Source organism: Corylus avellana, chromosome 7 (assembly GCF_965113065.1).
Source record: "Corylus avellana chromosome 7, dhCorAvel1.hap1.2, whole genome shotgun sequence".
In the NCBI taxonomy this organism is placed as follows: Eukaryota; Viridiplantae; Streptophyta; class Magnoliopsida; order Fagales; family Betulaceae; genus Corylus; species Corylus avellana.
This window is the reverse complement of record NC_142496.1, coordinates 24,873,097-25,139,921: the sequence shown is the minus strand read 5'-3', so window position 1 is coordinate 25,139,921 and position 266,825 is coordinate 24,873,097. Positions and strand designations below refer to the sequence as shown.

The following is a 266,825-nucleotide window of genomic DNA, read 5'->3' as shown; positions in this document are numbered from 1 at the left end:
AGAGTGATGAGATAGTAAAACCTTAATAAAATAGAGAGTAAGAACGTGTGTATATATATATGTACGTAGTAGGTGTATATGGGTGTAAGAGGCCGGGCTTGAAACCCTAGGCCGAAGAGGGGGTCGCATGTGGTGTATCCCATGAAGATAGAAGTGCATCCTATTGTTAGTCTTGACCTTGATGTAGCCTTAGCCATCGGGTCTAGTCCTAGTATGGTTTTGGCTAAGTTGGTATATGCATCTTTTTAAGCTTCCTTGTGCCTTTTAAAACAATTAATGAGTTGTCATAATTAAAATTGTTTGTTTGCAGATCGGAAGCACTCTAATGCTCAAGAGTTAGTACTCTGCTTGATAAAATAGAATAAGACTGTTAACTATATATATATATAGGCGTAGGTGTAAGAGGGGGTCGTCTGTGGTGTATCCTTTGGAGATGGAGGTGCATCATACTGTTAGTCTTGAACTTAAATGTAGGCTTAGCCATCGGGTCTGGTCCTAGTAGTAGTATGGTTTTGGCTTGGTTGGTACTTGCTATACGTATATGCATGTTTTTTAGCTTTCTTGTGCATTTTTAGCAATCGGCCTTAGCATCCACTACGGGTCCACTATCTCTCAACCACCCCTCACTATCTCAATTATTTCACATTATCTCAACTACCCCACATTATCTTTCCACGGTCTCAAATTATTCATTAATCGCATGAAGGGAGAGAGTCATGCTATCTGGCTGCCAAGAGTCAGACAAGTGTTTGCCAAAGTCTGTTGTAGCTTTATTAAAAAAAAAAAAAAAAATCGTAGAAATCTCTCTCTCTTCCCCCATTTCGTATTTTTTTTGTTAGTTAAATTTTTATGAATTAATATTTAGTTTTTAATGCCTCAAAACTTATTTTTTAATTCAAAACTAAAACCTAGGGGTGCAAAATTAACCTTTTAGGGATGATATCACTCAAAAGGGATTTAATCATCCTAAATTTGGTGCTAATGTCTCAAATTTGAGAAATTTGGTGTCAATATCTCAAATTTGAATTCTCATTTAATGTTTATCTTCTTTAATTAAAAAAAAAATATTGTAAATGTCTGACGCTTGGCTGCAGCCTCATGGCAGCTGTAAATCTCTACTTGAAGGGAGAAGATGAGCAGTTACACAAATAAAACCCTATAAAAGGGAACTCAAGGCATCACGATCAATTAATTCTCAATATATTGCTAGCTCATGCTACATTAAGACTCCATATATGACCGTTAATTAAGCATCGGAGAGTCTCCGACAAAGGCCCGTAAACTCCTTTGACGCTCTTGTCGATCATTTTGTAGTAACCCGAAGATTGAAGATGAACAACGCCTCGAAGAACACAATGATCACACCAGTCGGAGACTGTTGGACAAAAAAATGCATCAACAATGATCAAATCACAAGAATATAAATTTGTCTTATAAACATGTCAGTTCCACATAATATCAATATGATTATTCATTAACGCAGGCCTAGCTAGTAGAAAAGGACTTATGAGATCGTCTTAACTCACAAGTGGGCATATTTTTCTCACATTGATGATGATGGATATTCGATCCTCTTCATCCAAAAAAAAATCCATATATGTAGAACCACCGCTGCAATCCGTAAATGCAAATCAAGAAAATCACGACCCTAGCATATGGCCTGCAGCCATTAATTTAGCCACTAACTTAGATCATGGACCATATTATAGATTAAAAAAAATACAAAAGGGAGAATGTTGGGGGAGAAAATATCTCACCATGGGTCCCACTCACTTACATTTATTTACAAAATGCCATCACCACACACCGAATGACACCTATGCACTTCATTTTGTACCAGAGAATAAAATGAGGAAATGTGATAGAAGAGGGGAGGATTCTTTTTGCCATACAGGTATTTTTTTTCTTCAAATGGATGTACTTTTTAAGTATTTAATACATATTTAGGTCCTTCAAATGCACACTCAAACAAGTTTATTGATGTAAGTTCTCAAATTTTGTATTTCTCTAAATTCTATATATCATATTTGTTGATGTAATATTGCATTAGAGTGTTTATGACATGTCAAATGAGACAGATGATAAACCATTAACCTTGATGGTAAAGTGACAGATAGGACTTCTGGCAACTTGAAATTAAAAACTCAAGGTAAGTCAAATGAAAACAGCTAGCTAGGGCCGGCTAAATATAATTTTACCTTAAAAATAATCCAAAATATAAAACCCTCCAAATTAATTTCACCTTTGGATCGCGTCACAATACTATAAATTTTCAAGCAAAAGTTATAAATACCACCGCACCCTAACCCAATTAAACCCATTAACAACATTTCTCATTGTCATTCGGCAGAATATAATTAATATATTCCTGCATCTTTCTGATCAAGCCATATTCATAGTATCCCACGAAAACCATGGCAGAACACCACCAGCACCTCTTCCACCACAATAAAGATGAAGAAAATCCAGAAAAACCTGTTGATTACAGGAAGGACGAGAAGCACAAAAAGCATCTCGAGGAAACAGGTGGGCTTGGTGCTGTTGCAACCGGAACTTATGCCTTGGTACGTATATATATATATAGTGCATGTCCTCCTTCTAGCTATATATTTTGATGTGCGTGTAGGAGTTTCAAAGCACTTAATTGGTATTTGTTTGAATGATTATATATATATATATCAGCATGAGAAGCGTGAGGCAAAGAAAGACCCAGAGGGCGCCCACAAGCACAAGGTGGAGGAGGAGATTGCAGCAGCAGCTGCAGTAGGGGCCGGTGGGTATGCTTTCCATGAGAGTCATGAGAAGAAAGATGCAAAGAAACTAGATGAAGAGGCACATGGAAAGAAGAACCACCATCTCTTTTAAGTGTCTTTCTATTTCTCATCATGTTATGTTACTGATCACCAGCACTAAACGACTACCCTAAATAAATATTATTACGTGTAAGTTTTTGTATGTATTGGTTGACTATATATATAGGTGCTATCTGGTGTGATGACGATGATGATGTTCACAAATAATATTGTAAGCTTCTTTGAAGTTTGGAGTACTCTTCCTTTTTTCATGTATTTTTGCTTTAGTTTATTGCATAATAATAATAATAATAATAACATTTGTGGCTTCTTTATGTACACGTCAATATTTTACGTGATCCTTAACTTCACTTAAAAGTATTTGACCAAAAATCTTACCAAGGTTTTTGGTTGAGGTTATAAGAGTAAAACTTACTTATTATCTGTTTTTTTTTTTTTTTTTTTTTTTTTTTTTTTGAGCAACTAAAATATCTGGTGTCAAAAGTATATAACAATATTGTCGGATATGTTGTGGTGTATTCAGAATTTGGCATTTTATTGAAGAAATTTGTGGGTCTAACCCATCTCATAAAATCATCTAAAACTGTTATATGGCAATAACACTTGATGGGGTTACTCCCCTTCCTTGTGGGTACTGCAGGGGTGGCAAACCTTTTTTCTTAGATTTTTATTTTTTTAATGAAATTAAAAAAAAAAAAATTAAACCAATGTATCAAAAATGGCATAATTAACGTCAGTAAATTTAGACGAAAGGACTAAATTGAAAAATTCGAAAATCTCAAAAGTTAAAAGTCGAATTTAAAAACCTAATGAATAAATTGAAATAGAACGATTACCCAATGAGTATATATATATATATATATATATATATATATATTAACCCTAAAAATTAACAGGATTTAGTGACACTAATTAACTGCAGAACATGGTCATCAACCTAAATAGTCAACTGAAATACGGGGACAATGTGGACATTTTTCTTTCTGCCTGATTTTCGATTTCGTGTCATGTGATTATACCAAGTCTAGCTTACAGTGTAAATCTTGTTTAGGTACCTTTCACTGCGTATACCATAGGAAAACTTTGTCCTATATACGTCAAATATATATGCCTTACAAGGTACCCAAAACCAAAAAAAAAAATGTTACTGAGGGTTTTTTTTTTTTTTTTTAACCCGATTACAAGAGAATTGAAGAGATCCAGTTTAAAAAAATGTTAGCTTTCTTGTGCATTTTTAGCAATCGGGCCTTAGAGGCCGGTTAGTATATAATATAGTTCTCTAGTAGTCCTTTGACTCTTTTGGTTGAGTAGTATGATGATTGTTGGGGATAAAATTCACTATAGGTCTCACTATCTCTCAACCACCCCCCACTATATATCTCTCAACTATCTCACATTATCTCAACTACCTCGTATTATCTCTCAACTATCTCAAATTATCCCTCAATCACATGAAGGGAGAAGATCGAGAGAGAAATTACACAGATAAAACCCTATAAAAGAGAACTCAAGGCATCAGTACGTGATTCTCAATATTTTGTTAGCTCATGCTACATTCAGACTCCATATACGACTGTTAACTTAAGCATCAGCATCGGAAAGTCTCTAGCAAAAGGCCCGGAGACCCCTTTCACACTCTTGTTATTTTGTAGAAGCCCAAAGATCAAAAATGAAAGATGCCTCGAAAAACGCAAAGATCACACCAATTGGAGACTGTTAGACTGAAAAATGCATCAAAAATGATCAAATCGCAAGATCGAACTTGTCGGTTCCACATAATATAAATGACGTGTTTCTCAATATATTGTTAGCTCATGCTACATTCAGACTCCATATACGACTGTTAACTTAAGCATCAGCATCGGAAAGTCTCTAGCAAAAGGCCCAGAGACCCCTTTCACACTCTTGTTATTTTGTAGAAGCCCAAAGATCAAAAATGAAATATGCCTCGAAAAACGTAAAGATCACACCAATTGGAGACTATTAGACTAAAAAATGCATCAACAATGATCAAATCGCAAGATCGAACTTGTCGGTTCCACATAATATAAATGATTATTCATTAACGCTGGCCTAGCTAGTAGAAAAGGACTTATGAGATCGTCTTAACTCACAAGTGGTCATATTTTTCTCACATTGATGATGATGGATATTCGATCCTCTTTATATATATATATATATATATATATATATATATAGATAAAGCATATTAAGTAGATCCGCCGCTGCAATCCGTAAATGCAAATGACGAAAATCACAACCCTAGCATATGGCCTGTAGCCATTAATTTAGCCACAAACTTAGATCATGGACCATATTATAGATTAAAAAAAATACAAAAGGGAGAATGTTGGGGCAGAAAATATCTCACCATGGCCCCACTCACTTACATTTATTTACAAAATGCCCTCACCACTCACCTAATGACACTAATGCACTTCATTTTGCACCGGCGGCGGAGAATAAAAGGAGGAAATGCATGTGCTAGAAGAGGGGAGGATTCTTTTGGTTCTCCCACGTCTCTCTCTCTCTCTCACCTAATGACACCTATAATGACGTCTCTCTCTCTCTAAAGCTTCTCCCACGTTTCTCTCTCTCACATAAACCCATATTTCTCACACACATCGGTTCACTAGAACCTACTTCCTATTATTTTTCTCATTTTATAAGCAAAGCATAGTATTTAGCTCCAACCAGAAACCTCTAACCTTGCCTTTATTTTGCAGATTATCAGTGACGTACAGAAAATTCACACATAGCTCAACCATGAAGAAAAATGGCCGAGACAGCGGATTCTTGGACCAAAAAATGCGTCACCAGAGAATAACAATTCTTGAGATATTTCTAAAACCAAATCATTGAAATGTTAGTGAAGATATATCGACCGCCCCCAGATACCAGCATCACATAAATTATATTCCATGAACGACAAGTACTTGGAATGGCAAGTACGTAATGGAGAGAGATGGTTGAATCTGATATATATCTCTCAAATTTAACATCCACTAAGAATCCAAGTGGCTTGTTGTCCCATGGCCTCTTCTTTGGGTAATTAATTAATTTCATTTAAAATGTTTTCATAATTATTTATTTGACCCCAACGGGTGTCTATCTATCTCCGACCAATTGTGAAGGCACACACAGATAACGTGATTAATATCGCAGCTTGAATATAAGATTTAAATTAAATTATCTGCTCCATGGATATGAGAAGTCAAAAGAAATTAATGATAATATATTAATAATAATAATATCATTTGATATGCTAAATTTACTCACATTCGCATACGTTCTTAAGGGATTCAAACCGTTGATCTTATTATCCATCAACCTCTACTAATTATTGTTAAATATTAATTAAATAATTAATATTTAGAGAGGAAATAGTCAATAGTTGGGCCAAGGGCCAAATTACTCTTTTTTTTTTTTTTTGAAGAAAATAGAGATTTCTCATTAAGGAATCAATCAGATGGAGTAGAGACCTCCAACATCACAGCATCACAAATACACTCTGGCGGCACTAGCTGCCATGAATTATTCACACAATTCTTCACTGCAAAGTGCGCTAGGAGATGAGCCACGTTGTTGCCCTCCCTTCTAACAAAAGAGACCTGCCGTTGATGAAGGTCCTGTAGCTTCACCTTTATGTCTGCAATAACATGCCCCATCCAACTATAATCTGCTTGCTCTGAGATTACTGAGTCAATGACAGTTTTGGCATCTCCTTCAAAGTGGACGTGATCCAGGCCCAGCTCGCCGCAGAAGTGCACAGCCAAAAGAAAAGCCTTCGCCTCAACTGCTGCCGGGACCAAACTCCCCTTCTGGACCTCGCACCTTGCTGCCACCATGCTGCCATGTGAATCTCTAATCACCACGCCCAGCCCCATCCAGCCCGATTTCCTGTCCAATGCAGCATCCCAATTAGCTTTAACCCATCCCTGCAAAGGAACAGACCATCGTACTCCAGCCGATTCCCCACTGAGAGGCGTACTCTGTTCTCCCCGAGCCTGGGCCGAATTAAACTCCTGAATAGCCAACTCAGTTTGTTCCATGAGAAGTTTAGGGTGTGAGAATAAACCCCCATGAACTAACTCATTTCTCCGCAACCAAATTCTACGTGCCAGACCCACAAATTGGCACAGCACCTCCTGAGAACAACTCTCAAACAGGGACGTTACCACCTGCAAAAATTCTGGCCCTGCAAAATAGCTCTTTTGAAAAATTTTGTGCCCCATCGCCCACACGTCCATAGCCGACTCACATTGCCACAAAATATGGAAACCCGTCTCAACTTCAAGACCACAAACCGGGCATAGAGGGTCTGAAATTATCTTTCTCTTATATAGATTTTCCCGCGTCGGGAGGATATTGTGACATGCCTTCCACAGAAAATTTTTCTCCACCTGGGGCCAAATTACTCTAAATTAACAACCAAAGACTCCCAAACGCCTCTTTATTTTGTTGAATCAACAACACCAAAATACTTGTCATTAAGGAACCAAGTTAATTAACCGGTGGTGGCGATAGCGGCGACGGTGATGATAGCAGTGACGGCGGCGAATGGGCAGCCGCCTCACAATATCCTTGGAGTATATCACCCTCTTCAATGGTAAACCCTAGTGAACGAAACATTTCAGGCCAGCATTGGTGTTCGATGGCTCGGATGGCTTGACAACAGTTGGGGCCTAAATAAGTCTCTCCGTTGAGGAGAAACATTACAACCTCTCCGGTGCATGCTCGGAGCTCAAGCAAAGAGTCCCAGCAGATTGTTGACGATGGAGGCGATAGCGGCGATGATGATGATGGCGGCGACGGTGGTAATGGAGGAGAGGGATGGGCGGTGTCACGATCACAATATCCCTCAAGTACAAGACCCTCTTCATTGGTAAGCCCTAGTATACGAAACATTTCCGGCAAGCATTGGTGTCCGATGACTCGGACGGCTTGGCAACAGTTGGCGCCGATATTAGTGATCTCTCCGTGAAGGAAAAAGAGAAGAATATCTCCAGTGCATGCTTGGAGCTGAAGCAAAGAATCCCAGCACATTAATGTTGAGTCGCCATCCAGTTTTGAATGAGCCTTGAGGGTTGGGGTGGTGGCCAAATCCAACGGTCGAGAAACGGCCATGGATGCCATGTTCAAAGCAAGAGCGACAGCAATGAGAATGGAGAGCTTGGAAGTAGAGGCCATTGTTGAGAAGAGGAGATTGATCGACAGAGGGAGAGATGATTAGTTGTGAAGGGTTTGTGAGGGTGTAAGTCGTTATATAGAGTGAAGGAAATGTAGGTTACGTTACGTGCATGGGAAGGGGCACGTAGAAGGTGGCAATTAAGGTACAATTAATGTTAATCGGTAGATATTCAGAGTAGGAACTAAAAAGAATGGTGTTGGGGCTAAAATTTACTCACCATTAGAATATGGCACCATCAATGGGCAGTCCAATTGGTTTTTTCATTTTAGATTCTTCAGTAAACAAACGTAAAATGTGGGAAGCTGAAAAGTTGAGACCCAGGCCTCTTAGATAAACAAAACCAAGAAAGACAAAGACTGTTTTGCTTCTATTCAAAAACCAGTAACAAAAGTCCATACGTTATACTGAGAAGAGCCCAATTAATTGTCGTCACTATTTTGTCGGAATCATTCACGATCACCATTGGAATAATGGGCCTTCTGAATGTGGCCCACTTGATCTTGGTTTTAATTAAAAATTGCTTTCTATATCATTCCCAAATCAGAAGCATCAGTACTAATTACTAAAGATAATCCTCTCAACATGCCGGGCCACTTTGAGCCCGTTGAGACCCAGCCCACCTGGCTCTCTGCAGCCACACTCCTGAGCTTAGCTCAGTTGGAATAGTGGTCGACTGTATTGGGAAATATCTCTCATGCCTCAAATCTATCTTCATTTGGTTCCACGTACGCACTAGAACTCACACTTTTGCAGCAGGATTTTTTTTTTTTTTTTTTTTTTTGCTAATTAAAAGGGCACGAAGGGCGATGAACTGTGACTACTCTGGTGTGATCATGGTAGCAATTATCTACTAAGAATTGCTAAGAGAGGTCTAAATGGCAAGAACTCAAGATGTTCTCTCAAGATTAATTAAGCTATAGCCTAATCTAATTCTTTACCAAGACATTAATAAAACTTAAGATGGTTAATATTAACCAGACTTGTGTAAAAAAAATTCCTGTAGAAGTTACTGATCACTACTATATATGTATTACTATTAGCATGTGAAGTATGCCCCACTTATAGACAGAACATGAGTACTAAATATAACATAATGATGTTACTGCCTGTGTGTTTATGGGTAAGGTGGAACTCGTAATAATAACACTTGGACCATGGGAAAACAGATTATTACTACGTGAAATGTTAATGCATGATGCATCTAGAATAAAATTTAAAAAACATAATTTCTTAAAAAAAAAAAAAAAAAAAAAAGTAGTCTCATTTGTAAAGGACAAAAACCAATTTTTACATTTTCAGGAGGCCAAAGTCCCCTAGGCATAACACAACTCCACCCCACCTTAATTTAGATCATGAGAACCATTGCAAGTTACGCAACTTTTGTTAATATATATGCAGCAATATCATATTGAAACTTAATTAAGTACCATAGAGCCATATAGGGGCTGTACTCAAAGGTTTCCATAAAAGCAAGCAATGTGGATATAAGCAACCTTCTTTTTATAGGGAGTCATCACTGAAATAATTGTAGTGTCTTTTACCTTAATTTCAACAACAACAACAAAAAAAAAAAAAAAAAAGAAGTTGTAAACTAAAACAATTGAGTGGAAAGTGGAAAAAGCCTTTCCATTTGTTGTTTGATCTCAAACTTTTATACCTAATAAGACCAATATGGACTACTCTAGTATGATTAAATTATGCTCCTCGAGAATTTCCCTCTTAGTATTGGGTTTCGGTGTTCAATCAATTCTAATGCACAGTTTACTCTTATCGTTTTGCACTTTGTGGGTTTGTTTGGTAAAACCATGTGATTAAGTTAATAATTACAGCTTTTAATAATACTGCATTGTGCCATTGAACATGAAACAAGACAGCTAAAAGTATAGGTCATTAGTTCGAATTCTTATTCCCATCTTTTATGTCAACATGTAAAAAAAAAAAAAAAAGCTAAAGGCCCCAACCCTTTTCAAATCAAACAACATCTAGATCAAAGCCAAGTTTTCAAACACTACCCTTAAAAGCAAACCAAAGGCTAGTTAAGCAAATGACTTTTGCTGTTACAGCAACTCGAAAACAGTACACAAACCTAACTTCAAACGGAACCAACATGCATGCACATGGATGCACACAAACTGAAGAACATGATGAGAAGAAAATAACCAATGAGATTGTAAAGGTTTCAATAAATGTTTTTTGTCTTTTCAAATATCAAACAGATTTTGTATTTTGTACTCATGTTTAGAGGAATAACATGTGATTCAGTATCGACATCTATTGTTGATCTTGACTTTTGTGGCGACTGGCGTGGCAGCTCTCTTCCTTCTCGATATTTGCTCTTTCACAATGTGTCATCCTCTATGGCAAAGCGACAAATTAACATAGAGTCTCAACTTGAAGTCTTGATCAGTTTGAAATTTTGTAAGAGTAAGGAAAATAAACCATGTTTATAAATTATGCCATGCATTATTGTTCAAATATATGCTTAGGGAAACACTAAATCAAATTGTTAATGAATAACACAAGTTCCTATTTTTAAGTTTTTTTTTTTTTTTTTTTTTTTCATATTCACACAAGAAAACTGAAAATGAGTAAAGAGATTCGAACTAGTAATCTCTGCTTCATGAGACGCGACATTGATCAGCTGATTGAGCTACTTCTTAAGAACTTAAGAATTTGTTATTATTCGTATGTTCAAGTAATAATCCAAGATCGAGTTTTACTATTAAAAAAAAAAGAGTTTAGGTCTCATTTGATCACGGTTTGGAAAACATTTTTCTGTTTTAAAATATTTTTTTTTAAGAAAACCTTTTTTCTTAAAATCACTAATAAACAATTTAAAACATAAACAATCACTAACGTTCACAATAATAGGTAGGCTTAAGTCAACCATGGATTAATCCCTGAGAATATTTCAAATAAAAATGATAAAGCCACAAAGATAAAGTCCCAAGCAAGAGGGGCACAAAAAAAAAAAATAATAATAATAATAATAATAATAATACTAATAAATAAATAAATAAGCGTCACTGTTCTCCCGCCCTCTTTTCCCACGAAAACCTCGCGCGAAGTTTTCCTAAAATTAAACTACGTTTAAATCCCACCGACAAAATGTAAGGTACACATGGGCAGTCACGTTATCAATAACCCAAAAAAAAAAAGTATAAACTATTGATTGATGACGTCAAAAAAAAGCTTTCTGGGTGACAGCTACTGAACGTTACAGACAGACAATCACTATTGGCATAGCTGTCTGTGGGTCACCACAACAACACGTGGATCCACTTCAGTCCTTGGATTAAGTCGTAATCATAACCGTCGGTACATGCACAAGGTACGCTCTCTCCTTCCTGATATTCTTTCTTTCACTATTTATTAATTTTAAATTTTTTGTTTCGCTTTCCACCGACGAAAATAGTGGACGGCGAGCTGGCAGCCTCCTGTCAGCGTAGCTCCTGAGGTGGACCCCCACGAAAAAAAACCCCTCCTTAATGGTTCTGGGGCACAGTTGCTTACGTGTTTGAATCTTTTACACACGTGGCAGGCTCGAACCGGAGAATCTCTAATGATAGAAGTGTCATTAAGTTGAATGATTTGCTAATTACTTGTATTAATCAATAGGATCAAACTCATGATTAGTGATATACCTGACAAGCTGGCGCCTTGTCCGCCATATAAACGTGCGTCCCACCATGGATTTATTTTATCGATTTTACTTCTATTTGTTTGTTGAAAAAATTTCACTTAAAATTCTTAAATTACTATCTATTTTGATATTCTTAAACTTCACAATTTCTCAATTTAGACCCTTAAATTTTTAATTGCAGTTAATTTGAACCTCTCAATTAATTTTTTCCATTAAAACCCTTAAAAAGACAACATTACCCTTAAATTTTCTTTTTATTAAAAAATAAGAAATAAAAAAAAAGGTCACAAGGTGGCCTAACTGTTGGTCACCTTGTATTTTTTTCTTTAATAATATTTTTTTAAAAAAAATAATTTAAAATTAAGGGTAAATTTAGAATTTTATAAAAAAAAGTTAAGAACATAAACGTCATTTTCTAACTTTTAACGTTTAAAATCTAACGGAAAGATTCAAATTAACTGTAATTGAAAGTTCAAAAGGTCTAAATTAAGAGGTTTTGAATGGACATGTCAAAACAAGTAGTAATTTAGGAATCCAAAGTAAAATTTCTCCTCAATAAAAACATTTAAAATTATTTTTGAACGATTGTAAAATTTTATATAATATTTTAAGTAGTGTTTTTTTACAAGACTTAATTAAATCATATATATGTAGTTTGTTTGCCGCTGCCTTGAATTACACTTTTATTATTAACTGTATTTTGTCATTATTATTTTTATTTTTTTAAAAAAAAAAATCTGTTACCGACACTAATTGTGGGTTTGAAATAAACGGTAGGCTGCTGCTACTTGCAAAGTTGTTTTAGTGTAGGCCAAAAAATGTAGCAAATTTAAGGCTGCTTTTAACGATTTAGTAGTACACATAATCTGCAGTAGGGCACACATTCGAAATTCACCACGTGCACATCTGTCGGGAACACTGGCCCATTGATTCTGACTGTCTCATTGGCCAATCATGGTAGCCGACAAGGAATTAAGCATCCGATGCCAGCAAATGGCTCCCTGCCTCACATTGCAAGGTTATGGTATCCATAGTTGGAGTCAATATATTATCTATATAAATCATATTAGCTCACATAGGAATAACAATAATGCTATTAAACAGATTGTTAAATTATTTAATGGATTGGCCAATTGATCCGAGATCACGCTTTATGAAGGAGAAATATTCGATCTAGTAACTTTCGCTTCATAAAGCATGATCTCCAATCAATTGAGTTATCAATTGAAGACGTAATGTCACATCAACAAATTGTATGATAGTCGTATGAAACTTTGTATTTGTATATACTACATGTTCATACCGTGACCCTTGATAACGAGCTGATAGGGTTCCTTTTTTTTTTTCTTTTTTTTTAGAGTAAATACAAACAAAAAGAAAAGGGTTACAAAGGGGATTCTTTCCAACCGGTAGTGTTCAAATGCAATTGCGATTTCCTATATCTCTTATTTGAAATGTAAAATGATTATAAGAGTTGCGAGAGGTTCTCGATCGGTCTCCTGCCTGGTTGGAGGGGACAGGAAAATTATCGGTATCTCTTAGCCATTAATAAGCTCAATCTCTCCATAACCTACAAATACTACAAGCCAAATATATATATATTTTTTAAGGTTACTTTATATGATCTTATTGTACATTCCAAGTTTTACCAGCTACTAATGAGTGGTTTGGATTGAAATCAATGCATTGCCGAAAATGGAATGACTTACAAAGGCAACATGGAGTTGATAGTCCAAGGGCCACTTGATGGCTCATGACAAAAAGAAGGAAAAAACAATGTGGAATTTTCATTCTCTTGCAACCAAATGAAGGGAATGTTTCCCTCCCTTGGAGTGGAAGCTACCCACCATGTGTAAGGCCTTGCTCTTTCTCAGGTTCTCTCAATTGGACATGTAGGGTTGAGTTGCAGAAAAGATATGCGTAAAAGCCAGTCCACTTCCCCATCCCCCATGCCACTCACCATTCCACATTCTTCACAATTATTTATTCCTTTTACTTTTTCTCCCCTCTACTTTTACCTTTTCTTTTGCCAAATTATATATCAATCAAAAGCAGCAGTTTGGTTAATGATGGGCAATACCACTAAAATTGGTCCGTTGGCTTGCTTTAACACATGAACACTTACCTATTCAAGACAAAAACGGATAACCCTTTTTCACTCTCATTTTATTGGGCCGATAAGTTTTTAACAATGACCGATGAGTACTATCATATTAACCTAATAAAATGTAGGCAAGATAAGAGTACTGTAGTATATAGCATTAGTCTTGCTAAAAAATAAAAATAAACACATAAATGAACAAGTTAAAGCATTTACAAAACACATAAAATTACTTTTACTTTTATATTATATTAAAACATTTTTTTTTTCAATTAAAAAAAGAAAGAAAGTATTATCAAACCAAACATGACATATTGTAAATGCATGTTAAAAGTCCATACAATGAGATTTCCATGGGCAGGTACTGAGATACTGTAGCCTCCAACCGACAAAGTTTGCATAGCATTGTTGAATTTAGGTTGCAAATTTGTGTGGTCAAGTTGGAAGAGATTTCTGATTTCAAACTTTTAAATCACGTTAATGGATATTAAACTAAAAATTATTATTAATTTTTACCGACACGTTATACCTCGGTTAAATCAACATCGGAGTGATCAAAAGAATAAGCAAATAGATTAAGGAATACTCATCCATCTCGGCGGCTACTCTGGTTGCTTGAGTTAACCTTTTAAGAATACCCATGAGAGCTAGCAGCCTAGGGCAGGTGGTATTGCGCTGAATTTCAAGTAATTGAGAGAGTCAAATATATATAATCAAAGAATATAGCAATATCGATGTCATAGAGATTAATAAATTAAGTTCAAATAATTGATCAGGAAAATCACTTTAGAAATTAAAGCCCACCTTTAAGATAATGACAATCCAACAATCTTAAGCTATCACTACAAAAATCAATATTTTTTTTGACCATTGATTTCTGACGTGTCAATTGTACTGACACGTCAAAAAATGATTTATGACATGTCATTTTTTATGTGTGTCAACAGTTAAAAAGGCGGGTGTTAAAAAATTCAAGTTTTTGACGTGTCAATTTTAAAACGTCAAAAATTTATGACGTGTTAGAAACTGGAACGTCATTTTTTTTTTTTTTTTGTCAGAAACTGGAACGTCAAAATTAATAACAAAGATATATCTTTGTTATTGATTTTGTTCTCTCTTTTATCTTTTATTTTTTGTTTTTTGTTTTCTTTTCGTTAAAAGCATTAAAACAACCCAAAAGATAAAACACTTCTCAAAGCATAAAGAAGTCTAGACATAATGGCTATCCTTTTGCCATTATTTTATATATATATACACAAATAATTCATTTTATTACACACTCAATCAATTCTTAATAAAGAAGAGTCTAGACATAATGGGCATCCTTTTGCCATCTTTGAGTACATAAATCTTTAAAAAGAAGATAAGGATAGAGATTAGGTGGGTGTTGAACTTTACTTTCCCATGCTACCATGGGAAAATTACACCAGAATTAGTCGGTGCATTAGGGACAAAGGAGTCGGGGGAAGCTATCATAGAGAATGTGACAGTCCAACAATTTTAAAGAAAATGGGTGGTCTTTCTTCACAGCCCATGTCCTTGTCTCACAGCCCGACAAGTCAATGCCCTAAAGCCAAGACGGATTAGACAAGGCCATGCCTTAATCAATGTTAGTTTATTCCACCAAAGCAACCAGTATATATTATATAATTAAATCTTTACTTATCCCTCGGTTTAGGTTATCTCAATTCTATTATGGCAAAAAGAATAATATGATCTACATTAATATTTGTATAGATTATATAATCCATAGTTAATCTACATAATAAGTATAGTTTGTGCTTAAAATGTTCTCCCATAACTAAGTGCAAAGCACTTAGTCCAATTTACAGATACTTTAACAAACCCAATGACCAAAATTATAGAATAATGCTATATAATAAACTGTTATATAATTTTTTAGATATAACAATCTAATAAATAACATTGTTCAAAACTATATAATATCAGTATACACTAAACAATAATGAACCTACCAATTCATAAATCTTGGCAATTAAAGATCTTGGTTGATTGTTTGGCAAAATTTAATTATGTTTTTCTTTGTTTTAGGTCCTCAAGTCAAAATTATTAATAAACAGCCAACACTTTTCAAAAAATAAAAAATAAATAAAAAACCCTGCAAAGCACATTAATTAACAAATATATCCCTTAAAATTTTTCAATTTTTTTTTTATTCTATTATACGGAAAAAGCTAAAAAATTTATGTCCAACATATTCTTAATTTATAATGGGTTATTAGGCTGCGGTTAGAGCTCGCTCCAACTGCAATCCCACCCAACTTACCTTTCTTATTGATCTGTTTGTTTGTGTTTGTATCTCTTAAAAAAAATACAAATTAATGTACAAAAATAAATGGACAGATCGACTACAAGTAGTTGTAGAGGAAGCATCCAGAATAGAGATGGTCCAGTTGCCCAAATCTTTTAGAGGTGTCACAATCTTCCCAAAGGAAAAGGCCATTCGTGTGAGGCCCTTGCCTTCACATACAGACACATGTATCTGAAAGGACAACATTTGTTTACCCAATCCCAAATAATTACATATATGTCGTTTCATGTATCCATCAACCCACATCACATCACTCAATTAACATTCATATGACTCGATCAGCTAACTGTCGGCATTTACTCACCCAAAAAAAAAAAAAAAAGGGTTTAAACATTGCAATACTTTGTCATTTCGTCAAAATAGATGCGTTTTTAGAATAGGTAATAATCATATTCAATTATTCATGTGTGTCTTATGGGAAGAGTTTATGTGTATTTGGCAAAGTGTGAGTTAGCCAATCATTATCGCAGAGTTAGGTGCCTAATTAAGACATTCATAATTATGAATGAGAAAAATCCAGTTTGTTATCGAGAAAGAAGAACCCAAATCAAGGAAAAATGAAGCGTATGCCACAAGAAAATATGCAAATTCGTGTTTGACTCCTTGGAACTAGATCTTAACAAGAAAATAATTGACCTAATTCACATCCAATGAGGGAACTAAAACATAAACTAAAACCAATTAACGTGACAAGAAAGTAATTAATTGTAAAAGATAAACAAGTCATGTACCTAACCTGACCTAATAGCTGAATTTTTTTTTTAAAAAAAAAAAATTGCTCACATAACCAGGTCAATGATCTGACTGTGCTTAAGAGTTGTAATTGGCTTCACTATAAAATTAGCAAAAAAAAAAAAAAAAACACCATATGTTGATGCTGGTTTGCTAATCTGTCAAATTAAACCAACTACTGCCAATATATTAACATTAATGGACCTGCAACATTTTACAACATGTTCATCACTCAAAACTCAACTACTGCCAAAAAATATTAGAACTAATTAATGGACGGCCTGCACCAAGAGGTTTTTTATGTAATTTTTTAGAATTTAAACTTCATCATCATCCTAAAGGGTTTTTTTTTTAATAAATGTAACCCCTTTTGGGTTGAACCAAGAGCATGAATTTTGTAGGTTTAATAATTTTTTACGGTTCAATTGCAATGTTGGTGAGTAGATACTTTTCAAGGATAATCTGCATTATTGTTTGAGAAAAAAATTAATACCAACTTTTTATTCGTTAACCAAATCCATTTTTAGGCGGCAGGCAATAACGTACCAAGCTGTTTACAACCTATTTGGACTTGATTCAGACTATATATATATATATATGCTGGCTTATTTGAGCTAACAATAAGCTCAAATCCATTTTTGACACTTGATTCATAAATAAGTCAAGTTTAAATATTATATTATATTCCTAAATAAGCTTGTAAATATCAAACTTAATATATATATATATATATACTTGACCCTTCAAACTTTAATTTTGGGCACTTCACCCTTGCATCTCGTTGTATTGCACCATACATTACGTTTTTGCATTAAATTAGACCGAAAGTTGTGAATGTGACTCACATGTTTAATTTTTTCACTCAAAGTATCTAGATTGTCAATTTATCACCTTTATTTATTTATTTTTTGCTTGATTTCTTTGACCAAAGGGCAATTTAAATATTTAATGTCAATGTTTGTCCTAGCTTCGGGTTGAGGATGGATTTGTTGTCTTGGCCTTCGGGTTGAGAATGTAGTAGATTGGTGTGGAGGCTTAACTCTCACAACCGGATTTTTAGTTTATAGTTGTTTTTTATTTTTGTTTTGTATTTGGGCTACTCATATTGTAGATTTAGTCACGAATATATTCCTTAAGGCCCTGTTTGCCAATGCCCCTAGGCTGGTACTGTACCAGGGCCTCCCTTAATCAAAAAAAAAAAAATCGTTTCACCTCAAAATTAATCTCAACATCTCTACTTTTTATACCACATCAATCATTTTTTTAAATTATTATTCAAATAAAAAAATCACTACAAAACAAATTTTTTTACATTTTTCCATATAAAATATATTTTTTCACTTTTTCCCACAAAACATTTTCACTAAAACCAATCAAACACATATTCATAAAAAAGTGCTATAGTACCGGCCCTGGTACAGTACCAGCCCAGGGCCATTGGCAAACATGGCCTAAATGTAATTGAACATGGGTTAACGAAATCTTGAAGTCATTTTTATGACTTTGTAACCTCATAGCTTTTGATTATGATTTTTCAAAGTATACTCTATATTGTAAGAGCTTTATACTAATGAAATTTCATCGATAGAAGTTTTTACCAGTACAACTTTCATTCATTTTAATGTAAGAATCTAATTGATTATGTAAATTGCAATAAAATGATAGTTTAAATGGACCAAATGTTTAAAATCATTGAAGTTTGAATTTTTTATTTTTTTGTTTGTTTGGGCGACATGGGTGATTCAAGGGAATTAAGTATAATTTTTCTTGTAATATATTTATACAGGCTTAATTACTTAAATACTTAAGATATAAATTAGAGATAAAATTGATTATTATTTATAATTATTTTTAAAATAAGTAATTATTTATCATCATAATCAAACAAAGACAATCTGTTCTTATTTTTAATACATATATTTATTATTCTCACTGCTGTAGCCTGCAGCCCGCAGCAGTAGTTTTCGGCGGGTGTGGGCACTAAGCAGTGGGCCAGTGGCATTCAAGATCGACTTCCCCTTTCCGTTGCATTAATTAAACAATTCATATTTTTTAATCAAATTAATTATCTTTTTAGTGTATATATATATATATATATATTTTGCTTAGGACTTATGGCAAATACTAATTTAGTATATCCGTCATCATTTCACCAATCAAACTAAAGGGATGCAATGAGGATAGTTTAGGTCACCACCTGCTTTTCAATTTGAACCACCTCCCATGACCTGTAGGAGTGGCTTCGAGAAGGTTTCAATTACCATTTTTTGGCCATTAGGGATGGCTGAACCACCTCCGATGACCATAGGAGTGGTTAGGCCACCTTAGACGGACTGCAAGGTGGCCGAAACCACCCACCGTTAGTTAGTTTAGTTGACGAAAGATGACAGAGGTACTAAATTGATATTTACTCATAAGTTTTTAAGTCATGTATCATCTGTGATACAAATTAAAATCTAAGTAAAAAAAAAAAAAGTGAAAAAACTTGGTACTAAAAAGGTAATTAATCATTTTTAATTTGATGTTGAGTTTGTATTGAAATTCAATTTATTTAATTAGATTAGTTAAATTTTTTGATCTTATCATGCTAATTTTATATTAATTTTTTGTAATTGAGACTGATACAAGAAAGAAAACATTCCCCTAAGCTGAGAAAAAAGCGTTCCTCTAAGCCTAATTTGGACAAATGGTCGAGATTACACGCAACTCTCGGTCTCTCTATGCCTTACGTGGCAAGTTGTTAGTTTCCAATCCCACCCTTTCAGCTCACACTCTTCCCCTTTTCGTAGTTTCACTCAAAGTGTTGAGTGTGTGTCTCTCTCTGTATTGCTCTAAGATTCACACTCTCTCACACATTTGACAACACAGCAAAACAGTACAACCGCGGTGAGAGACATCGAAGTTTGAGATAAAGAGATAACAGACGTCATCATCAACACAAGAGAACTCGAAGCTATTCATTTAAAAGTACTAAAATGCCCTTCACCGGTACCCACCAACCATCGCCCTCGATATTAAGAGAGGGATAGATAGATACAATTTAATGGACATGTATGTATGTCGTATGATGTGTTGTTTATTGATGATATTGATGACATAGATACATCCATCATCATCATATATGCATCAGATAACCCACAACGACCTGATCCCATCTTGTCCGCTTTGTCATGTCTCTGTCCGTAATGTATCTCGTCCCTTCTTTCTCATGCGTTGAATTTTCAACCCACTCCCACGCTTGGATTCTCTCTCTCTCTCACACAGATTGAATATATATGTGTATTGTTTTTTTTCATGTCACAGATCGAGACCACCACAGGTTCACAAGGCAACCCATCTGTTAGAGAAACCGGGTGGTCTATGCAAGAAAAGAATCATTTAGGACACCCAACCGAATACTCTCTTTTTAGTTTTTTAATTCCGCGCCAGTAGAGTATTTTATTTGCTCTCCTTTTATTTACATAATTATTTCTTATTTGCCTCTCTCTCTCTCTTTCTCTCTCTGTGATAGCTCTGGTTGTATCTTAATTCTATAATGTGGGGGTGGGTGTTTCTTGTAATGGGTGCCTGAGAGGGGGGTGGGCTGAAGGGCAGAGGAACAAGCTACGGGAAAAGGAGAAGAAGAGGGCAAAGCTGTGTTATTTGTGTGCTTTTGAGTGATGATTGAGGCTGAGAGGGAGGTTTGGTGAAGTGGGTGTCTCTGATTTTGAAGGCTTTAAGGTTCTGATGGATACCAAAGGACGACTTATTGCGGGTTCTCACAACAGGAATGAGTTTATTCTGATCAATGCTGATGAGGTTGCTCGAGTAAGTCCTTTTGTTCTTGCTTTTCTCATTGCCTCTCTCAACTTCTCTGAAAAGAAGTGTTCTATTTTTGCTTTTCTTACCGTCTATAAGTCATTTTTCCACACCCTTCTGTGGAATTTGAAGACAAGTGCTCGTTTTGCGATTTTCTTTCATGGGTCTGCTCCTGAAATCACATACATTGGCTTTTTCTTTCTAATTTCTGAACTTCTTCCCCTCTGTTCTTGGCCGTTTTCCTCTGGGTATGCGTTTCTTTTTTCTTTGTTCTTTTCGTTGTGGTAGTTTTTTTTTTTTTTTTTGGGTCAAATTTCCATCTGATCTTATTGTAGCTCTTTAAGCTACAATTACTGATCTGGGTGGCTTTTTTTTTTTTTTTTTTTTTTGGGAGTATTTCTCAGCCTCGTAAAACTTGTATCTGTATTTCTTCGGTTTGCAGAGAAAGGCAATACTGGATAATGTTTACTTTCTTTTTCAATTTTTCCGACATGTAATGCCTGGAGTGAAAAAGCCTTCACTTATTGATTATTGTTCTTTCTCTCTTAGTTTCTAGACTTGAGAGCCGGTCAATGAAAACATTGCATGAAAGTTTTCAATTTTGTATCCCCCACTGTATTAATAATTGTCTTCACTAACTTTAATGTTCAAGCAGCTTCAATTTCTGTTGGGTACTTGTGAATTTCTGACTCATGATCTGGTGGAGATTTAACATTGCTATGGCTATTGCGAGTCTCAGGTGACTTCTGTTAAAGAACTGAGCGGGCAGATTTGCCAGATCTGTGGGGATGAGATAGAGGTTACAGTCGATGGCGAGCCATTTGTTGCTTGCAACGAATGTGCCTTTCCTGTTTGCAGACCTTGCTATGAGTATGAAAGAAGAGAAGGCAATCAGGCCTGTCCTCAGTGCAAAACCAGATTCAAGCGCATCAAAGGTGTGAGAGACTTTCCCATTTTTGGTTGGTTTTTTTCAGTAATAATTTCGACTAACAATGCAACCAATTCCAGGGTGTCCCAGAGTTGAAGGCGATGAAGAAGAGGATGATACTGATGATTTGGAGAACGAGTTTGATATTGGGAGCAACTCTCACCACATTGCCGAGGCCATGCTCTCTGCTCGCCTTAATGTCGGCCGTGGCTCCCAAGCCACGGTTGCCACGCCGTCGGAGCTGGATTCTGCCTCCGTTGCTGCAGATATTCCTCTCCTGACCTATGGCGACCATGAGGTGAAATTTTGATATAGCAATCTGATTCTTCTGTTTTTGTGCTCATCATTCTTTCCGATTCTTGCGTCTGATACTGATTGTTTGTTCATGGTTAAGGATGCTGGAATATCCTCTGACAAGCATGCTCTTATTATTCCCCCATTTATGAGTCGTGGAAAACGGGTCCATCCGATGCCGATTTCTGATTCTTCCATGTCCTGTAAGTTTGTAAATTTGAACTGGGTGCTGATGTTTATAGCTGTTCTGTTTTACTTAATGTGTGATAACTGCTGTTGATGATGCAGTTCAACCCAGACCATTGGATCCTAAGAAAGACTTAGCTGTGTATGGATATGGAACTGTTGCATGGAAGGAGCGAATGGAGGAGTGGAAAAAGAAGCAAAATGAAAAACTTCAGGTGGTTAAGCACCAAAGAGGAGACAGTGGTGGAAACCATGATGGAGATGAGCCGGATGATCCTGATTTGCCCATGTAGGTTCACTTTTCATCCTCCTTTATATATAAAAAAAAGTATTGTATTGCTGGGTCTTGACTGTTTATTTTATTCTTAAATAATGCAATTGACATTTTAAACTCTTGTTCTTGATCTGTTTCATTAGTTGAACTGTTCACAGAATTGCAAAACCCAGGCCAAGAGTACGATTGTTAATTGTTAGTTTACCAAGTTCCTTTTTGTTCTTTTCTTAAATTAGAAGGGGGGAAAAACTGTTACTTCATTCACACTTGGACTTTGGCTGCTGCAAATAGATTTAGAATTTCCAGTGCCAATTCACTCTAGTTCAACTGGCACTTCCTCCTCTCCCACGAGTTGGTGAAGATGAGGTCATAGGTTTAAGACTCATTCGGCCAGTGTGCAACATCCCAATATAAGAAATAAGATTTTCAAATTACTATCCATCGGATTCATTTTGTGTAGTCATCTTTAACTAAAATAAACGGTCATGTCAGGCACTCATGATATACATATTGAAGAAGAGTATTCATGTTTAAAGAGCAATATCTTTACAACTAGAACGATCATTAGTTGCTTGAGAATGCTGGTTCTTAGTTTAAAATTTTCATTTATGGTTAAAAGAGACGGGGGCTTTCATAAATGTGAATTATTTTAGCCTTCAAGAATAAAGGCAAATAAGAACTTCAACTGCAAAGTTCAAGAGCTATTTGAGAAAACATAGAGATCTGGTTGAACTTTTCAGAACATCAAGAAAGTTTTCAGCTTAAAAGATTGAAAATGTAAATGCCATGTATCTCATCTCTTTCTCCAAATGAACCTATATATACAAGGTGTAATTTGCTAGTGTAATATGAGAATATCATCACCATAGTAAGAATAAAAAGCTAAAATGATTTTATAAACTTACTATGACCGTTGCATTCATTAAGTAATGCTCTGGACCGGCCGTCAGAAACACAAATATGCGATGGCAACCGGCCATGCATGTTGACAATGTACATAAAAATGAAACCCAGTTTGGTGGTAGTTTGGGACTGATGCAATTTTCTTTTCTGCATTTCAGAAAAATATTCTAATAATGCTTGGGCTATTGCCAAGATTGAGAAGTTGCCCCCTGACTTGATATCTGATATCTTAAACCTGTCATGAGTTACAAAATTGATTACCTAATAAAATGTAGTTGGCTTTACATATAACTGCTAAACGTACATACCATCCTCACATGGCATAATTAAATATAAGATTAAGTGTCCCGACTTATGTTTCAAGAGTTCACTGTCAGGAGGGATCTGTTTGTCTTGTGAAAGTACAGTAGTCAGCAATCAATATGTTAAGTTAATTAGGAATAAATAGTTAAGCTCTGCTATATCTATAATTTCCTTTCTTCCATAACAAGATTCAAGGCTTACTATCATTATTACTCTTACAGGATGGATGAAGGCAGGCAGCCACTTTGGAGAAAGTTATCAATTCCTTCAAGCAAGATAAATCCATACAGAATGATAATTCTTCTCCGAATTGTGATTCTTGGCCTCTTTTTCCAGTATAGAATTACCCATCCAGTCAATAATGCATATGGATTGTGGTTAACATCAGTGATTTGTGAAATATGGTTTGCTGTGTCCTGGATATTTGATCAGTTCCCTAAATGGTGCCCAGTTGTACGAGAAACATACCTTGATCGTTTGTCACTGAGGTACTTTTTTGTTTGTGTTGCATATGTGTTTGTGATTCTCAGTTTTAGCTAACATGCTGTAATATTACTTCTCAGATATGAGAAGGAAGGGAAGCCGTCTGAATTAGCTGATATAGACATATTTGTGAGTACGGTAGATCCGATGAAAGAACCTCCACTTATCACTGCAAATACGGTTTTGTCCATCCTCGCTGTAGATTATCCAGTCGACAAAGTTGCATGCTATGTCTCAGATGATGGTGCAGCCATGCTTACCTTTGAAGCCCTCTCTGAGACATCTGAGTTTGCACGGAAGTGGGTCCCATTCTCCAAGAAGTTCAACATTGAGCCACGGGCCCCTGAATGGTATTTTGCTCAGAAGGTTGATTATTTGAAAGACAAAGTAGATCCAGCATTTATAAGAGAACGGCGTGCAATGAAGGTCTCTTCTTCTCCCTTTTTTTCTTTGCTTCCTTTTCTCAACAGTTCCTTCTCATGAATTGAGGGTCATGGCCCATAAGCAGACAGTGGTGCCAGTTTTGCCTAAAATATGGCTGGCAGAGAGCCATTTTTGGCATTCAGTGAAATACAATATTTTTTTTTCTTTAATGATTCATCTCATCCTTAATAAGGAATGATCACCTTTACTGAGAAAATGTCTATTGTCACTTGTTGTTATAGAGGGACTATGAAGAGTTCAAAGTCCGGATTAATGGGTTGGTAGCCATGGCACAAAAAGTTCCTGAGGAGGGTTGGACAATGCAGGATGGGACTCCATGGCCTGGGAATATTGTCAGGGATCATCCTGGAATGATCCAGGTGAGTTGTTTTCTGAATGCAGTCATGGAATGTTCATCTCCTGGTCTATATGCATTGAGCCAGTCAAAATATGTTGATTTTAATCTTAATGGTCTTATCCAGGTCTTCCTTGGTCAAAATGGTGTTCGTGATGTTGAAGGAAATGAACTACCTCGCCTGATTTATGTATCCCGTGAGAAGAGACCAGGATTTGATCACCACAAGAAGGCTGGGGCCATGAATTCTCTGGTAGGTCTCTCTATCTTTCTTCTCTCAACTTGTGTTCTCAGCAACTTTCTTGTGTCTCACTATTTGTCTAATTGTTTGTAAATGTTTTGGCTGATTAATCAAGATGCGAGTCTCAGCAATCATCTCAAATGCTCCTTACCTCCTGAATGTCGATTGTGATCACTATATAAACAATAGTAAGGCGCTTCGCGAAGCCATGTGCTTCATGATGGACCCCACATCCGGAAAGAAAATCTGTTATGTACAATTTCCTCAAAGATTTGATGGGATTGATCGTCATGATAGATACTCGAATCGCAATGTTGTATTTTTTGATGTAAGTAAGGGATCTTGGTTGTGTTGTTATATTACACAAACAAGGACACACATACAGATTTATCCATCTACAGTGGTTTATTTTATGCAAGTACTAATTCTTTTTGTACAATATAGATCAATATGAAAGGATTAGATGGGATCCAAGGACCAATATATGTCGGAACTGGGTGTGTCTTCAGAAGGCAGGCACTCTATGGATATGATGCCCCCATCAAGAAGAAACCCCCTGGGAAAACATGTAATTGTTTGCCAAAATGGTGCTGCTGCTGTTTTGGATCTAGAAAGAAGAACAAGAAAAAGAAGTCAAATGAAAAAAAGAATAAAAATAAGGAGGCTTCAAGTCAGATACATGCATTAGAAAATATTGAGGAGGGAATTGAAGGTAAGGAGTGGCTTCAGATAGGCAATTAGTGTAGCATTTGTTGTTTGTTTTTTAACATTCTAAATCTTTTTTTTTTTTTTTTTTCTTTTAGAAAAAGTTCCTGAATGAGGTGCAAAAATTTACATTCACCTTATAACCCCAAAAAAGAACGAACGAACTTTTTTTCTTGAAAATTTATACTTGACCTGGTTAGCCCCAAATCTTGAAATGTTTCAGGATTAGTCTCTTGTCAATCATTGTAAATTTGTATTAAACTCAGATCATTTATGTTTCTCCTGGAACTTCCATTGCAGGAATAGATAATGAAAAATCTTCCCTAATGCCCCAAATAAAACTTGAGAAAAAATTTGGACAGTCACCAGTTTTCTTGGCTTCAACACTAATGGAAGATGGTGGAGTTCCAAGAGGAGCAAGTTCTGCATCACTCTTGAAGGAAGCAGTCCATGTCATTAGCTGTGGTTATGAAGATAAAACAGAATGGGGGAAAGAGGTATGGTGCAACCGTTTCATAGTTAACAAAGTTGTTTTCTTCAGTCTCTTTCTTTAGCATGGTATGAAACTTCATATTGTCATGTGGCTAAATTACATTTATGTTTCAGGTTGGGTGGATATATGGCTCAGTTACAGAGGATATACTAACAGGATTCAAAATGCACTGTCATGGCTGGCGATCAGTGTATTGCATACCGAAAAGGCCGGCGTTTAAGGGTTCAGCTCCTATAAATCTCTCAGATCGTCTACACCAGGTTCTGCGATGGGCCCTGGGATCTGTTGAGATTTTCTTTAGTAAGCATTGTCCAATATGGTATGGATATGGGTGCGGCTTGAAACCATTGGAGCGGTTTTCTTACATAAATTCGGTGGTTTATCCTTTGACATCAATTCCTTTGCTTGCTTACTGTACCTTGCCTGCTATCTGTCTCCTTACCGGGAAGTTCATCGTCCCAGAGGTAATCCTAAATGCTTTTGATTCCCAAATATATAGGATATATTCAAACTTAAAGTATTCTCCTAGGTCCCTCTTTTGTTTAGACATACTTTGTAAATTCCAAGTTTAAAATCTGCAAGGCATTCAGCTAATGCTAGGATTTTTTTTTTTTTTTTTTTCTTTTCTTTTGGAACAGATAAGCAACTATGCAAGTCTCATATTCATCGCCCTCTTCATATCCATAGCTGCAACTAGCATCCTTGAGATGCAATGGGGACATGTTGGCATCCATGACTGGTGGAGGAATGAACAATTCTGGGTAATTGGAGGTGTCTCATCACATCTGTTTGCTCTCTTCCAGGGTCTGCTCAAGGTTTTGGCAGGGGTTGATACAAACTTCACTGTTACATCCAAAGCTGCTGATGATGGGGGTTTTTCTGAGCTCTACCTCTTCAAATGGACATCTTTGTTGATCCCTCCCATGTCCTTGCTGATCATAAACATAATTGGAGTTATGGTCGGGATCTCAGATGCCATCAATAACGGTTATGATTCATGGGGTCCGCTCTTCGGTAGGCTGTTTTTTGCCCTCTGGGTCATTGTTCATCTTTACCCATTCCTCAAGGGAATGATGGGGAAACAGGACAAGGTTCCCACTATTGTTGTGGTCTGGTCAATCCTTCTAGCATCAATTTTCTCTCTTCTATGGGTCCGAGTCAACCCCTTTGTGTCGAAAGGCGGTATTGTATTAGAAGTTTGTGGTTTGAATTGTGACTAAGATGCACAACGCACAAGGTTGAAGTCGAGTTCTTTGTGTAGCATGAGTGGACTAAGTTTTTGGTCAAAAGTGAAATAGATCGCTTGGGCAGCTGTGGTTTGATAACGAAGACCATCTTGTGGTAAAGCAAAGCTACAGAGGGCAAATCCTGTTCATGTGCATGTAGATACAAAGAACAGGATCTGACACTCATATTTGTTCTGCATAGATTATTTTTGATACGTGGGATTTTGTGGGTCGGAAGTGTGATTGTGTTCAGATGATCAGATTGTAATCCCAGGAGAAGATAAAAGAAAAAGGTGAGTTTGATTCATGATTTGTATTCCCTCCTCAATAAGGAGACTTCATATGAAGTGTCATCGTCAGTGAAATGTTTGTCCTTCAATTCACCACGCAGAACTTTGATTAGATTTATTGGTGTAATTTTTAATTTGTTAATAAAATTCCAGCTTTCTAGTACTTCTGGTAAATTACATCTATTTATATGTTGCAGCTTTTTAGTTTCTTTTGAAATCTAATTTTACGTATATTAATCACTCCCAATTCTCTCGCTTTAGACTAAGCTACTCTCTATTTTAAATAAAAAGAAGTAAATATTGTAATATTTCTAGAATACCCTTTAATCTTTGTTGCCGGTGGCTATTACCTTTTTTTCTTTAAAAAAAAAAAAATTATTGCTTACTTTTTAAGACATTATAAGTAATATTAGTAAAATGTCCCTTTAATCAAAGATTCTGTAGGAGTGAATTCTGCTGAAGTTCAGGGTTCAACTATGGATAATTGTCTTCGTTCTCCAGAAATTCTGTTTCTAAAAACTAGATGAACCATGTAAGATTTGAGTATGACTAGAAGATGAGCAAAATCTCAATCGTTAGGCTTTAGAAAATAATTTTGCCGAGCAAATTGAATCATTCAAGCCCAAATGTGCACATAAACAAAAAATTTAGTTGTACAAGACAGACCCAAAAAATAAAAATTTACAGAAAAAAATGTACTGCTAATGAAATACTAAACTCCTGATCCTGTCAGTAAGTATCTGCATGAGGAATGCCATGTACTAAATAATACAAAGTCCATTACTCGCCAAATCTACAAAAACTAATTAACAAGCCGGACCAATTGAATCTAATTATTTTGGAGATCCTCCAATGGGCGTCTTTTTGGCAATGTTTTCATTGCTGTAATGTTACCAATTTGATCATTCTTGATGCTTGGCGTATTCTCTTTTGTATTGTAAGTTTTGAGCAGATTCTTGGGTGTTCTTGGTATCTGACTAGTTTTACACTTTGTTCCTTTCACCATTGAAGAATTCAACTGCCTGGCAGGCAAAACAATGTTTTCCTTCAATTTTGTATCTGGACTCATCTTTTTTGGTGACCCCAACTTCAATTGTGGAGTCTGGGCAACTTCAGCAGCAATGTCTGCAAAACAATTTGAGCAAGAGTAAATGATTAACATCCAGGCACAAATTACACATAAAGGAGGCATTTTGAGAATACCCAAAACAAGCATGTACCTCTACCAACAACCATATTTGTGGAAGCAGGAGATATTTCTTCCATTGTTGCATTTATTTTTGGCAGATCTTGGCTCAACTCCACTGCTTCTACCATATGTTCATAATCATCCATTTCAGCTGACAATTTAATGTCTTCAGCGTCAGGGTTGGCAATATTTTCTACTCGTTTCAATTCATTGTGACCACATTCTGCCATGGCTTCATCTGCAATAACACGATTACTGCCATTGATCTCAGCAGCATCCATCAGCAATTCAGAATATTTGAAATTATTTAAAATCTCACCCTTAATAAGCTCGGATCTATTCTCACAAACATTCCCTTGGGTGATGGCAGCAATTTCACCTTGCTTATTTGATCCTTCATGATTTTGACAGATAGGCTCATGTGAGACAGCAAGGTGAGTGCCCTCCATCTGTGAAACATCCTCTGCCATGTGATGCTCATGATCACCATGTTGCTCTTCAGCAATTTGTTCAGTTATATCCACATTCCGTGTCTCTTCGTTGGCATCCTCACTATTCTTACTCATCGAATTGGCAACTAAGGCCCCTCCATCTGATTTCTCAACTTCATCTTGTTCAACGTCACCCAAAAACAAATCCATCTCCCAACTGGTGAATGCATGTGAATCATCATGCAACTCCAGAGCTTTAGTTTCTGTTATTTCAAAGACAAATTGTTAGTAACTGAAAGAAGCCATGCAGGTCATATAGTGTGTGTGTATTCCCAAACAAGGCATAATCTGAAGTTTTTATAAAAATATATTGCACTGACATAAATTAAATTCTTGTTTCAGAAAAAGAAAAAGGAAAAAAGAAAAAAAAAAAGAGACGGGAATTTTGTGATTGTTAGAATATTACTTAAATGATTATCATTTCCTATCAACTTAATGTTTTGAGTTGGTGGTCATTTAACATGTTATCAAAGCAAATATCCTGAGTTCGAATCTTGTGTCCACCATTTACCTTCCATTTCAATTAAATATTCCATATGTTAGACCTCACTTATTAAGAAAGTTTAAGCTCACATAGAGTATTTGAATATTACTTAAATAATTAAATAAATTATTTCCTATCCACTTAAACTTTTAGAATAAGCGGTGAGTTAACAATGATTATCACCTAAAACTAAGGGAGGTTGGAGTATTTTCACAACAAAAATACTCAAAAATTGATTGCATTTCTTAACCTGATAAATAAGTTCAAACCTATATATATCATACCTCTGTTCTTATTGGCCAAATCTGATAAATAAGTTCAAACCTATATAAATCATACCTCCGTCTTCATTGGCCATCTCCTTCCCTTCTGAATCATTGCTAAGAAACTCGTTGTATGTATGGGATTCAGGTTCCTCTCCTGCACTCAAACCAGTGTACGAATTATCGCCATTTACTACGTTTGTTGAATTTTACACAAAAAGTTAGTCCAGTATATTCCCTTGCATATGAAAAATATGATACAATGAGTCAAGCACTAAAGTAGATAAGGTTCAACAAAAAAGCAAACAATTCAGACAATAAAACTCATATATAAACAAATGTGCTCACCATGAAGTGATGAAACATCCAGTAGAGTAGTAGCACAACTTTGACCCATTTGGGGCCTGCCACAAGAGGTTTCAACAGCTATTTTGACGTCTGCAGAATATTTTTCATCCGTTTCAGTGCCACTCTTAGTTCTGTTTGCAGAAATCTGTGTTTTTTCAACACACTCAATGAGATCCTGGATATTCTCAGAATCAGTAGTTGCATCCATGCTTGTCTCGCTAACTTGATCTGTTACAACTCTAAAGTTTTCATGAGTATGATCCAGTGCAACATCATCTTCAGAGTAATTCACACCAACAAGTTTCTCCACAACAGAGTGACAACCAATGTCAGATTCCTCAGGAGTGCTTTCTGCCATGGGCCTGGCTGAAGCATAATTGAAGCCATTGATTTCAGCAGCTTTTATCAAATGCGTGGAAACAGAAGAACTCTCATAATTCTCACAATCAATATGCTCTTGAACAATGGCAGAGATATCATGTTGCACATTTGATCTACCACCATCTCTACAAATTGACTCATCTGAAACGGCAAAATGAGCTTGGTGCTCAAGCTCCCCTAGAAGCTTCTCAGAATCTTGTTGGTCTTGTTCACTAATCATTGCAGTTTCTTTCATTTTCACAGAACTCTCACTTTGCTTACTTATCAGATTGGCTTCCGGTGCTTCATTTGATATTTCTACATTACCCTGCTCTGCATCCCCAGAAATCAAATTCATCTCCCAACTGGTAAAAATATGAGAACCAAGATGGAACTCCAAGGAACTGTTCTCTTCGGTTCCTAAAAATACAAAATTATGAATCAAAAATATGTTCTAATATTTAATCATGTACTGGAATATCATGTAAGAATTTTTCATATCTATGGCATATTACTGAAGGGAAAGTACAATTGGCTTAAGCTCAAACCTAATGAAGCAGATGTCATTGGTTTAAAATCCCTTTCCCCATTCCCTTGGGACAAAACACTCATTAAAAAAAAAGTCTCTAGCTTATGTTGATCAAGGATTGAGCACTTACCAAAACTTGGCAAAGCAATAACTGGTGAAAGGGCAATGTGATTAGCACCCATTTCATATTTCTCTGAAGTAATAACATGCAACTTTTCAGAACCAGCACATCCACCAGAGTAATCGCCTCTAACGACCATGACATCAAGGTTACTGAAACCAAGTGCTTCGTCAGTCTCATCAACATTACTCGTTTTACTGCTACATAAAGGCTCATTCAAAGTCAAATAATCAATGGAATTATGATCAGCTTGTGTTACTCCACCATTTAGGCCATCAAGTTGCTCTTCAGTAAATTTTTTAGAAAATGTCGCACTAGTTTCTACAGTAGCATCACCTAGACCTTCATTTTGCTGGGCCCCTACTCTTTCCCCCACTGAAATTTCATCATCTGCTGGGAAATGTGAACTTGTATCTATAAGATTGTTGCATATAACTGATGAAAATATGTCGACACTATTTATGTGTAAAACTTTGCATATAAAGGATGAAAATGTGTTTTGAGACTATTTATGTGTAAAACTGATAGATCTGGTCGCAACCTAAATTACAACCATACCTCTACCATCATCAGTCATCTCCTTTCCTTTTGTACCATAGCTGCTTCGCTCAATAAAAATGTCAAATCTATTTTCATCACCTGAATTTAACAATTAACAGAGAATATAATTTAGCATTTCTAAATCATTAGGTCATATCATCAAACAGAAACCCAGAGATTGGTATGTATAATTTAAAAATATAAGTAGAGTAGTTGCTAAAAACAATCAAACATTGCTTTGTATTTGTAGATACCATGTGATGAAGAAACTCTCGGCAATGAGACAATTACGCTACTTGAATGTGTTTCAGGTTTGCCACAAGAGGTATCAGCATAGGAATTAGTTTTTTCAGTGTCTTTCTCATCCCATTTACTGGAACAATCAAATAACTGCACAGAAACAGGTGTGTTCTCCACCCACTTAGCACCATCCTCAACTTTCTCAGAATCCTTTTTTCTTCCAATACTTCTTGCACCAGCTTCATCTGCTGCAACCGTTGTGTTTTCATGGGTATGATCTGATAAAGCATCATAATCACCGTCATTCTCACCATGTTCCTTCTCAACCAAGCCATCAACATTATCTTCTGGAATAAACTGTATATTATCATCATCAGAGTCTTCCTTCTGAGCTTCAAAACTGTCATCATTCAGTTCTTGATCTTCATCTACAGTTCCAAAATTAGCACTTCTATCTGCAGGTTTGTGATCCATGAGACAATCAAAGCCAATGGAAGCACTTTTATCCAACTCTGGAGAATCTTCTATTTTTTGATTGTCAAGATTTCCAAACCTCACTTCATCCACTAGAAAAACAGTTTGAACAACTTCCTTTGATGTCTCCTCTAGAACCTCATGATCTTTAAATAGGACTTCATTTGAAGGAGACACAGAAGTGGCATCAATCGTTGGAAATTCATTCCCACAACCATCGAATGCCTTCTCGTGCGTAGCTGGAGTAGCAGGTGACTGAGTCCTTCCCATTTTTTCCAAGGTCACTGCATAAGCTATTTCATATGGTGCAATCGCATTACTTCGAAAGTTATTATCATCATCAGTACTTTTACTGAATTCAGTATCTTCCCCTTCAGCAAATTGACCACCAAACTCCCCGGACGTAACTTGCTGGAAAGCATCATCTATGAACACAGCATCAGACTGTCTTTCTAAAACTGCAGGGCTTTTTTCTTCCTCCAATTTGTCAATTCCTCCAATGAACTCAGAAGTGGCTTTCACCATTTCCACAGTGTTCTCAACTGAATTTGTATCAGCACTCTGATTCACCTCCCAACCACCATGGTCACCAAGTTCAACTTGCTGAGAACACCCCGAATTTTCCTCCTTGCCTATATGATCATGCTGCTCAAGAAATGATTCTCCTTTCAATTCCTCAGCATTGGCCATACCCTTTGATCCCATAGATTTTTTACTTGAAGTCATATAATCAAGAGGCTCGACATAGCTGTTCCTAGATGTAACCCCCTCTTCATGATTGAAAAGGTTCTCCAAAAATAGTTCTGGAGAAGTCATTGCAGTTGATGCCTCCATTGAAAATGCCTCACTACCATGAAAATTTGAAGTAGCTTTCTCTTCTGCACTTCTCTCAGGACTGCATTCTTCAACACTATTCGGGCTTAAGGTCTCATCCAAAATATTTTGCACGTCTGCAGATTCATTCCTGTTTCCACCTAGCAACTCCAGAGAAAAATGAGTCAAAGACCCTGATTTTATCCACTCTTTTGCAGCATCCTTTGGACTTCCATACTTCGAATCAGTTTGTGCACTTCTTGTCTCTCTTTTATCCTCTGCAGTGTCAACAACCTTAACAGTGGATACAACTGAGTTTTCAGCTTCATGCAACAAAGCAACACCGCTCCCAATAGCACTTCTGTCATTGACTGATAATACAATTTGATCTTTAAGATGAATACCTTCTGCAAATTGAGAAGAGAAAAATATAAAATGAATATTGTGTGTTACAAATTTTTTCTTCCAAAATTAAAAGTGAGACAAAGTGGGGTTGGTTTGGGGGGGGTGGGGGGGGAGCGGGTTTCCTTCTTTTCTTTTAACACAAGCCGTTTCATTAAATGGCACAGTAAATTAAAAATTAAGGAAAGGTTCTTAATAAAACCGCATTGAACAAAAAAGTACTTTAAAACTAGCAAAACTATTACCCTGTCCCTTGAAAGAGTACTATGAAACTAACCTTCTTCCTGTTCAACAATGTCTTTCCGACAAGTGGACTCGCCAGAGGAGATGCCCTTTCTAGCAGAACCAAGAGCTGCAACAAAAGAATTCATAATAGTAAGGTATCGTTGGAGGAAATAGAAGCAAAACAGTAAATTTTGAAGAAGTTATTTAAAATAAAAATGTAGAGATAATATGACCTTGTCACATGCACTCACATTGTAATCCAAGAATAGTGGTGGGAATTGTTTCAACTCTCCCAGTATCCCTCTCTTCTGGGATAATAGGACTAATTCTTCCGCCAGAAGAAAGGTTATGCATACAGCTCACTCTAGTTGCATCAGAAAATTTATCAAACTTTCCCTCTGAGACTTCATTTTCTTTCTCCTCAGCAGCCTGACAATCTCTATTGTCTAAATCAGGAAGGCAACCACCATCCATCCTTAAATTTTGTTCAAAACCACTGTTAATAAGATCTTCATCAGAAGCTGGTGAGCCGCCTCCACTAAGTAATGCCTCTTCATTCTCGTTTTCATTTGTCATGTTCAGCACAGTCCTTATTTTCCTCATTTCATTGCTTACTGAAGTTTCATCTATGCAAATTGTTTCATTAGGAATTTCCATCCCACCAGAATATTTTTCGGCTCCAACATAATTTTTGCTGCTTCTTTCAATCATTGTGGTGGATTGAGCAACGCTTTGGGCTCCAGGCTGATTCTCTTCTGCACATCAAATTAAAGAAAAAAAAAACATCAAAGAGATGAACCAGGTCACGTACCTACAAAAGAGAAACCAAGGAACTAACCTTCTTCTAGGGCATCTTTCTCTGGTGAGGAAGTATGGAGGGAATGATCAATCACTTCGTTGCTAATACCTGACACTGCTACAATGAAGAAATGGTCAAAGAAATCATCTTAATTTTTTAAAACTACTTCGAAACATTAACTTTTCGAACTGTAAGAACACCACATGACCCAAGAAAAAAAAAAAAAAAAAATTCTCACCCTGGCTTTCTGGTGCAGGTCTAAATGGAGTTGCAACTGTAGCACTGTGGCCACTTATTCCTTCATCAGTTTCAGCAGTAAGTAGATTGGAGTCTGGAATAGCTTGCTCTACGTCAGCGGCCCCTACAAATACTTCTGCTTGGGCAATTTCCTCTCCTTCAAATAAATCAAGTGCACTAATTTCATCAACTTTCTCGGAGGTATGTTTAATATTTCTGATTGAGCTCATACTTTCCCTAAGTTCACTCTGATGATCGTCAGCAACTAACTCTTGAATAGTTGGTTTAGCAATTTCATTAGCATCTTCTAGGTTCTTATCGTCCTGAACTGATGATTGGTCATCCCCAGCCGATTGGCCATCTTCCTTATCATTTCTAAGGTTCATGTTTTCACCTATCAAGGGTTCTTCTGTTTCCAATCTTCTTTTCAAATCCGAGAGGTTGGAAGCTTCACCTGTGAATTATTAAGAACAAGGTAAGCGCACATGCAATACATTTATGTCTTAACCAAAAGCGAGTGATCTAAATCAAAAACAAAACAAAAGCAAAGCTAGAGAGAGGCAACAGACAATCAGCAGGAGATATATTAAGGAAATCTGCTGGCTCTGGTTTAACCAAATCGTCATCAGGAATCTCACCTATGCTGTTCAGCGGGCATGACCGATCATCCATGTCACCGTCAGTAATATCATCCAAAGGTAATTCCCCTTCGACATCTAGTAAAATGCTGTCCTCATTGACAACCACAGATTCAGTAACAGCATTATTAGTACTTTGGTCTGTGGTAACACCCTGTAACTTCACCGGTGCTGGAAGCAGAGTTTCCTCCATGGTCATAGTACTATCCATGACTTCCTTCAAGTCAGAATTTCCAGCAGAGACCTCCAAGAAATGAGGTCCCTTCTTCACACTAGACATCGTAGATCCCTTCTGCTTCTCTATAGATTTTCCAGGAATTTCTTCAATGCAGCATGAGTCTGGATCAATTTGGTGTCCTACAGTGTCCAGAATTGCTGACCCAGTATCTAAAATTGGAGGATCTTCAAGGGCCCAAGTGCTTTTGGAACATGGATCGTCCTCTAATATCATTGACTGTCGCCTGTTCTGTTGCTCTATTTCAACAGCTTTACAACTCAGTGCTGCAGGTGCAACCAATTCACTTTTTAATGCATTATGTGAGGATCGTCTTGAAGATCTTTCAATTACATGTTCACTGTCAGTAACTGAACATTCTTCTTTCGGGTTTGGCTTGCGTTTTCGCTTCATTTGCCCATCCTTTCTTGCTCCATCAGCAACTCCATCCACTTCATCAGAGATTAAAATTGAATTGTTTCTAGAAGCATTCCGACTGGACCTCCTCAAGCGTTCTTCCGCAGCATAAAACTTTCCTTCTTGAAGTGATTCTCTTGACTTCTGAATTCCAACTGTTTCATGATTCCCCAACTCTCCAACAGCCGGAGCACCAGAGTTGAATGTGATGCGTTTGGACCTCCTTGGACGACCATTCAGTAAATGTTCCTTCTCATTTTCTTTTGTAGGTTCTACACTTGGTTCAACTTCAGAAGCTCCTTCCACATCTGCATTTCTTGATCGTTTTCTGGTCTCCTTTTTGGGCAGCGGTCTCTTCCTTACCTTTTCAGCCTTCTGGGGAGCAACAGATTCCTGCCTAGATTCAATAGCACCAGGGCCTTTCAGAGGTTCTTCAAGTTGAGGAACCCCTTCTTCACATTCTTCCTGATCTACAAGAGTTTCACATTCACTCTCAACTGCAGACGCTTTCTCCACAAGCTGGACTTCAGGCCCTCTGGTCCTATCAAAAGCCTTAATTTTCCTTAAATCCCCAGCCAATAGTTCAGAGTCTTTGTCAATTGTCGCTTTTCGTTTTGAGCGCCTCAGGACTTTTCCTGGTTCAGCACCTTCCCCAGCAAGAATTTTGCTTTTCACCCTTCCCTTCTGTGGTGCAGATTTCCGCTTCGAACCTTCTCTGCTTAAACCCTTCAAAGGTTCTTCAAGTTGAAGAACACTTTCACATTCTTCCTGAACCTCAACAGTTTTAGTTCCACTAGCAACTGCAGAAGCTTTTCCCTCAAGCTGAGTCCGGGACCTTGTCATCTTACCAACAATTTCAACTTTCTCCATTTCCCTACTCAGTGCAGCAGATCCTTTCTCCTTCCTCACATTCCGTCTTGATCGCTTTGCCAATTTCTCTTTCTCATGTTCAGCACCTTCTCCCACATTACCATTGTCTTCAGAAACATCATTCAATAAAACAACCCCGTCAATACCCCTAGCATTCCTCGTCTTCCTTGAACCTCTCGTTACCATATCATGAGCATTTATGAAACCAGCAACATTATCACTAACCCCGACATCTTTCACCTCCATACCTTCAACCTCGGCACTTCTTCTCGGTCGCTTCTTCCGAACAAATGGCACCGCATCTCCTTGAACAACTTCTTGCGCTCTAGACCTTGTAATTCTACCCGGTCCATCCGTAATTTTCCCGGAGACTCCCATTTCCCCTGCATTTTCAACAACTTGAACCTGCTTTTTCGGCACAGGATTCACTGTAGACCTTGTCCTGCCCGCCCGTTTCTTCACCGGAGTGTAGTCTTTATCCGAATCTGAATCCGAGCCCGAACCCACAAATATAAAGGTTTCATTCTCAGGACTAAACCTAACTTTCTTTGCATTCTTATCTACAACCTTAGATTCATTTTCACTGCTTATTTCCCCCAAATCATTCGAGCATGACTGACCTTGGATTATAGGATTTCCTTCTTCCTGTATAAAATACCAAATTTAGTGAAAAATTGCTCGCTATATTAGAATTGGAAAAAAAAAATTAAAAAATCAGGAGATAAGGAAATGAAATTTTGAATGCTAGTAAAATTTATCAATTTTGAAAATCGAAACAGCCAAATGATGCCAACACAACCATTTGGCCTAAATGGAACTAACTTTCTCCTATTTCCGAGAACCAAACAAAAACATACAGAGCCATCATTTCAATTTTCCTATACTTAGCCTCTATTTTCTCAGTGTAACCAAACAATAACTGAAAGCCAAATGAGCTACACGGGTAAAACAAAAATTGATAAGGAGTACCTTAAGAAGCAAACTAAGCCTATCGGCCATTTGACGATTCGTCAAATTCGCCGGCACGCCATGCTTCTTGCACAGCGCTTGCAGTTGCTTCCTCTTCATTCCATGCAAACCTTCCATCTCTGCAACCATTCCAACGAAACATTACAGAAAATTGAATGTGCCTTTTCCGCTGCGTCTCTTTTTCTTTCGCGTTCTCAAATTCAAAATCGGACCATTTTCCCGCTCTCTGATAGCCGGGGCGTTGCAGTCTCTTCACGCGCTCACGTAGTCAAAAAGTGACGACTCGCGGTGGAGTGTGGACAGGTGTCAGAAAGACTAGGCAATTTATTTATTTATTTTTTTTTTGAAAGTAACTAGGCAATTAATGTTTAAAATGGTGTAGGCTTGTGATGGCAGGTGTCAGGAAGACTACGCAAGTATTTGCTGTCAATGAAACTGCGAGTGGAACTGGAATAAGCAAAGTGGATAATGTATTGCAATGGCACCACGTGGTGAAAGATGATTTGTGCTTTTGAGGATACCCTATTCTGCCAACAGAATTTTGCCACGTGTAAATTTCCGCACCGTTATCACGAAAAGCTGTTGAGTATGGTGTTACAGTATTTCCGTAGACTCCCTATAAGGGTGTTAGTTTCCGAAATAAAAAATGTCTTACAGTAGACTCTTTAAATGAGCCTCAGCCATGAGAATCGTTACAGTGGAACTCAAAGTATAAGATTTTACTATTACAATCCTCATGATTATTAAAATTAAAAAAAAAATGTTTCTCTCTTCTCTACTCTCTCCTCTCATATATATAATATAATTAAAAAATATTTATATTTTAATAATATAGAGAATGATTAAGGAAAGCTATTGGAGTGTATTTTTGACATAGGAAAATAAAAAGTAGTTTGAATCCTTAAATGTAAGAAAAATGATGAGGAAACTGCTTGGAATGCTCTTATGAGTTTTTTTTTTAATAATAATAAAAAGTAATTTATGTAATATAAATAAGAAATATTTATATTTATATTGCTAATGTTCATGTTTTGTAAATATATTATTCTCAATATATTGTTAAAAATTGGAAATAGCATTCACTAAGAGAACACAAAACAGGAAGAAGAATATTCAACTTATAGTAATATATGAGAATATGAAATAAAAAGACATGTAGTAACATATGAGAATATAAAATAAAAAAAACTCAACTAAATGTTAAAATTAAGTTTATTATCCAACAAATATGACAAATTTATTTTATCTTTTTTGTAAGATAAACGATTGTAAGTATGATTTAATTAGTTGTTTACTAAAATCAATGACACGCGATCGGAACTTATAACAATAACCGACACTAAAATCAACCACGTTTGATAGTAAATATAACATATAAAATATCAAAGAAATAAAGAATGAAAGAGCCATGAAACAAAATATTAGAAGTGATAAAAAAAATTAAAAAAAAAATTAACAAAAAAAGAGAAAAAGATAAATATATATATTGGATCATGCTTTTAGTTTGAAAATTTTTAAGATTTTAAACATGTTACATCACTTTTTTGTTAACATTTTATTTTTTGACAAATTTAATATAAAATAAATTAGATGGTGAGGCTCAAGATTTGATAAGAGTGTCAACCTCGGCGCTTATTAGTCATTAGACTCCATACTGCCTTGTTTGGTAAAAGGGTTGGAGTTAGCCTAGACACTATTCATCACAATTTTCTAAAAAAATTAATATCAAAACATTCTAACTTTTTCATTTTTTATATCAAATCATTAACTTTTTATTATTATTCAAATAAAAAAATCACTACAAAACAAAATTTTTTCACTTTTCCATACCACTTTTTCATTTTTTTTATACCAAACATTCTTATTTTTTTTCACATCAATCTACATCAACTACAGTGTCTAGGCCAACCCATTTACCAAAGACCACCACTATGGGCGGGTGGCATAGAAACTTCTGGACAGCACGTTTTCCCTTCTAGATTGAACAGTGGAAAAGTTGGTGGCAAATTGTGGTTATGGATCTTTGGGCTTTCTATTTTGTTCTGGCCCCTGTTGTATTTTCATTCCCCTTTATTGTTTTTTTTTTAATGTTGTTTCATTGTATTGATTTGTTTCTCGTCTCTTCTTGTCTTCGTACTGTCTCAACTATTCCAAAAATAAAAAAAAGTTGATATCTGGTTCAAAAAATAATTGATCGCTAAAGCCTCGACCCCCTTTTTTCTCCTCAAAATATTATCACCTTTTTAATTGTGAAACCTGTTTAATTCAAGCTAATCAAACGGAATAGGAAGAACCATGATCAATAAACATATTTTCATACACAGCTAACAGTTAACTGATCATAGAGTAATCAGGACAGGGAGAGAAAGGGCAGGCCACTTCAATGAAGGGTATTTCTCATTGATGCCAGAGGAGAGGTAAACCACATTCATGCATGTCCTGAAATCTCATATTTGGTACAAACTCAATTCTCTGAATACTTATGGCCGCATTTGGTGCAACGATAAAATGTAGTCTGCCCTTCATCTGCTGATCTCATCTATGGTGACAAAAAAGATAAGAAAATGTGCAACTTCTTAAGAACAAGGGTCCTTGCATTGAGTGCTCAGAAAAAGAAAGAAAAAAAGGTATCTAATATTGAATGGTAGAATACCTGCATGGTCCAAAACTCAGCCTCATCATTATAGCATTTTTCACACTTCTTTTTCACCTGTCAAGACAAAATTATTATTGGAGCAGATTCCTGGGGAAACACCATGGCTGCAAAATCAAGACTATAAATAAAGCAGTTACCTTTGATAATTGTACTTCCTGGTCACGAATGAGCGAGATGCCCAGCTCCATTCTGATATCCTGCAACACAACAAGGATACATAGGGAAATAAACTTGGTGCCATGGCAACTTAATTGAACTGAACAAAGATAAAATCAAAACTTCGGTGTATGAAGCAACTAATTCCATTGCAAAAGCTGAAAATGGTCCTGATTCCAAGTCAACATTTTGATATCTAGAATATATGATCTATGCTTAGCAGTTATTGCTTTAATCTAAAAGAAGAAAAAATCGTATTCCTACAAGTACATGTAAAGTGTAAACATGAAATATGTGGATAGCATAGACACTTAATGTGTCAGACGCCAACAGCAAGATGACTCGACAGGGACTGAACATCCTCATGCATCATCATCTATGTAATTCAACATATAACAATGGTTTATTTTTTTCAGCAAAACAATAGCAACAACCATACACTTAAGTTCTCTCTTCCCCTCCTATCTCCCCCTCTCCCACCCTTTTTCTCCAAACAACTACACATACAAAAGTACAAAATCCAGTAAAAACCATATATTCAATATCTGTTACAGAGGCGCAATATATATCGGGTACATGTAGCATTATCACATAATTATTAGCTCCTACCACATAATAAGCTCAGTCATTATGAAAGACATAATAACCTAACAAAACAAATGCAACGGGAGATCAATTTAAGGCATACCTCAGTTGTGATTACATAAGATATTTCTCTGTTACAAATCTCTGAAGACAACAGAAACTAGTCAGGAATGCACAAATCAAATAAAAATAATACATAAATTTAAGAAATAGTTTCTTGGCCTATAGAATTGTAAAAGCAGCGCCCTCAAGCAAGAGAGACACTAACATGTGTCTGCTGCCATGAGTGCAAAGCTACTAGATCACATAGAATCACACCAAAATGGGGACAGGAATCCCACATTGGAAATACAGAGAGAAGTTCCCATATAATGTTTTAGGTATTCTCTAGTTCAATATGAAATTTTAAGTAAAACATGTAACTATCCAAATAAGCACACCAGCTAATGCGACAGCTATACCTTTCATACTGCGCTCAAACTTGCACTGAGGGCATTTAGCATGCTCAGTTGATTTCATAGATAGCATTGTTCCGCAGAGGTCACAGAACAAGAAATCGCGTTCATGAGAATACGCCATGAGATTCCCCTTCAATGAGCTGTGTATTGAGGAAGTTCTATACATATAATGATAAACTGCGATGATTTAACTTGTATCGACAATGAGAGAATTTCAAACACATTTGCATTTAAAAATGATGCAACTCAAAAGGTGGTTAGACATGAAAAGTTTTTTCTTCCAGACATCTAAAACTAAGAGATTAGCTCGGTTTAAGTGGCTAGGTAAACGTATCATAGCTTGCCTAATTTTCCTGTCGTATCAAGCTAAGATTAATACCAGGCAAAAACTGAAAAAGTTACTCTTGGAGTTGTCTTTTAGTGTGCATTGACGATTAATCCTATTTGGTTAAAGAGAATCTTCCATTTGTTAGTAATCCATCTCAAACACAAAGACATATCATGTCACATTGTTGTACAAATAATATTTGGACTATGTAATGTTTCTTAAGATTTGACGACTATGACAATGAGAAAAGAAAACTGTTGCAATACGAATCAACATGGGAATTCGGCAGCCCATTTAGCCTTTAAAAAGGGTTCTTGGTGAACTTTTTTTTATTTAAATAAAAAGGTGACCCTTCATCATTGTTTTACAAGCCCAAACTTCCATATGATTAACCCAGCTATCCCATTCTTTTGGGTCCGTGTTTCCCATTCATCACATAATTTGTTACTTACAAGCACGGGCCTGCAAACGAGCCGAGCTTGTTATTTTTTCCTGGGAGTTCTCAAATATCAATGTGGAGTTTAGAATTTTTTTTTCTTCCCTATTGAACAACCCTTGAGGAATCAATAACAATAATGATACAGTTTTCTTTCGAATTGAGTTGTATAATTTTTTTTAATCTAGTTTATAAAATTATTTTTTAGCATATGAAAAACACATTATCTTTTAATAGCAATAATTAAGTAGAAGAAAATTCTTGTTAATACCAAAAGGGGTGGTGTGGTAACATTACCCTTGACCTCTACCTCACAAATGACTAACTAAGGCATCAGAGTGAGCTCACGGGTACATCTCTCTAACCCTTCCTTTTCCTACTTTGTGGGCTTACCTAGTGATTGAGCTTGAGGCTAATGTTACTATGCCACCCCTTTTGGTATTAACAATTCTATTAAAAAAAACATGATATTCTTAAGTGCTGAAGGAACAAAGACTTTTCAATTTTAAGTAAAATGAAGATAAATAATTTTCTATGATCAAGATTTTATATGATTACGTTTAATGGTGGTGTACATGTATCCAATTCTAACCCAATAATAATCGTAGCCCACAACCCACGATCATATGTAGATGGGCTTCTAACCCCCTAGGGCCCAACCCAAATTTTTTTTTTTTTGGGTTTGGCCCTATGGGTGGCCTAACCACTTTAATAATTTATTTTCATTTTTTATTTGTTTATTATTTTAGTTTATATTTATTTTTTAAATTTAAAAAATATTTTATTATTTTCTTCTCAGTGGCACAAGTGGCATGTTGATAACCGTTGGATAACATTGGACGGTCATGGGCAATTCCTTAGCTATTGCTGGGGATTCCGATCTCATGGTTTCAAAGTAAGAGCATTTTTAAAATATAATTCTTCTGTCTACAGATATACTAACTCAGTTGTACCTGAACCAATCTTTCCAGAATGTCTAACCTGTATGCTCTTATTCCTATTTCCAAGTGAGAAAAACAAGAGATTTGCATAAATCTCCAAATGACAAAAAAATTAGGGGTAACTGGCACATTACAAAAAGAAGTTTATCTAAGGAATTTGGTCTTATTTTGATTTGAAATCGTCAAGAAAAAATAAAAAGAAGCAACCAGATTATTCATTGGGATGTACCTTTGGGCGATCGGCTTTCACGAAGATGGAAAACCCTCAAACTCAGAATCGCAGAGGAAAACCTTCAAACTCATACCAATCTACAAACAATCAAACCAAAATCTATCACAATCAAACAAAATCTTCACTCTCAGCCTCACCCATGTCCATATCGCTTACAATAAGGGGAAACAGAGGAGGGGATGCCTACAAAACGGGATACCGGAGAGCGAGACGAGAAAGAAAGAGAAAGAAAGAGGAGCTTACCTTGAGCACGACGGAGGCAACCGGTCTACAGAGAGAGAGACCGTGTGGAACTGTGGTTTGCCGAGAGAGAGATGTGATCCGGGGAGAGAGAGAGCTGGAGAGCTGGGAAGACTGAAGCGGCTGCCGGCTGCCGAGAGAGTGAGAGAAAGAGAGAGGGTTTTGAATATAGGTGCAAAACGACGTAGTTTTGACTAAGAAATGGTTTAAAAAAATGGAAAAATAAATAATTTTTTTTTTTTTTTTAAAAAAAAGAAGTTGTTATTATATGTGTATAATTATAATTTATGGATAAATGTAAAATTGGTTAAAAGATAATTTATATAATTTAAATAATTTTCCTCTGCGTAAAACTTTCCTTCTTGAAGTGATTCTCTTATTATTATTATTATTTTTTAGATTTGGCCCTCGGCCACCCCTTAATATTTTATTATTTGATTATTTATTTTTATTTAAATCTAAAACAATATTTTATTATTATTTTTAGTTAGTGGACATGTATCATATTTGTGGCTTTAGGATTTCTTCTTAGAAATCCTAGCCATGAACTGGATATTATCCAGTCTATTTATCCTATTCCAATTTTATGCGGGTTGAATGATATTTCCTTCAAATTGGTTTGGAAGAAATTTTTGTCCGAGTTAGAAAGACTACGCAAGTATATGCTGTCAATTAAACTGTGAGTGGAATTGGTCGTGCTTTTGAGGATACACTATTCTGCCAACAAAATCTTGCCACGTGTAAATATCCGCCCCATGATTATGAAAAGCTGTTGAGTGTGTTTTTATAAGTTTCTTTATTTTAGTAACAATAAAAAGTGATTTATGTAATGTAAATATAAAATAAAATGTCGACTTTTGTAAGAAAAAAATAAAACATGTAATGTGGTTTGCCAAACGGGGCCATCACTTTTGCTTTCCTCAATGTCTTTTTTCTTTTTGTATTTGATTAGAGGAAAAAAAAAAGCCATAAAAACATGTGAAAAATATATTTTATAAAACACGAAAGAAAAATTAAAGCACGTATGGCTATCTGGTTGAGGATGGTAGAGAGTACTAAATTGTGATTAGTCATGATAGGTAAAATGCAAATATCTTGAAAAAACGCAATCTCTCTCAAGGAGGAATAAGTTCATCTTTTTGAAGAAGTCCCACAATGTATTTTCAATATTGTTTCCGTTATGCTTAAACTGATTTATTAATAACTCTTGAAAACTCACGAGTGTGAGAAAGTGTGAATGTCTGCTCTTTAGTTTCCTTCTTTACCATTTTCCTCCTAACTGGTATCAATTTTAGCCATCCAATACAATATACAAGATAAATTCAACAGCTCCTACCACATATACATGTACAAGCATATCGTTTTAAAGAGCCAACAGACTAACATAACTCAATGATATATTGAAGAAAAAAAAAGGGAAAGGAAAGGAAAACATAAAAACAAAAAGAAGAGTCCAATATTCTCTATCCTTTCATTCCATGTTCCAACACTTCCTAGTTTTTTTTTTTTAAAAGAACACTATAAAAACTGTAGGAGTGGAAATCATAATAGGATTCTCTCCACTTTATGGTCAATATTTAATAGTGACTAGCCTTTAACAAGTTTTAACTTGATGACTAGCCTAAAGCATGTAAGCAAGGACTTGTAAAGGTATGTCATTTAAAATGGGAAGGTGACAAAACATTATAAGTGAGTTTTGGCAATCAATTTTGCATATAAATTTGCATAAACCATTGTGAATGTTCTTATAAGCGTATTGGGTTAGTCCATAAAAGGGGAAAAGATTAATGCTCTCATTATTGGTTTAAAAAGACACCTGAAAAACACAACATAAAGTCATAGTAGAAAACTTTCTGAAGTTCAACTTGATTGCAGCAATAAGATAAAATAACCGATTATTGAGGCTTAATCCTAGAACCTGCAAGGCAAATTCAAAGTAACTCTTGAGTCAAATTAAATACTTGGATGCAACTGTTAAGCATATATTTCAGTTTGAATTTTTTAAACCCTAAAGGCCACCACATAATCAATCCAAGGCAGGCATCCAGCATCCTAATACACTAATACTATCCAACACCATTTACACAAAAGATATCACCACAAGGGCTTCACTTCTTAGCCAAAAGATACATTCACCACAGATGTGACAAGAATGAGAGTTCCATATGAAGAGAAAACAAAGAACATAGCAAAGGGAGGTAAAAGGGCATAAATTATGCTGAACAGCAAGACTATGAGAATGAAGAAATTAACAAAGAAATGGCAATTGATTTCATATGAGGAAAAAAACAGCAGTATACAATTAAAGATATACAGCTTGCTTTCTCCTCGTGAAGCCCAAACCTTAACGACAAGACATGTAGACTTGCAACGTTTGATTCACTCATTTGTATTGGAATATAGAAAATCTTAGTCCCAAACCAGATAACCATGTACACATTCTTACTCGTATTTTGAAGCTAATTTAATTTCTTTTGTTTGAAAGGTTTTTTTGTCCGCAACAAAACTGAAAGCACCAATTCTCGGCCAAGCTATGCACAGACAAAATCAGGAACGTATACACACAAAAATGCATTATCAATTGCCGAAAATAAGGAAACATATGCAGAGATCAAGGGAATAATAAGAGAACACATATTTTCTGACATTGACAATCGTTTTCATGCGTTTTCTCGGAAGCCAAACAAGAGGTAGAAGGAGAGTCAGAAATCTCGTGTGGAAAAGTGCCGCTCACTGCACCGAGGCAACGGTGCTGCGTTTGCACAGAACAGAGATTTTCATCATTCTCTTCAAAGGAATTGCAATCCCTTGAGTTTATGCAAAGTGCTAACAGCGAACGAGGGTAAATCACTATTTATAACGCGGGTGCTGGATGAATGGGTGAGGTAGCCCTAATTTGGATTTTTGTTTTGTTTTGTTTTTTTTTTTTAAATACCCCTTTAGCGCATGCCTTTATTTTTTTCAACCTAAAATTTTATTTTCTATCATAGATGAATATGAAAATATGACTAAAGACATGTTAAAAAAAAAATTGAAAATGGTATCTCTATCTATATTTTGTTCATAAAATTAATGAATTTCCACCTTAAAATACAATTAGGGAATAGCTCAGCCACAATGGCTAAAATAGGGGTGGTCGAACATCTCCATTGGCCAAAAATGGGATAGCCTATAACCACCTCTAGAGCCGATATGGAGTTGACCGAACCAACCCCAATGCCTTTAAAGATAGTTTGACCACCCCTAATTACAAAAATAAGTGAAATTTTTTTAATTCTATTAACGAAAGATGGACGAAGGTAGTCATTTTTTAAAAGGGTATTTAGCCCCCTCCACGCCTCCCCCACCCCCCCTCCCCTTTTTTTTTTTTTTTTTTTTTTTTTTTTGTAAAGGTTGCTATCATAACTAATGGATTTAGGGGTAACACTATAATGATTTTAAAAATCATTTTCATTTTTTGAGTGGTATAAAAGAGACATAAGAGTGTCATATATCATTGCTCTCGATTTAGATCTCGTGACCAATTCATTTCAATGACTAAAATGAGTGATCTGACATTTTTTTTCTTTTTTCTTTTTTCTGGCCACTTAGTTGAAGAATATTGAGCACTCTCAAACTTAAAGGGGTGACTTTGCCACTTCTACTTAGGATGTTCAAATGAGCGATTAAAAATAGTTTTGGGTTTCCTATCCATCCATTTGCATGGGTTGTAGGTGAATTTTTAGTTCCTAATCTTGGGTGGGTGGGTGAATATCATTTTCGTTATTTGTCATATGTGCAGATAGCGAAATATGAGTAACTTCGAGTGCCCATATTTATATGAGTAATATTACAAGTCTTTCAAAAGTTCACTTAAGATCCTCCTACATGTGATGCGATTTTTAAAATTATCGTTGAATTTGAGATATGATTTATTGACTTTTAATCTATTGGTTATAGATACGTATATAGTAATTTTGTCTTACAAAACAACGTCATTTTGAAATCTAATTCTAACAATGTACATTATTTTAAGGCAATTGAAGTCAACTCATTTTACCATTTTTGGGGGGGTGGGCGTTACTTTTAAGTAAATGCTTATGTGGCAATTCATGACTTAGCATGGGAACATGTATATGGTGCTGAAAGGCTTGACGTGACATACTGTAAGATTTGTTGGTGGAATGACTAAAAAATTAGCAAGAAAATCGTAGTTACTATTTCTAATATTTTTTAAACCGAGGTAGTCATTTTGTAGAGGTGCAAACAACATAAACTAAAAATGTATTTAACCCTTGCAACAAATAAATAACTGTGATTTCAAAATGAATTTAGAAACCCATGTGCCATGCCTATGTAACAAAATAATCTTACACAAATTTTTGGCCCTTTTTTTTTTCTTAGTCATTATAAAATTACAAAATGTCATCAAATAAAAAATTGTAAAAAATAAAAGGTTTGAAGGTGAAGTAGTCGACCATTATAGAATGACCGTAGGTAGAAGTTAAATCACTCCAATGACTATGATTATAGGAATGGGATAACCATGGTGGTTCGATCTCCTCAATGGTCAATTATAGGGTGGCCGATCACCCCACCTTAAACTTTTTTTTTTTTTTTTTCTTTTAAATATTTATTTATTTATTTATTTGAAGGTAAATTTGTGATGTTAAAAAAATTATCTTGAAAAATAATCAAAAATTTTATAGGGGATCATTTTATTATGAAGGTCAAATAATACAGATTATTTTTCAGAAGGTCAAATAATATAACCAATTTAATAATTTCTTAAAAAAAAAATGGAGAGAATAAATTAACTTCCTTCAGTATGTTGGGTGTGAAAAGTGGAATAAAATCTTCTCCATTTCTTTTTTATTTTATTGTATTTAATTGTATATATTATACTATGTAATGAATATATTGCCATTTGCCACCCCATTTAAATTTTTTAAATTAATAACATGGTAGAAATTTAAGGCAGGGGCTCTTATATAATTATAAAAACCATTGGGGTTGGTTTTGTAAATCTAATTATTATATAAACAGCCGCTAGGGTTTATTCCAAACTCTATTGCGGGTGCTGTGGCCGTCTTGCCGAAGCTCAGGTTCTTGTTCATCTGCTCTCTAGCTCTCTCGCTCTCTCTGTCTCTGTTTGTTCGTTGCCCAGAAACTGGAACAAAGAAAATGATTCTTATTAGATTCATAATCTTGGTTTGCGCTATTTTAACGTTCATTTCCTTAGCAACCAAACACATCATTATACTCTTGTTATAATCTCGCACCTTGTATTGGATTCGTTACTACTGTTAGGATTTTGGCCATTGATTAACAAGACATTGTTCTTTGTTCATTTGCTTGAATCTGATTCTTCATATATTTCTTTGTGCGTGCTAGTACTTCTTATGTTGCCGTATTGATAAACTTCAACATGAAATCTTATTATTGTTGTTTTTGATTTTAGATTTCGGTTAACCTTATAATTTTTTCTACATTATCTATTAAGCTTATATATTTTTTATTTGGAAGACATGTTGATTTTAAAGTGTTAGTTTTGTCATTAAATTACTCTCTAGCTAAAACAATGAATTTCTACCGAAAAATATTGTTTGAAAATTGTCTCTCTTTTTTTTTTTTTTTTTGGTAAAATGCTCTTTATGGTTGTATTAGCTTGAAATGATTTGTATATTGGTACCAACGCAAGAGCCTTTAACACGTATGCTTAGTATTAAAGTTGTTGATGTTTTCTGTAGGTGAAGCAGGGAGAAAATGTCTCACAGGAAGTTTGAGCATCCCCGGCATGGATCCCTTGGATTTCTTCCAAGGAAGCGAGCTGCCCGTCACAGGGGAAAGGGTATGTAATTAGGTTATTTGTTATCTGACATGCAGTGTTTTCTTGCTTGATCATTCAGGGAAAGATTGAATTTTTGCAATTTATGCTTTTTGTGAATCTAATGATTATTGGTGACCTCGACTTATTCAGTGAAGGCTTTTCCCAAGGATGACCAAACCAAGCCTTGCAGGCTCACTGCCTTTTTGGGCTACAAGGCTGGTATGACTCACATCGTCAGGGAGGTTGAAAAGCCTGGATCAAGTGAGTGAATTTCTTAATTGTTTATTCTTTAAGCATCATAGACTGATTTATAGCTTTGATTTCTATTTACTGATTGATGTTAAAGATATCTTGAATGTATAAAAATTGGTATATACTTAGTAGAATGGTGGAATGGACTACATATATATGGGTGGTTACCTTAAATACTGGAGTGGTTTGGAAAGTTTGTGATATTTTATTTAGCCAAATGTCTCTAAAGTAAGGTGACAATTATTATTATTAGTATTATTATTATTATTATGTTTTTCCATGTTTTTGCTTGAAGTTTCATTGTCCATTGCACTTTTTGCTTGCAAATGTTTTGCTGCTCTATCTCTTGCAACAATATTATTTCCCTTATATTTTCTTTTGTTTGCTAGGGGAAGTAATAAGTGACCATAATTCATTCAATGTTTCCTTCATGTTAACCAGTGAATAGGATTCTTTCAATTTCACTTGAAATGGAGAGAAGCCATTTCACGGTCAATATTTTTAAATGACGTGGCAACATATTTACCACGTGGCATTCTGAAATAAGATCTTGACCATGAAATGACTCCTCAATTTCAATGAAATGGAAAGAATTCTTGTCCATTAACCAGATGTATTCTAGCTTAAATAAATTCAATTTGATGTCAAATGATTTTCTTAATTTATCTCCCCCCCCCCCCCCCCCCCCTCCCTCCCCTTGGGGCAAAAAACTTGAATATAAAAAAATGATTTTTTTATTAAATGATTTTTATATGGTCAACCCTTTTGCTATTAGAGTTTCTCCTACTTGCAATTTTCTTTTGTCTTTTTTTATCTTATATTTTTATTTTTTATTTTTAGAACTTCACAAGAAGGAGACCTGTGAGGCTGTTACCGTTGTTGAGACTCCTCCAATGGTTATTGTTGGAGTTGTTGGCTATGTGAAGACACCACGAGGCCTTCGCTCATTGAACACTGTGTGGGCTCAGCATCTGAGTGAGGAGGTGAAGCGGAGATTCTACAAGAATTGGTGCAAGTCCAAGAAGAAGGCTTTCACAAAATACTCAAAGCAATATGAATCTGAAGACGGAAAGAAGAATATCCAAGCACAGCTGGAGAAAATGAAAAAATACGCCACTGTTATTCGGGTTTTGGCTCACACTCAGGTATGAACATTCAAATTGGTATCAAAATTCTCATGCCTTTAAATTTACATTGACGTTAAATTTATTTTTCTATGTCATGGTTCATGAAATTTATAATTTGATTTTTGCTGTAGCATGTGATTGGAACCCAAGATGTTCTCTAAATATATGATTTTTGGTGCTGGATTATGAAGTCCCAGTACCAAAATTTGAGAATTAACATATTTTAGAGCTCTATATATTTTTAAATGATTGCCATAAACCCAAATAAACATATACCAGCACTTCAATTTTTATGTAGCCAGATCTGGCTTTTCTTTGGCTACAACAGGTTATAAACTAACATATCCCAATTGGAATTGAAATTCGATTCTTAAAATTAATTAAGATTGAAAAACCTTTGAGACATTTTTTTTTGCTTACAGTCCTTTCTTGATAGGTAACTTATTGATGATATCTTCATATGCATGAAGGTAGGGCATGTCTTCATTTGACATGGCATACTTAATTTTTTGTTTCCTGCTTCATTGACCTCTATGGTCCTAGGCTAATACATGAGTGCTTCTGGCTGATATAACACAGATTAGGAAAATGAAGGGATTGAAGCAGAAGAAAGCACACCTGATGGAGATCCAGGTCAATGGCGGAACTGTGGCTCAGAAGGTGGACTATGCATACGGCTTCTTTGAAAAGCAAGTCCCTGTGGATGCTGTTTTCCAGAAGGATGAGATGATTGACATTATTGGTGTGACAAAGGGTAAAGGTTATGAAGGTGTTGTCACTCGTTGGGGTGTTACCCGCCTTCCCCGTAAGACTCACAGGGGTCTAAGGAAGGTGGCTTGTATTGGTGCCTGGCATCCTGCCAGAGTCTCGTTCACAGTTGCCAGGGCTGGTCAGAATGGATACCACCACCGAACAGAGATGAATAAGAAGATCTACAAGCTTGGCAAGGGTGGGCAGGAGACACATGCTGCTTGCACCGAGTTTGACAGGTTAGTTGCTTGAGTGAACTTTGAAATTCTTCAGATGGTAAAAAAAATGTTTCCCATGCTCAGGTGTTTGCCTAAGAACTCTTTGGCCTTAGGACTCCTGTGGTGAAATTTGATCCTCTAGTAGGAGTGGTCTATATACTAGGCATGTCCATTTCGAATGTTATCTTACAGGCTACTTTTGATAAATACATGATATTGTTAATTAACATTTATGACTTTGTTGATGTATTAGGACTGAGAAGGAGATTACTCCAATGGGTGGCTTCCCTCACTATGGTATTGTCAAGGATGATTATCTTATGATCAAGGGGTGCTGTGTTGGACCTAAGAAGAGGGTTGTTACATTGCGCCAGTCTCTGCTCAAGCAGACATCACGTGTTGCTCTTGAGGAGATCAAACTCAAGTTCATCGACACCTCCTCCAAGTTTGGGCATGGTCGCTTCCAGACAACACAAGAGAAACAGAAGTTCTTTGGACGGGTCAAGGCATAATAATATCCCCTTGTCAGGTGTTTTGGTCATCAGGTTAATTTAGGCTATGCCATGCAATTTTCTATATGGACAACTTTGAGTCTCGTAATTTGTTTCTGTGGTTTGACATGCTGAGGATTTATTTCTTTGGTTCGTCATGTTGAGGTTTTGAACGGTATTTTGGCTAAGTTTTGTATTGGTAAGGATATTGAGATTTCAAATGATTATTACTGCTTTGAAATTTTGGTTGTCGTTCTATTTTTGTTGTTTGCCTTGAGTGATAGATAGCTGCACTTTACATCTTTTAGTATGCCATTTTTTTTGTGGATAAATAATGGAGTTTTACAAAAAGCGCAAGGCACATGAAGCACCTAACTAAAACCGGCAAAACTAAAACCCAAATACAAGAAGAAAAACCCAATGAACCAAAGACAAATTCTTACTTTAACTTCTCGCCTGAGGCTTCAAAATCTATTGACCTAGTCGATACTCTTCACAATATAAGCCTTTGTTTATATGTATTTGATTAATTTTGCTTTACGGGTTAGGATTACTTTTTTAGTTAGACTCTAAAGAGTAGATTAATTGGTTAGAAATCATGCCTCAAAATGCTGGTTTGTTAAAAATATGACTAGGTGGTGTGCATTCTCCACTATTGATTATAATTGATTTGCTTAAACATAATTGGGTTTCATTTGTTTCACAAGGCATGTGAAAATCGCAAGTCTGTATGGCCCATTGGTCTAATGTATATGCCTGTGAGATGATTATGGGTTTTATTTGGTGGAATGGCAAGATTTTTCTTCCACTAATAATTGATGAAGGACATTGAGATATTTGCCTAGTTCCATACTTAATTGCGAAGTAGTCCTAACCAAAGAAGCTAAAAAGAACTACCTGGTTAAGTTGCTTTGCTTTATAAACACGAATTCCAATTTAGAAAATATTTGCTTTTTAAGTTTCTAGCCACCAATTCAAATTAACGTTAGGGGATCTATCAATGCAAGTCACTTGAACACTCTGATTGATGAGTGGGTTAAGCGGGCCAATGGGAAGTAATGAGGCTAGTCCCCCTGAATGAAGAAGTAGTGGACCCCCTTCTTGCGCGTGTGCTACCTTTTTCAAATTTCAGGCCAATCAGTGGCGCTTTTGAGTTTAAATGTTATTTTTTTAATTTATTTCTTTATTTTAAGTAAATATTTTATAATTAGTTGGATTTTTTTTTTAATCTTAATTTAAATACTAAAGTCCTATAAGCTTAAGCTTTTATGATAATAAGTGATAATTTAAACATATGCCTACCAAAGATGGAAGTTTTCAAATTTATAGTGATTTTGGATCTGCTTTGAAAATGAATGATCTTGGGACCAAGCACTAAAAGATAACCTATATGTTTATTGATGCAGGTTCCAACTAAATTACTAGGACGAGGACGCAATTTTAAGTTTGCTAAATTTATCTTTTCCACCTTTTACAATGAATCATTATTTGAATTATAATTAAATGATCAAATTATAATAGAGAAGACGTGCTTAATTCAAATTAGCCAAACTTATAAAGATGTGACATAAAAGGCTTCTCTCTCTTCCTTCTTTCTAGTGATCTTCGCTTTATGAGGCGTGATCCCCAACCGATTGAATTATCTCATAAGACACTGGTTCATTTGGTTTTATGATAAGGATAATAAGTTTTACTCATTAGACTTTATTATGATTAAGGGATACACAACATCTCACTTTTTACTCGTAGAGCAGTTGTCAGCCACGTTTCAATCAAAGCAATATTCCATTTTTGTCTTAGAAAAGACCTACACCTAAATATTATTAAAAAAAATACAAAATTACACTTGCAAATAAAAAATAAAAAATAAAAAAATCCAGTGGCCATGGGTGGGCCTAGTGACCCTCAACAAGTGACATGGTCACCAATTTGGTTTTTTATTTTTTTAAATTGGGAAAACTTCACTTTAGATTTTTGAATTATCGCGCGTTTTGACAAGCCTCCCGAACTTAAAATCTCTCAATTTAAACCTGACGGAAGGATTCAAATTGACTGCAATTGAAAGTTCAGGGGTTCAAATTTAAAGGTTTTGAAGTTTTGAGGCTTGTCAAAACGCAAGGTAATTTAGAAGTCTAAAGTGAAGTTTCTTAAAAAAAAAAAAATTTGTAATGATTGCTCATTTTTTAAAACAAAATTGTAAGGATATCTGTTTTCATTTTTGGTAGAGAGGGCTATTGCAATTTTCAGAGACATTGCAAGTTCATAATATAACATTGCAAATTGACTAATAGTTTCAAAGGATGCATGTACTTCTTATTCCAAGAAACTACAAATGGCTCAACAGTAGAAGGCCCATTTAGTAAATCAAAAGGATTCTGAGCTCAAGTTCTTACGCTCCTCAACGCTTACAACAATAGCTTTACGGGTCCACTCCCGCAAGACCTTGTCAACCTCTGCTTTCTCGCGCGAGCACTCGACCTCGGCAAAAGCTACTTTGAAAGTAGTGTCTCAGCGGGCTATGGACCTATGGTGGTATATTGATGCTCAAGGTGGGAACATGTTGGACGGTCCGAGACCACCACAGTTGAGGTTCTTAACGCAACTCGAGCATGTGGAGATTGGCTACAGCAACCACCAAAATATTCTTAAAAAAAAAAAAAAAGAAGAGAAAATTACACTTACAATTAAAAAAAAAAAAATGTTTTTCTGATTTTTTTTTGTAATGTTTTCTCTTTTTTCTTTTTTTTTTTTCTTTTTTTTTTTTTTTTTCATTTTTTGGTACAAAGGGTTATATATTGCAATTTTCTAATAGTTTTTGCGACCTTGTTTTGACGGCCGTACGTATCTTGTCTTTCAATTGTATTTGCTTCTGTTTCTGTGTGTTGTTTTGGTTTCCAAACTCATCTATTAAAAAAAAAAAAAAATCACATATCGTCCTCTTTAACTTGTTGACAACTCACAAGTTTTTAATGCACGGAAACACCATGCAAACGGAAAGATAAGTACATACTACATAGACGTTCATCAAGATGGAAGCACTCTATACACCCGCTTATATATACAGGCCGGGCCAACCACATGGAGCCTTATGTTTTTTTCAAACTTTTTTAAAAAATGTCCTTAGAATTTTTTTTAAAATAGAATATGCCTCTCAAATTTTCTTACTTTTAACTTTTGTCCTCCCAAACTATAAATGCTAGTTTCGCCCCAATATGCTCTTATATATATATATATATATATATATTACAACAATCATACATTCACCCATGAGTACAAATTTCATGTTTTTTTTTTTTTTTCCTTGTGGTGGGAGTAGCTAAAACCCTTAAAGATTAAGAACTTTGTCCTCTATCTTCAGTTAAGACAGTATGGTTAACAAATGGCCTCTTGGGCTTAGCTTTATCCAGCATCAACATGACATCCCTCATGGAGGGTCGGTCGGCCGGGTTCCGTTTGGTGCAAAGCAATGCAATTCCAAGCATTTGCACCATTTCCTGCCTGACGGGTTCATATGATGATGCTTCTAAACTCTTGTCTAAGATGTCATTGATACCATCCTCGGTCCCAATCTTAGACCTTACCCAATCCACAATGGTCTCCCCCTCCCCATATTCAGCACCTAACGGTCTTTTCCTGGTTAACATCTCCAATAACACCACCCCATAACTATACACATCACTCTTTCCATCAACTTGTAGAGTGTTAGCATATTCTGCAACAAAACACATGTACGTCGTAATTTAGCTCTAATGAACACCACAAAGTGTTGAAATACAAATGCATGCATGCCAACGTGGGTGCATTATACCATAGAAAAAGAAAAGCCCCTTTTTCATTATTCGAGCCTCTATATATATATTAGGGTTTAAGAAGTGCAACTCAACTTGGGTCAGATTTCATCACCCGATAAATAATACTAAGAACATGTTTGAGATTGCGTCGGGAAGTAGAACTTTTAAAACTAAAAAGAGCATTTTAGAAAAAAGTATCATTTTTAAACCTTTTCTGTAAATGCGTTTTAACTATTTTTAGAATAAAAGTTAAAGAAATACTTTTAAAATTTTTTACCAAGCATGCCAACTTTTTGTTTGGAATAACTCTCTAACTAGGTATTAAAAGTACTTTTATATTTCTTAACACAATCAGGCTTTAAACAAACATTCGAAACCGCACCTGGTGCAATGTAGCCAAACGTTCCTGCAATGACCGACATTGGCTCATCACTCTGGATCAACTTTGCCAGCCCGAAATCTCCCACCTTGGCCTCCATCTCTTCATCTAACAAAATATTATCGGGTTTCAGATCGCGATGCACGATCACGGTGTCATAGTCGTGGTGAAGGTAGCAAATCCCTTTAGCCACCCCGAGCGCAATCTTATATCGCGTGACCCAATCGGCTATCAAATCCTCATGACGACCCTCCCTCCTTCCATGCAATAAATGGGACAAAGTCCCATTGGGCATGTACTCGTACAGTAGCATGGTGCATTGCCCATCGCCGCTGCACCCTAACAATCTCAATATGTTTCGGTGCCTCACTTTGCCTAGCACCTCTATCTCGGCCAACACTCCTTTCCTCCTCAACTCGTCCACTCCGTGATTGCCCAACAGTTTCTTCACTGCTATGATTAAACCACCTGGCATCTCTACCTTGTAAACCGTCCCCTGGGACCCTGCCCCCAGGATCTTATCCTCTGTGGTGGACAAACACTGGACCACATCATCTGCAGTGAAGTTCAACCGCTGGAAAGGAGTCAACCTCCACATCCCAATCTCGATCTCGTGGTCGTCACTGACCCGAATTCGACGCCGCCTCACAAACAAGCCTATCACGAATAGGCTTATCGTGAATATGCCTATTCCAACCGCCAAGGCGATTCTCCACGTTATGGCCCTGACCCTCCACTCGGGCTGCTCCCTGTGAACCTCAATGACATTCGCACAGGGCTTCGCCAATGCCTCACCACATAGACCCTTGTTCCCCAAAAATGACGATGGATGCATGTTTGAGAACATCGCACCAGATGGGATGGGTCCGATTAGCAAGTTGTACGAGACGTTGAAGCTTGACAATGTGGTACAATTAGCGAAATTGGATGGGATCGTGCCCGTCAAAAAATTACGCGAAAGATCAACTTCGGCAATTGACGGAAGCGTGGAGATCTCCCAAGGGATCATGTCGCTCAGTGAATTACGACCAAGTTTCAAGAACAGAAGCCTCTGACAATGGCCAATATCTGAACGAATGGAACCGTTGAGAGAGTTGCCTTCGAGCTCGATCTTGTATAGGCTTTGACACCAGATGAAGCTAGGGATTTCTCCCATGAGCTTGGCAGAATTGGCCGAGAAGATCAGCAACTTCGTTGCATTCCAGATGTTCTCGGGCAAAATGGCGTGGAATTGGTTATAGGAGATGTTGATGTACTCTAGCTTGATGGCATTGAAGAGATCATCTGGGATTGGCCCTGAGAAGTTGTTTCTGCTCAAGTCAACGAATGTCAGATTCGACAAGGACCCGAAACCGTAAGGAATGGAGCCGTTTAGTTGGTTGTTTTGGATCCGAAACCAAGACAATGAAGTGCAGTTGGTTAACGATCTCGGGATCTGATCGATGAGCCGGTTGGAGAATAGAACCAACGAGGATAGCCTATTTCCGAGGCAGAGGTTCGGTGGGATTTTACCGGTTAGCAAGTTTGATGACACGTCGAGACTTTTCAACTTGGCATTGGAACCGAGGTTTCGAGGGAGAGTACCGTTTAGGGAGTTGTTCCACAGTTCTAACGTGTCCAAGTTTGGTAATTTGCCGATCGTTTCCGGTATTTCTCCAATTAGGTTGTTGCTCTGTAGGTTCAACCAAGTGAGTCTCTCTAAGGTGCCCAATCCTTTTGGAATCATCCCGCAAAGGCGGTTTTCGGAAAGGTCTAGAATCTTTAGGGCTTTCAACTTCCCAAAACTCACGGGGATTTTTCCAGAAATTCGATTCTCGTAGAGGTACAACTCCTCGAGCATCGTTAGGTTGCCTAGTTCAGGTGGAAGAGTGCGAGAGAGATTGCTATTAGAAATGTCCAAGTGCCTAAGCTTCGACAACAATGAAAGTTCCACGGGTATGCCGCTTTCGAACTTGTTGTAATGAATCTTCATCTGCTCGAGCTGCTTCAATAAGCCCAACTGTGGTGGTATTGGACCGTCCAACACGTTTCCGGCCAGGCTGAGAAGCTTGAGCCTCGGAAAATCACCATAGCTCGCTGGGATGCTACCTTCAAAGTAGTTTCCGCCGAGGTTGAGTAGCTCTAGGAAGCGGAGGTGGATGAGGTCTTGTGGGAGTGGACCGGTGAAGTTGTTGTCGAAAGCGTCGAGGACACGCAAGAACTTGAGATTGGAAATCCCAGGTGGGAATGTTGAGTTGAACTGGTTATGGCTGATATCTAGGGTCCTAAGCTTGGCTAGCTCGAAAATAGCGGGTTGGAGAGGTCCATCGAATTTGTTGGTACTCAAGTTCAAGTGGATTAAGCCTGACAAATACCGGACTCCGGCCGGGATTGCACCAGAGAGATTGCGGCGAGAGAGGTCGAGGGTGGTGATTTGTGTGGAATTGGGGTTGCATTTGACACCTTTCCAGGAACACCAAATTGGGTCAACTTGGGAATTAGGCTTACTAGTGGAAAAGGCGGAAGTTAGTTCCCAATCATGCAAGTTGGAGAGAGGGTCTTTGAGGGAAGATTTCAGAGATAAAAGGGAGAGGAGCTGGAGAGGCACAACTGAGGGAGTGGAGGTCTGCAATAGCAAAGAGAAGGTAAGAAAGAGAAGAAAAACAGAACGAGGTTTCATGGTTTTGGGGTTTGAGAGAGATGGGTTAAGGTGGGTGTTAGAGTTGTCTTTGAGGGGTTTGGATGAACTCTTGCCTCCTCACGTATGCATTTTATAGAGAAGCTGGTAAGTGCTTATAGATTCTTTTACTTCTCTATAACTCAATTTATGGTGATGCGGTCAATTAATAAAGCTATCCCTTCAATCTTATGACTGCTTTTTAATGGACTTTGTTTATTTATTTATTTTTTTGTTTCGATCTCTATGTTTTTACTTGAAATTTCATTTCCCATTGCACTTTTTTGCTCACAATTAAGTATTTTGCTGCCTATGTCCTGCAAGTATATAATTGTTTCCTTATATTTTGTTTTGTTTGATAAGGCATATATGCATATGAATAAGTAACATCTATACTGTAATGTTTCCTTCCATGTTAACCAGTCGTATTAAGCTTAGTAAATTCAGTTTTTGATGTAATTGTTGCTGTTGATGTAACACCCCGGTCCCATATTGGGAAGATGAGAAGAAGCCCACATAGAGTGGGTAGTTTATAAAGATAGTCATGGGTGCTAAGTCCCACATTGCCTAGTTACTAGGTGAAACTGGGCTTTATAATGAATTCTAGGGAAACTCCAAATTGACTAGTCATTTTGGGGTAATAGCGCAGATGTGGTTAGCGCTTTTCCCTGGGTCGTTACAAGTGGTATCAGAGCCACCTACTAACACCAGGCCATGTGGTATTAAAGCACTGCATGACGTAGCCCTGACGAGGACGTCAGGAATTTAAGAGGGGGAGTTTGTAACACTCCGGTCCCATATTGGGAAGATAAGAAGAAGCCCACTATCCAACTGGGCTTTATAATGAATTCTAGGGAAACTCTAAATTGACTAGTCCTTTTGGGGTAATAGCGCAGATGTGGCTAGCGCTTTTCTCTGGGTCGTTAATGTTGATGTCAAATGATTTTTCTTAATTTATAGTTGAATTTATTATTATTATTTTGAACTTTAGAAGGAGACTTGTGAGGCTGTTATTGTCATGTGAAGACAGCACGTGGCCTTTGCTCATAATTATGTCCAAGTTTGCTTCATAAGATTATTATTTTTTTTATAAGACTTGAATAGTTGAGCTTCCACATGAACATGTTTTCCTTATCTTCTTCATCTCACGTGTAATTATGAAGCTTTAGCTTTATACTTGTTGACTTGTTGACTGTGTTTGGCAAATGAATGAAAAAAAAGGGAGTGGTTACATATTTAATTGATATGAAAAAAAAAAGTAAGAATATTTTATATAAAAAAATTTGTTTTGTAGTAATTTTTTTTATTTGAATAATAATAATAATTAATTATTAATGTGACGTAAAAAATAAGAATGATGTAGTTGATTTAAAAAAAAAAAAAAAATTGGAATTGAGGTATTAGTCCGGTCCAACCTCTTACCAAACACAGCCGTTAGTCCCCCGACATTGACTAAAACTTGATCATTTGCTTGTGTAATAATGAAAATTGACGAAAAGTACTTGGCCCGTACTTTCATGTGTACATGATCATTACATGTAATAATGAAAAATTGACCATTTCCGTGTGCAATAATGAAAATTAATGAAAACTTTAACATTTCGATGCGTAATGCAAAATATGTAGGCGACTTTCAAAAAATAACTTCACTTTACAAAATGGATGTGAAAAACATGAGTTTTATGAGGTTGATCTCGATCAATTTTGAAGGAGCCAATTAACTAGTGATATGAACGACCACGATTGGCTAAATTATTGATAGTCTATTTATGTTAGATTTTTCAATACCCATGGTTAACTTTTTATGAAATAAATTTCAATTGTCCATGGTAGAAAGCACGTGGAAAGAGAGAGAGAGAAACGAGAAGTTATATGATAGTCATATTATTATTTGTTCCTCATTAGTTTCTCACAGAGGATTGTTCATCAATTGGTTTGGCTATTTTCTGTCATCATAGGGATTTGTCTTCAAAATTAGGGCTGCATAAGCGATTATTAATTATTGACTATAACCGCTAATCGTAACTGCTTAGGCGGTTATCGGTTATTCAAATTAATAACCGCTTTTTTTATATGAGTTTTTGAGGTTTTTAAGTGTTTTGAGCTTATTTTAAATGTTTTGGGCTAAAGTATTCCCAAAAAGATGAAAAGAACATGTTTTTTTTTAGCCAAGCAATGTTTTTGAATAAAGCTTAACACAAAACATCACATACCACATTATATTTAATATACATGCAGTCAGTGGCGGAGCCACGTGAAGGCCAGAGGTGGCCACGGCCCCTACGTGGGATTTAAAAAAAAAAAAAATTTACACAGGCCCCTTCAAACTATTAAGAGAAAAATATATAAGCGGCCCCTACGTGAAATTTTTTAAACTCCTCCATTATTCCTTGACTTCTCAAATCTCGCGCTTCACCTTCTTTTTCCTTTCTTTTTCTTATTTTTCTTCTTTTCCCACCTTCTCTGCCAACTTCCTCTTTCTTTCTTTTTTTTTTTTTACTTTTTTTTAATTTTTATTTTCTTCTTCCCCACCACTCACTTTGTTTTATATTATTTACTTAATTTCTTTGTCTCCCACTATCCACTCTCTTTCTTTTGTTTTTTGTTTTCCTCCCTTTCTCAAGCTTCCGGCTTCTTCTCTCCCTTTCTCTTCTCCCTCTCTCTCCCTTAGTGGTTTAGTCCCTCTCAATTTCTCAAATCAAATACTCTCTCAGGTTTCGACTTTATTAAATTAAGGCTTTCGATATGTAAATTTGATATTAGTTCATTGGAGTTTGATCCTGGATTGCGTCATCACATATGAGAATATGATGTTAATCAATGAAGTGCAAAATAACTCAACGCATGTCACACTTTTTGAGGTTTGTACTCTATGTTTAATTCCTAATTTAAGTGGTCTTGTAATTTGAATATTTTTGTTATTAACTATTGAGGATATTGGTTGTTAGAATTTAAACATTTAACTGGAGAATTTGACATAATTCTAAGCTCAATTCATCATTGTATTTAAGTACCAGTGATTAGAAAAAGAAGAAAAAATAGAAAAAAGTACAAGTTCATTACATGGTGAAATTTTTTTTTTTCCTAATAATTAAAAAAAAATAAAAAGAAAACTTAAGAAAAAAAAATTTAGTTTAGCGGCCCCTTCAATATGAAAAGGCTAGCTTTGCCACTGCATATAGTCATACATGGCCAAAAACACCAAAATAGCGTTGTTTTGGATGTTATATTATTATTATTATTATTATTATTATTATTATTATATAAAGGTAGTAGTTAGTGGTTATTAAATGCTTTTCCCTACCCTAAAAACTCTAACCGCAACCGCACTAGGGGGTTAGTTATTTTTTTATTTGTATACCAAAGTGGTTAGCAGTTGACGGGGCGGTTAGAGTACTAGCAGCAGACTTCCTATAGCTCATTAAAAAAAAAAAAAAAAATCACAAAAAAGCATTCACATCAAAACTCAAAAGCCCTAAATATAACCAACATCATTGGGCATCTACAATGTTTCTTAGATGCCCAATGTATTATTAAATTTTTTTTTTTTAAAAAAAAACAATTCTCTCTCCTCTCTCCTTTATATGTCCTAACAATTTCCTCATCTCTCTTCTCTCATTGGTTGCAATGATAAAAAAGAAATAGTATTTAATTCATATAGAAAAAAAAATAAGGAAATTTATTGGGAATCAAAAAATAGTTTTATTCCCTAAATTAAAAAATAAAAATGGTTGAAAAGCTGCTGCTACTACTCTTATAACTGCCTTATTTGAACACCCCTGCTCAAAATGCTTTGAACCCAAAAAAACAAAGAAAAAAAAAGAGAGAAAATGAGGTGGTAACTCGTGCATTTGCTTTTTATGATAAGGATAATAAGTTTTACTCATTAGACTTTATTATGATTAATTTCTTTATTGGAATTATTGGCTCCTTTTTTATTTTATTTTTTTTATTGGGCTACACAACATCTCTCACTTTATACACGCAGAGCAGTTGTTGGGCTAAAGACCATTGATACTATGAGCCACGTTTCAATCGAAGCAATATCCTTCAAGACTATCAGAAAATTACGATGTACCATTTTTATCTTAAAAAAGACCCACACGGCTACAAGACAAAATTATATATAAAATCCAGAGGCAATGGGTGGGTCTGGTGACCCTCAACAAGTGACATGGGTCACCAAATTTTTTTGTTTTTCTAATTTTCTAATTTTTTTTTTTTTTGGGTAATATTTTCATTCTTTGATACAGAAGATTATTGCAATTTTCTGATAATTTGAAGAGACATCGAAGTTTATAAGAACTTTGCAAATTGACTAATAATTTGAAAGGACGTATGTACTTTTTATTCCATGAAACTACAAATGGCTCGACCCCTTAAGGCCCATTTAGTAAATCAAATGGATTCATGTCCAACTGATGAGTTCTCGCAATTCATGACTGATTTCAAATTCATAGGATTTTTTATTATTATTTTTTTTTTTTTTGAATTGTTGTAACATAACAGTCGGTTTAATTTATTGAACTACGGATCAGCTTTGGTATGATCTGAACACCAGCACCTCACGGTCGCATCAATATCTTTGGCTAATCCAACCCTAATCAATTCCTACCAAAGAGATGTTGCATGCACCACTTTTTTATTTCAATGTTACCTCGGCTCTACTGTACCTTGAAAAGTATTAGATCACGCCCCTCTCATCTGTCTTGTGTGCTATAAGCCTATAACTATGGTAGCCATCTACATTCCCCTTACGACCATGAAAACCCCAAATAATAAAGAAACTTAGCTCACGGCTCAAAACACCATAGCCCAACAATGACAACAGACTAAAACCTTCTGATGCCCCTTTCAGAATTGTTAACTGTTAAGTATCAAAAATGAAAGAATGTACTGCCCTATTATTAATCTAAAACAAAAACGTGTAAATCTTCCAAGTTTTTGTCAGCAATAAAATAAAAGTTAGCCTACCTTCCAACTACAAAAACATGGCAACCGCACAATATGCAGCAGCTCACTATAACTAACATGCCTAGAAGATCATTAGTTAATTTTTTTTTTTTTTTTTTTCTCTTTTTCATTCTTCCCCTCGGAATAAGACATAATAAACAGAGCAGGCATCCCAAACTTTCTGCAACATAAACCAGATTTTATACTTTGTCTAGGGCTCAAGCATCTGCCTGGACTGGACCGTCTGATCTGGAACCCCATGCACGGCCACGACCCCTGCCCCTGCCCCGTCCACGCCCTCGTCCTATAAGACTCAAAATGGTTTGATTTAGCAAAAGGTAATCACCTGTTTTTCATTTGAAATACAAATTGCAAGAGCAAAATAATGACAACCTATGATAAACGTTAAACCCTAAAAAAAAAAATTGCATTAAGACACTTTCAGCCACATTTTATTCCATTAAGCTAATCATGCCAACCAACACAAGATATTGCAGCTAAACCTTATAAATATTTATGCAACTATCTCATGAAAGCCTCAACAACCAAAAAGCATATGTCCTGACTTGTGAGATGGATTTAAGCTTCAAAGATTTAACCTCAAAGGTATTTCAATCGATTAGAGACCACACCTCATGAAACGAAATTTACTAATTCGAATCTCCCCTACCCCTTCCCCTTGGGGCCAATTACTTCTCAAAATAATAATAATAAATAAAGCTTTAAAGATTTTATATTTTTCCATCTTAAATGCTTTCAAAATATTTATTTAAAAACAAAACAAAACATTATAAATAAAATTTAAAGAAGCTTACCACGGCCATATGCAGGAGGCGCCCCTCCCCCATACTCATTCCCATAGTTATTATAACCACTAAAGTCTTGATGCATATTCCCACCACCATACCCCCTTCCACGCCCACGATAGCCATGGTTTCGTCCCCGACCTCGTCCCCTACCTCCATATCCTCGCCCACCATCCAAGCCACCATCCCCATTGTATTCCACAACTCCATTGTTAAAACTCCCTGTACACAATAAATCACAACATCATTGCTCTGCACTATCAGAAGAGATGAGAAAGTACAATGCAAATTATGCAGATGGCCTAGTAGAAAAAAGTTCCAATGTGAAGAAAGAGCAAATGGCCATCAGCTGTTTGTTTTTCAAGCTTATGATCCACTTTCAAATATAAGCTAGCCAGTAAAACGTTCACAGAACTACCACAGCCAATGCAAATTCATATGCTGACAGATAGTCATAACAATGACTAAAAACTTGTCCAACAAACATTCAAGAGCAAAAGATAAACATGCATGAGAACCTTAGTCACACTCCATTACCAACCAAAAAAAATAACACAACCACAAAGTAGTGACCATTATCAAATCAATATTCAGCAGCCCCTACCAAACCCTTGTGCCATTATTGCCTATGAGCAGTCCCAATCATCCAGTACCATACAAGATCCATAGGATACAGGGTGCTTAAGACTCAGAACTCAAACCAGATATTCCCCCACAAGGTAATATTCAAGCTCCAAAAATATTAGAAACAAAACAAAATAAAGACAAAAAAAAAACCCCCAAAAAAAATAATAATAATTAAATATTGTTTTCAAGTGTCTTACCTCTTCCTCTGCCCCTTCGACGACCACCACGTCCTCTACCACGCATGCTAGGGGAGCCCTCTAATTCCACAAGAATAAAGTAACATTCATCAACATGCTTTACAAATATCAATACCAACCAAAAAGTTATTGCTTTACCTCCTTCATAATCATATTCAGTCAAGGGCTTCACTTGATCAGCTGGAATAGGTGGCATGTACCTGCAGTATAATAAAAGTAATCGACTGATAAATAAAAGGGCAGAGAGATGAATATGCACAAAGGGGTTGAAAAAAGACCAACCCTACATGGTTATTGGTTACCTTCCTAAAAAAAAATACGCGGAGTGTGAAATCATATTACATACACACTATATGGTGAAACAGGGTTGAACAAGAAAAATAGAAGTGCATACTACTCCAGGTTCATATCATCAACTTTCTTTAAACTCCCATATGTTCATACTTCATACATTTTGAAAAGCCCAAATGATGATCTGGTGATTGATCAGTGCAACTGCGCCCATAATTTTCTATGATCCATATCACTGACTCTATAGATCCATTTATAATGTTACAATTTCAAACAAACCTAGCGTTAAAAACCTTTAAATTGTTTAACAAAAAAAAAAAAAAAAGAGAGCCCCTATAACCAATATCTACTCAAAAAACAGAAGACAGAAGAGCAAGAACTTTTGTTCATCAAGAAGTTCAAGTAAATATCCAGTATGAGATGTTTTCTTAATAAGTAATATCCACCATAAAATATATGATAGAAATATCGACAGATCATAATCATAACAACCCTGAAAATGGATGGGAGTTCGTACTTCATTCCACAACCTGGAAATAGTCTCAATTAATAATTATTTTCGAAATCAGAGTATTAACAAGGAAATATCTATACAACCAAGAGGAGAGATAAAAAAATTTTGCATATGTGAACAAAGTAAAACTTAAAAAATTAAACCAATAAGCTTCAGATGCAATATAGTACTAGCATACCCCGTGGAGGATGTATCTAGTTCCTTCTTGGACAAAGTAATTGTTATAATTGATACATGGCGAGTAGTCTCCAGGCTGCAACATTTGAGGAAAACATCAGCCCAACAGCCATCATAAAAGTTTTCTTTTCAATAAGCAGAACAGCAACAGCACAAAAATAGTACAACTATATGATTCTTACGGAAGAAGTCCCTCTTCTAGTGGCTCCCACATGTCAGTTATGTTGGTAGAACCAATTGCCGTGTTCTGATGAAGATCAGCAATCCTTCTCTGGGAAATAAAACAAATTCTGACGGGTAAAACACAATTTGCAAGCAGGCACAAAAAGAACCATGAATATCAATAAAACTAATAAACAATGAGCTTGCACAAATTGAACAGAGAAAGAAAGGGAATAGCAAGGAAAAATATAAGTTATGCTAGTAAAGTACCTTAATCAATTCAGCAATCATCACCGTCTTGTTTATAGCTCTGCCCATGGCTTTAAGAGCAATTTCATTAGATCCTTTCTCCTGATTCAAAGATACAAATCGTCAAATGGAAAAGATAAAAAAAGCGAAAAGCACTAATATAAATATTACAAACGTCTGAATATAACTAATTAGAACCCCCCCCCCCCCCCCCTCTTTTTTTTGACAAAATAATAATTCTAGAACTCAGCAAAATGGTAAGATAAAGAAATGGAAACATGAACGCAACTAAATATCACATGTAAACAGAACTTCTGTTTCCAAGTAATGCCTACCAAAAATACCACAATTTCAACAAAATAACAAACACTGGCGCATCTAAAAGTACAGGCATGGTTTCAACAAATATAGTAACTAACAATGGAACAACAAATATGGTAACTAACAATGTCCATTTGTTCCACAGAGGTAGAGAGAGAGAGGGGATTTGGACCTGGAGCAGAGTAGTGGCATAGGTAATGTAGTTCCTCATCCTCCCCTGAGTGGTAATGCGAATCTCATTCTCGTTAATCGGCGTATCCGGCCTCGGCTTCTCCACCCTCTGATACCGATCCATACTCTACAAACCACAAAAATCCACCGCTATGTTCACGATTTTTCAAAACCAAACCTAGATCTGAAGCAAAAAAAAAAAAAAACGAAATAACAAGGTCACAAAATCTAGGGTTAGGTTTGTGTTACCGTTGAATTGTTCTGCGAAGAAAGAGTATCTGAACTCTGAAAACCCGCTCAACGAATTGAGATAAGCCCTGGTTTTCTTCTTCTTTCTACCCTTTTTCAGTTTTCTCAATGGTTTTGCGCTTGCGTGGCGCTCTCTGTGCTATTCCTCTCTTTTATCACCAATGAGCCCTAGAGAAAGTAGGGCTTACGAGGGCGGTCATATCGCCAAGGAGACCGCCTTATCAAACTGACTGAGTTAAGAGAGATTTGCCTTTCTGGCTGATGACGTGGGTGTAATTTCTTGTTCTGTCGGGCACACGACGACAGGTCCCGTGACGTGGCGGGAAGACGGCGCCGTTTTGGTGATATTTGGCCTTATCTTTGCGGCGAACCGGGTTTAGAAAATTGTTGGCTTAATTACTTGTTTTAGTATTTGTGGTTTAATGCTAAATGAAACAGATCATTCAGTTTAAAAAAGTATCATAGCCGGTACTTGTCATCCAATAATTTAACCACCTGGCTTTAGGTGATGAATCTTTGACTTATGTGGATGAGGATAGACTATCAGTGTTATTTAATGTTTTATATTATAGAACCCTTGATCATCGAAGAGGGCTTGTATCTATTGATGTTAATACCAATAAAACAAATACACTTGCGTCGGGACAGTTGGGGTATGCTTAAGAGGCATATCTAGTGGAAACATCTAGCGGAAATTTATTATTGGTACGGAGGTTCTTCGATTTTCGATGACCTGACGGTTAAGGTATGACAGGTTGTTTCGAGATATACAAATACGTGCTAGATTATGAAAAAGTAAGGGTGGTAACGATGAAATACATAAGAGATGATGCCTTATTTCTAAGAGACAATAATTCTATATCTATTTCAGCTTTTCACTTTACGGAATGTGATCCTAGCTCCATATATTGCACTAATGACTACATTATTATAAAACCATATTATCCAAATAAGCTGATTGACATGGGTATCTTCATTTTAGAAGACATAAGCATTAGACTACACTACAAACCAAATCCTCCCCATAAGCATATGCCTCCCCCAATTTGGATACTACTGCTGATGTTGTAGGCAAATAGTGTTTGACCAATGTTAATTGGCTTGATTTTTTTTTTTTTTTTTTCTATTACATTATATTTTATAGCATTAATCGTATTGTGTTTCATGTCATTCCAGGTATTGAGCACATGCATTTTTGCCATTTTAACAACAAATGATAATTATTATTAGGATCTGGTATGCCCTTCACGACCACGAAATCATTGATTCATAAATTGAAGGGTCAATATACATCATCGTGATTTGAACATAGAGTAACGAAGGACTAGTCTATATGGTTGACCTAAATTACACGATGACCTCTAAATTATTTTAAGTATACAATCTGATTTTACGTTTATTTATGTCTAAAAACTACCCTTTGTTGCCTAATAAGGCTGTGTATTCATTCCGAGCACAATCCAAATTGTGTCATTTGGACTTGAGCGGGACATTTGGCTCTGGCTCTGGCTTTGACTTTAGCTCAGTGCAAGGGTTAGGAGCTGCTAGAGGTCTCATTAGTACGACTGTAATAAAATAAATTAAACCTGATAAACAACTTGTTTGTACTTAAAATAATCCAAAAGAGCTCAAGAACCATTTTTCTTTTTCATTTAGCTATTGGTAATTTTAGAAGGAAAACTGTTTTCCTCTTCTCTTTCCAAAGATTATTAATCACTATTAAATTTTAATCTAGTTATAATTTTTAAAAATATTATTAAATTATTTATTAGTTACATACCACATCCACACCAACTGATCAGATTCAAGAAAAGATGAAATCGAACTAGACCATGCACATGCAAACTAACATATAATCCACATCATGATACATAAACAAAATTTTGCACCAAAACAATGGATTTGTTTTATGTAATCCAAACTCGGAGAAAGGAGAGAGAGAGCACATACCAATCATATTCCGTGACCATATCGACTGATTTTACATTTATTTATTTTTAGTAAAATGTTAGAAACAAACCAAATTATTATCTCACTATAGAAATGAAAAATTGATTGTTTACTTCTTTTTTTATTTATTTTTTATATATATATTTTTATGAAAAGTCAACATATCCCTTCAAATTAAAAAAAGAAAAAATAAATTAGAAAAAATATGTCTTAATTATTATTATTATTTTTTTTAAGAAATCATAATAAGGAGCCCGGGGAAGGTGAAATTGTGTATAGTATTATTTGTCGAGGCGCAGCATAAATAGGGCAAACAGGAGCAGACAAGCAGTACAACACGCGAAGCACTGGATCCTTGCATCTATCGTAATCCCTCGTCTAGTTTCTCTCACTCCGCGCTCTCTCTGTCTCTCTCTCTCTATTTCTCAGAGGCAAGCCAAGCTTTCTCTCTTCGATTGTTGTTATTTGTTTTTAAATTTATTCTATCTCGAATGTACGGTCTGTGTGGTTGTGCTTGATTTAGCTTGTGAGATTCAAAGTTTGTCTTTGTTCCTGTGATTTTCAATTCTCTTTGGAGAAAGGATTATTCCATTCTCTTTTCCGCCAGAGGAACTCTAGGGTTTTGACCTGCATACTCCCTCTTTGGTTTTTTAGCTTTTCATTTTTTCTTTCTTGTATAAAGCAATATTCCTTTGATTTTTTTGTATCTCTTATATTACTTTGATTTAGGGCTTTAATTTAGTGCTAGATACACTATTGGAGTTTTCTTTGATTTATTCATTGATTCTAGATTCATTTCAATCTTTATCCAAGCGTTTTGGGTTTCTGAAGGCTCTGAATACTTGGCTGAGTATGCTTTGAACTTTGTGCTATTATTCGAACTTCACAAAGTGCGCTGGTATACATACCAGCAGAAGAAATAATTCTATTTGTTTTCATTTTGAAATAGAAAAATGTTTGGTGTGATATTGCTACAAATTCAGAGAAATGCTGAAGTGGTTGTGTTTGGATTTCTGAAGGCACTTGAATCCTGGGTTGAGTGTGCTTTGCACTTTGTGCTATTATTAGAACTTGACAAATTGCATTGGTATGCATACCAGCAGAAGAGATAATTCTATTTGTTTGCATTTTGAAATAAAAAAATGTTGGGTTTGATATTACCTCTAAATTCAAAGAAATGCCGAAGTGATTGTGGGTTTTGTTACAGGGTGGTTTACAATGACAGAACCTTCTAAGGTTATTCACGTTCGCAATGTGGGGCATGAAATAGCCGAAGTATACTCTTTCACTCTATTTTGCTTTCTGTTCATTTTTCTTTTAAGTTGACTGTCCAATTTCATATTTCCACATTTTTACTATGTATATGAAAAGGTATGGTTTGAATGCAAAATTAATTTCAAAAGTGTCCTTTGAGGAAATTGATTTCAAAAGTGCCATAGACGTTTGAGGTGTTTATGTGCTTCTTATGCTTATGAATGGTTATTATCTCGAGTGAGTCTATAATAAGTTCCCTATATTAAATGGTTTTGAACCCATGTATTTATGGGACATATATTGTATTGACTGTATGGTACTCATCATGTCTAACACCGGAAAGAATGAATGTGAAATGATTACATTTCGCATAAAAATAAGATTCTGTGCCAAAAAAAAAAAGAAAGTAAAATGAAATCAATATACCTTAGCTGCAAATTTGTACAATAGCTTTTAATTGTTTGTTGGTGCTAACCATTGCTATATGCCAATATTCAATATTTAGACCTACAATTGAAACATACCATTACTTGTAAAAATGTGAGTTGTGTACTGTGACTGCACTTCGGTCTGAGCTTAGTGTTGGTGACTTTGAGTATGGGCTTAAAACTTTGACTAAAATCAACTCAGCCCGAGTACAAATAATGCTCAACCTAGCATGAATTGGGTTTAGTGGGCAGCAATGGTACTGGTTCAGAGCCATAGGATAAAATGCAAGGAATTACAATCTCTCTCCACCTCTGGTATTAAGATTATAAAGAGAAAAGAAAGACTTCAGGTGAAAAAAAAAAAGAATAATTGATTGCATTTATTTTGAAGAAATAGAAAGAAAGAAAATTAATGAAGCTGGGGCCTTACTTGGATAGCTACCACTGTTTAACCTAAAAAAATTCTGCCTGATGAGAGACTGACATAAAGTTGAAAATTAGTGAAGGAAATTGTGTATCATTAGATAAATATGATATGCTTGTTAACAGAAAATTTTACTAGTATTTTTACTTATCTGAGATTCTGGTGCACTTAGAAAAATAGCAAGCCAGGAAGAATTCATTGAAGTGGAGGACATGAAACTGAAAGGACAAATCGTATTTATAATAGTCATTGCTTGTATTCTGAACATCATTAGTCTGAGATAATACAAAATCTACCTTTTTTTGAAAGGTTGCGCAATTGAATTGTCTCTTTAAGCTTCCTGCATTTTAAATGTATTATCTTTATTACATTTTACGTGCGCTCTCACAATTTGGATTGGGAGTAAAGAGTATAAAGTTGTGAACGAGTCAATTCGAACATCTCACATTGAAGATCACTCTAAGATATAAATTTGATTCTGCTATAATTAATATAGGTCATTATTTCTCATTTCATTTGGGTTGACAAGATGCATTTCCTAATTATGGTAGTATCACTTTTGGAACTTAAGCAGACAGAGTGGGAAATAAATTTAGTTTAGAGGTGGCCATTAATTTAAATATGAATGCGGAATCAAATGCCAAGCACAGTTAATCAACGGGATAGTCTTTGTCATTTTTTAGTATGACCTGTGGAAGAGAGCTTTATTTTAAATAAATAGAAGTTTATAGTATATTACATGTCATACTTTTTGCTAATTTTATATTACATTGATTTTCATGTTCTCTCCTATTTCTATTTTATACATCTGTTGACACATCTTACATTGTTCACACTAGAATGATTTGCTTCAGCTATTCCAGCCATTTGGAGTCATAACTAAGCTTGTGATGCTTCGGGCAAAAAATCAGGTTGTGACTTTAGCCACTACAGTAGAGGCAGCTGTTTTTGTTTGAAACTTAAGCCAAACCTTAGATCTGATGCATTTTGTTATTTCTGCATGCCTGCAGGCTCTTATCCAAATGCAAGATGTTCCTTCAGCAGTCAATGCTCTTCAATTTTATGCAGGCGTACAGCCAAGCATCAGGTATAAACAGGTTTTTTTTTTGTGTGTTAATATCGCCTTAATCTGCAGAGCTATCCATTCACAATTTGTTCCCAAGTTTGACATTATGATTTGTGTCTCCTTTTGTTTTCTCCCAGGGGGAGGAATGTTTATGTCCAATTCTCATCACATCAGGAACTAACAACAATGGATCAAAATACTCAAGGACGAGGAGATGAGGTTGGTAGATTCTCAATTGATATTTGGGAAATATGGTTCATACATTGTCGATGTCAATGGGAGAAAGCAATGATTAAAGAAACTTTATTTTATGGCAAGGATGGCTTTTTATTATTCCTCGTATAAATAGTAAAATTAATTTTACTATTAGGAAAAGTTGGTTCTCTGCAGATAGCACCATGATAGCGAGGATAACTTTTTCTTGTCTGTTGACTGCATTATATATTGCTTAATCAATCACTCTTGCTGTGATACCTTTTAAAGTTTATGTAAGAAAATGTTATTCATCTGCTTTTCACACACAGTTACTGCTATGCTTCTTCAATTCTAATATAATTATTCCTTACTGATACAAGAAAAAAAGTTACTGCTGTGCTTCTCATTGAGCTTTGCACATAGATAGGATGTCTTTTGTAATTTCTAATATCATTTTCTTGGCTTTTTGTTTGTTGTATGTAACCTAGGATATTATAATGTAGAATAGATAACTAGGGATGGTATTGCAGAGTCTATAAGCTACATGGGTTTCCATAATTGGTTTCTATTCTGTGAGATCTCTCTGTGGGTTTGTCTCAGAAAGAGGAAAATTATCCTTTCTGGTGAAGATAATTGTACTGCTTGAATCATATGACCAGTTAATTTATTTCTTTCCGATTTCTTAATACCTTTTACTTCCTCTAGTTTAGTTGTTCTTTTCATCTTCATTGTGGTAGATTATCATTTTCTCAGGATCGTTTTCTCTATCTATATTCCTCTATTTATTCTCTTCTCTCTCTTCTGTCTCTATGCTGTTCTGCTGTCGGGCAATATCTGGATGCTCAGCCAAATCGAATTCTCCTAGTTACAATTCATCATATGCTATATCCAATAACAGTGGACGTGCTGCATCAAGTGTTTTCTCCTCATGGATTTGTGGAGAAGATGGTCACATTTCAGAAGTCAGCTGGTCAGCTCCTTCAAGTTTTCTGTCTCTTTCTCTGTCTCTGTTTATATTAAATTTGTCATACTTCAACTATAGAACATTTGCTGGATGGGTCAATGTTGTTTTGTGGAGAAGATACATTTCAATTAATTTCTCATGATTGGCATTAGAATTCCCTATAAATTGCTTTTTAGATGAGAAATGCTTGTAGTTTTAATATTTCAAAATATACTGGGTTTGCTTTTTGTGTGCATATTCATCTGCCTTGTAATCTATAATGAGATAGTCACTGTAATAGAAATATGCAAGAATATCTTATTTTGTTTCTGATAGTGTTTTCATCTTGTGTATGCAAACTATGTAGGTTTTCAAGCCCTCATTCAATACCAATCACGACAAAGTGCTGTTGCAGCTAGAACTACACTTCAGGTAGCATTTAGTCCACTATTTTGCTACTTTAAACTAAATGCTTTTTTGATGTCTAACTCCTGGTTGGATTTCAAAAAGGTTTAAATCTTGTTGATGTTATGTTGTAGGGACGTAACATTTATGATGGTTGCTGTCAGCTGGACATTCAGTTCTCAAAGTAGGTTTTAAACATTTTAGCAATTTAATTGTATCTTATATGTATTTGGGTGCAGTGTCCCCTTCTGTATCTTTGGGTGTATGTTTTTTTTCCTTCTTATTCATCTGCTCAGGAGATTAATTTATTTTTCCTGTTTCATAATCCAGCCTTGATGAGTTACAAGTAAACTACAATAATGAGCGTTCAAGGTGGGCTGGTAGCAATGGACTCTTACTTCAGTCACGCTTTCAAATCTTTGACATTAACTCTTCATTGCTGCTGAATTTACATATTTATTTATTTCCATCATTGCATAGGGATTTCACGAACCCAAATCTGCCCACGGAACAGAAAGGCAGATCCTCACAAGTATGTTCACTTGTCCACTGATGTTTAATCTTAAAATTTGTTTCCCTTTCCTTTCGATTCTAAGTCACTCTTTATTTTGACAGCCGGGGTATGGTGATGCCGGAGGCATGTATGCCCTTCAAGCTACTGGACGGGCAGGTGCTTAATTTGGCAGTTGCAATTATTTTAATAAGTTAATTGTGTTTATGTGCTCTTCAATCATTTACTGATGGTTTTTTTTTTTTTTTCTTTGTGGGTCTTCCAGTTGGGTTTCCACAGGTGGGTATCGAGCAGGCCATGACGAAGTCTTGTATGAGATATGAGATAATTATCTGAGTTCGGAGATGTCTCCCTTTATAACTTTGTGGTGGATTGTGTGGTTTTGAGCCCTTGTCTATTTAGCTTTTGTTTGAATGTGAATGTGTTATAAATGTGCTATGATTGCCTAAGAATTCCAACTTGTCATCTCCTAGCTTACAACTGGTTCATTCTTAGACTTGCCATAAACTCTACTATAATACCCTAATTTTTTGTATGTGGGTAGCTGGGTGTTGGATTCTTTATTTTGCTATTTACATTCCTTTGGAACATATGATCTAGCTAGAAGATTTCTGTTTTATGGGTCTTGTTGGATGTTTGGCCCTTATCGAGACAATTATTCCAATTTCTTAACTTCACGAGACTTCCCCCATCTTTAGTGTACATTGTAGACTTGTAGTTATTTATTTTAGCATTTATGCTAATTTGGCCCCAAACATGCACATGATTGGACATTTTTGTTTCTTTGTGAAATCTAGATGGCCAATGCAGCAGCCATTGCGGCTGCCTTTGGAGGAGGTTTGCCTCCTGGAATAAGCGGGACAAATGAGCGGTGTACAGTCCTTGTCTCCAATCTGAATCCTGATGTAAGCAATTCTTTTCTTATTCTTATAATTTAAAGTTGTCACTCAACTTCTGTCTCCATGTACAATCCTTTGTTTCAGAGAGTAGATGAGGATAAGCTCTTCAACCTCTTCTCCATATACGGAAACATTGTTAGAATTAAACTTCTCCGCAATAAACCAGATCATGCACTCATTCAGATGGGTGATGGTTTCCAGGCTGAACTGGCAGTACACTTTTTGAAGGTTTGGTTTATATAAACTCTGACAATATGTATCTTAAAATTTATTTCATTATCTGTGTGGTTATGCAGATTTAATTATCTATTTGTCATAATGTCATGACAATTTATTACTTCTGAGAAGGGAATCAAGTTATGTACTTAGAATACCAGGTCTTGCAAGATTTGAGAATACTGTTTGTTGTAGCTCTATCGGTAACCACTAACGAGGCACATTGCCTCATGGGCTGTGACAAACATGAAGTGCAAAACTTTCCATGTTACTATCATTAAGCTTGCCTGTTGGCACATATTGACCAAATTTGTTTTGAAAGAAACACTAGAATCTGATGCAAAGGGTGAGACACCAATTTTATTTTAATTTATTTAGGTCTTATTAGTTAATTGGGTATTAATATTTAGTTTATGTTTTATTTAATTTTCAAGAGTCAAGGGTATTTTTGGTAATTAAATAAATTGGTTTTGCCCTAGATTAGGGTTAGAGTTAGTCAATGAGTCTATTTAAGCGTCATTTGTACAATAATGAAGGCAGACTTGATTGAATAAAACAATGAAGAATTGATTTTTCCTCTCTCCTGTTGCCTCTCCCTTTCTCTTCCCGCTTTCTCTCTTGTCCCTTGTAGCAGTTTTCATTCTGGTTTCCTTTTATGTGTTGGGGGGGGGGGGTGACTGGTTATTACTTATAAAAAAAAAGAAGAGGATTAACATAATTGGGGGTGTTTTAATAAGACTGGTTATTACTTATAAAAAAAAGAGGATTAACATAATTGGGGGTGTTTTAATAAGACTGGTTATTATTTATCAAAAAAAAAAAGGAGGATTAACATAATTTGTAAAATATCCATGTTCTGTGGTTTGAGCTACTGATCGTACTTTTTGGTTGTCAGGTCTAAAGTAATTTTGCTTCTCATCTGCCCTTTCTAGTGTTATATCATGGGCCATATTATTCTAATAATATCACTATTGGTTGAAGGAATTTCTTGAAACCATTGGATAGAAGTTAATTTTAAAAGTTCTGTTCAGTGTGCTAAATTTAATTATTGGGCTATTCATATTACTTTTGCTTTTGTTTCAAGAAGCAGCTTTTCTTTTGGCTGGACACTAATACCATTTCAAATTTTTTGAGATATAGGGAGCAATGCTATTTGGGAAGCGTTTGGAGGTAAACTTTTCAAAGCATCCAAACATAACCCAAGGTGCTGAAACTCATGAGTACATAAACTCAAATCTCAACCGCTTCAACCGTAATGCTGCTAAGAATTACCGTTACTGCTGCTCCCCAACAAAAATGATCCACCTGTCCACTCTCCCCCAGGAAGTCACTGAAGAGGAGATTGTGAGCCACTTAGAAGAACATGGCACCATTGTCAACACTAAGCTTTTTGAGATGAACGGGAAGAAGCAGGCACTGGTCCTGTTTGAAACTGAGGAGCAAGCAACTGAAGCCCTTGTGTGCAAGCATGCTACTTCACTTGCTGGGTCAATAATCCGGATTTCCATTTCCCAGTTACAGGCTATATAAGAGGCCTTGTAGTAGAAGGATAAGCTGGGTAGGACTCTTAAGCATGATAGGGGTAAGGATTTATAATTGGGCGATTTATATGCGCTGCTGATGGTCCTCTACATTCTCTTCTTACAATGTGGTTCTGATTGCTTTTGTACTGGTGGGATCTACTGTTTGGATTTATTTAATTTTCTATGTTTCTCATCTCTAGTGCTTCTACCAAATCATTGTTTAGGTTCCTTCAATAGTGAGGCTAGATTTCTGATTGCTGACGGGCACAGTTTTGAAGGGTAGGAAGAAAGAGGGAAGAGTGTAACCTTTTCAGGTAGAGGGATCTATGTATCTTTGTATATGTCTTGTAATTCAGGCTAATCGGGCCATGCTTGTTGTATCTTAAGCAATGCCCAAATTTTTTCTTGTCAATCGAGTGATGAGAAACATATATAAGTGTTCCCCTTCTTCTTCTTCTTCTTCTTTCTTTCTTTCTTTCCTTGCCCCTCCTTTCTTCCCTTGCCTCTCTCTCTGTGAAAGATTGATAAATGTTCATCGCTTCTCTCCTAGTAGGTGTATGGTTTTTCTTTTTATTCTCCTCCACCTCCTCCTCCTTGTCCCCTCCCCTCTTTCTTCTTCTTGACCCCTTTCTTTCTTCTTCTTCTTGACCCCTTTCTTTCTTCTTCTTCTTGTCCCCGCCTTTCTTTCTCTCTCTCTCTCATGGAGGAGGGTTCATCCCAGGTCCCTGCTATGGAGAAAGGTGAAATAGTTTACTTTCGGTAATAACTTAAGAGCTGTATTATGCATTCACATGATGATGATTATACTTGGCGAAAGAAAGAAAGAAAGGAAAAGAAAGACTATTAAACCTTGAGGCTGCCTTGGAATTTCCAGCATTACTATAAAGGGGGCGAGAGTAGGGATGGTAATTTAATAAAGAATAAAGCAGTTTCGTTCGTTCTTGTACAACTAGTATATAACTAGAAGATGTAGTAAAAATTTACTCACGTTAAAAATTAAGTGTTGATGTTTATTGTCATGTCATTCAATTGTATAAGAGTACTAAATAATGTTACTCTTTATTAAATACTTAATTGCATTGAGAGTTCAAATAATGCGTTTTGGTATGAGCTTGCGGTTGTCTAATAGTCTCATCCACTCCTTTCTTGAAATTTCGTTAAAAAAGAAATTAAAAAAATTGGGTGGATGCTTGAACGTGTCGCCGATTTAACTATTAGACCCGACGTAGCATATGATCAACAAGTAATGTTGCATACTATGCAAATATTTTATAAATATTTGACAGTTATGTGACAAGATCTATTAGTTGTTGGATTACTATGCCATGGCATGGCCTAAAGAGTCAAATTTGTGTTATTTAGTAATTACCATAACGTGCAATTGCTAAAGCTTGGTTCAGTTCAGAGTATGATCATCTCTATTTCAAGTTAAATGAAGATTGAAGACGATGTTACATAATAATTATGTCAATATATAATTCAAAAATTTTAAATGACGGGAAATCATTCACACATCCTTATATAGTAACATTAAATCTTAAAAATAAAATAGGCAATAAACATGGAGAAGATGAATGTCCCCCGCTGGGTTTGGTCTGACCTCAACCCTCCTGCTAGCCCTAGGAATCTGTCCACTGTCCAGCATGTTTCCATAGTTCATAACTATGAAACTTACAATTCTAGTGTACGATGCAAATCTAAGCCGTCTAATTCCAATCATCTTATCCCATCATTATTGTTATTTTTATTTATGAATATACCCACCATTTTCACAAAAACACACACAAACAGGATATATCAAATATGACATGACACCAGCAAAGCTACAATTCCATCCGAGTTTGTCGTAGACAAATGGATTCGAATATGATCCGATTATCAGCCCCGTTTACGCTGAAACACACTGTTTTCAACAAATCCCGTAATTCCTATTCTCTCCATTCGCTCCCTGCCTCAAGGAACTCTAAGAGGCTAATCAGTTTCAAGCTGGGAAGCATCAGAAACGACGCTGCTTTCGACGAGGCGGCTTTCGAGGCCGAGAGGCTCAGCCTCGACGCCAAGGCTCGGGAAGCCATGGCCGAGGCTTCGAAGAGTGAGACTGGTAGTACAAGTACTAGCCAGAATGAAGACGACCCGAAAGCTTGGAAATGGGTGATCAGAAAGAAGATTTGGGATTTGATGGAGGCCCGAAATGTTGCCCAGAATCCCCGACCCGTTCACCACCGCATCCCCAATTTCGTCGGCGCTTCAATGGCTGCCCAAAAAGTAATTTTTTTTTTTTTTTTTTTCCATATTTTTTAATTTAGAATTTTATTTTGATTTTCTACTTTGTTATGGACTTATGGGTCATTGCAGTTGGGTGGGTTGGAAGAGTTCCGGGTCGCCAAGTGTGTTAAGGTTAACCCGGATTCGCCCCAGAAACAAGTCAGGTTTCTCACACTTTCTGGTTAGTTATTCTTTTTTCCTTTTGATATAAAATTTAGATTGGTTGTAAGCCAATAGCAGCCGTTGATTTTAATGGTAAGGAAGTTTGGATTTGCGAATTTAAAATAGACGATAAAAAAGTAATTAAATTTTTATTAAAATTACATTTTAATCTTCAAAATTATAATTTAATATTTAAAAATGTATTTTAAAAAAAATATGTTTTCAAATTATAATTTTTTTTTTTTTTTTTAAAAAAAATTCCAATAAATAAAAAAGTCAGCTCATGGTGTGCAGGTGGGAGAAAGTTGTTAACTCCTCAGCCCCGATTAAGGACAGGGTTTTTCTCTGTCGTTGAATCCCATATGTTACCAACTCAAAGTAGCATGAACGAGGCCTGCACCTCTGTCGGTGTTGCCAAGTATGGCCGGCCCATTGGGCTTGATGAAAAGATTAAGGTGGATCTAATCATAATCGGCTCAGTTGCTGTTGACCCAACGACAGGTGCTCGACTTGGCAAGGGTGAGGTAATAATTATAAACAAACTACTATTCTTGAACTCATACGCCTTTATCACCCCCCTCATAATGAAAAAAGCTACACACTTTGATTTGTTAGGGCACATGGCACATTAGGACGTCAGACAAAGATAAATACAAAAGCACATCGATACATATAATCTCTGTGTATGTATTTTTGTGCGTGTTTATATAAAATAAAAGTATATAAATCTTAAATTTAATTTTATGACATCACAAACATACAATAGTATAAACAAATAGTAAAATAAACTAATCATGATTTATTGGGTCCAAGAAAGAAAAATGTACCTTTGACTATGTAGGGAAACTAAATAAATGGGGTTTTTATTTTTATTTTTATTTAATGTCGGAAGAGAGGGCAAAACTTAAAAAAAAAAAAAAAAAAAAAATTGAAGAGGGACACATTATTTTGGGGGGGACAAAAGTATAATTTTGAGGGGACAAATTTATAAATATGCATACTTTAAGACAATTTTTGAAAATTTTGGGGGACATTCATGCCCCCAACCTATGCCTTGGGTCCACCCCTGCCGATGAGAATTCGGAGGTGGTGGTTTTGGCCGCTCCCAAAGGAGGAGGTGGTTTGATATTCCAATTTGACTTATGTGTGTAAATGTGTAGGGATTTGCAGAACTTGAGTATGGGATGCTGCGATACATGGGAGCCATTAATGACTCAACACCAGTTGTGACATCTGGTAGGTGTGGTTTCTTTTGCTCAATTGCTTCTTTCCTGATTTCTTCATTTATCTTTTTCCTTTACAGCACAAGTTTTCATATGAATTGCAGTGCATGATTGCCAATTGGTAGATGATATTCCAGTTGAGAAACTGTTAATCCATGATGTCCCAGTAGACATCATATGCACTCCCACCCAGGTCATTTATACCAGCACATCCATTCCAAAGCCTCAAGGTTGGTGAAAACTCTGCAATTATTCATATCATTTTACTCTCAACTTTTTCTATGATCCTAGAAAAATTAATCTGACTTCTTGTTAAAACACCACTTATCCCAAAAATCTAAGATAGAAATCAGTGAATTTAATCATTTAATTAATATTTTAACATTCTCCTTGAAATATTTAATTGGACAATTATAGTTCAAACTCATGACCTTTGCTATGATATCATGTTAAATCACTACTTATTTATAAAACTTAAGCTGATAGGATGTAGTGAACTCAATAATCTAATTAGTATTATAATTCTTGTAATGGGACAATCTAGCTTGTCTTGGCATTGCATAGACTTCAGTTTTCTTGGTTGTAGGGATTTATTGGGACAAGTTGTCACCTGAGAAGCTAGGACAAATTCGAGTGCTCAGGGAGCTGAAGAGCAGAATAGAACGAGAGACTGGAGAGAAGCTTCCTTGTGGTCCGTCTGAGAAATTGCCCCCCACAGCTCGACGGAGGCGCTAATTCGTTTTAACTCTCAAGTGAATGAAGGTAAGGAAGAACTTAAAAGGAAGCTGAGAAAGCATAACTTAATCTCAAAGAAGTGAAGTTATGTTTGTGTTATTTCAGATGTGACGAATGAGCCACCTTTATTTTGATTCAATTACATATACACATTGATTTATATATTTTTTCTCATAAGAGAATTCGGTTATATATACACATTGATTCATCAGCTTTCCAAAAATATATAAAGGTGGTGGAATTACGTCACAATGTTGCTGCAGCCTGAGACATTTGATAAAAATATAACTGCAGACATGCATGTGCCCAAGCATGGATATGATGGGTACATTCCCATCCCCTCGCACACACACAGAATCAAAATGCTTTTATACCCAAAAAATAAAATAAAGACAGCTGAGAATTTCATTCTACATAATCAGGTGGAAATACAGCATTGGGCGAGTGCGACATACAGATAGAAGACAACAAAATTGCCTATGACCCTATCCCATGAGTCCATATCCAAACATGAGTTTTCTTTTGGAAGAGTGGGTGTATTCTGTTAAGGTATTCTATAAGCAAATAATCCCTTATCATGTAAACCTGGAACAAACATCCAAATTAACCATCACATTACCAAAGAGAATATTTTGATGTATGAATAAACAAAACCAAGGATAACACATTAGCGTCTTTGTACTCTAAACCCAACAAAAGACAAGGTAATTGCAGAATCACCTGTCCTTAATTGCTTTATATTAGTGCGTCCAGAGGATTATCTTTACCCAAAGGAGGAATCCTTTCTATAGAAGAAATCACCTGTGGCATTGTCATTCCGACCGAAATTACGATCTCTGCATTATAGGGGAAAAAGAAACCAATGAAGCCGCAGAATCAATGAATTAGTATTAATTTGCCATAAGCGCTACTGTAAAGATATAGACATGGGAAAATGCCTTTAGACATGAAAATGCATCATTATCCACCTAATCATATATCACCAACAATATCCCAAAAAAAGAAGGGTTAGTGTGAAATCTACTCAGCCATTTGAGACCAAGGAGAAATTAAATGCCATTTTATTAATAGTTACTCTATTTGTCCCCAGGGGCTATTGTCTGGTGTCATGTTAAAAATTTCAAGCTGCCCAGTGCAGGTGCTGGGGACCAACACTGGTTTATAATAAGCCAATTGATATCTTCATAAGTCATTTCCTTAAACCCTCAAAATATTCTTGAATGGTATTACATAACTTTTTTTTTGGATTTTGGTTTGTATTGATCCTTGTCGTTCAAAATTATTTCTCTACCATAGTTCTGCCATTAGTCTCTTCAATCAAAAACCACATTTTGGCAAAAAATAAAAAATAAAAAGAAAAAGTCGTTCATTTTTTTTTTTTGGGCCAAAAAAAAAAAAAGGTAAATGCAAAAAGAATCCACGTTAACTCAATTGGTTTTCTATGAATTACAGACGAGGAATGCTACACTTCCCAAAATATTTCTCCAAATTTTGCTCTTCAAATGATGTGTCACAATCCCATAAGATGGTGACACATTTTTCAAAATAATAGATTACATTGAATTGTGGCACATCATTTGGGGAGCAATTTTTGGAGAAATTTTTTGAGAAATATAGCATTTCTCTATCTTTAATAGCATTAACAATATTTACCAAGAAGAACATCATGGTAATGAGTATAATTTTTTGAAAAAGAAGATAATATAAATAATATCATTAGTTCATGCATGTAAACCATTTTTTAGATAATATCCAAGCAAGGTACTCCATCCAATTTGCTATTAGCTAATATTGTGCTTATTAGCACATAAGCAATTTTAAAGATCATTGGGCACTTCGTTCATAATTCTGATGGTGCTGTTGAAAATAGAAGGATTAATTTCAATGTGCCCTTGGTATAAGATGCCATGACAAAATAGCAGCATTGGGAAAACCCAAAACCTTCCATTTGTAAAGAATGGATTTTGTCATAAGGACAAGAGGCTGACAGAACATAAAGAAATGTAAGAATTTTAAGATAGAAGCATAATCTCTATTGAACTTCCATGTGTAAAGAATGGATTTTGCCATAAGAGTGTAATCTCAAAGGACTCCTTATGGTATCAGTTTGAGACATTTTCTCATGTGCAATAAGAGAGAACACAATTGTTTATTTTGCAAAAAACATTATATACAGGGACATCACTGCTATTAACATGAATACAAAATCAAATGCATGGTAAATGTGGAGAAAGAGAAAACATACCTATTCCTTCCCGAATAGACAAATTTGGCCGTATGATCTCTTCAGAATTGACAAGAAAAATATCACCAATATATAGATGGTTTGTTGGGACGTAAACACTGCATAGCTCCACATCTCCTTCATCCCTCTAGAAACAACCATCAAAAATAAGATCCAAAAAGAACAATTAATCATGACCATTGAATGCAAAAGTACTTGGTTGTTGCAATTAACAGGCTAGGTATGAATAGAGGTACGGGCAAAAATTTAACTATGGCCAATAATAAATTATCAAATGTTTCCGACACCTTCAAAGCATGGCAACTTCTCCAAAACTGTAATCATTGATGAAAATTTCAAACAAGAAACAACTTCTTAATAATGTATTTCTTAGAAGTTTCAATCAACACCAGAGAGCATGTTGATGATAGTTAAATTATTGATTCAAACTCTGACGGATGGTATATTACTGATCGTTAACTTGTCAACTCTTCCTTTTTTTCCTTTTACCCTGTTTTTCCTTCTTTACTTTTTTCCCCATCCTTTGCTTGGCAAGTCGTCACCAGTCATTAAGAGAATTTCAATTCCATATTCATTACTTCCTAATCAAAGGAAAGGGGGGAAGTACTTGCCAACCAATAACCTTTCTAATAAACATATTCATTACTTTTACACTTCCTGTGCCCCCCCCCCCCCCCCCCCCCCCCCCCCCCCCCCCCCACACACACACACACACCCTTCTAAACACCTCAACCCCACAAGAAGAGAAAGAACTAATGACTGCATTCAAATAGATATCAGGCAATAGAAGTTCCACTAGCTAATATTAGATTGGACGCTGCATTTGTACCTGAAGGATGACAGAGGATGTGATAAAACCAAATGCATATTCACCAACACGAGGATGACGGATGATTGCAACCTCTTTAAAAGCTGTGGTATTTTGATCTGTGGAAAAAAAGAAAGAAACAAATCTTTAACTCTAGCAGCACACTATAAAGTAAAATACTGAATCAGTTCCATATTAGGCTCCTTCCCTACCACATGTTTGAGAAGATAGTATTGTATTAACAAGTGGAAAGAAGTGTCAAGTGTGTTACATTGGCACAAATAACCGTATGCTAATCAGGACTAGGTTTGAGTATAAAGCCCACAAAAGGACATGCATATCTATGGAAAAATAGACTGCTGCCAAGTGAAATAAGTGATGGCATATAAAAGTGTTAATAACTTATGGAAGTGATACAGAGAGAGAGACAAAGTTTTTTTTTTTTAAAACTTTGTGGCCATGTAGTCTGCACAGACACAACCAACCAGCTACATACTTTCTCTGGCTGATCTAAACAAGATCAGAATTTCAAACACTAATCTTTCATTAATATTGAATGGACTTCCGAAAAAGGTCTTTATTTCTTGACGGAAATTCCTTATTGACTGCCAGCAAGAGGTGATGGTCTAGGTCAATAGAATTCTACTACTGGCTTTAGTCACAAACACTTACCCCCCAAGGTTCATAGTGAGTAATCGATACTTCTAGCCAAATCTTGCTTTTGTTATTTATTTATTTATTTATTTCAAAAAAAAAAAAAAAAATTCATGCATCAGTATGGGTGAACTTAGCTAAGAAAAGCATTAATGAGATCCATTGGAACAAAGATAATATGCCATTCACAGTTACATTGACATCAAGGTTAGATGGCATTCGGAGTTTTTGTCCAACCACACAAATTAATCAGTTATCATGCTTATTAGAAGAGCTTAAAATCTATCCAAAAACGTTTCTAGATAAACTTGTCTATATCCAAAATATATAGCTCTTCGATTTTGAGCAATCTTTGAGACCTCACTGTAACAGATGAAGGCAAGATCAGAACTAGGTTATTACTTTCTCAACATTTTTGACTCTAATCTTGAGAAAGTAATATTTAACAATTCTTCCCTTGATAGCAATTCAGGATGTGGAAGTTATTGAACATATGGCTGTTGTTACCCTGAGATAATATTGTGTACAGTTTCTAAATTCCAAGAAGAAATTAACCTTCGGTAATAATGGATCTTAAAACCAATGACAGGCATTACCTGGAGAAACAGCAGTACTAATCTGTTTGGAGGCTGAGTAAAGGTGCTTAACAAAGGGCATTCGTTTTATGAACCATTCTCCAATCCAAAAAACAGTGGCACCCACCCATGATGAAGCAAATATACCAACAAAGAATATGCAAATTAGTGATGTCACAAATCCAAGGCCTGCAAGAACAAGAAGTACTCAATCATTATGATGCCATAAGTTAAGATGTTAGATTTGTTACAGCAAGCAAATCATGAACTAGTAAATGAAACAAAGAATATTATCTCACATAATGAAGCAGAAAGGAGATGACCCATACCAGGATCATGGGATTTAAATCATTCTTTCCTAGAATAGGGAAAACCCTTTATCTACCACCCAAGCATAAGTAGAAAATAAAAACTTCCCGGCAGATGAAGAGCACAGAATATTACAGATTAACTAGTATATCATGATTTCAAACGCCCCATAATGAGATTCAATTACTTGAAATACCATATCCAATAACCTACCTCTATTTTATGAAATCTATAACTGGCTCACCGAACATACGGCACTAATATTACTCAGATCATGACTGTAGAACAAAGTGCAAAAAACATTCCCTATTTGGCAAAGTTCTGCAAAATTCATTTTGCTTTTCAAAAAATGCTATTTAAACGAGTTTTCAGATCTCGCCCCACCACTAACCCTCTTACCAAATATGTCAATCCCAAGGCTCTTATATACTGGACTGAAGAAACCATCAAAGAACTGAATAAACCACCATGTGATGAGGAACGTAACCGCCACAGGAAACAGAACCACGCTGCATTTTCAACATTCAAACACCAAATCTTGCTCAGATAGAACCAAAAAAAAAAAACACAAAAAAAAAGGAAAAAAGAAAAGTAAACAAAACATTCGGATATGCACGCTTATTACCATCCAGTCATGAACTTCTTCGAGACCCAACTCTGGAGAACAGCATAGCAAGCCTGAGCAAATATGAGTAACACTTTAATTAAAAAAAGCTTTATAATCAAAATAAATACAAGCTCAGAATGGAACAGTGAATTAGAGTAAGCAAAATCTGAAAAATAGCGTACAAGATCCATTTGAATTGGGGAGTGGGGGGAGTTTATGCTAAAGTGACGGCGGGTGTTAATTTACAAAGGGTAACTGACCTTGCGAGTGGAGGAATTGGGGGAGTGCGGAGGAGACTTTGCGACGTCGTCGTCCGGATCGGACAGTTGATTCAGTGGACTCGACGTGGATTCTTGTTTATCTGCCATTCTTCCGCTTTGGATTGAGCTTGAAGAAATCAGAGAGACTGAAAGTTTGTTATTAACTACCAAGTCTTCTTTCCCTCTTCTCCTGGTTACTGGTAAGACAAAGACTTACACGTAATAAGCGATGATGTTCGTTGGGCTGAAAAGAAGGGAAGGGAACGTGGAAGACCGCCCCTGTTTGGCTGCACAGAAAATTATGAGAGAGACGCGTATTAGGATAATCCTGCCCCGGCTGAAGTGAAGGGTTTCGTTTTCAACGGTTCTTTTTCTAAAGTCAACTCCCAAAAACTGCCTGCATACGCAACCATCACGAGCAGTAATTTGTATTTGTATATTTTGATGGTATTAACGTGACAACTGCTAGTGAATAAAGTGGTAATTTTAAGTTGGTTTAATGAATTTATGGAAAAATACAAATGGGGGAAATTATAGAGCTTTATTCCACCATGTTTTCAATATTATTTTGCCAATATCGATCTAGTACGAGAAGAGCACTAAGAGAACACCAAAAAAACACATAACATTCTCTTATATCTCAAGTTTTTAATTCGTTCTAAAAAAATGGCTAAATTTTGGCAATTTAAATCGAGGGTAAACTTTCTACAAATGGGCTGAAAGAGAATTACTTTCATTTTCATTGGAGTCATAAGGGTGCCTGGGTAAGTTATGTAATGCTTATAAAATAAAGAAATGCATAAAATATATTAAGCTCAAGATGAGAGTCTACTACATATCATATGAAATGACGAGTAGTACTATTTAGTAAGCTCTCGTACGACTGTCATATAAGAACTGTCCTTGCAACCTCATCAAAACCATTTTTTTGGTTATTTTGGTGAGGCAATTTAACCAAAATGGCATAAATGTCTACTTTTCAGTCTCAATACTTTAACAAAAAAAAGTAGTGAGGTGAACAATAGTTAAAAAAAGAATAAACAAATCTTTGGAAAAAAAAAAAATTTAAATTGAATAGTAAAAGTGAATTGTTAAAATAGTGAAGCTGTTTGGGTGTTCTAAAAAAGTGAGTTGTTGGTTAGTAAAATTTGGTGAGACTGCTATGAATGCTCTAACTATGATAGTATGGTCGTAAATATTAATCTTTGAATCAACAAGGACTTGTAAAAATAAAAATTATTGGTTGATATTCACTGTCACATCATCATAGTTGTATAACAGTCGTAAAATAATATGAAATGACTTGAAAAAAAAATAGAACCAAACCCAAAAATACGAAGTTAAAACCACAAAATTTAGACTTATTTCACCTGGCTTGCTAAGAATCCCACCAAAACACCCTACAATCACTCCTACTCTTTTTTTCTGTTTCTTTTATTTTTTGTTTTTTTACATGCGACAATTCAGTTAGTTTTTAGACCGTAGAGAGACGAAAGGACCATTTTTATACAAGTGGAAAAGTACATGAACTAAATTTGTCATTCTCTTCTTAAAAACCCAAAAAGCTTGTGATAAAGTGATAAATCACAAGGATGAAAATTATATATAATGCTACAAATAATCCAAACCCTTCACAATACGGAGTTAAACCACTACAACTAGGGGTGTAAGTAAGCTAAGCCGCTCGAGATCCGTTTATATAAGTTTGATTTGTGCTTGACTCAATTATTAAATAAATTGTTCGTAAATAGAAACCTGAGCTCGAATATTGAACGAAACAAATTTATCTCGACTCGGTTAAACTTATGAAAAAATTCGTATAAAGCTCTACTCACTTATACGCCCTTAATTAGTCTACAGCCTACAAGAGCGGGGAAAGAAGGCCAGGGATGTTTTCCTCACCCCACGTGACACCAACGACCTTGTCCATTTATAACCGCACCCAGCAACTATTAGCGGGAAACTTCAAATTCTAAACCAACTTCAAAAATAAATAAATTAATCTCTGATTCAAATTCAAAGTTCCAAAGCCTTGCTCTTCCTTCCCTTGCACTCTTCATTTTTTCTGAATCTTCCATTGCACTCTTCTTCCTTCCCAAATTTTCACACAACTATTTTTTTATCTATATAAATTCCTTCAGCCCATGTATCCTACGTATTCGACGAAAGTCCCTACTGACCCATCAAACAAATTGCAAAATCCTTTTTCATCCTCGAAGTTCCTCTTTGCGGTTACAAGATGCATGTTGTCAAAAGAGACGGGCGCCAAGAGCCGGTACGCTTCGACAAAATCACGGCCCGGCTAAAAAGGCTGAGTTACGGGCTCAGCGTTGAGCATTGCGACCCAGTTCTTGTCGCGCAGAAGGTCTGTGCTGGACTCTTCAAGGGTATCACCACCACCCAAGTTGATGAGTTGGCTATGGAGACTGCGGCCGCCATGACCACGAACCACCCGGATTATGCTTTGGTTGGTATTTGTGATTAGTTAAGCTCTATGGGTTTCTTGAATATTGGAGTATTATGGTTAGATTGATAATTATAGATGTGGTTTATGAATTTTACAAGCTCATTTTTCTGTTTGCTGCTGAGTTTGGTACTTGGGCTATAACTGTTTTTGCTTAAATTTTAATATTTTCGTGTGGTTCCTTGAAAATGTGATACAGTTGGCAGCAAGAATCGCAGTTTCGAATCTGCATAAGAATACAAAGAAGTCATTTTCAGAGACGTGAGTGTCCTACACCTGATTTTTGTTTAGTTTGTGTAATTTGATATGACTTATTCCAGTTTTGAAGATTGTTTTGCATTTGAGCAATGCCATGTAGCGAAGGAAGTGATTTTGTGTGCATGGTTGATGCAGGGTAAAAGTCATGTACAATTATACTGATAAGAGGTCTGGGCAGAAGGCTTCTCTTGTTGCTGATGACGTCCATGAAATAATCATGAAGGTACTTGCACATTGATACAAACCCAAAATGATTCCTCGGCTTTACTCTCAAAGTATAGTCATGACCTGTCTCTTATCAATATTACTCATTGCCATGTAATTTGTAACCGAGTTAGTTTGGTTTCATTGCTTCTTCTTCTTCTTTTTAAATTATTTTAGTATTTTATTACTTTGACAAGTTTCTGAAACTCAACTAAGCATATGTTCTACCTATTTTCACAAGATTCAGTATCATAATTTTTTTGTGACTAAATTGTAACTGCACAGGTGGCCTTTTATATACTCTTTATATTGCAGTAAAAGAGTGAAACCAATAGATGTTTGGATGAAAAGTTCTAAGTATGCTGTTTTCTAAGATCCTCATCTTGTATCATTGAGGAATATATCTATTGAATTCGATATTTTTTTGGTTTCAGAATGCTGCACGTCTAGACAGTGAGATGATATATCACAGAGATTTTGATTATGATTATTTTGGCTTCAAAACCCTTGAGAGGTCGTATCTTTTAAAGGTCGATGGGAAGGTTTTGGAAAGGCCACAACACATGTTAATGAGGGTTGCTGTTGGTATCCACAAAGATGACATTGACTCTGTTCTGAAGACATACCATTTGATGTCTCAGCGCTGGTTCACTCATGCCACCCCTACCCTTTTTAGTGCAGGAACTCCACAGCCACAAGTACTATTGTGCAGTTTCAGTTTTCCTTCACTTTTTAATTGTGATGCTCATTTTTTCTGACTACATACTCGTGTCATATCCTTTCTTACTTTCAGTTTTTTTTTTCTTTTTCAATATGATTTGGCAGATGAGTAGCTGCTTTCTTGTGTGCATGAAAGATGATAGCATTGAGGGAATATTTGATACCTTGAAGGAGTGTGCTGTTATCAGCAAATCAGCTGGAGGAATTGGTCTCTCTGTTCATAATATCCGTGCAGCAGGTAGCTACATTCGTGGGACAAATGGGACTTCCAATGGCATTGTTCCTTTGCTTCGAGTGTTTAATGACACTGCTCGTTATGTTGATCAAGGGGGAGGCAAGAGAAAGGGTATTTTTGCAAGGCCTTACCAAAACAGTCACTGACACATGGCGGCACACTGTAATTTTAATATGATAAATTTTGTGGCATTTTTCAGGGGCTGTCACTATATATTTGGAGCCATGGCATGCTGATGTCCTAGAGTTTCTAGATCTTAGAAAAAATCATGGAAAGGTACTTTTGGAGGGGTTCAGGAGCTTTATTATTTTCAAACAGATAAAGTACTTCCTTATATTTACAAAAGCATCCTAATTTTGGCCGTGACTAATGTTTGTTTACCCACAATTAATTCCCCCCCTCTCTAAATTATTGTTGTTGTTTTCTTATTTCTTCCTCACAATTATAATTTTACTGTGTTTGCAGGAAGAGCATCGGGCTCGAGATCTTTTTTATGCTCTTTGGATACCTGATCTTTTTATGGAAAGAGTCCGTAGTGATGGGCATTGGTCTTTGTTTTGCCCAAATGAGGCTCCAGGTTTGGCTGATTATTGGGGAGAAGAATTTGAAAAGTTGTACACCCTATATGAAAAGGAGGTAAATTTGATCATTTGCCTTAAAAATACAGCATATAGATGCCTTTGCTTCAGAAGCGACAATTAGATCATTTTTTTTGTGGACTCAGGGAAGGGCAAAGAAGGTCATATCTGCTAGGAAACTCTGGTTTGAAATTTTACATTCCCAGATCGAAACTGGAACTCCTTTTATGCTTTTCAAGGTGCATAACTAACACAGACATCTCATTATTTGACAATATTTTGCTTTGGTTTCTTGATTTTTTTTTTGTCCTCTCCAGGATTCTTGTAATAGGAAAAGTAACCAACAGAATCTGGGCACCATCAAATCCTCAAATCTCTGCACTGAGATTATTGAGTTCTCAAGTCCGACTGAAACTGCAGTTTGCAATTTAGCATCCATTGCTTTACCACGATATGTAAAGGAAAAGGTGGATCTTTCAACTTTCATTTATCGTTCCGAGTAACTTTGTTCCTCTTTCATTAATATGTTAATCAACATGTTTGCTTGCTTGGCGTAGGGGGCTCCTGTTGAGTCACACTCATCTAAGCTGATTGGTAGTAGAGATTCGAAGAACCGATATTTTGATTTTGACAAACTTGCAGAGGTTTGTTTTTTAACAAACAAATCCACCCACAAGCCTGTGTCTATCTTAAGTACTCTTGTATTAAACCTGTATGTGGAAACTTGTATGTGGTTACCCATACTGTATTTCTTGTCTTCATACAAACCGATCAATATATTGTATCTCAGGAATTCAAATTTTAATTTGTTTTTCCTCCATGTGTTTCTCTGACAGGTTACTAGAGTAGTTACTGCAAATCTCAACAAAATAATCGATATAAATTACTACCCCGTTGAAACAGCAAAAAGGTCAAATTTACAAAACAGGCCAATTGGCATTGGGGTTCAGGGTCTTGCTGATACCTTCATCCTACTTGGCATGGCATTTGATTCACAAGAGGTAAAGCTCAAATCTGTCATACTTATTTTGGTCACTTTAAGGTGCTCCACTAGATTTAGTCTGGTGGCTTGTATTGCAGGCCCTGCAGTTGAACAAAGACATATTTGAAACCATATACTACCATGCACTGAAAGCTTCTTCTGAGTTGGCTTCAAAATATGGCCCTTATGAGACGTACCATGGGAGTCCTCTGAGCAAGGTATGTGTTGCTAGTTTATTATATTAATAATGTGTTTGTACAATTCTGCTCCAACACCTTTCCTCATTCCTTGGAAACGAAGGAACCAGGGGGGGGGGGGGGGGGGAGGGGTTGTGTTGGGGGGGGTGTGGGGGATGGGTATTTGACTTCTACCCAACCATTTTACATAAGATGTAATGTTGCCAAATTGTTATACCAAGAGGATGTGTGCTGCTATGCTTTTGTGGCGCATATGTTGGCTTAATTCATCCTCATTTGGGCTAAAATGGACAGTTTTACCTGAATGATCCCTCTTTCCTTATAAATAGATTGAAACATTTAGGGAATTGCAGTTCTTTTTGTTAGTTAGGTGGGCATTATGTCTTACTTGAGAAACTGATAATTAGAAAAGTTCTTTTTTGTCAAATTATTTTTTTTCCTCTTATTTCAGTTTATCCTTTAAGATTCTAGCAAATTGCCGATAGCATGGATTTTGCAAACCTTGCTTGAAGCTTTCAATCTATGCATGCGGTGTGCCTGCAGATACCATCTCGAGATATAACAATCTTTCTTTGCTTTCCTTTAGGGAATTCTTCAGGTGGACATGTGGGGTGTAACACCGTCAGATCGATGGGATTGGGCTGCTATTAGGGAAATGATCTCAAAAAATGGAGTAAGAAATTCCCTTCTTGTAGCACCTATGCCCACTGCTACAACCAGCCAAATTCTCGGTAACAATGAGTGTTTTGAGCCTTATACCTCCAATGTATATGCTCGCAGAGTTTTAAGGTATGGTTTTCCTTAATTTACAGCTTCCTCTAAACTCAACCAGTCTCTGCCGCCTAACCCTTTTTTCCTCTCAGTGGTGAATTTATTGTAGTGAACAAACACCTCCTTCATGATCTAACAGAAATGGGTCTTTGGTCTCATGCTCTTAAGAACAAGATAGTATATGAGAATGGCTCGGTTTTGAAGATTCCTGAGATTCCTGAGGAACTGAAAGCTATTTACAAGTATTAATATTTTCTTTTTGTTTATGCTTTTAACTTCTTTGCTAAAATCTTGATCTGATGCTAAGGAAGTATCGCTTCATAATATCAGGACTGTGTGGGAAATTAAGCAAAAGACATTGGTTAACATGGCTGTTGATCGTGGATGCTACATTGATCAGAGTCAGAGTCTGAATATTTACATGGACCAACCAGATACTGGGAAGCTAACTTCCCTGCATTTTTATGCTTGGTCTAAGGTATCAACTCTTACGCAATGTTTGTAAGTCAAATTGAATGCATCTCTCATGGTCTTACAAATCGGCCCTAATTTAGCAATTCTAGTTTCCCCCCATTTTCATCCTTAGATGGGCAGTGTTTATAACCATTGATTATTTAATTTATTACTATTTACTATTATTTTATTTTTCCACACATGCAAGGGTCTAAAAACGGGAATGTATTATCTGAGAACACGTGCAGCAGCTGATGCTATCAAATTCACTGTTGATACCTCTGCCCTCAACAATGTAATTTATACTTATGTTGATTATCAAAGTAGGGATGATCCGTCATCTGGAATGGGGTCATCACAAGAAAAGAAGTCATCACCAGTTGGAAGTAATAAACTGAAACAACTGTCGCATGGCATGATATTCTTATAACCTATAGTGATGGCTCCATTTATTGTGGTGGTTCCATTCCAGAGATGGAGATATATTGGTAGTAGAAAGGAATTTCCTTCATGGCACTTCCAGCATTGCCCTTTTATTTGACTCTTCTACTTTTAATGTGGTGAAACAGGAGAATGCTAAAAGGGTGGACGATGATAGTAAGGCTGAGATTGCTCAGGTAGTGTGTTCATTGCAGAATCGAGAAGAGTGCATGGCTTGTGGGAGTTAAAGTTGTCTTGTAACAAATATTTGAATAATGTTCTTTCTGATGAGAAGTGGGGGCAATGCTTTTTGGCAATGATCTTGGCACAAAATATAAATGAAGAAGTTTTTTAATGGGGCAAGAGTGGAGTGTAGTTAGAAGTTTTTGCTGCCTTTTTTGAACTGTTAACTGGCTCCTGTGAATTTGCAGTTATCTCTCTCTTTGTAGCACAGAAGTCTTTTCTAGTAGGGTTTAGAATTTGAGAACTGCAAGAACTATGAATGTATATGGAAGGCATTTGCCAAAAGGTGCATATGAAAGACATGTTCCATATTTCTGATAGTTGCCAAGAGACCACGATTGATTTCTCTTTCTCTTTTCTTGTTGGATGCTCGTGTTCCTGACTTGGGGAAACCATAAGGCCAACTCTATTTTTGTTTTTTAGATTCTTATGGTTCTTGTTGACGGACCGTGGACCTTTTTTTTTTCTATTGGGCCTTGAGTGAAATTATTGGATTGGTCGGAGGTGGAGGATTCCAAGGAGGCACCTTATTCTTTTGAGATTTGACTAACTTTCATGAGAAAGAGAGTGAAATTAAATTTAGACCGTTAGAAAAACTATAACACATATGTTATAGTTCTTTTTACGACACCTAATCCAAATCCATTATTTTGCATCAAATGGCTTGTGCTAGAATTGCAATATGTTTTACTAAATTGGTTGGTCCTTATGTTCCCAACGGGCACTAACAATAACCCTACCCCTAGCTAGTTCTCACCAACTAATTCTCGTCAATTCCCTGATGTATTATAAACCCCGACCCTAATTTCCTGAACACTAGAAAATCACCCTTTGACATCCTACATCAAAGTTACAGCAGTTTTTAAGTAATATATATTGTAAATGAATTGAGCTTCTTTTTATTGCCCTATATATGAGTTTTCCTAGTAAATCCATAACCTTGATAAGGGCTTTCGAATTTGAAGGATGAGAAGGTCTTGGCAAAGGCCACAAAGGCATGATACTATTCCTCACTTTTTAATTTTCTCAATATTTTTACTTTTTACATTACTTCTTCAGTATCTTTTAACTGGCTCCTGTGAATTTGCAATTATTTCTTTGTAGCACTTAAGTCTTTTCTAGTAGGATTTAGAATTTGAGAACCGCAAGAACTATGAATGTATATGGTGTTAAACTACCATTCATCCCAAAAGCTTAAGGAAGAGGTAAATTTAATCACTTAACCATTATTTTAACAGTCTCCCTCACGTGTGGGCTCAAACTTTTTTTTAATAGGTAAGGCCCAACACATTAAATATTTAATTGAAATGGGAGGTGAATTGACAGAGTCAATGTTCGATCTTAGGACTTTTGGCTCTGATACCATGTTAAATCACCAGTTGTTCCAAAAGCTTAAGCTGATAGGAAGAGGTAAATTTAATTACTTAACCATTACTTTAACATATGGAAGGCATTTGCCAAAAGGTACATATCACTTTTTATTACTATTCAAATAAAAAAAAATCACTACAAAACAAAATTTTTTCATTTTTTCATTTTTTCATACCAAACATTCTTACTTTTTTTTTTCCACATCAATCAATTTTGCTACAGTTACATAAACTATAACCCCAAAAGCCTTTTTCCAAACAGAGCCGTGATTCGCTCACCAACCAAAAGAATGAGGTCAAATTTGAATCTGTACATTGGTTTTGAAAGTTAATGCTCATTACAGTGACCTGTCATTCGAGTTAGGACAAAATTGCAAGACTTAAAAACTCTCTTGACTCCATCAAATTGGAGCTACTTGCAATCTTGGTTGACAGAGTCTTTGGTTATTATTCATCACACCTTTATTAGGTTGAGTTAATGCTTAGATACTGCAATGACAGATAAGAGGATGAGTATTTTTTTTTTTTTTGGATCCTGATAAGAGGATGAGTATTAAACATGGGAGAAAGATTTGTTGCTCAACTTGTGGAGAATGAGTTGATATTGATAGGAAAATGAGTTGATGTCGATGGGTTTGGTACAATCACTTCTCATGCTTTCGGCTTGGAGCCAAGTCATGTAAACATGTGTGGATTAGTGGATCATCTGTAATAGGCTCATCAATATCTTACTTCCAAGTACAAGTACAAGTAATCCCTTGGAATCTTTTAGAAATTAATTTAATTCAATATATATTAAAGCACTTTTTTTTTTCTTTTTTTTTTTAATTTCAACGTAACTATAGTAACACGTTACCAGTCGAGGAACTTAAACAAGCCTACAATATAAGAAATCCGAAAAACGGGAGGAGCATAACCTGATTCTAACCTCAATTAAAATGAGTATTTTTTTTTTATATTTTTTATTTCACTTGAAATTGAAATGTGCCTATTCGGACTTAAAAAGGCATATCGATAAAAAAGAAAAAGAAAAAAGTAAACAATGATTAATGGGTAAAGTCTAATTTCCTTAACACCCCAAATGGGAATAGAATACTTCTCTTACTACTAAAGCGTGATTGTCATTGAGTGATGGAGCCCCACATGCACTACATCGTTATCCAAACACGTCAAAGCCTTTTGGGATTTGTCGCTTGAAACTTTTTTCTGCATTGCTCTTACAATATTTGTACTCTTAGGTTAGGTTTAGGTGTACGAAGAATTTGTTTATTTGAAGAAAAAAGTATTTGTTTGGTAAAAAAAATTAAAAGCATTTTTAAGGGTTTAAAAATAGTCAAAACGTATTTTTGGTAAAAGTTTCATTTTTAAGCTTTTGTCAAAAAACGCCATTTGATTTAAAAATTCTATTTCTCAAACATAATTCTAAACATCCTGAGAACTTAAATTTTTTATAAATTAAATTGTAAAAATTTGTATAATTCAAAAAGTTATGTATATTTTGAGTACGTGAAAAACACATACTATTAAAAGAACTGTTTGCCGAAAATATCGGGATAAATAACTTCCTATCAAGCAATTGAATGGACAAAATTTTCTTCCTATCTAATCTATCATTGTCATTATTTTATTAATTAGTATGATTGTTTAGATCATGCGCAAGTCTAATTAGTTTGTTGCTTTTGGAAAGCATAAAAATTACTTACTAATTAGTAATTTGGGGGTAAAGTGGCCTTTGTTTTTATGCCATGATCCTGTTCCTACTGGCTTTGAATTGTCATGTAAAAGTGAAAACCACAGTCGACATTTTCAGTTTCGTGGAAATCTCCTGTCGCTCCTTTATGCCTGTTGTGTTGGTCCATGGAAATGATGTATTTATACTCTTTTTCTAGACGTTCAATGAACTCATCTTTGGTCTAAATAATTAAATGCATTGTTTTCCTTTTCATAATTCTTTGGTTTTATAGCTTGGAAATTTTTTATGTGACCAAAGAATATTCAAATTCTGTCTAATGCCTGTGTTGGAAAAATAAGGAGAACGAGTAGATTTATTCAAGATTTCTACAAACAATCAGGGGATTGTAGGAAGTATTAGCACATGATATAGAAATAAAATCAATCCACACCCACTTGCTAAAAAAATATGTTGGACTTGGCTCGTTTGACAACGTTTTTTTAGAATGTTTCAAAAACATTAAATGCAAACACAAAGCACTCGAAACTACTTGTACCTCTACGTGACATCATAACATATTTTTAATCAAAAAGAAAGCAAAAGCCGGGATATAAAAAGTTTTAGATGAAAGTTGATCGATACTTTGGTATTTAGGTATTTATTTAAGATGAGCGTAGAATAATTTCATCTTATTGCTGTGTTCTTTGCCCATGGTTTCTTAAGGTTGAAGATTCACATAACCATCTTGAATCTGCTGGTTCTGTTTTCTTTGTACAAGTACTTTTGTTTTCCAACGGATTGCCGGATTGGACTTTGAAGCACATGGTTGAACCATTTTTTCTAGCTCCTTTCAACGTTGGATTAAAGTTGGTCGTCGAAAGTTTGTCGTGAGAGTTATTTCTTTTTCTAATGGAATAGTCACTCTACTTATCAAACAATCCAATTTATTTATTCTTTATTCTTTAACTCATAATCTTGGGCTAAGGTAGGTTAGCTGGGTTCTACCTAATTATCTCCTTTTATGTAATTTGAAAAGTCCTAGTCCACTCGGCTTACACCTAGGCTTTAAAGAGTGTACGTTAAATACCTCGGTACTCACAAATAAATAAGAGAATAGAATCCATTTTATTTGATTAGTAATTCTTCTGCACGTAGTTAAATAAACTTTAAAATTAGACCATATCACCATAAATAAGATATATGGTTGTCTTAATGTTATTTATTTATTTATTTTAACTAGAAACCCAAGGATTTTTTTCTTTTCTTTTTTTTTTTTAAACCCAAGGACTAGTGGTGGGTGGCCTACTACGAAGTGAGCAAACTAGAAGATTTGTGATTAATTAGAAAGCCGAGGAAAAACTATAATATTTAATGTGAATAGAAACCCCATGACTTCTTGTTGGTAGCCTACTAACAAGGCTGCCTTAATTTCTAGATGCAGCTTAGAGCAGGCAACTTTTTTCTGATAATTAATTGTATCTCTAAAAGAGGTCCACAGCTCATCTTGTAGTTGGATTCTATGCCTGGCTGATTGAATGTATCTACCTACAACTCTTTAAATCTTAATGAACTTATCTTAACTTATTTATTACAAGTTAAATTGGCTATTTATAATTATGAGTGGCCATTTGAATATGGTAACAACAATAATGATGATGATGACCATACCATACAAACCGATCCTCTTGTTAAGATTTAAAATTGATATATCTAATGGTGTGTATGAAGTTAATACTAACACACATTTTTAAAATTTAAATAATGTGAAATCATATTTACCGTTAAATGCACCAACTTTAAATTATGACTATGAAATTGGTTCAATTAATTTCATTTAAAATGAAGAGGATCCTTCTCACATATAGGACTATTAGAAATAGAGTTCATTTAAAGGCAAGAATCAACATAAACAATTTAGGATAAATTATATTTACCCCTCAATCTACTAACTAATTTATAACGTTTCTCTCACTCTTTCAATTTTTGCAATGCCTCATCCAATGATCTACCATTAGGGTTACCACGTCCCTAATCGGCTAGAAAATTCTATTAACTCATAAGGCGAATGCAAATAATTTATAATTTAAATTGTTAATAATTCAAATAATAAAATTACTAAAAATCCCTATCCGAACAAGATTTCGCCATGGGATATGATCTGACCGAAAGTCTTTACCCTTCAACGCCCATAATCATTATTGGGGATCTGTAAGATGAGTGGTAAAAGTATCCAACGCCAGAATATCAGTGATAAAAGTAGTACAGCAGATTTAGGCTTATCAAGTTGCTTTACTCAAAGCTTCCCATGGAGGTCGCATCTAATTTAGGTTAATTAGTTGTGCTTAATTACTCAAATAATGCCTATAATTGGTGCTTCTTTCAATACATTTATGATCAATTACAATAATTCTCATCTGCATTTTGGTCCCAACTTTTTTTCTAATTGATTGCACCGAAAATCTAGCCTGGGGGGATGTTAGATTTTATTTAAATTAATTAACTAAAATTATTTATTGTCTGAGATTTTAAATAGCCACGAAAGAGAGAAGAGGGCTAGCTGCCTAACGGTAACACATAAGTGTACTGGCTTTTGGCGCTATAATGTATACATACACATCAAAGTTAATCTAATTGTTGGAGGTGGAGGGTGTTAAATAGCCCATTCAGGTGGGGGGGGAATAGTTTCTAAGATGTAGTTCAATTGGTTAGGACCACGTCTCATAAAGCGGAAATTACTAGTTCGAATCCCTCTCTCTGCTATTGTGAGGACATATATATATATATATATATATATAAAAAAAAAAAAAAAAAGGTGGGTGGGAATAGTGGACCATGAATCAATTTGGACCATTGAGATGAATTGATTAACATTATAGATATGTCCTTATTAGTTATTCCCAAAAACACATCTTTTTGGCTTGTTCCTGGACAACGAATATTATCTTTGAGAGTTGTATGTTTTGATGTTTTATGTAATTTCTAAGAGTTGTATGAGTTGATATTTTATTAATGAAAGCATAAGAATTCACTTAAAAAAAAAAAAAAAATCTTTTTTCTATTCCATACAATTTTTTGTGTTCTTCTCATTCTATGGGTATTTTTTCAGTTACTCTAAATGCTACTTTAGAGTAATTTTCGGGCTTCTTTGTATCGTAAGAACAATTGTGCCTAATATTCTTAGCACTATATAAAATTAACGAAATAAGTTACAAAAAAAATTATGATTGTGACCCGGCCGTAAAGTCCTTATAAATTGTCTTCATACTTTTCCCCTAAGAGAGAGGGAGAGAGGTGGGGGGAATCAACATGGCCAATTGAGTATTTCAATCTTATATGTACGAACCTTTCGTATCACGTGGCTTTACAGATCTAATGATAATTTCTTATTTATAAGAAGACAAAAAAAATATATATATATATATATATATATATATATATATATAACATCTTCCTTTAAAGTGACACTGGCTTTTTTTTTTTTTTTTTTAGAGAGAGAGACACAATATGGCATCTTAGTTCAAAATCAAGCCACTTTCCGCTTTTAAATTACTATTTTTAGTGTATAAATTAGAGATAAGGTACGAAGTACGTACGGAATGTGGACCATTAAGTCAAGCGTGCCAAGCTGATGATCTTTCTCCTCTTATCATATTTCAAATCAAAACCAGAACTAGAATATTGGCCCACTTCAGAAGATAAAACCCATATCATTAATTTATTATCAAGTATAAACTAAAATAAGAAAGCTTTCCAAAAGAAGTGTTTTTTTTTTTTATTCCTTATTTTAATTTTCAAACAAATAGACTTTTTCCTCAAAAAAAAAAAAAAAAAAAAGTAGAAAGTAATGGTGTGTTGGGTTTCAACTTTCAACATCTCTCATTTAATTCTCTATCAATATTATTAAGCAATATTCTCAAAGGGGTTGGCATGCAGCCACGTTTTTTGGGCCGTATCCATAAAGTCATGAACATATGCAGCTTTTTTGGATTTTTGTCCTTTGAAATCTTCTCAACTTTGAATCTGATCTCCTTCAGTCGCCACCAACCCACATGCCCAAATCCCATCTCCATTTTATCTTTCATTTTCGAATAATCTATACTTTGACTGGGATTCTGGGAATATAAATAAATTAATATATCATTCATATAAATATTTTAGTAGACTGAAATTCTTTGTTTGTGTATTTTTCTCCTTTCATTAATTTGTTTTTATCATCTGATAAATATCTCATGTCACAGTTTGGAACACAAAAAGAGCAGAAATACTTAATTTAGAAGATGGTGATATTATGAATTGAGGTTGGGTCCCAGAAAAAAAACAACCAAAAGGAGCATGTTTTGGTCGACAATAGCTGCCACTTCCCACTTTCCTTGAAGGTGTGGAAATGATCAAAGCTAATCTATTACTGCAGCCTTATAATAACTGAAATTTGAAGAAAAAAAAAAAAAAAAATTGCCATAAGAACTGTGGATGATGTGACTGGGGGATTCAAGTCTCTTTGATTGCAAATCTAATTTTGTCTTTATCTATTGGATAGGTTTTCTTTAAATTGTGCAGGATAAATTTATATGGGTGAAGATAAATAGGCCGGGGTGCTTAAATTTTTTTTTTTTTATATTAAAATATTAAAAAAAAAAAATTGCTGCATGGCATTCTTAGCACGCGTGTGCTCTAAATCACGACTCAATTTATATACATGGTTTTTTTTTTTTTTTTTTTAATACTATTACTATAGTAGGAGGAAATTCTATTTAAATTTGGGACAGCGCGTATAGCGGAGATGGAAAAAAATATGAAAATCATTGTGTAATTGAAAAGGTTTTAAATTAGGAACGTGATTTGCCAAAATATGCTACAGATTTAAAAATTAATTGGGACGGTGACATTCAAAGAATTAAACAAATCATATATTAGATTTAGATGAAAGAAATTTCTCATTGTATTTATGATTTTGTTTTGGTAGAGCAACATTCTAAATAAATAAAGAAGCATTGTTATTAGAAACAAAAGAAAAAGAAAATAGATGCATAACAATTTTATAGACACTCAGTTTGAAGAAAAATTCATGGAACGAGTTGCTTAGCAACATGAACTTTCTTTTAAAGAAAATTTGCTTTGATAACTTGAAGGGAATATGATCATCTCAATTTCATGTAAATGAAATGGAAAAGAGTTATTTCATAGTCAAAGATTTTATTTTGTTGCATCTAATGGTAAATATGTTGTCACGTTATTTAGAAATTTTAAATAACGTGACAGTATATACATTGTTAAATGTAACAAAATAAAATCTTGACCATGAAATGATTCATCGATCTATTTTACTCGACATTGAGAGGATCCTTGACCAACTTGAAATCGCAAATGGTTAAAATTGCACTTAAATTATGTAGAACACTTAGAATCCACAACTCAATGAGTTACATGTGTCTGAGCCTATGCTTGACATGGTGGTTGACTCTGATTTTCAATGATACAAAACTCAGGTATAACTCACTTTTGAAAATCGACTTGCAAGAAACACTACTTAAAAACACCGTTTTGGCGTCGATTAGTTTTGCTTCATTTGGTTCAAACGACACATAAGTTTAAATGGGACGTCGTTTATTATGAAATGGCGTTAACTTCTTGTTGTTTATCATGTAAAACATTTTAATCCATATGAGTCATTTAGGATCATTACGTTGATTTCTATCTAAACAATTCAATCTCTAAATTCAAAAGTTGTTATTCTAGCGTGTAAATGAACAGAAGTTACACTCATAATCAAATTAAAATTGACATGAGTGTGATTTGATTGCCTTCTTTTCATTTTAACGTGGTGATAGTTATGAGTTGGATTGAATTAAGCCGCAATATAAATAATAATGATTGTGATAAACGTTTCATAGAGTGGCATTATTGGATTCACCGTATCTGGTGCTACTTCTCATATATTTTGGCACCTACCTCGTTATTTTACAAATCATTCATAAAATCATTTATAGAGGATATATATATTTTTTCATTTTAGATTGCAAAAGGGGCATAGCTAATGGTAAATTGGGGAACTATTCCAAAAATTAACATATTTGAAAACATTACAAAAAGAATGGTAGTTGTGTTAGGAAGTCTATTACATTTCTCAAACTACTACGATTCGAAAATAAGAGAGTACAAAAAAAGTAATCACAAAAATACAAAAATTTACATGGCTCACCACTAAAGACTGAGTCTACATAATTTTAGTGATGTTCCACTATTTTCGAGAGAAATAATACAGGAGGCGTTAATGTCAGACTGAGTTTATCTCTTCGCCACTAGTAAGATGCCTGATTAGACGTCCAAACCTCCGCTCCATGGACTATGAAGTGTTCATAAATTTAATAATAATAATAAATAAATAAAAAATCAAGTTCCACGTAGCCTAACAAGTCGGAGAAAAGTCATTAAATAGTGTTAGATCTATGAAAAAATGCATTTCGATCTATAGAAGATATCCTAATTTTGTGAGGTGTAAAAGGTCCTTCAAACAGAATTCAAACTGCTTTTTCGATTTTCAAATGTCGGTCATGAGCGATCATTATCTGGACCAACTTCCAGTTTATTGGGATCGTTGCTTTCAGGAAGTAAAATCACGTGCAAAAACTTAAAAAGTAGCGGCTGATTCGTTCGAGCACGCTAGCTGCTGAGTGGATATGGCGAAGCAATCTGAAAGAGCCACTCGTTGGAGACGATAACAGGCATTTTCTTTCCAGAAAAGGGGAGAGAAGAAAAGGAAAAGCATCACATAAGACATGGTTAATTAATTCCTGTGAAAAACATGTTTGAATTTTTGATGGCGCCATTTCCTTTATCAAAGGCAATACGTGGCATTGTCATCCAAAGTCCATCGGGAAAGTCCTGGTCATTTTATGGCTATGGTTCTTTTTTTCTTGCTTTTGACCGATATAGTTATAATTATGAAGTGATTGAGATCTCTTACAATCTCAATGTTTGAATTGCAGTGTAATTTGGATCTTTCATGAAAAGAGGACTGCGTCTCTGCATTTTAATCCGTTTGAGACAGATATCGCAAATGGCTATAATAATAATATGAACATTTTTGACTCTACATCCCTCAGACTATTTGTAATAATCTGCAGTCATACAAAGCGTTAAAATGTACTTGCAAGAAAAAAGGAAACATTTGGCAAAGCAATTATAGACATGGCCACCCACATGGGCGAAATTAAGATTGTTTGTCTGAGGGGATCTGAACCTACCTAAATAAATAAATACATAGATTATAGATATGAAGAGTTGTAAAGTAAAAAACTAAATCATTTAGCCATCTAAATAGTAAAAAAGTCATCACAAGCGGGATTATGGTATACAAAATAATATATTTATATGGATTTTAATAAACTTGGGGCCACCAAAACCCTTCGACTCTTAAGATAGATCTGACCTGATTCTAGATGCCTATTTTTAACGAATTAAGCCATATACGAGTTAGTACGGTAATCTATATATACAAAACGACTAGGAATCTTTGGTAAGAATTAAACCAAAATTTGGTCTCACACCTTAGGGAAGTCGTCAATTTTGTAGAGTATATGTTACAATATTACCACCTCTAAATACACATTTCCATTTAATAATGTGTAAATATGTTTATACGAGTAGTGTTATACACCACACTGCCACACCAGTGTGAGTGAACAATACTCACGTCAGGTGGTGTGGCATCAATGATTCAAAAAGAAAAGATAAGTATTGTTTACTCATACCATGTGGCGTATGACACTATTTATGTTTACATCGTTGATTGAATCGAATTAAGATTCTCTCTAATTAAATTCAGTTTAAAGAGTAAAAAAATAAAAATATTCTTCAAATATAACTAACTGAAGACATGAAAAAAAGTACGAAATATTATGAAGGTAATATGACCTTTTATTGGATTTGTTCCACGTGTAAAGCGAAAAAAGGAATGAAAGCTTTTGTTCAATGGATTGTGTACAAACGAATAAGAACGTTCTGTCCTCGTGCGAATGAATTATTCGTTTTACAAAAATAATCAACCGACAAAACGTGGATAAAGAAGAAAACAATAAAATAATGGTTCTTGATTTTTGAGAATATTAATAAAAATTGAATGGGTGACACAAACTAAGAGTAAAGTACAGCTCCTGATTTTTTAGAATATTAAAAAGAGAATTTATATGCATAAAAAAATTAAAGAAAAATAGAGAATTCAATATTTGTCAATTAAGTACAGCTCCTGCTTCCGGGAAATTTATTAAATGTATATTTTTTTCAACTACGCCTAATCAGGCATACTAGCTACAAGTGTGAAGAGACAGAGAGTAGCCATGGCATGCCTAACTTTTTTAATAAAATCACGGTTTTCTCCATTACTGTTTTGCTCAACATATTATGAATACTTTATTTATTCGTATTATATTACCATCTTATATTTTAAATCTAATTTATTTATTATATTCTTCTTAAATGTCAATCATTTTTATGTTTTAAATGTTTGGGGTGATTACCAAAGGGGTCAACGTGGATTAAGCTTGAGAATAAACCAATTTGAAGAGTAATTAATCTCACCCTTCAGTTGTACCCAAAATCCTTTGGTTTTTGATCCCTGCCACTCATCAAAATGTAGGGTGCAGATTGTTAGAGATAATATGTGGGTTGTCCTACATTGTCTAAGCGAGAATGAGGCTTTGAGTTGTACAATAAATTGTGGTTGTTACCTGTTGGACCAAATTTTCTCACGCTAGAACATGATCTATAAGAAGCACCTGCAAAAGAGAAGAAAAACAAGTAAAAGAGTTTGTCGGTGTAAGCCAGCAGGAAAAAGGACTTTGGCCTTTGCTATGAACATTGCAACAATAAAAAAAAAAAGGTAATTAGAAGAGTAAATGTAGGTTCTCCAATAAATTTTTCGTTTCATCTATAGAAAAATGCATTTCTATAGAAAATCAGCATGACTTCTTATGTCACAACACCTCTTGCTCTCTTTGAGCCTTTTTGTTCCACAAGAAATTTCAAATCCGAATTTGAACTTTAAAAATATTTAATCATGGTCATATGGTGTCTCATTTGCCACCGTATAATCACTTCTTAATCTCCCAGGCGAAATTAAGTTAAAATAGATTTTCTTTATTGATGTTGATACCGTTCACCATGAGCCACTGTAATCAGCTTCGTTGGCAGCTTTTTTGATTCCCTACTCCCTCTTCAAGAATCAGTTGTGGTATAATTGCTGTTAAGATTTTGTAATTTTATGTTTTTTTGTTCTGTGTTGATTGTTTGCATTATTATGTTCTTACTCATTTTTATTAAAAATATAAAATAAAATAAAATTCCTTCTAACTTTTCAAATGTCGGTCTTAAAGACGAAGATACTATCATTATCTATACCAACTTCCAATTTATTGGGATCGTTTCAAGAAATAAATCACGTGCGGAAAAGCTAAAAGCAATGGTTGAATTGGTATGGGCAGGCTGATCATCACGAGTAGATATGAGAAGCGATGTGAAAGAGCCACCTGTTGGAGACATGCACTTCTTACTAAATGTGCACCAGAAAATAGGTGGAAGAAAAGCAGAAAAGCCTTTTGTGAAAAACATGCTTGATTAATTTTGAATGCCAGTTTCTTTATTAAAGACACATTCAATATAACACGTGACATTGTTATCCAACAGTCCAAATTAACATTATTTTTAAAAAGCCATGGTCATAGTATGGTGATGGTTCTTATTTCTCCTACTTTTTGACTCCGTCGATTATAGTTATGATCCGGGATATGCTATAATTAGGGTGTTTGAATTATACTGTGATAAGGGTCTTTCATAAAAAAAATAAAACAAAAACAAAAAACAAAACGAGGATTATAACTTGTTGGGTCATGGATTAACTTCATAAGGTCCAACAGATCTGAACCTGATTTCTGCAAGTCTGCAGACTTGACAAAGCCTCGGATGGCTTAGCCAGATGAGGTCTCGGACGCCTAGTTCGAGACTCAACTCATGGGTCGAAATAGTCAATAACCAAATGGCAGGTCGATCATTCCGCAATAAGGATATATCTATATTCTATTTAAATCAGGTGATCTTATCCCACATTCGATAAGATCATCTACAATGTAGACCCGCTATCAATATATCAACTATCCTTATACAAACGAGATAGGCCATCATTCAAATTTAAAAGGTTATCTACACTGATTAGGATGCATATTAGTTGTCAGCGCCTAAGTCAGATCACTGACTTAGGCATCGGAGTATCCTGCCGGAGCACCACTGGGATTCTAATCCTATTGTTTGCTCTTGTGTAAAGGCCAGACGCATCGTTGGTCGAATACTGCGACATCACCCGAAGAGTGTGTCACGTTCCTCCTCAAAAAACTGTGCATCCGGAACAATTACTGCATCAAAAAACTGTACATCTGGAGCACCACTGCACCCTAAATCATCCGGAACAATTAAACCTTATAATCTTCATAAATAACCGGAAGACAAACATTTTGGCTACATAACTCTCAAACTATTTGTAACATTCTAGAGTCGTACGGTAATCCATATATACAAAACTAATACGGATCTTTGGTAAGAATTAAACCCAAATTTGGTATCACTACAACTTACGACCAATCATTTTTTGACATTAAATTTGTCAACACTAAAAAAAATTGACATATACTAAATGGTATTATGTACAAATTAATATATTATAATCTTGAAAAATAATTTGAGAATGATACAATATTATATATTGTGTCATAACAAGATATACATTAACAAGATATATAATATAAAGCTAATAATGATATTTAAGAATATATGCAACTTCATTTTTATCTCTCGTATACCTCATATTGCACAAAACACACGGCAACATATTGTTTATCTAATTCTTTCTAACAATAATACTTATAAATTAAGAATACATCTTCTTTTATCATGAGACCTCATTTTGCACAAAACGTACACGGCAACGTATTATTTATCCAATTCTTTCTAAGCACTAATCCTTATCATTGAATAAGAAAATTGTAAATAAATTCTGTCTAAATTGGGAAATAATTTTTTTTAGAGCACTTAATCCGCTGCCTAGTCATAGGATTTTTTTTTTTTTTTTTTTAAATAAAAAAAAATGATCATGCTTTTTTATAATCCTAGCTAATTCTACAAACGGATAAATCCTATATATTAAGCCCATAAGTTTTTATCTAATTTGAATTTAGTCATTGAGTTTTTAATTTTAAGTTTGTAGTCCTTAGGTTTTGCCTATTTTAAATTGGTCCCTCTATCATTTTTCTGTCAAAATAAGTGGTTTGTCATGTGACATGAGTTTCAATTGAAACACAAACACTCATATCAGCACCTAATATCAATGTCATATTATTAAGCGCTAAGTCATTCATAAAAAAAACAAAAGACCCAACTCTAGAAACAAAAACTATGTTCTTCTTTACCATAATCTTCTAAATTTCTAGCGTTTAAAAAAAAAAAAAAAAAAAAAAAGGTTAACTTTGACGCTAAGATAATTCCTGACGTATTAAATGAAATATACGTAACAAACAGAAAACAGTTATAAATTCCAATTTAAAATTTGAGCAAACACCTAAGAACCTTATTATTGAGACTGAAAATCCAAGAACTACATTTAAATCAAAAGAAATTCATAAGAATTTGGAGGCCAGAGTAAAATATAACACGTATTATGTAATGAGAAAGACATGCACGTTTTTTAAGTGTACCAACAATTGTTGTTGTAGAAAATAGACGCTAGAAGGGATACGATCGCTTCTTACGAAATCTAGGTAGGTAGGGTGGCTTTCAAGGCCTACTAACTGGGGCCCACCCTACATCGCGATCTTCTTAGCTGTACGTCTTCCTTCCACGTGTGAGTTTCAAGTTGACCAACGTCCACGTTGACAAATACATTAACGCATCACATTGGTTCTTAAGCCGTTGCCCAAATCAAAACCCTCCACATCAACCTAGAATACGACAATCCGCACCGAATCATCTCTTAGCAAAAAGGCACAAACTAGCCTTCTATTATACTTGACCTACAAGTTGGGTCCGCCAAATCCCTACTCCGCTTAGGTTAACCCCTAATTAGAGTAGATGGCTCCAGTAAATCGGGTTCTGAATTTATATATTATTATAGTTGTTATATATATAAATAAATAAAAACTGGTGCAATGAATCGATGGATTCACGGGTTATGACCAAGAAAAATATAAGGAAAAAAAAAAAAAAAAAAAGAAGAAAAGTAAAAAGGATTCCATTAGTCTAATATATTCGGGACAGAAAAGAGGCGTGCTTTGACTGTACAAATCAAATAGACACCATTTTTTTTTTTAAAATAAAAAAAAAAAAAAAAAAGGAAGAAAGAGGAGAAAAATTAGGATAAGAGTGCTTTAATTTTTACTTTATATAAATTATTTATAAATTAACGGGTTGGGTTGCACTTACCTTTTATTTATTTATTTATTAAGATAAGGATCTTGTGTACGAATGATGAGCAATTTATACACAATTGACGTACCCGAGTTCTCACATCAGTGATATTGATAATTTTGTTGCCATTCTTTTGGCTAAGCGATAAAATTGTTGTCAATCATTGTCGATGATGTAATTTTATAAGTGATAAGATTAGTTTCAGATTGATTTTTGTTTCTTTTTCTTAAAAAAAAAAAATTAGCCCCGCATCAGCCTAAGAGCGGGAGCATAGTGTTCTCTTATGCACCATTTTTAATTTATAATCGTCTTTTAGTCAGTTTGAATGAAACACCTAAGTAAATCTTTTTTCTAAACCTCTCGTAATAATTTAAAGAGTTATATTATTTTTGGAGGAAAGCAAAAGTGACTCGTAATATTACCCATTTTTCACATATCTCTCATTTTCTAATGTTTTGTAAGGAAAAAAAAAAAAAACTAAATTGGATAATGTCAATTCGTGCTGAAGTTAGACTGATTGAAGATCCACAAGTGACATTTTAAAGCTCTTACGCAATCTATGGAAAACTTGTAAAAGTTCAAACAGAGGAGCTGTTCCAAAAAAAAGATGCTTGTTGGAATCTATGGTTCCATAAGAGCCAATCTCAAAACAAACATCGTAATCCGGCGGTCGACGTGTACAACCTAATCTAAACACTTTATTTTAAACTAATTTTTTGTGTTTACACGTCCACCTAATGAAGTTTCGCAGTAAAAACCCCGTTTACACGTTCAATTTACCCCCGGCCCATTTCGTAATTATGGACCAATCATTAAATTAACTCCTAAACCTAAAAAACTTCATCTCACCCCCCCCCCCCCCCCCACATAATTACATTTATGTCGGCGAAGAAACCAATTCAAACATGATTTCCTTCTTTCTCAAAAAGGACACCGACAGTTCTCCTCGAGGCTGAAAGGGCAGCCGATATTAGTTCTATCCAGCACCCTCCATAATAGTCAGTCAAAAACTCGGTGTGAACGCATATACACACAAATATACGCATATGCACACAAATATCATAGTTGGAAACAAAAAAAAAAAGACAGGTGCAAAAACAAAAATCAAAAGGCACTTCTATAAACCATAATAATAATCATCATAGTTATCCCCAAGGTGGTGTGCACGGTCGTGGAGCAGTGAGAAGATACGGGGACACTATTTTAATGGCGGCTGTACAAGTTTGAATTCCCAATCACGATCAGCTTATAAACCGTTGATTTTTGTTACATCCTCAAAAGGGTTTGCACAATTCGTCAAAGCAAGATCTGCGTCGATCAGTCTTACTTTCTCTTATTATCACTGAGATTACATGTGCTTGCTAAAGGTGGCGAACCAGGGGGGCTCAGGCGAGTATGTCAGGTTTCCAGCTCAAGAAAGTGGCGGCGGAGGCGATGAGTTGGAGAGAGATGGACAAGAAGGACCATTAGAAATCTCACAAACACAAGAAATGTACCAGCCAATACACCCTGTGGATATGACAGTACCGGAGCCAATGTTTTCGGATAACAGCAGGGCTAGAGAGATGTCAGCGATGGTGTCGGCGCTCAGGCATGTGGTGTCAGGCCAGAGAGGCGGTGTATGGGGGCAAGGGACCGGTTTAAGCGGTGCAGCTACGTCAAGCTTTGGAGGGCTTTATAGTACTTCTCCTTCTCCTCCACCTATGTCGGCTTACTCTTCTAGTTATACTTCTCCTTCTCCGCCTTTGTCGGCTCTCTCCTCTAGCTCTGGCTCTGCTTTTGCCTCTGCTTCTGGCTCAAGCTCCTGGGCTGGGCAAAAAAGAGGGCGTGAAGAAGAAGGCGTTTCTCAGTTGATTGAGTCTATTCCAAGGGGTTATAGAGTGCCTGTTGCTGATTTCAGATTATCACAGGGAGATTCAGCATCTGGTGCAACTGGTTAGTTAATTTTAATCCAACCCACTTAATTATTCGATTTAATTCATTTTCTGATTTTCTTAACTATACAACGATGTGTGGTTTCACCGATTTATTCATCTAATATCAAATTCTTTCATAGAACTTCAATAATCTTAAAGAATAAGACTTTTTTTTTTTTTTTTTTTCCTATATTAACCTTTTCTCCCTTAAACTATCATGATTTTGTAAAGGAAGATATTGCACAATTATTAAATATACAGTGAAAATAAAATATTGCATGCTTTGAACAGTTTATTATCACCTTATCATTAACTATGATCAGAATTTTGCTCCCTCTAGAATTTCACTACCTTAATTTGGCATCAAAACTCCCATTTGCTTGTACATATTGTTATGACAAATTGTGTCCTGCAATCATTACACTGTTTTCCACATCCATGAAAGATATTTGAAAGTTATATCGATCTCTTTTTACAGCAACAGAAGAAGCTACAAATAATTTTGCAACCACCACCACAACCACCGTTCCGGCAGCACCACCAAGCGAAAATGTGTCCTACGAAGAAACCGGCGAGAGAAGGAGAAGATACAGAGGAGTGAGACAGAGGCCATGGGGAAAATGGGCAGCCGAGATACGCGATCCCCACAAGGCTGCGAGGGTCTGGCTCGGCACATTCGAAACCGCCGAGGCCGCAGCCAGAGCCTACGACGAAGCCGCCTTGAGATTCAGGGGAAACAGAGCCAAGCTAAACTTCCCTGAAAATGTCAGACTAGTACCGCCTCCACAAAATTACTCCGCGGCGGCTTCGGCATCGATATCCATTTCAGATTCTCGGGCAACCCATTTGCCGTCAACGCCATCGCCGCAGCAATTGCAGCCCCAATTCTTTCCGCCTCAAGCTTATCAGGGCACACCTGACATTCTCAGAGACTACATGGGGTACTCCCAGTTGCTCCAGAGTTCTGGGGACTTTCATCTCGAACAGCAGCCCACGACTTTAACGGAGCAGATGCTTTATAGGTCGTACTTGGCTTCTCTTCAACCATCGTTTTTGTCATCGTCTTCTTTAGCTTCTTCATCTTCTTCATATGCACCCTCTGTTTCTTCGTCCTCTGCTTCATTTCCTCTGTTTTCTGATCCGCACATGGGCTTTTCTCGACCACCCGGAAATCAGAATCAGAGCGGTGGTGGTGGCAGCACTTCAGATTTTCCATCGCTGCCATCGTGGTCAGATTCCAGTCACTATCCTAGCTCTTCCAGTTAAAATTGATCACACAATTTTTTCTTTTGTTCAAAATAATTAGTATTATTTTGTTGTTTTTTGGTTTATGATTTTAATATACTTTTTGCATTAGCATGTTGTTTTGGGGTTTAATTATTTTTTCCGTTACTTCTGTTGTAAATCAAAAGGAAGAAATATATAAAAAAGCCAGATACAAAGGAGCAATTGAGGAAACCGATATACGATTGTCACGTTATCCAAATTATATGTTCAGTCTATTGAATGGCATTTCTATATATGTTAGGCACCTTTCATTCTCAAAAAGGATTTGATGTTTACGTTTCTCTTGGATCATGGAACAAAAGATGTCGAAACCAGCAGCTTCCTCAAGCTGTGTCTGCAATCTTGTATACGGCCACAGATTAAATAAACAGAATTAATGTACTTTATTTTTCTTTTAACCTTGTGGTGGGGAACTATCGATGATGTTTATCTATTGCCTATGGGTTATAATCTATCTTCATTAGTGTCTTGACCAATATAACCTCCTTGTGTTAATCTCTGTATTAATTTAAATATTGGCGACAGTGAACGAAGAATTCCCAGTGAAAATGATAGGATGTGGGGGCAGCAGCTTGTTCTTCTTGATCGACATGTCCCATCCAGGGGCTTTGAGTAAACATAAAACAAGCATTTTCCATGTGAAATGTGAATCATAAAAAGTTAACTTAAAAATCCATAGTCCAACTTTTTGTTATTAACCTATTAGAAAGTAATTGTTTTAATTCAAGTTTGCGACTGCTCTTTGAACTTGTTTGTCACTTTTGATTATACAAGTCATTAGGAGTTTTTCTTAATCTTTTCTTCTCCAAAATCTCCTTAATTAGCGTTCAAAAGAAGGGTTGTACTAAGACTAAACACAACCTTATCCTAAGCTTACTTTTAAAAAGTATGAATTGTCTAATAATTTTTTTTTTTTTTTTAATGGTTAAACAACGAAAAATCAAACCCAACTCAAACAATTACAAATGGTCTCCAACAAAAAAATTAAATACTACCATCCATCAAAGAAAAAAAAAATAGCTTGGTTTCCAATTCTCACAAATCTTTGACATTTTCAACAGTATGCTTGAAATTTCATTTGCCCTTCTCAATGATCCTTGTACTAATATCTCAACAAATAATTAATAATTATAGCATCTTATTCTTATAATAATTAAATTCAAAACATGAAATTTCTTAGCAGGAGTTTTCTAAACAAATAAAAAAAAACATGCAAAAGCGTTTTGTTTTCAGACCAGCCGCTTTGTTATTTTCGGCGAGCATCCTCAAAACGTACATCTCGATCCTGCGGTGTTCATATTGGAATCCTTGTCGGCACTGGGGACAAAAAAATAAATAATATATGCCTGTGGGTCTTAACTCATAATACATCAACTTTAGGCCATATCTTAAACGTTGTTCTTTCAAAACAAACACATTCAAAGTTTAAAAAAGGAGAGACATTTAATTTATTATTTTATAAAATTCCACCCAGATGAAGGTCATCGGATCAGGTCCAAATGCATCAAAACTATATATTTAAATTATTTTACTAGAGAAACGTACCAATATATATAAAAATAAAAATATATATATTTGAATCCAAAAAGAAATTATGATATTTTATGGGGTTACGGGTTGGATCTTGCTTGAGAATAAAGTTTACGTCTCAACCAAGCTTCGTCCGTCACTTTCCAGGCTCTAGAATGTCTTTTACAAAAAGGGCGGGGTGGAGGGGGATCCTCATATGAGATCATGCACACGTGGGGCACACGAGACAGAGGACCTGTGTTTGGAAGTCGGACCCCACACGTGCCACGTGTGGCACCGTACAAATTGTGAATGACGTAATTTATGGGGATGCGTCGACATCGAGATAGTACTGGGCGGAGAGACGTGTCACGTTTTTTGTTGTTTTTAATGCGTTTTTCGCAAAAGAGGTAAAAATGTGTCTCACCCGGGTTTGGCGGTTGGGTTGCTTACCAACCAATTCGGTGAAGCGCAGAAGCAGATTTTGTATTCTCCTAGGAAAGGTTTTACTAGGGTCTTTTGTTGGGGCAATACTATTCTGCCACGTAAGCTCAAAGTTTTCGTAACTTTTTTTATTTTTTTTATTTTTAATTTTTTTATCAATAGTAACAGCCTTTAAAAAATAAAAAGATAAAAATAACCTTTTCACTATAACTAACAGAATATTTTAAAAATTTTGTTCTTTGTTTTTTTCACATCGAAAATACATCTATACATACACTATTAAACGGTTAACCATCTAACTTGAACATGACATATTTATTAAATAAGTCATAAATCTATTTATGACAACCTATTTAACATAAATTCAAACCTTAAAATTACGTGTCGAATTCATATTGAGTTTGCAAATTATGGCTTAAATGACCGATCTTTGGTAAAAGTATAATTCAAAACTTGTTTTGGAAGGTGAATGTCTGCTCTAATTGTCGGAATTGATAACTGTGTTAATAGCAAAGTTGTTGAAAATCAGAATTTGTCAGTGAGGTGTGAACAGGGAAAGCAACCAAATTTTGAGGGAAAGTGGCATTGAATGTCATTTCAGATATTGGGATGCTCTGTTGAAGTGCAGTACCTTTGGTTTATTCTGGATAATATTCAAAGGGTTGAGCAGTTGCATTCGTTTATAGGCCATGCATATATATATATATAGCTGGAAATGACTCAAACCAAACCAAGTTGATTGCAAACTTTAATTGAATAGGAATATTATAGGACGGGTTGCCTATGAAAAGACTGGTCCACACATTGGAATTATACCTGCCTCTTTCATTAAATGTACGTGTCCAAATTGGCTTAAACATGATTTACAAACTATTAATTAATTGGAGCCTAAAAATTAATTAAGGTGGTCCATTTTCATCATGCGACAAATTCAAACCTGTTCACAATTAAGTTTACGGCACCAATTCTAGTTTCATCATCGGTTGAATTTCGACTTCACTTCTCTTTGATTCTGTCAAATTATTTGTTTATTATTATTATCATTCTTATTTTCAAGGAACATGATTTATTGATAGTTGTAAGTTGTCACAATTTATAGACTTTAGGCACAGTTGACAAATGCAGGCCGAACATGAGCGTTCTGTCACTAGGACAATTTTCAACCAATGGGATGCGAGCCAGATGATATAAAAAAATAATATCTGGTAAGAAAATAAAGAAAAGTAAAACTATTTTATGATTTACTTGTTATTCTTGGAAGTTGACAAAACACTGAACAAGTTAAGCGAAAAATATGAACTTACTTAGTTACGATTTATATGTTATAATTTTTTATTTGAACAAGTAAATGATTGTCAGTTTTGTTTTGCCAAAAAAATTGAACAAGTATTTGGAAAAGAAACATTACATCAACGATCAATATCATGAGCAGAAGAAGCCTAACAATTAGCTAATATGCTTAACGGGACTTGTCATTTGCTTTCTCGCATTTAATCACGTGCTTATACCAAAACAATAAACCACCTAAGCAGCCTAATAATTAGCAAATTTTATGTTGTTTGTCAATGCGGGCATGGCCTGTGTTGGGGTTTAAGCGCGTATGCTAACAGCTTAAGTAGTAAATCGACTGTCTATAACTCGGTCAAAATAATACAATGATTGAGGAAAAAAAGAAGAAGAAGAAGAAGAAGATTAGAACTAGTAGAGGAAGAGTATTTACTGGATATTGAAGCTCCTTCAACCTTTAATATCTAGTAACAAGTACTTTTTAGGCTTTGGCATTATTTACTTGTAGATAAAAGAAAAGGGAACAGAAGAACAGGGACAGGTCATGGTATGAATTTCTTTTAAAAAAAAAATTGGTGGACAGAGCTTTTGCGTTTTTGCTTAAAAAAAATATATGGGCTTGGGGCCATGTGGGCTAGACACAAAAATCAAGGACCAAATGAGAGTTGGGTTGAATACACTTAAGAAGTCCAAAGTAAGGGATATGAGTTGGGTTTGGAAATCGAAACCCAAAAAAGGCGGTCTGAAACATCCATAATTGCATGGGTTTTTAAAATTTAGGACCCAAATTTGAGTTGAGTTCACTTCCAAACTAGGCCGGGCTTTACAAATGATACGGAGCGATTGGTCCAACAGCAATTACCCATGACAATACAGTAAGAAAATTATAGAAATCTCAATTCAACTCAACTCAACTCAACTTTAGTTGTAATTGCTAAAGTGGAAGAGGAGAAGAAACAAGAGTGCAAACCAACAACTTATTGTTTGAAATCTAATTGACAAAGTATGATAAATGATGATTTTTGAATTAAGATCCTTTACAATTTTAAGGAAATTGCATATTCTCAAATTATGTAATTTTGATCGTTTTTAGGCATCGAAATGTTTGAAAAATGTGTTATGGTATAGTTGAAAATTGATTATATTTTTATCAGATTCTTGCTCTCTATGTTGTAAAAAAGCTTTGAGAAAAAAATTGTCTTTTGATTTTATGAAAAATAAGTGTCTCTATAAAAGTGAAAATGAAGTTTTTTTCTGAAGGAAAAATCTTTTTGGTTACCTAGATAATTTGCCACATTTTTAATATGTAGCATTTTTCGAGCGTTTCAATGCTTAAAAATTGCCTAAATTATGTAATTTGAAAATATGCAATTTTAATAGACAATACAAGTCCATCATTTAAAGAGACAGACACCAAAACGTAGATTCATTTAAAGTGGTCTGCTTCCAATCTTGTTTTTAGAAGAATTTCCATAGAATCTCCCATTTTTTCTTCCATCTAGATCCAGTGTGTTAATAATCTTCTCTTATAACCCTTTTTCTTAATTAGGAGAAAAAAAAAAAAAGTCGTTTCCTTAACGAAAACCTTCATACTTTGTTGCCTCATTTATTTAGATTAAATATAGTCTCTTAAATAGGCTGGTTTTGAATCATTATACGTTCCACTTCTACATTATGTGCTCCGGAAGACACTTTATCGCCGGCGGCATCAATGTGATGGTCTTTTGCCATGGGCGATTCAAATTTTTCAAATTATAGCACTCGAAATATGGTGTAAAAACTGGGTGTACGTTAGGCAGTCCAATTAATAAAATCTTTGGTCAGTATCAAAATAAATAAATAAATAAATTTCTCTTTTCCTAATCAAATACGAAAAAAATGTTACAAGCAAAGAGGATGTATATATGGTTGAGATACTATATAATATATAGACAGGACATTGTGGTAGTTGTGTCATGAGATTGTGACATTTCTGATCTAAAATGAAATTTTAACTTCGACATAAGCTTTATATGACACCAAAACATAACCCCCCATGCCACTTTGGACAACTCTATTTTACAATATAAATGGCTTTTGTGCTAACCTATTCTCAAAGGTAATGAACTGGATAGGATCATCTTAATTATACTTGAGGAGTATTTTTGTTTTTTCACTTTTTGAGAAAAACAAAAATTTATTGTACGTGATAACCATTAAGAGCATTCACAATGGAGGAGCCATATTTTTATGTAAAATGGCTTATCAAAACTCACTTTTATCTAGTTTAGCTAAGCTATTTTTAAATGTCTCTACATCCGATTAGCTATATTTCTATTTATTCTATTAAAACATTATTAGAAGTAAGAAAAGTTTTGAGAAAAATAGCACATGTAAAAGGAAAAATGGAAAAAAAAAATTGGGAAAAAAGAGAACATGCAGAGAAAAAGTAGGAAAAAAATTGGGAAAAAGAGAAAACAGTTAAGAGAAACAATGAAAAATAAAATAGCTCCCTTGAAAAGTGCTACTACATTTAGCTTATTTTTTTAGCTCCTCCAATCAAATATCTATTTTACATTTTTTTTTTGTTAATCCAATGTAGGAGCTTTTTTAAACATTTGAAGAGCTATTTTAGATAAAATTAACATTTGGCTCCTCCATTTGGAATGCTTAATATACTATTTCGATATGCCTCGTTGTCATCCCCATCGTTTTTTTTTTTAATTTTTTATTTTAATATCACGCCATATATAACAAATTAAAGTAGGTAATTGAACATCATAGGATGCATCCTAATTAAGAAAGTACACAACACATTCAACGAATCAAAATGAAAAACAACTTCTTTTTATGCTTATCCTTAGCACGTAAACAACCTCTCATACATGTTTCTCTTGACAATGGAAAACAAAAGTTTTTTTTTTTAAGATTATTTGTTAATGTTTCCATGGCCTTTTAAGGAGCCTCAAATTGCAAGACATGCACAAGGCTTTCATTTACACACTCAAACAAAGAAAAAAGACAAAAGAAAAAAGAAAAAAGAAAAAAACAGACATATATAAAGTTTGTTCTTAATTAATTAATTCTCAAATAAATTAATTAGTTGGTAAATTTATCAATGATCCAAATTATGGCCAAAGAAGATCTGTGACGGCATCTCCAATACTAACAAAATGCATCATCACTTCGCCTTTGGCCGACATTGATGGATCAGAAACCCCGCGAGAAGACATTTCATTTTCACAATCAAGAACGTCGTCGCCGGCAACCTTGGCATCGTAGTTTGCCGTCATGGCATCCACGTCCAATTCAGCCAGAGAGCTTCTGAATGAAAAATACACGGCTTCGTAACAAGAAGCACACTTTTCAAGGGCGGTTTTCAGGGCGTCGGAATTGATATCATTGCTCTTAAGCGTGCCGTCGATGTAGTTGCGTACGTTTGTTGCATTCGTCACCGCCAAATCAAGGGCAATCTTGGCAATTGCAAGGATATCGGGTGCCGATGCGGTTCTTGGGTCGGATCCAAGAGCTTCCATGCAAAACTCATATACTTGTGTTTTGTTACAAACGTTTTCCAGTAGATCCGGTGAAGAAGGCGGTGGAGTGGCTGCTGCTTTTGTTGGAGCAGGAGAATAGAGGAATAGAGACAGGGATACGGCTACAAACAACAATGCATGGCTTGGACTAGGAGGAGACCCCATTAATGTCGGTTCTTTCGAGCGAGAATGGCGGTTTTTTCCTCTTTTTTTTTTCTTTTTTGTGGTTGCTGGCCGGGGCTTCTTGCATGTGTAGACGACAACTGCCGTTCTTTGTTCTTTCTTTTATAGTCAGAGAAAGCAAGCCTGTAAATTGTAATTAAGGGAAGTATTAAAACAAAAATTGTAATTTATGGAAGGTGACGTTTCCCATTTTTGTTAGATTAATCATGTTATTGGGGGCTTCGATATATGCCGAACCATATCCTCTTTTTTCGCCTATCGTTTACAACTTGGGGTGTATCCTCTCAAAATTTTGATCACAATGTCAATCCCAAACTATTAAAGAGTTGTTAATGTCCCTTGGAAGACTAACAAAAAGACAAAAATAACTCAAAATTTTTCAATAATACCAAAATATTTCTATAAATTCAAAAAATAAAAATAAAAATAAACAAACAAATAAACAAACTAGGAGTGGTTCAGCCACAACCTCCACCCCCTCAAGCTAAACCGCACGGTCCGCACCCTCGTGCCTCATGGCATGTATGGGGAAGCCTAATTACCCCCATTACCATTGAGAGTGGTTTTGCGTTTTTAAATCGCACGCAAGAAGATTCGTTTTTTTAAAAAACGCACATTTTTAAAAGATAAACAGTAATTTTAAAGGATAAACTCAAATTTTACCAAACACTTAACTGCGTTTTTAAAAATTACTTTTTAAAATCGCTAGTTCAAACAAACCTTGAAGGGTGGATATGACAATGTCACATCAACATAGTGGATATTGGTGGGATAATAGCATTATATATATTATAGAGAGGATGGTTGAGACATAGATAAGTATAGATATATTGTGATTTTTTTTTTTTTTTTTGACATGTCCGCACAAAGGGAGGGAAAGGGAGAGGTGAGATTCGATTTAGTAACTTCTGCTTCATAAGGTGTGGTCTTATGCCGATTGAACTATCCATTGAGAACAGAATATTGTGATAGTTGTGTCATGAGATTGTGACCTTTCTGATCTAAAATGAAATTTTTAACTTTAACATAAGCAATATATGACCCAAAAAATAACCCCCCACTTTGGATAACTCTATTTTACATATATGGCGTTTTAGCTAATTAACCTATTCTCAAACTGCTCCCAATGCGGGCACCACTTGTGCTATAGCTAGTTAGCTATATATATATATCCCATAGAGTTTTGAACTAAATTAAAGGAAAATGCAAAATAAAGAAAATAGATACAAGAATTTACCTGGTTCAGTTTATGACCTATATCTACATAACAAAGCCCTAAGGGCTACATTGTTTCTCTTATTCACTTGATTAAATTTACAATACAAAATACTCTTATTTATAGGAGAATGTAGCGCCCCAGATTTTAATTACTCATTATTGATATATTTATTTGAAGATAAGGTTATAACAATTCCAAATTAGACATAATATTAATTTTTGAGGAATTTATAAGATTATATGGCTATTATTAGAATAAATATTGGAAAGCAAAGTCACATTGTTTTGGACACCAAAAATTCAATAAGAAGCAATAAATGAAACAGTTTTAAATTATTATAGAATGACAAGATATTCAGATTTCGAAAGTGATTTCATGATTTTTGGATACTTGTAGAATGAGTTATGATTTTTAGAAGGTACAAGTGTCAAATCTGAAATCCTAGTCATACATAACAACATAATTTTGGGAGACTTTTAAGGTATCAAAAAGTATTTGGTTTCTATGATTTTTAGATATGCTCTGGGTCTTTGAATGAGGAAAATTTCAAAAAAAAAAAAAAAATTGTGTCATTCCGAGTTAAATTGAAGAAGTTATGATTTTTCTAAGTTTAATAGATCAAGATGTCAAACAACTACAGTACCCACGATCTATGAAATTATTTAGATAGGTTAATGATCTCAATAGGCCACGATTTTTGAATAAGTAATAGTGAAAAGGTTTAGCTTCAGTGATGATTAATTGTATATTTTTACAACCATATTCTAAAGTAAAATTATGAGAGCTTACCTAGAAGATGAAAAGATGACCCCTTCTCCCTTCTCCCATTTCTTATTTCTATTCCACTATGTTTTCATCATATTTCACTATTAATCATAATGCTACACTATAAGTTTAGTAAGAGTCATAATAGTCCATTATCTTCCACTATGTTATGGTGATATGTTAATGGGATTTAGTAGGTGTAGTGATGTTGGTAAGTATTACATTTAAGATGGATACTGAAGTGGAGCATTATGATTCACATTGGGTTTTTGGTAAATGTAATACTCACATCACTTTGGGTTACATCGCTGCCTCTCTCAATTGGGCTTTATTAATAAAGAATTAAATTCTACTTACATCATTTGATCCAAAAGGTAAGCAATCCTTCTTGTGCGTAAGTAAGAAATTCTACTTGCATCGTCTTCTTCACCCAAACAAAAACAAGCCTTCACCACTTAGCCGTGATCAGAGAGAGAGAGCAATCACTAAAAATACCTAAATTCAATTAGAGCATACCCAAACAAAAAGAAGAAGAATTAAGCAACAATTATTGTGAGAGATTGAGAAAGGCAAAAACTATTGAAAAATCAAACAGACTCAAGCACTTTGGATCATTGCCTGTCTGGTGAGCGAGAGTGAGAGGGTGGGAAATGAGAGTTGGGGTAAAAGATGCATTGTAACTGGTGAGGGAGATTGAGAGAGATACGTTGAAAAAATATTTTTTTGTAGGGAGGCGTTGTCCCACTGCAGTATAAATACAACATGTTAACTTGTCACACATTGCTAAGAAAACATTAACTCTCAAGTTTGTTTATCTATAAAAGGATGCATATTCTCTCTCTTCGAAACCAAGCGCCTTGCTGTATTGACTCAGGCTCCATACTCAGTTAGCCGGGTTAAGCAAATGCTTATATGCAAGCTAACTTCTTGAGCCGTTTAAGATTACTTGAAGATTTTATTTTTTTTTCTTTAAAAAAAAAAAAAAAAAAACATTACGTATTTAGTTGGGTGTCAAGCCGGCTCAGCTCGGCTCGACTTATTATTTCAGCTCGAGGTCGAGTAAAATTTAAACAAGCCGAGCTCGAACAAGCAAAGCTCGCTCAAGCTCGGCTCGTTTACACCCCTAAAAGTGATTAATCATTTTAAGGTGACAGATGTGACTAGCGCTTTTCTATGGGGAACACACACACTTTGTCTAAATTTTTTTAATTTTTTTTAATTGAAAAAAATGCATTTTCATGTTATTCCTGTGGTTTTGGTTGATCTAGAAATTGTGATTTGAATTTCATTGCTGAGCTTAAAATTTTGAACACATAATCTGATGATAGAGTTTTAAGTCTGATTACTTACTTTAGGCATTTGGTAATTCACATGTTTTAATTTTAAATTGCCACAAGCACATTAGCACAAAGTTTGTGAGGTATGATATTTAATTTTGATTGTATATGTTTCAATATCTTGGGTAAAGTTGGGTAACTTGTTGAATGGATAAATAATAAGAAAAAAATAAAAAATAAATAACATGCACGGGAATTTAATGATGATGTTATTTTATTATGTGTTTCTATGAAAAAATACAATATTATCTCCAACATTTTCAACCCTTATGCAAAGACTAAAAAAACATAACACTTAACCCTTCTGTTATTCTCCCTAGAATGACTATAATAATTCAAAGCTCATTTGTAATTACAAACCCAATGCTACTGTATAACTGCACATAGTTGTTTCTTGTCGAAATCGCCGGAACTTTAATCCCTCGGGAACCCAACTCATTTTCACAGCTAACGGCGTAGTCGCCGGCGATTTTTGCGTCATAGTTCGCAGTCAAAGCATCTTCCTCCACTTCCTCCAGTGCACTCCGGAACGACGCCACCACTGATTTGTACCAAGACGAGCACTTGGCAACCGCCGCGGTTCTTTTTATCTTGAGCAGCTCATCAATGAAAGTCTTGCTTTCTGTTGCATTGGATAGTGCTAACCCAAGAGCTATTTTAGCGAGATCTTCGAGATTCGACGCCGACGGAGTTCGGGAATCGGAATCCAAAGCTTCCACGCACTTGGCGTAGCTTATAGTTTTCTTGCAAACGCCTTCAACTAGTTTGGTTGCACCAGTTGTTGGGGATAGAGAATGGAGTAAAAGGAGAAAGGAAAGAGCAAGCGCCATTACTGCACGAGCATGGGAGTACTCCATTGATGAAGAGATAGTAGCGATCGAGTAACGTATACGTCGATGGGTGTTAGTAAATATAGTCAAAGTAAGAGTCTTTTTTGGAAGGTTTTTAGATTTTTTTTTGCGCTGGGAATTTAATTACCGAGATCTATATAAATTGATTGTTAATAAATAGGGGGAGCGGCTCTGTCCCATTTTATTTAATTATCAATATTTTTTTAATCCTAAAATACCATTATCATTAACTTCATAATAACATAAATTCAATTCTTCTTAAATAGTAATCTTAATTATATATGTGTGTGTCCAGGTGTTAGTAATCTTAATTAAATAGTACTCTTTTTTTTCTTTTTCTTTTTTTTTAAACAATTCAGTCTCATTCATGGATAAATGAGCATAAAGCTCAAATAATACTGCTAGACGTACAAGTTCTTTTCACAATTTATTGACAGGTTCAATGGAATTATATCAACCATTAAAAAAAAATTAATATCATCTAATCACATGCTCACACTTGTAAATAAGTTGTAAAATGTGGTAGGTCTAACAACTTTCAAAATGAGATGAGGCCTCAAAATTTATCCATCCTACACTTGCCTTGATTGTTTTTTGGTTTGATGGACAACTGTGGCCATAAAAGATCAATTAATTGAATCAATGAGTCAAAGAATTTATCTGACCAATTAGAGTAATTTTGTTCTACATATTTTTCTACACTTGAAATTTCAAAACTACAATTTTTGGTGGGAAATGTTCAATTTAATTTACATAGATTCAAGGAACTCGAACCACATCTTGTTCATGATCCCACTAATTCGCTTAATTTTCTTTGGGTGTCTCTATTTTTTCTTAACATGGGTATTTCATTCTTGAAAAATATTATTTAGTAAATACAAGTTGTTATGTCATGCAACTAGAATGATATGACAGTGAAAATTAGCTTTTGAATTAGTAAAGGTTTGTAAAAGAAATATGAGAATTAATGCTAGATATTCTCCTGGTCTTAGGTAGATATTATTATTATTATTATTATTATTATTATTATTTAAAAAAAAAAGAAGCAAAAAATAAACTTGCCATTATTTCTCTCATCCGATTTTTAAAAAATAATATTCACTTAGGACCAGGAGAACACCTAGCATTTCTCAAAGAAATATATCAAGTTTTGATTTTCATTATTATATCATCCCACTTATATGCATTCATATAACCGTTTACTAAATATCTTTTTCTTTTTTTCGAATGTCGAACCTTTTTTTTTTTTTTTTTTTTTTGTATTAATTGCATTCAATTTTGGAACCAATTTCCACCCTACTGTAATCTTGGAAGCAAAAATTTGGAGTAGAAAGTGATAATCCTACTAATTGTGTAATAAGTTATTAAGTTACGTTTTTTTTAAAAAAATAGTTATTAAGTTGTTAAAATATACAAGTAATTCTAGAAGTCTTTCTTGTGTCCCTCCAAAAATAATGTGGTTTTTTTTTTTTTTTTTGACATGTCCACACAAGGGAAGGGGAGGGGGGATTCGAACTAGTGACTTCCGCTTCATAAGGCGTGGTTCATAGCCGATTGAGCTACCATTTTAGGACAAAATAATGTGGCTATTAAAATTACCATTGGATCAAAATCTAATAATAATTAATCACAATCAATACGTTTTCTTAAAGACTTTGCTAATGCTACAAAAGTACAAAGGTTCTAACCAAACACTAGTATATGCCTTCACTGTAATCAACTATAACAACCTTAACTGGCGATAGTCATCCTTGGTACTGCTACCAATGTATTCACCAAGTCCAACGTTTCCTAGCTAGCTTGCCCTAAAACCTAAATTTTCCAAACATTTTTTTAGGCTGGGGGGGTAGGGGGAATTCAATTTTTAGGAAAATTTACAAAGTGTGAGAAGAATACCCCTAGGGGTGTGCGGCTAGGGTAATTGGGTCTAAAAAAATATTTTTACGTGTCTCATTTGACATGTTGACATCTACATTAGGAGCCCAATGTATGTGCCACATCAGCTAGAGCCATGTCATCCATACAAAAAAGTAAAATAAAGAATAAAAACTAAACACCATGTGAAAAATGAAAATCATCATCTTTCTTTTAAAAAAAAAAAAAAAACCTAAAACATAACACCTTGAAACGAAACACCCAATCTGGGAACTTATTTTTGGCATGAAACTCGAGGAACAAAAACAAAACCCCATTAGTACGAAAGGGCAATCGTTCTGAAGGCCCTCTTGCCTAATTGAGTGTGCATATTGCTTATCAAACGGACTGAGAGCCTAAGAACGTACAAGAGGTCAAAATTAATGAAAGATATCATAAAACACAAACTAATTCTCACTACGCTACAATTATACCTCACTTATGGATTACTCTTTTATTAAATCTTTTAGCCTTAAAACTTGATTTAAATGATTCAACAATAATTTATATTATCGAAAATCAATTGACTCACCATTCCATAGTTGTTATAGTGCTTACATGAATGAACAATTAGGGTAATTTTATGGTCATAGAGGTTCATTCTTGAGATGTATGGGGATCTCAAGCCGGTGAAGTTTTGTGTGGAGTACAGACTGTCGGGTAGAATTGTATTAATGCCTTGTTCGGCATATGTTTAGGATATTTATTGTATGAAGTTTTAGTACAAAATTTGAGTAGGTTACATAAAAGGTCTTTTATAGGTTACTTTTAAGTTTATTCCTACTAATTAATACATATAGATGTAACGTATAGTAATCTAAATGGATATAACATCTACTTATAAGTACTACAAACAATCTTGATGTTGTTTTAATGTGGATCATTGTTACGAGAAGAAGAAAACAGACATAAACTTTATTCTTAATTCTTAAATGAATATAGATGGTGAAATTAATGATTCAGAAATCCCAATCATGCGGAAGAAAATCTTTGAAAGAGTATCCAATCCAAACAAAATGCTTCACCGCACCATTTTTGGCAGACATTGATGGTTCAGAAACCCCACGAGAAGAGAGTTCATTTTCGCAAGCAAGAACGTCGTCGCCGGCGACCATCGCATCGTAGCTTGATAACAGGGGGCATCTAATTAATCCAACTCTTTCAGCTACCTTACGAATGAAGAGTGCACGCCTTTGTAAGAAGAAGCACACTTTTCCAAGGCGGCGGACACCATACCCCTCCTCTTATTTATATATATATATATATATATTCTAACACGTCCTACTTAAGAAAGTACTATACACAACTCATTCAAAGAATCAAATGGAAAAATAACTTCAAAACATGTTAACAAACCGAAATAGTCGGTTTATGAGTGATTTTTGTTTTGGTTGTTTGTTAATATTTTGGAAAAACTTTACAAAATGACTTTTTAACTACTACGCAATTTGAAAAGACTCTCCAAATTTCAAAACCTCTCAATTTCATGCATGAACTTTTAATTTGATGTAATTTACCCCATTTATCAATTTATAGCGTTAAATAGTCGTTAAAAGTAGTGAAATGACCTTTATACTCCTAAAAATGTTATAAAATTTTAAATATACCCTTAATTTTATTTTTTATTTTTATATGTTCACACAAGGGGGAGGGGGATTCAAATTAAAAATAAATAAAACAAAAATTCAATTGTAGTTTGATATTTTTAATCATTTCCGTTAAGGTTAATGACCGAGGTAAATTTCATCAAATTGAAAGTTCGGTGAGTGAAATTGAGAGTATTCTCAAAACACATAGTAGTTCGGAGGGTCCTTTTGTGAAGTTTCAAAGTAAAAAAATAAAAAAAATAACGAACGGAAGAAGACTATGGGATAAACCCTAAAAAATGAAAAGAAAAAGAACAAAAGACATTAATTCTCAAATGAAATTAGATGGTGAAATTAAGGCTAAAAAATAGAAATTAAAATAACTGTAATTAGGAGGATGGCCAAAGAAGATCAGTCACAGTATCTCCAATCCTAACAAAATGCATCATCACTTGGCCTTTGGCTGAAATTGACGGATCAGAAACCCCACGAAATGACTGTTCCAATTCACAATCCTGAATGTAGTCGCCCGCAACCTGCGCGTCATAGTTTGCTGTCATCGCATCATCTTCTCCCACTTCAACCAGTGCGCTTCTGAAAGAATAAAACACGGATTCGTACCAAGAACCACACTTTTCAAGGGCGATTTTTAGGGCGGCGGGCTTGAGATCCTTCCGCTTAAGCATGCAGTCGATGTATTTGCGTACGTTTGTTGCATTCGTCATTGCCAGATCAAGGGCAATCTTGGCAATAGAGAGGATATCGGGCGCCGATGCGGTTCTTGGATCGGATCCAAGAGCTTCCATGCAAAACTCATATACCGATGTCTGGTTACAAATGTGTTGCAGCAGTTCGTGTGAGGAGTGCGCTATTGGTGAAGGCGATGGGGCATATGGAGCGGCTACTGTCTTTGTCGGAGAAGGAGAAATGATAGGGAATAGAGACAAGGATACGGCTGCAAACAACACTACATACAGCATAGGAGACGCCATTGTCGGTTCTTTGGCGCAAGAATGACGGTTTTTTTTTTTTTTTTTTGGGTTCTTTGTTCTTAATTTCTTTTATAAATTTATAGTGAGAGAGAGCAAGCCTGTAATTAAGGTAATTATTAAATAAAATTAATTAAGGAAATATATTTCCCGATTTGTAATTAAGGTAATTCTATATGCCGATCCACTCATATCTTTTTTTTATTCCTTTTTTTTTTATTATTATTCTTTTCTTGTTCTTTGGAATTTGGGATGTTGAATTTTTTTTTTTATACTATTGCTGTAAAAGTTGATGATGTGGCAATAACAATTAGTTCATGGATCAATATTTGTAGAAAAAAAAAAATCTGATTTTCAATGACACATCATTCCAAGTGTATGTATGACATTCCATCTATTAAATAAATAAATAAAATACTGATTTTTACTATCACGTCATTCCGATTGTACTACATTAGCATAATTGTCTTTTAAATAGCGTTACTCATATTTATAATGGTTAGAAATTCAGAAAGCCATCTATTTTCTTGGGCATCCTTGTGGTGTAAAACCCTGGTCTTATTGTGAGAAGATGAGTAGCGAACATGGAATTGGTAGTTTATAAAGTCACTATGGGTACATGCTAAGTCTCACATTACTTACTTATAAGATGAAACACGATTTTAATTTATAAGTATAATTGATTCTAGCATAAAAAATTTCAAAGTGATTAATTATTTTAAGGGGACAGATGTGACTAATACTTTACTTGAATCGCTATATATATGCAGAGGAATTTAATGTTGATATCATTTTAATATATGGGGAAAGAGTAAATCAATTTAATATGAGAAGGCAAAGTACTTGTTATTTTATTATGTGTTTCTATGAAAAAATACAATATTATCTCCAACATTTTCTACCCTTATGAAAAGACTAAAAAATCATAACGCTTTTTAACCTACTTTTATTCTCCCGAGAATGACTAGAAAGTCTAGAATAATTCAAAGTTCATTTGTAATTACAAACCCAATGCTACTGTATAACTGCACGTAGTTGTTTCTAGTCGAAATAGCCGGAACTTTAATCCCACGGGAACCCAACTCATTTTCACAGCTAACGGCGTAATCGCCGGCGATTTTTGCGTCATAGTTCGCCGTCAAAGCATCTTCCTCCAATTCCTCCAGTGCACTCCGGAACGACGCCACCACTGCTTGGTACCAAGACGAACACTTGGCAACAGCCGCCGTACCTTTTATCTTGAGCAGCTTATCAATGAAAGACTTGCTTTCTGTTGCATTGGATAGTGCTAACCCAAGAGCTATTTTAGCGAGATCTTTGAGGTTCGACGCCGACGGAGTTCGGGAATCGGAATCCAAAGCTTCCACGCAATTGGTGTAGCTTATAGTTTTCTTGCAAACGCCTTCAACTAGTTTGGTTGCAGCAGTTGTTGGGGATAGAGAATGGAGTAAAAGGAGAAAGGAAAGAGCAATCGCCATTACTGCACGAGCATGGGAGTACTCCATTGATGAAAAGATAGTAGAGATCGAGTAAGGTATACGGCGATGGGTGTTCGTAAATATAGTCAAAGCAAGAGTCTTTTTTGGAAGGTTTTTAGATTTTTTTTGCGCTGGAAATTTAATTACCGAGATCTATATAAATTGATTGCTCATGAATATGGGGAGGTGCTCTTTCCCATTTATAGTTAATTATCAACTTTTTTTTAATCCTAAAATACCATTATCATTAACTTCATAATAACATAAATTGAATTATTCTTTTTTTTGAGAAGATAAATTGAATTATTCTTAAATAGTAATCTCAATTATATATGTATGTGTCCAGGTGTTAGTAATCTTAATTAAATAGAACTGCTAGACGTACAAGTTTTTTTCACAATTTATTGACAGGTTTTAGTATGGAGTAATTCTAAATGGTCTACTTGTGTCATACTTGTATTCTACTAAGAATGATGTGTCTATTAAAGGTACTATTGAGCTTGTGATTTATCATTATTGAATTTTGATGAAATTGTAATTTTAATAGCCACATCATACTTAATAGGACACAAGTAAGAAACAAGTAGGCCATTTAGAATTACTGGTTAGTATGTGAATCGAATTATATGCTGACACTTATCAATAAGTTGTAAAAGGTGCATGGTAGGTCTAGCGATTTTCAAAATGAGATAAGGCCTCAAACTTATCCATCCTAAACTTGCCTTGATTGTTTATTGGTTTGATGGACAACTGTGGCCATGAAAGATCAATAAAATTTTCTGTATTAATAGAATGAAAAATTTTAAAATTGAATCAATGAGTCAAGAATTTATCTGACCAATTAGAGCAGTTTTGTTCTACATATTTTTCTACAATTGAAATTTCAATGCTACAATTTTTGGTGGGAAATGTGGAATTTAATTTACATAGATTCAAAGAGCAGCAGCTTCTTATGTATAATTATCCTTATGATCCCAATAATTCTCTTAATTTCCTTTCAGTGTTTTTACTTGACATGGGTATTTCTTTCTTGAAAAATGCTATTTAGCATACAAGATTTGTATACCAAACAATTGGGATGACATAGCAATAAAAATTAACTTACATTTTTATAATTGTCTATTAAATAAATTTGTATAAAAGTCTACTACACAACACTACATACACCCTAGGAGATGCCATTGTCGGTTCTTTTTTGTTCTTTATTCTTTCTTTTATAGTGAGAGAGAGCAAGCATGTAATTAAGGTCATTATTAAAAAACATTAATTAAGGGAATATATTTCCCGTTTTGTAATTAAGGTAATTTGATATATGTCATCGACGGACAAAAATTTCCTCCAAACCGGTATAAAGGAAATATCTTCCAATCCATGTAAAATAGTGCTAAGTGTCTATAAACATTTAAAAGACACATTAAATTTAGTATAAATTAGTAAACTACTATTAATGAGGTTAATAATTTAATGTGCCTTTTAAATGTTTATAGACACTTGGCACTATTTTACATGGGTTGGAAGATATTTCTTTCATACCGATTTGGAGGAAATTTGTGTCCGCCGTCAACTCATATCTTTTTTTTATTCCCTTTTTTTTTTTTCTTTTTGGAATTGGGAGCGTTAATTTTTTTTTTATACGGTAAAGATCAGTTCTTGGTTCAATATTTGTAAAAAATAAAAAAAAATAAAAAATATTTTCAATGACACGTCATTCCAATTGTATGACATTCAGTCTACAACAACATAATTGTCTATTAAATAGCTTTACTCATATTTGTAATAGTTCGAAAGCCATCTATTTCCTTCACCATCCTTGTGGGGTGTTTGTATTTGTGTGGTTGTTGTAAGGGATGGGAGTAAAACCCTAGTTTTATAGTGGGAAGATGAATAGCGAACATAGAATTGATAGTTTATAAAGACACTATAGGTGCATGCTAAGTGTCACATTAATTACTTATAAGATGAAACCCGACTTTAATTTATAAGAGATTCTAGCATAAAAAACTTCAAAGTGATTAATCATTTTAATGTGACAGATGTGATTAGCATTTTTCTTGAATCGCTACATGGACGGGAATTTAATGTTGATATCATTTTAATATATGGGCAAAGAGTAAATTAATCAATTTAATATGAGAAGGCAAAGTACTTGTTATTTTATTATGTGTTTCTATTAAAAAATACAATATTATCTCCAACATTTTCTACCCTTATGCAAAGACTAAAAAAACGTAACACTTTAACCCTTCTTTTATTCTCCCTAGAATAATTTAAAGCTCATTTGTAATTACAAACCCAATGCTACTGTATAACTGCACGTTGTTGTTTCTAGTCGAAATCGCCGGAACTTTAATCCCACCGGAACCCAACTCATTTTCACAGCTAACCGCGTAGTCGCCGGCGATTTTTGCATCATAGTTCGCCGTCAAAGCATCTTCCTCCACTTCCTCCAGTGCACTCCGAAACGACGCCACCACTAATTTGTACCAAGACGAGCACTTGGCAACCGCCGCGGTTCTTTTTACCTTGAGAAGCTCGTCAATGAAAGACTTGCTTTCTGTTGCATTGGATAGTGCTAACCCAAGAGCTATTTTAGCGAGATTTTCGAGGTTTGACGCCGACGGAGTTCGGGAATCAGAATCCAAAGCTTCCACGCAGTTGGCGTAGCTTATAGTTTTCTTGCAAACGCCTTCAACTAGTTCGGTTGCAGCAGTTGTTGGGGAAAGAGAATGGAGTAAAAGGAGAACGGAAAGAGCAAGCGCCATTACTGCACGAGCATGGGAGTACTCCATTGATGAAGAGAGAGTAGCGATCGAGTAACGTATACGTCGATGGGTGTTCGTAAATATAGTCAAAGCAATGGCCTTTTTTGGAAGGTTTTTTAATAATATTTATGACTGTTTTTAGATTTTGGGAATTTAATTACCGAGATCTATAAAATTTGATTGTTCATAAATAGGGAGAGCGGCTCTTTCCCATTTTTATTTAATTATCATTATTTTTTTAGTCCACCATTATTATTAACTTCATAATAACATAAATTCAATTATTCTTAAATAATAATCTCAATTAAATATGTGTGTGTAGGTGTTAGTAATCTTAATTAAATATTACTGCTAGACGTACAAGTTTTTTTCACAATCTATTGACAGGTTCAATGGAATTATATCAACCATTAAAAAAAATTAATATCATCCAATCACATGCTGACACTTGTCAATAAATTGTAAAATGTGATAGGTCTAACAACTTTTAAAATGAGATAAGGCCTCAAAACTTATCCATCCTGCACTTGCCTTGATTGTTTTTTGGTTTGATGGACAACTGTGGCCATAAAAGATCAATTAATTAGAGTAATTTTGTTCTAAATATTTTTCTAAAATTGAAATTTCAAAACTACAATTTTTGGTGGGAAATGTTCAATTTAATTTACATAGATTCAAGGAACCTGAATCACATCTATCTTCTTATGTATAATTATGTTCATGATCCCAATAATTTTCTTAATTTCCTTTGAGTGTCTCTATTTTTACTTGACATTGGTATTTCGTTCTTGAAAAATACTATTTAGTAGACAAGAACTGTTATGCCATATAACTAGAATGACATGGTAGTGAAAATTAATTTTTGGATTAGTAAAGGCTTGTAAAAGAAATGGGAGAATGCTAAGTTTTCTCCTGGTCTTAGGTGGATATTATTTAAAAATAAATAAATAAATAAATAAACAAAAAATAAACTTGCCATTATATCTCGAAGACAAATTTCCTCGAAACCAGTTTAGAACAAATTTCTTTCAACCTACTTCAATAAGTGACTTTTTTTTAAAAGGGAATCCATATCAGTCTCATCTATAGAAATCATGAGCATAAAGCTCTTACAAGCAACTATAGTCGAAGCTACGAGGTTACAAGTGTCACAGATGACGTATTACATTCTATACCCAAAACCAATCCACTAACCCATGACCAATTTACATATTAAAAAATAGATCTGTGCCAAATAGACTCAAACTAATGCATAGGTAGGGCTTATTTCTCGAAACTGAGGGTAAACTAACCCCCAACAGAAACTCTTCATCCTCGACCTGAAAGTCAAGATAACGTTCACATTCACAACCCAAAGGTCTGGACCATAGCAAATAACCCAAAATGCATCACACATGCAGATCGAGATGGGACAGAGCCTTATTACGAGCAAAAACAGAAAATAAAAGCGTACAGGAAAATAAAGGGACTAAAACAGAAATACAAACATAATAGAAAAAATTGGACAAACAACAAATGGAAACCAACAAAACAGGAAAAAAACCAGAGAATCACACTAAGCGGGAAACGACAACTGAAAGGAAGCCGATTGCGTGCTGGCTGGAAACCGAAGCGGAAGGTGGCGTTGGAGCTCATCGCGGGGGGACACGAGGAAAGACCCAATAGCGAACGGTGGGGGTAGAACGGGTGCAAAGGAAATCAGCGTCGCACACAAAACAAACTGGGGGGAGTATGAGTGAATCCCCCAAGAGCATCACCCACAAAGTGTGACAAACAGGCAAGGCAACAAAAACAACACACCAAAATACACGGCAAAAGACAGACATAAAGGAAAGTAAATAAAACAACCAGAAACGAAATCAACAAAACAGCCGGAAAGAACCGAAATCAAACCACATCGGTAGAGACTGATCCAGTGCAAAAGGTGTGATGGGCACTAGCAGATCCGGTAGCAAGGTGGTGGAGCACGCGTCAGGACCAGGCGACAGGAAGTTGATCGAGCAGGACATGAACCGGAGCCAAACCTAACCCAACAACAGGCGCGGCAGATGGAGAAGGGCGGAAGATCGGCCTCCAAAAAATCCTAAAATCAGAAAATGGGCGAAGATGGAGGGAGAGGAAGAAAATGCCCAAAGAGCAAGGGACATCAAGTAAATAGGCTAGCTCTATCGCGGGAGAAGAAGAGGATGGGGGGGAAGCGGGGGGAGGGGGAGAACAGGGGTACTCCCCCTCCGACGGCGCTCTCTGCTAGAGATGAAACCCTAGCAGAGAGCATCTTGAGAGTGGCAATAGGTGACTCGTGCCATTCAACATCTCACAAATTAATGTTTAGGTTCCTAGGTTAATAAAATGGCAATAAATGACTCTTAAAAATATTTAAAAAAATATGTGAGAGATGACATTTGTCACCTATTGAAGTAGGTTGAAGGAAATTTCTTCCAAATTGGTTTAGTGGAAATTTCTGTTTTTATTTCTCTCGTCTGATTTTTAAAATACAATATTCACAAAAGGACAAGGAGAACACCTAACATTTTCCAAAGAAATATATCAAGTTTTGATTTTTATTATTTCATCGTTCCAATTATATGGCATTCGTATAACCGTTTATTAAATATCTTTTTTTTCTTTTTCTTTTTTCGAATGTCGAACCTATTTTTATTTATTTATTAATACCATTCAATTTTGGAACCAATTTTCACCTTATAAACTGTAATTTTGGAAGCAAAAATTTGGGGAAGAAAGTGATAATCCTAATTGTGTAATAAGTTATTATGTTACGTTCCAAAAAAAGAAAAAAAATTATTAAGTTGTTCAAATATACTGAATTGAAATCATTAAATTTTTAGTGCGACATGATCACAATAGATACATTTCTTGAACAACTTAATGATATGGCAGTAAAAATTAGTTCTTTGATCAATATTTGTGAAAAAAAAAAAATGACTGCTCTTTAATGTCATGTCATTCCAATTATATGACATTCAGTCTATTAAATTTTATATATATATATATATATATATATATATATATATATATTAATTTTCACTGTCACACCATTCCAATTGTAATACATTATGATCTATTAAATAGCCTTACTCATTTATAATGGTTCAAAAGCCATCTATTTCCTTCAACATCCTTGTGGTGTGTTTGTATTTGTGTGCTTGTTGTAAAGGAGAAGAGTAAAACCTTGGTTTTATAGTGAAAATGTAGCGAACATAGAATTGGTAGTTTATAAAGACACTAAGAGTGTATGCTAAGTATTACATTACTTACTTATTAGATGAAACTCAACTTTATAAGTGATTTTAACAGAAAAACTCAAAAGTAAGTAATCATTTTAAGGTGATAGATGTGACTAGCGCTTTTCTTGAATCACTATATGCACGGGAATTTAATGATGATATGTAAATCAATTTAATATGAAAAGGCAACGTACTTGTTATTTTATTTTGTGTTTCTATGAAAAAATACAATATTATCTCCAACATTTTCTACCCTTATGCAAAGACTAAAAAAACATAACTTTAACCCTTCTTTTATTCTCCCTAGAATAATTCAAAGCTCATTTGTAATTACAAACCCAATGCTACTGTATAACTGCACGTAGTTGTTTCTTGTCGACATCGCCGGAACTTTAATCCCACTGGAACCCAACTCATTTTCACAGCTAACGGCGTAGTCACCGGCGATTTTTGCGTCATAGTTCGCCGTCAAAGCATCTTCCTCCACTTCCTCCAGTGCACTCCGGAACGACGCCACCACTAATTTGTACCAAGACGAGCACTTGGCAACTGCCGCGGTTCTTTTTATCTTGAGCAGGTCATCAATGAAAGACTTGCTTTCTGTTGCATTCGATAGTGCTAACCCAAGAGCTATTTTAGCGAGATCTTCGAGGTTGGACGCCGACGGAGTTCGGGAATCAGAATCCAAAGCTTCCACGCAGTTGGCGTAGCTTGTAGTTTTCTTGCAAACGCCTTCAACTAGTTTGGTTGCAGCAGTTGTTGGGGATGGAGAATGGAGTAAAAGGAGAAAGGAAAGAGCAACCGCCATTACTGCACGAGCATGGGAGTACTCCATTGATGAAGAGATATAGTAGCGAGCGAGTAACGTATACGTCGATGGGTGTTCGTAAATATAGTCAAAGCAAGAGTCTTTTTTGGAAGGTTTTTAGAATTTTTTTTTTTTTTTTTTTTTTTTTTTTTTTTTGCCTCTAGGAATTCAATTACCGAGATCTATATAAATTGATTGTTCATGAATAGGGGGAGCGGCTCTTTCCCATTTATATTTAATTATCAATTTTTTTTAATCCTAAAATACCATTATCATTAACTTCATAATAACATAAATTCAATCCTTCTTAAATAGTAATCTTAATTATATGTGTCCAGGGGTTAGTAATCTTAATTAAATAGTAATGCTACACGTGCACGTTTTTTTTTTCACAGTTTATGGACAGGTGTTAGTATGTGAATGGTTATATCAACCACTAAAAAAAATTAATACCAACCTATTACATGCTGACACTTGTCAATAAGTTGTAAAATGTGGTAGGTCAAGCGATTTTCAAAATGAGATAAGGCTTCAAACTTATCCATCCTAAACTTGCCTTGATTGTTTATTGGTTTGATGGAAACATTGGCCATGAAAGATCAATTGAATTTTCTATATTTACATAATGAAAACTTTTAAAATTGAATCAATGAGTCAAAGAATTTATTTGACTCACCCTGGGAAGTCCCGGGTGAGTCCCAGTCAAGTCTCGAGCGGATTTCGGGCAAGTCTCGATCTGGTCCCGGTCAAGTCCCGGACAAGTCCCTGTCAAGTCCTAGTCAAGTCTCGGGCAAGTCCCGGTCAAGTCCTAAGCGAGTCCCGGGCAAGTCCAGGGCAGGTCCGGTCAAGTCCCGGGCGGGTCCCGGTCAAGTCCTGGGCAAGTCCCGGGCTGGTCCCGGTCAAGTCCTAGTCAAGTCTCGGGCGGGTCCTAGTCTGGTCCTAGGTGGGTCCCTAGCAAGTCCTGGTTCGGTCCTGGGCGGGTTCGGTCAGGTCCCGGGCAAGTCCCGGACGGGTCTCGGTCAAGTCCCGGGTGGGTCCCAAGTAAGTCCAGGTCTGGTCCGGTCAAGTCCCAGGCAGGTCCCGATTGGGTCCTGGGCGAGTCCCGGGATTGGGACCTGGGCGAGTCCCGGTCAAGTCTCAGCGAGGTTCTAGGTGGGTCTTAGCAAGGTCCATCAATTTAAGAATGAAATGCTCACAGTCAGAAAATGGTTTATAGTTTTCAAAACCGTAAATCATTTTCCAAAAATTAAAGAAGAATTTTCAGTCAAAAGGAAAATATTTTCCATTGACCACTATTTTACGTCGAAGTAAACACCGTAAAATGCAAAAATCATTTTCTGAAAACTATTTTACGTCGAAGTAAACAGAGCCTTAATTTACATAGATTCAAGGAGCAGCAGCTTCTTATGTATAATTATCTTTAAATAATTCTCTTAATTTTCTTTTGGTGTCTCTATTTTTACTTGACATGGGTATTTCTTTATTGAAAAATGTTATTTAGTAGACACGAACTATTATGCCAAAGTCGGCTAGACAGTTGAGATAACATAACAATAAAAGTAACCTGGCTTAAAAAATAAATATATTTTCATTACCACATCATCCCAATTATATGACATTCACATAACTATCTATTAAATACAATCGTATAACAATCTACTAAATATCTTCATTTTAATTTTTTTTTGAATTACTAAAAGATTGTAGCATTACTATAGGATTGAAATTTTTGGAAAATTTACAAACTGTGACAAGAATACCCACTAGGGGTAGGGCTGTCAAAATTTACAGGGAAACCGGAGACCCAGTTCCGGTTCCCGTTGCAAAAAAAAAAAAAAAAAAAAAAAAACCGGGACCCCGGTTCCGGTCCCGGTTTTTGGCACCCAATAAAAACCGGGAAAATGGGAACCGGGTGCATATATAATTATATATATAAAATAATATATTTTAATATTTTATATATATATATATATATTTTGTTTTTAGCAATTTACCACTTAGGATTCACTTCAATTCACACCTCTCTTCTTCCTTCCAACCGCCTCTCTCTCTCTCTGTTTTTGTCCATACATAATACATATATGTATTGGCATTGATTTTGTTGAAGGAGAGGAGTTTTGCTGGGTTCCTTACCGCCGCTCTCTAACACACACACACTCTCTCTCTCTCTCTCTCTCTCTCTCTCTTTTTGTCCATACATAATACATATATGTATTGGCATTGATTTTGTTGAAGGAGAGGAGTTTTGCAGGGTTTTGCCGAGGGAGAGGAGTTTTGGGTCGTTAATTTTGGATTGTGGGTTTTATGGGTGTTGCTGGGTTTTGCTGAGGGAGATGATTTTGGGTTGTTAATTTTCTGGATTTTGTTGGGGTGTTCTATGCCATGGCCGAATGGTGGAGTTTTGGGTTGTTAATTTTTTGATTTGATTTCATAGAGGAGTTCTAGTTTTGGTTTGGATGTTTTCTTGAGTGTGTGTAACCATGGAAAAACAAAATTGCTCTTGTTTGGAGAAGATGATGTTCTTGGACTGAGATGCAAAGTTTTTGTGGCTGGGTCCGACAAAAGAGTTGCCAGAGAAGGTGACCGTGGGTTTCTTTAAAAACCGGTTACCAGACCGGGTAAAACCAAAATCGGCCAGTAATCGAGACCCCGATTAACCAAGACCCGGTTCCCGGTTCCGATTGCCCAAAACCAAGAACCAAGGTACTCCGATTCCGATCCCCGGTTTTGGCCAAAAACAGGAAAACCGGACCGGGTTGACAGGCCTAACTAGGGGTGTGCAACTAGGGGAATTGGATCTAAAAAATATTTTAACGTGTCTCAAAGGATTGAATTTTTAGGAAAATTTACAAACTATGACAAGAATACCACTAGGGGTGTGCAGCTAGGGTAATTGGGTCTAAATAATATTTTAACGTATCTCATTTGACATGTCAACATCCACATCAGGAGCCCAATGTATGTGCCACATCAGCTAGAGCCATGTCATCCATACAAAAAAAGTAAAAACAAAGAGAAATACTTCAGTGTAATAAAATGCCCACATTTGGCCAATTCTTAGTAAGATTAGCAGATGGACAATCACATAAAAAGAAGAATTAAAATTTGAAATTTAAATTTCAGTCTTCTCTCCCTCACTAAATATGAGCCAAATGTGGGCATTATATTACACTGTAACATACCTCAAAAACAAAACACCATGTGAAAAATGAAAAACATCATCTTCCTTGAAAAAATAAAAACAAAAACATAACACACGAAACGCCGATCTGGAAACCTATTTTTGGCATGAAACTCAAGGAACAAAAACAAAACCCCATTAATACGAAAGGGCAATCGATCAGAAGCCCCCCTTGCCTAATTGAGTGTGCAGATTGCTTACCAAACATTCGAAGCATATTGCAACAGAATCTCAAGTGGCTGCCTCGATCAAATAATCCCAACCGTTCAATTTCTGCAATTTAAATTCTAGAATGCAGAGGGATAGGGTAGTAGTTCTGTATAAACTCAACAGCTTGAAATAGGAAATCGCTTTCAAAGCAGTGGGTTTATTTACACAAAGAATAAAGCCACCACCAGAGATTGGATCCGAAATAGCAGTACAAAATATCGATAGATAACTAAAGAATAAAACAGAAAATGGAAAAAATAAAAAAGAAAGACACTATCTCCTTTAACTCTCAAACAATTACACACATTTCTATACTTGAAGGAAAAAAAAAAAAAAAAAAAAACCTGAAAAATAGAAGAGCCTAGCATTCCCACATAAAAAAAAAAAAAAAAGTAAAATAAGTTTTATACCTGAAAGGTGAGTAAATTGGATGATTCATTCCCCTTGGCATAATTGAAAACCTCTCATGAATGTCAGCTTTCCTTCCAAACAAGGAAAAGAACATCAAAGTAACCACACATCACCCAAGTGGATGCCACGCTAATAAAGATCAAATAAACAAATTGCCCTGTCACTGACGTGCTTCCTTTGGAGTGACGTAACTTCTGCTTTCAGTGACATTGGAGTGGGCAAAGACCTCTGGCGCAATCTCCCAGCTCCCACTTCTTCTTCCCCAACTCGAGTGACGAGCATCAGCCCGAATGGTGGGAGCTCGATGATCTGAACCCAAAACAGAATCAGCATCCGAGGTATTATGGGGAGGTCCATTGCTCCCTCTGCTGCGTATGTCCTCATCAATTTCGTCAATATTACGACGCTGGGAGATCTTCAACAAGTCTTCACCAATCTCTAGATCGTCTTCTACCTTTGGACGTCGATCAGTACCCAAATCATCTCCTGCTGCTCCTTCCCGAGGGCCAGGTGAAGGGGGAGGCCTTTGTATCTCCTCTTGAACAAAAGCCCGGAAGCTGTTCCTTGAGGGCTTCACTTTTGTGCAAAATACCTCAAGAAAATTATTTAAACAACCCCGGTCATAAACATTGATCCTGTTGTCAGCTCTGTACCGAAAATTTTCATAGGTAGTCTGAAAAACATCAACAAGTATTAAGCTAGCTGATAAAAAATTTATGTGCTAAATGATGCTGGCAATCTTTCATTTTTATGAAACAAGAGTTTAAATAATGATCAAACTAGAATTGAGATAATCCTTGCATAAAACTAGAATTGACCACAAAATATTGTGTTAGAAGCACAAATTTAGGAAAAGGTAAGTTAACTGACCTGGTTTGTGCCTATAAGGTACAAATGGAAGCCAGTAAGTCCACCAACAAACCACAGAGAGATGAAAGAATAGGCCATTAGTATCACAGATGCGGGAGAATCTTTCATCGCATTCCAGACAGTGCCTCGATGATGGTTATGCATCAGAATCTTAATGTACAAAGCTGACATAGCAAACACATAGATGCAAAGGAGAGTGGCTGAAGAAACAAACATAAAGAAGAACCGATAGTTGCGCTGCACACAACAGAGGCCAAAAACATTATATTAATACAAACAAGAAACAACCCAGAACAACAACAGGGAAAATACAAATGTCACAAGCAAAAGCTGCAAAATATATTTTCAATTTCCAGGATAAACAAACTACCAGTCCAATGCATTGGCCCACCCAGGGGCAATGGTGATCAAAACGCTCCACGCAATTGTTGCAAATGGAGCAATGGGAGCAACGAGGAGGTCGATATAGCATACAAGTGTCACAATACTTCACCCTCACAGTATAGCCATTGACCATTACTTCTTTCGTTCGAGGGAACTGGAGGCTTGGTGTTTGTCGTCCCCCAACATCCATTGACACTGAAGAGTCATAACGAAATTCTTCCTCTGGAGGATGTGAATTACGTGGAATAATACCCGGGTCCCGGGCTGAAGTAAGAAAAAGAAGCACCAAGACCTATCAACATCAACTAAGGGATTAAAAATTTGTCAAACCCCAGGAAATCAATAGTGAGTGATCACTTTTAGAATCCACCCAATAGATACTTTACAACAAACAATAATAGAAATTCAATGAAAAGCATTTCAGGGGGTGAGGATGTTCATTATCATCACTCTTCAAGTGGCCAATACAATTATTGGTACCTTCCTATGAAGGCTTAAATTCGTATATCACCAACCAACACCCCCACCACCCCCCCCCCCCCCGCGGGGGGAATCAAGCCCCCTGCATGCTCCTTTTTTTCAAGATGAATATGCAATGCAATTTGTCAGGATGAAGCAGCAGAAGCTGGTGTCAACCCCAACCCCCCCCCCCCTCCCTCCCTCTATCACGATGTTTACATTCCAAATATTACAATATTTGGACCAACATGACACAAGTCTACTAAGGGTAGTTGCTTGATATCTCGTACTTTGGGCTTGGTACTTACTACTTAGACATAAAATGATTTATAGACAAGTGATATCTGCTAACCTAATAGAAGACAATCAAGGGGAAAGCCCCAAATAATGGAATTCCCCATGTAGACTTTGTCATAAGATTAGAATGCAAAACTTAAGAGATTAGTTTCTGGTTAACAGTTAAATAAGCATCTGTGATCCTTCTGAAAGTTGACATAATCCAAAGCAGTATGATGTTCAGAGCATTTACATGATAATATGAAGATATTCAGTTACAAGTATACAAGGGTTAAGATGGCTTACGTGGATAGTAAAGATAATTGCTACCACCAGAATTGCATATCCCGCATTATTTGGTGAAAATTCATGCCGAAGATGCCTTGCAACAAATACACAAAAGACGACAATTGGGACAATAATCAGCAATAAGGTGACAAGAAGTGATCTAGCATCTGGCCCAAATATCAACCTCCCACCAAGGATGAACTTCTGCAAAAGGTAGACGATAAAGAGTTAAATGCAAAATATACTAAAAGCTAAATGTACTTTAAAAACTATAAGCAATTAAATCTTCTGCACTAATTATGGAAAAACTCAGGAAGGATAAGCAAAACCTTTCATGCAAAAAAGGAAATTTGGCACTAGGGCCATGCCCGAGACAAAATATTCCTGCATGCTTGCTTAATTAGCCAAGCTATTGAAGATTAACCACATATATAATGATATTTTAATCAGGCAAGATAGAGAAACTGGTAATTGTCAAACAAAATCTGTTAATCATATCATAAAAAGCAACTATTCAAGCCATGCTAAAAATGGATCATCAGAGGTATCTAAATTAACTTCATGAAGAAGTGCTGTGTTTGGATATATAGTTAGGGGTCGTTTATTTTGATGAATGCTCCACCACACAAGACATGCCAGTAACTTAGAACTATATACATTTCATGATTCATAGTTATTTATAAGTAAAAGCAACAAAAGCTTCGCCAAGAAAGAAACCATTTATTGGTTTCAACCCGTAACAGACAGAAGATCAAAACTCCTTAGAGAACTAAAATTACAGTAAAGGAGATGCATTATTACTTATCAACAAAAAAAAAAAATGACATGGATAAATTTCTATAGCTTTTACTATAATAAAAAAATAAAAAAATAAAAATCTTTCCACCCATTATTTTCACAATCACTTGACTGCTACCACTTTTCCCTCAAGTGAGAAGGCTTTAATAATCATAACTTGAGCAAACCTGCCCCAATGATGGTTTCCAATGACTGACATATGTACTTGCAAAGTCATATCTGATATTCAAAGTGCAATTCACTCATTTATTTATATCTACTTCTCTAAATACATATCATTAATCTATTGAACAGATAGTTTTTACCCAGCATTAAAAGCTCAAGGCACACTTAAGGCACAAAGCAAAAGCACACACCCCATTAATAGTAATTCTTAATTGCTTGCTGATCAATATTATATTAATATGAAAAGATTGTGCATATTTTTGTGCCCAAAGCTTCAGAAAAAAGTGCACATTTTTTGCGCTTCATTGAATGCACTTCGCTTCAAGATGAAGATGTGCTTAGAAATTTAAGCATGTAGGTGATTTAAACAACACTGGCCTTTAGCATTCTGTAGGCTAATGACAGACTAGGAAGGTGAAAAGGGATGTATAGCATGTAGAGTAGAGCAATCTTGTCTGAATGTATGTTCTCCCATACATAGTAAAAAACCAAGGACATAATGCATTTAACCAACCACTTGACGTTTTACACTTCTAAACTCTCACATGTCAGAGTAAAAAGTATATCCAATTATACATAATGCACATGCTCAGCTCAGTGCATAAAGACAGTTGGAAGGTATGTGTTGCAACAATTAGATGGTCTTAAATGACTTGGATAATTTTGTTAGCTCTTTCACAAGATATATATTGGCCATCTTTAAATTAAATGCTGCCTCTTTGACACATATTTAAACACACATTTACAAACCAGTTTTTTTTTTTTTTTTTTTAATTATCAAAAAAATATGGAAACCAGTTGTGTACAACAGAAAGCAACTCGATTAACCCAATCGGTGGAGATAATTTACATTCTAAACCCTTTAGAGCGGCTAAAAAAGGCAAGTTTATCATTCTTGCCCGGCAAACAGAATATCCAGTAGGTTATAGAGTCCTGCAGCAGCGGCACATTCCAAATTGAACATGCATGTATCTCAGGAAACCGAAAAATATCCTAATTTCCCTTCTTTAAGGATGCAGATATTAAGAATCACAAAAGGCAGAGACTGTAGCACTCATCCAGCTGTTTAGAAGAATAAATTGCAAACCAACTAAGGTATTCACTTGGAAACGTTAAATTACGTGGCAGTCAAAACCAGGGCCAAGAAAATTTTAATAAATACAAAACCATGCTAAACATTTCACTTGATAATAGAACTCTTGTGTAAGTCTAGGCATGGATCATTTCAAGTGATCAAGGAAAACTACAAATAAAGATGTTTATCTTATTATGGAGAATTGTCATGGGACTTTGGGAACATAGATAGAAGATTTACATTAAAAACTCTGCCTTTCCGCTTGATGTAAAACCTTAGACAAAAAATGAACTATTGAGCTCTTGAAGGGGTTGAGCAGCTTTCATACTTCCTCTATGGGAGTGGTTTTCCCTACTACTATTCTTTTTTAGATCTTCTAGATTCTTCTTTTTTGAAAGTATTAGCACTTCCTGTTCTAGCTCTTAAAAGGCTCATACTTCTCTAAGGGCTCAAGAATTCGTACAAATACTTCCCATATATGTGGTGCACCACGATAGGCTCATCTCATTAAGTTGTTAAGTATAAAGGAAACACACTATTTACTTGCTCCTTTCCTTTAAATTTATTCAGTTGTACATGCAAAAATATTGATTTATCCAAGAACAGAAGAAGAAACACTCATTTGTTGATCATATTACAGCATAAACTTTCTCAGATTATTACTTTTTTTATGAATAAAATTGTACACATGTTTACATGACAGCTGTCGGATTTGAACCCACGCCATTTCAGACCAGACCCTAAACAGAGGCAAAGGGGCATTCTGATAATTGAAACTTCCTCAGATTATTATACAACAGTATGAAGTACAAACCACTGTCTGACTAGCAGGAAACAAAAAGAGATGTCATATTCAAGGGATGTCAAAAATAACCGGGAAACCGTCCCCGGTTTCCGGTTCCGGTTTCCAAAAAAAAAAAAAACTGGGACCCCGGTTCCGGCCCCGGTTTTTGGCACCCGGTAAAAACCGGGAAAACCGGAACCGGGTCTTATTTTATTAAATAATATTTATATATATTAATATTTTTTAATTCTTTTAGTCTTTTACGCAGCGTTTAGGACCTTAGGCAATTAGGTTTCTCACTTTTCCGGTTTTGAAGGTTTTAAAATGATTTTTAGGGTAGTTTAAAAATTTTGAATTTTTATTTCTAAGGCTCATATAGGCAAAAACATTGATTTTTTTAGGATTTTTAGGCTTTTTTAGGTTTATTTTTTAATTAATGGGAACAATCACAATAAAGCCTCTTTAATTTGGACAAAAAGATTAATAGCTTTTTCTTAAATGAGCTAACTTATGAAAAAAAATAATGGGCTTATTTTAGGCCCAATACCTAAAATAAGCCCCAAACACTAATTTTTTTCAAAAACCGGTTACCGGACCGGGTAAAACTGGAACCGGCCGGGAACCGGGGTCCCGGTTCCGGTTCCGGTTTCCCAAAACCGAGAACCGGGGTACCCCGGTTCCGGTTCCGGTTTTGGCCAAAAACCGGGAAACCGGACCGGGTTGACACCCCTATATTCAAACAAGACATTTTTTTTTTTTGTATAAGTAAATCCAATTACACATATCTGCCCATAACAAGTCATGTTTCTCTTTTCAAATAATACAACCAATACAAAAACTGACAAGTATCGAAAAGGTCAAAGACACTTTAACTCGTTTTGCTTTCTCCTAAGTTACATTCAAAAGACCATTCAATGGTTCATTAGGAATCATTACATTTCTCCCAGGACATTGGTAGCCTTTAAATAAATCTAGTTCTGTAAATAACTACCATCAGAAATGCTACCAAAGGTGCACTACATCATCAAGAATATATTGTCTTGGCCATGAGAGAGGGTCCAACTGTTGTTAAAGAACATAATATCAGATAACAACCAAGCTCTCTTCTTTAGTTGTCCTTGAAGTACAAAATTTTATAAATCAACATCAAGCCCTCGAGTCCTAATAAGTTAAAGATAACCCCAGAGAATGCATTAATTATCTCACATAAGTAAAACCACCAACGCAATAACCCCTTCAATGGAATAACTAAACTGGGATTCCCAGTTTAGAATCCTCTAATTTGTCACCTAAGCAGAGAATCCTAATTAAAAATATCATGCAACTTCCACTTTCCTTCTTTCTTTCTTTCTTTCTTTCTTCTTTTTTTTTTTTTTTTTTTTTTTTTTTTTTTTTTTGAATAATGAGGATGACAAGTTCACTTATCTACAATAAATAGCCACTGGAGACAGCCTTAAGCAATATGAAACTATCAGAAACTCTAAAATATAGTCCATTTAGCATAAAAACAGAAGGGTACAAGGAAGATATGATCCCAAACGAAGATGCAAGTTTAGTATAACATGATTTGGCCGATGCATTCACACTCATCTTTTTGCCTTGAAGAACAACAAAAGAATATCATAACCATGCAAACCACAATGCCACGGATATCAGGTTGGCTATTCCTAGATTATAAGGTAGTAAGTAATTGAGGACCAATGGTAAGCTGCAAAGTATGATTGCAATCAGCTTCAAGCTTCAAACAACAGCTGCTTCACAATTTCAAAAAATAAAAAATAAAAAGCAATAGCAATAACAGATTTCGAAATATGGAAGTTAAATATAAACTCTACATCTAATTGAAAAACAAATGTGACCTATTTCCACACAGCTAACACACAGAATTTCAATAACTAATAGTAAATATGTTATATTCCAAGAACAAAAGAACTCAATAACCAATTAACAAGTCATCAAGAGTTCAGCAGTACTTAGAGAAGAGAACCACCATGCATAAAAGATAAGTTATGTTCTCCACTAATTCCATTGTTCCTAAGCTATGTCAAGTGCCAGATTTTGCTGGTTCACTTAGCCTAACTCTTTTTTTTTTTTTTTTTTTTTGATGAATAATATATATATTTTTTTGATAAGTTATTATTAGAAGAATAATAAATCATTCATTATTTTTTTAGTGAATAATAAATTATTATAAGAAGAAACAAAGCACTCATACACGAAAAGTATACAAAAGAAGTGACCACCCTATTGGGGTCGAAAATCTAAAAAATTAACAAGATCTTAGCCTAACTCTTATGCCAACCATACTAGCCTAGGTGGCACAATCCATACCATGTAGCTCCAGTTTTCATCATTTCTCATTAATTCAAAACATCTCTTAGTGGAGATACTTTAGCTTAGGCCAGAAGGGAAATAAACCAAATCAAAGTAAGCAAGAATAGATTATACGATGTGGTAGCTATAATCTAAGTATGGATGACAGAAAGCCAACCCCTCAATCTTAGCTGCCACATCATTGCTTCAATATGATCTGTGTTTAAAAATTAAAAATCAAAATCAAATAAAAAAATTGTCAAATGACATACATCCTAACATAATTTGGTTCAGTCTTTGTCCAATAAAAATTTCAATTGTCATTCTAAGTTCTAAGACAGCTGTAGAAACAATTCGGCCCAACTCTATAAGGAATATTGCTTCCCCAACTAGTAATACACTACATGCTCTGAAATCCCCAAACCCATTCCCAAATCAACTATATACAAAAAATGCACTTGAATTAGGTCCACTAGCCATTGGTAGACTTGACCGGTGCTTCAAAATCTATTCTGCCAACGTATACAACTACCTAAAATTTATGTAAATAATCAGAAACACTTGCCTAAATCTAATCTAATTAAACACTTGAAATTAAGAGGAAGTATAACAACCAGTGCAGAGATAGAATTCTTCTCTCGCACAAATAGCACCAACAAATACATTTTGGTGAACAAAAAAGTTGTTAGTTCACTATCTGATTTTGATCACTGAACGTCTCGATAAACCCAACAATAAGCACCCATTCGTCTAGCCGAGAGATTTAGCAAATAAAAAAAGAAAAAAGAGTTATTTCCCTCTGCTTAATCAAGTTGTATTGTATAAGCTAAGTGAAATTGATGGCTTAAGTCCCGGGACCCATAAGCTCAATTGCTTTCCTTTACTACAGCTATAGAACTTCCTTTTCGACTGACTTCCTCTATTAGACAGGATAGGGAAGGAACAACTGATTCCCTGAAACAAAATGAGTCAAGCTGGCCAAATATCTAGGGGGAAGGGAACAACTTATTCCCTGAAACAAGATGAGTGAAACATGAGCTAGCCATATATCTAGACAGCGCTTGGATATGTTATAGAAAGGGCATTATGTAAGAAAGAAAGTGGTGGCAAGCATCATAAGGACTCCTTACATCTCTAGTGAGACACATTTCCAACATCTCACTACGGGACTTAGCAAGGCCCTTCTTTGATGAGCAATCTGGGAATGATCAATCTCCATTCGCTTGGAGGAGTGTTAGTGTATGTGTGTCACTTATGTCCCATACATCACCGATATCAGATTTGTCACATTGGTTTGTCCGCTAATTGGCTTTTCCGCGTGGTGGGCCATTGCACCAGAAGCTATTCAAACCTCCTAAGTATTCATTCCCATGAGAGGTAGCCCAACTAGTGAGAGATACCATCATTGAGAATATATGTAGGATTGCATGATTAGCTTGCTATAATAGGTTGCTTGAGTTGCAGATTAGCTTTCCAAGCCTGATCATCAGGAATAGCGAGACCGGCCTGGCCTTTCCTAAAACTGTGAAAGTGTAGGAGGATTTCTTGCTTGGCCAAAATGTGTTAAACAGTACCTTCTTACAAAAAAAAAAAATCTCTATAGGTGGAAAATGGGACTACTGGTCTGCTGCTTTTACTTTTTCTTTTTCCAACTACGGTGACGAAAGAAATCAAAGAAACCCAGCTTCTTGAAGGTCCCAAAAGGCGGGTAATTTTTGTCAACTCGTCTAGTAAAGCCTCACTTGTTCAGCAAAGACCAGAACCGATTCAATCAATGCAACTTCGTCCCACCAATCTAAAAAGAATTTTGCATCTTCATTTCTTGCAACTCCAGATAACTAAGTACTCAAAGTTGAGGCTAGTACTTAAAGGTATGGTTTTCATTTCTTTCCCTCCATCTTCTTAACGACCAAGCATAGAGAATAGGGGCCTAAGGTGTGATTTTACCACAAAATCCTACTTAATCCCAAATCGTGCTGTAAGCAAAACTAACAGAAGAAACCAGTCCAAAAAGAAATATCTTCATTAATTACTAGCCTCTTCCTCCAAACCAACACTAGCACCTCCTTTAGTTGCAAAGGAGGTGCAGAAAAATAAAAAGAAAACTTTCAAAAATTAATTCTAATTCTAATTCTAAGCCTAACAATTCCATTACTGACAACCCCAGAGAGCAAACACTCCAGTCAACTAAGCATAACACATCGAGTCCATCGTTTCTTAAATCCAGAAAGCAAAAATAAAATAACACTAATAAACAAATAAATATAGTCAAATCTCCATTTTCTCAGCAAACAAACAGGGAATTAAGTTCAAACAACTTAATAACCTAATTCCACATATACATTCATCCATAAAAGTAAACCTAATTCCACGCATTTCACCAAACAAATCACCAACTCAATCAAAACTCACTAATTTTCACACAAACCCCATAAATCTAAAGCATACCCAGATAACAAAAAAACAAGCATAGGTCTCAAATTCAGAAGAAAGAAAGAGAAGCAACAAGGGGCTCACATTACTTCCTTTCCACGCTTCGTACACGCGCTTAGCCATGAGAGAATCTCACGCTCTCACTCACACTCACGCAGGAACGGAGTCGAAGACTAGGAACTTGGGGCTGTTCATCTCACTCGCATTTAGACACCACCCCTTACGCCCACAAATCACACTGAAACCACTCGATTTGCTGGTGATTTCGAGGTTAAGGTATTGGGACTCAGACTCTGGCCCTCTTTCTTTAGAGGGTTCACTTTAAATTCCACAGAGCAAGAGAGAGAGGGGTTGACATCTGAGATGGCGGTTTGAAAGTTTGGAATTTTGAAGGTGTCCCTTGTATTCTCTTTCGTGAGAGAGAGGGAGAGAGAGAGAGAGAGAGGAATGTTTTCTAGGGAAAATATTTTCTGGAGGGATATATAGGGAAATGAAACCCCATCAATGAACTCCATTTTCTCATGTCAACAAAGTGATTTTGGATTAAAGGGGACGAAATGTCTAATCTGTCCCTCTTGTACAACTTTTGTTTTTTCTCTTTTCTGGGTTCATTCTGACATGTCAGCATCAGTATTGGGTCATGGATGACGTGTCAATATCAGACTGGTTCTTGGCAGTGCAAGTCACCGGGATTGTGTGTTGTGAATGGTCTTTGGTCTATCAGATTACCACAGTGTCAATTCCAAGCATTGGGAGGTGAAAGCCAGCCTAACTTTCTCTTTTTTCTTTTTTCTTTTTTCTTTTTTCTTTTTTATTTTTTATTTTTTGGGATAGGAAAAATGAAGATGAAAAAGCCAGCCTAGTTGGACAGCGGGATTTTGCAAGATATACTTCAACTAGGCATTTTACAAGTCTTAAATGAGTTGCAGATTCCATTAATAGTAGTCATATGTTGTGTTCATGCTTCAAATATTGAGGCAAATGCTTGTGCATTTTGTTTAGCACATATAACAAACAACTAACAACAAAAATCAGAAAAAATTCAAATCAACAGATAAGCTAAATTTAGACAGGTGTTTAACACATCACTACTCTTAAAAGGATATCTCAAAATAAAAGGTTGAGCGGGAATGCCAGTAGTGAAACTGATGGCGACCCTTGATCGAAAGTGCTAACAAGAGAACTCCATCAAACTTAGCTCATGACTATCTTATTAAATATATATACAACAGTTGAAGAATCCCCCGTCAAGATGATGAGTTTGACGCCCAATCAAATCAAAATGTATTTAAGCTCATACCCAAATTTAAGAAATATGGATATAGAAAATAACTCTTTTAAAAATAGCAAATGCATAGATCATTGGTAAAGGTAATACACCAGTATGAAACAAAACCTAGGGAGGAAGATGGCATACTGATGAAGGTAGATAAGAGGCGCAATGATGACCATTTAACACTAGTTAGGGTGTCACGTGCTTAATTTTCTATGTCTAGTAATAATAGATGTATCCCTATGTTGGTTAATAATATAAGTAGTTAATCTCAATACTATATATAAAAATCTTTCATGTGTTATAAAGATCTAAACCTTACACTAGTGCATATTTAAATTGTTATGTAAGCTGACTGATAACATTGCAAAAATGAGTAGATATGGTGTACAAGAAACTTCAAGTAAAAGTTAATTTGAATGACATACACGTATTCTAACTAAAAGCATATGTTTTTGTCCTTAATATGCTAATATAGGAAGACACATTAATACACTATATAATAAAAATGTATTTGTTTGTCTTTCTTATGCGCCGTCATTTGATACAAAATATAGTTCCAAAAAACACCACCTTTCAACATAATAAGTGAAAAGATGAATTTATTAATTTCCGTCTTGGGAGTTATGAAGAGGTAATGTTAAATCTATGTTATGTTTCTTCACATACTTCAAGAGGTGATATTTTTAGACCAATAATGAACTCAAAAGCTTTACAATGCTATCTATATATTTGATGCCATCAATCAACGAAAAAAGAAGCTTGATTAAGTTGTTTGCCATGAACCACAAATAATTTTACAATACAACCAGCACTTGCCACAAAAACATATATACAGAAAAAGACTTGCTGATTAATTAGTTTGTGTAATTATTACATAAATTTCCCTTAAATATAAATGCAAATTTATTCAACTACCCTGCCTTAGGGGATGGTGGCTAACATGACTTAATCAACGTCGCAGAAAAGATAAATGATATAATTAATTAAATTTTTAACAAATTTTTAATCATTTTTCATAGTGAATGGATGAATCTACTATTGAATTTATACGGGATTTACATGAGTAAATAAATATGAAAAAATAGGGTTCTCTTCAGTTCATTTTGGACTGTAAAATATCCAATTTATAGCTAGAATTTATTCTTAGAAATCGTAAAGTCACAAATGAGACACATGTCTATTAATAAAAAATAATAATAAAATATTATTTCATCTTACAAAAATATAAAATAATAAGGGGTGGTTGGTGGGGTGGCTAGACCAGCCCAGTTGGGGGTGGGGGTGGCCGAAGCCACCCCTAGGCCCAACGGGTGTGGTCCGGCCACCCCTTATTTTTTATTATTTTTATTATATACTTTTTTTAATATGAAAATAATATTTTATTATTATTATTTGTTAGTGGACATGTGTATCATTTGTGGCTCTAGGATTTATATGAATAAATCATAGCCATAAACTGGATATTCTCTAGTTCAAAATAGACTGGAGAGGATCCTGTTCCAATAAATATGATGATTGATCTATTGAATTTGTAAGATGAGATAAGAAAAATATGAAAACAATATTGACGTGAATCATTTATCACAAAAAAAAAAAAAAAAAAGGGTATAAAAGGACCCATTTAAAATCTGCAAAAAGTCTAAAAATTCAATTTTTAAATACTTAAGGAGTGATTGCAAATGACGCGTTTACTTAAGAATTTATTGTAGATTTATCCCAATACTTTTTTTTTTTCCATTAAAAAAGTCACACAAAATATGGACGAAACAATCTATTTATTTACCGTAAAAAAAAGTAAGAACTAAGGCCTCGTTTGGTTTGCGAAATATCTAGTCCATTGAAACATGATTAGCTATTACTGGGAATAGAATAGTGTGAAATAGATTAGCTATTCATATTATTTTGTTTGGTTGTAACACTGGAATAGACTAGCTAATCATATTCCTTCATTTGGTGCAATACAATATGTTGGTGAATAAAATCATATTGTAATCAAATTTCCTAAAATACCCTTATAATACAAATATAATTTATATTATTAAGGACTTTCATTTAAAAAACATAAACAACTTTACTATAATTTCTTTTTCTTTTTTGTTTTTAATTATTTCAGGTATGTGGCCTTTTGTTTTTTGTTTTTTGTTTTTTTTGCAATTATGCTACAAAATTATTTATATAAAAAATTATAGTTGGATAAAATAGAATCAAACTCAATCTTGAAATCAAAAAAATATAGTTGGAGAATGTACATAGAATCAAAAGAAATCAAATATTTTATAAAAACCTTGCAAACTCTGTTTATCCGTCAAAGAAAAAAAAAATTGAGAAAAAAGAGAGACGGAGAAACAAAATAAAAAAAGGGTACATAAATAAAAAAAACAGAGAAATGGAGATAAGAAAATCAGAGAGAAACGGTACAGAGAATCAAAATAAATCAAAAAAATAGAATTAAAAAAAAAAAAAAAACTGAGAAACGGTTCAAAGAAGGGAGACGGCATAGAGAGAGAAAAAAAATCGTTTGCACTTGCAGAAAAATTGTACCAAAAGAATAAGAAAGAAAATAAAAAGAGAGATAAAAAAAAATAGAGAACGAAATATAGAGACGGAGAAAAGATAAATGAAGATACATATATATATATATATATATATATATATATATATATATATATATCTTTGTTTCTCTTTTTATGAGAGAGAGAGAGAGAGAGAGAGAGAAATATAGAAAAATCAGAGAGATAACGAAATTTAATCTCACAAGTGAGATTTTTGTGGCAATTTATACAATTAATTTAATTCCACAAGAAATGATTAGCTAAGCCACTGCTAACCCTATGTGTATGAGATTAGTAGTCTCATGAGAATAGACTATTTCAAGAAATAGAGTGTTACCAAATAAAAGACTAGCTATACCTAGTATTAGCTAGTCCAATCCAAGAGTTTATTCAACAAACCAAATGGGGCCTAATTGATAAAAATCAAAGCTCGAGGAATGATTTGATAATGAAGTAATTTTTTTGGGAGGATTACAGTAATTTTTTTTTTTTTTTTTCTTTTCTTACAATGATACTTCGATTTAAAAATAAAAAATAAAACAAAAAAACCCTCTCTTTGATAAGTAAAGCGACGTCGTTGTTCTTCAAATTTCTCTCCGGTGTCGTCTAGTACTTTTCCTTTCTCTTCTTCTGGCCTCCTCCTTCCCTTCTCTCTCTCCCCCTCTCTCTCTGCACAAGCGTGCTGGGATTCCCATAAACCCTAGCTGATTATCCAATTCCGCTTCACGAGCACGTACGTTTCTCGTTTCAATTATATGTTATGATATTGAAATCACCGAAATTTCGTTTTTCTAACCGTTCTTCTGTGGTTGATCACTTTCTTGTTCTCTCCTGTCTTTGAGCTGGTTATGACTATAAATATTTATCTTTTATGAGATTACTTTTATAAAAATATTAAACTGCATAAATTGGATTTTTCTCTGGCTATGACTGCCACATTATCCATTAATTTTAATTTTGTTTTTGTTGCTGCCTAATTTACATTTTTAATTCATTATTTGGCATAATCACGAGAATTGAATGTGTTTGGAGACTTTATTTTTTGAATATTTATCTTCTTGATTTTCTTTTTCAATAATGTGAAATCCAATTTATTAAGAACTTGAGTGGTAACTATGTGTTTCTTGGCTTTGACGTAGCAGATAATCAGTAAGGTATCCGCGCTGCTTGGAAGGGCTTGTAGTTCTGCATTTTCTTAACCCACCAATGTGATGCATTTTGTCTAACGATTTATTTTGGTATCTCAATGGTATGGTCCTATATTATGGGTTTTCATATATGAAAGGAGAACCCTGAGAAATTTCTGTTGCCCATCACAAACTATTGTGAATCATGTTTGACACTTTAATAGCATGTTTGAAGAAGTCCCAAAGTCTGGTAGTATAATTTCCGAGTTCTCTTAAACAGAATTAAATGCCTCAGAGAATATTCAAATGTATGGTTTTTGCCAGGCTTTGTACATGAGCAAATGGTGCTGGGGAAGAAAAAAAAAAAGAAAACCGTAATTAGAGATATTGGCTCACAATTGAAACATGACCTTTTATAGTTGGGAGTTGCTCTTGTCTATATGTTTGTTGCATGTTTTTTCCTTTGTAGTGCAAATTCCAAATTTTTTTGTATTAATCCGATGATGTTATATTATTAACTGTATTTTCCAACATTTAAAAAATAAAAAATAAAATTAATTGCCTTGTTTGAAAGTACCCACTTAATATTTGATGAAGTTTTTTAGAATTAAATGTTATTGCTCTTTATGTCACAATACATTAGCAGAAATCTCGTCTAATGGTGAGAAGAAGCTATCAATACCAAGTGATTTAAGATAAAACATATCTATGTGCTCAACAAATTCTGGATCTAGTTGGATAAAAATGTATGATATTAGATTGAAAGAATGATATTCCAACTACCAAAAAGCTGAATAAAATTTTGTGGACTCTATATTTTGTGTGCAAAAAGATATATATATATATATTAAAAGAATTCTTATTTATGTGAGTTTATTTGTCTTTAATTATCTCATCATATAATTTCTAGCTGATAGGCTGATAAGCTCTTGCATCACGTGGACTTTTGACTAGTGTTTGTACCTACATAGAGAGAGGGGGGTTGAGTAGTGGGGAAGGGTAGAGGCGGGATGAGAACTTAAGCTCATTTAGGTTATAGGTAGATATGTTTTTGTTAATGGGGATTTAAGGATGGTTGTTGATTGTGTGTGGCTAACTTTGAACTTCAATGACAAGTTGTATATTATTCATACCCGCAGAAACTGAAAACTTTACAATTTATTATTTTTCTTTTAGTTTGTAGCTCCATGTCATGTAGAGTGGCTATTTTTCTAATTTTATTCGTACTTTGAGAAATTATGTGTAAATGACATGGAAAATGATTTGTTTGAAGGATCAACATACCGAAGAACTACCAGAATACATAGATATCAATCAAAATGATTTCTCATATCGAAAGTAAGATTTCTCTTATCTTTTTTTTTTTTTTTTTTTTTTTTCTTTGTTTTTGTTTTCTTCATTCTTATCCTCTTGAAGTTTTTCTTTGTTGAATATATCTTTTTGACTAATTATTTACTTAAATGTTATCACCTCATAAGACTTACCAAAAAAAAAAAAAATGTTATCACCTCATAAGTGAAGCATAGTTATCTTTATATGTATGATGCTTCATTTGTGAGGATAACATGTATGTAAAGAATTGGTCAACAAGTTATATTTATATAATTCTCTAATACCTCTGAGCTTTTGAGAAAAGCAAGCATAATACAAAAATAGTTCAAACTTGTTTTAGTTACTAGGTATGACTTTAGTATAATATTTGACCTATTGTATTATATAGGACTTTAGTATAATATATGACTTTAGTATAATATTTGAATATATAAAGCATAGTTATCTTTATGTGTATGAAAATGGAACTACACTATTGTATTGTTTTAAATATTTGACCTGCAAATGAAGGTTAGTCCTAAGTTATGGAGTTGGATTTTACTCTCTGGTCTTGAGCAATTTAGTTGCTTTATTTAGTAGCCAAGTAGTTCTATAACAGTGACCATCACTTCCTTGTGACCTTGTCCCTTCCTGTACCTGGGTGAGTGTGCAAATAATGTAAGAAAAACCATATGTTTACCCATTAATAGGAGTTTCAGAAGTTATTATGGTGTTTTCAGTAGCAACCTGCATGATTAAGCAACTGTGTATTGGCAGTACATACTACATAGAGCTTTTTCAAAATAGAAGGGGGGGGGGGGGGGGGGGGGGTTCTAAACTGGTGAATGTTAGTCATCATGTTTCATAATTTATTAAATATTCAATGGCAGTCTAATGAGTTGTTTGTATAATTTATTATTATGCTGAGTTGAAAATAATCTTATTGTAATGCTGAGTTGATTTTTCGCTTGTTTCTAGGCACAAGAAGCAGAAGGAGGAGGACATTGCTATCTGCGAATGCAAATATAATGCCAATGATCCTGATAGTGCATGTGGGGAGAGGTGCTGGAATGTACATACCAGCACAGAATGCACTCCTGGTTACTGCCCTTGTGGTGTGTTGTGCAAGAATCAGGTCACTATGAGCTTTCTTGTTCACATGTGTGTGTGTGTTTGTGTGCGAGCATTCCACTTTCCTTTATTTGATAAGTAATTGACAAATTTTATTAAAAGCATGAGGCACCTCTAAGTACACAGGGAGTATACAAAAGGAAACACCTAACTAGAACAAGCAAAAAACACTTACACCCCCCAAAACCCCAAGGCAGGTTCCACCAACTGTTCCAACTATACTGTTATCTTATTAATTTGGTCATATTATTACTTATGTTATGGAGTTGAATTAATTTGATAGGGATCTTGATTGACTATTTAAAAATAAATAAATAAATTGATTGCCCAGATGTTATTGTAGTTGCCATTTCATATATATATATTGGTGAATATGAATTCTCATTCATATTTTTACATGTTGTTGCCTTTTGCGATTCTATTTTTGGTCTTTTTGGGCTAGGCTGGGTCCTGCCTTGACAGGTGGTAGATTGCTTTACTTGTTGGACAGGCCAATTTGGTAGTTTCATAGTGCAACTTTGTGTAAGATGGTTTTGTCTTGCATAATGTGGTGTATCTGGAGAGAAAGAAATGCTTGTAGCTTTGAAGACCGCAAGGGACGGTGGTGGAATTAAAGGCTTTTTTCTTTATTGCCTCGTACCACTGGGCGCCTGCTTATTATCACTTTCTTTTTTCTAGTTTTCATGATTTTCTTGCTCTTTTTTCTTTTCTTTTTTTGGATAAGTTTTTCTCGTGTACATCATGTGTACTTGGGTTACGCCCTTGCACTTTTAATAAAGTCAATTACTTATAAAAAAACATGTTGCTCTAAGCTCTCTTGATTTTATTTTATTTATTTCCAAGAATTGTTATCTATACTTTTAAACTAGTTTATTTATTTTTTGATAAGTTCATTAAAAAGCGCAAAGGCGCAACCCAAGCATACAAGATTTGTACAAGAGAGACACCTAACTTGAAGAAGAAAAAAGATCGAGAAAAATATGAAAGCTAAAAATGTTAAAATCAAAGGCAACAACCCAATAATAAAGTGTCTTAAAGAAAAAAGCCTTTAATTCAACTAATGTCCTGTCATGGTGGTGGTGACTGACCACCACTGTGAGAGGACTGAGGAGGATTATAGATTACCTCATCAATGGAGTGGTCACTTTTTTTTTTTTTTTTTTTTTCTCTATGCCACCCAAACCCAATAGATTACCATCAGTGATTGGGCCACCTCTAAGCACTAACGTCCTGCCCAAACCTGATGGACTTCCTGAACAAGAACCATCGACATAACTCACGACCTCCTTCCCAGACCTGAAAACTTTTGTATGTACAATCTCACCAACAAAATATGAGCTTGAGGATTGTACATGGTGTTGCAGTTGGGCGTCCTTCGGCGAGACCTTAGATAGAGCACCAGTGGTGACAAAGCTAACACTAGTGACCTCCATAACCCTCTTCCCCTTATTGTTTAACTGCACAGTAGCTACTACATAACCCACCGGCTAAGCACTCAAAGAAATTGGTTGCTCTCAAAGCTCAAACCCATGTACCAGTGATTGATATCCTGAAGACAATAGCCCATATTCACCCCATTTACATGTTCCTCTGAGGGCTTGAATCCTGAACAATCCATGGGGGTCCCAAGAAGTGTTATTCAACCAAGGGTACATTAGCATATATGTATATTCATCCGTTCAGCAGAAACAAACACAAATGTGCATCCATGTAATTTTTTTTGTCCCGCCATGTTGTGCTATATCAATTGTTACAATGTTTTTTTTTTTTCTTGCAAACTTGAGGAGCGTATTCTGTTTAGAATAACTATTAGAAAGTTTGATGGACCTTTGAGTTTCCTATTAAATATGATGAAACTGATATTTGATCCTTTTTGATGTCTCATATGTTTACTTTACAGAGATTTCAGAAATGTGAATATGCTAAAACAAAGTTGTTTCAAACTCAGGGCCGAGGGTGGGGTCTTCTAGCTGATGAGGATCTAAAGGTAATAGTTTGCTAGCCTCATGTGAACTTTTGCAGTCATGTAATAAGCATTCATTAGTTACTTGGCATCTGCTATATATATATTTTTTATGATAAGTAATGTTGCATATCAAAAGCGCAAAGTGACGCAACCATAGTACACATAAAGTATACAAGAGAACGCTGGAAAAAAAAGACCCTCAAGAAAAGAACCCTAAAGCCCAAAGAAGCCCTAAACCCGCATAACAAACATCTGCTATTCTAACATTCATTTAATTAGCACATATATGTCTACCTTCTTTATATGTAATGGAGACTAATATGCATGATTCCCTACTCTAGAAACATGGTGAGGTGTCCTAGTATGAGCTGTCTATTATCTAGAACATTGTACAAAGACTCCTATATATGTGGAATGAATGTAATTGTGAGATTCACCCCTATTTTCTCTTTCATTTGCCTATTCCCATCATAACTAACATGGTATCAGAGCAAGATTCTAGGGTTTAGAATTCTTGTTTAGTCTTCCTTGTTTATAGTTTTTTCTCCCCCTCGTTTTTGTTAAGCCTTTAGAGCTTATTTTTGGTCAGCCTCCTCTCAGTGGAATCCCACCCTGGCAGTGCCTTGATGAAACTCTGAAAGAGCTGTCTTGGTGACCTGAAAAAGTCTCCGGTGTGAAAAAAAAGGAAAAGACAAAAAGATCGATTTTGTTTGTTTTTTGGAGGTGTCAGATTGATTTTGGTGTAGTTTGGTTTTCTGTGGTGTTTCTTAGTGGTTTTCATGGTTAGCGGCTTTCTTTGTGGTGCTTGGTGGCTATTCTAGAGGAGTCTATGGTGCTTAGTGGTAGTCTCCAATGGGTTATGTGGTGGTAAATTCGCTAGACAACTCGTTTTTGGTTGCGGGCGTATCTTATCCCCATCCAGGACAAGAATTTCCTTATCCGGAATAAACTTATTCCAGTTTTGTTCTTGAGCCGGGTCCGGCCTAGTCCACTTGCATTAATCAAAACAATCCCAGTCCAAACCCAACATTAAAAAAGCAGAGGTTCAGTCCATCCCAAGTAAACAAAAAAAGGGCTGAGCTTTCCTTCACCTAGCACAGTAAGTTAGTGAGCCCAGGACACTTGCATCAACCCAGCTTGACCCAGTCTCATACCTGACTGTACCAACCTGTGTTGCAACCAGGTCAACCCGTTATCTAGTACCCTGCACTGCCGCCAATAGGATCTGATAGTTTCTGGCGAGTTCTCGCCTGTTTCCATCATTTTTTGACCAGATTTTATATTTTCCGGTACTCTCTGGCAAATTTCGGCCTTCTCCTTTTCCAGCCACTGTCATGTCTACGTTGACACAATGTTCATATTAAGAATGATAATAAGAGAGCAATCCGAGAGCTCAACAACGAAAGAGCTCCTTAGGTGCTCTTGAGTGTTCCAGCCAGTCCCTTTTCGGTGGCTTCTCCATTTGTTTTGCCCATTTCGGTGTCCTCTCGGTGGGGCCGGTGTCAGTGTTTTTCTTTTTTGGTGTTCGGTGATCAGTGTTTGGTGCCTTGTTTCACTGGGGCTGTTGACTGTTCTAAGTGCACTCTTTGTTTCCGCGTGTTGACAGTGAACTTACTCTCTGTCGGAGTGCTGACAGTTTGTTTTGTCTATCAGCACGTATTTGGCAAATTTTCAGTGGGTTGTTTCCGGGCACTGTTTTGCAGGATCTGGTGTTCTCCAGCGAGCTCTTGGTTGTTTTGCGGCACTGTTTTGCTGGGTCTAGTTTTTTCTTGCACACTCTTGGTTGTTTTCTGATGTTCATGAGTTGTTTTCCGGTGAGTTTTTGACTGGCGTTTGTGTTTCTGGTGAGTTTTCGATCGGCAATCGGTTTCCAGCGAGATCCGACCAGCCTTGGTGTTTTGAGGTGAGATCCGACTGTGTATTGAAGTTTTCCGGTGAGGTTTCGACTGGCGTTGCAGTTTTAGTTTAATTTTCGATAGGTGTTGCCCTTTTTTTTGGGGGAATTTCAGCTTGTTTGATTGGTTTAGAGTGCATATTATTTTTCATGTCTTTTTAATAAAATTTGTCTTTCTGTTTGTTTATTCCAAGCTGTTCCAGCTTGATGGGGAGTATTATAGTTTGTTTGTTTCTTCCAAGCTGAAGCATTATATATATGCTTCTGCTTGAGGGGGGAGTGTTAGAGAATAATATGCATGAGTCCTTGTGCTAGAAACATGGTGAGGTGTCCTATTATGAGCTTTGTGTGAGCTTTCTATTATCTAGAACATTGTACAAAACTCCTATATATGTGCAATGAATGGAATGAATGTAATAGTGAGATGCACCCCTATTTTCTCTTTCATTTGCCTATTCCCATCATAACTAACAATATGCAAATATATCTCATTGGTGAGAAATGTATATTCAGCACTTTTATAATCATATTTATCACTTAACTTTTAAATTATTTACTTGTCACCATGGAATCAATGGAGGAGATTTATAAATTGCTGATTTTATACATTTTTATTTGTTTTATCCAATTCAGGTGGGACAGTTTATTATTGAATACTGTGGCGAAGTAATATCATGGAAAGATGCAAAGCGAAGATCCCAAGCTTATGAAATTCAGGGTGAGCATAAGTTTATCCTATACAAGTCTATGTTACTTTTATCTCAAAACCCATTTCACCATCGTGTTGATTGATGCAGGTCTCAGAGATGCATTTATAATTTCTCTCAATGCTTCTGAATCTATTGATGCTACTAAAAAGGGAAGCCTTGCTAGGTTTATCAACCATTCATGGTTAGCCAATTGAGACAAGATATCTAATAGACAAATTTGGCTTGTTGTGCTTGAGTTTGACATTAACCAAGTCCTTTCTTCATTTTTCAGCCAACCAAATTGTGAGACAAGGAAATGGACCGTATTGGGGGAAATAAGGGTTGGAATATTTGCAAAGGAAGATATATCTAGAGGAACAGAATTGGGATATGACTACAATTTTGAATGGTATGGTGGTGCCAAGGTTCGCTGCCTGTGTGGTGCAGCAAGCTGTTGTGGATTTCTTGGGGCAAGATCTCGTGGTTTTCAGGTAAATTTTGATCAATTTAATTTGAATTTTGAAGATTCTGTTCTGCTCAGAGAATCTAAATCAGAAAAAGGAAAAAGAAAAAGGAAACTTAGACTAACTGTTGAGATAGATGTCAATGCTAATCCCATATTGAGCCAGTAATTCCATGAAGTGAAAGTTTACCTTTGAGTGATGCTGTTATTCTCTTATTCTCATATGGTTTTACAAACATGTATTTATAATACTAGTGATAAGTAATAGCTTGTGCTTATTGAATGCTTCAGCATGCATTAAGTGTATTCCTTCGTAACTTTAAAGATCCCTCACTGGGTTGCAAAGTAATTTTAACAGTTGGGGCTTGAGCTGTTATTTCCTGTTGGCATTAAGGCTAGGTAAAGAAAGATGACTTTCCTACTCATTAAATGCTTTATTGTTAAGTTATTAATAATTTAGTTATTTGTTGAATTTAATTTGTAATACATCAACTAGGTGTATTCTTCATTCAGAAAGCGGCTTTGTTGCAAGTTGTCCGAAATCATTACTGCACATCCTTTGTAGTTTGTCTGCCCTATATTTTGTGATGTCCTACTAGTAGCTAATATCCAGTTCAATTTGGACTCTATAGTTGGAGACTGGTAGAGCCCATTTTGTTGCAACGAATAGACAATTAAGGACATTACCAGGAAGGGGGAAAAAAAAAAAAAAAAAAAAGAGAAAGAAAGACAATTGAGGATCACCCGAAAGGGTGCCATGTGGAAATGTTGAGGTTGATAGAAAGTATATCATGCCCGTGTCATGTGAATTTTATTACAAAGACATTTATTGCACAATGTTTTCTTCAACCCCATGATAAAGTGCCTTATAAGGTATAACAAAGACATTCATTGCACAATGGTTTTTTTTTTACAAGATTCATCCCATTACATATTGTGTTGGCCTTTCAAAGTAGTTAACAGTATAGAATGCCTCCCCCATTTGCATCTTAGTGTCATAGGCATTATCTTACTATTGTTTCTATTGTATACTTAGTTTCAGCTGCCATTTAGTTACAGATCCATGGAAATGAGCAAACTTAAGCTGAGACAGCTCTTATCATTTTGGATAGCTACTCAAACTGGATCATTCCAGTTAAGCTAAATGATTTCAGGCTTTTGGCCAGTTATTTAATGCTTGTGGTGTCCTTCATTTCTTTTGTTTGTCTTCTATACACATACACAAGAAGTGAGAAACTCATCAGGATAAAAATTGTATAGTTGATGATAGATGGATCTTACTTAAGAGCCTCCCTTTTCTCTTAAGGAGCTTCTTGGGATGGGATTATAACCTTTCCCGACTAAGTTTATCCACTACAAGAAGGGAGTGCCTGACAGGGCCATCCTAACAACAAATGAACAAGCCTATTTTGGGGGGTAGCCTGCTTCCTATGAATTGGTGAGCTCACACAAGAAACTGAAGGACCATTCAAGGAGTCAGACTGTCAGAGTCACCTGTGAGAGGGGGAGCTGGATATATTGGTAATAAACAAATAACTACTTTATACTTGGTAATATTTCTTAGATAATATGGCTCTTCACGCTTGGTGAAGAAATCTTGAACTTAGGTGTGTTTCGGAGCTTGACAAACTGACTAGCAAGCATCTTTAAAGCTGTGAACTTTTCTAGACATCCGCTTATCCAATTTTAAGGCATTCAAGCCGAGAGTGTCAAGATATGAGTTACTTGACTTGTATGTAAGATTGTGCCAAGTTCACTTACAGCGACAGGATGTAGAAATGGTTTTCTGTTGCCAAATGACAGCCTCCCAAATTACTAAAATCTGATGTGGTTATTGACATAAACATTAGTGGTGCTCTCTATTAGAGTCGCAATGTTTTTATTCTGAGAGTTTCACAAAATAGGTGTTCTTCATGTTGGAGGTAATAATGAAATGATATATATATTTTCAAACATTCATATATTGCAAGTCCATTAGTTCTATAGAGATGCTACAGTTGCACATTGTAGACGTAAAATGTTGGCTAAAATACATTTTGGTCCCTCCAAATTTGGGTTTGCTGTCTGAAATTTCAAATTTGGTCATTTAAGTTTGTATTCATTATTAATATAGCCTTTCCATCCAAATCTGTTAAATTTACTGTTAAATGTCAAGTAATTTACTTGTGAGTTTAAAATTTTAGTATAAATTATATTAACAAGTGAAGTGATTAGAAATTTGAGAAAAAAAGCGTTCTTTTTTTTCTTTTTTTTTTTTTCTTTCTCGCAATATCTTTTTCAAAAACAATGCTGTTTTCAACTCATGTGCATGTCACATGACATGCAACAGGAGTAAGGTTAATGGTTTTGGAGGGAAGGACTGTATTGACAACAAATACACACTTCAGTGGCCAAATCCAAATTGACCAAATTCAAACTTCATGGACCAAATTGATGGCAAACCCAGACTTCGAAGGACCAAAATATATTTTGGCCTGTTTTTGTAGAAGTTACCAGTTTCTTACACGGTGCAATGTTGGCCGATCTATTTGTTGCAACTTTAATCTGATCGATATAGGTTGCTTGCCTTGTAGGATACATTTTGCAATGATCTTACAATGTTTGAACTATTTTTGCATTGTCCAGTTATGGTTTTCTCAATGAATTATTATTTTCTGTTCTTTTTTTTTTTGGGTGGGAACTGGTTTTCTTCTATGGCTGTGGTTCCTATAATTAATATATTTCTGTATGCATGTGTGGAACCTCTTCAACAGGAGGATACCTATTTGTGGGAAGATGATGATGACAGGTAATGCATTATTGATATTCTTGATGTGTTTATATGCAGCTTTTCCTGTTCCATTCTCAAGTGCTGGGTGTATTGAATCATGCACTATGTATCACTATTTTTTAAGTTTTCAATGTATAGCAAGTCAAATCTTTTTTATAGTTTGGATTTTAGTTCATTGGACCTCGCTCAACCTGTCTGGCTTATTTATTCCATTGGATTTCTTTCTTTCTTTACTTATTTTCTTGTTTTGTTTTTTGGCTTGACTACTATTTTGGTCCCTAAAATTTGACCCTGGTTTCAATTAGGTTCCAAAGTTAAACTTGGTGCTATCAAGTCCTCCAATCTTTTTCTCAACTTGACTGATGCGGACATGGCATATGAAATATCACCTCCATTTTTATGCTTATTTTTATAATATTAATTAAAAAAAAATAGTAAAAAAAATCTCAAATTGATGAAAAAAATATCTTTGTCAAGCTCAACCCCGCCTCTATTACCCATACTCGTAGCACCAAAACCCACAACGACCACCACCATAAAACTCCGGTGAAGACAATGTTGAAAAAGGGAACAGCCCATTAGTTCAAGGACTGAGTTGGTTGGAGTTGAAACAAACATTTGATAACTTAGTTGAAAATTGGGAATTCATAGCCCTAGAATTCAGCTAAAACTTGTAGCTAGGTTCACAAGGATTGTCCAACTGTGTCAATTGCCTGTGATTCAATTGTCTTGCACTTGTTGGTTTGCTCAACTCAGCTCCTGTATAATTCAAAAAGGTTGATTTGATGGGGGCAGTATACGTGGTTTGGCTATCTATCTGACCAACTTCAAGAATTGAATAGCTGCTATATTTGTTACATTTGTATTTTGTGCAATGAATCTTTGTTATTCAAATTTCCGTTCTCATTTTATGTGTTACTATATTTAGCTTGACATGCCTATTTGGTAACAGATATTCAGTTGAGAAAATTCCGCTCTACGATTCTGCAGAGGACGAACCTTCCTCTAAGCTCCTCAAAAGTGTTGACTCCTCAAATTCTGAGTATAATGCTGATGGAAAAATTAAATACTCCATGACAATGACTGTTGGTGTCGGATCTGAGCACCAATTTGAAACCAATGCTCTTGTTGTTCAGCCACCTGATCCAGTTCCCATGGAGGCTGTAGTTGTCAGTGAAGTAAAAGCTGAAGCAAGTGTGGAGATGAAACCGTATTCACAGGATACTCAACAGGCCTTTTCACAAAAGAATGCAATGATATCTCGCATACGAAGTAATAGTGCGTGCCGGAACTATCACATTGGACCAGGGTCCTTGACAAAGAAAAGATCAAAACACTATTCCAATGGAAGGTTGAAACAACTTGCACAGGATCAAGTTAATGCAAAATTTATTGCCCTACTTTTGGTAACAAAGCAAGCCCAAGAGGAAATCCTGAGATGTGAGGTATGAACTGCTTTTTGTGTTTTTAGCAGTGGTTTATGCAATCTGAGCTGGTGATCATTTTGGCTTTAGGTTCTTTACTACAGTTTAAGTCGAATAATTAAGGTTCATAAGTTTTTTGATTAGGGAATAGGATCATCTCTATTTCAAACGAAATAAATAGTATCAATTTCATGGTTATGATTTAAAGTTAGTATATCTAACAGTATATATGAAGTCAATGTTGATGTGTCTTTTAAAAAATTTAAATAATGTGAAATTATGTACACTGTTAGATGCACTAACTTTAAATCCTGACCATAAATTGGATACTGTTCATTTCAAATACTATTCATTTCATTTGTTATAGAGAGTCCTTGTCCTCTTATTAGGCTTGCTGAAATGACTTTGAGCTAACTATGGGTCTTGGTTGTGGCTGTACGTTCTTTGCTACAGTTTAAGTTTACTCATTGAGGGTCATTAATTGAGTTGAATTGTAGAATTTTGAACATAGTAGTCCTACAATGACAAGACTTCTAGGAGAGCTACAGATGCTTAGGAGAGCTACAGATGCTTTCTACTTGTAGCATCGTTGTGGAAAAAAGGAAAGTAAAATTATTGGTTAAACTACTTTGGTCCTTTAACTTTGTGATTGATTTCAAAGTGGTGAAGGCCTTGGTCTTGAGGTATTGCTCCCTTTAAGGTCCAAGATTCAACACCTCGTGGGTACAAACAATTCTTTGGGGCCACACCCCCTGGTGAAAAGCCAGCAACTTAACCAGTTCTGTGTAGAGAAACTTTTGAGGGTGCGGTGCACGAGATCGGAGTTTACTCTGCAAAGGTAGGTCCGAAGGGCCTTGCCTTGGAGAGGTCCCACGACATCAACTTTGTGATTGATTTCAATTCAGCCCCTGAACATTCAATTATGTCAATTCAGTCCTTGCCTTTAGTCAATGTTATGCTTGCCATCAACTGAAGTCTGGAAATTGTTGATGTGGCTCACATAAGTTCTACAAGTTATCAGTTTCGCCAACATGAAAACTTGTGCCACATAATTTTGCTTATGTGCCAGTGAAGGGCGCACAGCTTGTCTGACGTGGCACCTCAGCCACATGACCGGGCGACTAATGGGACACGTGGCCCCCTTATATAACGTGTCCCAACACACAGGAGCTATTGTCTCCTCTCCTCTATTTTCCCCAATCAACTCTTCCTCTTTTCTCTGTTTCAGCCTAGGCAGAACTCTAGCTCTAAATATTTTCTTCAAATTAATCTATGAAAACAGTCCCCACACCACAAATTTGCTACCAATCACCACTAATTTTGATTAATTTCAACCCAGCCACTTAAAAATCTGCCACCGACCACCCCAATCACTATGAGCACCTCCCCCACTTAGCTGATCTACAACAAAAACACAAACATCCAGGTTGACATTGTTTTGGTGGAGGCTGAGGTGTATTATGCGTAGAGGAGCTTTTGAGGAGGGTTTGTGGGACAGGAAAAGGGGAGGGGGGTTGAGCGAATATGTGGAGACTGATAAGAGGGCATGTGAGAGGAGAGGATAAGCCAAAAGATAGGAGTTTTCTCAACAGAAGTGCGATTCTTTGTAACCCCTTCTGGAAATGATTGATTAGAGGATTTGTGGTTTTGATCGGAAAATTGATGGAACTTTGAAGGGCAGTTTTGAAAATGCGGGGGTACCATATGTTTATTTTTGATTAATTTTATTTGTATTTTCTCTATTATCTGCTCTTTATCTACTTTTGTATTATATTTTCTTCTCTCTCCTTTTCTTCCTCCCTATTTCTCTCTCTCTCTCTCTCTCTCTCATCAAGATGCGTTTGCTTATTCAGATTTTACTTTTTCCACTAATGGCTAACTGAAAGTTCCTCAAAATATTGTTGAATTGAAGTACTTGGTTATAGGTTGTGGTGATGGTGGTAGTGGTGGTAGTGGTGGTTATGGGTGGGTGGGTGGATCTTTATTTTTAATGCTAAAACAAATATATAAGTCAGATAAAAATAACCAAAATTTCTGTAAGGGGGGGGAGTGGATGGGATGAATGAGGATCTTTTCTTCCAATCTTTTGCTGGTTTTTAACTTTATTTTTAATGCTAAAACAAATATACAAGTCAGATAAAAATAACCAAATTTTCTGTAAGTGGTTGATGTGGCATATTTTTTTGTTTGCTGGTTGTATAACATGTCACGCTGTATATTTAGTAAAACTTGCATGCATGCCAATGAAATTGATGACTTTGACAATTTCCATTAGCCACTCCTGCAATTTCTGTGCTTCAGTTCAGAAAGGGTAGCATTGATATCTTGATTACTTTTTTTTAAAAAAAGTGGGAATAAATTGACACAATTGAATGTTCAGGGACAAAATTGAAATTAACCTGAAAGTTGAAGGACCAAAATAGTAGTTTAGCCAAAGTTATTTATGATATGTAACATTGTAGCCTGCCGTTCAATATGATTTGTCATCAAGGGAAAAAGCGTTCTAACTCTGGCCAAAATTTAACCCAAGTATACCATGATTTGTGTTTCATTTTTGGGATAAATGTGCTATACTTCTAGACTTTTAGCTGGATTAATTTGCTCAAATGACAATACATGATCTCTAAAAAGGTTATAAATCTAAGGATCTTCCTTTTTGGCGTCGACACGTATGATAGTATGGAAAATTAGATTCAGGAAACCATTCCAATATGCTCTTACTAGCATGCTTGAAGCTTAGCATATTGTCAAAACAATTCTTTTATTCTCTAAGATTAAAGTAAATGACTTATTCTCGTTGTGGGATTTCATTTCTGAGTGAAATCTGTTTATCCAGGCCTCATATAGAGATTACTTAGAAGACCACAAAGAACATCATTATCATTACATGATGGATGATGGATGCTTCAACCAATTGCAATTCACCCCCACTCTCATAACATGTCCTATCTGGAATATAATGAGGTCTTATGATCTTAATATTCTCTGTTTTATGCCCTTATCAAGAAATATTTTCTGTTTTATGCATCACTTAGATGATCAAATTGCATATTCTCACTGTAGTGATGGATGCTGTATCCAACAGCACCAAAAAAATTTGTTCTCAGTTTGTTATATGAAATATCAATCATAGAACGAATGATGTCTAATGTTTCATCTTCATAGTTATTATTTCTGTTATTAAAATTCATGTTGAAAATGATAGTTTTTTTGCAGGAAATTAAGAACAATGCCAACTCTGTGCTTGATTCCTTATACAATGAAATACGACCTGCCATCGAAGAACATGAAAGGGACAGCCAAGACTGTGTAGCTACCAGTGTAGCAGAGAAGTGGATAGAAGCCTGCTGCTCAAAATTGAAGGCGGACTTTGATCTTCATTACTCAATCATCAAAAATGTTGCCTGCACTCCCCGAAGGCCACACCCCGAAGCAAAACTGTCTGAAGGAGACAACGAGAGTGGAATCAGGTACTTAGCAACAGATTAATGTCTGTCTATTAGGCTTCATGAAAACTGCCCAAGGGCTTGCCAAATGATGGGGTGGTTATTAGAAGAAAACTATTGAACTTTCATTAATCATTAATACGAAAAAGCCCGAGTTCTTTGTGTGGTCCCTGCCTGCTTAGAGCTCTAATGCTTAGTGCAAGTAAATTACCCCTTTGCCCTGGTCTAAATTTTAAGTAATTGTTTTCCTCCATATTGCTTCAAATTTCTCCCCTTTCCCTTTTAATGTAGTTTGAACAGGTCAGAACTCAAGAACCTAGACAATGCCGTGTGGGTCCTCCCATGGACTCTAGCTATGTATTTACTTGCTATTTGGCAGCACATGATTGATTGGAACAGTCAATTATTTAAAGCAATCGTTGCCTTTTTCTTGGGTTTCCCTTTTGCTCTTTGATTGCCGCTACAATTAGAGCAGACATATGAAGGGTCCATGATCCATCACCCTCAACTCATCTTCTAGGTTTCACTTTCTTCTTGTGCTGGTTTTTGGTTGATTACATTTATCGTACAATTGAGATAACGTTGTAATGAAAATAGATTAATAAAGACTTGTAGAAAGAAAAAAGAAAAATTAATGGTTGATTTTACCGCTATGCCATCCAAATTGTATGGTAGTCATATAACATGGCTGATCCAATGATAGATTGATAACATAATAGTGAGATAAGAGGTTTAATATAGAACATTATTCAAAGTCAAAGATTAGTTAACACCATGTCTGACTTTTATTATCTTACTCATACATGATTGTATCTTACTCAAGAGGTAGTCTTCAATCCCATAATAGCATTTAACACGTCAAAAAAACATCATCATCATCATCATCATCATTTCCCATCAATTTCATTGCAACGAACCTTCAACTCTCATACACGGTCCATGATCAACCACACCTTACTCACTCCCGCACACGATCCCTGCCCACAAACCCATTACACGTTGACTCGGCCTCACTCAATACAAAGGCAAGACTTGAAGACCACCGATGACCAAACCCCATCTTCCTTGAAACCCCACTCCACCGCTGTCGCTGGCTCTGATTTTCCTTCCCCCACCCTTCTCAGTCAAATCCCAAACCCACACGTAACCCTGAACACACCCAACAGGGACAACACCTTTATCATCTAAACCCATCTCTCTCTTTCTGCTTGAATTCCAGTTCCTTTCTTTCTTTCGTTCAAAATGGGTGAATTGGATAAATCGCTCCAAGCAATTATCGCAGCGTCGGCAAGCTTCTTCTTCATGATCATTCTCTTCGCTATCTTGTTCGTTTTCTGTAAACGAAACAAGAAAAGAGGTGATCAGGCCCGAGGCCGCGGGCGAGTCCAAGCACGTGCGCTCCCCAAACTACCTAAGACAGAGCTATCCTCCATCGCCGTCGACGAGAGCGCCGCGTCCTTCGACCCATCCCTCCGACTCTCCATGGAAGACCTCGTTAAAGCCACAAAGAACTTCTCCGCCGACCTGATCGTCGGCGACGGCAGCTTCGGCCTCGTCTACAAGGCCCAGCTCCCCAGCGGCGGCACCGTCGCCATCAAGAAGCTCGACCCAGACGCTTTCCAAGGGTTTCGGGAGTTTCGGGCCGAGATGGAGACTCTGGGCAAGCTTCGACACCCGAATATCGTTAAGATTCTCGGCTACTGCGTCTCGGGCGCCGAAAGGCTCTTGGTTTACGAGTATATCGAGAAGGGTAGCCTCGACCAATGGTTGCAGGACGCGTCATCGGAGAACGATGACATGGCGGCGCTCTTGCAGGGGGGTGTACGGAAACCGCTGAGTTGGGAGACGAGGATTAAGATTGCCAAGGGCGTGGCTAATGGGCTGGCCTATTGCCATGGGTTGGAGAAGCCCATTATTCATAGGGATATAAAGGCTAGTAATGTGTTGTTGGACTCGGAGTTTGAGGCGCATATTGCGGATTTTGGGCTGGCAAGGCGCATCGACTCCTTGCATTCACACGTGTCCACACAAGTGGCGGGCACGATGGGGTACATGCCCCCAGAGTACAAGGAAGGGTTCACTGCAGCGACGGTTAAGGCCGATGTGTATAGTTTCGGGATATTAATGTTGGAGATTGCGACCGGGAAGCGGCCCAATTTGCCAATGGTAATGGATGGGAAACAGGTTTTGTTGGTGGAATGGGCCAAGAGAATGGTGGCCGAAAATCGGCAAATGGAAATGGTGGATGCCAATATTTGGAGGGAGGGGCTAGTAGAAGGCAATGTTAAGGACTATTTTGATGTTGCTGCCAAGTGTACTGTGGAGAGCCCAAGAGAGAGGCCAGTTATGGCTGAGGTTGTTGAATTGTTGGATCTAATTCCAGGGTGAAATTGCATTTGTTAGATTGTTTAGTGATGTTGGTCAACTTCTTTGGGGGATGAGATCTCAAAAGGTATGTATGTGTACATATATATAACTTGTTGGGTAAATTAAGTTTTTCTTTTTTATTAAAAAAAAAAAAAAATGCAAGTAGGGTAATTTAGTCATTCTAAAAGTAAGGCTTTTTTAGTAAGCCAAATCCTTGAATTATTGTAAGAATCCATGGTTTAAAAGGCCATTATGCATCATCACATGATAGCAATAGGGCCTCTATTACTCTTCATTACATTACCAAAAACAAATACCTGTTATTAATAGTTTTTTTATTTTTTTTTTATTTTTAATCTTTTTTCTATTTAAAATCAACTCAATTGATGTTATTATCCTATTTCACTTGAATCGATTTGGAGAGGAGCCTCTTAACCCATAAAGAATATCCTTTGTTTAGTTTATAGAAAATTATGAATCTAACTATTGAATTAATATTCTATAATTACTCCTCTTCATGAAATATTTATTTAACTAAAATTAGGCTTAAATTGTAGATTTAGAATTCAAACTTACGACCTCTATTCTGATTCCATGTCAAATTATCACGTAAGTGTTTAAGCTAGAATTTAATTATTTGATTAATATTTTACTAATTACTTTTTTTTTTTATTTAATCTTTTTTGTTGCACCAACATGGAAGTGTGTTTAATTCGAAAATGAGTAGCATGTTTCTTGTTTTGAATGGATGGAAATGATAGGACGAAGATAAAGTCTCCATATAATCTGCATTGATGGCTTGACGGTAATTACTGGTTATGGTGGATGTCATCTTTGTAATTTGGTGAATGTGGTTAGCCAAGGGCCCAAGACTATTCAACCCAAATTAAATTTCATTTTTTTTTTATGAGAAGCCCAACCACTAAACTAAATTGTCTTGTCCAAAGAAAAAGGGAAATAATTTTTTTTTTTTGTTTTTTTTTTTTCATTTTCTCTTCTGTGTCTTTCTTTCTTCCTCTTCCATACTCTCATCAAGCCCACAAAATTACCGAAGTGTTCACTTTTCTCTTTTTTCTTTTTCTTGGTCATTATGTTTCCTAGAGATATACAAATGACTTATGAATCGATGATGGTGAGGAGTTTAAAGTTTGAAAAAGATTGAAAAATGTGATAAATATCTTTAGGAAAAGACAAATTTTCAAATATGAATGTCGGAGAGACAGAATAAATAAATGCTTAAAAATAATATTTAAGTAGAATAGTAAAAGCATAACCCTAATTTTGTTTTTTTGTTTTTGTTTTTGTTTTAAATGAGCATAATCCTCGTTTGAGGAGTCAGATATTGAATAAATTTAGGGAGCGGAAGAGAAGATGCTCATACTAAAAAGTAGGTGGCACGTTACTGAGGTTGAAAATAACCTTTCACTCCACTCCAAACGTTTGTTATAGATGTCAACAAGTTCGTGATTTGGTTTTGATTCTGTTGATTTTGGTGTGATCTGTTTTTCTTTGGGATTTTGCAAGTTATTTTTCTTTTCTTTTCTTTTTGTATGTTTGTAAGTTATATTTCGAGTTGAGTATAGGCAATGCTTCTTTGCTTTTTGTACTTGTTTTTTTTTTTTTTTTGTTTGTGGTTTGAATGTGTTGCAGATTTTTTTCAATGCTTTTGATCCATCCGTAAATCCAGATGTATTGAATTTAATAAAAAATAAAAAATTGTGGAGCTCAATCTAGTACAGCTGCTACTTGCTGCTTCTTGGTTGGTTTTTCTCTCTCTCTCTCTCTCTTATAACAACATTTTGAGAAGTAAAGCTTGAAACTTTCATTGTGCGATATATCAATCCACAGCTTTGTTGATGTCACCATGCTGACTTGCGAGATTTTTTTTTTATGTTTTTGAAATGTCCGGGGAGGATATTTCGGATGAAGACGATTTGAACTAGTGGTTTCTGTTTCATGAGGCGTAGTCCTTAGCTAATTGAACTATTCTTTGGAGACATTATAAATGCAGTGATATACCGGAGTCAAAGAGTTCACCCAACAGTATAAGTAGAGATTGTAAGTATAATACTTACTGAGACATTGAACTACAAATATTTTATAAATGTGTATTTGTGATAATGAGTCCTCACGTCTTATAATTGTGCTTGACATGCTTTTAAAAAGAAAAGGTCTTATTTTTTTGAAATGTCCGGGGAGGATATTTCGGATGAAGATGATTTGAACTAGTGGTTTCTGTTTCATGAGGCGTAGTCCTTAGCTAATTGAACTATTATTTGGAGACATTATAAATGCAGTGATATACCGGAGTCAAAGAGTTCACCCAACAGTATAAGTAGAGATTGTAAGTATAATACTTACTGAGACATTGAACTACAAATATTTTATAAATGTGTATTTGTGATAATGAGTCCTCACGTCTTATAATTGTGCTTGACATGCTTTTAAAAAGAAAAGGTCTTTTGAAAGGGAAATAAATTTATGTTTTAGAAAGAAATTTGATTTTTTGAAAAATAAGTTAAATGGAAAATGAAAATTTAGATTTTACAGTCGATATCCAATATTGTAATCCATTGATAAGAGATAGTTAAACTCTTTATCTGTAAGACTGTAATTGAAGAAACTCTCTCATGTTTGGAGAGATTTTCAAAAGAAGAATGGGGCTCATCTCACATATTTTTAACAGCTCAATTTAAAAATAAACAAAAAGGTTTAAGTTTTGTAATGAGTTTATATTATGAAATGGAAGCTCCGATATGTTTTATTAGTGAGTTTATGATGTCAAATAGAAATAAAAAAATTTATTAAGTTATTCCACTGCGTTATTTTAAGGTAATAGTAGTATCGTCACGTGATAAATTCAAATATTTTATACTTGAGACTTGTCCTTTAAAGTTAGGGCGTTACAAGAGACAATGGCTGGATGAGAATAGGATTTATTTTGCAACAGCTTATGTCGGTGTCAAATAATAGTTTTCTCAACCAACCACTCTAGAACAACACTTTGTGTCGCAAAAGAGTCTTTTTATCCTAATGGAATAAACCACATTCTTATGGTATTTAAGGATCTTTATTTTGGAGGCATACTGTAAAATGCTATTTGTATAAAATTTCTCCAAGGAAATTAAGCCTTATTTAAATGAAAAGTTGTTTATAGATTGTAACTTTTGATATGGTGATTAGATTGATCATAAGTCAAGTGGCTTTCTGTCTCTCTCTCTCTCTCTAAGAAATATCCCTTAGGATTATGAGCTTCCAAAAAAACACTATCATTAACTTAGTAGGTAATTTTTATGAAAAATCATTTAAATTAGTTGTCTGTATGAATATGTGAAGATTCCAAGCCAAAACTTATAATGTATTTGCTGGATCTGCAATCACTAAAATGAAATTGTCTCTACAACTTTTGAAATATGTGATTTCATTTAGTGTTTTGTGGCCTTTCGATAGGCTTTTCGACGTTTCCGTACGTGTTCATATGAATACCAATCGAGTTTTGGTGATTTTTTAATGCAAGTTACTTATTAATTAAATAATAGCTTTTTTAAGCTCAGAACCCAAACCATGAGACAATATTTCTTCTTACCTTCCAAAAAATAAAAAATAAAAAGATGGCCACTTGTGATCTATCTTACCCTATCAAAAGTTACTTTTCTAGAAACAACTTTTCATTTAAATAAAATTTCTTTATGCAATGTCAAGTGACTTGATATTTTTCATTGCTTTAAGTATTACATCACTACATTTTATATTATGATTGGGGAATCTTATTTGAAATAGATTAAATTTTTAGCGGTACACTTGTACTTCTAAAAACCACAAGTTAACATAAACACTATTTCAAAACAAACCTTGAAATCCCATCAAATAGATACTACTTAACCCAAAAAACACTCAACTAAAAAATGGTCATAATTCCAAAAGTCACAATTATTAAACAACTCTTCTTTGAATAAAATTACTTTAACAATAAATCAATTTGGTACAATTATTTAAATGAAAAGCTGTTTATAACTCTTGATATAGTAATCAAATTGATCATAAGTCAAGTGTCTTTCTGTCTCTCTCTCTAGGAAATATCCCTTAGGATTATGAGCTTCCAAAAAACATTGTCATTAATTAACTTAGTCGTTAATTTTTATGAAAAGTCATCTAAATTAGTTGTTTGTATGAATATGATGAAGAGTTTCAAACCAAAACTTATAATGTATGAGTCGGAAAATGAAATTGTCTCTACAGCCTTTGAAATGTGTGATTTCATTTAGTGTTTTGTGGCCTTTCGATAGGCTTTTTGTACATGTTCATATGAATACCAATCCAGTTTTGGTGATTTTTTAATGCAAGTTACTTATTAATTAAATAATAGAAAAAATATATATACATTTTTTAAGCTTATAACCCAAACTATGAGACAATATTTCTTTTTACCTTCCAAAACATAAAAATAAAAAGATGGCCACTTGTGATCTATCTTATCAAAATTCAAAAGTTACTTTTTTAGAAACAACTTTCTATTTAAATAAACTTAATTTCTTTATGCAATGTCAAGTGACTATATTTTTCATTACTTTAAGTACTACATCACTTTATTTAGTTTCATCATTGATCAAGTTGATTTATTATATTTAACTCAAATGTGTCTTTACCACTTACATAAATCCTTTAAAATAAACAATTATTCATATCATGGAAGTACATGATTATATATATATAATCATTACATTTTAAATATTATAATATGCATATTTATCATGATTTTCAATCAATATTTTTTTTAATAATCTTTTTGAATGGGGTCTGGATGTAATATATTATGAATTTATGATTGGGGATCATCTCCTTCTCTTGTCCATTTGAAATAAATTAAATTCTTAGCAATACACATGTATTGCTAAACCATCGGTTAACATAAAAACTATTGTCCCCAAAGGGTAGCTCAATTGGCTGTGAACCACGCCTTATAAAGCGGAGGTTATTAATTCGAATCCCCTTTCCCCTTTCCCTTTTGTGTATATATCAAAAAAAAAAACTATTTCAAAACAAACCTTGAAATCCCATCAAAAAGATATTACTTAACCCAAAAAAACAGTTAACTAAAAAAAGTCATAATTCCAAAAGCCATAACTATTAAACAACTCTTCTTTGAATAAAATTACTTTAAGCATAAATCAATTTCTTACACTATATAAGAGCAAAGCCTCAACCATCTTTTGGATTATACATCAAAAGAAAACGTTTCTAAAGTGAAAGAAAATTCATAGCTTGCAATGTATTAGAAAACTTTATCCTAGTGATGGTGGAGTTGCTTATCCTTGTTCTCTTAAAACTGCAAGCTAATAACCTTACCCATTTCTCTTTCCATCCCTCTTCACCTCCCACTCAGGTCCCTCATTTCTCTAAACTTCATAAAGTTCAAACTATTGATTTTGCATCTACCTCTTTTGTCCCCTCCACTTCCCATCTTGCATCCTTATTCCTCTAAACTTGACAAAGTTCAAGGAACAATGCATACATGCATTGAAGATGAAATTAATGTTTGTGATAAAAGATATCTACATCTTAGATTTTCTAAAATGGACTGGCTTGTCTTTAAAATTTGTGTTACTGATGGTTTTGCAAGATGCCAGGAGAGAAATACTCAAATTCAATTGATTGTCCAACATTTTGATTGTGTAAAAGATTGCTTAAAACATCGAAATGATCTTGCGACTTGTTTGACAGAATGTTATGAAAAGCCTATCAACAAGCAGTTAGATGCCGTATATACACATAATCTCGAGTGAAGATCTGGTAATGATTTCTTAATTTCCTATAATAGTGCAAAGATGGAAGCTAGTCATGTTGAGGCTTATCAATCTTCATGTATACTACAAAAGAACCTTTCAACTTTTATATATTTTTAGGACATCAATTGAAGGTTTATTATGGGTTATTTATTTTCATTTACTACAAAATGTTGAAAATGGTTTCTTCAACATGAATTCAGAACTCACTCTAACTGCATTCCCACTTACTTTACCATCCCCCCCCCCCCCCCCCCCCCCCCCAACGCCAAGGTTCTTACCAAAAAAAAAAAAAAGGTGTACTAAAAGTTGTCAACTAGACATACTTTTTTAACTTATGGGGCATTTGATAATTATCTTCAAAACCTAAAGTGAAGCCAAACAAAATTTTATCATTATCATAAACATGGGTTGTCACTCTTTTTCTCTACTGACCAAATAAGCGTTGTTATAATTGGTATGTATCTATTTTTCTATGGTAACTATGTATAGGTTGCCCAAGTACTTACCAAATAGAGTAATTTAATTTGAATTTGAGCAATAAAAATATCATGTTAGTGAATTCCAACAATACAAGCCTTGAAAATTGTGATTCACATTATATAAGATTTTCAAAAATGAAATCATAGGATAGTAATTATGATAACAAAAGAGTGATCACTTCTTGATAGTGTGCTAATTTTTTTACAAGGTTAGTATAACAAAATAAATAGAATGCCACGATCTTTGTTTTCAAAAAATGTAATTATTTTTTTTCTCACCTGACCTTTCTTTAAAGGATGTATTACATAATTCATTTTATCTATGATTTAGTTATTTCGTTTTTGATAATCGACACTAAACCTCCTTTTATTGCATATTAAAGTGAAATTTTCATTTTCTTGTTACCAATAAATGAGAAGGTAAACTTGCAAGCCACATATCTTGTTATGCCAATCATGTAATGCAACATCCTCAAGTAGTTTTTCCATGAATATAGAGAGTATTTTCTTAAATATATGCTAATAGATGAAGAAACTTCTGATTAAGAAATTATAGATTTTACAGTGGAAGGGGATGGGTGAGATGATCATTACTTGATAGCTTTGGCTATTAGGTAGTCATGCCTAGTAGTACCACAAGTGTAAGAAGAGCGTGTAGTTCATATCGTCTGGAAATTGTTCTAACAAACACTAAACCTCATTTTTGTTGCATATTAAAGTGAAATTTTCATTTTCCCGTTAATAATTAATGAGAAGGTAAACTTGTAAGTCACATATCTTGTTATGCCAATTAAATAATGCAATATCCTCAATTAGTTTTTCCATAAATATAGAGATTTTTTTTCTTCTTAAATATATGTTAAAATAGACGAAGAAACATCATATTAAAAAATGGAAAAATTAAGAAATTAAGATCTAACGGTGGAAGGGGACGGGTGAGATGATAATTATCTGATAGCTTTTGCTATTTGGTAGCCATGGCCCATGTACAACAAGCATAACATGCTTTTTATGTTTTTTTTTTTACTTGTCAATTGTGCATTAAGATTTTTTTTTATTATCTAATTGAACCATCTATTTAACTCAATGCATGTTTTTCCATGTCCTTCACTACTTTATTTATTTATTATACTGCAATTCACAGATAAAAGCAATCTATGGTTACATATTCATATGGATGCTTCACAAAGAATGCGCGAGAGAGGAAAGAGTTCCTAAAAAGCAATTCTCAATTGTTCTTCATTTCAAATAATATTGTTTTAGTTTTGGAATAATGTTCATCAGGGATGTTGTACGGCCCGTTTTGATCTAGTTGTGTTTTGAGTTTTTATGTTGGACAATTTTGGACCCAAAACTTTTCATTTGAGCGTTGATTTTTATATGGAATTTGTTGATCTTGTTTTATGTTTGGACATGTTAGAGATTCCAGGTGATGTAGTCATGAGACGTAAAAAATAATATATTGTTTGCATATGATATTATATAAATACTTATTATTACTGTTGGGATCAACTATAGTGCATCACATGTGTAGCAGAATAGTCCCAAAAATTCGATTACTTGAAAGAAAGAACAAGTCTAGATCATGCATTAAAACAATTGCACAAAATTAGATTCTAATAGCATTTGGCCAAATAGGAATGGTTCAACCATCTTCAACCTAACTTTTGCAGTCAAGCCACCTCTTCTTTCTCACTTGAATGAACGACTCATATTAGAGCTTGAAATTACAATGAGATCTTAATCGATCTCTTTAGAAACCATGGATGTGCTTAATTTGAAATAAAATGGTTGTAGAATTCGCAAGTCCGCCTTGGGCAGATCTATATCTTAAGGAGTTTTTTCAATTAGACCAGATCACTTAATCCAACACGCTTAAGCTAAGGAACGTATAATTATAAACTAAGTTGTGCTTATAAGCAGGATATTAGAGATTGAGCTAGAAAAGAGTAAGAGAAATTCCCCAATAACATTGGAATTTGAACTATTTTTTGAGTTAATTATTTGTATCAAATTATACTTATGTCTATCTTCCTTTTGAGGCAACTCCAATCATAGTGAGAAGTATTGATCAGTATTATTATAGATATATAATAAAATAGAAAGAAAAAAGAAAAAATAACGAAAAAAGGACTCAATGTTCCAAAGATATTCGTGCATATCGCATACATTAAAAACACCGTCCATTTTTTTCTGGTGCACCGGCCTTTGAATGAGATAGCTGAGAGCAACGCCCCTCTTTCGTTCGTCATAATTGCTTTTAGTTTAGAGTTTATCAGTTAATTGACCATTTCTGAGTATCTGAAAGTGACAGGCCAGGTTGACCATTTCCTTATCTACTTACCCTTGCAATTTTTGATAACATCTACCAAACCGACACAAATATTAATATAACACGAATTTAGCGTAATAAAATTTGAACAAAATTTAATCCATTCGATTAGATGCATGATTAATAAAGGAGAAACTTCAGAAATAATCACTAATTAACTTTTACTTGTTTTGATACAATTCTCTAAAGTTTAAAAACTTTTAATCGAACTTTTGATTATTCTATTCCATTAAGGTTTTCCGTTATTTTTTGTAAAAATACCAAAAATACCCTTGTTTTTGTTTTATAAAAAAAAAAATGGCGTAGATGCTTATATATATAAGCCTGAATCTTTACACTTTTTTTTTTTTTTTAATAATAATAAAAAAATGAGTATTTTGAAACTCCTGACATGATTTGGCGAAAAATTCTAATGGAATAGGTAATTTAAATAAATTGAAAGTTTAATATCTTTAATTGAAAGTTTTTGAACTTTGAGAATATATTTCAAAACGCATGAAAATTCAAGGAAATGTTGTGAAGTTTCTCTGTTAATAAATAAGTCAATTTACTTAACCTATAATTATCTCCCCGAATTTGGATCCTCTCCGATTCAAATGAACTGAAGGAGATTCAGTTAGTTTTATTTGAAGGCTAAAATTGTAATATATATATATATATATATATATATATATATAGAGACAATTTTACTCTTGTAAATATAATTAACTACATCACCGGTTTACATCGTTATTTCTATTTTTGAACAATATTATCCTTCTAAATATATTAATTAAAAAAAAATTTAAAATTGAGAGAACCCTTTTCCGTGATCCTTGGTGACGTTTCTTTCATTAATGTTTTGGGTGGTGGGTCTATCTCTCATAATTGTGTATTAATTAGTTGTAGTTGCAATGCAAATAAAAGCAAACGGTGACCCTTTAATTGGAGAGAGCTAAAGTCCCGAGTAGTGGACCCATCCCATTATAAATTATTAAATATAACAGTGTTATTTCATCTTTCTTGACGAAAAAACAGTAAAAAGGAAGGCATCTTTTCTGAGTTTTGAACTACTCTCACCAACCATATCCTTGTCAATTGACTGCAATGAATCAGAAACATTTTGTGTATTCATTAAGGCAGAGAGTCATTTTGTGTACTCATTTTTAAAAGTCAAATTTCGAATCTATTTATTTAATGTATTCCTACCATAGGGATCAGGTAAGTCACCACTTCGCCGTGAAGAAATTACCATGAAATTACCATTAAAACTACTTTTTACTTTCTTATTTACATACACTCTACAATGCATTTCCTTTATCATTCTCTATACTAATTAAATATCATTTCTTTACTTTTTTTATTTTTTAATTCTTTATTTATCTAATTTTTTAATGATTCAAAGAGAGAATGAGTTTATTTTATTTATTTTTTTTTTTTTTAAGCACAATAATCCCTACAATGCAACCCAATTGCTTATACTGTAAAGATCATAATGTTGAAAGGTGATATAGGGACTATGTTGTTGATATGCAATAGCCACATGTAATCACCCCCCCTCTTTTAAGATTGGGAGTCGGATAATTCGATTACGAAAATGAAATTTTTGCATTTCGCACCGCCATGGTCGATAAATTAGGAATTTTCACCGACTTATTTCGCCAACTTTATTTTCCTTTACCGACATGATTATGATGACAGTCGTTAATGTCGGTAAGCAAAGAGATCATATGCAGGTGAAAAATATTCGAACCTTGGTCGGTAAAGTCAGTTCGGTTAGAAAATGTTATTTAACATACCGAATCGAATTTGTCGAAAATAGAAAAAGTCTACCACCTACCGACTATCGATTAAGCGGTGTCGGTTGGTTTTCGATTAGTATTTGGCCGGCAAGCGGTATGTAGTTATTTTGCACAGCCCTCCGAGCCTACCCCTATTGACTTTTTGATTTAGTTAAAATTTATCCAAAACTGAAGTTGCAACTCCATATAAACTTGAGCAAAATATGATGTTAATATAGGGACAATAATGCTTAAAGTGGTAGTATTATGACCTAATAAATTTATCTTTTACCAACCCTACTTCTGGGTTTTCTCTCACAAAGTCACATGTAGTAAAATCTTGATAGTTTAGGTAACTTTGTTAAATATATTTGACTAGAATTATGTTACTATTTCTAAAAAGACATATTTTGGCATCCCGATACGATTTTTTTTTTTTTTTTTTTTGGAGATGTTCGCACAAGATGTGGAATTCGAACTAATAACCTTATTTTATTTAGCATGATCCCTAATCAATTGAATTGCCTTAACAACCCCAAAACGAGTTGCGGCTATGCTCAATGGTTCCCAGGATATTCTTTGTAGCTGTGGCCCATATGCAAAACAGAAATAGTGCCACTGTCAGCCTTTATTTTTGTTTATTATTATTGGCCTTATTGTATTTTCATATAAACATTGCCTACTTTTGGCTGTCTACGAAAAGAAAACGCACGTGGGCTGCGACAAGTAATCAAGGATTGAGGTTTCTACGGAGTCGTCCTAGAAACCAGAAGCGGCCATACTGTATGGCATGTTTGGTAATTATTTTTCTTTTAAAAAAATAATAATAATAATATTTATTTATTCTCTCAAAATTATCCACTTTTCTCTAACTATCTAAAACTAAAAGACTTTAGAAAATAAATGACATGTTTATATTTTAGAAAATGATAAAGGGTTTTATAAAAATCAATCTGGATAGCTCATTAATGGATCGTACTGGTTTACAGATATGTCGATTACTTTTTGAGGTAAAAGTGAACCGTGGTGGGTGAAGCAGTGCATCGTACTAGTCCCCACCTCCATAATTTTTCCCTTTAACTTAAACTAAAAATATGATTCAATCGATCTGATGGATTAATATAATCTTAAGTCTTATTACAAGACTAACGACTTTATATTATTTTAAAATAGACCAAAGTTTCAATGATACAACTCATTGTCTAATTGAAAGTTACGGGATTAAATGTGATAAGGACAAACTCCACGTGGCCATTGTTGGATTCTTAGCTGCCCAGTTTGATTGGCTAACAAAAGATTTATCCGTTTGAGTATTTGACAAAACCTAATCCAAGTGCCCCCATTTTCTTGTTATCCACTGTTTCTGGTCCAATTTGAATAAATAAATCGGCAAATCGCAATTTCTGCTTCACACGAAAGTTGGAAGAAGATAATAGAAACGTGCTCGCCACGCCCGTTTCAATTATTTTGAACCATTTCGGTGGTGTTTGGCAAATGGGTTGGCCTAGATACTGTAGTTGATGTGAAAAAAAAAAAGAATGTTTGGTATAAAAAAAATAAAAAAGTGGTATGAAAAAGTGAAAAAGTTTTGTTTTGTAGTGATTTTTTTATTTGAATAATAATAAGAAATTAATGATTTGATATAAAAAGTAAAAAAGTTAAAATATTTTGATGTTAATTTTTTTGGGAAATGGTGATAAATAGTGTCTGGGCCAGGCCAACCCCTTTACCAAACAAGGCCGAAGAGGTTCCTTCCGACGAAAAATCTAAAGAATAAACCTTTTTGTATTTTTTTATTTTTTTTGTGGAAGCCAAGGCAAATACAGAAATACTACAATGACTTTTGAGGAAAGCTTAATCTGCGTCTATAAAAAGCCACGCTTCTGCTCTCTCTTTGCACAACAATTATAATCATTAACCCACCATGGCTGGTTTTGCTTCTTCATTTGGTTGTTTGCTTTTGATTTCTTCGGTTCTGCTGGCTTCCTACCGTTGTGCGTCGGAGGTGGAACTAGACTATTCGTCACTTCCTATAGTGAAGGGACTCTCATGGTCATTTTACGACTCTAGCTGTCCTAAGCTTGAATCCGTCGTCAGAAAAGAGCTCAAGAAGATCTTCAAGAAAGACATTGGCCAAGCCGCTGGCTTGCTGCGTCTCCATTTCCATGACTGCTTTGTTCAGGTAATTAACAAAAATATCACTGTTTTAAGTGTAAAATCCCAACTGGGATTTTGTTGAACTGATCTGGGTTATTGTTGGTGTAATTTGCAATGCAGGGATGTGATGCTTCGGTGTTGCTGGATGGATCAACCAGTGGTCCAAGTGAGCAGGACGCGCCTCCGAACTTGAGCTTGAGAGCAACGGCATTTGAGATCATCGACGACCTTCGTGAGCGTGTCCACAAACAGTGCGGACAGGTCGTCTCTTGCGCTGACATCACAGCTATCGCTGCACGTGACTCTGTTTTCCTGGTAAATGCTTTACCACCCCCCTCTTTACTTCCGGGTAAAATTTGTAAAAAGGACGATAGTAATAAGAAGTAAGAGGGTAAATATAGTTTCACGGTTACCCCCATAAATTAGAGAAATGTTATAGGTGAATATTTGTTTTTTTGGTTAAATAACAAATGCCTCTTGGGGTTTGATACCTTTATTTTTACCATTTTGAGGTTTTATTTTTATCACAGGACCCTATGGGGTTTTGATAAAGGACCAAGTTAGTCTATCCGTTAGTTGACCGTTACGACTGACACGTGGACCAATCAGATGTTGACATGTGGCACATATTTAATTTTTTTTATTATTATTTTTTTAATTTTAAAAAAAAATTGGGGGTGGCTCGCCATTTGGGGGTGGCCCATTGGGGGGTGGCTCGGCCACCCCCTTTGGCCATGGGGGCTAGGCCACCCCCTTGGTTTCCATGGGGGTGGTTTCGACCAAGAGGGTGGCCGAAACCACCCCCAAATCACCATTTGGGGGTGGTTTCGGCCACCCCCAAGGCTCCATGGGGGTGGCTCCCAGTGAGTGCAGGAGGTGGTTTTGGCCACCCCCAATTTTATTTTTTTAAAAATACTTTTTTTTTTTAATTTAAAAAAAAAATTAAATATGTGCCACATGTCAACATCTGATTGGTCCACGTGTCAGTCCTAACGGTCAATTAACGAATTGGCTAGCTTGGTCCTTTATCAAAGGGGAGTCCTGTGATAAAAATGAAACTACAGGAAGGTAAAAATAAAGGTACCAAACCCCATGGAGTATTTGGTATTTAACCTTTTTTTTTTATATATATATATTTAATTATTTTATGTGAATTTCATATAAATTAATAATAATAAATCTCACAAATTTAAATAATTGATGTATTGGATTTGTAAAAGAATTTAGGTTAAATATAATAGTGGGTACAGCTTGGATGAAAAAGGCCTTGATAGCTATGAGAATTAGGGTGTGTCTGAGACTAGGATTGTAATTTTATAAATAAAAAGTGCATGAATTATTTAAAATTGCGTTTTTTTAAAAAATATATAATTTGTGGTTTTTAAATCGCAAGTAAGAAGACAAAACTACAATTTTATTGAATGCTTAATTTGTATTTTAAAATTTTTTTATGTTTTTAAATCGCAATAATTTTTAAATCGAATTTTTAAATTGGCGACTTAAAATTGATAAATAGTAGATAAGCACCGGCTTCAAAGTATTGAATAAAATATCTAAAGTAGATACCACTTTCTGTCTGCTCTCCATTAATGTCGGAGTCTGGATTAGCCATGGCCCATGGGTCATGACTCATGAATCATTGAGTCTCATGACTTTTTTTTTTTTTTTTAATCATTTTCTATTCAAATAATAATTTTTTTAATCATTTTCTATTTAAGGTAATACTTTTTTTTTTTTGGTTCTATTTTTAATCGTTTGTTTCTTTGGTTTAAGAAATTAATATGAAGGGAGATTTCTTTCAGAGTTTTTCTTACAAACCTCTCGATTTGTGCATTTTGGTCACCGCAGTCAGGAGGTCCCGACTACAATCTGCCATTGGGAAGGAAGGATGGACTAACCTTCGCTACAAGGGAGGTGACGTTAGCGAATCTTCCGGCACCCTCAAGCAACGCCAGTGTCATTCTCGACTCTTTGGCCACCAAAAAGTTGGATGCCACCGACGTGGTAGCCCTCTCCGGTGGCCACACCATCGGCATTGGCCACTGCGCCGCTTTTATTGAGCGGCTCTACCCAACTCAAGACCCTACCATGGACAAAACGTTCGCCAAAGACCTCAAAAAAGATGTTTGTCCCACGCAAAATTCCAACGGCAGCACCGTGCTGGATATCCGGTCGCCCAACAAGTTCGATAACAAGTACTATGTTGACCTCATGAATCGGCAGGGCTTGTTCACCTCCGACCAAGACTTGTACACCGATAAAAGGACAAAGGACATTGTCACTAGCTTTGCTGTCGACGAGGATCTCTTCTTCGAGCAATTTGCCAAGTCGATGATTAAAATGGGGCAATTGAGCGTGCTGACGGGCAAGAAAGGGGAAATTCGTGCCAATTGCTCGGTGAGGAATTCTGATAATATCAAGTTGAAATCTGTGGTGGAAGACGAGGAGGAAGGTGGTTCTTCTGAGTTGTAATTAAGGGTGTTCCATGTCTTTACCTGTTTGGTTTATATATGAACATGTCTCAACTTATTTCATGTTTTTTTTTTTTTTCCTAAGAAGATGAGTGGGGGATGACTTGTTTAATTATTATGTGTTTCAGACTTTGGAAGGAGTATATATATTGTTTGTCTAATGTGATAACTTTTTCTTTATTATGTTTAGTTTATAATTTTGTTTGACAAATTAAAGAATGATTCTGCTAGTTAGTGTATATGTTTTGGAAGCATTACCATGTGCCAAATAATTTTTTTTTTTCCTTTTATTAGTTTAAGCTTTTAAAATTAGTGGCGATTGAATTAAAGATTTGAGTTCAAATCTTGTTTTAGTCATTTACTCAATTTTAATCAAATATTTCACGTGTTTTGTATTATTTATTTTTTAAAAAAATAAAATTTGAACTTATACGTGAGAATGATTGTTAAAATATTAATTGAATGACTAAATTTAGTCCTCCATATAAGCAACGAAAACAAGAATATGGTAAGTGCCATTAAATTACATGAGGCAATTAATTATATGGTAAGATGTATATATCTCATACAAAAATAAATGACCAATATTGGTCCACTTAAGGGTTCATAAAATCTCAAAATTCTTGCTAATTAGATAGCTATTAGCCTCTTACATATATGTGTTTATTATGAGGTAAAAAAGAATCGGACAACAATTTTCTACAAATCGATTCGTAAGAATTTCCAACAAATCGGTAAGAACAAACGGGTGCACGATTTGGAAATCACAACCGAAAAGTTAAAGATAGCGAGCAAAATCCTCTTTTTTATGGAGATTCTAAAGAAAAAGCCTATACTATTATGGTGGTATACGTTCTTGCAGTTTTCTGGTTCTCTCTTTGGGAGCTATCTTAAAATCTGTAATGATTAAAAAAAAAAAAAAAAAAAAATATCTGTAATGATTATGGCTAGTGTGAAAGACTAAGTTAGAAGAAGACTTAGGACCCATTTGGGTGGGTTAGGGGGCTTAAAAGTGTTTTTAAATACTTAAAAAATACGTTTGAAGGAAAAAGTACTCTTTGATAAAAAAAAATTAAAATTGCTTTTAAGGGTTCAAAAAACCTAAAAATAGTCAAAACGCACTTTTGGCACAAACTTAAAAATGAAGCTTTTGTCCAAAAACTCTTTTTAACTTAAAATTCTATTTCTCAAACGCAGTTCCAAACATATTCTAGAAGAAAAAAAGACTGATTTGATTTGAGAGTAGAAGAGAGACTCACGTGAGAGTTAACAGCCGTTTTGAAGTGTTAAGTTAACTAAAAAAAAATCATGTGAGATGCATATTTTTAAGGACATTTGACAGACAATTAGACCGGTTGGTAAGAAATTCTTACAAACCGGTTTGTAATTTTTGTTCCTAATTTGTCCAAATTTTTGTTTCCTGGTTAATGAAATTGTCTTTGTTGAATAGGTGGCCATTTTTTTTTTCTTCTGTTTGATAATTAATTAGGATGTCGTGAAGTACATTAGTAGATAATATAATCCTGTAATCTATATCTGTAACGGGCATAGATATCAAATTTAAGTTTACGGCAAATTGAATTTTTTCATATATATATATTTTTTTTTAAAAAAAAAAAAATCAAGAGAATTCTTGTAAAATATCAAATTTATACCTCCACGCCTTGCCGCTGGACTTGGATCCTCTCCATTTAAAATGAAATGGAGAGGAACAAGTTAGTTATTTTTAGGGGACAATTTTATTATTTTTGGGCTTCTTATTTCTCATTTGTACAAAAATATCTCATTAAAACAACTAAATGAATTCCCTCAATTCCATTTCTCCTTCTCCTTTGTCGCCTTGGGGCATCGCCATCCTCTCTACCTAGTACCTACGCGGTTATCGGGTCATCAAGTTGAAAAGAAAACTTTATTTTATTTTATTTTAGCCTTTTTAGGTGTGTATCCTATCTATCCATTACCCTCCGCAAGATTGGCTTTTTTTTTTTTTTTTTTTTTTTTTTTTTTTAATTTTATAGAAAAAGAAAATTTTATTTCCCTTAAACTCATTATTAACTACTATTTGCGACTTAAATAATCATTTCTTTCCACGTGTACCCCTTTGGTAGGTTGTAGGGGTGCACACCATACTAAAACCACCTTAGGTGGTTAGCTATTTTGAGGTATTGCACCGCTCGTGCTCATTCACGAGTGGACGGTTATTTATGCCCTAACCAACCGCTTATCAAGTATGAGTCTTTTAAGCCTATTTTAATTTTTTGACATCTTTTAAAAGGCCTGTTTGGATTATTTTGAGCATGTTACAGTGGTTTTTTTAATAGAATTTGTTTCAATGCTATTTTTTTTTTTTAAAAAAAAAAAAAAAAAAAGACCGACATAAAACAAACAATGAAGCTACAACTTTTTTTTTGTTACGTAGCAAAAGTTCACAAGACGCAAAGCAATAGATTGTCTACGATTCGAGGTGGTCAAGAGACACAAAGAGAAACGAGTAATAAAATAATTCAAATACCAAACTTTAAGTACGATTTTTTTTAATTTTTTTTAATTAGGGTATCCTAATTTCACCTATGGCCCGAAACAGTACCTTGAGCTTCGCTCATATAATATACATTTTTATTTATTAAAAATGTATATTATATTAAGAGTAGGCATATACCACCACAAACCGTCTGTAATGGTCTATTAGTTGGGAAGGCTGATTAGCCATTTATGCGGTTGGCAAATTAGCGATAGTGGTTACTAAGCAATAGAGTGGTAACTTTTTTTTTTTTTTTTTTTGACATGTTCGCACAAGAGGGGGGAGGAGGATTCGAACTAGTGACCTCCGCTTTATTATGCGTGGTCCCAGCCGATTGAGCTACCTCTTAAAGACGCAATAGAGTGATAACTAGTAAGTGGTGCAGGTCGATTATTAACCGGCCTGCTTGAACACATCCTTTGAGTTGCTGGTGTTATATGAAGAGAAAGGACTCACATGACCTATATGTGTATTTTTTGGAGTTAAAATACTCAATTTTCTTTGAACAGCATATGATGTTTAAATTAGCAATGATTTTGGAAAGAAAACCGTACAAGGGGAATGATCATAATGTGCTTTTTCTTTTTTTTTTTTTCTTTTTTTTTTTAATTATTATTATTATTATTATTTTTTTTTTTTGTAACAATTATTATTATTTTTAAATGTGTGCAATTTTTAAGGAAAATATTTTTAGAAATGGTCCTTGAATATTTGCTGTTGAGAGATCTCTGTTTCATTCAGCGTGATCCTAATCGATTGAGCTAGTTCCACGAAGTTGGTGATTATTGACCATCTTAATACAAGTGTTTGAATGGAACACACGGTATGACGGTAACACCTCTATTAATTTTTTTTTTTTTTTTACAAGTATTTCTTAAAAAGGGAAAAAAATTGTGGTACGTAACCAATATGCGCGTGTGTGACCCGATCGATTCCTTCTAGATGAGTAACTAGGCTCGCCTATGAGATCTAGTTCCACAAGGCCGGTGATTATTGACCATCTTAATACAAATGTTTGAATGGAGCACACGTATGACGGTAACACCTCCTTTAAAACTTTTTTTTACAAGTTTTTCTTAAAAAGGGAAAAAATTGTGGTACGTAACTAATATGCGCGTGTGACTCGGTCAATTCCATCTAGATGAGCAACTAGGCTCGCCTGTTTTATTCTCATAATTGTTATTAATTGAGTCTTATATTTAATTTATTCGCAAGGCGTTAAATTAATACCTGATCGTTTTTGTGCTTGTGATTTCATAGTCATGGACATCTTAGTTGGTCTTTTATCTTATTTACTCTTATTTTTATCTAAAATATTTCATATATCTGCAATTGATTTTGAGCTAATCATTTGATGAAGCTTTTCTATGGGAGGAATTTTTTTTTAAAAAAAAATTAATCTATCTCTATCAGTTTAGTTAAAATACTAGATCTTATAAAATTTAGCCAATAAGGCCTTAAAAACACCTTGAGCACACTAATTCTATTAAATTCTCTAAATCACACATACATTTTATTACGGTGCTTGGTTAATCTTATTAGTATTAACTGTGTTGAATTATACTGATGTCTTGATGGATTAAATCAGACTATGACTTAATCGAATTTCAAGAAGTACTTGCAATTCTCACTCCGACTCTTAATTACTATGATCATGTAACTAGAATAATTAGAATTAGTTTCCCGGCTGCCTTTTTGAGAAAAAAATAAAGTGGACCATTATCTTGAACTATTCCGAGGTTACATTCCCTCCCAGGTTCTTTGTATTGGAGGAGCCCAAATTGTACATTTCTCTTTGTTTTTGTTTTTGTTTTTTTTTTTTTTTTGCGATTGTGCCCATCGAAATCGAATAGAAAGAACCAGCGGCTGAAATGGAGAGGTTCCTTCTCCCTCCAATAGTCTACCATGCAGCCAATGAGCAAAAGAATAATCATAAACTTTTTTGTTTTTGTTTTTGGTTTTTTTTTTTCAAGCAAAGACTTTTCAAATTTGGCGGTACATCCATGACTTTACTGTGTTCTAAGCTTTTGATGAAAGCTTAATCTGCATCTATATAAAGCCCCCGCTTCTGCTCTCTCTTTGCACAACAATTATAATTAACCCACTATGGCTGGTTTTGTTTCTTTTCCTTGTGTGCTTTTGATTTCCTCTGTTCTGCTGGCTTCCTACGCTTGTGCGTCGGAGGTGGAACTAGACTATTCGTCTCTTCCTATAGAGACGGGACTCTCATGGGATTTCTACGACTCTAGCTGTCCTAAGCTTGAATCCATCATCAGAACAGAGCTCAAGAAGATCTTCGAGAAAGACATTGGCCAAGCCGCCGGCTTGCTGCGTGTCCATTTCCATGACTGCTTTGCTAAGGTAACACAAATATCTACGATTTAAATGTAATTTTGTGGGAGGATAAGGATTTGAGTTTGGTTGCAGTTGGAATTAATAATATCCGTTTGATTTGTTGGTGTGATTTGCAATATTGCAGGGATGTGATTCGACGGTGTTGCTGGATGGATCAGCTGAGAAGAACGCGGAGCCGAACAAGTTCTTGAGAGCAACGGCATTTGAGATCATCGACGACCTTCGTGAGCTTGTCCACAAGGAGTGCGGTCGGGTTGTGTCTTGCTCTGACATCACTGCTCTCGCTGCGCGTGACTCTGTTTTCTTGGTAAATTCTCTGCCACTCTATTTACTTCATAAGAAATAGAGAAATGATATTGGCCAATAAAGGGACTATTTTTTGTCCATTACTCTCTTCATAGTTGATGTGGCTCATCCACTGATGAACCTATAAATTCTTGTCACCTAAAATTTTTATGGGTCAAAAATAATTTTTTTATTGTACTATATATAACATATCTCTAAGAAATATTAGGAGATTAAACATTAAATTGGCGAAAAAATTTATTTATTGGTATTTTACATTTTTTTTATTAATTATTTTGATATTTTTTAATAAATAAGTTTCTCATCGATTACGACCATTAGTAAAGATTTGATACTTTTAGTAATTTTTTTCCTTAATGTGTGTTTAATATTTTTTAAAAGGATAAAAATATATATTTAATAAGGCAAAAAAAATTTTTTTTGGGTCTATGAAGGGTATTTTTGTAATTTTGATTGCATGAAAATATTACAATTTTGATAGGAACATTGCAAAAATTTTAATATGACTAATGTTACTTAATAAATCACGATATAATTTAATGATATGGCAGTGATATTTAGCTCTTTAATCAACCCTCGGTAAAAAAAAAATGAACCGTTTTTTTTTTTTTTTCTCTCTTAAAAGTTTAATTTTACTATTGTGACATCTTAATTGTTTGACAATTAATTTAATAAATATAATAATAGTATGAATATTGTAATTTAATCAACAATTAAGATTAAATTTTTTAAAATATTTATTTATTTATTAAAATTTTTAAAAAATAAGTCAAATTTAAAATTTAATCTTAACCGTAACTAAACTACTGAATACTTGCCGTTAAGTCGAATCGAATCCTTTGGCAAAGATAGTAAAAAGGACGGTAAGGGTAAATATAATCTTACAGTTACTTTCTTAGCTGAAATTAATAATTAGAGCTGTGGCTATATATATATATATATTTTTCTTTTTTTTCTTTTTTGAAAAAAGAGCCGTTGCTATAGAGCCTTGATGATGAAGGCACGGCTAGCTGCGAGAATTAAAAATGGATAAAGTTGATAAGCACGAGTTTCAAAGTGCGACTTTTATCCAACGCGGTAAGCATAATAGCAGATACCAAAATATCTACTTTCACCTAAAAATAAAAAATAAAAAAATATCTACTTTCGGTCGTATCTCCGTTAAAACAAGGAATAAGGATACCCCATGGCCGGTCCATCTTAAATACAATGGACTAAAAAACAAAAATATCCATCTCATTGGGACATCTGGGACAAGGAAGTAATTTAGTTTGGAATATTTATCCTCAAACTTCTGCCCTTTACTTTACATCTTTGTATAGCTTTTGTAGTTTTAGATAAGGTCATAAATTTCCTCCTACTGCAACATTCTTTGGGCTTTGTAAGCACATGACTTTTTGTAGTTTTAGATAAGGTCATAAAAACTCTTTGAGTTTTTTTTTTTTTTCTCTATTTTAGTTAAATATTATTTATAATTATTTTTTAATTCTTTCTTTGTTCTCTATTAGTAGATAAAAGAGAGAAAGAAAATAAATATATAAGCTTGAAAAACTAAATAGCTTTCACTCTTGATATTTGGAGAGTTTGTTTAACGAAATTTGTGAGTTCTTTCAAATTTTTAAAGAAAATATAAATTTGAAAGAGTAAATTAAAAATGCTCAAAGAAACGTATAATACTTTTAGAAAATGAATTGAAAAAACGTCTTCTAACCCAATTTGAAATGAATTTCTGTCCATTTTTTAATAAAACTATTAAAAAATAATAATTTATGTCCTTCAAGATAATCTTGTGTTTATGCTAAGTTAACCTCTGTTTTTATGCAGTCAAAAGGTCCCGACTACAATGTGCCACTAGGAAGGAGAGATGGACTATCCTCCGCTACAGAGGAGGAAACGCTGGAGAATCTTCCCTCGCCTGATAACAAAACCGGAATCCTTATCGACGCTTTGGCCCTCAAAAATTTGGACGCCACCGATTTGGTAGCCCTCTCCGGCGCCCACACAATTGGGTTGGCCCACTGTTCCGCTTTTTGTAACCGCCTCTACCCAACTCAAGACCCTACCATGGACGACTCTTTTGCCGCAGACCTCAAAAAGGTTTGTCCCACCGAAGATTGTCCCCCCACAGATTCCAACACCACCACCGTGGAGGATATCCTGACGCCCGACGAGTTCGATAACGCGTACTACGTTAACCTCGTGAATCGGCAGGGGTTGTTCACGTCCGACCAAGACTTGTACACCGATAGCAGGACAAAGGACATTGTCACTAGCTTTGCTGTCAACAAGGATCTCTTCTTCGAGCAGTTTGCCAAGTCGATGATTAAAATGGGGCAATTGAGCGTGTTGACGGGAAATGATGGGGAGATTCGTGCCAATTGCTCGGTGATTAATTCTGATAATGTCGAGCTGATCAAAACTGTGGTGGAAGAAGATGAGGAAGCTGCTGAGTTTTAGGGTGTTTATGAACACGTCTGTAACCTATTTTATGTATTTCTTTTTCTAAGAAGGGGGGAATTATGAGTTGTTTAATTATTATGTGTTTTAGACTTTGGAACGAGTATATTTCTTGTTTAATGTTATAACTTTTGCTTCATTTGGTTTTCAATATTACCTTTTTTTATTAAAGAAAGTTGGGAAAATATACATGCATCCTCGAACTTCCATGTAATTTGTAATGTTTCTCTCAACTTTTAATTGCTACAATATCCCCCCATCAAGCTATCAGTAAGGTTGCAATATATTTCCTTCCCGCAAAAAAATGAAAAAATAAAAAATAACCTTGATAAAATAATTTTAAAATAAGAATAAATGAAAAAAAAAAATTTCTTAAATTTTTATCATGAATATTTTTATATTTCTTGTACAGAAAAGATATACATTGTACCTCCAATTGTAATTGGGAGGAACATTGCGAAGAGCTAATAAATTGGAAAGGGTATACGTACTTTTCAGTATTTCCCTAAAAAATACTTCACCGGAGTTTTTGATGGCTACAATCTACATTATGTTAAATCACCGCTTATTTTACAAGTTTAAACTGATAGGACGGTATAAATTTAATCGTTTAATCAATAATTTAGCCCAAACATTTTTTTAATATATAAAGCACAACACGTGAAATATTTAATTAAAATAGAAATGAATATATGAAAACAGATTTCGAACTCAAGAAAAATTTGAGAGTAGAAGGGAGACTCACGTGAGAGTTAACAGGCGTTTTGAAGTGTTAAGTTAACTAAAAAAAAATAATCATGTGAGATGCATATTTGATAGTCTATTAGACCGGTTGGTAAGAAATTCTTACAAACCGGTTTGTAATTTTTGTTCCTAATTTGTCCAAATTTTTGTTTCCTGGTTAATGAAATTGTCTTTGTTGAATAAGTAGCTTTTTTTTTTTTTTTTTTTTGATAATTAAATTGGATGTCGTGAATTACATTAGTAGCTAATATAACCCTATAATATATATCTGCAACGGCCATAGAATTGTCTCCAAGTCATTAAATAACAATCAATGACATGGAAAATGAACATTTCCACAAAAGGAGCATATAAAAAATGCACGATTGAAACATGTGCTGAAGTTGACGAAGAATTCTCCACTAAATAAAATCTTAGGTGTGTATGCTAATTTCGATGGATTTTTTTTTTTTTTTTTTTTTTTTTTTTAAAAAAAAAAAAATAGATACCTATGATTTAAGTTTACGGCACATGAATTTTTTCATATATAGTCTTATTTTTTTTTTTTTAATTTCAAGAGAATTCTTGAAAATATCAAATTTATAACTCTACGCCGTCGGACTTAAATCATCTCCATTTCATTTGAAATTAGTTGTTTTTAAGAGGTAATTTTGTTATTTTTGGGCCCCCTGTTTCTCATTTAGATAAAAATACTCTCTTAAAACAACTAAATAAATCCCCTCCATTTCAAATAAAATGGAGAGGATCCTTCTCCCTTGTCTCCTTGGGACATCTCCATCTTCTCTACGCGGCTATGGGGTCATCAAGTTGAAAGTGAAAATTTTATTTTATTTTATTTTAGCCTTTTTAGGTGTGTATCTTCTCTATCTATTACCCTCCACAAGATTGGCGGGTATTTTTTATTTTATAGAAAAGGAAAATTTTATTTCCCTTAAACTTATTATTAACTACTATTTGCGACTTAAATAATCATTTCTTTCCACGTGTACCCCTTTGGTAGGGGTGTACACCATACTAAAACCGCCTTAGGTGATTAGCTATTTTAGGTGGTCGTCCTCAACCAACTGCTTATCATGTATATGTCTTTTAAGCCTATTTTGATATTTTTGACATCTTTTAAAGGCCTGTTTTAGATTATTTTGAGCATGTTATAGTGTTTTTTTTAATAGACTTTGTTTTAATGTTATTTTTTTTTCTAAAAAAAAAAAGACTGACATAAAACAAACAATGAAGCTACAACTTTATTATTATTATTATTATTTTAATAAAAAAAATTAGCAAAAGTTCACAAGACAGAGAAACGAGTAAAAATAATTCAAATAGCAAACTTTTTTTTTTTTTTTTTTTTTTTAAGGTATCAAAATTTCACTAATAGCCGGAAAGAGTACCTTGGGCTTCCCACACCTAAAATGTGGGTTGCCAAGTGTAGAGGCTTCAGACAGGATCCACCAAACTAATCCCCTAGCTTAATACCCCCTCCACTAAAGATATTAAGCATTGAGACTTGGGCTTCGCTCATATAATATACATTTTTGTTTATTAAAAATGTATATTATATTAAGAGTAGGCATATACCACCACAAACCGCCCGCAATGGGCTATTAGTTGGGAAGGCTGACTAGCCACTTATGCGGTTCGCCAATTAGCAATAACAGTTACTAAGCAGTAGAGTGGTAAGTGGTGCGGGTCAATTATTAACCGGCTTGCTTGAACACATCCTTTGACTTTTTGGTGTTATATGAAGGGAAAGGACTCACATGACCTATATGTGTATATTTTGGAGTTAAAATACTCAATTTTCTTTGAACTGGGGAGCATATGATGTTTAAATTAGCAATGATTCTGGAAAGAAAACCGTACAAGGGGAATGATCATAATGTGCTTACCTCAAAATTTTTATTTTTATTTTTATTTTTTTAATGTATGCAATTTTTAAGGAAAATATTTTTAGAGATGGTTCTTGAATATTTGCCATGAAGAGGCCGGTGATTATTATTATTTTGTTTTTTTGACATGTCTGCATCAAGAGGGGAAGGAAAATCCGAACTAGTGATTTCCGCTTCATTAGACGTGATTCTAACTGATTAAGCTAATTCTTGGAGACGAGGCTGGTGATTATTGACTATCTTAATACAAGCGTATGAATGGAATACACGGTAACACCTCTTATAGATTTTTTTTTTACAAGTATGTCTTAAAAAGTGAAAAAAATTGTGGTACGTAACTAATATGAGCGTGTGTGACTCGGTCAATTCCTTCTAGGTGAGCAACTAGGCTCGCCTATTTTATTCTTATAATTGTTATTAATTGAGTCTTATATTTAATTTATTCGCAAGACGTCAAATTAATACCTGATCGTTTTTGTGCTTGTGATTTCATAGTCATGGACATCTTAGTTGGTCTTTTATCTTATTTACTCTTATTTTTTTCAACTTTTTATCTAAAATATTTCATATACCTGCAATTGATTTTGAGCTAATCATTTGATGAAGCTTTTCTATGGGAGGAATTTTTTTTTTTTTTTTAAAAAAATTAATCTATCTCTATCAGTTTAGTTAAAATACTAGATCTTATAAAATTTAGCCAATAAGGCCTTAAAAACACCTTGAGCACACTAATTCTATTAAATTCTCTAAAACACACATTTTACTACGGTGCTTGGTTAATCTTATTAGTTGAATCATATTGATGCCTTGATGAATTAAATCAGACTATAACTCAATCAAATTTGAAGAAGTACATTCAATTCTCACTCCTACTCTTAATTACTATGATCATGTAACTATAATAATAAGAGTTAGTTTCCCGGCTGCCTTTTTGAGAAAAAAAATAAAGTGGACCATTATTTTGAACTATTCCTGAGGTTCCATTCCCTCGGGCCTCGCAGGTTCTTTTTGTAGTGGAGGAGACCAAATTGCACATTTGTTTTTGTTTTTGTTTTTTTTTTTGCAATTTTGCCATCGAATAGAAAGAACCGGCGGCTGAAATGAAGAGGTTCCGTCTCCCACCAATAGTCTAGCATACAGCCAATGAGCAAAAGAATAATCATTGTTGATGCACAGTTTTCCAAAAGATGACGTGGCACGCCTGCCGAGTTTGAGTTGAACCAACTTCCGAACAGTTTGACTGCACAACAAAGAAGAAACAAGGATCGAAGTGACCGGGGGTGAGCCGGCGTGGGCACTCCGATGCCTAAGTCAGAATGGGAAAGGATATTTGTAACAACTATAGAGCTCAAATTATGAGAGTTGTGATTACCTTTGCTTTGATCATATGACTTGTATTTATAGGCATTGGAGGGAATTTGATTTCCCACTTATTAAGGAATCTTATCCCTTGATATCGGCTGAACAAACATTTGAATGAAAAGATCATGTTTGTTAGTTCTTCCGCGATTTGAGCGACTTGAGATCAGAGGATCAACTTCGTAATCTTTTAAGATATCAGAGTTATCCCTTTTACTGTGACTTAAATGTCCTGAGTTATTCTCGGACTTTATGGTCTCGGCTAGGGGTTGCCTCGGATTGGAGGTCTCGGATCTCATGAGTAGTCCTCGTCTCGGATTACTTGAGTAGGTCTCGTCTCGGATCACTTGAGAAGGTCTCGTCTCGGATCACTTGAGAAGGTCTCGTCTCGGATCACTTGAGAAGGTCTCGTCTCGGATCACTTGAGAAGGTCTCGTCTCGGATCACTTGTGAAGGTCTCGTCTCGGATCACTTGAGAAGGTCTCGGGCTTGGGCCTTTTGAGCAGGTCTCGGACTTGGGCCTCTTCTGGCTGGGCCCAAGGACTGCTCAATAAATGATAAGCTAGTTCATGACCCAACAGTTACCCCCCAATTTCGAAGTTTGTAGAACTAAAGAAATTTCATGTCTTGATGGAATGAACCGAGGCCAGCTTTTCTTAAGAGAGATTCCAAGACAGTCAACGTCTTTCCGACTCCGTCCCGGATAATAAGGCGGCAAAATTTGAAATTTAAACTTCAGATTCAAAATTTAAATTTCAAATCTTGGAGAGTACATTCAAATTCAAATTTCAAATATTAGGGGGAATTTTGACTCTCGACATTCCAGGTGTCGGTTGAAATTCCGAGACCCTATCGCTTCATTAATGCTGGCTCACACGTGTCATCTATAGGCGGCGTCGGTTGAGCTTCCGAGGCCCTGTTTCACATGGTGCTTTTAATGCACACGTGTCCGAGGCGGTCTTATTTATAGGACAGTATCTTCTCTTTTTCCATTCTTTCTATCCTCCGTAGCAGCTTCTAGCTTTTCTGTTTCCTTCTTTATCCTTCGAGAACTCTTTTCGTTTTCATAAACCATGTCTGGAGATGAGGGATCAGGGTCTGATGGCCTCGGCGACAACACCTACCCAGCCTGTTGGCGGCCATTGTTAACTAAGGCTGATGAAGCCAGAATTCGGGAGGAGTGTTTTATCCCCAAATCCGTGAAGCTGCGATTCGATGATGAACGGATAGGTGCAATAGTGCGTTCTGATGCGCACGAAGTTTGTCTGTACGAGACGATGTTCCGTGCTGGTTTTCGCTTACCCATTCCGCCGACCATTCGAGAGTTACTGAGCTATCTGAATCTAGCTCCCCATCAGATTGTGCCCAACGCATGGAGACTTATCCATGCCTGCGTGTTGCTTTGGCCTCTGGCACTCGGACCGGGGCATCATCTCACAGCCCGGGAATTTTTGTGGGTATATCGCCTTCAAAAGAACCCAAAGTGTGATGGTTTATACAATTTCCAGTCACGAAGGGGGAAATTCGTTCACGTAGATGGTAAATATTCCAGCAACCATGCGTGGAAGGGAAAGTACTTTTTTGCAACAGGGAGGTGGGAATTTCATCCTACCGAAGTTGCCCAGGGTCCGAGAGTGCCTCGGGAAACTAGTGTTCCTGCAGCGAACGCTTCTAAAGAGCCAGCCCTTACCGATGACGAACAACAGCGTGTAAATAAAGTTTTAAGGTGGACTCAAAGACACGAGAATTTACTAAGCTATTCATTGCTAATGAATACGGCCTCGCAAGGAGGGGGCCTCGTCAGATTGGAAAAAGGCGATGGCGGAGGTAAGAAGGGACCTGTTTCCGCGGTTGTCCGAGACCCAAAGGTTCCTGCCTTAGACCCTCCAGCGGCCAACACCCGAGGAGCTACCCCGCGGAAGACCAGGCTTGATAAAGGTAAAGGAAAACTGGTCGAGTCACCCAAGCAGAAGAATCCTCCACTTCAAACTGGGGGGGCTCTAAGAATTAGTGGGAGAGTGGATCCTCCTGGTGCTGCACAATTTCGAACTACAGGGCCTTTGAAAATGGCCACAAAACCTAACCCTCCAACCCGGGCAGCTAGGGCTCTGCACTTGGTTGACGAGCCTGAGGGATTAGGAGAACCTGAAGCTCCTCACCCTAAAAAGAGGAAGCTGGTGAGAGCAGCAGAAGTGAAGGTACAGGATCAGTTTGCTAGCTTGCTAGCTGCTAGGCGAAAGGCTGCTCCTGGACCTGTGGTGAAGTCAGTTGCAGAGGTTGAGGCCTTTCTGGCCAACGAGCCTGTTCCTGCACGTCCATTAAATGCCACTCGTTTGGCCTCGGATGGCCTCGAGGCTAAGAATGCCATTCCCATCCAATCTCTCTCGCTCCAACCCCTGGGATCCAATATCCAACACATTTTGGATGATATAGAGTTGGTGGAGCATTCGGATGGCTCCGTAGAGATGGTGTGTGAGAGGACCAAGGGGCCATCTGCAGCTGTCGAAGGAGCTAAACCTCTTTCCCCTGTTGACGAGGCTGAACCGGAAGTCCACGCACCTCCATCTACTAGGGCTCGGACGCCGACTCCTGTCGAGAAGGTTACCGAGAAGGCATCGGCTAAAGAGACGGAACCTACTGCCGAGACCTCATCTTCTTCCGCCTCGGCTATTAGGCCTCAAGGAGTAGACTGGACTGTTGGCGGACGTCTGGCAGATTTTAGCGGTGATTTGAAGGGTAATCCCTTCTTGGCACTGGTAAATTTAATTCCGCACGAGAGCCTTACCATGGAACGCGACATCTCTGCTCAAGGCATGACAGAGCAGATGATTTATTTTCAACTTACTGTAAGTATACTACCTCTTTTTTCTTTTTACTCTATGCATAAACATACTGACAGAATCTTTGCCACAGGCTATTATGAGGTCGTTGGTTTGGTACTGCTATTTCCGGAAGGTAACCCAGGAATCGACCAACAAGACCGACATGCTCCAAGGCTTAATCACTGACCTGGAAGCCGAAAATACCAGGCTAAAGGAGGTAGTGGCTAAGCAAGATGAGGAACTATTGCTCTCGGGCCAACAGCAGTCAATAATGCAGGCCGAAACATCCGAGATGGCTGCGGCTCGGACAAGGGCTGAGTCTGAGGCTGCGGAGTTTGCGGCCGAGATTAGGGGTCTTCGGGCTGAAATAAGCCGACTTCAGGAGGACAACTCCATTATAAGAGAAGATCGGAACCAATTGGAGGAAAGGCACTCGAGCGTCTCGGATCAACTGGAATTGGCTCGGGCTGAAATTCTGGAGCAGAAAACCTTGGTGGCAAAAACAAATGACGCCAAAGTGATTGCTGAGGAGAAACTGAAGTTCTTCAAGGGCAAATACGCTCAGGTGAAAGCTCGATTGAAGGAGGCTAAGAGCCAAGTTGCCAGCTATTTGCGCCAGCTATCCTTTGCTTCATGGGTCCGAAACTCTGCCTGGGCTGACGGACTCATTCTTGGCTTTGAAACCTTTCGAGCATGGGCTAAGGACTCGACCCGAAAAATAGATCTTGACAGGATAAAGATCGAGGACATCCCTTGCTCGGACGCAGCTATGGCTCAACTCGTAAACCTAGGCCAAGAACAAATGCCTGACGCCGCAGGAATAAAAGAATTTTTCTTCGACCCCTTCTCGGCTCAACATCGCCAAGGTGCCGAGTCTGATCCAGATGACACCCAGTCCGAGGCCGTTTCTGCTGAGTCCGGCTCTGCCGAGGCCCCCGATGCTAATCTTGCTTCTGCCCCTAAGGCAAAATAGTGTAACACCATATAATAGCTCTTTGTATATACCTCAAGTTTCTTAATTAATGAAACAAGTTTTTGTGTTTATATGAGTTTCGGAATAACTTTTATTGGTTTGTTACCCAAGGTAGTTAGGGATTTTATATTTCTCCGAGTTATATCTTGGAGATTTCAAATTAATTTTAATTATACTACCTCGTAATATTTGATTGTTACTCTGAGTTAAGTCTTGGAGAGTTTGTTTGCTATTCCGAGTTTAGGTCTCGGAGATTTTGTTTGCTACTCCGAGTTTAGGTCTCGGAGAGTTTGATTGCTTATCCGAGTTAGGTCTCGGAAAGTTCAATTACTTATCCGAGTTAGGTCTCGGAAAGTTCAATTACTTCTCCGAGTTGGGTCTCGAAAAGTTCAATTACTTCTCCGAGTTGGGTCTCGGAAAGTTCAATTACTTATCCGAGTTGGTAATTTAATTTGTACATATGTACCTTGTATACTGCATAACTCCGAGATGCTTTTATTCATTGAAATGAAAATAATGAAATGGCAAATAAATCACATATCACTGTGTTTAGACATAATACTTTTTAAGGTGCTCAGCGTTCCAAGGCCTTGGCAAAACCTTACCTCTGGAATCTTCCAAGTGGTACGCTCCAGCTCGTTTGCACTCAATCACCTTATAAGGTCCTTCCCAATTAGGAGTTAGCTTTCCCTCAGCTGGGTCCTTGGTTGCGAGAGTAGTCTTACGTAGGACCAGATCTCCAATTTTGAAGGTTCGAGGCTTGACCTTCTTGTTGAAATACCGAGTCACCCTTGCCTGATATGCTGCCATAGCCATTTGGGCTCGATCCCGCTTTTCTTGAAGCAAGTCCAAATGCAGTTGTAAACCCTCGTCATTAGTCTCGGATCGGAAGGTCTCTACACGATAGCTGCCTGAGCCTATCTCGGCTGGAATGACTGCTTCAGTTCCGAATGCTAAGGCATATGGTGTTTCTTCGGTTGGAATTCGCTTGGTTGTTCGGTATGCCCACAAAACTTCTGGAAGGTCTTCTGCCCAGTTTCCTTTCCGATCACCCAGCTTCTTTTTCAAAATTTTGAAGATAGTCTTGTTGGTAGCCTCCACCTGTCCATTAGCCTGGGGGTGCCCTGGAGACGAGTAATAATTCCTTATTTGGAGTTGGGCACACCAAGCTCGGAATGAGTCGCAATCGAACTGCTTGCCATTATCTGTGACAAAAGCATGAGGAATACCATACCGGCATATGATGCTCTTCCATAAAAATCGCTCAATTGCCTTAGCTGTGATATGCACTAAGGCTTCGACCTCTGCCCATTTAGTGAAATAATCCACAGCAACAACAGCAAACCTTAAACCTCCTTTGCTCCGAGGCAATGGTCCTACTATATCTACCCCCCATTGAGAAAATGGCCAAGGTGAAGAGATTGCACTCAAGTCTTCCGGAGGTTGATGAGTTATATTAGCGAACCGTTGGCATTTGTCACAATGTTTGACTAATTCTGCCGAGTCCCTGCTCATGTTGGGCCAATAGAAACCCGCTCGGACTGCTTTATGCGCCAACATTCTAGCCCCCGCATGGCTTCCGCAAATCCCTTCGTGGATTTCTCTAAGGATATAGCTCCCTTCTTCTTTTGAAACGCACTTCAAAAGTGGTAACATGAAACCCCTCTTGTAAAGGATTCCATTTACCATTGTAAACCTTCCTGCTCTTATCTTCAACCGGGTAGCAAGCTTTTTATCTGAAGGAAGTACTCCTCTTTCCAGGTATTCTACGATTTCATGTTGCCAATTAGGCATGGTCTCGGCTGTAGAGACCGACACCGTCTCGGTAACCGATGACTGTAGAAGAATTTGGATAGGAGTCTCGGTTGTGACCTCTCCATTAGCAGTTGAGGCTATTCGGGCCAATTGGTCTGCTTTTTCATTCTCTGGTCTCGGAATTTTCACAATATCAAATTTGCTGAACAATGTTTGCAAATCCTGTACTTTGGCTAAGTACAACTTCATCTTGTCTCCCTTGGCTTCGAATTCTCCTCTAATGTGCCCTACAACAACCTGGGAGTCACTCCGTATTTCGACAATTTTGGCTCCCATTTCAAGAGCTAAACCGAGTCCTGCCAAGACTGCCTCGTACTCGGCCTCATTATTCGTCGTCTTGAACTTCAACTTCAATGCACTACATAACTCTTCCCCATCGGGAGTAATCATGACTATCCCTGCTCCACCATGCTTCTTCGTAGATGATCCATCCACATAAACTACCCAGGTTTCATCACTTGGCCAGCTGGTGATGTCTGGCAAATTAGTGAATTCTGCTAGAAAATCAGCCAGTGCCTGGCCTTTGAGGGAATTTCGAGGGAGAAACTCAATATCGAATTCTCCCAGCTCAATGGCCCAGTTAGCTAATCTTCCCGACAGATCTAGCTTTCTTAGTACTTTCTTTAATGGGTATTCAGTCAACACTCGGATAGTATGAGCTTGGAAGTAGGGTCGGAGCTTCCTGGATGCTATAATTAAGGCAAAAGCCAGTTTTTCCATCTGGGGATACCTTTCTTCAGCGCCCCTCAAAGCTCTGCTTGTGAAGTATACAGGCTTTTGAATTCCTTCCTCTTCTCGGATTAATGCCGCACTAACTGCCGTTTGAGACACAGCTAAATACAAATATAGCACCTCCCCTGCCTTTGTCTGGCTCAGCAAAGGAGGGCTCACCAGATATTTTTTCAGCTGTCCGAAGGCTTCTTCACATTCGTCTGTCCATTCAAAAGCCTTTCGCAAGACTTTGAAAAACGGAAGACACTTATCGGTCGACCGTGATATGAACCGATTTAGTGCCGCTACCCTTCCTGTCAATTGCTGGAGCTGCTTCAAGTTTTTCGGAGATTGCATATCCAAGACAGCTTGTATTTTTTCAGGATTGGCCTCTATTCCTCGGCTGGATACCATGTAACCGAGGAACTTTCCTGATGAAACTCCGAATGCACACTTTGAGGGATTCAACTTCATCCCATACTTCTTCAAGGTTGTGAACGTCTCTTGCAGGTCGAGTGCGTGGTCCTGTGGCAGCACGCTCTTGACTAGCATGTCATCAACGTATACTTCCATATTGCGTCCGATCTGGTCTCGAAACATCTTGTTTACCAGCCTCTGGTATGTCGCCCCTGCGTTCTTCAAACCAAAGGGCATGACCTTATAACAGTACAAACCTCGGTCAGTTATGAACGCAGTTTTTTCACGGTCCTCTGGATGCATATATATCTGGTTGTAACCAGAGAAGGCATCCATGAAGCTAAGTAATCCATATCCAGCTGTTGAGTCCACCAATGCATCAATACGAGGTAATGGAAAACTGTCTTTTGGGCAGGCTTTATTGAGGTCAGTGAAATCCACGCACATCCTCCACTTCCCATTGGACTTTTTGACCAATACTACATTAGCCAACCAATCGGGATAATATACTTCTTCAATGAAACGGGCCTTGAGAAGCTTCTCTACTTCCTCTGCTATGGCCACATTCCGTTCAGGGGCGAATTTTCTTCTTTTCTGCTTTACTGGTTTCACACTTGGATCGACATTTAGCTGGTGGATGATGTCTTCAGGGTCAATTCCTGGCATGTCTTCGTGGGTCCACGCAAAAACTTCTAAATTCCTTCTTAGGAAGATGATGAGACCGTCTCGGATTGTGGGACTGAGCTGCGTCCCAATCTTCAAAGTCTTGTCTTCACTTATCACCACATCCTCCAAAGGTTCAGCTGGTTCCCCCTTTGGGTCATTCCTGTTATTCCCACCTACCGTACCAATTACAATAGGAGTCGGATCCGAGACCTTCTTGAGAGACGTATTGTAACATCTTCTTGCCTGGGTCTGATCTCCCTTCACCTCTCCAACTCCGTCCTCTGTTGGGAACTTCATCATCAAGTGGTATGTCGAAGTTACGGCCTTTAACTTATTCAAAGCAGGTCTACCGATAATGGCATTGTAGGCACCTGGTCGGTCAATAACCAGAAAATCTACCATCACAGTTTTCTGCTTAGGTGCTGTTCCTGCCGTGACAGGAAGTGAAATAAGACCAACTGGCTGGACCTGCTCTCCTGCAAATCCAACCAGGGGAGAGCTAAATGGTATGACCCTATCACGATCGATACCCATTTGCTGAAAAACTGGCCAGTACAATATATCAGCTGAGCTTCCATTATCCACTAGAATTCTGTGGATCATGTGGTTGGCCACTGTTACAGTTACGACTAGCGGATCATCATGGGGTTGCATTACCCCCCTTGCGTCCTCTTCAGAGAAAGAAAGGATCAATGAATCCTTTTTTGCAACTTTGGACGGTCTCTGCACTGTGAAGACCTCCTCGGTATGTGTTTTCCTAGCATGGGCTTTCCTGGCCGAATTAGACTGTCCTCCACCAGCTATTCCTCCGGCAATAGTATGAATTTCTCCTACTACTCTTTGATCCCGAGGGGGTCTCGGATCTTCTCTAGGACCATCGTCCCGATCACGTCTCGGCTCCTGTGCCCTTTCAACTCGGTTTCCATCTAATAGGAGAGGCTGTTGATGCACTGCGCCTTGGTTCCTCTCCCCTGCTAGGAATCTTACCAGCCTTCCGTTTCTGATGAAAGTTTCGATTTCCTGCCGCAAGGTTATACAGTCTTCCGTCAAATGGCCGTGATCATTGTGGTACTCGCAGAACTTCGTCCGATCTCGCTTCCTCGGATCACCCCGCAACTTATTTGGCCATCTGAAAGCTGGATCTCTTCTGATTTCCATAAACACTTCATTGACCCTGGTATTCAAAGGTGTGAACCTTCGATCTTCACGTCGCCGGGGTTCCGACTTTGGGACTGATGGTACAGTCTTCTTTACTACTCTCTTCTGAAACCTTTCTTCCTTCGGAGCAGATGCTATAGGTGGCTCCTTTTTGGCATCCTCTTCTTTTTTGGCGTCCTCCTTCTCCCGGTCTTCTTCCTCCTGACCTTTCGTGAGAGCTTTAATCATTTCCTCCTGATTAATATACTCCTCCGTCTTGGCAATAAACTCGGGAAGAGTTATTTCTGTCGAACTTTTTGATACTTCGGCCATTAGAGGCCCATTTGGCCTAACCCCATGCCATAACGCAGATAACACCGTTTGATCCCCCGGGTTATCCACTAGCAATTTTTCTTTATTGAACCTATGCATGAAATCTTTCAGGCTTTCCTCCTTCCCTTGACGTAAAGATAGTAAGCAAGCCGAGTGCTTTCTCCTCTTCTTGGTAGCCAGAAATTGGCTTAAAAAGAGACTTCCAAGTTCTTTGAAACTGTCTATTGACTTGGCAGGCAATCTGGCAAACCAGTCTTGAGCAACTCCTTCCAAAGTGAGAGGAAAGGTTCTGCATGCTATTTCATCCGGAAACCTGTGAAGGGAGAAGTGAACACGGACGCTTTCCATATGCTCCGAAGGGTCGCCACTACCATTAAACTCCTTGACGCGAGGCATCTTGAAGTTTTCAGGCAAAGGGAAATTTAGCACTCGATCAGTAAAAGGCAGGTCGGTGTTATCCATGAACCCCGAAGCAGGGGTTTTCTCATCCCTCGCAGCCAACTTACGGGTCAGCTCTTCGTACTTCTTCTTCAGATCCTCCATGTCAGCACTCATCTGGCCTTCATTTTGCCCATGGGGTTGTTCCTGTCGAGGCCTCGTGTGCTGGGACCTCTCCTGCTCATGGTGCTCCTCATTCTGGACAGTAGTATGATGGCTAGCTTGGACTGAACTTGCTTCTTCGTCACGGTGCGAACCAGCCGTCCGCTTTCCACGGCGAATTTCCCTTCGCCTTTCCTTTTCACGCCGTTCATCAAGTCTTCTTTCTCGCTCTTGGTCCCTCTGGCTATTACGGCCCTCAGCAGCTGTGAGCCTTACAGCCAGGTCTTCATTTTGCTTCTTCAGAGCCTTCATGGATTCAGACATCTGCTTCATGAATTCGGTTAGATCGGGTGGTGGTGGTGCGTTGGAGGCTGCAGCAGTGGAACGGGTAGTCACCATTTTAGATTAGTAGAGAACTGATGAAAATCGAAGTCCCCACAGACGGCGCCAAACTGTTGATGCACAGTTTTCCAAAAGATGACGTGGCACGCCTGCCGAGTTTGAGTTGAACCAACTTCCGAACAGTTTGACTGCACAACAAAGAAGAAACAAGGATCGAAGTGACCGGGGGTGAGCCGGCGTGGGCACTCCGATGCCTAAGTCAGAATGGGAAAGGATATTTGTAACAACTATAGAGCTCAAATTATGAGAGTTGTGATTACCTTTGCTTTGATCATATGACTTGTATTTATAGGCATTGGAGGGAATTTGATTTCCCACTTATTAAGGAATCTTATCCCTTGATATCGGCTGAACAAACATTTGAATGAAAAGATCATGTTTGTTAGTTCTTCCGCGATTTGAGCGACTTGAGATCAGAGGATCAACTTCGTAATCTTTTAAGATATCAGAGTTATCCCTTTTACTGTGACTTAAATGTCCTGAGTTATTCTCGGACTTTATGGTCTCGGCTAGGGGTTGCCTCGGATTGGAGGTCTCGGATCTCATGAGTAGTCCTCGTCTCGGATTACTTGAGTAGGTCTCGTCTCGGATCACTTGAGAAGGTCTCGTCTCGGATCACTTGAGAAGGTCTCGTCTCGGATCACTTGAGAAGGTCTCGTCTCGGATCACTTGAGAAGGTCTCGTCTCGGATCACTTGTGAAGGTCTCGTCTCGGATCACTTGAGAAGGTCTCGGGCTTGGGCCTTTTGAGCAGGTCTCGGACTTGGGCCTCTTCTGGCTGGGCCCAAGGACTGCTCAATAAATGATAAGCTAGTTCATGACCCAACAATCATAAACATTTTTGTTTTTGTTTTTCAAGCAAAGACTTTTCAAATTTGGCAGTACATCCAAGACTTTACTGTCTGCTAAGCTTTTGATGAAAGCTTAATCTGCATCTATATAAAGCCCCCGCTTCTGCTCTCTCTTTGCACAACAATTATAATTAACCCACCATGGCTGGTTTTGCTTCTTTCTCTTGTGTGCTTTTGATTTCTTCGGTTCTGCTGGCTTCCTACGCTTGTGCGTCGGAGGTGGAACTAGACTATGCGTCTATTCCTATAGAGACGGGACTCTCATGGGATTTCCACGACTCTAGCTGTCCTAAGCTTGAATCCATCATCAGAAAAGAGCTCAAGAAGATCTTTAAGAAAGACATTGGCCAAGCCGCCGGCTTGCTGCGTGTCCATTTCCATGACTGCTTTGTTCAGGTAACCGATTCTCATACGGTTTAAATGTAATTTTGTGGGAGGATAAGGATTTGAGTTTGGTTGCAGTTGGAATTAATAATATCCGTTTGATTTGTTGGTGTGATTTGCAATATTGCAGGGATGTGATTCGTCGGTGTTGCTGGATGGATCAGCCAGTCGTCCAAGTGAGCAGGACGCGCCTCCGAACGTGTTCTTGAGAGCAAAGGCATTTGAGATCATCGACGACCTTCGTGAGCTTGTCCACAAGAAGTGCGGTCGGGTTGTGTCTTGCTCTGACATCACCGCTCTCGCTGCGCGTGACTCCGTTTTCCTGGTAAATTCTCCGCCACTCTATTTACTTCATAAGAAATTATATTAGGGGATTAAATATTAAATAGGCGAAAAGTTTATTTATTGGTATTTTACATTTTTCTTTATTAATTATTTTGATATTTTTTAATAAATAAGTTTCTCATAGATCACGACCATTACTAAAAGATTTGATACTTATAGTAATTTTTTTCCTTATTATGTGTTTAATATTTTTCAAAACGATAAAAATATATATTTAATAAGGCAGAAAAAATAATAATTTTTTTTTCTTTGTCTATGAAGGGTATTTTTGTAATTTTAATTGCATAATATTGCAATTTTGTTAGGAACATTGCAAAAATTTTAATATGAATAATGTTACTTAGATTGTGTTTGAGGGGTTTAAAAATGTTTTTAACACTTAAAAAGCTCGTTTGAAAAAAAAAATAGCCGTTTGATAAAAAAAAATTAAAAGTGTTTTTAAGGGTCTAAAAAACCTAAAAATGACAAAAAAAAAAAAAAAAAAAAACAGTTTTGTTAGGAGCTTAAAAATAAAGTTTTTGCTTAAAAGCTCTTTTTGACTTAAAAGCTCTATTTGTTAAACGTAATCTTATACAAACTCTTAGTAAATCACGATACAATTTAATGATATGAAAGTGATATTTAGCTATTTAATCAACACTTTTATAAAAAACAAATGAAAGGCTTCTTTTTTTTTTTTTTTTTGACATAAAATGCTAAATTTTACTATTGTGACATCTTAATTGTTTGACAATTAATTTAATAAATATAATTACTCTTAAGATATTTGGTAAAAATAGTAAAAAGGACGGTAAGGGTAAATATAATCGTACAGTTACTTTCTTAGCTGAAATTAATAATTAGAGCTGTGGCTATAGAGCCTTCATGATGGAGGCACGACTAGCTGCGAGAATTAAAAATGGATAAAGTAGATAAGCACGAGTTTCAAAGTGCGACTTAAAAATGGATAAAGTAGATAAGCGACGAGTATCAAAGTGCGACTTTTATCCAACGCACTAAGAATAGCAGATAAAAAAAATATCTACTTTCACTTACAAAAAAATAAAATAAAAAAAATATCTACTTTCTGTCGGTTCTCCGTTAACGCAAGGAATAAGGATAACCCATGGCCGGTCCATCTTTAAATACAATGGACTAAAAAACAAAAATATCTATCTCATTAGGAGTCGGGACATCTAGGACAAGGAAGTAATTTAGTTTGGAATATTTATCCTCAAACTTCTGCTCTTTACTTTACATCTTTGTATAGCTTTTGTAGTTTTAGATAAGGTCATAAATTTCCTCCTACTGAGGTCAAAGCAGCATTCTTTGGGCTTGTAAGCACCTGACTTTTTGTAGTTTTAGATAAGGTCATAAAAACTCTTTGAATTTTTTCTCTATCTTGATATTTGGACAGTTTGTTTAACAAAATTTGTGAGTTGTTTCAAATTTTTAGCTAAATTTGAAGAGTACATTAAGAATGCTCAAATGAACGTATGACACTTTTAGAAAATGAATTGGAGGAACGTCTTCTAACCCAATTTGAAATAAATTTCTGTCCATTTTTTAATAAAACTATTAAAAAATAATAATTTATGTCCTTCAAGATAATCTTGCGTTTATGCTAAATTAACCTCTGTTTTTATGCAGTCAGGAGGTCCCGACTACGAGGTGCCACTAGGAAGGAGAGATGGGCTATCCTTCGCTACACAGGAGGCAACGCTGCAGAATCTTCCCTCGCCTCAAAACAACACCGCAATCCTTATCGACGCTTTGGCCCTCAAAAATTTGGACGCCACCGATTTGGTAGCCCTCTCCGGCGGCCACACAATTGGGCTGGCCCACTGTTCCGCTTTTATTGAGCGGCTCTACCCAACTCAAGACCCTACCATGGACAAATCTTTTGCCGCAGACCTCAAAAAGGATGTTTGTCCCACCACAGATTCCAACAACACCACCGTGGAGGATATCCGGACGCCCGACAAGTTCGATAACAAGTACTACGTTAACCTCGTGAATCGGCAGGGGTTGTTCACGTCCGACCAAGACTTGTACACCGATAGCAGGACAAAGGACATCGTCACTAGCTTTGCTGTCAACGAGCATCTCTTCTTCGAGCAGTTTGCCAAGTCGATGATTAAAATGGGGCAATTGACCGTGTTGACGGGCAATGCAGGGGAGATTCGTGCCAATTGCTCGGTGAGGAATGCTGATAATGTCAAGCTGATCAAAACTGTGGTGGAAGAAGAGGAAGCTGCTGAGTTGTAAGGGTGTTTATGAACATGTCTGTAACCTATTTTATGTATTTCTTTTTCTAATAAGGGGGGAATTATGAGTTGTTTAATTATTATGTGTTTTAGACTTTGGAACGAGTATATTTCTTGTTTAATGGTATAACTTTTGCTTCAGTTGGTTTTCAATATTACCTTTTTTTTATTAAAGAAAGTTGGAAAAATATACATGCATCCTCTAACTTCCATGCAATTTGTTAGAAAAATGTTTGGCTTCATTAAAAAATTCATCTTTTGACTATTTTAATTTTTTAGGTGGCATGAACAATTTTTTAAAAATCTATTAATTTATTGTTTAAAATTTATTAACCAAAAAATTGACCATGCTACCTAGGATTAAAATAACCAAAAAATAAACTTTTTAATGAAGCCAAGCATTTCTCAATTTGTAATATTTCTCTTAACTTTCAATTGCTAAAATGTCCGATCAAGCTATCATTAAGGTTGCAATATATTTCCTCCCCACAAAAAAATGAAAAAAAAAAAGAACAAAAAAACCTTGATAAAATAATTTTAAAATAAAAATAAATGAAAAAATATATTTCTTTCTTAAATTTTTATCATGGATATTTTTATATTTCTTGTAGAGAAAAGATATACATTGTACCTCCAATTGTAATTGGGAGGAACATTGCAGCAATTGAAGAGCTCATAAATTGGAAAGGGTATACGTACTTTTCAGTATTTCTCCAGGAAATACTTCACTTGAGTTTTTAATGGTTATAGTCTACATTATGTTAAATCACCACTTATTCTATAAGTTTAAATTGATAGGACGATATAAATTTAATCATTTAATCAATAATTTAGCCCAAACTTTCTTTTAATATATGAGGCACAACACGTGAAATATTTAATTGAAATGGAAATGAATATATAAAAACAGATTTCGAACTCAAGATTTTTGACTTTGATACCTTGTATAAAATATCAATTTTATCCTTAAAAAAATGGGAAATTGTATAATAAATCTCTGAGTCAACCCTCCAAAATTTAAATCTCCCTAAGTTTTTTTTCCTCGAAAATTTAGTCACTGGGTCAATTGAAATGACAATAAAATCTCTGCCGTTAAAATTTTTTAACAGACGTTAGGGTAACTCAAAACGTACCGTTTTACCTGATTAAAATATTAATTTTTTATTAATTTAATTAAAAAAATTTTTTAAAAAAAAATTGAAGGGTGGCCATGGTGGCAACGCCTAGCCCCTATGGGGTGGCTCGCAGCCACCCCAAACCACCCAAGGGGTGGCTCAAGCCACCCCATGGATTTTGGGGTGCCCTGTGGCCCACTCCAAACCCCCCCTAGGGTGGCTCGAGCCACCCCATGGGTGGCCGCAAGCCACCCCAGGGGTGGGTTGGGTGGTGGCCAGGGCACCCCTGGCCACCCTTCATTTTTTTTTTTTTTTTTAGATTTAATTTTTTAAATTAAATTAATATTTTAATCGGGTAAAATGGTGCGTTTTGAATTGCTCCAACTTCTATTAAAAAATTTTAACGGCAAGAATTTTATTGTCATTTCAATTGACCTAGGGACTAAATTTTCGAAGAAAAAAAAAAAAAACTTAGGGAGATTTAAATTTTAGAGGGTTAACTCAAGAATTTATTATACATTTTTCCTAAAATAAAAAGTTGTCCAAAAATGCCAAAAATACAAAAAGAATCTAGTGATATACCCCCACACCTCGGGGCAATCTCCATTCTCCATCGTGTCTACCTCGGTGGCTATCGGGTCATTGACCTCCATTGCCCTCCACAAGATTGGCGGCTATTTTTTATTTTGGAGAAAAAAAAATATTTGTCTCCCATTTTTTTTTTTTTTTTTTTTATCTCTCATGTACTCCTTTTGAGAAAAAGAATTTGAGAGATGGTCATTGACTAATTGCCTTGTAGAGGCTGGTGATTATTGACTACGTACGTGGGAGTAGTGTTTGAATGGAACAGACAGTAATTGGCCAACTGCCGTAGGAGAATCAACCAAACCACCTATGACGTATCCGGGTTTGAATAGCACGAAGTTTCTACACTTCTTCCGAATTTTTATCAAGTATTTCCTAAAACCCAAAAAAATTAAAAAAAAAAATTATGGTACGTAACTGATATGCGCGTGTCTGACTCTGTCAATTCCTTCTAGATGCTCAACTACGATCCCCTATTTGTATTATTAATTGAGTTTTTTTTTTTTTTTTTTTTAATGAAAAAATACTATATTTTTTTCTTCTTAATTCTTCTCTTATTCTTTCACTTAAATTACTATTAAATCTGTAAAGCCGTATAATTTTCATATGAATTTCACAAATTTAATAATGATTTTTCTTTGTAATTCGTCAAATAGCCGATGGTGCTTTTGTGCTTGTGATTTCAAAGGCCCTTTAGAATAGCTGCTCAATACCATGACATGGACACCTTGTTGGGCTTTTATCTTATTACTCTTTTTTTTTTCTTTTTTTTTTTATCAATTTTTTCTCTAACAAAAATTTTATGTCTTCAATTGATTTTGATCTTACCACATTTAATGCAAGCATCCCGTTAAACTTTGATAAAGTATTTTTTTTTCTTTTTTAAATCAATTTATTAAATTATTTTTTGAGTCTGGGCTCTCCCTTCACGTACTTTCTTTTTTCAATTCATTGTTTGTTGCTCCCGAAGTTTGTTGGAATCTACTGTCGGATGCCAGTCGCAATCACCGGAGGTTGCTAAAATCCACTGCAGTTTTCGTCGGAACTCGCCCAACGCCTATCATTTTTCTCCGTCATTGATTTACTGTACGCGTTAAACGCCAAAAACTATTTCTAATAAATTTTTTTTTTTCGTTGAAAATATTTTCTAACAAAAAACCTTTTACGTTGAAACCAACGAAGCCAAAATAAAAAATGATGCTTTCTTGATCAACTAAAATACAGAATTCTTAATTACACACGTGATAGAAAGGGTGAATCCTGTTCCCACAGACAGGATGTAATAAGTCGACCTTTTATGGAGCTGTTGGATAAAAACAATGTGATCAATTGTTGTGCACTTGCAAAAATATATAGCTTTAGCCATTTTCAGAGAATATACGGATATATATATATATATATATATATATATATATATATATTCTTGGATGCCAAGTTGTCTCCACTTGTCTTAATTTACTGTTTCTTAGTGGATAAGATTTAATTTCTATGGCTAGTCAATATCTTTAATCCAAGTTGCAATATTAATGTGAAACATTGAGAACTGTGTGGCGTGTGGAGTAGTTTCACACGTTAACATTTAATATATATATGTTTCAATATATTCAAATGAAAATTAAGGTTAAAAAATGACTTAATCTGGCTATAAATATGATATCCTATAGCCATTGTGTTCACCAAGAAACCAACAATGGCCGGTGCTGCTGCTTCCTTTACCTCTCTTCTTTTGATATCTTCTCTTTTACTAGCTTATTCCCATGTGAGTGCCTTGGGGGTAGAGTACTCCTCTCTCCCTCTGGTGAAGGGGCTCTCATGGAAATATTACGACTCCAGCTGTCCTAAGCTTGAGTCGATTATCAGAAAGCACCTGAAGAAGGTCTTCAAGGAGAACATTGGCCTGGCTGCCGCCTTGCTCCGCATCCAGTTCCATGACTGCTTTGTTCAGGTAACAAACTCTCACACGTCCACCCATATATTTGACTTTAATTAAGGCTAGCTCCTTTATTAGAAAGAATGTTTTTCTTTTCTTTACTTTTTTTTTTGGTAAATCTTAAGGACGTGTTTGGCTAATGATAGAGGCATTATGTACACAAACAGTTTGCACCCCCCTTTTTTTTGGGGTTTTGGTAAAATTGCGTTTAACACTCAAAAAGTTTGTTTGAAGAAAAAAGTACCCGTTTGGTAAAAAAAAAAATCGAAAGAGCCTTTAAGGGTCCAAAAAGCCAAGAAAATTGTCAAAACGCATTTTTAGCAAAAGTTTAAAAATAAAGTTTTTATCAAAAAAACGTTTTTTGACTTAAAAATTTTATTTCTCAAACACAATATCAAGCACACTCTAAGTCATTTAAATTGCAAGAACAAATTAAAGTTGCCGACTATGTATGTTTGATAATAGTTTTGAAAAGTTGGATTTGGTTTTAAAAAGTGTTTTGATGTGGTATAAATATGAGAAGTGCTTTTTAATGGGTTCATATTTAAAAAATATTTTGTTCTTTAAATTAATTGTTAATGATTTTTTTGAGTAGTGGCCGAAAGGCCCGAAACCACCCAAAATGGCCCAGGGGTGAAACCACTCGGTTTCAAGTTTTTATTTTATTTTATATTTTAAGAAATTTATAGTTTTTAGATTTTTATAATTTGTTTATTATAAATGACACATATCATAATTATGATCGGTGCTGACATGATATTTAATGGTTTTTGTTAAAAAAAATTAGGCAAAAATTAGGTGTATAGACCTATTTGTTATTTTTGCATACCATATAGAACTCTTATTATGCACTTTCCCATTAAGTTTTGAAAAGTGTTTGTCAATTAACTTTGAGAAAAAGTGTAAATTTTTTTTAAAAATTTTAAAAATACACCCATTAGTCATTACCAAACAAAGTTTATATTTTTGTCGTTAATTTTGTTTGAATTTCAGCGTAAGCTGAGATGACCTTTAACTTACCTTGTATACATTTTCCTCTTTTATATTCCTATCTTTCGTAGTGTTTGTCACAACTTAATTTAGCGGATATTTTGACTTGAGCCACCATGACTAATTAATTAATATTTGTGTAACATAAATTAAATAAATATGCAGGGATGTGATGCTTCGTTGTTGCTTCATGGATCAACCAGTGGACCAACCGAGCAGGATGCTCCTCCCAACCTTACCTTGAGGCCCGAGGGATTTGAGGTCATCAATGATCTCCATCAGCTCGTCCACGATAACTGTGGAAGTGTCGTCTCTTGCGCCGACATCACTGCCATAGCAGCACGTGACTCTGTTTTTCTGGTAAATGACCCGATCAAGGGCTCTCTTGTTCGAGCCAAAGTCTCATTAATTTTGATCCGAATCTTCTATATGCATCTTCCTTCCAAAATATAGCATCAAAATTTTATTTTGTTTCCCAAAGTTTTTAAATTATTTTTCATCTAAAATATTAAAGTCTTTGTACTTTTTTTTTTTTTTTTTTTTTTTTTGGGGGTAGTTGTCAATTTATGTTATTAATAAGTTTTTTACTTTTTAAAGTATTGGTCACTGTTGTTATTTTATTATTTTCAATTATATAAAATGTTGAAAGTTAATTATAATATAGGGTCTCAACAAATTTAATATAAACTAATACAAGGTTCAAAGTAGAGTAACGTGCGTTGATTCTTAATAATTAAAGACACCCTTATCTTAATTTTAGTACCATTTTTATTAAAAGATGTGATAGACTCGATCCATTTGTAATATAATATAAAATGGACTTTAATTAATATTAAATCCTATACTCTAATTATAATTCCTTGCATTTTATTAATTTGTTGCAGTCAGGAGGTCCCGACTACAATTTGCCACTAGGAAGGAGAGATGGTCTAACCTTCGCTACAAGGGATGTAACATTGGCCAATCTTCCCGCACCCTCAAGCAATACTAGTGTCCTTCTCGACTCTTTGGCCACCAAAAACTTGGACGCCACCGATTTGGTAGCCCTCTCCGGCGGCCACACCATCGGCCTCGGCCATTGCGCCGCCTTCATCGAGCGGCTCTACCCGACTCAAGACCCTACACTGGAAAAAACATACGCCAAAGACCTCAAACAAGTTTGTCCCACGCAGGATTCCAACGACACCACGGTGTTGGATATCCGGTCGCCCAACAAGTTTGATAACAAGTACTACGTTGACCTCGTGAACCGGCAGGGGCTGTTCACGTCCGACCAAGACATGTACACGGATAGCAGGACAAAGGACATTGTCACTAGCTTTGCTGTCGACGAGGATCTCTTCTTCGAGCAGTTTGCCAAGTCCATAATTAAAATGGGGCAATTGAGCGTGTTGACGGGCAACAAAGGGGAAATTCGTGCCAATTGCTCTGTGAGGAATTCTGATAATATCAAATTGGCATCTATGGTGGATGATGATGATCAGGAGAGTGCATCTGAATTATGATCGAGGGTGGTAATTAATTGTGATCAACTCGTGGCCTAGCTAGTTAATTTACATATGTATTTTCCTTTCTTTTTTTTTCCTCAATGTTTGTGTGTTTGAAACCTTGCTTAGTTTAATATGTTACAACTATGATAAATTGCTCCTACCAATTACCGACAGCCTACCGACTACAACCGAACCAAAATTATCCGTCAACTGATTTATGTGAGTCAAAAATCGGTATGAATTTTTTTATACTAACACAGTTAATCGGTATAAACTTTTTGTTGTCAGTTAACCGAACCGAACCAAATCAAAATCTGCATAACCGAACCGCCAAATTTGATACGGATTAAGGCTTTGACGGATGGACTTTGCAAAGTGATGTTTTGTTGAAAGTATTTTGGTAATTTTTTTGCATCTTATATTCTTATTGTTTGCATCTTATGTTCAATAAGTTATTTTAGCAAAGAAAAAAAAAATTAATTTTTTGCTTATTTAAAAATAGCATTGGCCCAATTAAGCACATACTGAAATTAACCGAAAATTTTGAAATAATTTGTTATCGAAATAAAATCGGTGAACTAATCGATTTAACCGACAATTTCGGTTAACTAGCTGAAAATGACTCTACCGAACCAAACCGAACCAATACCCATCCCTATTGGGGAGCCCTTTTAGAACAACACGCAAAATAAAATACGCTCTTTTTTCATAGCATGTCTAGATGTGTAGATTGTGAGTCCACTTTTATCCCTCTAGCATGATAATTCCAAAATGTACATATGAAGTGGTTCAAACTTAGGACTTCCATTTTCGTACTCTTATAAACTACAACTTATAGGAAATCATTATTCAAGCACGTACACTAATGAATAATAATAATAATAATAATGGGCCTTACCAAAAGAAGTCTCTTTTGCTAGACCCTAAGCCCTAGTGATTAATTTTGTAAGCACTAGTTTAATTATGAATTGGAGGTTTCTTCCGGGCTGGTGTGTAGTCCATAGAGATAAAATCTCCTTGATCACCATTAATGCAGCCCTCTTCTCTTGTCATAAGTTGACTGCGGTGACTCAAATCATGATCATCATCATGAGTGGCATCAACCCCACAGGAATCCTTTCTCATACTCCGTGCTGCCAAAGACAAATGATGGGATTTATAGAAACTAGTATTATTGATTCGATTTTATACAAAATAACATCAGAAATCACAATTCAGTAGAGATAATTAATTTACCTTCAATCACAAGTGAAAAGAAGCAGAGAAAGAAAAATACCACAATCACTAGAACCCCAACCTTGCATGCCAAAACTACTGGCTTCATGTTTACCGTTCAAGTCTTCCGATCCGGCAGAAATGAATTTGGATATATATATATGTTCTTGCCTATATATGCTTCCCCAACTTTCTTGTATATATATAGATAAATAATAGATAGAGGGCTAATTAAGTAGGCCACAAAATATTGAACATGTGGTGTAGTACTACAAAGCTAGTATTGTCTTTGCGTGAGTACTTACATTACGAAATAGTGATTTTATTTATTTATTTATTTTGGTCTTTTTCTATTAATCGAATTAGCCAATTAGGAATTGCATTATATATGCGGATGAAATGAAGTGGAATTGTTTTTCTGGGGTCGACATAAGAGACATAGTTCTAAATGGCTGAAAAGCAGCCACGTACGACAGCATGCGACGAAAACTTTTGTACGTATGATCAGTTGCAGATATACAGCTTGAATTTCATATAGGAAAAAAGATAAAACAAAATGTTTTATTGGATCATCTTTGCATGGTGATCGTTGAAGAACACAATATGATTAGTGTAGCGTACGTGTTAAATAATGAAATAAGTGATTGGTTACAGTTAGTTGCACATGATTATATTGTACTGAGAAATGGCGAGATTGGGGAAGCAGCTATGTCTATGCGTGTCATGTTTTTATGTATTTTGGCATTATAGTATATGATTAAATTATTATTATTATTATTATTATTTTAAAAGAATTAAATTATTAAATTATTAAATCTTTTCGATGTGGGATTCTTTTTTTTTTTTTTTTACTCATACAGTATACTAAACACCAAAAATTTAACTGATAAGAAATGTGAAATTTAATTAATATTTGTAACACTCAATGCCAAGTATAGGTCTTTTAATAATTGAGGTTCAATCTGTGCAATATTTAATTAAACTAGGTAGAAACCACCTTATAAGGTATGGGTCTTAGGCGGCCTCAAATTTCTAATTAAAAGATCTCCAAAAATATATGTTTTTATAAGAATTTTTCTTGAAAATTTATTTTTCACCCTCAAAATATACGTTTGTCAATTTTTATTTTTTATTTTTTATAAAAAAAATTGTCTGGCCCTTGGGGGTGGCTCTAGGGTGGCCAAAGCCCCTCAGGCCAAACAGTTGCTCTTGGGAGTGGTCCGGCCAACCCTTAAGGCTATATCAAAAAACAAAAAAAATTATATTATTTTATTAGTTTTTAAAGAAACATTAAATAATATTTTAAAATTTTTTAATGAGTGAGACACGTGACAACTTTGTGGTCGTTGGGTCTCTTTAAAGAGATACTGACCATGAACTGAATCCCCTCCGGTCCAAAATAGATTGGAGAGGATCCATTCCAAATAGTAAGACGCTCATTTAATGATTTGGACCCAAGATGTCGGATTTCAGTTGGACGGATACAATAAGCCCATGACCCATCGAAGTCGACAGTGCTGGCCGGAACAAGCTATGTGTATGGAGGGCGATGGTCAGGTCGAGGCAAGGGTACAAAGGCAGGGGCCCACGGGCCCAGTGGCCCAAGGCTAAAAGTCATCGAGTCAGAGCCGAACACAGCGTGCGCTAGATTCACATTATTGGCCTTTTCTGTCTTCCCATTGCAAATTTTGGAAGCCCCTCGCTCACATTATTGGATTTGAGATCAATCCTTTTGTTCAACCATTACTTCTATTTGCCGACAATCACCCAACAATGAACAAACGAATCCAAACCCAGTACTCAATATTTTCTTTAATTACGTGGATTAATATGCTCCAGAAAAATAACGCAATAATTTGCTCATTATCCAAAATAAATAAATAAATAAAAATTGAAGTAGCAACATAACGTAGATCTTCTCAACGAGGCAAAAGAATATGCATAATGATTATTACGATTCTTGTGTCTCAAATGAATTAAGTACAATCTTAACTATGTGTATATAAGTTATTGGGCACCCTCGATTTCTTTGTAAACAGGTTTTTAAGGGTGAGTTATATCCAAAAATTGTATCATTTGTATCATAGTCAAATACTATGTTACGGGTTTGAGTCACAAAAGAGACGATCTATAGGCTGGGTTTAAATATTAATAGGTGAGTGGAGCTGTCAAAAAGAGAAATTTCTACTATCGGGTCAGTATCAATAAAGTGAGTTGTCGTAGACGTTAGCTGTGGAAGAGTGATATTTTGCAAGTTGATCTCGTGCAAATTTAGTTTGCATGGAGAATTTTGCACAGTACACTTATATTGTTGCTCAAAATCAACAGTTCTTTTAAGGAAAAACTTAACCTGTAGAATAAGAAAGAGGTCGTTGCCGGCCTTAAAGGATCAAGGACACTCTGACTTCCAAGTTAGTAGAAGCTCTCTAGAAATAAGAAAGTGTGTATACCTCGTAAGGCCTCATTTCCTTTTATAGGCCCCCGAGTATGCAGTTGAGTGAGCTAGCCATGAGAAAATTGACTATTTGAGTGAGGGTGTATTCGGGTATGAGATTGCTAGGTTGCTGGGTTGTCTGGTTATCTGAGATCGACAAGCCTTTTGGATGCCTGGGAGTTGGTTGGGCTTTTCTGAAGAACGGACCCTTTTTTGAGTCCATTGATATTCGATCGGACCCTTATGAGTCCTCCAATTTCTTTGAATGATTACTAGATTCACCCATAAAAATTAGAGAAGAGTATCCTTTAGGCCCCTAATAGGTCTTTCTAGGTCGGCCGGCAGTTGGTGTTTACCCATGCCAGCTCTCCATTCTCTTGATTCCAATGATATTAAAAGTTACGCATGTCTCTAAACGACCCAAACTAGGTCGTTTTGGGCTACCACATGGTGCGGTAGTTCAAAACTACCGCACCTAAGCTGGATCCCTTGTGGAAATATATGATTCTATTGTTGGAGTAACTGATCAGATGTATGAGCCATAGATAACAATTGGTGGCCTATCTAAGGCTACGATAGTGTATATATATAAGATAAATACTATGGATTAATATTTTTTTTATATTTAGTTAATTTTTTTTTATATATATTTGGTTAATTTTTTTCTATATAAATTAATTATTAGAATTGTGAATTCTACATAAGTCAATAATAGACCACACAAATTTAAAAATTAATTTATTAAATTCATAAAAAATATACGCCAAATATAAAATATTTATTGATCAATAACATTTCTATGTATATATTATTACGTTATGCTGATGCGTCCAATATTTCAGTACTTACCTGTTATATCTTGTCAGTCTTGTCTGTATTAGAAATGAAGATCGACATTTCAAAGGATCTCACTTATATCAGATATCTCGTGCAAGAAGACATGATGGTGGCCTTGAATCATCATAGCCATGCAATCGAGCATGCAACGTGTTCAAATATGATGCTCATATGTAATATCTATTTTCCATGCGCAATGTACACCATCTATATTCAAAAATAAAAAATAAAAAATAAAAAATAAAAACATATATAGAAAGGAAAATGCGAGGAGACGAATATGCGAGAGTCAACGTAGACATATACTTGCAAGTTTTTTTCAGTTACCTTTTCTCTTCCAACATGATTCAAATCTTAATCATGTAAAATTCATCCTCGAAAATTTACTTGTAAGGAAATGGTGTGTAAGAGCTTTTATATATATATATATATATATATATATATATATAAAAGATTGTATTTAAATCATATGGGATATTTTGGACCGTAATATACTACCACATTTTGTAGCCTTTTTTTTTCTTCTTTTTTTTATCAGCTCCATTCATCTATTAATATTCAATGGCTTAATCTTATGTCAATATATACATAATACTAAGACATTTTAACCTAACTTATAGGTCGCCCTTCATGACTCAACCACAAAGGTGCGATTCATTCGAACTCATACTCGACAAATTGCGTCTAATTTCATACTCAACGTAGTGGTTAGTTTTGATATTAAGTTGTAAATCAACTTGTAAGGAGTGGGTATCTAAGAGCTTATATTATATTTATGTCATATATGTAGGACACTTATACGATCGTAAAACGTACAACATCTTAAATTTATTTTATTTTATTTTATTTTAATGTGAAAAGAGCAAGATTGAGTTAATGTGATAATAGAGGATAATATCTTCCAATGTGTGGCTCAGAGATATAAATGCAAATCCTTTCATAGCTTGATAGGTGGAAGATATTGGTGGATATTCTCTATGGTATATGGTTGGAGAGAGACATCCATATACATATCTCTGAATATCTGAATTTTTTTTTTCTTTTTTAATTGTTTATGGGCTCTTTAATCATCGGGCCTTGCTCCTCACTCTCTCTCTCTCTCTCTCTCTGTGGACTATAAAGTTAATAAGGCCCATTTCGTCCCAACTGGTCCTTAGAATCTCTCGGGTGCCCACCACAAGATAAGAGACTTTAATTACCATGTAACTAATTGACGCTTGTCTAGTTTATTTTCACTCTTCTATTTGAAGTAGAAGCCATCTATGTTAAAAAAAATAAGGACGTGTTTGGTATGTAAAATAAACTTCAGAACAAAATGGTTTATGTTAGAGTATATCATGAAGTCCAAGAATAATAGTCACATTATAAGACTATTACTGATTAACAGTTGAAGAATATTTGAGTCACACTTGAAGACTATCACTGCAGTTACTGGTGAATAATTAAAGATTATCACTAAGCTAACCTAACTAGAGTAAAAGTCTATTTGTATTCAACATGATTCTTATATAAATAGAAACATGTTATTTTGTAAATATTACTCAGAGAAATGAGAGCTTAATGCAAACTTGGGGCTTGATCTTGTGAATGTAGGTCATAGACCGAAGTCATCTCTATCTTATTATTCTGCTTTATTATTTCCACATTATGAATTCTTTCAAATTATACCTAAATTCTTTTAGACCTCTCTTTTTCAAGCACTTCGGCTTTGGCAACAAATTGACTTTAGACAATCCTTTATGTTTGTGTATGCTAATAAAAGTTTGTTCTTCGAATCAGAAGATGGCTTCTCAAATCTAAACCATGTGGAATAAAGATATGCCTCCTGTTTTGTTTGTTCTCTTCGATTAGGTCTTTCCTAGCTTCTATTTTTTTAAATGCCAATGCAGATTATCTATTTCAAGCTTTTGAGTTGAGTGGGACTTGCTTAATTTAAAGCAATTTTGTTGCCATTGTTTTTTTTGTCATTATGCAGCCTCGTTAATATTTTTTCTTATTACTCTAATGTAATGTCATTTTTAAATTTGAACAATCAACTTCAGTTTCATGGGTAAGCTTTAATATCTCCCTATCGTTGAAGTTTTTTCCAATTTGGGAAATAATTTTAAAATTCATTTACCTTCATGAGTAGTGCTCTTTCTTGTGAGTCTAGGGTTTAATTAGTTACGATTAACTGATTCTTTGATGGGTGTAATTTTTATATTCATTATGTTAGAATACGTGGAGTTTGGTTTTGTTGAAAGTGCTACTGTTTAAATGTGACATTTTCTAAGGCGTCGAGTGTGTTTGAGATTGCGATTTCGCAAGATTAATCTGCTTTTTAAAAATATATCATAAAACATAAAGCGTTTGGTATTGTGATTTAAAAAGCACTGAATCTAAATAGGTTAGGGGGTGCTCGTGCTTATTTGAAAAGATGAGAATTTAAACCAAAATCATAATTTCGCATAACAAATATTTGATAAAAAAAAAAAACTTCTTAATATGTTTTACCAAATGTCATTGCAATTTTAAAAAGTATTGATTTCAAAAACGCAATTTTTAAAAATATATTTATTGAAACCGCAATCACAAACAGACCCTTCGTCAATTTTTTACGGTTTAAATTGACATGATCACTTGTATTGTTTATCTAAAAAATAGTAAAATCTCATTGAAACTTTGTGAACGCAGTCCTTAATGGAAAACTACATAAATTTATGTTTTTTGATTGTTCGGTTTTGCGTTTTCTTATTTTTGGCATTTCACGAAATATGATAGATAAAAATAAAAGTAAAGAAAGGACATTCCCAATTAACCCAACCTCAAAAGTTAAATGATTATAAATCATACCAAAGCCCAAATAATTCTTGCCGTGTCACAAATGACATAATGGTGTGGCTTTTCCATGGACCATAGTACTAGCTAGGCATGGCCTAGCTAGCAGCAAGCATGAGCACTGACAGCATTTGGCAAGTGAAGTGAACCAGGTTTCCTTTCTGCATGAACATATTACATATATATACACTTTTAGGACGCAAGACTAAAAATCTCCCCCACAACAGAATATAGTGGGTCTTTGAGGGAATTGCTTAGGCACAATGGTCTTTTCAAGATTAAGGCACATTTTCACAGATACCGCAATATCAACGGTAATGATATTTGCACTAGATTATCCCTACCACAAAATTCAGAAGTGAGAATAATCCAAATATGTACGACAAAGCAGAGCAATCGTGATAATGCCTCATGCATGAAAGAAACACCAAGGCCCACAGAGCGCACTAAGCCAGCAACAATGGCATAAAGTGGGATCAGGATCCCATTGCTTTCATAAAGGTTGAGAGCCCTGCTGACTCACAAAGTTGCACTACTATATATCTAGCTTGACTAAACAGCATAAATGCTTGCCTTTGCTGCTTGCACATCGCTTTGCCAAAACTTATCTCCCAAAAGGAATTAAAAAGGAGGAAAAAAAAAAAAAACAACCCAATTGGCTGCACATACCCCAACCTTTTTGAACTCATTTCTGCTGTTCCAGACTGTTGAGGGCCCAGATATTGACAGGCTCACAAGATAAATTAAAATTCTTATAGTTACATTAGCACACTAATTAATTACCGATCGAATGAATCAACTTATTACTAGAGGATCATATTACATGCCCGCATGCCTCTAAGGCTCAAATACTAAAAAAGTCAAAGATCATGCCAGAATCAAACCCATTGGCTAAGCGCACACCAGGTTGCACCACAGTCTATCCCTGCTCTAGTCTAGGGTTTCAGGTAAACCTTGAGAGACTGTCTCATACCCATTTTTATTAGCTTTACTCTCTCAGCTAGGATTTGGATTGATTTGGGTGTTGGAGTGCCTCTCAAGTTTTATGAGATGAGTTAGATCTATAAATTTTTTTATGGTATTAAAGCCTTCCATTGGATGAATATGACCTACATTACTTATCCCATGACAAGGACTAAAAAAATAATGGCTTGCACGTGAAGGAGAGTGCATGTTGAGGTCACATTGCCTGTGAACAAAACTTTGGGCATGTTTATAAGAAATAGGCAACCATTTCCTATGGAATCGATTTTATGAGATGAATTAGGCCTATAAATTTCTTCATTCTAACAATCATTTCCTTCTTTTACAGGCTAAACTTCTCTCTAGAAGGTGGCTTAGGTCACTGTAGATGTTCATTTTGCACCCACAATAATAGTTAATGGTTTATAAAGATATTCATTTATATTAAGTCTCATATTAATTATTTATTAAATAAAACTATGCTTTATAAGTAATTAAAAATAAAATAAAATCAAAGCAAATCAAATCAGCTACTCCTTTTAGGATGATATCTAGCTACAGCTAAAAGTGTAGGTAGGGCTTTTAGTGCATGGTTACACATATGATGGCATCTCCTACACCTAGGCCCCGCAGCCACCATCACCACCACTGACCCTCATGATTCCCAAACCCAAAACCAAAAGCAACCTACCAACATCACACATGGGCTGCCACCACTCCGAATCAATGATGCTCGTACCATTTTTTCTTTTCTTCGTATATATGATATATAAATAAGGCGTGGAGAGAATATATTTTCGCAACAAAAGTAGGTCATTTTAATTAATTTTGGCCATGGAAAAGAGCAAGTCATTCCCTGAGTACTCCTCGTCTTATTCCGGCGAGTTCGGGTTCCGGGACCGGTCAAGCTCCTACAACTTTAACGGGCCATGCGAAAAAGGAGACGGGTTCGCGGCGTCGAGCGATCCAGAGCTGAAGAGGAAGAAGAGGATTGCTTCATATAACGTCTTCACCATGGAAGGAAAGCTTAAATCGAATGTAAGAAACAGCCTCAAGTGGATCAAGGACAAGTTCACCGACGTACGCTATGGTGTGTGATAATCGAGTCGCATATATTACATCTATAATTCATGAAGAGTGCATGTCCGTACGTTTTCTCAGTTTTCATGGATCCTCTATAAATATATTTTGTGTCATGGTCTTGTTTAATTGGTAGTAATCGTCAAGAAGATTTGAGGGGAAATTTCCGCAAAAAAAGTTTTGCGTGGAAACGGGTCACGATCGATCGAGTATGATCACTTGGAGTTGGGTGTAATATGTTTTGGTGATATATAGTTGAGAATTTGAATATTTTTATTTCTTTGGTTTCTTCCTTTATCTTATATATGAAATAATTAAATAGAGAAAAAGAAAACAAAATAAAGAATATATATAACTTTAATTCCTAGCCTTGAGAGTTTTGAGACATTCCATTTGGTTAAAGGATATTAGGAAAGTAAATAGAAAGCTTTATATATATACTAAAGGACTTGGATTAGCTTTTTTCTTTTTAAGAGTAATTTTAGCCATTTTGATTTAATTGTTGTCACTTATCCAAGGATTTTTTTTTTTTTTGGGGAGCAAAATTAATGTAGGCATGGCTGGCACAATACATCTCAACCTTTTCTTCTTCTTTTTTCCTCTTAATCACGGAGACAGTAGTTGGAGCTATGTATTAAGGAATAAGCTAGAAGCATGCAGTTTAAAGGTAAGATAAATCCCACACGTACTCCGCCATATCGAACATTAATGGACCCAGAACGTGGTTTTTGGGTTAAACAGGTTTAGATTTGGCTATATTTTGATCAGGAGAAATGTCATACACATTCTCACTCTCATTTTCACACACTCTCAAATGTTAAATTACTATTTATCCTAAAAAGCTTAACCTGGTAAGAAAATGTATATTTAATAACTTAACCATTATTTTAACACTCCTTTTCATGTGTGGGTTCAAACTCTCTTTTAATAGGTGAGACCCAATACGTGGAATATTTAATTTAAATAGTGAGTGATTTGATGGAAATATCTTGGAATCAAGGTTCAATCCTATGACCTTTGGTTTTGATATCATAGTAAAAATCATCATTAGATTTTAGATTCAAATAGTAATTTTTACTGTCAAATTAAAAAGTATACATTAAAGAGTGTGAGAATGAGAGCAAGTGTAACATTTCTCCTTTCAGCTTAGCCAAGTGAAAAGTTTGGGCAGACCTGGCTTATTGGTACTCTTACAGTAACTTAACACAAATTTTTCTATAGATTTGTTTGGGGGGGACATTCGACCCCCCAACCATATGCCTGCTTCCGCCCCTGCAGTCCTTGGTAAATGGCAACAGGAATAGCCGTACGTAAGATTCTGGCTTTCTCCAATTATGATTTTATTATCTGTGGGGTGGGCCTCAAGCCTAAGATCTAAAACTAAATTATTGAACCAATGAAATGAACTAAAAAAATGAATAAGTGCATTCATTAGTCATAAGAAACAAAGGCAAAAAACAAATATGCAGGGGCGTTAATTATCACAATGCCATATGATACGATGGTAGTGGGGGAAAATCTGAGGAGACTTTTGATAGAAAATGTCGCCCACCTCACATCACCTCTTCTCTTCTCTAATTGGTGTACATTAAGCATCAAGCTACAGGGTCATGAAAGTAATCATATCACAGATTTGGGTCCTCTTTCTAATAAGAAAGCGAGTCAAGTCTAATACGCACGCCAATCTCAAAGATTAACCACTATTGGAGTGGATAAGGTAGAGAAGATGTGATCCAGTAGTTACGGAACATGACCAAATAATATAATTAACAAGATAAAAATGTGGTTTATAACATTATTCTTATCATATGTGAGCGCTCATCCTTGTGATTCTATGATTTAATAATATCCAACAATGAATTGAACATTTTCTAACAATCACAAGAACAGGTGACCATTTATAACAAAACATGTGACAAACAATATATGCTTATTGGTTTAGGTCCACGAAGTAGAAAAATATATGTATGGTTAAGAAAAAAGAATTATCTTATTTCTATGTAGTCCTCTCACGTGTCCTAATCATCAACAGCATAGACCTCAAAATGATTCCTAAGATCTTGTCTTTCTGAAATCTCTTGTGGATGCAGACCTTGGGATACGATTTAATCTGTACATGTCATTATCTTTGACATAACTGGAAGTGCGTGTTCTTGAAATGGGCAGCGGAGGCAGGTTCATGATGTTCTTGTCAGCATTGGGATGATCCTGCGTGTTTGGCGACAACCTTTGCTTCGAAGAAACCTCTGGGGAGAGCAAAAATGGTGAGTTCTCTGTTTGGCTGGAGAGCTTTGCGCCGGAGGCAGAGGAGGTACTTGGTGTAGTAAAGAGCGGGCTCTCTGTTCGGCTGCTTGTGCTACCCGGCGGCTCTTGGCTTTGGACTTCTGGCTTGGCTGTCTTTTCCTGACCCTTAAACAATTTTTTGGACAAAATGTTACGATCCTAGTGTCCTACATAAGTTAAGTCTAATTTTGACCATGTGTATATAAACTCTTATGCACTCTTTTCTTGTAAGAACCTGTTTAAGATTGTGTTTAGGAAATAAAACTTTTAAGTTAAAAAGAGCTTTTAGACAAAAGCTTTATTTTTAAGCTTTTGCTAAAAGTGACTTTTCGGACCCTTAAAAGCGCTTTTATTTTTTTTTATTCAAATTGACTTTTTGAGTGTTAAAAGTACTTTTAGGCCCCTAAAACGCAATCTCAAACAGACTCTAAGTCGGTTTTCAAGGGTGAGTACTACTCAAGAGTCGAGGCTTGTATCATTTAATATCAAAGCTAGCCACCATGTCGAGGACTTCGAGTTATGAAGAGAGCGGCCTATAGGCTAGCTAGATTAAAATACTGATAGGTGAGTGGAACCGCCAAAGGAGAAAGGGCAACCATTGGGTCAGTGTTAATAAAATAAGCCGCTGTGGATGTCAGCCACGGAAGCATGGTGGTATGTTACGAACCTAGTGTCCCACATGGGTTAAGTCTAATCTTGACTATGTGTAATTAAGCTCAATGGGTGAGTTCTATCTAAAGTTTGTATCACATAACACATTAAATCTTATATTTTCTTGTTTCTTTGAAGAAAAAAACTGTTGATGTCTTATTTTGTCTATCTTTGTAGAAGATACAGAATCTTCCTTGGGCTTTGTAGTGGCTTGATCCTTTTTCCTGCGCTCACGAACTGTTCTAGACCGTTGCTTCATTCTAGCATTCCTGTATCTGTAGAAAAGAAAAAAGAAATGGGGTACTTTGATCAGCAAAAGCTTCACTAGTTTATGTTTATGGAGAATACAGAGCGATCCCTTTTCTGCCATATATGGAAATCTTTCTCTCAATCACAGAACAGCAACATCGATCCAGGCATCTAATTCTTTCTTTAATGGTATTAAATAAAAGAAAGAAAGATAATTCAACAAAACAAATTCTTTCTCTTATCGTATTATTCACATATATAAAGGTTCATTGTGGAAAAATAGATATTTTTCAAATGACAAAATTTTTCTTCAAATTGGGTTAGAGTTTTTAAAGCATGTCATTTTTACATGCATTTTAAATCACATGTTCTATTAAGAATACACGTGTTAACCCACTTTTTTTCTTTTGCACTTTGTTTGGTAAGTAGGAAACGCACCTACTTTTTGTCTTCATTGGGATCCTTGAGATCATCATCTTTGTTGTGGAGTACAGGTAGATCTGAAAGGTTGCACGCCAATGGAGTTGCGTGAAAAAACTGCAATCACAATGGATTTCCACTTAGAATGGACTTCTTGGCATAACATTTTTAGAAATGAGCACTGCTATTGAATCCAAAGTGTGGGATTTTCAAAATCTAATTGGAATATATGCCAAAATACCATTTACAGAGAAAAAAAGTTTCATCCAGGAAGGATTCCACAAGATTAAAAAATTTAGCCAAATTTTGATGATAAAGTCATACCTTGAAAGACAGTCTCATATAATGTAAGTTTAGATGGAGTACCTAATCAAGTAAAGATTTATCATACAAGAGAGTTAGCAGGTTAGATTGTGTATTAAAATTGTACTGCTAATATTTCAAAAAATCATCACATCATTCTTTGTCCTTTCTGCGAAAGAAGTTTGGATGGCAGGATAAATATTCCAAATATTACTTACTACATTTTGGAGAGCCAAAGATGCACAGCCACGATATGCAGGTTCCAGAGCAAGAAGAGTGCTCAACAGACCCAAAGAAGATTCAGGCAATTCCCTGAAAGTCTCTATAAGACTAGGTTTGAATTGTGGAATTCTGAATTTCTTAGATAATTTGAACTTTTTCCAGTATTCCTCTGATGGTGTGCCACATAGTTTGAAAATCCTGTGAATTTGCTCAACCTGAATGCAAGAGAAAAACTTCATGATTTGAACAACTAGCTGCCAATGGTAAAATCATCAAACCCCATGCCCAAAAAAACTATCCACAGAGAGATTTTGATAAATAGTTTATGAATGTGATGTTTGGATACAACAATGGGTTGGACATGATGAGTTGAAATGACAATTTTTTACATGACTCGCAAACCGGACACTAATCCAGACGGGTCTAATCCGTTTAATTAGACTGACTAATATAATCCCTCAACACGACCCGAACCCGACACTTAAACATGAATTGCAACCCTTAATTACCTCGGTTGAACCGGGCATAATAGGTCTTCCTGCAAACATTTCTCCCAAGAGGCATCCAGCACTCCAAAGATCAATGCCAACTCCATAATCAGTAGCTCCTAGCAACAGCTCAGGGGCTCTGTACCAAAGTGTCACAACTCAGTTTGTGAGGGGACGATTGTGGAGTGGAGTGTAAGCCCAAAATCTGCAATTTTTAGCATTCCATTTTTGTCGATCAACAAGTTTGATCCTTTGATATCTCGATGCAAAATTCCCCTGTCGTGGCAGTGCTGCAGACCTGAGAGGAGTTGATGCATATAGCATTTCACCTGCATGATTTGTTCAAATCAGGAACAGAGAAAGGAGGAGCACCCAAATCTGGAAGAACTTTTGTAAGAAAAAAGAAGAGAAAATTGTGACCTGCGGTTCAGTAAGCCTCTCTTCAGGGCGAGAGATAATCGTATGCAAATCTGTCTGCATGAAATCGAAAACCAGATAAAGGCTATATTGCATCCTTGATGTAGCCAATCCTTCTAGTTTTATTATATTGGGATGATCCAACTTCTGTAACATCATTATTTCTCGTGCCATAAACTTGACACTCTCAGGTTCTGATGTGTCAAAGCGGACCTTCTTTAAAGCAACAATTTTTTTAGTGTCTTTGTCTCGGGCTTTATACACATTGCTGTAAGTTCCCTGCCCCACCTGTAATGCCAAGTTTTGGATCATATATTTTTATTACTTTGATTTTTCTTCTTTTACCAACTTAAAACAGAGAAGGTGAAAGACCCAAAAATTTATAGTTTCTTTCTTTTTTACTTCCAATCTTTCATCCATCAAAGTGGAGGTACTTCTGAGGCATGGGAGTTTTAGAGAAAAGAAATAGACTGCATCAAAGAGAAATTCTTTGAATTTGTTGTTTCAACAAAGAACTATAGTGAGAATGCTGCTTCCATTTATACCAACAACAACTATTAGGACTTTAACTGATGCACAAAACCCATTATCAGTAACCTGAGAACTGAAATATTGTTGCATGATTAGCAACAATGAAATCAAAATTGAAATTAGGGAAACTGACAAACCCCATTAGTTAAAGCATTTTTTTTTTTTAATGACGATCAACTTTTCAAGGTAAAGCCTCTTTGTGACACATCCGTATCTGAGTAAATCTCGAATACGCTATCCCATAGTCGGGACTGGAATAGCTAATCTCGCGATATTAACCAAACGAATCCACCATAGCGGGCTAAGAAAGCAACCATATTGATATTGCACACTAACAAATATCAGACCAAACATTTATATTTGAAACAACAAAAATAAAATAGAAATTGGACAGACATGCACACATACCTTACTGAGCATAACATAGGATTCCGCACTCTTTGGAACCATCCCAGTCAACACCTCTCTTGGAAAATTATCAACGAGCCATTTCGGCCATCCATCAATCAACTCATCCTCTTCAATTCGCTTGAACACCGATGTTTTCTGCGAAACATTCTCACCATTACCACCAACATCAACTCTCTTTCCCATATTGGCCTTCCCTTCTCCTTCACCTTCACCACCATTGTGCTTCCTGGTCTGAAGCCTGTGACGCCCACCAGACTCCCTTTGCGCATCCCTCTGCCCTGTTGATCGCCGATCAGCCATGAGTTCTCCTTTTCCGACGTACCCATTTTCTTGTTTCAACTTGCCAAAGCCTCTAGATGATGAACTCTGCGAAGGCTTTGCCTGAACAACTCCCATTCCTTTCTGGGTCTAGTCCCAGTATTTCTAGTTTCTGACAATTTATTAATATGGTATACTGAGCAACATAGCATCATGAAGAAGAACAAGAAGAAGAACAAAAAATGAAAATGAAACAGAGCAAAACGACATATGTGGAGTTTTAAGGGAGAAAGAGATACCAGAGTTGAGCTAGGCCGGCCTGGGCTGGCTCTTTTGGCTTTCATACAGTTTGCCTTTCATATAGCTTTCTCCGCAAGAACGCAAAGAGGCTTTTTTGGAAATAAAAAAAATAAAAAATAAAAGATTAAAAATTAAATAATAAAACTCTAAAATATTCTCACAAATTAAATTTTCAATTGGAATCAATGACAGTCCTCAACCCTATCACCGCTTCAGACAAAAAATTATGACTCGTGAACGTAAAATATTTCACAAAACTTACCTTGGAACTCAAGAAAGTCCTCTAACCGTAACACTTGTAACCACATAAAACACACAATAAGGAAGCATATATCATAAATCAAAAACCCTAAAATATTTTTCCTAATTAAATTTATTGTTGGAATTATAATAATTAGTCACTCTATAGCCGGAATGGAAGTATGGGGCTCAGCCCGTTAAGATCATAGGCCCATCCAACGGCCTGCCAGCCTCACAAACTCATCTAACACTTAATTCTTAATGGCCTACACAAGTAGCACAAGCGAATGGAGACTATCGGAATGAAAGTATGGTGCTCAGCTCACTAGGCCCATAAGATAGTCAGCCTAAACGTGGCCCCAAAAGGACGAGCAAGTTCACCAAAACCCAACTTTGCGTGAAGCACACATCTAGGAGGGAAACGCCATATCAGGCAAACATTCTCTATGAAAAGTAACATATGAACCTACTTAATTAGGAAAGACGATTCACTAAAGGCAGATCAAAATTGCCTACACAGTCGAAGGCCAAATTAATAGCCGTCTAACGACAATTGCCTTATGAAGGCACACGACATAAATGAGACATCTCATACATAAGGTCAATAGGAAGCTAGATCAAGTATGCTCTCATCCCTTAATCTTCCTCTATCTCTCTTATTTTCACTACATATCTTTACTGATTTGAGCATCAGATGTGGTGTTGGCACCCTCCTCCCTATCTGTGTGTCACTATGATATTTGGTTATCTTGCATAAATCCTGAATCAATGACTAGATATGCGTACTCACTATATTAATTTTATGCAACAACAATAACCATACAAGTCACGAGCAATCTTGTGGTGATAAATTGTAAAATTTGAAATAGCTTTTGTTTTTAGATTCTGAGTAAAGAAAAAAATAAACAATATGTGTTTTTCTAGTAAGAGAGAAATTTTCTCTCTCTCTCTCTCTCTCTCTCTCTATATATATATATATATATATATATATATAAGCTTACAAGTTTTTAGATTACAAGGATTTTTAAAATTACAAAATCTGAAAAATTAGTTTACAATCATGATTTCATGCTTATCTTTATTCTTATCCCTCATTTTTCACGGTATCTAATACCGTTTGAAAAAAATTATTAAATTTTTTTTTAATTATCTTTCAATTATATCTTTTTGTAAATTCAATAAATCCATTATTAAATTTGTGAACTCATATGAATGTCACACAAATTTAAAAATAAATTTACTTATTTATTATATGAAAATGAGTTAAAAAAATAATTTTTATTATTTCTCAAGAAATAAATAAAAAAACTCCAATTTTTATGCTAAGATATATGAAGAGAAATGTTAGGGGTCATGTCTTGACACGTCAGTGTGTGGGTCCCAGTTCCCACGACGTGTTGGGGTCCACTTTGTTTTGATGTGGCGAGTTGCGGGTGACACTGCTACGGAAAAACGTTATAGTCGCTTCGTGCCGTTTTCTTCAATTCTACCAAAATCTTGTTTTTTCCGTTCTATTTTCTTGGGCTTGAAAATTTGAGAAACTTGGGACGTTTGGGGCTTCGGATTGGAGGAGAAAGAAAACCTTGGTCTGCTCCATTGGGTGTCAAAGGTGTGCTTTCATTTTCTTTCTCTCTTTGGTTTCTGAGTTTCGAGATTAGAATGGAATGTGATCGGTCTGTTTGTTTTACCAATCTGTTTTAGGCTTTGTTTAGTTGCTGAGAAAATACTAAACATTTTCTCATTGGTGTTTATTTATTTATTATCATCTCTATGCATGTGAATTGTGATTATCTGAATCTTAGAGCACAAATGGGAAGGCTGTATATATGTCTTGAATTTCCTTGTTGAATTGTTTGCATGTTTTTGAACATCCAAAAGAAGTACAGCCTTTCAAGCCACTTTACTTGGATTATGGGTGAGCTTGGTAAATTTACTTAGATCGAGCTCTAGTGCAGGAGTCTGAGGAAAATCCGGAAAGAATGAATCTTTGGATTTTGTATACTTTTATTGGTATATTCATCTTTTGAAAACGTCTCACAGAGGTTTTTCTTTTTTCTTTTTCGTTGTTTTTTCAATTTCTCAGAGAAAAAGGTCAAAATAAATAAGATGGCTGCATACTATCTCCAAATTTTTCGCCAGTTGGTTCAACATTGTTGGTGTAGTCCAGTCAGATTAGAAGTGTGGTTGGGGTTGCGCTTTGTGGATGATACACTCTTATAAGGCTCTTTTAGCTTAGGAAACATTGACATTTGACTGAATGTGATCATAGGAGTATAATTTATAACATGCAATAAGTAAGTTAGGTGTAACACCCTGGTCCTATATTGAAAAGACGAGAGGAGTAGCCGACATAAGTGTTAAATCTCACATTGCCTAGTTACTAAGTAAAGCTGGACTTTATAATGGATTATAAGGAAGCTCCAAATTGACTAGTCCTTTTGGGGTGATAATACAGACCTGATTAACATTTTTCTCTGGGTCGTTACAAATAGTATCAGAGCCACCTAATAATGTCAGGCCATGTAGTATTGGAGCACTGCATGACGTGGTCCTAACAAGGAAGTCCGGAATTTAAGAGGAAGAATTTGTAACACCCAGTTCTATATTGAGAAGATGAGGAATAGCTCACATAGAGTTGGTGGTTTATAGAGATAGTTATGAGTGCTAAGTTTTACATTGCTTAGTTATTAGGTGAAACTGGGCTTTATAATAGATTTTAGAAAAGTTCCAAATTGACTAGTCCTTTTAGGTGATAACATAGATGTGGCTGCCCTTTTTCCCTGAGTTGTTACACTAGGTAATTAATCTAAAAAAGTTAATTCATAAAGTGAGATGTTTGTGGCATATATCACGGCTATGAAGCCCATATGTAGATCTTGAGCAAAAATTCTAGTCTTTCATACCAAATTAATATCCAAAATTAAGTAGCATGTAGTTTAGTAATCGGCATAAGAAACTGCCATCCACTTCATAGCAGTCAAATACGATTGGCTCAAAATAAATGTGGTTGTGTAAAATAAAGGTGGATTTGGATTATGTGCTAATTGAGCTTAGGGGTTAGCTTAACTATAAAATGAGCACATTTGGGGAGATCTGAACTTTGTAAAAATTTGACCATTATTGCAGGAATCCATCCGCTGAAATGTGTCATTGTCAACCATGGGAAGACAGTCCACCCCAGAGTGAATATTCCCCTCAAAGAACTGGAAATGGTGTAGAGCATCTGCAGGTAAGGTGGGAAACCGGGTTGGCAACGTTGGAGGAACAGATAACAAGCATCGAGGCTCAGGTGGAAACACTTAAGGCATCAGTGCTGCAGCTGCGAGGGGAAATGCTTATTGTAGGTGTGCTGTTCCTGGTTACTGTTGTGTATGCTATATGCACAAATAAATGGTACTATGTTAGTGATGATTAGACTCATTAGTCCTAATTGTACTTCTATTTCATGAGATGTGTGATTGGCAGTTGATGCATTTTGTGGACTGCAGAGTCTTCATGCATAGATGGAAGTTCAGAAAAATTATCTCGTTTTCTTTAATGCTCTTAGAGCTGCTGCTAGATTTAGCAACCTGGAAAAGCATACTGAACCCATCTATGCATTGGATTGCAGTCTCCAAATGGAAAAAAGGAGGATTTTGGCTTAAAGCTGCAGTAATAGCGACCCATTGACCTTGCCTTACACTCGACAAGCTAAAGTGAAAGATGGGAGGTTGGATATCTTCTCATGTAATAAATAAAACCTGTATTTCCTAGTTTATAGTATTCTTTTCTTAAGACTTATTACTTATATAAAAAAAAAATAGTATTCTCTTCTGGCTTAAGATGTTCTCAAGATGACAAACTTATCATATCAAATGCATTCTCCTAAGAGTAGGGGATGCCAACTAGCCAAGTTGAGCCGAGTAACTTCAGATAGGGTAAACATAGAAGGACTCACTAGATTCAAGCTCTACGAAGCTCAAGCTTGATCACAAGTCCATAACTGACATTGATTTTCATGTCTAACCCTTGGCAGTATCATGCAGTCAGTCATCACCAAGATTGCTGGATCCCGATTCTGTGTAATAGGTTTTTTTTTAATTGCGGCAAGCTTGTGAGAGTTTGTTCGGGCCTCACTTGTTCAGACAGGTGTCTAGGCTCTTCTTGCTTGTGATGCTTGACCACTCATCCGAGCAAGTGGGGTATAAACATGATCTCACATGATGTTGCCTTATTATAGTACAATAGGGCATCTTTATTACACAAGATTTCCATTGCTTCAGGCTAGGATTGTGTTTGACACTGCGATTTTGATTCAAATTGTAAAAATAGGTTGTCTGCTAACCGTATATATATATATATATATATATATATATATATATATATATATATATATATGAAACGATATTGTTTTTGTATTTAAAATTTTAAATATGTATAAAAATGTATAAAAATTTAGAAATAATGTCGTATATAATATGATATTATTGTATTACCATAGAAACGACATCGTTTTGTTCTTTTGTTTTTAATTTTTTCTTTTAAAAAACGGTTTGTAGTTATTAGAGTTACTAACCGCTAACCACCGGTTAACCGCATAGGTAGTTATGGTTAGTAGTTTTAGCCAATAACCACTAACCGGAACCGCTTTTTCACCCCTACTATTTTGTTTCACTCGACGCCAAGAGTTTGTTCTGTTAACAAATGCATAGTAATTAATGTAGGCATGCATATGTTGTGATGCTGGCACAGGCTGCGATTAGCAAAATTGATTTTGGAGTGAATACTCAAGTGGTAGGTCATACAACATGTTTTCATGCATTTTCCTTATCAATCTGTTTTTTTGGAACCATAAAAACACCTTTGGTTTTCAAGATCATAGATAAAATTACATTTGATCATAGAATTTAGACACGATCTTTCAAATTATGTTTTGTGCAGATGGATAAGAAAAAGGAGACCTCCAATCCCAATACTGAACCATCACAAATGAACTCAATTGCTAGAGCTACGTGGACATCACAATTGACTACAAACTTTTGTGAAGTGTGTGTGGATGAGGTGCTTCGGGGTAATCGACCCACTTCCCACTTTACTAAACAAGGTTGGAGAAACATTGAAGCTGCATTTAAAAAGAATACTGGTAGGTCATACACATATCTCAAGTTTAAGAATAAGTGGGACACGTTGAAGAAAGATTGGATTGCTTGGAACAAATTGAAAGGAAGTGAAACTGGATTGAGGTGGGACGCAACCAAAGGAACAATAGCTGCGACAGATGAGTGGTGGGAAAGGAAGTTAAAGGTGTGTTTCTATAACCCAATTTATGTATGTTTCTTTTCTTTTTAAGGAATATTATGTATTTTTAGCTATTAATACGAGTATTTTCATTACCTAGGAGGTTCCTGGAGCTTCAAAATTTCGAGAAAGAGGTTTAGAGAACCTTCATTTATTAGACATCATGTTTAGAGACACAACGGCCACTAGAGAAGGTGTACGGGCCCCTTCTTTAGGTGTTTTACCTACTAACTTTGAGACTCCTAAGGAGGGATCATGTGACTCATCTAGTGAGTCGGCTCCTCCATATGGTCATGATAAAATTGAGATACTTAGTCCTACACAAATGCCTTATCCTTCACAATTGTGTAATACTATACAACCGCCTAATTCTACACAGCCAACCAAAGAAAAAGGAAAGAAGCGAGCAGCTACCTTTATGCAAAGTGAAGGGAAGAAAGGAGTAGTGTCAAAGCTAATATACGAGCTCAGTCATATTAGTAATGATAAGGAGTTAAAGAGCTCAGCTAGTTCAGAGATTTCTGGGAGCAGTATTCGTGATGTCATGGAACGTGTATGCACCTTGGATGGTGTTGAGAAAGGTTCTAATCTCCATCTCAAGGCGGCTCATATTTTTCAAAAAAGAGAGAAGAGAGAGATGTTTGTTGTGATAGAGGAACCACATTTGCAGCTTATGTTTCTAAGAGAGGAGGCAAGATTGTTGGGAGGACAACACTTCTCCACTTGATTAGCAAGTGTAGAAATTTTCAATAAAACTATTGTTACGGTCTTTGCTAGAATGTTTGAATGATGTTTTTTCTCTTTACATATATCTTTGAATAATGTGATTTTATTTCTCCACTTGGTACAGCTTATTTTATCTTTAAACAATGTGATTTTGAAGATTGTGATTATTGAACAATTTCTTCAAAACGATTAGTTTATTGCGTTCTATCTTATTGATTTTATTGTTGTTTAGATGTCATATATATGAATAATGATATGATATGGGTTATGGTAATGATAATCATTATCATGATAAGAATGATGATGATGATAAATTTTATGATCTTATTTTTGTTGGATGTCATACAGTTGTGACATATTTCATTAAATACATCGATAAATAACCTTGCAAACTTTTTTAAAGAAACTAGGTTAAATGTTATGATATGTTTAGAATGAAACCACGTTTTTTCTTTCAATTATGTAATGTTTTACAACATACATATAGACTTCAGCAACAAGAGGTAGTAGGCTAGAAGAGTCAATAAGTATATGTTTCAATTATGTCATGATAGTCAGCACTCTCTTCTCTCTCCTGAGAGAAGACTTTTTTCTCCTCAATGAGGGCATTCTACCTCCTCTGTCCCTTCTGCCTAGTGCAGCCGTGCCTCTCCTCCTCTCTGTTACCAGTCTTCCTTTCTATCTTTTTGGCCATAGAGTAGTAGCATTGTTGTTCGTCCTTCACTTGTCGTCTCCACTCTGCTTGATCGTCGTCATCTAGCCATGTTCCACTCCCAACCGTCGCGCTGTTCATGGTTCTACAGAGGATCTCAGATCTAGATCTCTTTAAGCCTGATCTGCCACCTTCCGTTCCTCCACAGCTCCGACGCGCAACTCCATTAGCTTCCTAGCTTTTCGCCACTGCCACCATTTTTCTGGTTCGGCCACCACGGGTTGCCGTGTGTTCCTCACCCATCGACATGTGTCCTCCGAGCTGCCACCAGAAGCTCTCACACCGGTCACCATCTACCCCGTCCTCTGTTCAAGCTGTTTCTTAGTGGGCTTTTTTGCTGTTTTTTATATTTTCCATGTACTTTTATTTTCTTTTGCAACTCTGTTTGCTTTTTGCTGCTTGTTTGTTTTGTAGGTTCCTGTCTCCATCTCCCAGTTCTTTGGTGTTTAGATCTTACCATGGAGACTTTTGTAACCAAAATTGTGTTGGTTCTTCTCTTTCCTGCAATCCCTACATCGGACTATGACAATGCATTTTTGACTTCTGCCTCTTTTTGGTGGTTGTTATTAGTTCCAAGTGAAGGTTCAGATAGGTTCGCCTTAATTTATACCTTTTTTGCTTCTATAACGGCCTTATATGGCCCCTTGAGAGGACCAGATCATTTATTTGACCAATTTCTTACGTTTTCTAATTATTTTCGCTCTGTATTAGTTTGTTTTGGGTCTGTTGTTTGGGAACTTACTCCACTTTCATTTTTAGGATCACCTACTATTTCTTTATTTCAGATCAAGAGTGAGAAGAATCTTCCCTTATAACCATTTCCTTATTCAATTAAAAAAAATAAATAAATAAAGATACTTGCACGTGAGTCATGTAATAGAATGGTTTATGAAAAATTTCAACATTCTAATGAGACTATTTCATGAAGTTTTGGAAGTGCTTAACCCAATATCAATAGATCTCTTCAGACCTTCTAACCCTACCTTTAATGAAGTTAAAAAAATAAAAATGAAGAAGAAGAAGAATGTTAGCCACATTCTAAAGTACTTATTATTCTTGTTCTTTAATTTTCCTCAATTTGTGTGTAGCCTTTGTTAAGATTATTCAACAAGTATCTAAGATTTAATGGAATACTATATTGGGTTAAATACTAAATTAGTCCCTAGGGTTTCATAACTTTATTTTTTCCCCCCTGGGGTTTCATTTTTATCACAGGAGGTCCCTGTGGTTTTGATAAGTGACCAAATTAGTCCATCCGTTAGTTGACCGTTAGTTGACTGTACGGACTGACACGTGGACCAATCAGATGTCGACACGTGGCACATATATTAATTTTTTTTTTAATTAAAAAAAATGTTTTTTTTTTTTAAAAAAAAAAAAAAAAAAAAAAGAAAAATCGGAAGAAACAGGGGGTGGCCGAGCCACCCCCTTGGCAATTTGGGGGTGGCTCGGCCACCCCCTTTGGCCATGGGGGTGGCCTGGCCACCCCCATCTGGCCGGATGGGGGTGGCTCGGCCACCCCCTAGGCAATAGGGGGTGGCTCGGCCACCCCCTATTGCCCAGGCCACCCCCATCCGGCCAGATGGGGGTGGCCAGGCCACCCCCATGGCCAAAGGGGGTGGCCGAGCCACCCCCAAATTGCCAAGGGGGTGGCTCGGCCACCCCCAGTTTCTTCCAATTTTTTTTTTTTTTTTTTTTTTTTAATTTATTTTTTTAATTTTTTTTTTAAAAAAAAAACATTTTTTTTAATTAAAAAAAAATAAAATAAATAATTAATATATGTGCCACGTGTCGACATCTGATTGGTCCACGTGTCAGTTTAACGGTCAACTAACGGATGGACTAATTTGGTCACTTATCAAAACCACAGGGACCTCCTGTGATAAAAATGAAACCCCAGGGGGGAAAAAATAAAGTTGTGAAACCCTAGGGACTAATTTAGTATTTAACCCTACTATATTTTAAGATTGCATTGGTGCCGTTGATAGAATGTCTCAATTGTTATTAAAGACTACTTGGGATGCACAGGACAGTAACCCAAGTTGACATGCATTAATACAATACAAGTATACAACTATATAACACACAATTAGGTTATCATATTTTATAATCCTACTTAATGCCTGTTAGGGTGTACGTTTGAAAGGCCTAAAAATGCATTTAATACTCAAAAAGTCTGTTTAAAAAAAAAAGTACCCGTTTGGTAAAAAACATTAAAAGCGCTTTTAAATGTTCAAAAAGCTAAAAAATGATCAAAGCGCACTTTTAGCAAAAGCTTAAAAATAAAACTTATGCTAAAATGCTCTTTTTAACTTTAAAGCTTTATTTCTTAAACACAATCTCAAACATGCTCTTATGCTATCTTACACGTGCAGCCCTTAAGAATGTGAAATGCAATAATACAGTAAACGTGAAGAACTTCCAGTACCATAACACTAAGGAATGCATATTATATCTAATATTATGAGTAATGCTAAAAATTATATTTTTATTTCACATCTATCCTATAATGATGACGAGACATTCCTACTAACCCTCGAGTCAATTCAAAAAAAAAAAGAAAAAATCTGAAGATTGGTTAGGACTACTAGATCAATATTGTGAGATAGGTGTTAAATAAAAATGTAATTTCTACTTATAAAAAAATAATATAATTTCTAGCATTACTCAATATTAGCATCAATAGGTTACTGAAAATGTGCAGCAAAAAAAAAGATGAACTTGTATTAATGGAAGAGTAATGCTAGAAACTACATTTTTATCCTACAATACTGATGTGACAGTCTCAACTAACCTGTGGATTAGTCCTTGTTAAAAAAAAAAATCCACTAGTTGGTTGGGAGTCTTGGGACTATCACATTAGTGTTGTGGAATAGTTGTATGATAAAAATGTGGTATATAGCATTACTAATTAATGGAATCCAGTAAATATATACTGTAGTGAAGATACAGGTTGATGATAGGAGATGAAAATTAAACAAATAACTCAACAAGGTTGCAAATCAAACAGCGGATGTGACTACAGCTATTACAACAATCAGAAAGTATCAAATGGCATTGAGCATCAAGCAAAAGAGTTATTCCAGATCTACAATCCCGAAATTGGAGAGAAGGATCTTTACTTGGTCAACAAAGTCCGAGCCTGTTGCAAACTCTGTTAGCATCCCAACAGCAAAACCAAACATTGCCCATCTGTTTGACCAACATCCCAGACACAGACAAATAGAAGAACCCAGATCAAAATCCATATAAAGTTAGAAAACTACACATATCAATGTAATAAGTATAATAGCATTTCCTACAGGATTGACATGGAGGCTTGTTTGAAAAGAGTTTAGGGTAACAGATAAATTGATCATAGGATTCTAGTTGTTTTCTTCAAAAGATGTTGCAACCTCACTCCCACCCTTTTTCCTTCTTCTTTCTCTCTCTCTCTCTCTCTCTCTCTCTCTCTCTCTCTCTCTTCTGAATCACTTCAAACCATGTTTCTCCCAAAAGAAGAGAAAAGAAAAGAACAGATCCTCCAATAATCATTCACAATCCATCACTAACAGCCAAATTGGTTAGTCACTGAATATTCTTGCTGTACATCTTTCATGATGCTAACATTGGTGCTAAGTGGCAAGGGCAAAAACGACTGATGCAGTGGATCATCCAAACCAAAAGATCTATATGAATGGAATCAATCCAAGGAAAGGGTAACTATAGAGTCCGTTTGGCTCTGCTATTTTGTAGGCCAAAAGCATGGAAAGTGTCCCGTTTGTGAATGCATTTGAAAAAAAATAACTGTTTCAAAATGTGAAAAAAATTTTGGTTTTCAAATTGCAAATAAGGGAGCGTTCCTAAAAATGCACAATTTTAAAGGCTGAAGTGGGATTTAGAAGCTAAATCGCAATCTTACCAAACAAATAATTGCGTTTAAAAAAAAATCAATTTTTTATTAACAGCGTTTTAAAATTGTGATTTTTCAAACTGCACGTTTTGAAATCGCTAAACCAAACGAATCGTATCAAACTCAAGCAGTCAGGATTGAATAAATTCAGAGGAGGAGATCCAAAGAGTTTAATATACAGAGAAGAACTTTATGAAGAAAATTAAGAAGACACCTAATGACCAGATGGTTTTGTTGGCATTTTGTATCTAGAAGAGATGCCATTTCATGGAGACTGGTGAAATGAGTAGGAATCATGTACTCATGCAAGAACTGAATCATATTGAATATGCATACCCAGGATAACCGCCATCTAGATTGCAACAATTAGGATGAATGTATGATTATTAGATAGCACTTAAGCATCTGCAGAATCATACTTTTGGGTTACCTGTTTAATTAGTTTCTCTGTTTAATAAGATCAATGTGCAATTCTAAATGTTCTAGGCAGTAGCACAAATAATGATGAGGCAAGGCGAATGAGTTCCAAAAAAACCCAAAGTCAAACTGCACGAGTATCTGAGCTAGCCATTTATTTCACCCCCACCAATATTTAGAAGTGTTATTGCTTTAGGACTGCAGGGATATTTGAGTGCCTAATAAAAAAAGATGGAAGCCAATTACTTTCCAAGTGAAGTGATTCTCATTGGAAAAATTCCTTCTTTTAAGACCTTGACCATTTTTTCCCCAAAAATAAAAATATACTTGAATCCCATTCAGGTTTAAACTTCCACGAATATTACATCATGTTCATCACCCAAAATTGCTCAATTTTTCATTAGAACTAAATTAATTGTTTACTCCTTACTGAATTGATCATTACCATAACTGACACAAACCCAGAAAAGGAAAACTCCAAAAACAAATAAAAAACTAAGTCACTCAAAAGGAGAAGCTTACCTTCCATTACTGATTTCATTCTTTCCAATGAATCCAAAGAATGGGCCTTGATCTGCTTCTTCAAGCTTCTTCTGCTTAAAGTAATCCTGAAGCTCCTTAGCCTTCTGCCTCTGAAACTCCAAAGTTATTACATTCTTACCGTCCCCAACAGCCACCGCAGCCGGCTTCGGCGGCGGAGCCACCGTAGATGACTGAGGAGGAGAAGGAGGAGTGGGCTTGAGAGGAGTAGGGGGAGAGGGCTCTCTGACTGAAGGAGCCACAGGTCTTCTTAGAGGCCCTTCAGTTTGGGAGCTTCTTATGGTGACTGTGTGAGGCTTACTTGAACAGAATCTAAAGGAGTAAGAAGAAGAGGCGGATGAAGTATAAGATGAAGAAGAAGAAGATGATGATGATGATGGTGAGGAAGTTGGGATTTTGATTTTGATGTACGGGATGGAGGATGTCACTGACATTTTCTCTCTTTACACAGACACGCACTAAAATTCTTGGGCTATTGGTTTTGGATTATGGTTCGTTTTGTTTGATTGTGGGTTTATCAGAACTGGAAGTGGTGTTGATGTGGTGTGCGTATGTGGATAAGATGTTGCCAAGCTTCAGCATACATACGCCTCCTTCAGTTCGCTGGCCAAGTCAAATCCTTTATATATTGGACACAGTTTTCAACAAATTGGGTTGGAAAATTTCTTTTAGACACGTTTCTTTTTTTTTTATTATGTTATTAAAAAAAGAAAAGTCTGGAAAAAAACTATGTCCATATATATTTTAAAAATCATGTAAATATAAAAATATTTTAAAAATCATGTATTTCTTATATGCTCGCATGCTAATTTTATAAACCGAGTTGAAAGAATTTTTTTAATCCAATTTGAAGAAAAATTATTTCCTTTTAATTTTAATCCGAGGTTCTTAACAATAATGATACTAGTAATCGTTAACGACAATGACAAGAAGAATAAGCCAAGGAGGTCGCTCTTTTTATCTTTTACCTTCTAATCATATGGGCAATCGATATATGAATGAAACACATGAGAGCGGCTGCATATGAACGATGAAAACCACAACAGCAAAAAGCTGAATTCTACGGAGTTGACATGAGATGTTCCAAGCCTCATTTTCAAGCTAAGCAGGGGAGGGTAGAAAGGGGAAGAAGAAAGGAGAATCCTTGAGTGGAGAGTAGAAACGGCCCATTTAGCAATGTAATGGGCTTACTATTTTGTAAAGCTTGATCCGCGACTTCCATACACAAATATTCGAACTCCCGTCCTGCAGAGAATAGGCTGCGGACGAGTAGGATCCAATACAATAAGAGCTGCCCTATTGCAGAGAACCCCACCTACTCGGGTAGGTATTCAAGAAGCCCAAGTAGGTGGGCCTGAATAACTCAGACACCTATCCGAGCAGATAAAGCCCGCCCCATGCTCTCACATGGGCTGCCCTGTTGTACTAATTGGGATCCAGGTACAAGCAGGTAGGACACCTTACTTGGTATGAGAGAGGGAAATCACCCGCATCATTGCAATTTATAGCACACCGAACCTAAAAGCGAAGGGAAGCCACTATGTCATTCCCCTAGCTTTTGACAATTATGAATGCAAATGCCCACCTCTTACCTCCATATAAATGCTTTTAACAATTAAATTATAAATAGTATGACTTTTGTAAAGAAATGAAACCAAATGATTGCTCTTCTGCAGCGTAAATCAGAGAAAATTAAGCTGCATTGATAGCTTCACTTTCCAATGGGTAATGGCCTCAAAGCTCCACAGCATCTTAAATTCATAAAAAGAAGAACAAATGGCTAAATGTTTATTAACCCGAGAGGTAAGGAGCAAAAGAATTTCACACTAATTACGATGAAACAATAGACAATGGAGTCACACATAAAAAGAAGAATAATAAACAAAATGAAATAAAGCCAAGAGTGACAAAATCCGGCAGCAAACTAATATAGACACAAAAATAACAGTCTAACTTGTGTAGCCAGAAATAGAACTCTTGCTGTGATTGGTATTCAATGTGGCTCAAAAACCAGCAATATTTTTCTCCACAGAAATAAGTTGAGCAGAGGAGGGCGTAAACAAGCTTTGCTAGCGGATGCACCGTTTCTTTTGGACAGAAGTTGAGCCCATATTGTATTTGGCTAAAAGCCAAACTACATAATTGCACACGAACAACTTCTTGCATTTCCATTGTCAAAGTCGTCATCCGATCCATCCGCTTCACTGCCATTGCATCAAGTTTTTATCTCAGCAAAAGAATTAAAGATTAAGAGGAGCAAGTGAACAACCAAGAAAGAAGAAACAAAAAAGAAACAGAAACAAATATAGGGGAAAAAAATCTTGGGGTGGGGGAAAGACCTACTCCCTACATATAGCACAACACCTGCCAGAGCATCCAGTGCAAGACAGGCCGGAAAAGATTGTTTTATATAAATAGCTTAAATAAGCCCAGTCAAACATGACTGTTCTAGGCGGGGCAGGCCACCCATCTTCGAATGAATCTCAACTTCCAAAATTTTCAGAGAGGAGATATATTCCAGATATATGCCCTCTAGTTAGCACCCAATGCTTGTGCTTTTTTTTCTTCTGGTTTTCTCTTTGGTAAAGTGCTACTTCTTTCAAAAAAAAAATTCCTGGTTTTGCATACTAAGACCCCAGAAAAACCAAGCGCAGCATGTGAAATCCCTGTAGTACTAGAAAACAAATTCCAATGCGGTCTTTTTTCTTTTTTGGTTGTTTCTTTTCTGTGTTGTCTTGTGGTGTTTGTGTACTAATTGCTCAGACAAAAGAAAAAGAGAGCAAGTTGGAGAAAAGGTGGGATTTTGTGTGGAATAAAACACCCACAACCTAGGTTAGTGGTTACGTACTTAAGAAGGACAATGGCAGAGCCAAGAAATTTTTTTGGGGGCGTCTAACTATTGTGTTTTGGAAAAAACAAAATCCAAATATAATGTTTTTTCATATTTTTGGGGGAACCGAGGTTCTTTCAGATTTTTGAGGGGATAGTATTTTTTCTGAATTTGGTGGGGGGTGAGGCCATGGCCATCCCCACTTGCCCCCCACCGCCCTATTGATCAGCATCTAGCAGTTGGGAATCATCAAAGAGTTGAACCTTGTAGGGCCTCCAAGAGATCATTTAGAGGCCTATTTATGTAATGAAATTTCTTGACTCGTAGAAACCAAAATTTTCAATTGCAAATAGAGAAATTCTCTAATTATTCAACAGATAACATGAGCATCTAAATGTTAAGGTACGCCTATTCATATTCTTCAACATTTTCAATCTGAAAATTACTGAGAAAAAATTTCATGAGGGACCTATAATTAGGTTACAGCCATACAAATAAAATCCCAAGAAGTTAACAAACAAGTGTCGCATTTGGAGAATTCATTCGAAACTGAAAATTCACCTGCACCTTAGCTCCACATAAATAAGATCCACAACTTGATCAGAAACAAATAAAAGAGAAAATAATAAAAATAAATAAATCTTCAAAAAATGTGAACTAAAAGAACCATGAAGGGATCCAACCCAAGTTTCATCTCAGCTTAACTAGTTTTATAAAAATAACATAAAGGACCGCATGGCAATGGACATAGAATAAAGTGAAGCAGAGTACCAACACTTGGAAACAGTTGATTACACTTTCAAAGTAAGAAAAGTGTGAGAAAACTTTCTGTAAATTGCTGTAAACTATTGCGAATTTGCACTTCAAAGAAAACATTTTTTCACTAGGATAGTCACTAATGTTTAAACTCACAAAGATAGTCCCTGATGTTAAACCTTCATAATGGACAAGGATAAAGGATGAAGGGCAATGAATTAAAAAATCAAAATCCCAGCATTCACATGGAAACATTTAAAATTAACTAGTTTCTAAGTGCCTATTTCCCAGTAATAATAAACATAGTCCCTTATTAAGAGAGAAAAAGAAAAATCTACCGAGATCCATCCTACCAACCTCCGATTTATCATGTGTCCTCAAGTTGCAACTATTTCACATGTAAAGCACATGGAGGTTTCTTTTCTTCTACAGCTGCTGCTTCCCCTTCATATCTGTCTCTATCTCTAACTGTATCAGATCTCTAATATTTTCTTCCTACTTCATCTCACAAATCTTTTGCTTTTTACCTTTTGGATTTTTTCCCATCTCCACGTCATTATTCATTACTTCTCCTTCCTCTTGTTTTCCATTGACATGTGTGTTTTTTATCTCGACAATAACTTTGGAGGATCCTTCAGAAAAGCTTCAACACATAAGCTAAAAACTATGGCCTTGGCCTCCACATGTTGTGAATAGCATTCTAAACTGAGCCTTTTTAAAAAAATAATAATAATAATATCAGGAAGCCAAACTTCTAATTCAAGTAGCTTATTAGGACCAATGGGAAGAATGTACATATCATATGCGATAGCAATGATGACCAAGGCTTTTGAGAAGCAAAGGCCGAGAAACTAGCTCAGAGAACCGATGGTGATTGCTACAATCTGAGAACTCCTAGACAACAGTCATTAGCTTAGCATCCATGGCACAAATAATTACATATCTAGCCCTCCTAACATTTCTACATCACACACAAAGCCAGAGACATCATTTAGGGTTTGGGGGAAGCAAACTCCTACAATTACATAAAATACAAATAAATTAAGATTATATAACATTTCTTAAAACAAAGTTCCATACCTGGGCTCAAATTCCCTGATCTCAACAAGCTCACTACCACAAGTATCTGTCCACTGCACTTTCCGCCTTTCTGTATGACCAGGGATATCACTACCCTTTTTGCCCAATGTTTCACGTTCATTAGCATTCTCAAAAGAGACAGGAGCTCTATTTGATGGCTTCTTCAAGCTACTTTTAAGAGCAACCTTTCTTGCGTTACTATCATCATCTAGATCAGTGGTACAATCCTTGCCCTTGTCAGAAACAAGAGGCCCCGGCAAGACATCTTGCTGATGGGCAGGACCCACTTTAAGAGCCGATGAGGTGTCAAGCCCTGCGGAAGCGCGACCAAAACAGACAAAGGAGGCGCACCCGCGGGGAAGCCAGTTCTTCGTGGAAGCCAGCTGGAGGTTAGGATCGGATTCTTGGTCCACCAACTGGTACTGATTCCACGGAGAAACTCTCATGGGTTTATCTTCGTTCTTCTGACCCAAGAGAAGAAGGGTCAGACCCTTGCTATACCCAGAAGCTGAAGAAGAGAAGAATCCTCCTCCTTCTACTGCCAATAACATCAGTTCTGCACATTGGGGCACCCAGGAAAAATTTCTTTACAGCTTCCTCCCTTAGAAGGACCAAATTAACCTGTTATAGTTATCAAGACCATCAGCTTTGGCATGTTCAAAGAATAACTGACGTAAATCCGGTTCGCAAATTCTCTGCCTTTTTTTTTTTTTTTTGGCAGATGTCCAATCGAACCAGTTTTCTTTTTTAAAAAGCATTTGCAATGTTGACCAAAAACTCATATGAAGTATAGTGTAGGCAAATATTCCAAAATCTTAGAAAATTAAATTGTTATAATTAAAAGACGAGGAGAACCACATGATCACACAGAATGAAGACTTCATACCAAAAGTTGACAAATTTCCAGAATTGTAAGAGAATGCAGTTGGCAATAAATTGAAAGAATCTGAAAGGTCGTGAATAGAACAGAGTTTCATCAAAATTATCAAGGCAAGCCAAGTATTATTGGAAAATTACTAGGATGCTGTAGCAAGTACGAGTTTCAAGCATCCATAAGCATTGAGAAAAATAAAAGGAAAAAAAAATGGCGAGAGAGAGAGAGGGAGAGCAACAAATCTGGGCGCAACAATGGGAAAGAATGAAAAGGAAAAAAGAAAAGAAAATTGGATGCAAATATTAATGGAAATTAATCACATAAACCATCAGGAAATCAATCAACACTAAAAGTATATGTTACGAAAAAAAAATTAATTGATGATTCAATAATACTAATAAAGGATTACTTGTGAATAACGGAGGTTGAAGATCTCCTTACTTCAAAGCAAGAAGAGGAAAAAAAAAATTTGATAACAGACTTCGTGACCCCCTCTCAGTAAAGTTTCTACTTAAATTAACAGTTATTTAATGAGCGAAAAAAACGGAGGAGTATGACAAGACGCACCACTTCACACACAAAGCTTAAATCCACCTCAATCTCAAATAATTCCGAATCTTTAGCTCAACCAGTTGATTTCATTGAGTTGTGTTTCACATTTTTCAAACTAAAAAGAAAAAGAAACGGAAAAGAAAAACACATCAGCAAAGCAAAGCAGAGGATTAAAAATTTGCTCACTCCGTTTCTCGAGAACCAACCGGAAAATCAGATCGAACGAGAGGTAAAAGCGTGCAATACCTGAAAGAAATGCAAAGTCCGAGTAAGATCTCCGGCGAGTAAATCAAAAAAGGCGGCAGTGGTTGGTCCAAATCGTCAGCGGCTGCGGAATCTCCGATCGCCGCTTGAAGGAAAAAGTCGCCGAGGAAATGGGAGAGGGATAAAAATAAAAATAAATAAATAAAAAGATTGAGCGAAGCTCTGGACCGAGTTATTTAAAAGGAGGATAGGGATAGTGACTCCCAGGGCGCATGATGGCGATGGGACCCCTTTTTTTAATTTTTTAATTTTTTAATTTTCTCTCACTTTTGAGAAATTATTAAAAGTATTGGAGCAGGGTGTGTTGGTAGTTGTGATTAAAAGAGAAAGCTTGCTTTTGTTTGATTGCAGATGGCTGCTTTAAGCCATTTGATTAATTTAATAAACCAAGCACTTGAGTACTAAAGTCAATTAAGAGTTTTTTTTTTAATGTTGAGAGTGTCTTCTTATTTTTTGTATATGGTATTGAGATTTTTTTTTTTTTTTTTTTTTGAGCCAAAAAATGGGCTCACAGGTATTGGTCACTGCTCCCAACCCACTTAAACACCGAAACACATGGCGTGAGACTATCCATATAGTAGTGGAGCTCGCCAAATCTCAACCTCGGACTCGCAAGGTGAAGAGAAGATCGGCTTCCTACCACTAAGCCACCTCCACGGGTGGTATGTTATTGAGATTACTTATAAATCGAAATCTCATATATATATATATATATATAAAGTATGTGGGCTGAATAATAAAGTCAAATGATTTATGTTTTGTGGACTGTGGTTGAAATAGACACGGAAAATTAGAACATTTTGATTAGTCTTTTTTACTTTTTATGTTTTATTTAAGAACTATTAATCTTTTGAATATTATAAATTGTTAATAAAGCTTATTTATTTATTATATACATGAAAATGTATGAGACCCATCAAAATTCATAAAAGGCCAAATCGGTCATCAACCCTTAACTAAAAGACTTCGCTTTACTTAGTGCACTTGTAGCAGAGATAAAAAACCTCATAAATTAATGACCAGTAAATGGCTAGAAATGCGCCGAAATTTACTGTAGATTTGAAATTGACTGGGATGGTGATATTAAAATATATTTTCTTGTAATACCCGAAATGCTTATAAAAAGTGTTTGAGTTGTGGAGGTTCCAAATTATATATTTAGCATTTTACCGAATGAGCAATTTGCCTCATTTGATTGTTATATGATTAAAAAAAAAAAAAGACTTATATTTACTTTCTTTTTTTCCTTTTTAATTAGGGTTAGATTCCATTTTGGTCTTTGTAGTTTGGACCATTACCAAAGGATTACGTCGGTTTTCAAAATTATCACTATTTTTTTTTTTTTTTTATAGAAAATTATTGGTATTAATATATGCTATTATCCCTCTATTCATGTTCTATCCAAAAACTTAACAACCCGCAACGTCAAAGCATATCAACAATCATCACTTATCTTATATGCTATGCACATCATTGTTACTTAAAAATAATAAATAAGTAAAAAAATAATTATTATTATTCACCCTAACATCAGCAACCACCATGGGTGGTGGTTCCACCATCTCGGTAGTGGGGAGATTCCACCCATGGTGGAGAACTCTACCAGGTGGGTGGTGGGTCGAACCCACAATCTCCCTTTTTTCTTTTCTTATCTAATTTTTTTTTTTAAAAAAAAAAAAATTGAATAATTGTAATGTGACAGAATCACATGACATGGGACACGTGGCAGATGTTGATATGCCTAACGTGGCGAGCCATTAGATTTTTGGATGGAACATTGAGAGAGGATGGATGAAAAAAGTTAATGGGACAACAAGAGATAACAATAATGATAATCAAAATAGTCATGTGATAAAGGTTGGAACAACATGGATTAAAAGAGATTTTAACCGTTTTAACTATTATAGGAGTTTTGTGGTAAAGAAGCAACTTAACTTGGTATTCTACAAAAAGTGAAAGTGTTGTTGGAACTATCAACTCAACTTGATTCTTCTCTAATATTCTTCTGTCCTTTGTCTTCGGCCAACATCTTCACATTAAACTTTTGAAAATACAACATTTTTCAAAATTTAGATTAATACTTGTGTGTAAAATGATTCTTATAATAAAGAAAATAGAGGCTTTGATCACATGATCCGCACATGACTCAAATTGTTTATTATAGCATGACACGAACTTTATTTTATCTTAACTTATGATCCGTTTACTTATGTGATTCCGTAGGCTAAAAGTATGTTTTTAAACAAAATCGTAGAAAGTGTCTCATTTAGGAGTGTGTTTTTAAGTGTAATTCTAAGTGGTTTACTTACATTTTACTAAGAATGATATAGCTATTAAAATCACCATTGGGCTTGTGATTCATTATTATTGAATTTTGATTAAATGGTGATTTTAATAGCCACATCATTCTTAGTGAAACACAAGTATGACAAAAGTAGGCCACCTAAAATTACTCTGTTTTTAAGTGTGATTTTAAATGCAAAACCCACAATTTTAAAAATCAAATCGCGACTATATCCCCCATGTAAAAGGATATTCTCCATTTCAAAATTCTTTCATTTCCTCTATTTAGTGTATTTTGAAAGATATTACATTTAATACACTACCATCATTAAAACTGTTGGACAACATTACCCTTCAAAATACACTAAATAGAGGAAATGGAGGAATTTTGAAATGGAGAAGATCATTTTCCCATATATCAAATGGGATTGCGAACTAGATTGAGATCCCCTATAATTCCCTTTAAATTTGAGATTCTCAAATTCTTAAATCTCATCATTTCATCTAATCTAAGCGTCTAAAATAAGTCTTATTTCAGCATTTAATGAGTAAATTTAATAAAGAAGCTAACCTCAAGAAATTTAATAAGCCATGGAGAGAATCATTTTCCAATCTTAAGGGATCTCGCTTAACTATGATAGAATCCTGTTCCAATCTTATGTGTAACGTCATAGCTTTGATTATAATTTATCAAAGCTTTATGTTGATGTTTTTCAATAAATGAATATAAAATATTCTCCTAAATTACACATTTTAAATTTTAAAATCACATATTTTGAAACCGCAAAATCAAAAGGGCCGTTATAGCCACCAATGCTCAAATGCTTTAAAATCCACAAAAACAATAACTCCTCTAATCCAAAATCCACTTTCTTTTCTTTTTTTTCTTTCATATCTTAATAACACATTTTCCTCGCCAGCGCCGCCATCAGTTTAATTTTCATAGAAACGCATGCTTCTTTGAATCTCAAAAACAACTCTTTTTCTAGGCACCATGTATAGCGTGCTTATACTAATGATTGAGGTCCATCATTGATCATTTCATGCCCTCAGTTATGAGATCTAATGTACAAATAGCATGAATAAATTATCCATATATTTCTCAAGAGAAAAAAGGTTTATAAATCGATGTTTAATGATTTGATATGTTGCTCTTTTTTACACACATCGTGATATTGTGTTGACTGATCAGGCACATCAAATGCTAACTCAATGAAGAATAGGGATATTGTTGTGAGTGGACTTGTGAATGTTGTGTCCCACATTGAAAAAATATAAAAGAAAAAAGTACTTAATATACTTAAGTAGACCTTAGCTCATTAACTTAGGCTTTTTTTTTTCTGACATGTCCGCACAAGAGGGGGGAGGGGGATTCGAACTAGTGACCTCCACTTCATTAAGTGTGGTCCCGACCGATTGAGCTACCTCTTGGGGACATTAACTTAGGCTTTTAGGCTATAGTTGTGTTCAATTATGTTTATTAATGTCCTCTGAATAAAAACTCCATAACTACTTTATCTCCCGACAAATATTAAGCGGTGAGCTATATTGATTTGCTCAAAATAAAATGAAAAGAAAAAGGTCAATAAGTTTGTTTCTAACCCTATAGATTGTTTTATTTCCCATTTTCTCTCCTGTCAAATGGGTTTGAAGTGGTTTTGTTAAAAAAAAAAATACTAATATTTAAATGGAGTTGAGAAATATTTAAGAGAAATGCTTATTTGTATTCTAGAATCCATCTCGCATACATCTCTACTGAGTTTGTATACTCCAAGTCCCCATCCATCATTAATTAAAAGGAAAAAAAAAAATATACTAATGATGAATGAAGCCTACTAACTTAGTGAAAATGTATTAAAAAAAGAAATAAAAAAAAAATTCTTAAGATTTAGAAAGTGAGACAATCTCTCTGAATGTTAATTTCTCATCGTAATTGGTTGAGATATTTTCATTTATATTTATATGACGAATACAAGTTGAGTTACATACAAACTTGTGTACATGTGGCGTGTTTTCTCTTGAGCTGAAGTTTTGTTCTTATCTTGATCTTCAATATTATCACATGTGGCGTGTTTTTAAAATGTTAATAGTTATAAAAAAAAAAAAAAAAAAAATTGTAACTAAAATTTGGAGTATGGGAGGTGAATAGCATGTGCCAAAACATGCTCATTGCTCATGACTAGCTATAGCTATATTTAAAAGATTTATAAAATGGAATAATTTGTGAAAGAGTGTTGTTTTTACTTTATCTCGAATAAAATAAAATGGAGAGAAACCAGGAGGCATCAAGTAATGTCCCTGTAAAGTGGGAACCACACCCTTGCAATCACATTTCACCACTTTCTTTTGCAGGTTTGGACCATATTTTGCAGCCAACAAAAAGCAAGAACGAAGGCATATATAGGGTAAAAAGAAAACAATGAAAAGCAAAATGAAGCCTCCCTCTATAAAGGCAGCAGGCAGGAGCACTGAAAAAACTTTCCCAAATGCTTTTGTTAATGAGACAGACAGACAGCCTTATTGTACGTTATAGTCGAGAGAGAGAGAGAAAATTGTAAGGATTGATATGTGGCGTCCCGCATTGTCCGAATATACTGATGAAAATGTATTTATATGTATACTTTATACTTACACTCTTTATAACAACAATACATTTTAAAACTGTGATCCCGTCAGAATTCTAATGTTCATGATGTTCACTAAACAAGAAAGAAAAAAGGAAAACCCCAAACCATTAAAATGCCAGACATTTATGTCTCAGATGGATGATGACCCATCACATACTCGTACACATACACACAGTGACGTTAGGGGGGATGATATCACATTGGACAATAAGAAGACACCATTATATGTCACCAACACCAGGATATGGCATTGTGATACACATGTTGCTTTCAATCATTCCATGCCCATTTTGCTCTGATGTAAATGTGGAATGTTTTAAGTATAAGAGTAAATTGCGGGGAGTAAGTATTTGAACTCAATATCCCTACTTGAATGTTATATTAAATTACTACTTGTTAGAAAATATAGAAACATACCCTACGATTTTTGACGGGTTGTTTCACATTAATTAGGTTCACATTTCTACATTCAATCTCTTCTCAATTCGTAGTAGTGTTGGCTACTAGAATTTGTTTTTGGACGACCGTTTTGATTTCACGCTCCCATTTCTAATTCAGAATAGAATCCTTTTCATTTCAAATGAAATTGGTAGTATCTATTTCATGATCATAATTTAAAGTTTATACAACTAACAGTGTATATGAAGTCAATACTCAATATTAGCACGTCTTTTAAAAAAAACTAAATAATGTGAAATCATATACACCGTTAAATACGTCAACTTTAAATCTTGACCATAAAATAAATATTATCTATTTCATTTAAAAGGGAGACGGTCCTTATCCTGCCAACTCACGGGTGCTTAATTATTATACCACTCGTCTCAAAAACTTTAACAGATAAAAATAAAAATAAAAAGTTTTTTGATTAATGTTTTAAGAAGCTGCTTTGACCACTAGCAACTTGATTCAAAGTTAGTTGAGCTTGAAGGCATCCCTACTCCCAATCCCACCAACCAAAAGCTAATTACTTGATCTCTAAACAAGAGGGCCAATCTAAACTATTCATTACCGCTAAATTAATATTCATTGAGGCTCAGTGCTTAAGAAAATAAGTAGCAGAAATGATAATGGAAAATGTAATTGATTTAGTTCCATCATTATAGCCATACGGTAAACATGAGATTCTGAAGGATTTTTTTTTTTTTTTTTTTTTCTGTAGTGAAAAAAAAAATACTACTCCTTTAAAATCTTCGTAAATTTTTTTTTACATGCGCAAGTGTTAAAGTATTAATTAAATAATTAAGTTTGTTTATTTTTATCTTCTTAAACTTTTGAAAGTTGACTATAGCCCCTCTAAAAAAAAAAAAAATTAACCTTTAAATTTGTTAATATATATATATATATATATATATATATATATATATTGGGTATTAAAAAACAAATTAATGCAATCCAGTTCCTAAAATTAAATCAATGCCCTACCGTGTGGGGCAGCAAAAGGAAGACAAGTGGGACTTTTACCTATCTAGCAGTTGCTCATTTGAAATGAAAGTCTACAGAGAAGGCATTCAAGTTGACAGTACCCTACACTAACCCCTACCATATTTTGTCAGCAAAAAAAACAAAAAAAAAAAAATTGTTGACAAGTAACCTACCTTCAGGAAATCTATAGAAGAAGAAAAAAAAAAAAAAACAAAAAAACAAAACAAAACAAAAACCAAAAATGTTGCAGCTAATTTTTTACCTAAATTTGTTATAGGGTCAAAATAACTTTTTACTCTTACAAGTTGTTTAATATTTGATAACAGATGTAGAGCATGTTTGAGATTACATTTAAGGGGCTTAAAAGTGTGTTTAACACTCAAAAAGTTCATTTGAACAAAAAAAAATACTCGTTTAGCAAAAGAATTAAAAACACTTTTAATGGTCCAAAAAGCCTAAAAATGGTTGAAATGCATTTTTTACAAAAGCTTAAAAATGAAGCTTTTGTCCAAGAGCGCTTTTTGACTTAAAAACTCTATTTTTCAAACGCAATCCCAAACAGGCTTGTAGTATTGTAGAGAAATTTTTTTCTCAAGATTTTATTGAAAAATAAAAAGTTCAATTGTAACGCTATCAGAACGATGTATCTTATCATCCAGGATCAAATTTATAAAACTTGTCCAGAATTTGTAACTTATCCTGAGCGTTAATGATAACTAGAAAGTAAAAGTTAAGGACTCGTTTGATAAAATTTTGAAAATGTGTTTTGTATTTTGGATTTTGAAAAGAGCTTTCAAAAAGGTAAAAGTTGAAAATTGATTTGGTGGATGACACATTTTAAAAAGGTTGAAAATTGGTTTGGAAAAATTTTTGAAGTGTTTTGTAAAAATCAAAAATTGAGAAATAATTTTTATAAGAAATGAAGAAATATTTAAAAAGTGTTGCACAATCGCCGTGGTGTTGATTCAAAGCCCTAGCAAGTAGCGGTGGTCACCAGGCCGAGAGTGGTCAAGAGTGGCTGCCAGACAACATCACCACAAAACAATTTTTTTTTTTTAAAAGAATAAGTGTTTTGTGTGTGTTTTTTTTTTTTTTTTTTAGAGTAATTTTGTAGTTTGTTTTGAATGTGTTACTGGTAAGCTGCATCGGAAAATTTGTTTGGTAAACCAATTTTAAAAAGAGTTTTTAGCTTTTGAAGGGGTGAAAAATCCTAAAAAGGCCAAAAAAATTGCATGGGATTCTTCCATCGTAGGAACTGATTGTGAGAGCATCTCTGGTAGGTAAGCTGCACATTCATTTCATGTCAAGCTAAGGAAAGAGTGATTGGTGCATATGGGCTAAAAAATGGTAGGACCCAATCATCCTTGTCTGATTTATCAAATTAATCAACGTGCCACTTCTTCATCACCAATACCGCGGTTCAGTTTATGGACTTTTTTTTTTTTGTTCTCTTAAATTTATCAAGTCGACCTTGAACGGAACATAATTGTATTCTCTCAAGTTCGTTTTAACGGGAGAATATCCAAATAGAAGTATTTTTGTCTTTTCATTGTGGGAGGTTTTTAAGAGTTACACAGATGCGGTCTAAAATTTCTGAACTTCTTAAGAATTCTATTTGATGGGTTTGAGTGGCCCATTTATTTTACGGTCATGATTCAAAGTTTGTGCATAACGGAATAAATGATGTCAATGTCGACAGAGTTAAAATTTACAAAGATCCTTGAACAAAAATAACAATTCCAACACAGAAAAGGCGAGGAAACAAAGGCGACGGCAAAACCATAGGTGCAGATTTAAATATTTTAGATATATTCAATAACAACAAACACTTTACAGAAGATATAAAAGACCCAAACTCAAGAGGAAGTAAAATAAGAGGTTCTGTTATCAGTTCCATCTTTTACTTTCATTCCTTAATGAAACGAAGAAAAGAGGTTTGTAATCACCATAATTCTTCCAAATCTTTTGACCAATGGCATGGGAAGAGAGTAGTGATATTGGCAATTTCAGTAACTGGATTCATGAGCAGGACTATCTGCATGCATGTCCATGGCAGAATCATTGGAACTGAGAGCACTAGAATCCCTGCTCTGGTTATTGAGAAAGGTGGGTTCATTGTTTCTCACCCCATTTCCTAAGGGCAGACCACCATTTGGACAGTAACCACCCCGAGTAATGTGATACTGCTGAAGGCTCTGGCGAAGAGGGCTTGATAAAGCATTTGAGAAGACTGAATTCTTAGGTTGTTGATCACAGTGCTCCGAACGAATTCCCTGCCCAGCAGCTGTTAGGCCAGATGAGCCTGATGAAACTGGGAAACCTGAGTTCGTGACATGCATTGCAGGTTGAGACTGCTGATGTTGCACTGGAGCTCTAGGGGACATTGATGGCTCCTCCGCACAGTAGTCCAACTCATTCTGCTCAGAAATCAGAAAACTTCCCATTTTCAGATATAGCTAAAACAATGCAAACAGCTAATATAAATGTTGGAATTCTCAATGCAAGAGAACAAAATCGATTTTATATATTAATAAAAAAAATAAAAAATAAAAAGAAATTAGACTATGTCGTATATTTTGAGTGTCTAGGTTTTACTGTATCACTTAACGTACACATTTTTCAATGTAAATTCAGAGCCCACATTAAAACAAAATAAAATTACTAAAGGAAAAGGTGGGGGGACCCCAACAAACACCCCAAAAACAGCCATCAGTGCATGAAACTAAAACTATAAATAAAACAGAAAATTGAGCCAAATATATCAGGTACCATAGTTCATTGACTAATAAGCCAAGGAGAGGGATACCATAATGGTGGTTATGTGGCGCAGTCCAATGAATGGACCACTGAAAGAAAAAAGAAAAAAGAAAAGTACACTGACAATGACTACAATGAAGCGGTCGATAAAGATCACATTTCCCACATCTTTGGACATAAGAACATGCTCTACGACAGCTCCAGACAAAAGAGTCATTCCCGCTTTATTGAGGGAGGAGGTGTGGATAGGCTCTTGGAGGGAAGATTTGGAATTGGACATCATTGGAAAGGGCGGCACTCTAGTGAAGAGGGGGCGGTGTGTGGGCCACACGCGCTGGTGGAGGGGCTGGCTGGAGGCAGCTCATGAGGAATCTAGGGTGAGGAGGCCAGTGGAGGGGCGCATGAGTGGCAGAGGTAATCAGGCGGAGATAGATCTAGCTTCTATCTTCCCACAAAAGAAGAGAGAAAAAAAAAGAAGAGAAAGAGGAAAAGAGAGGAGAGAAGAGAAGGTAGAAGAGTAAGAGAGGAAGAGAGGGAGGAGGGCTTCTCCTTCCTCCCATCTGCTTTGCTGATGGGGGGGTGCAGATGGGGGCGCAGAAGGGAGGAGTTTGTTTTTGGGGAGAGAGAGAGGCTCCGATATTCCTCATACCACTTAGCTATAGAGCGCATACATGGTTACTATGTTATAAAAGTCTGCTTACAAACACGAAACAAGATCATAATTAGATCAGGCACGGTGAATAGTTAACAGTACCTGAATGTAATTGAGAATATCAACTGTTGCAACTCTAGATCCTTCCTCTTGTTGCCTCCGGATCCAATGGTAGAGTTTTTCCTGAAAAAAGAAATACCAGGCTACATCAATGAAATGTCAAGGCCATTAATACACACTATTAGAAGATATAGATTTAAGGCAAAGGCTTAACTGAAACAAGATATGTAATGCTAAAAGTTTACTGCCTGTTGCCTATGCTGGTGCGAGTAATTTCAAACAAAGATGATCAAGCACCAAAAGAAACATAAAACATAGACCTCATGGCTTATGCAAGGAGCTGAGATGTGAAAAAGTAGCATTCACCTTACTAGAAAAAATAGTCAAAAGAATTATTTCCAAAAGCAAAACATGGCAGATGGGAAAACGTAGAGCTCAGAAAAGTTTCAAGGTAGAAGGGTTGAACAAGGAAAGAAATGAAAGGTAAAATTAAAAGCAGGCACCAGAACCTTTAACCAGGCATAAAGTGAACAGTTTGGCCTCAGACCATCAAGAGTATAATAACAAAAAGTTTAAGAACGTAATATATTGGTTTGCTGTGAGAGAAGATGCCAGTGACTACTTGACAATAACATCGAGAGTAAACCAACTTCAGCTACCTTATATATAGTTTGCTTAAGAAAATAATATTAACTGCCCACTTGTGACATCTAAGCCACTCCACAAACACAATTTTTAAAAAAAAAATTGAAAGGCAGAGGCTCGACTACTAAGACCCATATACATTTTCTGACAAGAAGATGACCATCAAGTAGATCAGTCCTAAAAATGGGAAAGAAAATGGTATATACTTTCTATTGAGCAGTGGACTAGACGATCATAGACAAAACAACTTCTGAACACTTCATTACTAAGTAAAAGAGAAGTGAAGAAGCAGTTTACTGAAAGGTTTACAGGCATTGCACCTTCTAAGCTTGGTTCAAGAAATGCAGCAACAAACGGAGAGGGGTGGGTGGATTTCAATTTCAAAGTGTTTTTAATCTTTTCTTTGACAAGTAAAAGTTCCATTTCAGTTTCAGAATTTCTCTTCCTCCAACAACATGCTTAATATCCCATTAATCATCCTACTGCTTAATCCCTGGAAAGCACAGATACAAGTCCGGGATATGCGGAATATGGATATTATATAGACATGGCGAATACTATGTCTGTGAAAAACACCATACATTCATTACATTTTTATAAACTCCAAATTGTACCTTATCATATAATAATACTCAAGCATCCCTGCTTTGGACAAGAAAGAAGGCACCAGTACTGAGAAACTCAGATCAAAAGGGTCAAATTTCCAAATAAAACAAAGTCAAGTTCTAATGTTTGACACACATTCAAATGTGTTTAGGAGTATCTAAGAGGTAACATATATGTTTCCAATTTTTTTATTTTTTTATTTTTTTAAAAGAAAAAAAAAAAAACTAGAGATGTGTAAAAGGGGCATTGAATAACTGATACATATCATGTAGCAACCCCAAAAAATGTTAGACACATCTGCGCTATCACTCCCAAATAACTAGTCACTTATAAAGCCCAGTCTCACCTAGAAAATAGCTAATGTGGGACATTACACGCATGAGCTCCTTTATAGTTCACCCACTTTTATGTAGGCTAATCATCTTCCTAATGTGAAACTGGGGTGTTACAATTCCCTCATCTTAAATCCCTAACGTTCTCGTCAGACAGTGCTCCAATACCACATGGAATTACTAGGTGGCTTTGATACCATTTGTAACGATCATGTGAAACCGCTAGACACCTATTCGCCATCACTCCAAAAGGACTAGTCAATTTGGATCTTTCATAAAATCACTTATAAAGCACAATCTTATTTAGTAAAGAACCAATATGGGACTTAGCACCCATAAGTACCTTTATAATCTACCCACTCTATGTTGGTTATTCATTTTCCCAATGTGGGAATTGGGGTGTTACAATTCCAACCCCCCCCCCCCCCCCCAAAATTCTTGATGTTCCTCGTTGGGGTCACATCATACAGTGAGTACCACATAGCATTACTAGGTTACTCTAACATCATTTGTAGTGACACATGAAAAGCGCTAGTCACATCTGTATTATCACTCCAAAATGACTAGTCAAGTTACAATTGGAACTCCCTATAATCGCTTATAAAGCCTAGTCTTACCTAGTAATGAACTAATGTGGGACTTAGTAC

General features: G+C 35.6%; 33 protein-coding genes and 1 pseudogene across 54 annotated transcripts in view; 15 read left to right on the top strand and 19 right to left on the bottom strand.

The window, feature by feature from the left end:
- The first annotated feature begins 2,331 nt into the window (after positions 1 to 2,331).
- LOC132184901 (abscisic stress-ripening protein 2) lies at positions 2,332 to 3,049 on the top strand. Its single transcript, XM_059598690.2, has 2 exons — positions 2,332 to 2,564; positions 2,683 to 3,049. Exons 1-2 carry the CDS (start codon positions 2,415 to 2,417, stop codon positions 2,863 to 2,865), a joined length of 333 nt encoding a protein of 110 aa, XP_059454673.2. The 5' UTR covers positions 2,332 to 2,414; the 3' UTR covers positions 2,866 to 3,049.
- A 3,225-nt stretch (positions 3,050 to 6,274) lies between these two features.
- LOC148584716 (uncharacterized) lies at positions 6,275 to 7,063 on the bottom strand. Its single transcript, XM_088518593.1, has one exon. It carries the CDS (start codon positions 7,061 to 7,063, stop codon positions 6,275 to 6,277), a length of 789 nt encoding a protein of 262 aa, XP_088374719.1.
- A 253-nt stretch (positions 7,064 to 7,316) lies between these two features.
- On the bottom strand, positions 7,317 to 8,003 carry LOC132183987 (uncharacterized). Its single transcript, XM_059597465.2, has one exon. The coding sequence runs from the start codon at positions 8,001 to 8,003 to the stop codon at positions 7,317 to 7,319; it is 687 nt and encodes a 228-aa protein (XP_059453448.2).
- Positions 8,004 to 20,020: 12,017 nt separating this feature from the next.
- Positions 20,021 to 27,877, top strand: LOC132185027 (cellulose synthase A catalytic subunit 2 [UDP-forming]). Its single transcript, XM_059598843.2, has 14 exons — positions 20,021 to 20,619; positions 21,350 to 21,545; positions 21,619 to 21,836; positions 21,933 to 22,035; positions 22,121 to 22,307; positions 23,720 to 23,986; positions 24,062 to 24,407; positions 24,647 to 24,784; positions 24,887 to 25,012; positions 25,116 to 25,328; positions 25,445 to 25,712; positions 26,006 to 26,202; positions 26,312 to 26,662; positions 26,837 to 27,877. The coding sequence occupies exons 1-14, from the start codon at positions 20,539 to 20,541 to the stop codon at positions 27,416 to 27,418; spliced, it is 3,273 nt and encodes a 1,090-aa protein (XP_059454826.1). The 5' UTR covers positions 20,021 to 20,538; the 3' UTR covers positions 27,419 to 27,877.
- Positions 27,878 to 28,326: 449 nt separating this feature from the next.
- LOC132184645 (uncharacterized) lies at positions 28,327 to 38,509 on the bottom strand. Of its 6 annotated transcripts, XM_059598360.2 has the most exons (14): positions 38,338 to 38,509; positions 35,868 to 38,013; positions 35,231 to 35,683; positions 35,032 to 35,109; positions 34,445 to 34,948; positions 34,246 to 34,320; positions 32,294 to 33,973; positions 32,058 to 32,138; positions 31,509 to 31,892; positions 30,490 to 31,269; positions 30,218 to 30,334; positions 29,223 to 29,597; positions 28,935 to 29,141; positions 28,327 to 28,839 (listed from the first exon to the last, which is right to left on the bottom strand). In XM_059598360.2, the coding sequence occupies exons 1-14, from the start codon at positions 38,464 to 38,466 to the stop codon at positions 28,544 to 28,546; spliced, it is 7,305 nt and encodes a 2,434-aa protein (XP_059454343.2). In that variant the 5' UTR covers positions 38,467 to 38,509; the 3' UTR covers positions 28,327 to 28,543. The 6 variants fall into 6 exon arrangements, with proteins under 6 accessions (XP_059454343.2, XP_059454338.2, XP_059454342.2 ...); XM_059598355.2 differs by having other exon boundaries at positions 28,935 to 29,597; XM_059598359.2 differs by having other exon boundaries at positions 28,935 to 29,597; positions 30,218 to 30,298.
- Positions 38,510 to 40,621: 2,112 nt separating this feature from the next.
- Positions 40,622 to 44,515, bottom strand: LOC132184516 (DNA-directed RNA polymerase I subunit RPA12). 3 transcript variants are annotated; one of them, XM_059598177.2, is made up of 7 exons: positions 44,373 to 44,515; positions 44,127 to 44,206; positions 42,196 to 42,369; positions 41,838 to 41,878; positions 41,131 to 41,190; positions 40,991 to 41,047; positions 40,622 to 40,876 (listed from the first exon to the last, which is right to left on the bottom strand). In XM_059598177.2, exons 3-7 carry the CDS (start codon positions 42,356 to 42,358, stop codon positions 40,802 to 40,804), a joined length of 396 nt encoding a protein of 131 aa, XP_059454160.1. In that variant the 5' UTR covers positions 42,359 to 42,369; positions 44,127 to 44,206; positions 44,373 to 44,515; the 3' UTR covers positions 40,622 to 40,801. The 3 variants fall into 3 exon arrangements, with proteins under 3 accessions (XP_059454160.1, XP_059454161.1, XP_059454162.1); XM_059598178.2 differs by having other exon boundaries at positions 42,196 to 42,350; XM_059598179.2 differs by having other exon boundaries at positions 42,196 to 42,332.
- A 4,853-nt stretch (positions 44,516 to 49,368) lies between these two features.
- On the top strand, positions 49,369 to 53,274 carry LOC132184613 (large ribosomal subunit protein uL3). Its single transcript, XM_059598308.2, has 6 exons — positions 49,369 to 49,453; positions 50,099 to 50,199; positions 50,329 to 50,439; positions 51,271 to 51,575; positions 52,137 to 52,546; positions 52,779 to 53,274. Exons 2-6 carry the CDS (start codon positions 50,115 to 50,117, stop codon positions 53,035 to 53,037), a joined length of 1,170 nt encoding a protein of 389 aa, XP_059454291.1. The 5' UTR covers positions 49,369 to 49,453; positions 50,099 to 50,114; the 3' UTR covers positions 53,038 to 53,274.
- Positions 53,275 to 56,348: 3,074 nt separating this feature from the next.
- Positions 56,349 to 59,845, bottom strand: LOC132183988 (uncharacterized). The gene is made up of 2 exons (XM_088518592.1): positions 57,190 to 59,845; positions 56,349 to 56,728 (listed from the first exon to the last, which is right to left on the bottom strand). The coding sequence occupies exons 1-2, from the start codon at positions 59,843 to 59,845 to the stop codon at positions 56,349 to 56,351; spliced, it is 3,036 nt and encodes a 1,011-aa protein (XP_088374718.1).
- A 4,827-nt stretch (positions 59,846 to 64,672) lies between these two features.
- On the bottom strand, positions 64,673 to 68,781 carry LOC132183606 (uncharacterized). Its single transcript, XM_059596960.2, has 9 exons — positions 68,560 to 68,781; positions 68,312 to 68,437; positions 67,840 to 67,920; positions 67,590 to 67,678; positions 67,409 to 67,483; positions 66,564 to 66,625; positions 66,426 to 66,485; positions 65,611 to 65,823; positions 64,673 to 65,099 (listed from the first exon to the last, which is right to left on the bottom strand). Exons 2-9 carry the CDS (start codon positions 68,432 to 68,434, stop codon positions 65,014 to 65,016), a joined length of 789 nt encoding a protein of 262 aa, XP_059452943.2. The 5' UTR covers positions 68,435 to 68,437; positions 68,560 to 68,781; the 3' UTR covers positions 64,673 to 65,013.
- Positions 68,782 to 70,839: 2,058 nt separating this feature from the next.
- LOC132183836 (polypyrimidine tract-binding protein homolog 3) lies at positions 70,840 to 78,828 on the top strand. 2 transcript variants are annotated; one of them, XM_059597287.2, is made up of 15 exons: positions 70,840 to 70,940; positions 71,717 to 71,784; positions 73,455 to 73,526; positions 73,626 to 73,702; positions 73,819 to 73,900; positions 74,723 to 74,867; positions 75,187 to 75,251; positions 75,359 to 75,408; positions 75,555 to 75,596; positions 75,705 to 75,756; positions 75,840 to 75,894; positions 76,001 to 76,014; positions 76,533 to 76,640; positions 76,719 to 76,862; positions 77,991 to 78,828. In XM_059597287.2, the coding sequence occupies exons 2-15, from the start codon at positions 71,728 to 71,730 to the stop codon at positions 78,378 to 78,380; spliced, it is 1,353 nt and encodes a 450-aa protein (XP_059453270.1). In that variant the 5' UTR covers positions 70,840 to 70,940; positions 71,717 to 71,727; the 3' UTR covers positions 78,381 to 78,828. The 2 variants fall into 2 exon arrangements, with proteins under 2 accessions (XP_059453270.1, XP_059453272.1); XM_059597289.2 differs by lacking the exon at positions 70,840 to 70,940 and having other exon boundaries at positions 71,652 to 71,784; positions 74,723 to 74,846.
- A 1,157-nt stretch (positions 78,829 to 79,985) lies between these two features.
- On the top strand, positions 79,986 to 82,950 carry COG0212 (NagB/RpiA/CoA transferase-like superfamily protein). Its single transcript, XM_059597781.2, has 6 exons — positions 79,986 to 80,638; positions 80,729 to 80,819; positions 81,095 to 81,324; positions 81,961 to 82,036; positions 82,128 to 82,253; positions 82,610 to 82,950. Exons 1-6 carry the CDS (start codon positions 80,228 to 80,230, stop codon positions 82,756 to 82,758), a joined length of 1,083 nt encoding a protein of 360 aa, XP_059453764.2. The 5' UTR covers positions 79,986 to 80,227; the 3' UTR covers positions 82,759 to 82,950.
- A 190-nt stretch (positions 82,951 to 83,140) lies between these two features.
- On the bottom strand, positions 83,141 to 88,549 carry LOC132184227 (protein LIKE COV 2). Of its 2 annotated transcripts, XM_059597782.2 has the most exons (8): positions 88,217 to 88,549; positions 87,975 to 88,027; positions 87,749 to 87,858; positions 87,062 to 87,229; positions 85,833 to 85,930; positions 85,004 to 85,130; positions 83,479 to 83,594; positions 83,141 to 83,343 (listed from the first exon to the last, which is right to left on the bottom strand). In XM_059597782.2, the coding sequence occupies exons 1-7, from the start codon at positions 88,322 to 88,324 to the stop codon at positions 83,494 to 83,496; spliced, it is 765 nt and encodes a 254-aa protein (XP_059453765.1). In that variant the 5' UTR covers positions 88,325 to 88,549; the 3' UTR covers positions 83,141 to 83,343; positions 83,479 to 83,493. The 2 variants fall into 2 exon arrangements, with proteins under 2 accessions (XP_059453765.1, XP_088374357.1); XM_088518231.1 differs by having other exon boundaries at positions 83,141 to 83,594.
- A 1,559-nt stretch (positions 88,550 to 90,108) lies between these two features.
- LOC132184063 (ribonucleoside-diphosphate reductase large subunit) lies at positions 90,109 to 96,094 on the top strand. 2 transcript variants are annotated; one of them, XM_059597547.2, is made up of 17 exons: positions 90,109 to 90,683; positions 90,880 to 90,941; positions 91,074 to 91,161; positions 91,577 to 91,840; positions 91,968 to 92,208; positions 92,297 to 92,373; positions 92,563 to 92,733; positions 92,822 to 92,914; positions 92,993 to 93,142; positions 93,233 to 93,319; positions 93,512 to 93,676; positions 93,756 to 93,875; positions 94,453 to 94,643; positions 94,718 to 94,867; positions 94,956 to 95,103; positions 95,287 to 95,373; positions 95,648 to 96,094. In XM_059597547.2, the coding sequence occupies exons 1-17, from the start codon at positions 90,456 to 90,458 to the stop codon at positions 95,744 to 95,746; spliced, it is 2,421 nt and encodes an 806-aa protein (XP_059453530.2). In that variant the 5' UTR covers positions 90,109 to 90,455; the 3' UTR covers positions 95,747 to 96,094. The 2 variants fall into 2 exon arrangements, with proteins under 2 accessions (XP_059453530.2, XP_059453529.2); XM_059597546.2 differs by having other exon boundaries at positions 94,441 to 94,643.
- Positions 96,095 to 112,270: 16,176 nt separating this feature from the next.
- LOC132184232 (uncharacterized) lies at positions 112,271 to 114,632 on the top strand. Its single transcript, XM_059597787.2, has 2 exons — positions 112,271 to 113,165; positions 113,625 to 114,632. The coding sequence occupies exons 1-2, from the start codon at positions 112,583 to 112,585 to the stop codon at positions 114,410 to 114,412; spliced, it is 1,371 nt and encodes a 456-aa protein (XP_059453770.1). The 5' UTR covers positions 112,271 to 112,582; the 3' UTR covers positions 114,413 to 114,632.
- A 6,148-nt stretch (positions 114,633 to 120,780) lies between these two features.
- On the bottom strand, positions 120,781 to 121,353 carry LOC132183990 (putative invertase inhibitor). The gene has a single exon (XM_059597468.2). It carries the CDS (start codon positions 121,351 to 121,353, stop codon positions 120,781 to 120,783), a length of 573 nt encoding a protein of 190 aa, XP_059453451.1.
- A 3,661-nt stretch (positions 121,354 to 125,014) lies between these two features.
- On the bottom strand, positions 125,015 to 125,550 carry LOC132183991 (putative invertase inhibitor). Its single transcript, XM_059597469.2, has one exon. The coding sequence runs from the start codon at positions 125,547 to 125,549 to the stop codon at positions 125,028 to 125,030; it is 522 nt and encodes a 173-aa protein (XP_059453452.2). The 5' UTR covers position 125,550; the 3' UTR covers positions 125,015 to 125,027.
- A 3,882-nt stretch (positions 125,551 to 129,432) lies between these two features.
- Positions 129,433 to 130,035, bottom strand: LOC132183992 (cell wall / vacuolar inhibitor of fructosidase 2-like). Its single transcript, XM_059597470.2, has one exon. The coding sequence runs from the start codon at positions 130,033 to 130,035 to the stop codon at positions 129,433 to 129,435; it is 603 nt and encodes a 200-aa protein (XP_059453453.2).
- Positions 130,036 to 130,989: 954 nt separating this feature from the next.
- Positions 130,990 to 131,544, bottom strand: LOC132183645 (putative invertase inhibitor). Its single transcript, XM_059597004.1, has one exon. The coding sequence runs from the start codon at positions 131,535 to 131,537 to the stop codon at positions 131,016 to 131,018; it is 522 nt and encodes a 173-aa protein (XP_059452987.1). The 5' UTR covers positions 131,538 to 131,544; the 3' UTR covers positions 130,990 to 131,015.
- A 2,219-nt stretch (positions 131,545 to 133,763) lies between these two features.
- On the bottom strand, positions 133,764 to 134,310 carry LOC132183994 (cell wall / vacuolar inhibitor of fructosidase 2-like). The gene has a single exon (XM_059597473.2). It carries the CDS (start codon positions 134,297 to 134,299, stop codon positions 133,778 to 133,780), a length of 522 nt encoding a protein of 173 aa, XP_059453456.2. The 5' UTR covers positions 134,300 to 134,310; the 3' UTR covers positions 133,764 to 133,777.
- A 3,501-nt stretch (positions 134,311 to 137,811) lies between these two features.
- On the bottom strand, positions 137,812 to 138,362 carry LOC132183652 (cell wall / vacuolar inhibitor of fructosidase 2-like). The gene has a single exon (XM_059597011.2). It carries the CDS (start codon positions 138,350 to 138,352, stop codon positions 137,831 to 137,833), a length of 522 nt encoding a protein of 173 aa, XP_059452994.2. The 5' UTR covers positions 138,353 to 138,362; the 3' UTR covers positions 137,812 to 137,830.
- A 3,484-nt stretch (positions 138,363 to 141,846) lies between these two features.
- Positions 141,847 to 152,429, bottom strand: LOC132183818 (protein S-acyltransferase 8). Its single transcript, XM_059597259.2, has 5 exons — positions 152,057 to 152,429; positions 144,423 to 144,608; positions 143,368 to 143,673; positions 142,998 to 143,234; positions 141,847 to 142,800 (listed from the first exon to the last, which is right to left on the bottom strand). Exons 1-5 carry the CDS (start codon positions 152,093 to 152,095, stop codon positions 142,288 to 142,290), a joined length of 1,281 nt encoding a protein of 426 aa, XP_059453242.1. The 5' UTR covers positions 152,096 to 152,429; the 3' UTR covers positions 141,847 to 142,287.
- A 3,978-nt stretch (positions 152,430 to 156,407) lies between these two features.
- Positions 156,408 to 172,466, top strand: ASHH1 (SET domain group 26). 4 transcript variants are annotated; one of them, XM_059597428.2, is made up of 11 exons: positions 156,408 to 156,533; positions 156,943 to 157,049; positions 158,201 to 158,265; positions 159,217 to 159,373; positions 161,318 to 161,356; positions 163,863 to 163,947; positions 164,027 to 164,120; positions 164,211 to 164,409; positions 167,135 to 167,169; positions 168,104 to 168,596; positions 171,792 to 172,466. In XM_059597428.2, the coding sequence occupies exons 2-11, from the start codon at positions 157,047 to 157,049 to the stop codon at positions 172,062 to 172,064; spliced, it is 1,443 nt and encodes a 480-aa protein (XP_059453411.2). In that variant the 5' UTR covers positions 156,408 to 156,533; positions 156,943 to 157,046; the 3' UTR covers positions 172,065 to 172,466. The 4 variants fall into 4 exon arrangements, with proteins under 4 accessions (XP_059453411.2, XP_059453410.2, XP_059453412.2 ...); XM_059597427.2 differs by having other exon boundaries at positions 161,270 to 161,356; XM_059597429.2 differs by having other exon boundaries at positions 161,270 to 161,356; positions 171,781 to 171,998.
- A 343-nt stretch (positions 172,467 to 172,809) lies between these two features.
- LOC132185041 (Protein kinase superfamily protein) lies at positions 172,810 to 174,510 on the top strand. Its single transcript, XM_059598859.2, has one exon. The coding sequence runs from the start codon at positions 173,264 to 173,266 to the stop codon at positions 174,407 to 174,409; it is 1,146 nt and encodes a 381-aa protein (XP_059454842.2). The 5' UTR covers positions 172,810 to 173,263; the 3' UTR covers positions 174,410 to 174,510.
- A 12,014-nt stretch (positions 174,511 to 186,524) lies between these two features.
- LOC132184430 (peroxidase 12) lies at positions 186,525 to 189,553 on the top strand. Its single transcript, XM_059598059.2, has 3 exons — positions 186,525 to 186,927; positions 187,023 to 187,217; positions 188,751 to 189,553. The coding sequence occupies exons 1-3, from the start codon at positions 186,670 to 186,672 to the stop codon at positions 189,372 to 189,374; spliced, it is 1,077 nt and encodes a 358-aa protein (XP_059454042.2). The 5' UTR covers positions 186,525 to 186,669; the 3' UTR covers positions 189,375 to 189,553.
- Positions 189,554 to 193,844: 4,291 nt separating this feature from the next.
- Positions 193,845 to 197,151, top strand: LOC132184431 (peroxidase 12). The gene is made up of 3 exons (XM_059598061.2): positions 193,845 to 194,255; positions 194,374 to 194,556; positions 196,380 to 197,151. The coding sequence occupies exons 1-3, from the start codon at positions 194,001 to 194,003 to the stop codon at positions 197,010 to 197,012; spliced, it is 1,071 nt and encodes a 356-aa protein (XP_059454044.2). The 5' UTR covers positions 193,845 to 194,000; the 3' UTR covers positions 197,013 to 197,151.
- Positions 197,152 to 205,345: 8,194 nt separating this feature from the next.
- Positions 205,346 to 210,814, bottom strand: LOC148584715 (uncharacterized). The gene has a single exon (XM_088518591.1). The coding sequence runs from the start codon at positions 210,812 to 210,814 to the stop codon at positions 205,346 to 205,348; it is 5,469 nt and encodes a 1,822-aa protein (XP_088374717.1).
- An 880-nt stretch (positions 210,815 to 211,694) lies between these two features.
- On the top strand, positions 211,695 to 214,783 carry LOC132184433 (peroxidase 12). Its single transcript, XM_059598063.2, has 3 exons — positions 211,695 to 212,063; positions 212,182 to 212,376; positions 214,026 to 214,783. The coding sequence occupies exons 1-3, from the start codon at positions 211,809 to 211,811 to the stop codon at positions 214,641 to 214,643; spliced, it is 1,068 nt and encodes a 355-aa protein (XP_059454046.1). The 5' UTR covers positions 211,695 to 211,808; the 3' UTR covers positions 214,644 to 214,783.
- Positions 214,784 to 218,032: 3,249 nt separating this feature from the next.
- Positions 218,033 to 220,919, top strand: LOC132184432 (peroxidase 12-like). Its single transcript, XM_059598062.2, has 3 exons — positions 218,033 to 218,287; positions 219,428 to 219,622; positions 220,147 to 220,919. The coding sequence occupies exons 1-3, from the start codon at positions 218,033 to 218,035 to the stop codon at positions 220,765 to 220,767; spliced, it is 1,071 nt and encodes a 356-aa protein (XP_059454045.1). The 3' UTR covers positions 220,768 to 220,919.
- An 8,788-nt stretch (positions 220,920 to 229,707) lies between these two features.
- LOC148584714 (uncharacterized) lies at positions 229,708 to 230,376 on the top strand. Its single transcript, XM_088518632.1, has one exon. The coding sequence runs from the start codon at positions 229,853 to 229,855 to the stop codon at positions 230,114 to 230,116; it is 264 nt and encodes an 87-aa protein (XP_088374758.1). The 5' UTR covers positions 229,708 to 229,852; the 3' UTR covers positions 230,117 to 230,376.
- Positions 230,377 to 231,503: 1,127 nt separating this feature from the next.
- On the bottom strand, positions 231,504 to 236,544 carry LOC132183996 (putative serine/threonine-protein kinase At1g54610; annotated as a pseudogene). Its single transcript, XR_015912887.1, has 7 exons — positions 236,071 to 236,544; positions 235,135 to 235,419; positions 234,736 to 235,043; positions 234,223 to 234,441; positions 233,724 to 233,818; positions 233,201 to 233,307; positions 231,504 to 232,506 (listed from the first exon to the last, which is right to left on the bottom strand). The product of XR_015912887.1 is annotated as a putative serine/threonine-protein kinase At1g54610 (transcript).
- A 1,793-nt stretch (positions 236,545 to 238,337) lies between these two features.
- Positions 238,338 to 243,079, top strand: LOC132184436 (L10-interacting MYB domain-containing protein). 6 transcript variants are annotated; one of them, XM_088518305.1, is made up of 5 exons: positions 240,143 to 240,211; positions 240,482 to 240,580; positions 241,575 to 241,644; positions 241,792 to 242,154; positions 242,249 to 243,079. In XM_088518305.1, exons 3-5 carry the CDS (start codon positions 241,591 to 241,593, stop codon positions 242,873 to 242,875), a joined length of 1,044 nt encoding a protein of 347 aa, XP_088374431.1. In that variant the 5' UTR covers positions 240,143 to 240,211; positions 240,482 to 240,580; positions 241,575 to 241,590; the 3' UTR covers positions 242,876 to 243,079. The 6 variants fall into 6 exon arrangements, with proteins under 6 accessions (XP_059454050.1, XP_088374434.1, XP_088374431.1 ...); XM_059598067.2 differs by lacking the exons at positions 240,482 to 240,580; positions 241,575 to 241,644 and adding an exon at positions 238,338 to 238,480 and having other exon boundaries at positions 239,998 to 240,211; XM_088518304.1 differs by lacking the exon at positions 240,143 to 240,211 and having other exon boundaries at positions 240,280 to 240,580.
- A 3,415-nt stretch (positions 243,080 to 246,494) lies between these two features.
- OHP2 (one-helix protein 2) lies at positions 246,495 to 249,020 on the bottom strand. Its single transcript, XM_059597964.1, has 2 exons — positions 248,418 to 249,020; positions 246,495 to 246,778 (listed from the first exon to the last, which is right to left on the bottom strand). Exons 1-2 carry the CDS (start codon positions 248,867 to 248,869, stop codon positions 246,664 to 246,666), a joined length of 567 nt encoding a protein of 188 aa, XP_059453947.1. The 5' UTR covers positions 248,870 to 249,020; the 3' UTR covers positions 246,495 to 246,663.
- Positions 249,021 to 250,157: 1,137 nt separating this feature from the next.
- Positions 250,158 to 254,938, bottom strand: LOC132185678 (Low affinity potassium transport system protein). 3 transcript variants are annotated; one of them, XM_059599449.2, is made up of 4 exons: positions 254,774 to 254,938; positions 254,543 to 254,642; positions 253,102 to 253,722; positions 250,158 to 250,639 (listed from the first exon to the last, which is right to left on the bottom strand). In XM_059599449.2, the coding sequence occupies exons 3-4, from the start codon at positions 253,650 to 253,652 to the stop codon at positions 250,570 to 250,572; spliced, it is 621 nt and encodes a 206-aa protein (XP_059455432.1). In that variant the 5' UTR covers positions 253,653 to 253,722; positions 254,543 to 254,642; positions 254,774 to 254,938; the 3' UTR covers positions 250,158 to 250,569. The 3 variants fall into 3 exon arrangements, with proteins under 3 accessions (XP_059455432.1, XP_059455433.1, XP_059455431.1); XM_059599450.2 differs by lacking the exon at positions 254,543 to 254,642 and having other exon boundaries at positions 254,714 to 254,938; XM_059599448.2 differs by lacking the exon at positions 254,543 to 254,642.
- Positions 254,939 to 262,895: 7,957 nt separating this feature from the next.
- The window catches only part of LOC132184579 (nuclear receptor family 2 group C protein), a 6,026-nt gene continuing 2,096 nt past the window's right edge, over positions 262,896 to 266,825 (bottom strand). The window contains exons 2-3 of the mRNA XM_059598266.2: positions 264,638 to 264,718; positions 262,896 to 263,543 (exon numbers count right to left, since the gene is read on the bottom strand). Of these exons, the coding sequence (XP_059454249.2) occupies positions 263,133 to 263,543; positions 264,638 to 264,718 (492 nt within the window). The 3' untranslated portion in view covers positions 262,896 to 263,132. The remainder of the gene's footprint in view (positions 263,544 to 264,637; positions 264,719 to 266,825) is intronic.

Bases quoted from the DNA above. Each gene is read 5' to 3' on its own strand.
- LOC132184901 (XM_059598690.2), top strand. From the start codon at position 2,415: ATGGCAGAACACCACCAGCACCTCTTCCACCACAATAAAGATGAAGAA. The intron at 2,565-2,682 runs GTACGTATATAT...TATATATATCAG, and splicing joins CAACCGGAACTTATGCCTTG to CATGAGAAGCGTGAGGCAAA.
- LOC148584716 (XM_088518593.1), bottom strand. From the start codon at position 7,063: ATGGACGTGTGGGCGATGGGGCACAAAATTTTTCAAAAGAGCTATTTT.
- LOC132183987 (XM_059597465.2), bottom strand. From the start codon at position 8,003: ATGGCCTCTACTTCCAAGCTCTCCATTCTCATTGCTGTCGCTCTTGCT.
- LOC132185027 (XM_059598843.2), top strand. From the start codon at position 20,539: ATGGATACCAAAGGACGACTTATTGCGGGTTCTCACAACAGGAATGAG. The intron at 22,036-22,120 runs GTAAGTTTGTAA...TTGATGATGCAG, and splicing joins TTCTGATTCTTCCATGTCCT to TTCAACCCAGACCATTGGAT. The intron at 24,785-24,886 runs GTGAGTTGTTTT...GGTCTTATCCAG, and splicing joins ATCATCCTGGAATGATCCAG to GTCTTCCTTGGTCAAAATGG.
- LOC132184645 (XM_059598355.2), bottom strand. From the start codon at position 38,466: ATGGTTGCAGAGATGGAAGGTTTGCATGGAATGAAGAGGAAGCAACTG. The intron at 34,949-35,031 runs GTTAGTTCCTTG...TTTGATGTGCAG, and splicing joins GAAAGATGCCCTAGAAGAAG to AAGAGAATCAGCCTGGAGCC. The intron at 33,974-34,245 runs GTTAGTTTCATA...CTCAATTTGCAG, and splicing joins CATTGTTGAACAGGAAGAAG to AAGGTATTCATCTTAAAGAT.
- LOC132184516 (XM_059598177.2), bottom strand. From the start codon at position 42,358: ATGTATAGAACTTCCTCAATACACAGCTCATTGAAGGGGAATCTCATG. The intron at 41,191-41,837 runs GTATGCCTTAAA...GTTGTGTTGCAG, and splicing joins CTTATGTAATCACAACTGAG to GATATCAGAATGGAGCTGGG. The intron at 41,048-41,130 runs GTAACTGCTTTA...TTGTCTTGACAG, and splicing joins AGGAAGTACAATTATCAAAG to GTGAAAAAGAAGTGTGAAAA.
- LOC132184613 (XM_059598308.2), top strand. From the start codon at position 50,115: ATGTCTCACAGGAAGTTTGAGCATCCCCGGCATGGATCCCTTGGATTT. The intron at 50,200-50,328 runs GTATGTAATTAG...CGACTTATTCAG, and splicing joins TGCCCGTCACAGGGGAAAGG to TGAAGGCTTTTCCCAAGGAT. The intron at 51,576-52,136 runs GTATGAACATTC...GATATAACACAG, and splicing joins GGGTTTTGGCTCACACTCAG to ATTAGGAAAATGAAGGGATT.
- LOC132183988 (XM_088518592.1), bottom strand. From the start codon at position 59,845: ATGAAACCTCGTTCTGTTTTTCTTCTCTTTCTTACCTTCTCTTTGCTA. The intron at 56,729-57,189 runs GTGCGGTTTCGA...GTTTTGTTGCAG, and splicing joins GTTTGGCTACATTGCACCAG to AATATGCTAACACTCTACAA.
- LOC132183606 (XM_059596960.2), bottom strand. From the start codon at position 68,434: ATGGATCGGTATCAGAGGGTGGAGAAGCCGAGGCCGGATACGCCGATT. The intron at 67,679-67,839 runs GTACTTTACTAG...TTTATTTCCCAG, and splicing joins TGATTGCTGAATTGATTAAG to AGAAGGATTGCTGATCTTCA. The intron at 66,486-66,563 runs GTAAAGCAATAA...TTGTGGAATTAG, and splicing joins TGAATATGATTATGAAGGAG to AGGGCTCCCCTAGCATGCGT.
- LOC132183836 (XM_059597287.2), top strand. From the start codon at position 71,728: ATGACAGAACCTTCTAAGGTTATTCACGTTCGCAATGTGGGGCATGAA. The intron at 73,703-73,818 runs GTATAAACAGGT...GTTTTCTCCCAG, and splicing joins GGCGTACAGCCAAGCATCAG to GGGGAGGAATGTTTATGTCC. The intron at 76,863-77,990 runs GTTTGGTTTATA...TTTGAGATATAG, and splicing joins TGGCAGTACACTTTTTGAAG to GGAGCAATGCTATTTGGGAA.
- COG0212 (XM_059597781.2), top strand. From the start codon at position 80,228: ATGGATTCGAATATGATCCGATTATCAGCCCCGTTTACGCTGAAACAC. The intron at 82,037-82,127 runs GTAGGTGTGGTT...TATGAATTGCAG, and splicing joins AACACCAGTTGTGACATCTG to TGCATGATTGCCAATTGGTA. The intron at 82,254-82,609 runs GTTGGTGAAAAC...TCTTGGTTGTAG, and splicing joins ATCCATTCCAAAGCCTCAAG to GGATTTATTGGGACAAGTTG.
- LOC132184227 (XM_088518231.1), bottom strand. From the start codon at position 88,324: ATGGCAGATAAACAAGAATCCACGTCGAGTCCACTGAATCAACTGTCC. The intron at 87,859-87,974 runs GTAATAAGCGTG...TTGAAAATGCAG, and splicing joins AAGAAGTTCATGACTGGATG to CGTGGTTCTGTTTCCTGTGG. The intron at 85,131-85,832 runs GTACAAATGCAG...GGTTGTTTCTAG, and splicing joins CATCCTCTGTCATCCTTCAG to AGGGATGAAGGAGATGTGGA.
- LOC132184063 (XM_059597546.2), top strand. From the start codon at position 90,456: ATGCATGTTGTCAAAAGAGACGGGCGCCAAGAGCCGGTACGCTTCGAC. The intron at 90,942-91,073 runs GTGAGTGTCCTA...TGGTTGATGCAG, and splicing joins AAGAAGTCATTTTCAGAGAC to GGTAAAAGTCATGTACAATT. The intron at 91,841-91,967 runs GTACTATTGTGC...ATGATTTGGCAG, and splicing joins CAGGAACTCCACAGCCACAA to ATGAGTAGCTGCTTTCTTGT.
- LOC132184232 (XM_059597787.2), top strand. From the start codon at position 112,583: ATGTGCTTGCTAAAGGTGGCGAACCAGGGGGGCTCAGGCGAGTATGTC. The intron at 113,166-113,624 runs GTTAGTTAATTT...CTCTTTTTACAG, and splicing joins TTCAGCATCTGGTGCAACTG to CAACAGAAGAAGCTACAAAT.
- LOC132183990 (XM_059597468.2), bottom strand. From the start codon at position 121,353: ATGGGGTCTCCTCCTAGTCCAAGCCATGCATTGTTGTTTGTAGCCGTA.
- LOC132183991 (XM_059597469.2), bottom strand. From the start codon at position 125,549: ATGGAGTACTCCCATGCTCGTGCAGTAATGGCGCTTGCTCTTTCCTTT.
- LOC132183992 (XM_059597470.2), bottom strand. From the start codon at position 130,035: ATGGCGTCTCCTATGCTGTATGTAGTGTTGTTTGCAGCCGTATCCTTG.
- LOC132183645 (XM_059597004.1), bottom strand. From the start codon at position 131,537: ATGGAGTACTCCCATGCTCGTGCAGTAATGGCGATTGCTCTTTCCTTT.
- LOC132183994 (XM_059597473.2), bottom strand. From the start codon at position 134,299: ATGGAGTACTCCCATGCTCGTGCAGTAATGGCGCTTGCTCTTTCCGTT.
- LOC132183652 (XM_059597011.2), bottom strand. From the start codon at position 138,352: ATGGAGTACTCCCATGCTCGTGCAGTAATGGCGGTTGCTCTTTCCTTT.
- LOC132183818 (XM_059597259.2), bottom strand. From the start codon at position 152,095: ATGGCTAAGCGCGTGTACGAAGCGTGGAAAGGAAGTAAT. The intron at 144,609-152,056 runs GTGAGCCCCTTG...TACCTTTTGCAG, and splicing joins AAGCGTGGAAAGGAAGTAAT to AAGTTCATCCTTGGTGGGAG. The intron at 142,801-142,997 runs GTCAGTTAACTT...GATGTTTTTCAG, and splicing joins ACCTTATAGGCACAAACCAG to ACTACCTATGAAAATTTTCG.
- ASHH1 (XM_088518326.1), top strand. From the start codon at position 158,174: ATGACATGGAAAATGATTTGTTTGAAGGATCAACATACCGAAGAACTA. The intron at 159,374-161,269 runs GTCACTATGAGC...TTTACTTTACAG, and splicing joins GTGTGTTGTGCAAGAATCAG to AGATTTCAGAAATGTGAATA. The intron at 167,170-168,103 runs GTAATGCATTAT...ATTTGGTAACAG, and splicing joins TGGGAAGATGATGATGACAG to ATATTCAGTTGAGAAAATTC.
- LOC132185041 (XM_059598859.2), top strand. From the start codon at position 173,264: ATGGGTGAATTGGATAAATCGCTCCAAGCAATTATCGCAGCGTCGGCA.
- LOC132184430 (XM_059598059.2), top strand. From the start codon at position 186,670: ATGGCTGGTTTTGCTTCTTCATTTGGTTGTTTGCTTTTGATTTCTTCG. The intron at 186,928-187,022 runs GTAATTAACAAA...TTTGCAATGCAG, and splicing joins TCCATGACTGCTTTGTTCAG to GGATGTGATGCTTCGGTGTT. The intron at 187,218-188,750 runs GTAAATGCTTTA...TGGTCACCGCAG, and splicing joins CACGTGACTCTGTTTTCCTG to TCAGGAGGTCCCGACTACAA.
- LOC132184431 (XM_059598061.2), top strand. From the start codon at position 194,001: ATGGCTGGTTTTGTTTCTTTTCCTTGTGTGCTTTTGATTTCCTCTGTT. The intron at 194,256-194,373 runs GTAACACAAATA...GCAATATTGCAG, and splicing joins TCCATGACTGCTTTGCTAAG to GGATGTGATTCGACGGTGTT. The intron at 194,557-196,379 runs GTAAATTCTCTG...GTTTTTATGCAG, and splicing joins CGCGTGACTCTGTTTTCTTG to TCAAAAGGTCCCGACTACAA.
- LOC148584715 (XM_088518591.1), bottom strand. From the start codon at position 210,814: ATGGTGACTACCCGTTCCACTGCTGCAGCCTCCAACGCACCACCACCA.
- LOC132184433 (XM_059598063.2), top strand. From the start codon at position 211,809: ATGGCTGGTTTTGCTTCTTTCTCTTGTGTGCTTTTGATTTCTTCGGTT. The intron at 212,064-212,181 runs GTAACCGATTCT...GCAATATTGCAG, and splicing joins TCCATGACTGCTTTGTTCAG to GGATGTGATTCGTCGGTGTT. The intron at 212,377-214,025 runs GTAAATTCTCCG...GTTTTTATGCAG, and splicing joins CGCGTGACTCCGTTTTCCTG to TCAGGAGGTCCCGACTACGA.
- LOC132184432 (XM_059598062.2), top strand. From the start codon at position 218,033: ATGGCCGGTGCTGCTGCTTCCTTTACCTCTCTTCTTTTGATATCTTCT. The intron at 218,288-219,427 runs GTAACAAACTCT...ATAAATATGCAG, and splicing joins TCCATGACTGCTTTGTTCAG to GGATGTGATGCTTCGTTGTT. The intron at 219,623-220,146 runs GTAAATGACCCG...AATTTGTTGCAG, and splicing joins CACGTGACTCTGTTTTTCTG to TCAGGAGGTCCCGACTACAA.
- LOC148584714 (XM_088518632.1), top strand. From the start codon at position 229,853: ATGGAAAAGAGCAAGTCATTCCCTGAGTACTCCTCGTCTTATTCCGGC.
- LOC132184436 (XM_059598067.2), top strand. From the start codon at position 240,014: ATGTGTCATTGTCAACCATGGGAAGACAGTCCACCCCAGAGTGAATAT. The intron at 240,212-241,791 runs GTAGGTGTGCTG...TGTTTTGTGCAG, and splicing joins TGCGAGGGGAAATGCTTATT to ATGGATAAGAAAAAGGAGAC. The intron at 242,155-242,248 runs GTGTGTTTCTAT...TTCATTACCTAG, and splicing joins GGTGGGAAAGGAAGTTAAAG to GAGGTTCCTGGAGCTTCAAA.
- OHP2 (XM_059597964.1), bottom strand. From the start codon at position 248,869: ATGTCAGTGACATCCTCCATCCCGTACATCAAAATCAAAATCCCAACT. The intron at 246,779-248,417 runs GTAAGCTTCTCC...TTGGTCAAACAG, and splicing joins AATGAAATCAGTAATGGAAG to ATGGGCAATGTTTGGTTTTG.
- LOC132185678 (XM_059599450.2), bottom strand. From the start codon at position 253,652: ATGTTATTGGCAGTAGAAGGAGGAGGATTCTTCTCTTCTTCAGCTTCT. The intron at 250,640-253,101 runs GTATGGAACTTT...ATGCAATGGCAG, and splicing joins ATCAGGGAATTTGAGCCCAG to TGAAGCGGATGGATCGGATG.